The sequence below is a fragment of the Peromyscus californicus genome, unplaced genomic scaffold (assembly GCF_007827085.1).
Source record: "Peromyscus californicus insignis strain IS unplaced genomic scaffold, ASM782708v3 Scaffold_25__1_contigs__length_3188244, whole genome shotgun sequence".
NCBI lineage: Eukaryota > Metazoa > Chordata > Mammalia > Rodentia > Cricetidae > Peromyscus > Peromyscus californicus.
This window is the reverse complement of record NW_026294536.1, coordinates 1672657-1961014: the sequence shown is the minus strand read 5'-3', so window position 1 is coordinate 1961014 and position 288358 is coordinate 1672657. Positions and strand designations below refer to the sequence as shown.

The following is a 288358-nucleotide window of genomic DNA, read 5'->3' as shown; positions in this document are numbered from 1 at the left end:
TTTCAGGTGTGTTTTTAAGTTACTAGTATGAGATACCGCCATTTTTTTGTGTTGTTGTTGTTGTTTTTGTTTGTTTGTTTGTTTTAACGCAAGCGGTTAGTATTATGAACTTACCTCTTAGGACCGCCTTCATTGTGTCCCATAAGTTTTGGTATGCTGTGTACTCATTTTCACTCAAGTTTAGAAAGTCTTTAACTTCTTTCTTGATCCATTTTTCATTTAATAGAGTTGTTCAGTTTCCATGAGTTTGTAAGTTTTCTGTTGTTGATGATAGCTAGCTTTAATTCATGGTGGTCTGATATGATACAGGGTGATATTTCAATTTTCTTGTATCTATTGGGACTTTCTTTATGTCTGAGTATGTGGTCAATTTTTGAGAAAGTTCCTTGAGGTTCTGAGAAGAGGTATATTCTTTTGTGTTTGGGTGAAATGTTCTGCAAATACCTGTTAGGTCCATTTGATTTATAAATACACCATTCAGCTCCAGTATTTCTCTGTTTAGTTTTTGATTGGATGACGTGTCTATTGGTAAGAGTGGGTTATTAAAGTCTCCCACTATTAGCATGTGATAGCCAATATGTGATTTAAACTGTAGTAGTCTTTCTTTTACAAACTTATGTTCCCTTGTTTGTAACATACATGTTAAGAATTTCAACGTCTTATTGGTGAGTTTTTCTATAACGAGTAGGCATTGTCTTTCCATATCTGTTCTGACTAGTTTTGGTTTGAAGGGTATTTCAAGTCAAATGTTAAAATGGCTACAGTAATTTACTTCTTAGGTCCATTTACTTGGAATATCTTTTTCCACTCTTTTACCCTGGGGTGATGGCTATCCTTGATGTTAAGGTGTGTTTCTTAGAAGCAGCAGAAAGATGGATCCTCTTTTCATATCCATTTTATCACATTGTGTCCTTTTTATTGGGGAATTAGAACCATGGATGCTGAGAAATATCAATGAGCAATGTTTGTTGATTCATTGATTCATTCAGTTGTTTTGGTGGTGGTGGTGGTGGTGTGTGTGCGTGTGCGTGTGCGTGTGTCTGTTTCCTCTCTTTTGATTTGCTGGTCTGATTTGTTTATTCCTTATTTGTTCTTGGGTGTGGTTAACCTCATAGGTTGCAGATTTCTTCCTAGTGCCTTTATGTAGGGCTGGATTTGTAGATAAATACTGTTTAAATTTGGTTTTTATCATGGCAAGTCTTATTTTCTTCATCTATTGTGGGTATAGAGATCTGTGATCTCTTAGAGTCTGTTGAACAATCATCCAGGCCTTTCTGGCTTTTAGAGTCTCCACTGAGAAGAGCAGGTGTTATTATAATAGGTCTGTCTTTATATGTTATTTGGTCTTTTTTCCCTTTAAAAATTCTTTCTTTGTTATGTTTGTTTAATGTTTTGATTATTATGTGCCTAGGGACTTTCTTTTCTGCTCCAATCTATTTGGTGATCTGTAAGCTTCTTGAACCTTGATAGGAATTCCTTCTTTAGGTTAGGGAAATTTTCTTTGATGATTTTGTTGAAGATATGACTCTGGCCTACATTTCTTCACCTCCCTTCATTCCTATTATTCTTATATTTGGTATTTTCATAGTATACCAGATTTCCTGTGTGATTTTGGTCAGGATTTTTATAGATTTAACATTTTCTTTGACTAAGGTATCTATTTCTTCTATTGTGTTCTCAATGCCTCAGATTTGTTTCACCTGTCTCCTGTTACTGAGGCTTGCCTCTTAGATCCTTCTTTGAGTTCCTAAAATTTTCATTTCATTTCCAGATTTCCATCAATTTGATTTTCTTTATTGATTCTATTTCCACTTTTGGTATTGAATGGTTATCCATTTCTTTCTACTGTTTGGTTGTGTTTTCATAGACTTCTTTAAGGGATTTATTTCCTCTTTAAGGACCTCGACCATCTTCAAGAAAGCTGTGCTTCAGCTGTGTTGTAGTACTCAGGGCCTGCTGTGGTAGTGTTGGCTCCAGTGCAGACATGTTGTCTTGACTTTTATTGATTGTGTTTTTATACTGGCATCTAGGCCTCTGGATTGAGAAAACTGTAATTCTAAGTCCTGATACCTGGTCTTGTCTTTGTTGGGTAGATGTTTTGTTCCTTGGTTTCTGTTGCCCTCTCTGATTCTTAGGAGAATGTGGTGGTTGTATTTGCATTTTAGGAAATTCTTCTGGGATCCTAATATGTACGGCCACTGATGCTTTTAAGTAAACTGTGTTTCTAGGTATTGGGAGCTGACACTTAGGAATGGAGATGGGCTAGGAGGGGGTGGAATGATAGTGGGGTTCAAAGGAGGGAGAAAAGCAGGGTGTTCCATCAGGGTCTTCTTAATCCCCTGGGAATGGGGGCCAAGAATGAGGAGAGGAGGCAGTAGATGGTCTGCTTCAGACCTATAGGTGAGACTGGGGGATTGGATCTGGAGGAGTAGAGGGAGAGATGAAGATCTACAGTTAGCCTACCTGCTTCCCCGGCTTGAGTTGCCTATGGGTTCCGTGGGAATGCCTGCTGGAATTAGGGGCTGCGATAAAGTCATGAGCAAGTGAGGGACCAGAAGTTTGGAGGAGAAGATGTGTGTGATCCATTGGAGATGGTCCCCAGAGGCAGAAGGGAGGCCTCAGCAGGTGATCTGCTGCAGAGCTGGGGATGAGACTGGGGGATTGGATTTAGAGGAGAGGAGGAAAAAGTAAAGATCTATAGTTAGCCTACCTGTTGCCCTGGCCAGTGTCCCAAGGTTTTTTTGTTTGTTTGTTTGTTTGTTTGAGTTGGAATTTTGGTTTGATTTATTTGTTTGAGGTCGTAGGAGATGTGTGGTTGAACAGAAGTCATTCTCAGGGTAGCTAACCCATATCCCTCTTCTCCAAGATGGATCTGTTTTGAGGGTGGTAATGAAGGGAGTTACTGTTCACTGAGGGCTTAGTATAGACTCATCAAGGTGGGTACTTCTCAAAATAATGCTGTAAGGACAGATCTTCTCAGTGTAGAGACATTATCAATGTTCCCATCTGTGCATCATTTCCCTCCCAGATATACAGTCCTCATCTGAATGCCCATGTCATTGACCTACAACTCTTCTCTCATCTAGTGTTTTCTGTCTTACTTTGATCTGATTTTGATGTCTAATGTCTAATAATCTTTTACAAATTTTATTACACTCTCAATTTCATGGAAAGGTTTTCATAGTGCTCTTTAATGTAATGCTTCTTATTTGATAAATATTTTGAAATTAATGAATAAGTCTGTTTTTGATAGTCTTCCATTGCCTCTCTTCTTCCTTCTCCATTCTCTTTCTCCTCCTAATTCTTTTTTATGTTGAACACACTTTTTACATAGTATTATTTGAGTAAAGACAAATATTTCTCTTAACTTTAGCTAAGCAATGTTGATGAAAAAAAAAAAAAAAAGACCAGTCAAAGACAGAGAGAGCGACAAGAAGAAAATGTCAATCTCTAAAATAGTTGTCAATCACTGTCAGAGAAATAGAGAATAAGTATGTAAAAGCACACAGAAACTTCAGATTTCTTTCATGAGAAATAAAATTCCAAATTCCTCTCTTGTATTATTTAACATTACCACATTACCAAGATACAGGAATGGAAAGAAGAAACTTCACAGTTGATAATCATATCAATAACGATTCTTAATGCCATGAGGGAATCTTTATATTTGTATTCATGACTAATACCCCCAAATGTGGGGGAAGAACATGAGAATGCAGAGGTGGAGTTGTCTGAATTTAAGCAGCAGCCAAGCCCTAATGCTAGAGTACAACACATACATGTGTATACTAGAACTGCCGCCTATTGATAAGGAAGTTCAAGAAATCAATTCATCGAAGAACAGTTGAATCCAAAATAAAAGGAAGGAGGAGATGCTTTCATTAGACGACTACTCAGTCATAAGTATATTAAAATGTTAGTACATTCCTTTCTGTTACTTACTATTCATGCATTCATTACTATGTCCAGTAGGCCCACTTGTTAGTATAGATGTGCACTTTTATATTCATATTTGTAGTTTCATAGCCTATATGATTCCATATCAGGATGAATTGCCAGAACAAATGCTTTTCGGTGGCTGCATCAAGTCAGAATGTTGGTGTATATCAGAAAAGTATGTATTCACTTTGCCGTCATCATTTTCATTCAGCTCCCTAGTGCTCGTTTATTTGTTTGTAAATTTCCCTCATCAATGATCAATCTCTGCTTACCCTATTAACTTGTACATGCGACGTTTCTGCAGCTTCAGGGAGGCTAATGCTACACATTAGCTTGTAGGGTTGTGGTTCTTCACAAGGACTGTGGTTCAGTGAATGCACAATGGAAACAATTGTGACCTAGGACTCAAGGGAACGGACTTCACGCTAGCTCTCTCTATGGCTTCCTCAAATGGGAAGGAAACCCTGCTGTGTGCACAGATGAGGTTCAGGGCTCATGTTTGTGGAAGGATGGGTCTGGTTGGGTGTTTTCCACTTTAATGTGAACACCATCATCAGAGGGCTTGGGAAGCTCACATTGCTCAGACCTCCAAAAGTTGGGAGGTCTCCTTGGAGTAAATAAGTCTCATTTCTAGCAGTTCCAAGATGTGCCAATGCTTAAGGCCTGGGAGCCACTTTTTGTCTTAGAAGAGGGTCTGGGATGCTTGGATGCAGGAAAACAAATTACTGGGTAAAAGGGTCACAACAGAACTTTTATCTGGAAAAGATCAGAAAGAATTTCTTACTGGATTCTGTCCTCTTGAGTAGAAGTCGCTCTTTAGGGACATCTGAGTGATGCTTTTCTTGCTAATGCTAGGGTTCAGAGATAAAAAGGCTTTCCTTTAACATTTGAAGTCAAATGTTACTATTTCTCATCTCTTGATTATTTGGGTGCATCTGAGATAAGAGAATTGTTCAAAATTATGTTACCAACACTGAAGTTGAATTGGAAGCAAACAAATAATAAACAAGAATGTACATTCATAGCATGCCTATCAACAATTCCATTAATTAATCACATCCAGAAACTCACCGGCCTACGCCATTGCATACCCTGTCCAAGCTGCAAATACGTAGTCCTAGACAACTTGTTTGGTTTCTTGTTTGAATTTGTGCTTTCCAGGTTTTTCTGCCTATAGCTGAAAGCAAGCTTCTTTCACCATGAAAAAGTTTTTTTTCTTACCCCACGGCTGAAGCTCCTTAAAGCTAAGACCCCGAGTTTAGTTTGGTCAATAAATTGCTACTACAGACAACAAGCATGACTCAGTGACTGATAAAAAACTAACCCAGCTAAGTCACCCAGCACCCATTCCACTTTTACTCTGTATGTGTAGATAGTAAGAGGAAAATAACACGATTTAGGTCACGTGTATTCTGTACCTAGTAATTAGGCTGTGGGGGAGGAGCCACAGTTGTATTCAGCCACCGAATAGGAAGAAGGAAACAACTTGACTGATGAAAGAAAATTGGAAAAATAGTCTCTGTACTCAGTGGGTTTCACTTAGGGTCTTTGGATCATCTTGTGTGGTCCCACAGAGTGAATACCAGACCTAGATCTAAACACCACAAAGCATAAGGCGTGCAATTACTGTTTACTAAACAGCCATTGTCTACAGAAAAAGATTGGAGCTTGAAGCTTCTGAGAGACAGCTATCTAAAAATAGTGTTGCAGCGTATTACTGGATACAGCCTCACCAATTCGTGTTCATCCTCTGTTTCTTCTCATGGGGCTTCTTGTTACTCCTTCGGCCTCTTGGTTCTGATTTTCTTTTTCTACCTCATCTTTCTGCTTCCATCCTTGCCTCTTCAAGTCCCCTTCAGTCATAGTAACAATATAAAGATGTGTATGTTCTGAGCACATGAAAGACCCTGGTCAACCCCTAACACCACAAAGATAAACAAACAAACAAATAAGTAAACAAATAAATTCGTAATACTACCACTTAACACACTTCAATGACTTTAGAACATGCTTGGGATAGCAGCTGAGCCCCAGACAGCGATGGCAGCGTCTCTCTGCTCTATGTCCACATGCTCCAGACACCTAGTTCTTTCTTCGTCCTTGACAACCAGCAGCGGGTGAACCTCCTCAGCCACTTTGCAGCTTCTTCTATGCTCTCACCTCCAAAAAACTGCTGGACTCCTGTTGTCATCCAGACCTCAGCAAAACATTTCCTCTGTGAAACAATTCGCCTTACCACCTTCCGTGTGATGATAAAACTCTGCCTTACAACCTGCCACGGACCACAATACGCATCACCTAATTGCATGCTGTTCGTGGAGGCCATCGGAATTCATTTGCTGGAATGTTTGTTACTGTCTTCCCACTCGCTAGTATGTATACTCAAAAGAAAAATATCTTAGTTATTTTATTCGCAGTTGTATTCCCAGTAACTGGAAGATACATGGGTGTAAAGACGAAAAAGAGGGACAAAAAAAAGAAGTAATGAAGTTTTAAGTATTTATTTTCAACAGTTCATTAGTTGGTAAATGTGTCTCAAGAACTGCACATGCTGTTAACCCAAGGTTTCATTTAGACAGTTTTAGGATGCTTGTTGTTTGTTTGTGCTTTACAACTAGTGCTGACAGTGGAATCTGGGGCTCCATTCATTCTACTGAAGCCTTCTACCCTGAGTGGAACATAAGGATCAATAAACCTGTGCACGATGTGTTCCACCTCCTCTCTCCTCCTTCTAATTGTCTGAGACTCTGTCTCAGAGATGGAGAGCCGAAGGGCTAGTCAGGTTGGCTTGCTCAAGGTCAAGGGAAGAGCTCACACTCGTTCTTTCCACTGCATCACCAGGGGAATTTCTTAAACACCCCAGGCAGACTGACACCTTTTAGCCAAGGAAAGCAAGAGAGAGCACAGAGTCCTTATTTTTAAATCTGCATTCAGTGGAAACCTTCGGTGGAGCAGGTGGTGGTGATGCTGTGAACCTGGCTCGGCAAGGGAACACTGAGGTCATGGTATTTTTCACATTTAGCAACATCAAAAATATAGAGATGATGTAAACTTCCTAAGACCCGTTGCCAGCCTAGTGATAACTGGTAAATCTGAGCAGGAGGCTGCACCATTGGTCACAGCAGGCACGTGTGGAGCCAATGAGCTCTCTCCTGCGAAGAGGGATGCTCAGATGGCTGCCCTGGATTCACATCCTGCTTACAGTAATACTAGCAAGGCTGCTTGAATTTCCTATTAGATACACGACAAAAATATCCTATGATGTGAAGGAGCTGTTAAAACCACAGAGTAGCTCCTTCACCGAGTTGAAAGATTTAATGCGTGAATGCACTTAACACACTTTGCATACGTGCACGGGGACTCGGCAGCATCTGTTAAATGTCCCGTTTAAAATTCTTTTCATTAATTAAAATGAGAGAGAAGCTGGAATTTTCAATTTCTGAGACTGCTCACCACGCAGACTTTCCTGGACAGTGTGTACAATACACCATACCATCTTTCAATGTAAGAACCACAACATCAGAGGCTGAACCTGATAGGCATGGTGAAAGTTGTCGCCTGGTTTTAAAGGAAGTAACAGAAGCCATAGATAAAAAAGCAACAGACTTTGAGACCTGACCAGAAATGGAGACAGACTGGACTCTGATCTCCTGTCTGTTATGGTCGCACACCCTTGTAATCTCAGCACTCAGGGCTTATTTCTAGCTAGCTTTTCTTCACTTAAATTAACCCATCTACCTTTTGCCTCTGGGCTTTTTCTTTTTCTTACTTTTGTATATCTTTCACTCTTATTCTGTGGGTGGCTGTGTGGCTGTGTGGCTAACCCCTACCATCTTCCTCCCTCCTCCCAGATTTCTCCTTCTATTCATTCTTTCTGCCTGCTAGCCACACCTATCCTTTCTCCTGCCTTGCTATTAGCCATTCAGCTCTTTGTTTGACCAATCAGGTGTTTTAGACAGGCAAAGCACCACAGCTTCACAGAGTTAAACAAATGCAGCATAAAGGAATGTAACACATCTTTGCATCATTAAACAAATATTCTGCAGTATAAACAAATGTAACATATCTTAAAACAATATTCTATAACCTTCAGCTACTTAGCAAATCCTAGGCCTGGGCTGTATGAGACTCTGTCTCAAGGAAAAAAGAAAAGAGCCCAGAAATCTTCTTTTCTTCTTTCCCAGTCTCTTTCTTTCTTCTCTGCCTCAGAAAAAAAAACAAAAACAAAAAGAAAAAAAAAACCCTCCTATTGGGCTTTCCATTAGGCTCATTTAAAGACTGAACCTATCAAAGGTGCACCATGTGCTGGTTTGATATTTGTGTGCATCATTAATATTACAGTAATCAACTTAAATCATCAGCTACATCCAATGTCATGCATGTTCTTAGAACTTTTTTATTGTTTAGCTGTACATCTCCTCTAATGGTCACCTGCCTGTTTCCCCTGCTTCCATCTGCTGGCTTATTTAAAAAACATTTCCCTTGTACATTACAGAATCTTAGGATATAGGGAGGGAGAGAAGAGGGAGATTGAAAAGAGCAAACAAAATCATCCAACACAGGAAATAATCCTCCCCCCAGAAGCCAGAGGTTGTCAAAGAAAAAGCCCAGGGCTTGGTGTAGGACATGAGCTGTTGGTTAGGAAATGTCCCAGTGAACCCCACAATGGAGCAGACTATTGTCATTGCCCTTGGTTGCCCACTAAAACTTGAAAGTAAGAGCCTACTGCTGAAGACACCATGTAGTTTGGCCACAGGTCACAGGACATAGAAAAATAAAGCTGGTGATGGACCAGAAGCATCCTCAATAGTGATTGCTTTCACAATTCCATACAGTGCCGTTTAGGCTTCTGGGAAGGAAAAGTCATCAACAGTCTTATGAAGCTGTGAAACCTGTAAACCGTAATAATGGCCAGCATCACATGTTGTGCCCACTGATGTAATAGTGGCATGAATGTTATGGGGGTAAGCAACAGATTTCCAGTTGGATTTAAATCCTACTGCACATGACAGAATGCATGCCTGGTATTATAACCCTGGCCAAGAAATTGTAGCTGAGGAGGTTATCGGGCTTAGGTGAGAATCTACTGCTATTGTTTTCCTAAATGGGTAGAGTATCAAACTTCCTTCTAAATACTTACTTTTATACCTGTATATAAATACACCTGTTAGCCCTCATTAGAACAGTTTTTTTTTTAATACTTTCAGTGGTCAGTGGTTAATATAGAGATGCACAGCTTATGTTCAGCTCTAAATGGGAGACCTGTTCACACTTCTTCCCTTCAACACTGAGGAATAGGTGTGGACATATTGTAAGAACAAGAGGTCTGCAGGTTTGATGCAAACAGTCTCTTCATGATAGGGTTGTTTTATTCATGAACACACAGCAGCTGTGGTTGTCAGCACAAGATCAAGCCAGTTCACACTCCAACATGGGAGGAAGGATGCTCACAACACCCTACCCCTAGCTCTGTAGCTATTGACAGTGATAGCACATGGAGGTAGAATGGTCAGGTTTTTTTAGGGGTATATTTTTCTGGTAGACTACCAATGCTTCGTGGATGGCCCTAAATCTATGTGCATAAGGCTCAGTGAGTTTAAAAAATAAGTAAAAGAAAGTCTGATGCTGAGAGGTGGCATGGGAAGGGGGTGTCTGTCCAGGAGGAGCTAGGGAGATGCTGGGGTGGATGTGATCTAAATAGACTGTATGCATAAAATTCTCAAACAGTTAATTAAAAATATTTTTAAATGATACTTATTCTACTCTTTAATTAGTAGCTCAAGTAGCTTCGAATAGTTTTTCCTATTTCAGTGGAAGAGGATAGCTCCTGTATATTTTATTACACAGGGAATCAGAGACAAGAGACTATCTCTAGGGACATTGGAGAGTCTCAGGCACTATGATTCTTTCTTCACAAACTAGTCTCCATCTAGATATCCTGGAATAGATCCAAACATATTGTTAAAAATTCTAGCCTCTCCATGGAGGTCGAGCTGTGCAGTTTCAGCGGGTACAAGATCTACCCAGACACCAGCACCACCACACCAGGACCAACAGGAAGGCTTTCCAGTTTGTTAATCCAAAATGCCAGCCCCATTCTTTGCCAAGAGGAATCTTTGACAGTTAAAGTGGACTGTCCACACAAAAATGGACGGCTGGAAGAAATTGAAAAGAAAAGAAGCCGCTGTGCACTGTGCTGTCAAATTCGGGCAGACCATCTCTGGTACATCTTATGATGATGTGATGACCAAGAGGAATCAGAAGCCAGAAGGTAGGTAAACTCAATGGCTGCAGGCTATCGGGGCTGCCAAGGAAGCAAAAAAAGCCTAAGCAGGCCTCAAAGAAGACAGCAATGGCTGCTGTCAAGGCATCCCAAAGCAGCATCTAAGCCAAAAATTATGGAGCCTGTGAAGGTCTCTGCTCCCAGAGTCGGTGGAAAACGCTAACTTTGTAGATCAGTATTTTAAGTGAAGCTCCATCTCTTAACTCTTTTGTTTTTATTTATTTTTTTTCATTTTTCTTTATTAAGAAATTTTCTACTCACTCTACATACTACCCAGAGACCCTACCTCCTCCCTCCTCCCATCCCCAGCCCTCTTTCCCAAGCCACCCCACACCCCCACATGCCCCAAATCAAGATCTCCCATGGGGCGTCAGCAGAGCCCGGCACACTGAGCCCAGGTAGGTCCCAGCCCTTCCCTACTGCACCAAGACTGTGCAAGACATCACACCACAGGCACCAGGCTCCCAAAAGCCTGCCCATGCACCAGGATCGGATCCCGATCCCCCTGCCTGGGTGCCTCCGAAAACAGTTCAAGCCAAACAACCATCTTCCATATCCAGATGGCCTAATCCCATCCCTTAACTCTTAAAAAAAAAAAAAGTTCTAGGGAAATACATATGGTAATTAGGACCCAGAATGTTATTTTAATAGCCAGTAAAGATAAGCACCAATAATTTAGAAGTAACCCAGTGTGTTGGTTTACACTTGAAATCCCAGCACTCAGGAGGCTGAAGCAGGAGAATTTTGTTCCAACACAAAAGGATAAAATCCGAGTCCCTGGAAACGACGGAGGATTATAAGTTTACAGAGCTTGACAAATAATAATTCTGCTGCTGAGTATACGTTTAATTAGGAGGAACTAATATTTTCTCTTCAGTAGAATGATTCCTGGACTATGTCTGGTAAGTGTTGAGTGGCTCCGTGTTTTGTAAATAAATCCTCATCAATGTACGATCAAAATGAACCAAGCTGAACAGCATCTAGTCTGGCCTTGCTTTAGCATTGGGCTCTTCTCTCAATGAGCTGTTTTCCATGGATTTACATACACACTTAAGGATGGTTTACCTAAGTTTAGTTAAACTTTCTTTCACAGGCATTTGAATATTAAAGAAAGTGCCAAACAATGTCCTTTATCTCTGTAGAGGCCGGTAGATAAAATTACTGTTTGTTTCTTAGCAGCTGGTCCTATCTGCTTGCATGATTATACAGAGGGAGGTAGAAGAATCCATTTGCTAAGATTCTGAAAGCCTAGGGGCTCTGTGTGCCCACTGACTGAATAGATCGGTTTTCATATGTTTCTGGGTTCAGTTCACTGATCTGTAAAACAAGATGGAATCTGCTAGACGATGCTAGATGGTTCGCATAACTGGTAAGAAGTCAAGGATCTGTTAACCAACACCAAAGGATTTAGGAAGTGGCACACATACATTTCTCTCCACCCACACACGCTGAGGAATGACTTAGTTGCAGAAAATAGCTGTGCTCCTCCTCTCTGTAGACCCAGCCTTCTCCAACGCCAAGCAGCTGGAACGATAGGCAGATGCGTCTGTGTTACTGCAGAGGGGAGCACAGAGTTGTGTGTAATTTGGGAAGCAGTGTTTCACTGAGAGATAATTTGGGGGTTTTCACTCTCACATTCCTGTGGACGCTGGACACTGCTAATTCCATCGTTCCATGTGGATTGTTATTTCTTATGGGCCATTCCCTCCTTGCCACATCCAATGACCCTCTGATCAACCTTCTTGCTGTGACTGGTTACAGCAGTCTTCCAATCCATGGCTCGCTTTGTTTCCTTTCAATCTGTTCTCCTCCTTTGTCTAGATGGAGTTCTCTAGAACACTCTGAGACAAAGTCAAAACTTACATTAAAAGCTGACAGCTTCTTAGTTACCTTCAGAATAAATTATAAAGGACTCAACTTCACTTTCCCATGGTTTGGTCCAGTCAATCGCCGTATTCTGTTCCTGCCCCACAGCCTGGAGACCACTCGTACTCCATTCCACAAAAATGTGCCAGTCTAGAGTATTAGACTGTGTTCAGTGAGTATTCTATGGTGCCAGGAATTCTCACACACATCATTTATTTAATCAGAGAATTACACTTCAAGGAGGCAATGTTGGTTTTCAAGAGAAGTTGGGTAGCTGCCCTAAGGTTCTTTATGTACTCAAGAGTGGAGCAGAGCTCACCACAGACCCGGGCCTTCATGCTGTTTCTACTCACCGATGATATCTTCAGAGAAACTGCACTTTCAGTTCCTTACACACGCTGGCCCTTCGCTCTAGAATGTTCTTTTCATTCCACCATTTGAAAATCATTCTCTCTGTCTTTTTGATCCTTTTTCTATCAGTGTTAATTTTTTATGAATTTTAAAATGTCATTTTTTTATACTTTGTGCTCATGTGTGAGTGCAAGCAAGAACATGTGGAGGTCAGAAGACAGCTCACATGTCATCCTGGTCCTCACTTTTCCCCCTGTTCAAGCCAGGGTTCTTGTTTGTCACTGTGCTGGACAAGCTAAGCTGCTCTACAAGCGTGTGGGGACTCTCTTGTCTCTGCCTTCCATTTTGACTCAGGAACCCTGATATTAAAGACATGTGGTACTGTACCTTGCTTTATATGAGATGTGGGGATTTGAACTCAGATCCTCATGACTGGATGGCAAGTTTTATCTACTGTTCTTGTTTGCTTCTCTGCTGCTGTCATAAACACCATGACCAGAAGCGACATGATAATAGCAAGGCTGTATTCACCTCACAGCTTACAGTCCATCATGAAGAGAGGTCAGGGCAGGAGCTCACTGCAGGGGTTTGGAGGCAGGAACTGAAACAGAGGCCATGAAATCGTGCTGCTCACTGTCTTGTTCTTCATTACTTCTCAGCCTGCTTCTTTTATACCATCCAGGACCACCTACAAAGGGGTGGTACCGCCCACAGTGGACAGGCCTACCCACATCAATCACAATCTAGAAAATGCCCCATAAACTCGTTCACATGGGGAACTGATGGAGGCATTTCTCAACTGAGGTTACCGCTACCCAGGTGACTCTAGTGTCTGTCAAGTTCACAAAATACTAACCCCCATATCCATCAAGCCAGGTTCTTAGCCCCAACACTTCTGTTAGTGAAATTAATAGCATCTTAGCAATTATAGCGGAAATAGTTATGTATGCGCCAGTGACTCCTCTGGAACTGTAAATACACACCAGGCCCTTAGCACAGTGCTCAGATGTCCTAGATGCTCGCTAACTGTCTCTCAGAATGAACACATATGTAATTCTAATGCTTCTATTTTATCTTTATTATGCTTATTTTGGAATTTAGGTCTTGCAGAAAAATGTCGAATGCAACCACTAAATATTCCACAGTCCTGGAAGCTGGCACAGAGAGAAACTCACAAAAGAGCAGAGCTCGAACTTCAAAACTAACTAATTTGTGCTCAGAAACGTTCTACTACTCATAACAAAATGAATTACTTCTAAAATAAACTGCAAACATTTTCTTGTAAATGACTAAGTGTTCCCCCCAAATGAGATTGTGGTTAAAAATAGACATCTTTCCCTATGCTTTTCTAGCAGTAGTCTGCTACCAATCTTGAAGTAAAATATATCTCCATTTTTCTGTAAGGATAGGACAGCTTTTTTTCCCCCTGAGTGATTCCTGGCTAAGCAGAGGGCTGAGTAGGCTTCAAATAATCATCACATGCTCAGTTTATTAACCAAGGACAACAATCAGAAAGGCACCAGAAAAGGGCCCAGCTTATGGCTTTTTAGGGACGTATTATGGCAGTTTCACAGTAAGGCCCCGAGTCAAGCATGATGATTTCCATTTGGAAGACAGCAAGTACCTCCACATCTACCACACCTGTGGGATCTCATTTCTCCAGAACCTGCAGCTGTTGTCAGGGAAGGTAAATCAAGGCAGAATCTTGGCGGCAAATTGCTTTGCACCTGTGAAACAGCACTAATGCTTTGTGTAGAGCTGTGGAAGACACAGGCCTCTCACCTGGCTCTGCAATCACTCCTCTCGGGGCTCTCATCTCATTTCTACCTCCATGCCATGGACTTCCCACCTCTCATCCCACCTTAGGGCCAGGGTAACATTCCTAGTGTGGATTGTGTTAGCTACACATTTTCACACGAATCTAAAGCATCTGCACTGTCCAGAATAGCAGAAATCAATCTGCAATAGTCTTGGTTTCAAGCAGGAATGCCCTGTCCTGTCCTATGCAACTCCTATAATCCTGTATTCTTCAGAGTATGGCTCCATTATTAACTTCCTCCCAAGAGTACCCCTGTCCAATTCTGATGAATATCTGCTCTGTGCAGACATAGCGGCTGATCAAGCAAGTAGTTATGTTCACTGAAGGAAGATGAGGAACAAGAGGTTTTTGGTTTTGGTTTTTTTAATGGAACATAAGAATTATTTACATATGGCTATTTTTTTCTGAAAATACCTGATATCAAAAGATAATCAGTGTTTCTACTAAAATCAAGAGCAAGACAGAGATGTCCATTCTCTCCATAAATGTTCAATATAGTGCTTGGAATCTTAACTAAAGCAATAAGACAAGTGATGGAGATAAAGGGATACCAATAAGACAAGAAATCAAAGAATCCTTATGTGCAGAAGTCTCAGTTAGGATTTCTATTGCTGTGAAGAGACACCATGACCACAGTAACTCTTATAAAGCAAAACATTTAATTGGGGTGACTCACATTTCAGAGGGTCAGTCCATTATCATTTGTAGTGGGACAGACATGGTGCTGGAGAAGATTCTGAGAGTCCTACATCTCACAGGCAACAGGAAGTGGTCTGATACACTGGGCAGTGTCTTGAGTATATATGAGACCCCAAAGCCTGCCTCCACATTGACAAACTTCCTCCAGCAAGACCACACCTACTCCAACAAGGACACACCTCATTATAATGCCACTCCCTTTGGGGGCCATTTTTTTTCAAACCACCACAGCAGATGATATGATTTTGTATAAAAAATACTCCAAAGAAATATCAGAAAACTCTACAACTGATAAACAAATCCTGCAAAATATCAATATACAAAATGAACACTTAAAAATTAGTCGCCCTCGCTGGGAGGTGGTGGCACATGCCTTTAATCCCAGCACTTGGGAGGCAGAGCCAGGCAGATCTCTGTGAGTTTGAGGCCAGGCTGGTCTACAGAGTGAAATACAGGACAGGCACCAAAGCTATGCAGAGAAACCTTGTCTCAACACAAAACAAAACAAAACAAAACAAAAACAAAAACAAACAAACAAAAGAAATCAGTAGCTCTCCAAAATGCAAATGACAAGCATACCAAGAAAGAAACCAGGGAAACAATCCTATTCAGATGTTTTGGGAGAAAGGAATGTGAACAGAGAGTGTGGATATCTTGACACGTTCCTGATTTTGCTGGAAACACTTAGTCTTAAAAATTACTAAACTAATAAAATATATTGAATAATTCTAACCAAGGATCTGAAACACTTATGCAATAAAACTTCAAGACATCAAAGAAACTGAAGAAGATTACAGATGATGGAAAGACCACCCATGGTCAGGGATTGGTATGATTCATAGTGTGAAATAGTAATTGTGCCAAAAGCAATTTACAGATTTACTACAATCCCTTTCAAAATTCCAATGCATTTCTTCATAGAAACCGAAAAAAAAAATCTCGAATTTCATATTGAAACACAAAAAGACCTAGGGTAGCTAAAGCAATTTTGAACAATTAAAGAACTGCTGGAGGTATCACCATTCCTGGTTTTAAGTTATACTACAGATCTATAATAAACACAGCAGGGTCCTGGCAAAAAACAAAAGGCACACTGGTGAATGAAACAGAATAACAGACCTGGGTGTACATATAAATTCACACACATACTGTCACCTGATTTTTGACAATGAGGCAAAAAATACATGCTAGAGAAAAGACAGTATCTTCATCAAATGGTGCTGGTCAAACTGGATAGCTACCTGTAAACGAATGAAACTAGAAAGGAATCTCTCATACTACACAAAACTCAAGCTCAAGTGAACCAGGGAAGGATCTCAACATAAGACCTGTTACCCTGAATGTGAAAGAGGAGAAAGTAGGTAACTTACTGAACTTACACTCACAACAAAATCTTTATCCTGGTAGCTCAGGCATTAAGACGAAGAATTGAACGTGGAAAGTGGAAAAACTAAAAAGCTTCTGTACAGGAAAGGACACCATCATTCAAATGAAGAAGCAATTTAAAGGATTTAACAGAGTAAGTCTGCCAGATCCATACACCTTTCCCACCCCCCCATGTATACCCTCATACTTTCAGACTAGGAACAAGACATACATCCTGCACACTATTCCTCCCCCAACTGGGTTCCCCTGCCTTCATCCCATCTAATACATTTCCAGTCTTTAGGTTCAAACTTACCCTCACAGTTTGTTTAAACTTGTTCTGTATATATTAGACATAGAGGTAACAAAGTAAATATACACATCTCATTGTAAAAATGCAAAGAATATGAAAAATCAAGGCAGTATCTCCCCTAACTCCAAACCGACCAGTCCTGTAGTAATGTTCACCAATGAGACTTCTCTAGATGTATCACAGGACACATAATTTAAAAGAGCAAGCATAAACTCCATCAAGGAATTCAAGAACACAAACATAATACTGATGAATATGACAAAGACAATTCAGAATTTGAAAATGGAATTCAGTAAAATGAAACATTTAAAGTAATTCAAGCCAAAATGAAGAGGGAGTTGAAAGTCCCAGTCACCCAATTAGAAAACTCAAGGGAAAGCCTTACATGTAGAATGAATCAGTCAGAAGGTAGAATATCTGGACTCAAAGATAAATTAGAAGATCAAGACAAAATAAGCAAAGAATATGGGGGGAAATTAAGCACAGGAAAGGAACATCCAAGAAATAAAAGATGCCATGAAAAGTCCAAACCTTCAAATTGTAAGAATAAATGAGCAAAAAGAATTCTCCCAAGTCCCAAAAGACCACAACTGTCAATCTACACTATTGTACCCAACAAAACTATGTGCCATATCTGAAGCAAAAAGAAAAATCTTTCATGGCATAAACAACCTCAAAAATTATATCCAATAGATGAAGCCAAAGAAAATATAGGAAGCAATAATTCAGGCTGAAGAGAGGAGTGAGCATTCCCAAGAGAAAGGGGGGCTGAAACACACAGTATCACGTAAGAAACAAACAAACAAACAACAACATCAACAACACAATGAGTGACAAGGAGCACAGTAAGCACACATCTTTGAATAATAACTTGAAATGCTGTTGGCCTCAATTATTGAATCAAAAGATATAGACCGGATGAATGGATTATAAAACAGAATCCATCTATCTGTTGTCCACAAGAATTACACCTTAACATTAAAGGTAGGTACCAACCTTCCATGAAAGGATAGACGAAAGTCCTCTAGTCAAACAGATTCAGAAATCAAACAAGCCTTGCCACTTGAATATCTAACAAAATAGACTTCAAACTAAAAATATTAGAAATGATTTTTTAAAGGAAAATATTACTGTCCTAAATATATATGCACAAAACTCTAGTGTACTCAATTAAAAATTTTTAAAGTGTATTTCTTGGGTTACAGACACAGGTTAACATTAACCCACAATAGTAGATGACTTCAATACCCCACTTTCTCCAATACACACATCATCTGGACAAAAATAAGTGAGAAACAGCAGAATTAAATGATTCATACATCAAATGAACTTAACAGATATCTACAGAATGTTCAACCAAACACTGAAGAATAGATATTCTACTCAAACCATGGAAGTTTATCTAAAGTAGACCACATCCTGGGACACAAAACAAATCTTTACAAACTCAAAAAGATTGAAATAATTCTATGTATCCTATCTGATCATAATTCAAAAAAGTACCTTTAAATCTACAGCAAACAAATCTCTAGTAACTATACAAACTCATGGAGAATTAAAAGCTGATTACTGGATGTTGAATTTGTCAACAAAGAAATCAAGAAAGAAATTTCACAAAATCTTGGAACTAAATAAAAATGGAAATATAATATAACAAAACTTTGGGGACACATTAAAAGCAGTCCTATAAGTGAAACTTACAGCTCTAAATGCCTACATTATTAACATTAGAAGGAGCATAAATAAATGACTTAATGATGAAATTCAAAAATTTGGATAAACAAGAACAAACAAAACCCAAATCCACTAGATGCAAGAAAGAATGAATATCAGAGCCAAATTAACAGAGACAAAGAAAATGACACGAAAAAAAAAAAGAAGATACTAAGAGCTTGTTCTTTGAGAAGATAAATTAGATTCACAGGCCCTTGGCTCAACTGACCAAAATAAAGAAGGACTCAAATTAAAAGAGCCAGAAAAAAATAGGAAAACATTACAACAGAAACCAAAGAAATTCAAAATATTGTAAGGGAAGATTTTAAGAACCTGTACTCCATTAAGCTGGAAATTCTAAATGAAATGGATCAATTTGTAGATTCAGTCAAACCACAAAGATTAAATCAAGAAAGCAATAATCTAAATAGATTTATAATAAATGAAGATATTGAAATTTTGAAATGGTACCAAGAAGCCTTTAAAAAAAAATCCATGTTCAGTCAGATTTTCAGCAGAATTCTACCAGACTTTCTAAGAAGATCTACAGTCAATCCTTTTAAAACTATTGAAAAGGCTGGAAACAGAAAGAGTCCACCCAAACTCCTTTTATGAAGCCAATATCATACTAACACCAAAACCACATAAGGACACACCAAAAAAATTACAGGCCAATATCCTCAAAGAACACAGTTTCAAAAGCCTTCAGTAAAATACTTGCAAACCAAGTATTGACATCAGTATATAAGAATATCCGCCATGACCAAGTTGGCTTTATCCCAGAAACACAGAGTTTGTTCAATAAATATAAGCCAATAAATATAATAAATCACATAAAAGAATTTAAAGACAAAAATAGCACGACCTTCTCAACAGTTGAAAGCCTTTGACAAAATGCAACATATCTTCACAATAAAAGTCCTAGAGATAGTAGTACTAGAGGGAACACACTTCAACAAAATAAAAGCTGTATGTGAGAAACCCACAGCCAACACCATTCTAAATGGAGAATAAACTTAAAACAATCCCACCGAAATCAGAACCAAGACAGGGTTGTCCACTGTCTCCACTCCTTCTTAATATTGTGCTTGAGGTGTTACCTGGAACAGTAAGTCAGGAGAAAGAAGTTAAAGGGATACAAATAACAAAAGAAGAAGCCAAACTCTATTTGTAGAGGGCATGATATTATAAATAAGAAATATCAAAAATTCTACTAATATAAGCTTCTAGAAACAAGAAACAATTTCAGCAACGTGGCAGGATACAGAATGAACATTCCAAAATCAGTATATTTTTATATACTTCAAAAAAATACAGAGAAGGAGCTCATGGACATGCCTCCACCTACAATAGCCTAAAACAGAACAAAAACTAGCAATAAACCTAACCAAGGAGGTAAAAGGAACCTCTGAAAACTTTAACTCTCTGAAGAAAGAGATAGAGAAAGACACTAGAAAATGGAAAAACATCTCAAGCTCATGGACTAGTAGAACCAATATTGTGAGAACAACCCTTCTCCCAAAAGCTATTTAAAGATTCAATGAAATCCCAATCAAAATCGCCATCTCATTCTTCATTGAAATAGAAAAAAAAAAACTATCCTAAAATTCATCTGGAACCACAAAAGACCTTGATATCCAAAATAATCCTAAGCGAAAAGAACAACTATGGAGGGATTACTGATCTACTCCTCCAGGTATATTACAAAGCCACGGTAATAAAAACAATATGGTACTAGCACAAAACAGACATGCAGACCAATGGAACAAAACTGAAAAGCCAAAGATGAGTATGCATAACTATAACCATCTAATGTCTGATAAGTATGCCAAAAATGGACAGAAACAAACAAACAAACACAAAACCCACCTGTCAACACTCAGAAGAATGGAATTAGACCTGAACCTACCACCTTGCTTAAAACTTAGCTTCATGGATCAAAGACTTAAACATGAAACCTGAAACAGACAAACTGCTAGGAGAAAACAGGCCATTCCCAACATGATACAGGTGCAGGAAAGGACTTTTTGAACAGGACTCCGTTTACCCAAGAATTAAGATCAACCACTGACAAGGGAGACCTCACAAAAATAAAAAGCATCCAGAAATAATCAAGTGAAGAGGAAGCCCACAGAACAGGAGGGAATCTTTGCCAGCTGTTCATCTAACAGAGGCTTACGCTCCAGAATATAAAGTCCTCAAAACTCAGGACCAAGAAAACACATGACCCAGTTAAAAGCAGGGACACGTGTGGAGGCCGGGGATAGATGTCCATTGTTGTCTTCTATCACTTCTTCGCTTCACTTTTTTTGAGACAGAATCTCTTACTCAACCTGAAACTCATCAATTCAACTAGATTTGCTGGCTGTGGAGCCCCGAGGTCTGCCTGTTCCTGCCACCCGCACTGCATACTATGCCTGGCTTTTACCTGGGCACTGGAAATCTTAACTCAGCAAGCACTTCACCCTGTGAGCCATATCTCCAGTTGCCGATTTTTATAAATGTAATTTAATGCTTACAACATATTGGTAGGATATTCACCTATATTTTAGCTAAATTCAGGGAATGTTGTCCTCTGTTCTTTTATATTTTTCAGCTTTAAAACCATGATCTATTAGTATAGTCCCTTAGGAGAAGCTTGCATTTGGTTTGCATGTATGGAAAAGTGCTTGTGATATGACATTAAGCCTAAAATTCTATTAAGTGTGAATTATAATCTTACTCCACAAAAATACTTAAGCACATTCAGTGATAATAAAAAAAAGGAGGTAAATAGCTAAAAATAAGGGCTGCTGTATTCTAATTCTGGAACTGCAAGTTAGGATTTTATAAGGACTGAAATTTTAAAGCCTTTGTTCATCAGAAAGGTGAACTCTGACGTCGTTCACGGCCACACTGCAGACGGATCAAAGAGCTTTCCAGTTCCCTCTCTTGCCTCTTTGCGGCTCCCTTCTCCACACCACTGGTGAGGTTCAGAGAATCACTGTGTGGTCAGAGAGCACTGGATCATTGCTCTTCAAAGGTCCTTCCCTGCTTCTGAAGTAGAGTTTGAACTCTTTGACGTGAGCCACCCAGCTCTCCCCTTCTGTCCCTGAGTAGACGTCTGAGTTCAACACTCACTTTTTCTCTACGTGAGTCTCACATGTGGGCCAAATTCAACTTGCCACTTAGGAGAACTGGAGTCCTGCCTCTTTTTCCTTTGGAGCTGCCATGATATCATTTGTTTTGTCCAGTGTCAAAATGTATCATTTCCCATAGGCAGTTTGTTGCCTCGGCTAAAGTTAGTAACTTGCTTGCTTCTTCTTATGCCCTTCACGTTACACTGGGTTTCGATTGGAGTTACCAATGTTAATTGGTACATATGAATTAGCACAATAACTGACTTTTCCCAGAATTCCGTAAATGTGTTGTCTGCTGCTTTGTGAAGTACTGTCTTTTCCCAGCTCTGTCTTCTTGCTGTCCCACTTTGTGCTAAAGAGCTGGCACACAGTAGGTGCTTAGCAGGAGCATTAGATGGAAAAACTCAATAAACCTTTAATTTTCTAAGTCTAGATGATTTCATGTCTTGATAGTCTGTATCTCTATGTTGTGCGTGTGTTCCCACAGGTGCTCACGTGCAGCTTGTGTGTGCCTATGTGTGTATGTACATGTGAAGGCCAAAGCTGAGCCTTGGGTACTGTGCTTTAGAAGCTACCTACCTGTCTCGTCTTTGGTTTTGGTCTTTGTTTCAATTTGAGGTTTTTTGTTTGTTTGTTTGTTTGTTCTGTTTTTGTTTGTTTGTTTTTGCCTCTAAGACACCGCCTCTCATTGGTCTAGATTAAGAGCTAAGAATGCCAAGTCATCACTCCTGCTTCTGAAGCTCATTTCCTCAGCCAGTGATTGTGATCAAGGTATTCGACCTCACAGAACTCCAGTTTCTTCCTCTGTAAATAACAAAGAGGGCACGCCCGTGTCTGGGGCTTCTTGTGTTCCTTGATCCATAGCAAGGGACAGTGTTTCCTTCCTTTAATCGCACTGTTCCATCTATCTGGCCGGACCAGATCCTTCCCAGGCAGCAAGAAAAATTAATCTCCTTGGTTGGAACCTCGCTTCTGTGGGCACAGTGGCACAACCTCTAAGTCATGTTTCCATTTGTGTGTCCCCTCATGGCCTCCAATTGGAAAGTTGAGGCCTGGTATGCTCTGGTTAAGCTGAAGGCCAGCCAAGTGAATGCCGAGTCTGCCCTACCTACAAAACATTCTCTCTCCTAAGCTCCCTGAAGCCTCAGGCCTGAAATGGACCCTCCAAGCCTATTTCACGGGAGTTGGAGCTGTGGACTTGCCAGTGGGTTGACACTAGCACTTTCCACTGGACTGATGGTTCCCTGGTGGGTATGTTTTTAGATGAAAACTCTGGAAAGGAAGAGTCAATAGTCACATTTGGGTAACAAATGTGGCACATCCTAAGCCACACCCAAAATGCACCCCGTGCCAGCTCACTAGATCCGGGGACAACACCTGTGAGAGGTATATCATTCAACTCATGGTAGTTGCTACTAGGAATACACAGGGTCACGAATTGACCTTTGGTTCTGTGTATTTGAGTCCAAGTTTTAGGGGGAAATGTTCTATGGCTGAATGTCTGAATGTTTGATTAATGAAAACTGGGACACATTGAGGGTTCTGTGCTTAGGAAAAAAAATCTTCCTGTAGTCCAGTAAGGAAGTAAAAACAACTGAAGAATGCTGATCTCTCCTCTGGGAAGGGCCACTCTGTGGGATGCCTTGATTAGAAACTTAAAATGGCTGACTCTTTGACCTTCAAGTAGCTACTTCCGGTGAAGGGCAGAAAAGAAATCATGAACAGAGTTCACCTCCCTTCAGTCTTTGTTTGATGAGTCACAGGAGGGGGAATGGAAAGTATGTATCTCCTCAGACCTTTTGCTTCCTGTGTTAAGAGTTTGATTTGGATTTCTGGAGCAGGGATGAGGTCAAGATCTGATGCACAGACTTAAGCTGATAGAAACCACGGTGCTCGGAGGGACTTGGGCAGCCACGTGGCTCTGCTGATGTGGTTTGAAAGAAAGGCTCCAGGAGGATTGTCTAACGTGCGGGGTTTCATTTCTCCATGCTGACTCTTCATTGTCTTCCCCATCCTCAAGTCGGGAAGCTCAGGCCTGAAGCTCGGAGCACTGGCAGAGGAGTCCCACCATGACAGGGACACGTACCAAGGGGAAAGAACTGTGTAAACCCAGATGAACCCCAGTGCTGGCTTTGCCAGTCGTCTGGATAAAGGAAATGCTGGGAGGCTCCCTGCAAGAGAAGACACCAGCGGTGATAGAGTTACAGGCCTGTCTCATAAGGCTTCCATGTCACAGAGTAAAGGAATTCGGAAGGACACGGAACTCAAGTAGAGATGTCCTGCATATTATTCCTGGAACTTAAATACATCCCGTTCACTCCAAGTTTGATTATTTCATGTGTAGGCTCCCGTTCCTCAGTTTCACAAAAAATAGTGAGAACAAGAGGGAGCCCATTTGCTGCAAGCCTTCCCGGCACAGATTTGTATCCAACAAGGAGAGATTGCTAATCTCAGTAGCCACAAAGACACATCTTGCAGGTAGAATCCCTGTCTGACCGACAGTACTGGACTAGTTCCTAGGGCACTGCAGGGCTCGTGTATATGTGGGAAATAGGATCGGCAGTGGGTGAAAGACAAGAAGAAAGGACAGTGTCAGCAGAGGTCTCAGTGCTACTTATCAGTCATGATGACAGCTGCCAGGGCTCTGAGGACTGTGGAGCCTCAGGACAGCAGTGACCTGCATTTGAGCACATTCCCATGGCTTTGCATCACATACCCAAGATGGTGGTCCTTGCTCATTTGGCCTCTCTGCCTTCCACAGCTCCAATGAATGTGTCCTTCCCTGGCTACTTTACCTGCTTTCCTTCCAGGACAATTACTCACATGTACCCTCTAGCCATGCCAGTAACCCCACGGACAACCTCGACCTGCCTAACACAGCAAATGATCTCCATCCATGGGTTACACAAGGTACCCACTCCTCAGGCAGATCCCTGGAAAGTGGATAGAGCTCTGTGGCATGGCCTTCACATTGGGGAGTACTTAATGCTCATATATCTCCTGGGTGCAGAATTATAGAGACAGAAGAACATAGTGTGTGTGGGGGTGGGGTAGGGTTAGATTTGATTAGTAATGCTGTCTGCTGCCTTGGGGCACAGTCTTAGATTTTTAAAAATTACCCTCAGAGCACTGTGTGATGTAGGTATTTTTAACATTACATTTCAGATGGAAGATACATAGGCTGTCAAGATAACTTGTCTGGAGTCTCTCAGTGGTTGAATGTTGGTCTGTGCCTTCCATCCCAGCATTGAGAAGGCAGAGGCAGTCAGATCTCTGTGAGTTCAAGTGTACCCATGAAGTTCTAAGATACATATGTAGTGAGACCCCTGTCTCAAAAGATGAAGGAAGGAAGGAAGGGAGGAAGGAAGGAAGGAAGGAAGGAAGGAAGGAAGGAAGGCCAAGCAAACAAACAAAAACATTGCTCTGGTTGTGTAAATTTAATGATGACAGGTTTAGCGTGCTTGTGGATACAGTTTGACATGCTTGTTTATTTTTTCCCATGGTTTGTGTTATGTGAACTTCTTGTGGTTGCAATTAATTTTGAAAGCTCAGGTATTTTTACTTTAATACATCTGCGTGTTTGTGTCTAAGTCAGCTCTCTCCTTCCTTTCTCTCTTCCTCATTTTCCCCTTTGATTTCCTGTTTGGATAGTTTCTATTTGCCTTCCTTGAGGAGGGCTGGCACACAATATCCCTCCATTTGTGCTACAGTGTTTTTCTAGAAATATCTTTTTGATTCTTATATCTCTCAACTACTCTGTGTCCAGGCCATGGAGTATCAGAACATTTTAAGTTTCACGGGTGATAATGTCAATGTCTTTGTCACAGCAGAGGATGGATTTAAAGATTGCTTGTTTCTACAGACTGCGTTGTCTTCTCCCATGCTCTCAGAGGAGGATATATTTTATTGACTAACAGGGACTGAGATAAATAGGCTCTTAATGTGAGGATTTGTGTTAATCCACGAGGAGTTGGGCTGTGTTTAATGCTCATTCCTCTGTAAGCGCCAGGGGATTCTGAAACTTATCTGCTCCTGTTTCTGTCTCCTTTTTAGACTTGGGGCTTCCTTAAGAATTTCTCTTCAAAGAAAGTCTGTGTCTTGCAGGGGTTTCAGCTGTGATCCGTTGCTATTACCCTGGAGCCCCAGAGGTAGGGAAGTTAGAGTCGGGCAGACAGGCAGAGCTCTCCCAACTACTGATTATATCTTTGTTTTCACTTCTGCTGCCTCAGACCTGTGACCTTCACAGGGAAGGAAGAAAGCATTCTTCGGTTTGGTTTATTTCTCACTTGCTTCCATATTCCTTCCCTGACATTATGAATCTAATTAATTCATTTTTGTACCCTACTGTCAATTGAATGCAATTTATTGGGCTTTGTTCTGTTCTGTTTTGACTTTCTATTAGGTAAAATCTAAAGGGTGGAAGAAGCTAGGATGAGAGGAATATCCTTATCTGAGCTGGAATAAGACGATGGGAACACCTTTTCTCCTGAGTACTCGGGTTTCTTAAGTCTCTGAGTGCATTTCTTAGTAATTATTGTTATGAATTGAACGAAGCCTCCTGGAAAGACAGACTAAGGTCTTAACTCTCAGTACTTGTAAGTATAGCCTCATTTGGAAACAGGTTCCTGACAGACTTATTCAAGCTAAGAAAGACCTTAAAGGCTGTACTTACCCCACAGTTACTGGGATTGTTGTAAAAGGAGAGAAAACCAAATGGATGACACCCAGAGAGGTCTAGAGGCATAGGACCCCTTAGCTCCTGTCTGTGCATCTAGACCTCTCTGGGTGTCATACATTTGGTTTTCTCTCCTTTTACAGTGATCCCAGTAACTGTGGGGTAAGCACAGCCTTTACTGAAGAACAAGGACCACTAGAAGATCGGAGGGGACAAGAAAGGATTCTTCCCGCCATGTAGTGCAGAAGTGATGAGAAGTTCTGACATCTTGGGTTCAGGTTTCTACACTCAAACATGAATTTCTAAAGCCAACTTCATTTGAAATAGTCTCTTCATAATACTTTTTGCTAATTTAATGTTGATGTTTCTTAGCTTAATGCTAATTTTGATGCAAAATATTTAGTGGTATTTATCCTGTTTCAGAGATTATTGATGTTCCTGAATTTGTAGCTTTATAGGTTTAACCAAATTTGCAAAAAGTTCACTTATCACTTCTGTGAATTCTTTCGCCATCCCACCCACCACATGCCTGGCTCTCCAGTTCCGTGCACTGGTTTGCCTACTTAGTTTGTATTAACCAATCTTAAATCTCTTACTAACGTTGCAGATTATTTGCTATTTATTTCTCATTCTAATTTAATTCCTACTTTGTCAAGTAGTTGCTCGGCTGTCACTCCTTGACAGTAGCTAACTAGTTAGTTAGCTAGTTGTTTTCAAATATTTCTAATAATCCCATCATCTCCGTGGTGGGGCCTCCTTGTTGATTATTCCTCTGGACATTGATGGCATTTGGCTTAGTTTTATGCCTTGTCATTTCTGCTTAGATGCCAACCTTCTGATAGTCAATTGAGCATTTAGGTTTTTCTTTAAAGAATGCTGAGGTTTTCTTTTGGTATATCAATTAGCTCTACTCTCCCACAGAACATTTTTGGATATTGCTAGGGAAACACCAGCCAGAGCTACTTTTGTCTAGCACTATCTCAGCCTAGTGACCAGGGAGTGACTAGGGCCTGGCACTCTAACTGTCACTCATGAAACACTAAGGGACTCACTAAGGCCTCTGCATTGGACTGGTTGGAAATTGAATAGACACTGCCCTCTGTGAGGTTTTGCAATTCTTCATCTTCAGTCCTCACAGGAATTTTCCTACAATCACAGGGGAATTGACTCAAGACAACTTTCATGAACATCTGGGGTACATATTTTTACTCAGGAGTGCTCTCACATAATCTGTGTCATAAATCTAGCCTGAATCCCCCACAACCCAGGCCTGCCTCCTCAACTGCCACAGCTGTGGCTATTTTCTGACTGGAACTCCTCTCCTTGCACTGTGATTCCCAGGCTATCCCCAGGCTGCAATCTGAGGCATGCCATAGGGTATCCCATGTTTATTTCTTGTTTCTTATGATCGTACATTTCGATGCCCCATAAAATCCAAGGCTAGAGTAGAGCTATTCCATGAATTTTGTCAAGTTCATAATTATTTATGGGAAAAGGGCAATAACATTAATTACGTCTTTAGAACTGCAAGAATTCTGCAAAATAGAGGTTTAAGGTAAGACAATTTTGAGATAAGACTCCTGAGGAAAAACTTGAATTTTCAAACTATTTCAGTTGGGCTAGGAGACTGGCTCAGTGGGTGAAAGCACTTGTTGCACAAGAGTGGGGGCCTGAGTTCAAATCTCCTGAACATGCATAAAAAGTAGGAAGCACAGCATATGTATTGTAATCCCTAGGATCCCATGAGGATGTAAGAGGAGGAGGGGGGGGGCTTCTGGGAAGCTTGTAGGCCAGCTATCCTCGTCTATGTGGCAGGAACCCAAAACAAAAGAAAGTCAATATGGCCACCCCAATGGGAGTTGAACGAGGAGAACCCCAACAAACATGCCAAACTGCACAGGGAAAGCCCATGAAGCCTCAACCCTACACAAAGAAGAACAGTCAGCTGAGGAAAGCTGGAAGCAGGAGAGGTGGCCCTCCCAAGGGAAAGCACAACTTCTGATTGTCCAGTACCAGTCAACCCTGCCAACACACATGCAAGGAACATACGGACACAACAGTTCTATATATATATATATTCATGTATGTATATATAAATATATATGCATGCGATAATGTTGAACAAAGGGGCCATGAATTTGAAGGAGATCAGGGAGGGGTATATGAGAGACTTTGGAGGAAGAAATGTGGTTAAAAATACAATCTCAAAAAGAAATGAACAAATAAGAAAAAAAAAGATGGAAGATTTGAGGAGTAACACTCATGGTTGTCCTCTGACCTCTTTACATGCACCCTGACATATGCATGCCCACATTCTCTCTCTCTCTCTCTCTCTCTCTCTCTCTCTCTCTCTCTCTCTCTCTCTCTCTCTCTCTCTCTCTCTCTCCCCTACCTCTCACAAGCGTCAGAAGAGTTGTCAGTGTAACATGGGAACTACTGTCTTTTCACCTGGGACCTGGGACTTGGTGAATGGATCAGACGAAAAGACAGGGAAAGGAGAAAATCTTTGAAGAAGAGGAATCTTGCAAAAAAAAAAGAAGTGAGATAGCTGAAAATGTGTAAGACTGGGCTATGGGAGCTTCTGGGAGGTGCCATTTACAGACATATAGACGATAAAGACCCAAGAAAAACTCATAAGGCTCAAGAACCTAACTACATTTAGAGGCTCAGGAAGCCCATGAAGCATACAAGACCCAGAAAGCTCAGTAAGTTGCAAGATTCATAGTGCCACCCTCTGCACAAGGCTATGCAAACAATGAAGAAATGTTAGAACAGGAGAGACTCTTCACACTGCCTGCAAGTAGGACAGCTTCTGGGAGTCATGGCCCATGCTATGGTAGAGCAGTCTGTGAGGCAGCCATGTTTGAGTCAAGCCATGATGCTATAACACCTCACTTGTGTTGCTGTAAGTAACCACGCACACTCACTGGCTCACCAAGACTCATTCTTTGGTCTCTTGTTAATGTGCTGTCTGAGGTGAATAGGCATTTGTTCATGGATGTCTAGCATAAGTCACAAAACAGCAGTATTTGGATGTCCAAGTTCAAACTGTAGTTGTCAAATGCCGAAGTACAGTGTGGCTGTGGCACACAATGTAGTATGCCACCGCCCTTCAAGTGTTTTTAGAGGAAATAATCTAATATCTCTTGCATTTGGTGCATTCTCCGTCAGAATGCAAGAAATATATTTTATAGCAGAGACTTGTTGAAAGGCCTTTTTAGTTTGGATATTGGTTATGTGAACTGATAACAACACAAAGGTTAACTACTAGCTGTAGGAGAAAATGAAATCATGAGCAAAGTGCAGCACCCAAGGCAGTGGGAAGGCAATGGAGTTGCAAAGACCCACTGCATAGGAAGTGCCCTGCTCACGTGCTCACCCTGGAAGTGTTCCAGCAGGTAACCTTTGTGTGGCTTCCTCTAGAAGAAATCCACAGAATAATAAAAACCCCATATCACATACAGTGGCTACTCAGGAAATGCTGCAGGTTACAAGTGCCAAGCCATTACTTGGCACATTTCCTCAGGCATTAAGTCTGCAACCCAAAATGGATGTGTGCTGCTTCCCTGGTAACCATGAGAAGCAAATACCGTTTGCTAAATATTGACAATGAGAACACTCATCAAACCCAGAATAATACCTCTTGTCTGTGGTGATACTAAATGAAAACCAATGTAATGTTGCCCCTCAGAAGGACTATGGCAGCCAAGAGAGACAATTCAGGCATGATTTGCTTAGAGTAAAAGATCCTTCATAGTAAGCACAAGCAAGATAATATGTAAGTTTCAGTTCTCTGAATAGCAAACTGGAAGCTTGTGATTTTAGAGGATAAAATATCTAATAAATATTAGTACATATAAACTTAGAACTTCATCCTAACTAGGAGTCCTGGGCTATTATGGCCCTAACCTCCCCAGGTCAACCAATCTTCTGTCCTGAATTTACCTTTTCTTGCTGGGCTGCATTATACTGCACCACAATGGCAACCCAGTTTAACTACAGGGCAGCCAAGGACGTTTCCTGTATGGTTGTGCACATCAACATCCAACCCAAACTGGCTTGGAAAAAAACAAGAAATGGTGAATTCACACCACTGAAAATTCAGAGTGAAATATTAGGAGCAACTGGACTTACTAGGTAGTATAACTTGTCTTTGCTCTTCTTCATTTCTCAGTTTTGTGTTGCTTTATTTTCTGGAAAATTCTATCCCTGTGGAAAAAGCCACAGCAATGGAGTAGGCCTAGACTGTGTACCAGCTCCCAGTAACATCAGCCACAGAGTAACAGCAGGAGAACTCCGGTGGTGAACACCGTGCAGTAGTACGTACAGGTGGGAATCCACAGCATTAAGAGGAGCTCCACTTTATGAGTAAGGCACAGTCTTAAATACGTTATGGATCGAGTGTCAATAATTTGATTGTAGGTGAACAATAGGCTTTGGCTTTTGGTTAGAAGATGAAAATATTTAAAAGCGGCATTATAGACAGCATGAGCTACAGTTTGTAGGATGAAAGTCAGTCATCCCTATTTTTGTGCCTGGAAGAAAAGAAGGGATGGAGGATGCTGCCACAGTGGAGGTAGCTTTTGTTTGTCATTTTAAAGATTAGTTTCAGTGTAAGTGTAAAGCCTGAGTTCACTGGTACTCATCAGCAGTCATTCAAAGACATTTAAATATAAATGATTACATAACAAAATATATTCTTAATATTTCCCCTAAATATGCTTTTGTGATGTTTTCATTTCTTCTAGAAATTTGGACTTCCTTCTGATAAGTTTTCTTTTTTTCCGAATACTTTATTATCATCTCTTAAAATGCCAAGACAGTAATGCACCGTGGGATTTATTTCAGAGGCACCATTCACTTCATAGAAAGTACAAGAGGATTAAGAGGACAAGTGACTGGTGAAGAGAGAGGGATTCATCAACCTAATCAATAATTATATTGAATGTGATGGAATAAACATTGGAATCAACGAGCAGTGAAGACTGGATTGAATCTAAGTGGTAAGGTGTGACAGTTTGGTTTTTATAGGACTGATAAAGCTGTAAACATACTCCAAGTCTAAAGAGATAATTACAGAAAAATTGAAATACGAAACCCACAAGCTCCGCCTACAAGTCACATATAAGAAAGGAGGTGTCTGAAAGGCGAATGTTTTAAAGGAGCTGGGTTAGGAACAAGCTCCATCTTCAGTCTCCTCTGTCTCCGAGGTGAGGCGTGAGTGGGCTCAGGAGAAAGAGAACTTGTGAGTGCTCTGAGCGGCAATCGTTTTGAAAACCATTTGGTAATAAACAAGAGAAAAAAAACCAAACAACATGTCAGGATAATACAACCATTGGGTGGCTGAGTCCAATTTTATGGGTTAATGATTTGTAAAAGTAATCCTAGACTTCATTGTGAGAAAAAACGTTTCCATTACATAACCTTCAGTATCAAGTATTTTTTAGTGGCAGCATACTTATTTCCAGCCATTGTAATTTCTGAAAATAAAGAGCTGCGATTTAACAATGAGAGCTTTCAGCTAGTCTGCCATCACATGAGCAATACTAACAACTTTTAGAGATCTAAAAGAGGGCAAAGAGGGTGAAGAGATTCTCATTCCACGTGAGTTGGCGAGTCAACATCCCACCTTGAAGGACAATTTAACAATACTTAATAATGTTGGATCCATGCCTGTCTTAAAATTCATTTTCAGTTCTCTAGAAAAAATCCCATGCTACTTAAGGAGATGCGAAGGAGAGGAGTATTACAATCTTTCTCTCAAGGATGATTAGCTGTAAACCTGAAAGTCTGTCAGTTAAATACTCATTTCAGTAAATCATGGTATAGTCTTGTAGCATTAGAGTATTAAATAGTAAATCAACTAAGTGCATGTGTGTTAATGTGGGTTAATCTTGAAGATATTTTGAATGAAAATGTGATATGTGAGGAATAGACTGGGAGAGAAACCATTTCACAGAAACACGTGCATGCTCTGTGTAGTATTTGTGGACACACACTTTGTATTGAGATACTGGTTTTCCCCAGAGATTCCCAATCACTTCTTTGAGGTTAAAAGTGTTGTACTTTAAGATGGGTATATTTCATACCTGTACTATTTTTTTTTACTTTAAAAATAAGTTAACATTTATATTAAAAGAGTCTTCTAGTTTAAACTCTAACAACAAAATTTGGGGAAAAAACAATACCGTCTTAAGTTTGGGCAAATTTTTTAATGTCTAATTTAATTGAGGCACGTGGAGTCTCATATCTCTGCATTTAACCTACAGCAGTGTTGATTTATTTGAAAATAAGAAAGTTTGCCCTTGCATGCTTTTAGTGCAAGAAAAGGAAGGATGTTGAAGGTACCAAGAAAATTCCCAAGAGTCTGAGGAGCCCTGACATTGCACTCAGAAAACTGTTACCATGGGGAAATCTGAGACGGCGGAAGCTCACGGGACAATGCCACTGCCTACCTGCCTACCCTGAGCCTCCCGCCCCATAGGAAGCCACTGAGAGAGATGCTGTCCCCAGGCTTCTGCATGTCACTATGCTTGGAGGACTGTGGGTCATAACGTTTATTTTATACACAAGCAAGAGAAACATTCTAGCAAGGCATGACCTGATATATATAGATACAATGTATGTATATATGTGTGTGTGTGTGTGCGCGCGCGCGCGCACGTGCCTATATATGTATACGTGCATGTGTGATATGTATGTACAATCTTTTAAAAGGTAATTCTGTTTTCTTGGGGTTAGACTACTACCAGATGTATGTACACACACACACACACACACACACACACACACACACACACGCACACGCACACGCACATGCGCACACACAAACACACATACACAGGAACCACAAAATGAGGCTTAGCAAGCTCACCTCCATGACCTGGTGTTTCTCCCCCCAAATGCAACTGTCATCCCTATGCTGAGGTATTAGAAGGTGAGACCTTTGGGAGGTAGCAAGATTACAAGGCTGGAACCTTCAGGGATAGAATTGTCATCTTTCCAAGAGGAAACCAGAGGACTGGTCAGCACTTTTCCACCAGAAGGGTTATGAAGAGAAGTTGGTAGTCTACAGTGAGAAAGAGGTCTCACTAGAACTTAGTGAAGATGGAACCGTGATACTGTATGTACTGTAGTGAAAAGCCTCTGTAAAGGTGAGGAGCAAGGTTTGTTGTTTCATTGGATACATAGACTGCGGTAGTTCATTACAGCAGCCCACACTAAGATTGGCACAGGGAACTTCAAGTGTAATTACAATAGTTCATTTATTCTAAAGATATACTTTTAAAAAGTAAGCACAGCTCTGTTTCAACTTTTGATCAATTTGCATAGTATGTTCTTGGTGATTATTAGGTCATTTTCCTATATGTCAGAGCTTTATAACAAATGAACATTTCAGGAGGAATATTGAGCAAACATCTGAGTCTGTCTAGGCTGCATCTCTCCTTGTGCTCTCAAGATTAGTTTCTGTTCTTCTGTTCACATATAGAAGGTTCGGCCTTAGGAAATACTGTAGCTCTAAAATCCTTCAAATAGACTTTCAAATGAATTAATTAGGAAAGTGGAGTATGCACGCATTGTTAAATACATAAGGGGTCTTTTACACACTATTGTTTTTACTTTAGCTCTTTTAAGGGAATAATTGTGTTTCCTTAGGGAAGAATACTACCATGTATTTTTATTGTATTACTAAGTAATGCTTATGAGTAATCATTTACATATTATATACATTTACAATTCAAAATTGGTGTGGCGAGCTTTTATTTTTGCATTGTTATAGATAACAAAACTCCCGTTTGTTATGTAGTGTCTAAATTAACAGTATCCCATAACCTTATATGAAAACACAGATGCAGAGAACTAAAGCGGGATGCTCAAGGCTGCACAGGAAGTTCTGTTATTCATTTAAATGTCAAATAAATTTTGCATTGTAATCTAATCCTCAAGCTTTCTTTGCGATTTTTCAACATGTTTTTCTGTCACTTCCATTGGCCTGAACATCAAGGCTACCAGTCACTCCAAGCCACAAGTGTGTGTGTGTGTGTGTGTGTGTGTGTGTGTGTGTGTGTGTGCTGTAGTGTAAACTTTACAGTGGGGTACCACCTTTCCTGAGCAGGTTACCACACTTCACACCAGAAGAGGTGTATTCTGTTAGCAAAATGCATTACAGTGGCTGCAGGGCAGACAGACCATCCCAGGGCAACTACGGTGTTTCTGTCATTTGTTTGAACGCTTTGTGTGTGTGTGTGTCTGCTAGATGCCATAAAATAAGACAAACATGAGTGAATGATGTAGACATTGTCCTCCAAAAGCAGTAAAAAGTAAAGGCCACCTATAGTTCCTTCAGTCCCTTGAATTGGCACAACTTTCCTTAACCCCTGGGAATACATAGGCTATCTGTCTGTGTGCTTGCACACATGTGCACACATATATACACACATATGTGCACACACATATGTGATATTTATCTCTCATAACTGTGCAGCAGGGTTTGGATCAAATACCCTCCTATCCATTTAACTTAGTTAAGTTCCGTTCTTCTGCCTTCAAATTGAAGATAGCAGTGTTACCAGTTTCCTCGTGATTCTGTTACTGAATCCCAAGGTAATGCAATACAATATGCTTGTAATACGCATTCTAAGTTGCTAATCTTTAGTATTTTATAGCATCCATCTTCATCTATTAGCTCTGCCTGCTTTTCCCCATGAACACAATGCTTTGTTTCTGGGTAAACCATCAAAGAATGCCAGTATGTGTGAAGCAGCGATTATGTGTCAGACACTCATCCAGATGCCTTATTGACACTGTATATATAGCCCCCTAGTTAAATTAATCAGGATAAGCATCCATAAATGCCAAGCCGGAAGTCATATATATATTTGGTTCATCCTCAAACTTGGAGCCAGCAGTTATAAGTTACACAGACAGGAAAACAAAACAAAACTCTCTGCCAGCAAACCCTGCATATGTTACTCTTGTATTAACCAAATAGTACAGAAGAGAGAAAAGTGTTCATGAGCATGGAGCTATACATCCCAGGACCCACACTTCCCCTAGCGGTTTGTGTACAGAACTCTCTGGGCCAGGCCGAGTTATCTCACCATAGACACAGGATACCCACGGCTGTGGAAAGTCCCTTGAAGTCACTGGAACATACACCGGAGTGTGTGTCCATGGATCTAAATATAAAATGTTTCACTCGGTTCAACCCCTGAGCCTGATCTCACTTGTCAGTCCTACCTTGGCTGGATGAAGAGGTTAAAGTAGGAGCATCCTGCCCAGCTGATGCTTTGACAGATGTGGGCGGGGCACCTGTGCCAGAGGAAGGGACCAAACCCTGAAGAAGCTGCACTGGCTTCTGTGGCCTCAGGAGCAAGCTCCAGTCTCTTCTGGGGTTGGTTGGTTGGTTAGTTTTTCTCTAACATAATTACTCCTTGTAACATAGCATGATCTCTATATTTAAACTGTGAAACAGAAAAGAAAAAGAAATTCATGATTTCTGTCAAGTAGCGTATTCAGTTTAGAACTTTGGTACAGCCATCTTTGTAGCCATTTCTATCACACTTAAAAATGTTCTCCTTTTATTCCTGGCATGTGTCATATACACTGCATAGCAGTAAGTGGCTGTGTTATTGAGTGACCATATGAGCTCAGTCAGGACAATTTTGAGAAATTAATGATAACTATAAACTTGGATTTTTATGTACTAATGAAATATGTCAATGTACCAAATATAAGATACTCAAAATCTACTTTTCTTTCTTTCCTTTGTAAGATTTATTTATTTTGTGTATATGGTGCTCTATCTGGATGGACACCTGCATGCCAGAAGAGAGCATCAGATTTTGTTATAGATGGCTGTGAGCTACCATGTGGTTTCTGGGAATAGAACCCAGGACCTCTGGAAGAGCTGTCAGTGTTCTTACCCATTGAGCCACCTCTCCAGCCCCCTTAAAAATCTACTTTTCAAACCTAAAAGTTCATTTTATAAATGAAAGTAATTTGTGTATATCCAAGTAGGAGAAATTATTTCTCTATAGTTGCATTCTATAATCAGTTTGAAGTGCTTGATAGTTTGCACGTATTCCTTTTGTAAATATTATATTTTAAATGAAACACAGTCATTGAAACAGTTTAAATAGTTGATAGCCTCAATGCAATACATACTGAATGAAAGATCTTCTCTGTACTAACTTATTTTATATAATAGAGATAGTTTAGCCCAGAAATCCTCACAAGAGTCATCTTTTCATTTTGGCTAAATTGCTTCTTTAATAAATAATTTTATAAGTCAAAGCTAAGGAAATAAATTTTTCATCCTCTTTATTTGAAAGCTTCACCTATCCTAATATTAATTGAAAGGATTCTTTTATTGTTTTTAATATAAAATACAATATATATTGATCTAATGCAAATAGGAAGTTCATTAAAAGCCTCAGCAATTTTGCATAATCTAAAACATCACTCAACAATTTCAAATGTGGTGTTTTACAGTTTATTCTTTCATCTTTTGATTTGCTCCACTTCTGTATTTATAGGAATATAATTCAACACCTCTTGTAGGTTTTATTTTTCAGTTACCACTCATTCATTCATTGAGTACTTAGATTAAACTCTCCAGTTGACAGTACATGAAAGGTAAACAAAATGCCCAGGACTTCATTGAAAAACGCCTTCCATTAGAGGGCATTTAATTCTCCTTGTAAGTGAATTCTTTAATTCTGTGTTGTGCATCGTAGCATGGGCTGCTGTACAAGCCCTTGGGAGGACAGGCAGGGTGGAAAACGCCAGGCCAACCTGGTCTAGAAACTAAGATTGCCTTAAAAAAAAAAAGCAACAAAATATTGAAATACTTAAGAAATCAATGACTAAGATTTTGGCAATCTTATTCATTTTTTCAAAGAGCCAACTCTAGTATAGGTTATGGAAGGAGATGAGAGGAGAGAAAAAGGAAGGGGGCTAGCAATAGGACATGTAAGGCAAGGGAGCCGAAAGACTGTCGGGGAGCAGAAGGGTACAGAAAGGGGCAGAGAAGTCGGGAAGGGAGAATCAACCAAAGCAAACTCTGAAAACACCGTAATGAAACCTTGTGGTGATATTTTATTTGTGCTTTAATAAATAAAGTTTGCCTGGAGACCAGAGGAAATAGCAAGCCATTTTAAGTAAACAAAGAAGTCAGGCAGCGGTAGCACACGCCTTTAATCCTATCACTTAGCAGGCAGGGTCTCTGTGTGTTCAAGGCCACACTAGGGGACTGAGCCAAGTGTGGTGACACAAGGCCTTTAATCCTAGTACCAACCATAGAGTTCTGGAGGCCTGCCCAGACATGAAGTGACAGTGCTGGCCAGGAAGAGGAAGTGATGTAGCTAGACAGAGAGCAAATCAGATGGCAGAAGAGCAAGGCATATAAGCCTGGGTAGACAGGAAGTAATACACATTTGGAAGCTGTAGAGTTGATGAGGTAAGGTTGGCTGGTGGCTTTCCCTATTTCCCTGATCTTTCTAAGGCTTTCACCCCTATATTTGGCTCCATGTTTTTTATTTAATAAGACCATTTAGAAATTTGTCTACAAAACCTAATACTATGCATACTAACCTCAAAACTAGATAAACTATTTGAAGGGAGTTAACAGAGACAAAGAGAGCAAAAAGAACTAGTTGGCACATCCACACTGCACCATTTGTGTTCTCAGGCTTGGCCCCTCGTTACATCGGGAGCCAGAGGCTGATGACTGTGGGTATCACCTCCGGCACAGTCTCCTCCCTGGGCCATCGCATCGCACATCACTGTACCCACATCACTTGCGTGTAGTCTTAGAGCACTAGGCACGAGGGTTCCAGGAAAATAGGCTCCAGCATGCTGAGTTGGAGAGTAAGCCTTTATCTTTGTTGTCTTTGGGTTTCTCCATGCTTAGCTAGATCCTTCTAGACTAGTCACCCTGTCTCTTCACACGGAACAGTACAGTGAGTCCCTAGGATGAGGAAGCAGAGATTGATATCTGATCTCACCTGTTCCCTATCTCCCAACTAATGAGCTGGGCAAAACCAGGCTCTGGCCGCCTTCTCTTCCTGTGAGGCCAAGATCCTCCTCAAACAAAATGTGGCCACCAAGTCACTCAGACTTTGTGAAAGCAGGAGAAGGAGAATTGAGGAAACTTTTCTTTGTTAACAAGCCTTATTTAGATGTAATTGTCTTCTTGTGAACGGAAAGTATTGGCTTTGCCTCTCAGAAGCAGGGTTAACTTCCTTCTCCCTGTATTCCTACCAGAATGGTCACAGTTGTGATTTCCTGCTCTGGTGCTTCAGGCAGAGTGGGGTGAAACTCCAGTTTAGATAAATGCAGGAAGATAAGTATATTCACATATTTCCAAAATTACTACAATTAGCTATAATACATCAGTACAAAAGTAATGACTGCCCAAAAGTGTTTTTATATTATTGTTATCTGATAATAGTCACAGGTTAAATCATAACAGATTTTCCAATCTCTTCAGACTGACACATGAGAACACACAGTTTTCATGACATCTTTGTGAAGACCACCACTTTCAAAGTTTTGTTGAGTTAATAATCAAAGAATAACCAAGGAATGGTATATAGATTTTTTATATCCTCTTGTCACTAACTCTTCAAGCAACTAAACCTGAACTGACAAGATGGACAGCTTAATAACTTGATCTAGGTCAGTGGTTCTCCACCTGTTGGTCCAAACCTCTTTGGGGGTTAAACAACTCTTTCACAGGGGTCACCTAAGACGATCGGAAAACACAAATATTTACGTTATGATTCATAACAGTAACAAAATAAGTTATGAAGTAGCAATGAAAATAATTTTAAGGTTGGGGTCACCCCAACACGGGGTTTGCAGCATTAGGAGGGTTGAGAACCACTGGTCTAGGGGTACAACATGACAAAGCATTGCACACAAATAGTACTGAAATTTGAGTCAGTGAGTTCGAGCAAGATGTGTTCAGTTCGTCTTCTATTTTGGAATAAGATTTAGCTATCAGGCTTCTACCTTAAATATTTCATATCATGACAGTCTTTTAGATTTGTTTAGCAGTGTACGTTTCAATCTTCTGTTTTACATTTTAATTTTATGTAAATACTATAAAGCGTTACTAGTCACATTTTGTAGTGCGGGTACATAGACAATACTAGTCTAAATCGGTATTCTGACTCTGCATTGCATGTTTCTGAGATGTCCTAAGAACTTCCTAATAACCCTGAAGTTGATTCTTTCTCTGCCCATCAATATTTGGAATAGGAGTTTTTGCCAGTCCTCTTGGTGGCCCACCAGAACTTGAAGATGGTATCTTGTTTCCGACGACGACATTAGAAATCTCAGTTGCAATATGTAAAGAAAAGGAGCTGAGTCTGAGCTGGAAGCTTCCTCCCTGCGGTCTAGTTTTCAAAGAGCCATAAGGTGCTCTGCAGGATGCTGGGGGAGAAAAGATATCAACAGTCATGCCCCACTGTGAACCTGTGAATTTAAAACCCCCAATGCCAGGTGAGATATGTTCGCCTGAGCCCTACCAAACTCCAACAGACATCTGCAAGCCGAGGGTATTACAGACAGTCAGGACTAAACTCGGTGGGTCCCAGAAGAAAATGGATAGGCATGAATGTGAGAAATAGATTTGTAGAGAAGACCGGAAGTAGGTAGAGGAAGAAAGGAGTTGAGAGAATGTGGAGGATGAGAGTGGCCAGTATGCATCATGTACGTGTGTGAAATTGTCCAAGAACAAATTAGTTAAAAAACTCAAAACCTTAAAAAATTTCAAAGGATTGGAAAAGGGGAAAATGCCCTGCTATTTTTAAAAGGTTTTTTTACTCAGTGATTAGAAGGTGGCAACCAGCTAATGCATGATGATTCTCATCTAACAACGGTGCCAGGCTAGCTCTTTTATATCTCACTGTGGTATCTTTTTAATAAATCTGTTTACATTTAGAACATAATAGAATAGCATTATATCAAGGATCAGCATAAAGCAAGTGAAATTGAGTAAAAATTTTTAATATTTGAACTTACAATGCGGAGATAATAGAAAGAGAAAAGTCAAGAACTGTGAGGATATTACACCTCTCACCACCCAAAGAAAAATGAGTGCGGCAGGCTGATGGACTGGCCCAGGGTTCTAGAGACAGCAAACCACAGTTCTAGCTTTCTTTCTCCAAAATCAGTTTTGGGGTTTCCAATATGAAGTGTTTGCAAATCAGGCAAGAAGATTCATGGAGTTTACCAATGAGAAGCAGGGAGCCCTGCCAAAATTCCAACCAGCTCCGCACAATTTCTGGGCATCTGCCGAGGGCCAGGGCCTATGCCAAGTGTTCCGGGGCATAGAGTTGAGTAAGTCATGGTCATTGCTCTCACATTCAGTGCCGAAAGCAGGAACACCTACGAGCCACCGGATTCCAGGGCCGGCTGCGATAAGTGTTATCTTAGATCCGCGGAGGAGACAGGTCACACGACTGGAATAGCATGAAGTCAGGCCTGAGGCTGAGGGCATGCTGTTATTTAGAAACCCTATCAGGTTCATCTCACCACTTGGCAATGACCCCCAAACCCTGCAGTTTCTTGTCCCGGGAGTGCTGGCTCAGGGTGCTTCCACCCGCCTCCCCTGGAGTCTACTGTTAAGGCTACTGGTGTTTGAGGATGTCTAATGACAGCTGAGGAAAAAGCCTTGTTCCACTTTCTTTTTAAAGTACTATTTTCTAAGCTCCCTGATACTATGGAGGAATGGCCCATTTAGAGGCATGTATCTCTCTTCCCTCCTAGCATGTCGTGAGAGGTGCCACATCCTGGAAATCCAGCTTTTTATCCATCCAAAAAATGAACGAAGCCCCAAATATATACCCAATCTCATTCAGTTTTGCCCTAGCTGCTTGCTGGTCTTTTTCTTATCAGGACTGGACAGTGCCAGCAGACAGGGACCCTGTGGCCTACCACTTGACCTCCTAGAACACCTCCCCAAAGCTTGGACAAATGAAACAGCCCAGTTCACTCGAACTGAATTCAGTCTTGCGCCACTCCTTCAGCTCTTGTCCGTTTCCCAAGGGGCTGTCAAGTTTTCCAAAGTGGCTTTAAGCCTGAATTTAAAACTGAAAGGCAAGAAATCAGATCTTTCTGTACCACATATTGTATCATTATCAAGTTGGTTTAAAATAAGGAGCTTTTTTTCTTTTATTTCATTAAGAAATTTTCTATTAATTTTACAGATCAACCTCAGATCCTCCTCTCTTCCCTCCTCCCTCTCCCCAGCCTTCTCCCCAACCCACCCCCCATTCCCACCTCCTCCAAGGCAAGGTCTCCCATGGGGAGTCAGCAGAACCTGGTACATTCAGTTGAGGCAGGTCACAGCCCCTCCCCCTGCATCAAGGCTGTGTAAGGTGTCCCACCATAGGCACTGGGCTCCAAAAAGCCAGCTCATGCACCAGGGATCGATCCGATCCCACTGCTGGACTAGACCCTCTGCATAGGTGAGACAGTTGTGTAGCTTGACCTGCTTAAGGGGCCCCCTGACAGTGAAAATACAGAGCTTTTAAGGAGGAGTGAATTTGGATGAGAAAAGGAAAGAAGACAGCAGAAGTCAGAGGTCTGACCTGGACACTGTCTGTGATCTTTGGAAGCCTCGGCCCACTCTGAGACCTATGCTCCTTTTGAGGGGCCCATCTCTTTATGCATGACTCTTTGAACTCCCTCCAACAATAAGAACAGTCATGACCTCTGGACTCATAGCTTACAAAGGATTGATCCTATAGAACATAAAGATAAGTTCATACTTTCAATGTCGCAGTTCCATGATCAAGACACATCTGAACAGAAAGCAAACTGAAGCTGAAGAGCGCTCCACCCCAGACGTGTTCTGAGGGCAGCACTGACCTCTACGGCTGACTATGATATGAGTCATATGCCTGCGGTGAAACTGAGACTCGAATAGACTACTGTGGCTTTGGAATGGGCTGCTCTCTGATGTGAAGAGATCCAAGGAAGCCACAGGTTTAGGCTTCTGTTCGTGGTTTTTGAACCAAGCAGAGTTCAAGGGAATTTTTCTGGGAAAAGCTTCCCACCCTTTGCTATTCACCCTTCGTTGCAGACTGGTCTTGTTCACCCAGACACCTTCTAACAGTGGCTCATCAACTCAGGAAGAAAAATCAAGTTGGAGATTCAGCTCATCTCTCACCTCATCGACTATCAGCAGCTCTGTTGTGTCCATGAAGTTCAATGTAATCCACAGCCTCTTTGGCTTTCTAACCCTGGTAACACATGCCTTTATAATTTGACCAAACAACTGGTTCCTTTTCATGACTTTTAGAGATAATCAATAGTCAAATGCAAGAGACTTTCTGCTTGCATGGTAGATATAACACTATAAAATTTAGATCTCACCACCATTTACTTGGACAATTATTTTAATATTCTTCATGGGGTACGGAAGAGACGGAGGCTCATGGAGCTCAGGCTGACTGACCTTGAACTCACTGTACAGCTAAGGTTAACCTTAACTTCCAGATGCTCCTGCCATTACCTCCTAAATTCTGGGATTGAACGTGTGTTCAGCCAAACCTGGCATCATTTATCATGTGCTCCCTGAGCTACTTCATAGGCTCGGGCCCCTTTCTACTCATGTCAGACCTCTGTCCACACACCCTGAAGGGGCTCCTGCTAACCCTCACCCATCCCTCTTTCTGAACACTGGCGCCCAATCCCACATCTTCAGCCATTCTAGCTGTATTGTTTTCCCGACTGTGTGAACTGTGTATCATTATCCAAGCCTGTCCCCACATATACACATGTCTTTGGAAGATTGCTAACACAGTACAGCTCTCTAGTTTTCAATGTTTCATTAAAACTTAACTCCATTCTCCAAAACACAACTTAAATGAGAATTCCCCTGTTACCCATTGATTAGACGAGATATTCATCATTTTTCTGATCACCACAGGCTGTTTTATTTTCTTCCTCGGTAACGGCACTAATTGCATGTCACCTAATTTCATCAGGTGTATATTTCTGGTAGACTCTCAAACATGAGGACTCTGTTTTGCTCACAAGCTTGGTCATTGGTGGATGGGAGGGAAGTGAGCTAGACCAGAAGCAAACCGGGACTGGTGCTCACCAGGTTGAGAGAAAATGCTTAGACCAGTGGCCGAGCAGCCCTGGCAGGCCCATTCTGGGCCTTCATGTGTCAAAGCACACTCCTGGGATTACATTTCTCATCCTGGCTCACCTGTCAATGTGCATCACAGGGGAGCTCAACACCGAAGAATACCTCAATAGCAGCGTGGGTGCAGCGGCATGACATTGGGCCATCTTGAAGAAACGTTCATCACAAAGGAGAAGGCAGAGCTCCAGGGCCACCTTAGTTGTTGTGTGTATGCTTCTTTCTTTGATTTCGTCTGAGAGGCAGCCAGCTATAACATGGCTACCCTTCACTGACTTTCATAGAAAAAAAATGTTTCATGGTAATCTGAAAATTCCAGAGCTAGGTGGAGCTTTAGAAAAAAAAAAATGCCATTCAGAGTAAGGAATCAGCTTCCTCCAAAGTACAAATTTCAGTAAGCCACTGAACCATAATAAAATCTATTGATTCTGCTATCTAGCATGCCCCTTGTCTAGTGTTATTCTAAGCATAACTATTGACTTAGTTAAGGATTGGGCAGGCCGAGATACCTATATTTAAGTAGTATTAATCTTAGAATAATAAATGATGATTGGCTCGCCAAATTTAAACCCAGGCCTTGCTTGCCCATGGTAAAAATAATATCAGGATAGAATTTGTGTATCTGTCACCCATGCAGATACTCTGTCCCTCAGATTTGCTTGTTCATCACACAGCACACAGGCAGGAGTCCACCTAAAGAGTTAATCTGTCGGTTAAACTGAATTGAAGGAACACAGCCTTGTGATGTTTCAGAGCTCTTCCCCAGGTAGGAGTTTTCATTATAGTCACCATGGGGTTTCTGAGTTGACCTTGCCAGGTAAAATTCCACTTGCAAAAGAATTAATTTGTTCCATGCATTCCTAATAATCATTCAACCCCACAGCACAAGAAACTGGCTTCTCAGTCCAAATACCCAAGCTTTTGGACACAAAGTGAGCACACTGTGCCCAGCCAGCCCTCAGAGCAGGGACAGTGTGTGCCTTGGGCCAAGGCCTGGCCCTCTGTCCTAGCAGCTGCACCCTGAGGATGAGGACCAGGGACATGGCCACCTGGTGCTTACCCTTACCTTCCACCTGACAGGAAGATGGTTTAAACTTTCTCTTGCACAATGTGCTGGAGGTGGAGGAGGGAGGGAGACAAAAAGAAACGGGCAGGTTGATTTCATCCGCCTTAGAGCAGCACCCCAGTATTTCTTTGAGAATAGGTGTTTGGCAGCTTAAGCGTAGCATGCTCAGACAGATTCTACTTACCAGGACATCTGAGCAGACTTCAGGCTTCTCCTCCCTCCCTCCCTCCCTCCCTCCCTCCCTCCCTCTCCTCTTTCTTTTACCCTCAGGAAAGAACTTTGTTAATCGGATGTTGACAGAGGTTTATGGGTTTCATTTCAGTAAACATGCACTTTTCTTCAATATTAAGTTCTCAACAGATAATAGGAAATGAGCATGCAGCACATCTCTCTACATGTTTAAAAAATATCTGTGGTCTGGTTTTTTTTGTTTGTTTGTTTTTGTTGTTGTTGTTGTTGTGTTTTTTTCCTGTTTATAAGAGTAAAATGCTCACTTTAGGAATTTGGGTAATTTTATTATATATGCATACATATGAACCATACATTCACTTAAACATACTATTTGATGTAATCATATATGTGTTTATCCACATGTGTGAAGACATATATTCATGTATGTGTTGAGGGTATGCATGTGTGTATGTGCACATCCAGTAGAGGTCAAAGTCTGATGCCAAGTGTTGTCTCACAGGAGCCGTGGTGATTTTTGAAGCAGGGTCTCTCACTGTGACCTGGGGCTGCCCAGTTTGGCTGGCTGATCCAGAGGCCTGCCTGTCTTTGGCTCCTCAGTACTGGGACTATAAACATATAATAACAGCATATTCCTGATTTCATGTGCATTCTGGGGACTGACCTCAAATCCTCCTGTCTTCACCGCAAGGATTATACCAACTGAGCTAACCCCTAACACCTTGAGTATATATTAAAGACTTTTAGAACATTAGTACACAGAAGTACTCTAGTTGTATATGCTTACATTATAAAATCATGATACCAAAATTGGTTTAGCTCTTTATTTGTGGACATTCAGAATTCAGTTCTTGGTTACTACATGAATGGTATTACATTTCTTGCTCATGATCTTTCACTGAAGGTATTCATATGGGAGAAAATGAGGACCAAAGAAAGGAAAGAATTTTCTTTTTGTTGTGTGAGCAATGACTGAACTTGGATTCACAGACATAAGTCAGTGGATCCAAGATTGAACTCTATGGGAGATTTGAGGCTTGTAGAAAGTGAGGAAGGAAAGATAGATTCTGAGGCTACAATTGGCGGTTCTCTTGGCTCATTACAGCCCACAGTTTACTGTTGCCAAAATTCCTCCTTATTAAACAACCTTCCCTGAGACACTCAGACTTTAATTGAGCCATAGCTTTTTAATTTTCTCATCCCTTTAATTACAACCCTAAAGCACCCAGAGACCCATATGGCTCAGTCCATGAACCACAGTTCAGCTGGTGTAGTTCAACAGGTAAAAGTAATTACAGAAAGTTTATTCTTTACCTTTATCCATGTAAGGACTTCGAGGTGGATCCAAAGAACTAATCCATAGCAAGTGTTACAAAATTTTAGAAGATACTGAATCATATAACAACTATAATACCATTGTCTTAGGCCTTTTATCATGTCTACCAATTCATTAGCCTCAGCAATCAGACTCTTTCCTCATTAGAAGGGAAGAACGGGAACGAGAATAGGGGCTTCTGCTTTCTTGGATGACTAAAGGAAGCTGGTACTTTTGTAGCACAGAGTAGTTCATTATTTCTGGTCTCCACATGAATGCTCCTTCAATGCCTCCTGGACCTGGAAAGCTAGGAGCTGTGCCAGCTCTTATAGGGAAAACAATTTTAAGGAGAAAACAGCCCCCATGGAGCAAGTTGGAAGTTTGTTGAGGGGACAACCAAATGGTGAACTGTTTGAGAACGACTTGGTTTCCCATCACAAAACCTCAGGTTCTGTTTCATCGGTTCCTAGTTCCTTGTTTCTGTTGCGTCATGGGAGTGAGGATATAGTCCAGGCCATGTATGTCACCAGCAGCAATTCAGCTGAAAGATACAGGCAAAGAATCCCCATAGAGGGTACAAATACTTTTAAGGCCTAGCTTAACCACTAGGACTTTGTATTTATAGTTAGACTAATAACAGCCTTTCGTATAGAGTGGTAGCTAAACAATTATTAAAGGAATTATATGAAAGATAAGTACCAGCGCATTTTAAAATAGAAATAACAGGTCTAGATCATTTGGTCGGAAAGGGCTGAGGAAAGGAACAGAAGTTAGAGGACTAGGAAGGGGCTCCCCTTTCTTGTTGAATAGAGTAAGTATCTCCAATTAGCATCACTTACTGTCATGGGCCTGGGCTCCTCTAGAGCTTCACCGCTACTTAGTGAGCGTTTACCATGAACTACATGACATGCTTATGAATATTAATCAAACATGGAACACCACTAAAGTTACCATGAGGAAAAGACGATCATATTTGCAGTGTAGTTTCTAGACTTTATTCAAAACTGTTAGAAACACGGTGATAAATTACATGGTGATAGATTGCTACAGTAGGCATTTTTACCTCCCCCAGCTACAGAAGCAAACCCAGTGAGGCAAACAGCAGGCAGAAGGATGCCTTGGGCTCTGCATTTGCCTCACAGGTTTCCCCTGCACTCTACCCACAGGCCAAGAGTTTGAACAAATGAAATGGTCTCGAGGTCTCTTGTCCAGAATTACTCAATTTAGCAACTGCACTGATCATTTGTAGTTCATTTCTTAGATATCTGTCTGTTTCATATTTTAGAACTTTAATATTCTAACAATTGGGTGAAATGGTTTCTGGCATCTGGGAATAAATTGTCTGCTTTCTATGACATTTACTAAGAGCCAAGGAGTTGGTTGAGTTCATTAGTCAGCTATGCATAATTTCCATGTGTTTTCCTTCAATTTTATACTGAAACATTTAATTTTCCAATCTCTTATAACTTTATGTAAGTTTTAATCTCCTATGTCATATTGTCTGTTCTAACATACAGTATGAGTCATTTTCTGCATTTCAATTTTATAGTATCGATAGAAATTAAGTTACTATAAATATATATCTAATATTTTAGAGTTTGGAGGTAGTTTCATCCTCCTAAACTGTTGAAATTTGGTCCCCAGTGTCACCTCATGGTGAGGTGTTGACTGCTGGCAACCATAAGAGATGTTGTGTTGTAAGGGCAAAGCCCTCAATGGACTCCTCAATGACTCAAGGGGAGTCAATGCTGCTCTCAGAGGACCAGGGTAATTCTCAAGGCAGTCAGTAACTCTTGTTCTTACAGGATCAAGTCATTGCCAAGAGATGGTGTTGTTACAAAGCAAAGTACCACTTGTGAGTCTCTTCCCCACTAGCCTGCCTTCCTACATCTTTTCTGTGATGTAATGATGCCACATGAGGCCTTGTTATGACATGGTCACTGAATTTCAGACTTCTATCTTCCAGATCTATAACAAAGCCAAGTCTTCTTCTCCAAATTACCCAGTATCAGGTGTTTTACTATAACTGAGAATGGACTAATATAAGAATGATTAGAAAGCAATCATTATCTAAGAGTTCTAGCGATCTGGCAATTGCAGTAAAATGTAAGAATGCCTTCCATGTAAACTTTAGGAAACACTGAGAAATCATTGTATGCCATCCAGTTTTGTTCTGAATACTTTACAACTACATGTGTCATTCTCAAAACCAACCTGTAAATTGAAGAACTCTGGCCTGTTTTCCAAAGGAATCAAGGTAGATTCTCAGAAGTATCTACATGCTCCCCTAATATCACATGCCTAGCTAGTGGAAGAGCCAGACCATGTCCAGTTGAATGACTTTCCCTCCAGGATTAAAACATGGAAACGGCCGGGCGATGGTGGCGCACGCCTTTAATCCCAGCACTCGGGAGGCAGAGCCAGGCGGATCTCTGTGAGTTCGAGGCCAGCCTGGGCTACCAAGTGAGTCCCAGGAAAGGCGCAAAGCTACACAGAGAAACCCTGTCTCGAAAAACTAAAAAAAAAAAAAAAAAAAAAAAAAAATTAGTTAAAAAAAAAAAAAACATGGAAACGAAGATGCCATTGACATTCATTAAATTCTTCTGCTGCTGATGTTGGTCACTGTGGCCAGTCTATGCACCTAGAATGAAATGCTAGTTAATTTCACTTATCATTGTCAGATTTATCCATGTGTGGCAGAGTCAAATTTTGAAGCTTCATTAAATAAAAATAGAAACAATAAGTCCATTACTACTACAGCAGACATCATTTTTCTTTCCTTATGGATTGACTTTATCTTGACAACTTCTCTCAGTGTTCCTATGCAAATGTGGAATCTGAAGTCCCCTCCTCCCCGATCTCCTCCCCCACAATGTACTTGCTTACAATGGAAACAGTCTCCCTAACAGAAGGCCCTGCCTGGAGAGAATTCTATCTCAATACTGCCAGATGACAAAATGACACCTTTCTTTTGGTGACTGTGAAGGGGCTCTTCCAAATAATCTTATTAACAATATGCTCTCACATAATACTTGGATAATGGAGTACTTACCACACTTGGTTTCTCTCAGTTTTTGGTTTCTCACCTTTGAGTGAAGGTTAGCCAAACCAAGGACAACACAGTTCATGGAGAGATGTTAGATACTTGTCTTTTACTTATTTTAGAAATTTTACATTCTTTCCTTAAGGTTTGAAAATTGAGGCCTGTTGTGACAAAACATCACACCAAAAGCACCTTGGGGAAGAAAGGGCAAATTTTATCATACGATGTTCAGGTCACAGTCCATCACCGAGGAAAGTCAGGGCAGGAACCTGGAGGCAGAAGCCATGGTGACTCCCTGGCTCCTCGTGGTTTGCTCAGCCTGCTTTCTTACACAATTCAAGACAACCTGCCCAGAGGTAGCATCACCCACAGTGAGCTGGGTCCTCCCACATAAATAATTAATCAAGAAAATGCCCCCACAGCCTTGTCCATAGTCTTGTGGGGACATTTTTCTCAGTTGAGATTCCCTCTTCCTAGCTTATGTCAGTTTAACAAAAACTAACCAGGACAAGGTTTTTGTCACATTGAGAAATCGGCCTTATAATTTGGTTCTAGTTGAGTGGGGCTTGGTTTTGCTTTGAATACTGCCACTCACCTTCCAAAGCAGCATCAAGTCTGACGTGTGGTTTCAAAATTGCTAGTACTGAAATTAATGCATAGACAAGCTCAGTGTGCCCCAAAGACCTGCCCAGGGCCACCCAGAGTAGCTAACCATGTATGAGGTAAGTATGGTTCCATACTAGGAGACCCAATGTCTTCTCAGATGTCAGCTCCACTGTACACAGTTAACCTCATCTTCATATAAGGTAGTCTTCTAGAGAAACACCTCTTGCATAACTTGGAAATGGCAAGGTGGCAAGAGAGTGTAGCTGCTTGTTTTTGCTCTTTTGGGGGGCCTGACACCCAGCTCCCAAATAAATCACACATAGAGGCTTATTTGTTTCCTACCAGCTTTTCTTAACTTTAACTTATCCCATCTACCTTTTGTTTCTGGGATTTTTACTTTTCTTACTTCTGTATATTTACTTTCACTCTTACCCCATGGCTGACTGTGTGACTGGGTGGCTGGCCCCTTCTTTTCTTGCTCCTGGATCTTTTCTTCCCAGATTTCTCCTTCTATTCATTCTCTCTGCCTTCCAGCCCCGCCTATCCTTTCTCCTGCCTTGCTATTGGCTGTTCATCTCTTTATTAGACCAATCAGGTGTTTTAGGCAGGCAAAGTAACACAGCTTCACAGCGTTAAACAAATGCAACACAAAAGAATGCAACACACCTTTGCATCATTAACAAACATTCCACAGGATAAACAAATGAAACACATCTTCAAATAATATTCCACAACAAGAGAGTGCATTACTAAGTGCCCAAACACAACTCTACATGTGGATGTGCTGCAAAGCAGTTGTACACACAGCTGATATCTTTTTGGGCCTCTGTTTTTTCCTCCCCCCACCCACCTATAAAATGAAAATATTGACTTTTTTTCATTTTTTTTGGGGGGGGGTTTCTGTTTTGGTTTTTTGGGTTTTTTTTTCTTTCTTTCTTTCTTTTTTTTCTTTTTAGAAGGATTAGTCAGAACCTCCCATATGTCACGTTCTATTCTTCTAACTGGTGTTACAGACATGTGTGAGGGTGTGTCCCCTGCTCCCTGGTACAGAACAACTGGTGGGGAAGATAGGCTTTATAGCCAATGATAATCATTGAATGGACGATCTCTTATGACCCTGCTAGCTGTGTATTAAAATGGGTTTCTCCATTTTCTTTTTTTTTTTTTTTTTTTTTTTTTTTTTTTTTTTTTTTGGTTTTTCGAGACAGGGTTTCTCTGTGTAGCTTTGCGCCTTTTCCTGGAACTCACTTGGTAGCCCAGGCTGGCCTCGAACTCACAGAGATCCGCCTGGCTCTGCCTCCCGAGTGCTGGGATTAAAGGCGTGCGCCACCACCGCCCGGCTTCCATTTTCTTTATGAACCTCTAATATGCACACTTTCATGAGCAAAGCGGCTTTAGAAAAGTTCGTCAGAGACACATTCCAAAAGAAAATTGTCAATGAAAAATTGCCTATCCTGCCTATGAATCATAACCACAGCCACCAAAGCACAATACAGGTAACAGCAGTGGCCCACATACCTTGGTGGTAACCAACTGGTCTCTAATGGAGCTTCAGACCCATCCAACAAGAGGGGTACCATGCCTGGTTGGTCCTGGAGACCTAGTTAACTACTCAGTACAAGTGAAATCATAGTGAGTGGTGGAGAAGTTACAACCGCTAATTTACTAAACCAGCATAATCTGTAATAACAATCTGTACAATTTTGTTCTCATACCCACAGATACCTGTAGTAGTTACCCTTCATGCAGCAAACTTCTCTTTGTAACAGACGGATCACACTACAGAAAACTACAACCCACCAATATGCAGAGCTGTGGAGTCCAGGCTCAATGAATATATCTGCACACACTCCTCGGACACCTAAGGGAACATTCGGGAAGAGGGGCCGGGGCAGAAGGATGGTAAGAGCCAGAGGATCAGGGATGCTGCGGTGAGATTAAGTCTCCTGCTGACATCAGAATCTATACCCATAAAATCTCACCAACATGTCCACCCCAATGTGAGCTGAACAGGAGGGCACCAGATGAACTTGCCAAACCGGACAAAGAAAACCCTAGGAGGCCTCAACCTTCTCACCACAGGCAAACGAGAATGCTGGGAGAGGGAGAGGCAGTCTTCCACAGGGAAGAGCATGCCAACTGGTTGTCCAGTGCCAAACCATCAGTCCTAAAAATATATAGACATATAACATTATATGTACTCAACGGGTAATATTCAGGCATATATATATATATGTATATATACAAATACATATATGCATGCAATAACAATTGATGTAAAAAGAGGCCATGAATTTGAAGGAGAACATGGAAGGATGTATGGAAAGGTATGGAGGGAGGAAAGGAAAGGAAGAAATGCAATTAAAATAAATCTCAAAAGTAAACAACAAAAAGAAAACCTTTAATACATGTAATTCTATGTAGAAATATACATATATAGTTTTAATCAACTTTCTCATCTAGACAACCAACGATCCCTCCAAGAGCCAGAGACAATCTAATAAAAAGCCCAATACCTCAGTTCACTGGATTGTTTCTTTCTAGATGAAAGTTTTCTGTTCACAAAGAACATTTTCTCAGGAGAAACTTTCTCTAAGGACACTGAGTTACAACATTCAGCAGCCACTATGCAAGTGTTTTCAGCCAGGCTTCTCAATTCCTGTGTCGGTAGATGCTCCCATGATTCCTTGCAGGGTTTGTTCTGGAACAATATCTCATTATGTTTATTGTCTGGAGAGCTCGTGTTCAGACTTAGGACTTTATGTGTGCTAGGCAAGCACTCAACCACTGAGCTCCATGCTGTCCATGAACCTTGCCATTTTGGCCTTCCTCAGGCGAGAACTTCATCCAAACCCTCTTGTATTACCAGCTCGTCTTCATGCACTCCACTGGCTCATGGACAGCCTGAAGTTATAAAAGTCACAGTGACTGTCAGGAAAAGAATTATGCATGGCCTCGCCACAAGTTTCTCTTTGGTTTTAATTTTTTACATTAGTTTTTAAAATAATATATAGAATAATGAGTCTTACTACAGCTTTTTCTATTATATAAATGTACATATATATATAAAGATATAGATTGTGTGTTGCCAGCATACATAAAACTGTGGCCTTTCCATTTCCGAACTCTTCCAAGCTTTGCTAGCAGGTATGCTAATTATTTATTCACAGCCCTCCTCCCCCTCAGAGAGCTAATCTCATTCCTGCTTCAGAAGGCACATTAGCAATGATGCCAATGTGTAGTGGTTAAGGGGTCAGTAGGAGGGGAGCTGTGGAGAAGGCTTCCAGGTCTTTTAAAACTAAAGGAGGAGGGAAAACCTTTTCTCTCTCGTAGAATGAGGCCATGGTACCACAGTATGATATCTAGTGACAGTTCAGCCATCTTGCTACAACCCTGGAGATGACAAAAACCAGATACAGGAAGCCAAGGGATCAAAGAATTGGTGCTGATGGAGTAGCTGAAGTTGCCTGTCACATCTGGCTCCTGTGCTGGAACTAGAGGTGATTCATGGAGGGTTCTGTTTGCTTGCACCCAAGAGTTCTCTGATAATGCAGTACAGCCTGGGAGCAAGTCTATATTTATCATATATTATGTTCCCTACTGTCTCATTCCCATGAGACTTCTGTCACTACCCCCATGACAGTGACATTGATCATTAACTACTCATTTTGTTTTTGCTATCATATATACATATATATATATGATATATATATGGAAGATATCATAAATATTTTAAGTAAATTTTAATTTTTTTCAGTTCATTTTTAAGTGGTTTTTTTTTTTTTTTTTTAGTTAGCAAACACAGTATTACGTTTCATGATGTCTACTTTCTTCACAAATAAATACAGTTCCATTGGGTATATGTGTCATATCTTTATTATCCACTCATCTGCTGATGGGCACTCCGTTTGGCTCCACTTCCCTGATATTGTGCATAGTGCAGTAATAAACACCGGAGGAGCAAACATCTCTGTGATAGGATGTAGAGTCCTTGGTGATGGTCCCAGGAGAGATGGAACTGGATTATGTGGAAGTTCTCCTTGTAAGTGTTTAAGCTTTGAGAATGGCTGAACTAGATTACATTTCTCCCAGCAGTGAATGAGGGCTCCTCTTCCCCCACACCCTCACCAGCAATTCTCGTCATTTGAGTTTTTTCATCTTAGCCATTCTGACTAGAGCGAGATGGGATGTAAAAGCTGTTTTATTTGCGTGTCCCCGATGGATAAGGATGTTGAGTACTTTTTAAATATTCAATGGCCATTTGTGTTTCTTTTGAGAACTATCCATTCATTGGCACATCTGTGAACTGCCATTTGGATATCTAGTATATAACTTTTCCAGTTCTTTATGTACTCTGGAAATCAACCCCCTGTCTGGAATAGAGTTGGCAAAGATTTTCTCCCATTCCATGGCCTGTCTGATTGCTCTGCTGGTAGGTTCCTTTATAATGCAGAAAGATTTCAATTTCGAGTAGTCCTCTTTGTTGATTCTTGGGACTATTTCCTGTGCTGTTCGAGTCCTGCTCAGAAAGTTTTGTCTGTACCTATATATTGAAGCACACATTGCTTATATTTCTTCTACAAGTTTCAGCATTTCAGGTTTTAAATTAAGGTCTTTGGTCCACTATGAATTGAAGTTTTATATTCTGAAATAAGGCTAGACCTCAATCACCAGTATGTTAAGTAGTGAAATATTGGAGGCACGGCAGAAGGACCCTTGTGTGGCTCTCACATCCCCATCCCTCACTGTCCTCCTAGGCACACCAGCTGTCTAGAGTTTTGCCATAGACATTATTGTGTTTTCTCCAGAGCTTCCCCCTCAGGCATTCATTCCCAGACAACATAGGTCAATGTTATCTGCTCTTGAATGACCTATAAACAGAATACTACTCTATATACTGTTTTCATATCTATCAATTTCTTTATTTTTTCTTTTCTTTTCTTTATTTGTTTTTGTTTTTGTTCTAAATTTGAGACAAGGTCTTACTTTGTAGCCCTGGATGACTGGCTATTTACAGTGTAACTCAAGTTGGCCTTGACCTGGCCACAGTCATCCTGACGCAGGCTTCAAGGTGCCAGTATGACAGGCCTATGTCACCATACCCAGCTTCCTTCTCAACTTCTACAGTGTAGCCATGATTGTGTAAAGAATTCTCATTGGCATCATGACATATTTTCCTAGTGTATGAGCATACTACCATCGGCCCATGCCACAGTTGGTGGACATTTGGGTGATTTTCCATTTGAGACAAAGAATAAAACCCTGACACCCACAGTCTTGTAAATAAATCTTAGTTGCTATCTGCAAGATGTTTTCTAGATTATATACCTAGAGGAGGAATTTCTGGGTAATAAGTTATGCATGTTTTCAATTTTACCGGAAAATGCCAAACATGTTTTTTAAAATGCCAACAAATTTATACTCCCACTAAAAATATGTCAGATTATTCCTCATACCACACTTTGAGGAAAGGATTGCTAGACTTGACAGGTTTTTTTTCCCCAGAGCAGTTGAGAAGGTAATCTCATTGTTCTTTTCATTTGCATTTTCCTGATTACTAATTAAGTGGATAATCTTTTCTATGTTAATGAACATTTGGTTATATGCTGTTGAAATTTGCATATATAAACAGTTAACTCATTTCTTTGTCATGTTATCTACCTTTTTAAAGTTTATTGAAGGAGCTTTTTTCATATCCAGGTGTTGTGTCCAGATGTTGTGCTGCAAGTAGATTTTCCTATTGGATTCTTTCATTTATGGTGAGTTAGAAAATAAAGTTCAAATATGTATTGCTGCACAGCACCAATTCATGTCTGTTTACTATGTTTTCAGACCAGCTACATAAGTCCTTCCCGAAACCAAGGCAATGAGGATACTCTATATTATTTTTTCAAGCATTTTGGTTTTAATCCACATGAAATTTATTGCGCATGTGTTGCATGACAAATGTCTCAGTGCTGCTGATTCCTCCCACAGTGCCTCCTCTGTCAAAAACAAAGTGTCCAATGTCTGTTCCTAAATTCCTTTCGCTGTTCAGGAGAGGAGTGATATGAGCACCACACAATGAAATAAGAAGGCAAGGTTGAGCTCATTGTTTAAAAGGCAAGTTGGGGGAGGTGCACTCCTTCCATTAAGTCCCTGAGGACAGACAGCTGATCTGTCAGTTAGTTGAGAGAATTGAGTGCCTTTCCGAATGTGAGTGAGTCTCTGAGATCCGGAATTGTGTGTTTACTTTGAACCCATCCATTAATGATGCCTCATCACTCAGAGGTGGGTATATATATGCCCGTAACTGATGCCTCAGTACTCGGAGGTGGATATATATACGCTCATAACTGATGCCTCGGCACTCAGAGGTAGGTACATATATGCCCTTAACTGATTCATTACCTCTCAGAAAAGAGCTGTGACACCAATTTGAAAAGTAGTTCTCCTAAGGAAAGTTTTTGTTATCCAAACAGATTTAAATATGTTCAAATGTGACCACTTATTATCTTAACTATAGAAAATCATTTTTTCTTATACTTGGGTGCTGTGGGATGGTCTGTATGGCAAATGTGTTGCTGATTAGTCAATAAATAAAACACTGATTGGCCATTGGCTAGGCAGGAAATGTAGGCGGGACAAGGAGGAGAATAAAGCTGGGAAGTGGAAGGCTGAGTCAGAGAGACACTGCCAGCCGCCATGATGAGAAATAGCATGTGAAGATGCTGGTAAGCCACGAGCCATGTGGCAAAGTATAGATTAATGGAAATGGATTAATTTAAGCTGTAAGAACAGTTAGCAAGAAGCCTGCCACGGCCATACAGTTTATAACCAATATAAGTCTCTGTTTTTACTTGTTTGGGTCTGAGGGCTGTGGGACTGGCAGGTGAGAGAGATTTGTCCTGACCAGGCAGGAAAACTCAAGCTACACTTGGGGACTTTTTATGACAGGGTCTGAATTTCTAAATAAACATCAAAATTATCTTTAAATATTATATATACATATACACACAGACTTTTTATTTTGTTTGTATTTTATTATTCAAAGTTCTCAAAAAGAACAGAAATGATTGAATTAATACATCTGTGTGCGTAGGATACGTGCATGTGTGCATGTTCATGTTGTATGCTTATAAAGTGGTATTCAGACTGGCTATAGCTATGATCTGTGTGCTGCAACAATGGCTGTCTCTCACTGAAGAGACCCTTTTCTCCAAAACAGAACTGACGTGAATAAAAACAAGCAGAACAGAGCTAAATGAAAGTAAACAAACTGAACGGACCTGAGTAGATCTGAAAGGAACCAAACAGAACTGTGTAGAACCATGCGGGTTTCAACAGAAGAGAAGCACACAGTACTAAACCAAACTGTACTGAATAAAACAGAACAGAACCTCGCACTGCATCGTCACAGCTGTGACAATAGCCCCAGCCAGAGAGAATCATTCTTCTTTGTTAAACAGTCACTGGTACGTGATCCGTGCCTAAGCGGATGATTCCACATCTATGTACATAGGGGCGGCATTGGTTGAACTCAATGAATTATTAAAACAAGAAGACATGAAGTTGTGAGGGAGATTATGTTAGGGGAGTCCACGGGGAGTTGAAATGAGTGGGAAGTAAATATAATCAATTTTCGTTGTATAGGAGTATGAAATTCATTATGCCAGCTCTCACCAGTTAACACCTACCATAGCAAAGTCAGGAAATCAAATGGATGAAATCTCTTGACCAGTTGTTGTCCCCAACATCTCTCAGCTCTATCCAGTGTTAGAAGAGTTGAATGCTATTGGTGAAGAAGAGGCATGGATGTAGACTTGAATCAATGATGAAAAATTAGCACAGGCTTCCACTCCCAGCCACTGCTTGATGTCAATCACAGGAGGCTGAAGAGGAGCTTCAATATCACTTCATGCTTTGAAAAGATGAAGTCATCCTTTGCTGGAAGTTGACTCCATTGTATCCTGTCTTGTAGAAGTCAAAATTCAGATACACTGAAGTTGATCTATGTTCTAGGTTTACGATTTTTCCTTCTTGCCTTTGTTGATCTTATCAACCCCACTAGGCACGGATATGTTGGTGTACTCAGACACTTAGCATCCAGCCACAAAGCCATCTTTGTGTCAAACTAGATCTACCAGTAAGTACATGAGCAGTGGTCTCATGTCTACTACATGACTCAAGTACTTCTGGTGCAGAGTGATGGGATGGTCTTCTGAAGCCATCTGAGATGCAGCAGGGAGCAGATGATACTGAGGCTGGGATGTCATCCTCCAGAAAGTGGTATACAATTGAAGTGAGTGAACATTGCATGGGGCTTTCCCCAGTAGGCAGAATAGAGAAATATAATAATCAAAGGCAGTCAGTGGCTAACTTACCATCACAGCCAGCACCACACTTGGGGGATTTGCATTCCATGTCTCAGCATCATCAGTTTTTGTGTGTTTCAGTATCTCCTTTTCATGCAAAATAGTACTTGAAATGAACAGGGGATGACTAAGATGTGGTCACAGAGTTTAAAGGAAGAAAATGGAAAAATAGAATAAATTATAAAAATGAAAGGAAGAATTCAAAATTATTTTGAGAACACAGGGAGAAATCTTCTTAAAAGAATGTGGTTTTTATCGTTTGGGGTTTTGCTTGTGCTGTATTTCATACATAGACAGGAATGGAGGTAGAAATAGAGAGAATTAGCCGGGCGGTGGTGGCGCACGCCTTTAATCCCAGCACTCAGGAGGCAGAGCCAGGCGGATCTCTGTGAGTTCGAGGCCAGCCTGGTCTCCAAAGCGAGTTCCAGGAAAGGCGCAAAGCTACACAGAGAAACCCTGTCTCGAAAAACCAAAAAAAAAAAAAAAAAAAAAAAAAGAAGTAGAGAGAATTATTAATAGCATGAAAGTGATAGTGAAATGGCTCAGTGGATAAGACTGCTGACTGTGCAACCTGAAGACCAGAGTTCAGATCCCAGCATCCTCAAATGCATTCCAGTAACCTCAGCACACTGCAGGGAGGGGCAAGATGGGTCAGTGAGGTTTGATAGCACCAAGACTCACTCAGGGTTCAGTGAGACATGCTCTCTCAGGGGAGTTTCAGAACTGTACCCTCGATAATCATCTTTCTCTATCTTATAGCAGTGCACAGATGTGCACACAAACATGCTCATAGAGCACATCCTCACACACATACACTCACATACAAAATGAATTTTTAAAGAAATGGCAGAATAGACTCCCAGAACAAAGTGAAATGGATCCAGGTTGAAGAAAGTCGTTAACCATGTTGCTATGGAAATGAAAGCCATTTAGGCACAGGTAGCGATACTGTGTGAGGATGAGGATGTGTACAGATTTCAATAACTGGAATGGGAAGGGGCGAGAAGGGAAGGACCAGGCCAGGTTCACTCCGGAACAGAGAGAAGACAAGGCCACCTGGGTCTTTAGGAAGTCACCACAAAGCTTTCATGCAGGATCCAGTGCACTGAGTGGAGGAAGCACATCCCACATCGCCTTGTCCTTACCCCATTCCAAAGAAAAAACCTTGCTTTGCACAATAAACCTGTATCCTCAATACATATATATAATACATATATATAATACATATATATTATATGTGTACACACACACATATATATATAGATATAGATATAGATATAGATATATATCATTCTGTAGTATTTCCCATTATAATACTCCAAGTTCAGAACCAAATATTTGTTTGACTGAGCAAGATGATATTTAAAAACAAACCCCTTTTCACTCTTAAGTGTAAGTGTCTCTTGCTTTTGATGGTGGAAGCAGGAAGAGATAACATTTGATTTCTGAAAAATCAGGCAGATCAGAGAATTAGATTAGAACATAATTACTTCAGTAAGATGCTGGCTGAGAGACCGGAGTTTCACTTAGAGAACCTCTTGGAGGATCCTCCAGAACTGGACCATTCCCAGTTCTGTGAAGAACTGCAACTAGTTAAATGCAGGACTGCTTTCCCTGAGAGGAGAATGCAAGAGAAACAATAAATATGAATTAAGATGCTAGGTGCATCCTCCCTTAATGAAGTGACTGTATCCCCTGGAGTCTCGAAGAGTGGCACTCTGTCTTCAGTATGGAGTTTCAGGTAGACAGCCCAGGATGCATTAGAAACCTGTTTCACTGACTGTGTGAATCTTTTTCTACATGCCTCAGTTTCTCTCTTACCATTTTTTAATTACCATCAATAATTCCTCTATTTTCAGTGTTTACTTATTTGCATCTGGCTTTTGTGCCAGTTTCACAGGATTACCATTGCCCCAGTTCGTAGAGGTTCTGAATTACACATAACCATGGCATTTTAGTCAGCGGGATCTTGAATTCTAACCCCACCTTTTGCCGGAGGCCTGGGCTGGCCAACGTCACTAGCTGTTCAGTAGCGCATGGCCGTCAATTGGAGCCACAAGGTCTCTGATGGAATCCTTGTATTGGGTCTTTTACCATGTGGTCCTCGGTCAATCTATTCATAAGAATCACCTGAGAACCTTTTTTTAAAGCATACACCAGTGTCCATTCTTAGAGGATGTGAAGTATATGTGATTTATAATTTAAAAAAAAAAACTTCTGGTACGATTGTTAATGTATAGACAAAGTTGTAAACCATAGTGTTTAAAAAAAGTACCCCAGCTACAAACCATGGAAAGAGCGCAGCACAAATACACATCAGCACAGGGTTGCTCTTCTCTCACCTAGCCAGAAGAGCCCAGAGGCAGGTTAGAAGCTCTTCCTGCAGACAGAACAGGCTCTTGGGCATCTCTACTGCTGAACCGACAAGGGCTCAGCAGGGATGCCAGAGACTCTCACTTCCCTGGAATCCTGACAGGAGATGGGTCCCTCCTTAATCCTGTGTATGGCGGAAGCATCCTGTGAGAAGCTTTCAGAAGCCACGCAAAGACTGCTCCAAACCTTCCTCCAGCAGCAATTCAGACCATGACCTTTTTCAGGAAGCTTTGCCCTCCACCCATAGGCCTGGAAGAACCTCTTAAGTTAAGAATATGAACTGATGTTTGGGGGGAATTTGCTAGCCGTTCACACCGCTGTTCAGCTGGTATAGGGCACCAAGCCTTCCGGTGTTAGTCTCTGGAGGGGACTCTGCCAGCTTTCAGTGGGATTCACAGGCTGTGAAGATAAGAAGGACTGTAGAAGTGCTGGTCTGCCACACACAACTCTCTCTGCCACTAGACTTCTGGCAACCAATGGTTCTCAGACTTTAGCATGGATCAAAAGTACTGGAAGTATAAAGGGAGTACATGCAAAGAAGCAAAGATGAGTTCAATAACTTACTAATATATAAGCCAAATAAATAATATTAACAAATATAAAATATAAGAATGCAGATATGTAAAAATGCTCATTTAGTTAAAGCCACTCCTCGGGCCTCACACTAGAGTCCTCAGAATGTCCACTGAGGTTCATTATAGTCAGAGGTACAAGTTCCTGGGCGAGGCTGATGGGGCTGAGGCAGGGACTAACCCAGCCCTCACTTCTTGAGTAGAGCTCCTGAGACAGGTGTTTGTACTTGTCATAAAGAACTTATTTATTATGCTCTTTTTAGTGGAGTTGGATTATATATTGGAAATTTAACTAAATAAGTGTGTAAGCAAAGGATTCTTTTTTTAATTCTGAAAAGCAAATAGAATATTTTAAAATACACTATAAAGAATGTTGTTACCAGGCACTGGTGGTGCACGCCTTTAATCCCAGCACTCGGGAGGCAGAGGCAGGTGGATCTTTGTGAGTCTGAGGCCAGCCTGGTCTACAGACTGAGTTCCAGGACAGCCAAGGCTACACAGAGAAACCCTGTCTTGAAAAACAAGACAAAAAGAAACAAACAAACAAAAGAGTGCTGTTTTTGTCTTTTGTTTGCTTGTTTTCTCTACTCAAGAGGATGTAAGCTTAGTTGCCAATTCAGATAGAAAACCAGAAGATGAGGATCTTGGAGGGAGGAGAGAACTCTAACTTCTGCATTAAAGGTGCTTTGCTGGGAGATCTACAATTTCTTTGCTCTTCTTTAGCTCTTGAACATGGAAAAGTCCTGTGTGCTATGTCAAAGTATCACCAATTACCTGTGTGTACACGTACTTTAAAATGCTTGACATTGTTTCCAAAAGCCCTTATGTAGAGATATATCATTTTTATTCTTTAGATTTCATATGCTATTCATCTTTTGTCATCACTCTCCCTTTTTATTTAATTTATGAACCACTGGACTAACCATACACAGCTGTGAATACACTTAGAAAGCACTAATTATTTTCTCCTTAGGAACAATAAAAATGTACCTTCATTTTGAATTATAGTATATAGAAACCAAATTGATTTGTGAGATACGAAAGTATTGTGTAACAAAAGAGGAAAGACAGCTTTGTTCTGAATTCTTGGGTAGAACATATATATCATATATAAAGCATGTATATATATACATATATATCACAAATACTGTTCTACATATATGTGGTAAATTCCTCTGCCTCCTTTGTGCAACATTTAATTAGAGAATTTCCTCTTCAAAAATGTCTTGTTCTTATAACTATCACCAATCACACATGGAAATATATTTCTTATAAGCAATGTTGAATGTATATATAACATAATAACTGATTAATATTGGATTACCGCCCTTCTGAGATAGTATTTCAATGTAGGCCAGACAGACCTTGAATTCTGATCTTCCTGCCTAAACCTCCTAAGTGGAGTCATTTTTTGAAAGATAGTTCTATTATAAATTTATATTTATAATTTATATAATAATTTTATATTAATGTCTCCCCCAAAACACCTGTTGTTGGTTCTGCCTGGAAGTTTCCTGGTAATTCCCAGAAAACAAGCCAGAAAATTCCTTCTTTCATTCTCCTCTTCCAGAACTACCTTCTAGGGCGATACCAGTTTATTCTATATCATAAACCATTACATTTCATACATGTCTATCTATCTGTAGCTTAGAGAAACAAACCACTATGTCTGATTTTGGAGAACATTTTCCTAACATTTGTTTAGAAGAAATATTCTGAATATATTATAAGAAACCATAGCTGTCAGTTTCATGGTTATTATTATATAACTATAGGAGATTCTGGTATTTATGGGAGCACATTGAAGGCCACGGTGTAATCTTAACACAAGAGTAAATATCTTCAGTCCAACACTCTCCCACCTGAACTATTTTGGCTATACCCAAGAATAAATATCTTAAATGGAAATATTTTATTTTAAAATTAGCATTAAAAATCAAAATAGAGGTAGGCATGGTGGCCCAAACCACTCACCCCAGCACTTGAAGTGCAGAAGCTAGAAGTTCTCTGTGAGTTCTAGGCCAGCCAGAACTATATAGGGAGACCCTGTTTCCCTTGCATCAAAAAGTAAAACCAAAATTGAGCATAGTGTTGCTATTCATGTAAAATAAGTTTGATTTGTACCACAATAATTTATAAATCTTTCTAACTATTAAAACGTCTATAACCACATTGAGATCATTCAAATCATATATGTGGACATCAGAGCGTACTCAAAACTAGCTGTGATAGTAAACGAATTTTCAAAAACTAATGTAGGGAGATATATAACTGAAGATGCAGCATTAAAATTTCATAAATTATCTTTAATAATAATAATAATCAAAATCCAACAGTGACAAAAAATAAAGTAATAGGGCAAGAGGTTTTGAAAAGTGGCCACAGTTTGTCCCCAAACACTTCTGGAAATCACTGTGGGAAAATTTCTTCTGAAATCAGGAAAAAAAAATAAAACATAGAACAAAGAGGAAAGAAAGAAAGCTCATAAATGTTAAAATATGTTCACCTTACTAAAAAGAAAAAGCAAATAAAATGACAATACATATTGCTGGGATTAAAGGCATGTGTCACCACTGGCCGGCTAGATTTCTTTATTTTATTATTAATTATTATTATTATCATTATTATTTTAGAATTTCATGTCTGAATACTATACATAAGCCATTATACCCCTCCTTGTCCTCTCTCTAACACCTCCTGCATTCCCTCATTCCCTCTCAGTTCACGGTCTCTTCTTCCATTCCTACTGCTACACATGTGTGTACAGCCTGCATGTGTGTATATGTGTGTGCATACGTATGTATATGTGTGTGTGTGTGTGTGTGTGTGTGTGTGTGTGTGTGTGTGTGTCCTACCGCATCTGTCTGGTGTGGCTCATATGTGCATGCATTCAGGGCTGACCATGCAGGATTGGATAACCCATCAAGAAGCTCATCCCTGGAAGGAACTGATTCCCACTCTCAGCAACCATGGCCTGCCTGTGCTCTTCATCCAGAAGGGCGGCCTTATGAGATTTTTCCACCCATGTTGGTGTATCAGCTGGTGTTGTCGTTGTAAAGGTCTTATTTAGGCAGCCGCCTTTGGAGGCTTCATGAGTCCAGCTTTCCTGCCATGTCTAGAAGACAGTGTCTCATAGCCAGCATCCTAGTCCTCTGCCTCTGATACTCCATCTAGCCCTCCCCTACTGTGCTTTAGGAGCCTTAGGTTTAGGAACTGCATACGTCACCCAGGGCTGGGCACCCTACAATCACTTCGTTTCTGCATTTGGACCCATTCTAGATCTCTGTAATAGCGTCTGCTGCTGCAAAAAGAAACTTCTTTGCTGAAGGATGAAAGCTAAACTTCTTTGTGGGTATGAAGATAAATTTTTAGAAATGACATTTGTTTAGGAGAACGGCAGCAGTGGATTCTCATTCTATAGTCGAGGACCACGGTAGTTGGGTAGGTTTACAAGGCTTGTATTCCCTCTTTCTGTACAGGTCTTGCGTCTACTTTGGCAGCTGTGGGTTATTCCCCAAGATAAAAGCACCACTGTTGGGCCATTAGGGATGTCTTTCTGGGCTGGTCGTTTTTGTTGGTAAACTGTATAGTTTGGTAGGACTATGACTTTTCTCCATTGGCAGCCTACATAGCACCTCCCCATACTGTGAGAAAGAACCCTCAGGGAGGAGGCTTTGAGGTAAGTCCCATCTCTATACCTCTAAATCTTGTGTCCAAATTCCCTCTCTGCGCCAACAATTCACACGCCCACCCAAAGGGTGGAGCTCTCACCGGAAAGTGCTTTTCCATTTAGATGAAGCCATGTGGCTAAGCTGCCGTCATGAAACAGAGGGAGAATTATGGGAGCCAATGGAGAAAAGCCATAGTCCTACCAAATTCTCAACGACTGACCAGATTCTCTAGGTTCGAACTCAGTTATCGACTGCTGGTTGATAACCTGGAGCAAGCTACATAATATGTGTCCCTCTGCTAAGCTGTGTACGGAATGCCTACTTCAGAAAGCTGAGGGTTTTAGATGAGCTAACGCATTGGCAGAAGGTCAGTAATTCAGAGAACTGGCATCACCAATTCCACCCAGGATAGCACCGACGGTTCCTTCATGAGCAGATGTTTGTCCTGGTCCTAAACTGAAGGAAGCTGGGGTCCCCAGGAGGGAACTGAGGATCCTAGGACATGCCATGCTGTTGAGAGTTGAGAGAGTAATGTTCAGATCATAGGTGTTCTCAGTGCCATAGACCCCAAGCTAGGATCCAGCAGACCCTTTCAAGGTCATTTGGTCCTCATGGACGTGGGAAGATTAATCACTGAGTTCTTCAGAACCACCCCTTCCACCTAAGAAAAACCCAACTAAAAACAAACAAACAAGAAGACAGGGCATGCTTGTCTATAGGTCCCAGGGAGTTTGCCTGTGAAATACCTGGAGGGGAGCTGGTACTTGTGCAAGCAAATATTTGTGGCAAGAGATTGAAATAGGAAGACAGCTCAGATGCACCCTTAAATAAACACCTATCGTGTCCTGGACATGTATTTTTGCCTTGAAGTAATTAGTTTCTTAGAGTAGTTATTTATTTGACAAATATTTACACAGTACTTATTATTCAGAGGGTATAATGTTAAATCACTACAGCAGTGCCCAGAGCACCTAAGATCTGCTGTTGCTCCTACTATGCCAAGAGACAGGTGCCCAGAAATGTCATTTTAAAGGCTGCTTTATATTTTTATAACGTGAGATTTAGATTTATAGAGCAGGCACAATCGTTTCCTGCAGGTTCCTGCTAAAGGCCCAGCAAGTAGGCTGTGAGTCTCCTTTACACTAGAAAACAAATCAAGGATTACAGAACTCAAAGTAGTAATGTGGTGGACATTCAGGTCTTGGCTGTTAAACCACCACATCACTGTTCTTTTCTTCACTCTGCATTGCTTCCGTCAACTCCTCATTTCTCCCTAAGAGTAATCTAAAATATGATTTTTTTTCCTTCAATGCTGGTAGCGTGATAATATCAAAGAGATGAACTTGGAAAAACAAAAAGGTAGAAAGTTAAGCAATTCTTACAATTACCAAGAACGTTTGATTCCAATCTTTCAGGTAAGCCATTTACTTATTAAAAGCCAGCCTTTTGAAGCTTGATACAATTGTACAGGATGACTGGGTAGAACATGGAAGTCCCACTTCCCCTTCATCTCCAGCCAGAACATTGGCTTGCTGCTTCGCCAGCTAGTGAGTCGGGCATGTTGGAACACTGTGTTGGGCAGGAACCTAGAGGTTTGGTAGGAGAGACCTTGAGGGTGCACTAAGATGCCCTGGAGTCAAGTCCTACATGAATTCTAACTTCCTAGGGGCTGCCCCAAGCCTTTGTCCCTTTAGGCATTACCTTTTCGTCTGTTGAGTAGAGAGATGTGAATGGGTGGTTGAGAAAGTCCCACCTGACTTTCAACTCCTTCAGTGTTCTCAGTTCTTCCTCTGTGGACAAGCTGAACCTCAGCTCCCTCACAACAACTAATAAGTTTTTGTCCTCATCATCATCTCTCTCTCAGGATGGATGACTGCATCAAATAGAATATGAAACACAAATTTAAGTATAAAATGTGGTTTATCTTGTACTTACTGCCGGTAAGTAATTTTAAAAAATATTTTATTTAAAATGTTAGCATATGAAAAACAAATTGCCAGTGATCTTCACAGGGCCCTCAACGGGTTAAATGCTTGGGCATCTGGTGAAACACTGGCCTCAGCTGTTTAAGTGACATCTCAGTGGGTCAAGTTTCTCTTCTCTTTCCAGTCCATCTGCTCACAGCTTGTCATGATAAACACTTCTGAGTTACGAAGCCGGGAGTACACAGCAACGAGAGAGGGGCAGTGTCTTGGATCTTGACTAGACAATAATATTAGAACAAAACAACACTCAGGCATCCACCCTCCACCACCAACCCCACTCCACCCCTGTCAACCCCACCCCGCCCGCCCTGCCTGTCTACCCTGGCTCTGCCTTTACTGCCTGTGTTTCCAAGCTGCGTGTCGGACTGCAAGCTTCAGGGAAGAAATCAAGCTACCCTAAGTGGCTGGAGCAAGGGCAGAGACAGCCCCGTTTTGTCAACCTAATACCAGGGGGAAAATCTAGGTGCCACTTACCCTTGGTTCAATGAAAATAGAATACGCCATGTGCTTAATACTCTCTAGAATAGAATTCTCTCAACACAGTGTCCTGGGGACCGAGGCACTTGGCATAACTGGGCATTGCAACTTGTTCTCAGACTTGAGCAGAACTACTGAATGCCCCCACCCTTCAGTATCCTCATTTCCCACATCACTGCTGTCATAAAGCTTAAAAAGTCTGTGATTGCATTAATGGCAAATGATCTGAATAGAACAGGTCTCAAAAGAACCACAAATAGGCAATAAATATGTGAGATGTGCCTGATATCTTCCACCATAAAAGACATGTGAATAAATATGAGATTTAAATGCCAGCTGACAATAGCCAGAACACCTATCATTTTTTAAAGTAACAATGCTTGAAAGGTTTTATAAAAATAAGATATAATTTTTTAAAGTATTTTCAAAGGAACCTTTATACACTGTTGGTAGAAATATCACAGTCCAGGCAGTATGGGAATTAATACAGAGGTTCCACATAAAACTAAATATATGAGTATTATATCATCCAGCTATACCTATCCTGAGCATAAAATCCAAGAAAATGAAGTCCAGATGCAAAGGACATACCTGCACGCACAGATTTATTATAACACTAGTCACAGTAGCCAAGATATTGAATCAGCACTATTGATAACTGCCAAAATATTAAACTAGTGCCATGAAAAGATAAAATAATAAGGAAAATACACACAGTAAAAAGAAATCTTGTCATTTGCAGAAAATAGACAAAATAGATGAAACTTGAAGGCATCCTGTTAAGTAAAATTTAAAACAAGACTCAATGATATGTATAAAACATTGTCTAGCATGTGTGGAAACAAAACAGAATGGGAAGAAGAAGGAGGTGAGCCAGGCTGAGAAGGAGGGATTGGGAATTGGGGAGGGGTTGGGAAAGGTAGGCGGGAAGGGAGCAAGTGAGCATGGGCATGATCAATGCTCGACTTGTGCATGTATTGGAATATTACAAGAAAACTAACATTAATAATTATAATGACAAGTGTATGTCAGACTTTGGCAATAGAGGATATGTGTGTGTGTATACACACACACACACACACACACACACACACACACACACACACACACACATTTAAATCTGAGTCTAGTATGTAAGAAAGAGCATCATGGTAAGAAGCTCTTGGTTGGACAACTGAGGACTGTGTCCTTTGAATTTTCTGACAGTGGTCTGTGTTACAGAACAAGGGAGCACAATAATCAAAGTTGAGACCCAGATTCCTGGCTCTGCTACAGGTGCTCTCCACATTTCTTCCTTCATCCTGGGCTGCTCTGTTCCTTCAACATTTGGCTAAAGACAGCGTCAAGACCTGTCGCCATCCTACACGCCTCTGAATCAACACACTCTCCAAAGCCACTTTGCAAAACTTGAAGTTGCTAACACTAAAATATAGAACTGTATCCACAGTCACAGTAGTGGTAATTTCCTAATTTTGCAATTTCAGAGGACAATTTTTAAAAATTATCCTTGAATATAGTTTCTTATTCATCTCTCATAAATACAAATTCTTTATGCAATAAAAATAATAGAGGAGGAAGCTTTACTAAGGAAGGAATGATATCCACAGGCATCAGAGTATAAGCAGAGAGTCACAGCATTTTCCATTTTAGGACCAAAAAATAGTAATCTTGCCTAACAGTGTTCTCTTTATCAGTAAAGTCATCCATACATCTCCTCCCCCTGGAAGGAAAAAAAAAGTTTATTTTCCTAAAACACTCTGAATCTTCTCTCCCTGACTTTGCTTAGTTATCACATTTCAATCATTTGCCCAAAGAGCAGAAATAACAGGCAACCATCATGTGCCAATCACTGTGTGTTATGGGATTCAGATCATAAATACGTGACATGTACTGTTTTTACAGGTATGACATAGCCAAATTTTTACACATGGAGAGATGGTAGATTGCAGACCCACTATTATAAAAACAAGTTCAACTCATTGTTAGTTATCAGTGTGATAACGTGTTAGGGCCAATCATTTCCACAATTGTGTGGAATTAGTGAACATAAGCAATTGTTGAGTGTACGTGACTATAGGTGACATTCAGGTGAGTAGAATTTGCAGCAGAAATTGGTAATACAGCAATGATTGAAATATGCAGGTGAATGAACAGCTGCATAGATCAATACAAATAGATTGCAAATACAGCCATGATTTGAAAGCATGCCACAAAAGACTACAGCTAATAAGGCCTCATTTACATAGAGATTGAAACAGTCCAAGTTAAGCAATATATTGATTGGTAACATAAACTGCAAGGCAAGCAAAAATAATAATAAGTGACATTCAGAATACTGTGACCTTTGGGAAAGGAGGAAAAGATGGTTTAAAACAGTGGTTCTCAACCTCCCTAATGCTGGGACCCTTCAATATAATTCCTCAGTTGTAGTGACCCCAAATCATAAAATTACTTTTGTTGCTACTTCTATGATTTTGCTCATGTTATAAATCATAATGTAAACATCTGTGTTTTCTGATGGTCTTAGGTGACACCTGTGAAAAGGTCATTTGACCCCTCAAAGGGGCCATGATTCACAGGTTGAGAACCACTGACTTAAAAGATTCAGGCCACTTGATGACTTCAAAGATATTGTCAATACACTAGGGAGACAAGAAATAGCTGTATTACTACCACTCTTTGGGTCCTGTGACTATTTGTATATATAAAACGACATTTCAAGTCAAAGAAATAAAATAATGTACATAAAATGGCACAATATTCTCACCAACACTAAATCCATCTTGTCTTCCAAGCCTGCTCAATGTGTCCTGCTGCATGCAGTCTCCATTGGCTTCCTGGATAGCTTCTTTTCCCCTTTGATAACTTGCAACTTCTATTTGATAGCCTTCATTTTGTTGCAAATGGCCATGACCATGCACAGATCTTGCCTGTTAAGGACTGGAAGCATCTGGGAAGTCACACCTGTGTTTTATCATCTTTGTCTCCTACGGTGGGACTTTCTTGGTAACCAGTTGTGCCATAGCTAATGACTGTGACTGTTGGGTTCTACTCTCAAGAGCTTTCACTGCAGATCTCGATTTTATGACTTTGACCTGAGGAGATCTCCAACACACACTCTCTAGTTCTGGGAATGTTAGTAACCTTTGTCTTCCAGAATCAAAACTTCTAGATTTCCCCGAAACTCCACTGACAAGTTTGCTAGCACGCATGATAAGCATTATGTGTATATCTATTTGGGCCTTTGAATGCAGCAGGATTCCCAACAAATATGTGTTGGGTGGTTTTGACACTGTCTCACTGCATCATGTTTCCTGGCCATAACTGATGTATAGTCACAGCCAATGACGTTAAAAGGGAGTAGTAACTTGTTCCAGCAAAGAAAAAGATTGAGATGTTCTGGAAGGAGCCACTCAAGAACATAAGATCCACTGAAAATCTGGGCGGAAATTCTTCAGCACCATACTTCCTCAATTATAAGATGTTATTGAGAAGGGAGCTGTGAAAAGTTATTATATACTTTGGGAGCACATGGCAAGATACAGGGAACAGCTATAGAGTCAAGAACAAGCATACCACATATGACAGAAATTGAAATGAATAAAACCTGTTTTACTTATAAATGAAGTTGTTGTTTATCAACATATTTCTATAAAAGTAGATTTAGAACTCTGAGGAATTCTCATAGTTTTAGATTTTTTTTTTTTTTTTTTTTTTTTTTGGTTTTTCGAGACAGGGTTTCTCTGTGTAGCTTTGCGCCTTTCCTGGAACTCGCTTTGGCGACCAGGCTGGCCTCGAACTCACAGAGATCCGCCTGGCTCTGCCTCCCGAGTGCTGGGATTAAAGGCGTGCGCCACCACCGCCCGGCAGTTTTAGAATTTTTTAAAATTTGCTTTATATTTTGTTAAAATATTTTAAAATATTATAAAGGTATTTATTAACATTTTATGGAAAAATTTTTAAGGAAATGCATACAGGAAAACTAAATTTCCTTTTTTTTGCATTTAGTACATGAATGTGCCTACTTTGATTGGCATTTTCTTACTTCCAGTGTCTTAACACAGACCAGTTTCGCTTGAATATTGCTGATCAATATTACAGATTCTTCCGTACACAGAACAGGTTAGAGGTGCAGATTGGAAGGGGTGGGGACAGTTACAATCCAAAATTACTGACAAGATTTGCACTTCCATATTTGACACAATGTTTTTCTCCCACACTTATCTTGCACACAGCATTGTTTGGATGCCTAGGTGTTTTCACCAAGTGTAAAGGTGTATTTGCTACACTGTAGGAATGTACTGCATAATTAGTAGATTAAAAAGAATGGGCTGGAGAGGTGGCTCACGGATTAAGAGCACTGGCTGTTCTTCCAGAGGACTCGGGTTCAATTCCCAGCGCCTACATGGCATCTCACAATTGTCTGTAACTCCAGTTTAAAGGGACCTGAGACCCTCACACAGACATACATACAGGCCAAGCACCAGTGCACATAAAAATGAAAAAAATAAAAAAACCCTAATTTTCTTACTCAACAACTCATAGAGCATGTTTCTACTAGGCGCCAAGATTCACAGACCATCAAGCCCCGTCAGACAGAGCAGCACATGTTTTGTCCCTTTTGGTTACTTTCTACAAGAAATTTCTCAGTCACTTAAAACGTGGAAGGCAGATGAGCTGCTTCCTGTCCAAGAAGGCTGCCTCTGTGAATTTGTCCGTCCACCAAAGAAGCTTCCAGTTTGGCAGAGAGAAGTCTGAAATATTAAGTGAAATTCTTGTCTTTAAAGAGACTTTCTGCAAATATCTTATTAATATTATATCCTCAGGACTTTTTACCACCTTGTCTGATGATTTATCAATATTTGCTACGTAAGCTAGAGCCTGGCTATTCTCAGGTAAAAATGGGTAAGAAATAAAACAGAGCAACAGAACTGTGTGTGTTTGCGATACTGTGTTGCGAAGTCACTTGAACATGAAAGTGTAATGATCCTTGGTACAGCAGGCCTGCTCAAAGGCCTGTGGCTGGGGAGGTCACAGGTTTGGGGAGAAGGTAACCACTGATGTTTTGCTGAATGGGAATACAGCCAAACAGTCTTCTAAATGTTCACACTTTTAGCTAAAAACTAATGCTGTTCACAGCCGTAGGCAGAGACACTTTCTTTTGCGTTAGTCAGTGACTAACACAGAGACTCATAATTGTTCACAATGCTGAAAATCAATGACTGGTGAGTACTCAGCCCTAAACAGGATATCTTTATCACCTCCTCTCAGGCTCAAGGAATATCACAGAAGAGGAAGCCAAAGAATGCTAAGAGCCAGAAATGGGGGATGTGAAATGTCTTCTGGATATGGCACAACTTTGGCAATCATAAACACCTAGTCCCATGGACATCTGCACAAGACTGGGTTCTTCAACATTCCAACATGGGTGGGGAGAGGGGACAGGAAATTCATGATAACTACCAGGAGCTATTGCCAGTTACTTGTCATCAAGAGGTCTGGGGAAGGGGAGGGGTGGGGTGTGGAAAGGGTGCCACTTTCTTTAATACCAATCTTCAATTGTTCATACTACAGTAGATAACCCCACCCTAATTCACACAAACAACCTTAATTAAACCAAGTAAGTCAAAAAACAATAAAAGTAAGAAAAGGAGCAGTTGGGAAGTGGGGGATTGAAGTAGTTAGAGGAGATAAGAGATGGCAATAGGTGGGAATATGATCACAATACATTATACATATTCATCATTCTTTAAAAAAAGAAATTAGCAAAAATAGTAACTAAACAAGGTAAAATGGTCTAGAGAGCTCCCATATACCAACCATCCAGTTTACCCCAACCTCACTACCTTATCTGTTCGTTATAATTAAAAAGCTAATTAATTAATTATTAGCAGCTAAACTCCAGACGTTATTCTGGACTTAGTAATTCTTTACTCTATAGTCCTTGTTTTGTCAAGAATCCAGTCTAGGATGCCACATTAATTTATTAATTTCTTGCATATAGAAATCATCTGTATGATATGACACAGAAGGAACATTTGCACTATACTGGGTTGCCATGCTCGGGAAAATGTTCATCAACCAAAAATAACAGAGTGCAACATGAATTGCTAAATGGTCTTATTAATAGAAAACCAGGAGCCAGACATTGGAATGAAAGCTGAAAGATCAGAGAGGCAGAGCAAGCCACCCACAAGTTCTTACTTCTATGAAAACCTCAGTCTCGAGAGAGCGAGCGACTCCTCTCTCTACCCACCTTATCACTTCCTCTCTCCGTCCAGGTCTACCACTTTTTGTATGTCTGTGCAGACCTCCAGACCTCTATGGCTAACTAGCGGCTAGCTCCTCCTTCTGATGTTCAGGCAAGCTTCATTTGTTAGAGCACAAATAAAACATCAGCGCAACAGAGCAATACAGAAAGAAACAAGTTTGTGCAAGACAAGGACTTGTGGACAGGCCTCCGCTACATCCGGGGAGGCTTAGGAAAAACCCTCCGAGTGCCCTGAGCCTCATTTGTGCACTTTGGTGCTCTACATGAGGCCAGTATATAAACAAGTAGATTTTAACAAAATAATCCTTTGATCAACTGTGACAAAAACACCAACAGAACACAATGGGGAAAGCAATCTCTCCAATAAATAATATCAGCAAAACTTTCTGTCCATGCACAAAAGAATGAAATCACAACCTTATCCTATTCCATGCACAAAAACCCCAAACAGATTGAAGAATTTTATGTAACACCTGAAGCTATTAAAGTAACAGAGAAATAAAGCACAAGGGAAAAATTCAGTGACATCGTACTGAGAAACGATTTTATAGGATGTGGCTCCAAAAGGACAGGCAACAAAAGCAAACATCATACACTTGTAATGGCATTAGTGAAAAGCCTCCACACAGGGAGACAATTAAGAAAGTAGAGGAGGAAGCCAGAAGCAAAGCACAGGCCTGGGACAGAATTAATACTCACATGTAAAAGGAGTTTGACAACTCAGAGAAAACAAGTGACTTGATTAGACAGTGGACATGAGCTCTGCACTGATATCCTCTTAAAAGAAAACACAGAAATGGCCGACAAGGGGGCTGGGGAGACGGCTCTGTTGACAAAGTGCTTACCGCAGAAGCATGAGGACCTGAGTTCAGATCCCCAGGACCGAAGTACAAAACAGGCCTGGCAGCACGCACCCGTAATCCTAGTACTCAGAAGGCAGAGACAGGAGGACCACCAGCATTTCCTAGCCCATCAGGAAAACTAATCAACTAGCTTCCAGTTTGGTGAGAGACCCTATCTCCAAAAGCCAGGCAGAGGGGCCAGTGGGATGGCTCAGTGAGTAAAGGTGCTTTCCACAAGGCCTGATGACCTGAGTCCAACTTCTAGAACCCAAATTGTTGAACCGATCTGGACCAGACTGAACTGGATTGAACCGCTCTCAACCAGTCTGAACTGGACTGAACTGTTCTGAACCGGACTGAATCGGTCTGTACCAGTCTGAACCAGATTGAATCTGTCTGAAATAGACTGAACTGGTCTGAACCGGATTGAACAGTCTGAACTGGTCTGAACCAGACTGAACCAGATTGAAACACTATGAAGTAGACTGAACCGGATTGAACTGGTCTGAACCAAATTGAACCGGATTAAACCAGTCTGAACTGGTCTGAACCGGATTGAACCACTATGAAATAGACTGAACCAGATTGAACTGGTCTGAAATAGACTGAATCAGACTGAACCGGTCTGAACCAATCTGAACTGGACTGAACCAGTCTGAACTTACTGAACTGGATGAAGCGGTCTGAACCAGATTGAACTGAACCACTCTGAAAAAGAAAATTTACTCCCAGAATTTGCCCCCTGACCTCCATACACTTAATATGCCCCACCCTACAAAATCGATAAAGGGATAATGTAAATTTTAAAATAAAAATATGGAAAGTAATTGTGAAAGGTAAGTGATGCTGACCTCTGGCCTCTACATGCATGCATACACTGCACATGCATATGCATACCATGAACATGTTCACACACAAGTGGCTAGTAAGTACATAAAGTGGGTTCAGAGTCACTGGCCATTAGGGCAATGCACATTTAATCTCCATTAGACATCTATTAGGATGGCTTTCATCTCAAAAGGTAAAAAAGGTTGACAAAGAGCTGGGCCAACAGGAACCTTCATATACACAAGGTGTGAAGTGGTATGTCCATGTGGGAGAGAGAGTATGGAGGCCACTGGAAACTGGAAACAGAACTATCTTGTTTTCCCTCAGTCCGACTGCTGAACTGAAGTCACTGTGAGTGACGTGCTGATCTTTATTATGGCAGCAAAGCAATGGAATCAACCTAGGTATCCATCAACAGATGACTGTTTAAAGAAAATGTGTCACACATGCACAATGGAATACTAATCAGACTTGTAGGTGAAATCTTGTCATTTGTGACAATGTGGATGAAACTGGGAGATAAGCTGTTTAATGACAAAAATCACCTAAGAAAGGAAGACGTTTCTCTTAATGTCATCTGCGTGCGGAACTTAACAAAGTTGAATTCAAACAAGTACAGGGTAGAGTAATGAGTACCAGGGGCTGAGGGGACATCAAGGAAGGGAATGGAAAGTTGTTGATCAAACAGCACAAAGCGACATATAGACAAAAGGTACAGATGGTGACATTGTACAACAGAGTGGCGACAGTCGATGAAAATGATTGAAGATGTCATCATAATTGAACGTAAGTCTCAAGTATTTTATCATAAAGAAATGAGAGCTAATCTACCCATTCTATGGTGAATGCTTTGCCTCTATCATTCCATATTTGTGGAGTTACCAAAGAATCACACCTATAAATACACACAATTATAAAAGGTCAATCAAAAATAATACAACATACATTCCAAAAACTCCCTTCAGATAATCTTTTTTTTTTTCAAAACACCAAATAGTACAGACACAGCAGAGCACTCTCTGCCCATCCCCCATACTGCAGAAAGCCCCATCACGATGAAGCCTGGAAGTCTCTCATAGTTTAAACTGCCTCTTCCACAGTAAGCCTGTGTGTGTTTTTCATTCTTTCTTTGGAGATTCTGTAGAAGTAACCACATACAAATTAAATAACAAACCAAAAGTAACAAAAAGAACAGAGAAGATTTTATTAACTATCTGAAATATTTTATCTTACAAATGAAACACAGCACACAAAACCTGCTCATGATACTCACAAAAGATAATATTTCTGGAAGAAACTAGAAGCTTCAAGATCACAAGATTCAGAAGTTAGAACTCTCTGGAAAGTATTTCCAATCTGAAGTCTGACTATCAGAAAGTAATTCTCTTGTAAACAGTCCTGGGATAACTACAGTTTCCAATACAAGTGCTAATGAGTTCATTAGAATAACTTTTTTCTTTCCATCTTGTACTTGAAAATGTTTTAGTGTAAAGGCTATTTCTAGCCCACGAGCCAGCACACAGACATGAATTGTGCAAGCATTGCTAAGCACAATGTACTTTTATTGTCACACCTCCATTTCCATAAAGTCCAGCAGGAAGAGAGCTCAGGTTTATGAAAACAGAAGAAATCTACAAGTAGCAAACGGCTGTCTCATTTATCTGAATCAGACTAGCATCAGATGTGGGGAAGCATGGAAGCCAAGGGTCGCATTTTCATATTGTAGGTATATCATCATAGTATTTAAAAGACATTTCATCTATGAAAAATAAATAAAAATAAATCAGCAATTAAGTAATTCAAAAGATTGTATTCCAGTAGAATCACTTGAAAAAACTTTTAGGAAAGTTTCAGACTGTGAAGTGATGAAACAAAAAGAAATAAAAAATATTAGATTATAAATAAAATATGATCAAAACAAACAGGAAGTACAACACTCACCAAATAGTAACAGAAAGATTATGATAACAAAACAAACAATACAATACTCATAGAAATAAAAGAGAATACCTGTCCATGTACTTAAAGGGCTCATAAATTACAGCCAGAGCAAAGATAAATAAATGCATATATCACCTACATTTGACTTCATAACTTAAAATATCAATGAGAAGGACAAAATATCATACTCTCCACAGTGGGAGTGGACTAAAGAAGAAAAAACAATCCACAGGAGGATGCAATGGGAGGTGGGGAGTGGGGAGGGTGGTGAAAGCCAACTTCACAGTCATTCTTTCAAGAAGTAAAGGATGCCTTTAAACAAATCACAATACTGAGAAATGAAGGGTAGCAGATACCACAAAATCCTACTACCCTCTGAAGCTGTATGACCCTCCTCTAAAGTTGTGTCTGTTCTGCTATTCCTATGAATCCCTCTGTGTGTCATAATGAGAAATACATATTTGTATGCATAGATAGTACTTTGTGCTAATTTTTACAAATTTAAATATTGTACCAACCACGGTGGTTGGGAAACTTTACAGTGTCAGGCATGATTTCCCTCTTGTTGAGCAGGTCTTAAATCCAATTAGACAGCTGTAGGTTAGTGCCAGGCTGTAACTGACACTATTGCACCTACAGGGATCCCTTGCCATGTTAGCCATTGTTGTTATTCGTAGGTGTCATAGCTGGGTAGGACTATTGATTGTTTTTCTCCCTTTTTAGCTTGCTACTACCTGTCAGTAATGTGAACCATAGTCCTCAAGGAGAAGGCATTCATGCCAGATCCAGCTCAGTTTCTCAGAGTCCTGTATTCAAAGTAGATGGGGGTCTTTAGCAATAAGGACTTATCTTCAACTTCTGGGAGGCACCCAAGGGCAACAGCAATAATATGTACTGTTTTGGGAGTCTCTTGGACTCTGCTGACAAATAATTCAAAAGGAGATTTCTTATGGCTGGTACTGGGAAATTTTGTTAGACAGTCTATGGCTCTTGGGGGGATTATTATCGTCCTAAGTGTCATAACTTCATTTATACACCACACACACACACACACACACACACACACACACACACACACACACACATACACACACACACCATGGGGAACTTTAGGCAAATACAAAACAATATGATTTGCTATGGCTTAAAAAGCATTATTAGTGTTGTTTATCCCCTCCTTCTGTATTGTCCATCCTCCTGCCTCCCTATTATTATCCACAGTCTTGTTTCTTCAACTAAACCATCAGCTAGTCTAGGTCAGAGGCACATTTGTGAAGTTTTGCACAACATTTTCACCCTAGCACACAGTAAAATCTCAAGAAATACAGAAAGGGAGGTAGAAAACGTAAGCATTATAGAGGCATTTCCCAAAGCTACATTCTAGCTCTTCAAAATGCTACTTACATTTCTATGGGAAAATTTCCTGTACTACTCAGTCTTTTATTTCTGAAAACTAAGAAGAGGGAATTAGAAGATCAGTGTATTTCCTTTCTCTCCTGCCATTCCAGACCCCAATTCTCTAAAGAAACATGTTTTATTAGAGCTCGGAAATATTCTCTAAAATATTTCTATTTCATGATTCTGGTAAGTAGGATTTTTGTTTTCTTTCAACCATCTATGATGCTTAACACTAACCGGTGTTGACTTAAATACAAATGGGAATTATTAGCCAAGACTTCCAAATTCTTGGTGGGTATGCTTTTGCAGATTTGGACAAATGAGGCATTCTCTGGTAAGTCATCATTGGGGAGTAAGTTTAATGCTCTCGCCACCGTCCTCTGGCAGAATATGGGACCATGTCACTGTGACCTCATTTGCCTTTCGAAATGCCCCATGAATACCAGTCTGCACAGAGTTTGTGATTACACCCCTCTCTCCCCACTAAGTCTTTCCCATTGTTCCAGCTCTGGTATCACATGAGCAAGAATACTTGGATAGAAAGGTAACTTTAAAGATAAATTATTTTCTCCTTGATGGTTCAAGGAAAATCTGTCCCCATTGCTCAGTAAGTGAAGGAAAGTGCATCACGTTGCACTTCCACATGTACTTTACATTCCAGTACTCTTCCTGAGAGAGTACTAACTTCAGAGAGTGCTTGGTGAAGTTAGCCCCATCCACGGAGTACACTACAACTACCATTTCCAAAAGTTTTGAATGACATACACAACAGGGCGATCTTCAGCACAAATAGGCACCAAATTAACCATATGATTTAGACATAATTTCCATACATTAGACTTGGTTGCATGAATTATGAAATATGCTTACATTAAGGAAAACTTACCAAGGGCAATACTCTTAAAGAAACCTTACTCTCCATCTCCCAACAACTGTCAAGTGCCGATAGATTCTTAGCTAAGGGTGGGACTTCATGTTCATTTCCACTCTCCATGCTGGGATTTGGTCTAGTCTGAGCTTGCCTAGTACTTGTGCACAACAACACCTCTCAAACAAACACATTTCCATGCTCTGTACAACTTCAGGACAGGTGCTTGGGTGTCCTGGACCTTAGCAGAGATATTTGCAATCACAGATCAGTTCATTTAAACAGACTTCTTTGCATTACAACTGTTATTCCTAGAATGGAAGCTAGTTGCTGGAGTTTGGAGAAGACAGGGTTTTGCCAACTCCCTGGGAAGCCCCAGTGGTTTCTAAACTTCATTTCTCAGCTCATTTCATGAAGCTTGTGATGCAGCTGGTCCCATCATTTCAGAGCAATAGAGACAGACTGTTCCATCAAGGACCTTGTGATTGAAGGAGTTCTACAAGGTGAGTTCTCCAGTACTTAGTGTTGGCTGTGCTGCATGTTTGGAAGTAGTGTTTATGCTTGCCCACATGTCAGCCTATTAACTCAGGCCACTTGGGAACAGTGCATTATAGGGCATAAGTCTATTCTAGAGAAAACGAAAACATACTTAAGTCACCAAGAGCTAGTTAATGAATGTTCTTTGGCAAAAGCAGTGAGTCCTGGCTACCCAAGATTTTGTGTGTGTGTGTGTGTGTGTGTGTGTGTGTGTGTGTGTGTGTGTGCATTATAGTTTTGTTCTGTTTGTTAAGTTTCTGTCTTTGGATTCAAATACTTCATTAAAATTAGTTAAGCTCAAAATACTTTCAAATATCTTTTTCTCCGTATTAATTACACCAAGTAAGACATAGGTTCCCATGTCTATCTGATCCCTTATTCTCTGAGGAATAAGAATTTTTGGTCAATTATCTTGAGCAAGATTGGAAGTACCAGGCTGGCAAAAATGCTTCAGTGGGTAAAGGCTCCTGCCAAGCATGGGAGCCAGAGTCCAATCCCTGAGTCCCGTATGGTGGAGGAGAGAAGTCTCTACCGCATGCTGTCTTCTGACTTCTCATGCACATGTCACATGTGCAAACACCTCCACCCACCCCTGACACACAGGCACCAACGAAAGGGGTTAAAATATTATGTTTTTTTAAGAATTGCAAGTTCGTCCTGGAGGTAAACATTAGGCCTTTACAGTCTTATGACACTTAATAAAAGGCTACAACCAGGCCTTAAACATTGAGGGTAATGAACATGGAGAGTCAACAGTACTCTGAGAGTTGTCTGACTATCCAACATTATTTTTCTTTAGGAAATCTACTTGGAACTTTATCCTTATTTGAGGCTCTTACGGTATACTCCACTAAAGCACCACGGGTTTATTTTTAACAAGGGATCAAGAGCTGGTTGCATTAAGTCTTTCATAATAAGTAAGAGCGGAAGTGGGGGGAAGAGCTTGTCTTTCACACTGGTTCTACCCTCCTGCTTGTTCTGAAAAGTCCTCCATCTAGGCTGCTTATCAATATACCAGGATATAAAAATGAATGTGCTTATGTGAGTCAAACAGAGACCAAGCAGAGGGTCAGGACAGGATGAACTACCGCATAGTTTATTGGTGTAAGAAACTTCTTATTCTGGTCCCTAGCCCCAGCCAGCAAGAGCCTGAACTTGAAAGGTGGTACAAGTGGACTTGGGGTCTTTGGCGGCTGATGCCGTTCTCTGCATCACTGAGTAGTAGTTCCCACTCTCTTAGGTACCCAGCCCCTGCTCCCCACTCCCATGTCAACGCTGTTCTTTTTCTCCACAATCCAAGGCTCCCTGCAAATCTCCAGTATGGGAATGTTAGTCTTCCCACCCCACACTCTATGCTCTATTATGCACATCTGTGACTTTTGAGTCCATGAATCCCATCCAGCCCCTGAAGGGCTTTCAAACCTCAAAAGCCGAGGATTGATACTCTTCTCCACTTTATTCTTGCTGTGACACCACTTCTTCTTTGGAACCACATGAAGGATGCTTACCAGGCTGGATGGAATAGGATTTGAGCAGGAAACATCAGTAGTAAAAATTACAGCATTAATGCTTCAAAAATGTTATTCCAGGATAACTTCTAAATGCCCCTGAGAGACAGAAAAGGATACAAACTCAAAGGAGTGCATTAGTACTCCATTACTGGAAGACTTTGAGAACAAATAGAGATCAAGTGATTTAATCCATTCACCTGTAGAGAGAATAGCTTCCAACCAGATGAGGGAAATGTCTCACTCAATGTGAGAGCATGGATTATTGGAAGATAATGAGATTCTAGACCAATAACTGTTATCATTTTAATTTGATTTAGAGTAAATAAAATTATTTTTAATATTATTATTTGTGATATGTGTGTGTGTGTCCACACACATGTGCCACACTGCACGCATGGCAGTTGGAGGACAATGTTTAGGAGTTTGTTCTTTTCTTCTGTCATGTGGGTTGAGGGATCAAACTCAGGTCATAAGGTTTAGCAGTAAGTGTCTTTTACCCTCTAAGCAATTTTTCTGGCAATACTAGAAAAATCCCTTATTTGAATTTACACCTGAAATTTTCAAAAAGCCAAAAATTAAAGCAAACCATTCCCTCCATTTATTAGTTCATTTGATTGTGAGCAACCCCCAAACATCCCACATGCTAACTGCAAGAGAACACTACATTGAAAGCTTGTTATAATTAAGATGTTCCATAACCCACAGCGATGACTTGTGATATGATGGCCTTCTGTAACCAAAGTTCATACACACAGTTGTAAATTAAAAGAGATTTTTAATTTTTTATAAGGAAATGTTTAGAAGCATGAAAATGCTAGAACCCATATGAGATACTTTGTCTTTCCTATTCCTCCTTGCGATGCTGAGATGTCAAAGGCTACACATGCTCTGTTTTCAGCCCATGTGAACCTTTTGATGAAGGATACCACTTAGATGTTCAACTATAAAAATATTTAGCACCGCCGGGCGGTGGTGGCGCACGCCTTTAATCCCAGCACTTGGGAGGCAGAGCCAGACTGATCTCTGTGAGTTCGAGGCCAGCCTGGGCTACCAAGTGAGTCCCAGGAAAGGCGCAAAGCTACACAGAGAAACCCTGTCTCGAAAAACCAAAAAAAAAAAAAAAAATATTTAGCACCAAGCTATGTTAAAGGCCAGAGTATCCCTTAGAAGTCATGGCGAAATTAAAGTGTCCTTCAACTTTCATTATGTGTGTCCAGAGAAAATCACGTGAGTAGTAATGAACCATCAAAAAATACAGTTTCATTAGGACAGTTGAGGCTATCACACATCAGTAGAAAAGAAACAGAATATAAGAAAGATCGGTAGATTTATAATATACTTTTAACCAAACAACAACAACAACAACAAAATAAGCCCTCTGTGAGGGCAAGAGCACACTTTCAACGGTGGCAAAAACCGTCCCTTATAGAGCAAGGTTTAGGATTCCAACCTTAGGAGTTTAGACTGGGCCATATAACCATCTCCATCCCACTGGTAACTTGAGGGTCAGGAGATATGCACCTTAGCCTTGCCCAGACTCTTCCTCCACTTCTCACCTTGCAGCAACCGTTGCGTGTACTGTGCATTGCCTTACATAACTCTAGACCATGGTGACACCAACAGGAAAAGATCACGAGGCACCGGTGGGGCTGCGTGCCCAGTATTTTTGTTTCTGTTTCTCTTGTTTCTCTAAGCTCCCTTTTCTTTCTTCTGGTGCTTTCTAAAATTGTATGGCTGCTAGATATTGTTTTCAATCTTTTAAAGTCATTTGTTGATATAATGAATTCTCACAAATCCATTTCTTTGGGTATTTGTTCATTTTCAATTGTCCAGATCTTCAAATAAGAGTAAAAGCCTGCTGGTTGGCTTATTGGGGTGTAAAACTTTTTATAAAATAAAGGTGAAAGGGTTTTGTTCCAGTTTTGTTTTGTTTTCTTGTTCTCTTCATTTAAATGCATGAAAAATATAAATAAACAGATGCAAGAACGTCTCCGGCTTAACAAAAGGGCGTTCTCCAACCTGTCTCTATCACAAAGACACAGAAATCCAGCTCAAGACAAAGAACAACAGGGAAACAGTGAGTTGCCTATGACACAGACAACTGAAATCGTTCCCTGTCATGCTCAACCCGTCAATAGCCAAGAAGCCGATGCTAAGGAGCAGTTTACAAAGACTCTTTCATGAAACCTCGCCCACTTATCATCCATTAAAACAAACTTTAGGACAAAGTACAGACTGCTCGGGATCACAATCCCACAAACACAGGAAAATAACAAGTATGAACGCCAAGAGGCAAGATTCAGACATGACTGGCTTAGGGGCTGGACATCAAGAGATGTGCACTGTGGTTGGGAAAGGAAGATTTTTGCACGTTTTATAAATAAGGAAATGTTTATTGGCCTGATGCTATAACCACTATGAGATACTTTAAATCTTTCCCTTTCCTCTTTGTGGTTCTGAGACGTCAAAGGCCACACATGCTCTGTCCTTAACCCACAAGAGTTTTTTGGTATAGTGTTAATGAAAAACTTTATATGTGCAACCAAGTATTTCCCTGCTTGTATCTAATTTTCCTGACTATACTGCACTGGTGTGAATTTGGTCTCATCACTTAACCTCCTAAACATTACAAAATTGGGAAAGTATCTGCTTGACCTGTCATATTCCATAAATAATGAAGAGAAAAACAGAATTTCTTTTTTGTTATACTTAACTTATTTTTCTAACAATCCTTTGAGATATTGTTATAACTATGTATAACCTCTTTTTCAGGTGAGGTAATTAGGCACAGAATAGTCTTCCCACATTTACACAGCTTGTTGTTGACAAGAACTGAGATTTGAAACAAAATTTGCCCTACAATTTCTGGGCGAGAGTTTGCGGTCTTAATTATTTACAGCATGCCCACTTCTTAAGGTTCTCAAATATGTCTTGACTAACACTTGAATTCTTTAGCCTGTCCCAGGCCCAGGGAGACCCACCTGGCCTCCCAGCACCTCTGCTCACTGCCCCGGATGCTTGCCATACAGTTCCCAGCCCTCCCTCCTCTTCATCCATGCTTTTTTCCTGTGAATGAAGAGATGGGGTTCGACTGTCCAGGTCCAGCTCAAGTGTCCTGTCCCTGAGGAGACTGGGCAGGCCTCACTCCTCAGAGCGATATCACTCTTCTAGGCACCAGCAAGGGAGACCCATCCATCCTTCACTGCCCATTCTTGCAGATGTTCCATGGAAGTCAGAAGGCCTGTGTCTTTCCCACCCGGCTAGCAAAACTTGGAAATGAGAGATTTTTCTTCTTCAAGCAAGCTTAGAGTTTCAGAGGGATAGAATCTACCGAGTGAGGGAGGCATGGCAGCTGGAGTGTAAACAGGCCTGGTAGTCAGGAAGCAGCGAGACCACATTTCATCTGCAGGAAAGATGGAGAGGGGGGTGGAAAGATCGAGAAAGAGAAAGAGGGAGAGATTGAAAGCACAAATAGAATTTCTTAAAGGACAAAGATGTCATGAATAGGAGATTCAGGCTCCTCCAGGGACAAGCTCTGAGATAAGTTATCTAATCCTAAATGGTTAGCCCTAAATACATACACACGGAAGCAACACTAAATGAACTCACCGGCTTGTATTTGTGTGTGTGTGTGTGTGTGTGTGTGTGTGTGTGTGTGTGTGTGTGTTTAACAATAATAATGTAAAAAGAACCGGCTTGTATTTGTGTGTGTGTGTGTGTGTGTGTGTGTGTGTGTGTGTGTGTGTGTGTGTGTTTAACAATAATAATGTAAAAAGAAGAGGCCATGAATCTGAGAGGGAATGAGGGGCAGGCAAGAGGAATTGCAAAGGACAGAGGAGAACAGACGTGGTGTGTAGTGCAGTGGCCATGTACGCAATTCTCACAATAAGCAAAATTTTAAGTAGGAAAAGAGTAACTTGAAGGAATTTAATGTGAAGATGGTGTTGGAGAGGCCCATAATGGAGCAGAACAGGAGCACATAGCTTTCTAACATGTGTTCCAGCAAAAATCCAAGAAGAATTCAAAGAAGTCACAGTTCTGTATAGTCAATTTTCATCTTGGGTCTGATGCACATGAACTGTGATTTGGTGGGTGCCCTAGCAATATATTTTATATGTGGCTATTCTAGATATTTCTATGTGAAAAAAAAATCTTTTCTAATTTCTTGCCTCAAATAAGTTTCCTCAGATCATTGTGGCTACAGTCATCTGAAGGATAACTCTCCAAAGCGATCCAGCTTTATAGCACTAGCATTCCACAGACCTTTTATCTACTAACACATTTGGTGTTTGTACGAGAAGAAAAAGCTTGTGATGTGTACTAGAAATTATGCCCAAAATAATATTTTAATGCTATAGATACTTATATGTAATCAAGATAAAACTTCAGCTAGAATGAAAAGTATATTGATGGAAAACCAAGGTCAAAAACAGTTTCAGTGTGATGATTTTCTATTAATAATTGCCAGCATGCCTCTCTTTGTCTGATTGACAAACGCTTTCTCTTAGAAACCGTAGGGGTGCTAAATTATTCATCTTCCCTATTGGGAAGTCAAGGCATATCAAAAGTGTATAAATGAATAAATAGAAATTGAAGTGGGTATTTACAATTGCCAAGCTATCAGGGCAGCAAGAAAAGTCACCGTCTGCATCTCCCTGGTTCAATGTTGAGAGGAAGTGTCATTTTCATAGAAAGGAGTCATTAGGTACCATGTCAGTCGGAGCTGAAGCAGAAACCAGATGGCACACTGTTGCTGAAGAGCGCTCAGTGGAAAACAAGCTGCAAATTTGAGGACAAGATTGAGGTTAAACAAAGAGCGACGATGAAGTCTCAAGATCCCGCTAATCGAAAGAGACAATCACCACACATGGAGACCCATCACTACAAGAGAGGGTACTTCCTGGAGCTGTGGCTCAGTCGCTGCAGCCTAAGCGAGAGCCATTGCTAACTAGGGCAAAAGAGAAGGTTACCCAAGAAAATATTCTTCGCCTCTGTTCACCCGGTGGCCGAACCATTCAGCAGTCAGTCCTGTAGGTCACAGTAGAGGGTGCATAATGGTGGTAAATGGATTTGGAGAAGCAGAAGGAATGTCTAGTGTGGATATTGACTTAGATGGGAAGGCTGAGCACATTAATGTTGACCAGGTAAACTTACAGATGTCTACAAATATTTTTTAAATGTTATTTTGTGAATACGCATATTAGTAAAGCTTGGGAGACAGAAATACATATCAGCAAGTCCTTAGATTTCATTTGAGGCATCTGCTAAATATCTTCAGCTCCATTCATTTCAAGTACATTACATTTAGTACTCTATAAAACTGTGAATATAACATTTAAAATTACTTCAATTATTCTGTCCACCTACATATAAATTTGTTTTGATTTTTAGATCTGTCTAGGGAGATCTAAAATGACATGTAAATAATGCAATAATGGTTGTTTTTGAGTGGTAGGACTTTTTAAAATTTCTTCTTTGAACTTGCTAGAATTGATTGAATAATAATGATTATATGTAATTTCAACGACATAATAAAAATTAAAAACTAAAATATGTATTCCTCAGAGGAGGGAAAAGGCACCTAGTGATTTGGGAATAATTTTTTTCAAAGATTCTTTTCTGTGAGGCCTTTACAAATAATCATAGTTATAATAACCTTTCCTCTTCATATTCCGATTAAAAACTGAAATAGACATAGTCAAAAGAAGAAAGGTCAATTATGACTGCTCATTTGACATGGTCACTCTCATGACTTGAATCTGAACTGTTCCCCATGAGCTAATGTATTGAATGCTTGGTCCTAATCTGGTGGCATTATTTTGGGAGGTCACCTAGTTGGAGGAAGTGGGTCACTTAGGGGCTGTATGGTGCCCTGCACCCTCCTTCTCTCTGTCTCTGTTTCCCAAGTGTCACAGGGTGCGTCACTCTGCTCCACAATGCTCCTCTGTGGTGAGAGTCCGTCTTACCACAGGCCTACAGGCACGGAGTTGACACCGTGGAGTCAAACCTCTCAATCCAGTGGCCCAAAGCAACCTTTCTTCCTTTAAACTACTTCTCCTTTTCTCGAATACGTGGTCTCATAGCCACAAAAAATCTAACTAACACAATCAGTACAATCAGAGACATTGTGACTTCAGAGAACACACCGGGGTTAGGAGATTCCAAGTAATTGAGCATGGCCAAGGAACACATGACAGACTAGTAAGCAGCAAGGGTCTGGAAGGAGAAAGTAAAGTGTTTGGAGATTTGTCTAGCATCACAGAAGCACAGAAGGTTTTACATGCTGTGGTGTTTTCTTATTTGAAATGCTTCAGTAGCCCAGGTTACGTTGGAACGGACTGATAAATAAAAAAACTACTACAGTAGTTAGTAGAAAGAGGATGTAGGGCATAGAAGTAGGGTCAAAATGAAAACTGAATTCAAGGAGATTTAGGAGGCTCGGTCAGTAGAAACTAACAGATGTTCGAAGACTGATAGAGAGTGCCCTAACTGACGCTGGCAGAGGCAGCTGGCTGAACACAGGCCTTGCTAGAGGATGGCGAACTTGATCATCTATCAAATTACTGGCATCTGGAACTAAACTGCGAGATCAAAGCGTGGGCTGAGTTCTACTTCCTTCATGGAGTGTTTATCCACACGTCTTTGTGAGTTGGTCTCTGACAACATAACAGCAAGCTTGGGCTTTCTAGGCCTTGACTTTTAGCTAATGACAAAATGACTATTGTCACTTTCAACAACCCCGGCTTTACCCAGAGTCTCCAGCGTCGGTTTTCTTTCTCCTAAAGACTCGCATGTATAACTCCTCTGTAAACTTTGTGAATGATTTATTCTGTGTAACGACCTGTCGTTAGTGTTAAGGGCAGAGCAGAGCTTGCTGTGGAACCCAAGGAGGTGAGGCCCTGCAAACAGGCTGAATGCAACCCCCTGCTGCTCCTTAGGGAGTGAGTTACCCTCCCGGTTTCAGACTGACAGAGCACAAAAATCCTCTGGGATCCCCACCCCAGCGTGACCTCTTCTCCCGCTTCTGAAACAAGCTAAGCACAGACAGGACTCTGCACCATTAGCACACTTAGCCTGTAATCCTTCACATCTTGATCATCGTGACGGCTGCTCGCTTGTCCACCTTGGTGTTCACGTTGTTAAAAACCCTGCACTATGCCCTGCTTCACCTCCAGCCACCACCAGGTTCATATTCACACCCTATGATTCACCACCAGAGACTGGTTTTCTGGAACATTCATGTACTAAGCCCCACTTGAACCATGACGAATCCAGTGCACATTGTCAGCTTGCTCGGAAGGCCCAGCACGGAAGATCAAGTGAGCTGACGTAGCAGCCGTTCACTTCGCCTCACCTCCAGTGTTCATTCCTGGAAGTGGGAGCTTCAAGAAAGTCATTCCTCAGCTGCTACAGCATAATGAAAACCACATAGGATGCTGCTGCAAAATTCCCGTGTTTAAAATCCTGCACAGAGGTGATGAATTGTGACTGTTCCTCTAGTTTTACTCAGCCTAAATGGCAATATAACTTCACTACATTTTTTGCCTTAGTATAAGGATGAAGACACTGCTTTTACAGAGTGGCTATGAGAATAAAATGAACAAAGAAACCCATCACACAAATCTTTGAAGCAGAGCACATTGAGTGATGGGTGATCGTACTATGGCCGTGTTATTAGTTTTATTTTTATAGGTCCATTCCACAGGAACTGCTGTCTGTTTCCACCTTACCTGCAGCATAGAGATGCATGGTCATCGAGTACTCTTCAGGCAGACTGCAGAGGAAATGGTGCAACTGTATACTCTACCTAGGACAGAGCATTTGCTGCTCATCTAAGGAATAGGCGTGGCCCACATCATGCCCCTTCCTTGGAACTACAAAAGCATTACCCCCAGTGAATTAGCTTTGCTGAGATGATACAAGCTAAGCCTCAGTGAGCTGACTACCAAGGCAATGGTTCACGTGCACTGCAAACCTTTCGCCCCTAGGGACGGGATTATTACAGGCAAGTAAATACCATGACTCCTTCAGGTGCATGAAATGCTCTGTGTGCCCTTAACTTCACATCCTGGGTCTTGAGAGTTAGAGAGGACTCCAAGGTCATTTGGCTAAACCCACTCACTTCCAGGATGATGAGAGGAGAGGCAGAAGGGATGAGTGATTTGCCAAGTGTTACATAGCCCATTTACACAGACCCAAGACTGCCGATCCTGGTTCCCGGCGGGGTCTTGCTGCCTTCATTCTATGCTAGGTTAATTTGGTCTCCGCTGGCCAAGACCACCGCGTTGCTGGCTTTCCAAGGCATAGCACCTGGGTGGTTTCTTATCTTAGTCTTGGACAGCAGCCAAGCCTGTAAATGGGCAGGGAGGGCTGACTCAGGTTTTGGAACACTTTGTGCCTAAGGGGCCAAGAACAGTCTAAAGAAGGGTGTGGGCTCTGGGCGCTTGACTAAAGCTCCTACATTTTGTCAGCATGACTAGGTGAGGAAGGAGGAAGGGCATGGTTTCACCCTGCAGGGATTCTGCTAATGAGTCCTGGGACTTGAAGTAGCTTTGATTAGTCACTCTACTCGGGGTATATTTGGCAGAGGTAGACAGAAGTAAACTAAGGGGCACTCAAAAGACTGGAAATAGTGAAAAGGTCTTTGCTGTACCAGGAAAATGCCTTACTATTCATGTATCTGTTCATTATGCAAGAGTTCTTTATTATACAAACGTATATGTCTCTATATGTCGGCAGAGGCAAATAGGATGGCACCTATTCTCAGAAAGACTGTAGTAAAATGTGAGAGGATTGCATGAAAAAGGCCATTTTATACAGTGTTGCCACAGTGGTAAACTGAATTGTGAAAAGTCCTGGACGGAATGCATGGTGTGTGTTCATGTTACGTACGTGTGGCATGCTTGTCCTGTCACTGTCAACTGACAGAAAAGTCCCACTTCAGTTTGTTACCAAGCAAACAGAGTATCAAGTAGACTGTCATTCTCCCAAGACTATAGAGATATTAAGCAATAAACCACAGTCTGCCTTTTATGTATCTCTTACTTTCCAGCCACATCCTACCTCAGAGACAGAGCAGTAGGCCCAGAACTAAAGTCCCAACCTGCAGAAGAAGGAGATTGGAAATCATGATGTATATGCTGGGTACAACTCAGGTTTATACCACACAAAGCTGGTTAATGCTAATGCGCTGACCATACTGTAACTAAATAAAGGCAGAACTGACTGAAATGGAAAACAATTTGTCTAGGGAACTGAGCTTCGATCTGGAATGCTTGGGAAATCTCAGCCCAGCCTCTCCGAAGTTGGATATGGAAACTTGAAGGTCCCAGCTGAAGGGCTTGAGAGGTCAGGAGGAAAACAGGAAGGAGGCACATGATTGTGGATCTTTGGAGATCTCAGAGGCGTGGGTCAAAGCATGTCTTCTAGAACATCTTCCGTGGGCACAGCTCTCAACCTGCACGCATCAACCAGCATCCTCACCTTCGTTTGGAAGAAACTCTCGGCTGAAGGCTCTGAGGTAGGCCACCATATTGTTCTCTCTATGGCTCAGATACCCTTCCCTTCTCCCTGAAACACCGAGCTCCAGACACTACAAAAGGACAGGAATGAACAGACCTCCAACATGCCCCCCCCCCCTTTTTTAGTCAAAAGAGTGATGTTAGATCCACCTCTATTGTGAGGGGGCCAAGGAAGGCATTCTTTGTCTGAGGCTCTTGGGCAGGGCTAACAAACCTCTGAGGACAAAAGCATTCAGTAGGTTTAGTTTCATCTTTATGTCCAACTTCCTAAAAGTAGCAAAGAAGCCTCAACAAAAGATTGTTGAATGCTCTGTGTGAGGGTATTTCTCAGCATTTTATGCCCAAAGTGTTCTCAGACCACGGTTGTGGAGAACTTAGGAACAAAATTAAAAGACAGTAGAGACAATAAGAAAAATCAAAACACATCCAGATATAACCCTCCCTTTTACCAAGTTTATCTTCCCACTCTAACAACCACGAAAAATCTTTATCTTGTCCTGTGACATTTCCAAAAACAATTTAAACTAAAAATTCAAGATATAGTTGTTTAAATCTGAATAATGGGTTTATATAAATGCTGGGGGGATCTCTAAAATTATCTAATCAAATTTCATTTCACACATGAGGTAACTGAGGTTCCCACTGCTTGCTTGACCCCAAATACAGCCCCTCTGCAATTCCAAAATTTTTTTTAAATGCTCTGATTTTCTCCCAAATCAGAGTGGTCCAAGTTTAACATTTGTAAGCAGAGCCCAGGCCTCATAGATTCGAATCTATGACTTAGAAGATTCTCTGAAGGTGGCTATGTGGGATTTCCCCCCGAGAAATAGATGACTCATGGAATAAGCTGAGAACATAAAACATCAGTGACCCCTGCAGATAATGTCTCCTTTGGTAATCGTACATAGTAAGAACAAAAGTCCCTCAGTCAAATCTATAAACAGAACAATCCTCAGAACAAGTGTGAAGTGAATCATCTGCTTCCCCCCTTAAACAGGTAATGTTCTACAAAAGCCTGGCACACAGCAGTCCTCCACTGGCTGTGTTTTAGACCCCCTTTATTGGCAGGCACCCCCTGTGAGTAGGAGACCGCGGCACGTGTCCTCCATGGCATATGTGGACCGGCACCTCCATAGCGTTCAGTTTTGATGTGCAGTCATTTGGGATAATGCCACTGGAAGTTCTTTTGGAAAAAAAATAATCACACGAGTTTCTGTATTGTTTTTATTAAAAAGAAACACTCGTGCTGAGATTATTTGGTTTGATCTTTTACCTGTTACCATTGCTCTTATTATTATTCCAGCCTCTTTAGAGATATGAAAATGAAGCTCACAAATCCCCAAGCTAATAATGAGAGATGGAGTAAGCCTGAGCTGTCTGGTTTTAATGCAGTAAATTAAACACCGCTTCTGAAACACTTGTGATCACTTTCTCCCTCTTCCCGTCCTCTTGGGAGAGACACGTTATGTCAGCCATCACTCCAAATAGCACTTGCGTATTTGATGTCTGTTTGTGCCTAGAAAACAATGCCCCATGGATTTCAGAACGTCTTGGAAATGAAAGGGTTTGCTTTAAATAATACCACTTAACAAGGGCTGCTCAAAAAACGTGCTCGTAAGGACAGTGTTCCTAAACACGTTTCTGGTTAAATTTTGAGTTTCAGCCTACTCCCTAGCAAAATTATAACAACAACAACAACAACAACAAAAATCTTAAATGTGGAAACGTATGCACACCGCCCCCTGACAAGGAACATAAAAAGGAGAGCTAAAGAGGATAAAAAATGTTTTCTAGCACACGCCTTTAATCCCAGCACTCGGGAGGCAGAGGCAGGAAGATCTCTGTGAGTTCGAGGCCAGCCTGGGCTCTGTGAGTTCGAGGCCAGCCTGGGCTACAGAGTGAGTTCCAGAAAAGGCTCCAAAGCTACATCTGTCTCAAAAAACAAAACCAAAACCAAAATATGTTTTCTATAAAGTAATCAGAATGTGGCCACACAGCTTATTGGGCAAAGTGTTTTGCCACACAAGCCTGGAGACTGGAGTCTGCCCCCAGGACCTGTGTAAATGTGGAAGGAGAGTACTTCCTCCAAACGTTGTCCTTTGACCTCCATATTCATGCACACACACACACACACACACACACACACACACACACACACACACACAAATAAAAATAAATAGGATCAATACAAATATTTTTTAAAATACCAGAATAATTTAGTGTCCTTTTTTGTCTCTCTCTCGCTGTGTGTGTGTGTGTGTGTGTGTGTGTGTGCGCGCGCGCGCGCGCGCGCGCCTTTATGTAATGTTTCATTTGACTTGATTTGAGTAAGTTACTTAGTCTAGTTCTGTAGAATACTACTTTCAGCCTGGTGCCTAGCAAGGAGACTTAGTCTCAACTGCTTTAGTCCATATTTCTACAGGTAAGGATGTGTGATGGACAAGGGCTCACAGCCAGATCATTTTTATCCTCCCCAGTACAGAGCTCATTGCTCCATCACCAGAAAGGTCGTTGTCAAAGCCACCTTCTCAAAGCCAGTTGCTTTAGTCATTGTGGGGGACATTGATGGAAGTCCTCCTGAGGAAGCCAGGTCCTAACTCCATTTCAGGGCTTCTCCCCGAGTCTGCTCACAGTCAATTTTCAACTATTATCAGACATCAATAAAATAGAAAAAAAACAATGTTTATAAGTAGTATTTAATTTTTCACATAAAACAAAATCAACATATCTAATGAATGAGTTTAAAATACATTTTGTAAGCATTCAAGATTCCTTTCTTTGCAGCTAACAGAAAGTCCAGCAGAAATAATTAGAATAATACAGAATTTTTAAAATTTCTCCCAATGAGAAGTTCTAAAGTCAGTTTTAAAGAAGGTATCTTGATCTATGGATTTGAACCAAGGTTAACCCCATGGCACTCAACACCAAAAGCATGAAATGAAGCTTGTAGGGCATAGTCAATAGTATAGTTCATCATAGGGAAATCAATATTTTGCTGGTGAAATATACATGTGGAAAAATATTAGGTAGTTTATTTAATATCATAAAATATTCTTTAAATATCATTATCTTATTTGACTTTTACAATTAAACATTGAACATTTAATAAATTAAATATAAATAGGTTTAGCATCCATTATTGAGTACCATTAATAAACATATGTAAAAGGACTTCAAATGGAGCTACCCTACAACACAGAAAGATGGATTTCCCAGATACCACAAGATAACAAATACAAAGTCCAGTGCCAAGTATGGTTTGTCTCTTTTCAAGACTTTGGTTAGTGGGGTCCCATGAACATCCTTCCATATATTAAAGACTGTTGCCAACACTATTGATTACCCTCCAGAACTTGGTGATAAGCTCCTATGGCTGAAAATATTGCTTATTTGAGCCACTGAACATAAAGAAATCAAGGTGGTACTTTCATGAAGCTTCATCCCTACTGATAGATTCCACAGTACTGGAAGGTTCTATGCATACCACGTGGGAAAAAAAATTTTTATCAACAGTCTCACCCACATCAACCCTGCAAGCTACAATAATGTCAGACTTGGAAAGCCATGCCCACTGCACAATGGTGGCATCCATGTTATGGGAGGAACCAACCACCTTCTGATTGGATTTGATGCCTGCTTTAAAGATGAAACTCATGTCTAGAGAGGTTAACTGAGGCAAGAACCCAAGGCTACATAGGTCATAGGTCTTGGAGGGAACTTATGACTTCTTCTGAAAAATAGACGTAGTAATAATCTGCCCCCTAAGTACTTATCTTCATGCATCTCTCAACTGTCATGAAAGAAACTTCTTTTTTGCAGTAGATAGTGAGTGACTAATAAAGAGACCCATAATCAGTCAGCATGCAGAGGAATAAGAGACTATAGAGACTATGAAGTGCTCTAAATGGGACATCTATATCACACCCTCCTCCCTAAGGCTCAAAAAAAAAATCCCAGAAGAGGAAGCACACATATTAAAGTAGGCAGAGGTCATTCTTATTTAAACTACCACAGTGAGCATAGGGCCTTCTTCTCGAGCATTGCTAACTCTCAGGGGCTCCTCTATAGGTCCCAAATTAGTGGAACTATTTGAAAAAGGTTAAGAAGTGTGGCCTTGTTGGGGAAAATATGTCACTGTGGGTGAAAAGCTCACACCATTCCCAGTTAGCTCTCTCTGCCTTGTGCTTCTGGATCAAGACGTAAGCTGTAAGTTAGTGCTCCATAGATATGGCTGCATGCCTGCTGCCATGCTTCCCACCATGATAATCATGGTCTCTATTCCTCTTCAACTGTGAGCTCTAAATTAAGCTCTTCTTTTTATAAGTTGCTTTGGTCATGGTGTTTTAACACAGCAATAGAAAATTAACTAAGACACCCCCACACATATTGACTGTGTTAAATGGACTCAGTGAACAGAAACAAAGTTGGTTGAGAAAAGAGACAGCAAAGATAGGAAGGAGTTGATGGGAAAGAAATGGGGCTGGATTTGAATAAAACTCACTATATGAATAGGTGAAATTCTAAAATCGGAGAGGTCCAGTTTCTAATTTATTATTTCAAAAGGTTAGAAGTCTTCAACTTATGTGTGTGTGTGTGTGTGTGTGTGTGTGTGTGTGTGTGTGTGTGTAAAAAGTCTAACCAAACTAAAAACCAGCAGTTCTTCTTAAATAAAACAGAGAAATAGAATTGTAGAGTGAACAATACACCTCTAGATTACAGAGAAAAACAGATACAGAGAATCCCAATTTTAACCAAACAGAAATGTAAGACTCTGAGCCGAAACCTCTGTGGGTATGAATACCAGAGTAGGAAAAGCAGACTCTAACCTACTTGAGAAATGGAGCAAATTCCAGGCTTCTGTAGAGCTTCTTGTAAGACAAGAGAAACGTACAACTGTAGCCTCCAACTCTGTTCCACCCAATAAGAAAAAGAAAGAAAGGAAGGAAGGAGGGAGGAAGAAAGGGAGGGAGGCAGAGAGGGAGGGAGAGCGAAAGTCCCAAGAACTGCTTTTGAAGTCAGTCTTGTGATTCAGGGTCACCACGGAGTGACTACGGGGCTATAGGTCTATAAAACAGTCACATGGTACTATTGCATTACTGAAGTTCTGTTTACCCAGTTTATCGTGTCTGCTTTTAAAAAAAAAGTTTACAAGACACTCTAGAATCGAAACTCATAGGTAAGAGATTGAACAAGCTTCAGACCATAGTCAAATATGTCAGGGCCTATAGAAATAGAAGGTAAGCATTTTTTTAAATGGGATTTAATGTGCCAAGGGCTTTAATGGACAAAAGATTAATGTAAGCAGAGATGGAATTTCTAAGAAAATATTGAAATGCTAGAGATCAAAAGCACTGTAAAACAAATATCACAATGTTCTATTACTATAAAAGAAATATTATAACGTTGAGATTTAAAACCCATCACTCTATTATTCTCTAACCTAAGAAATTATTCAAAAGTAAAGGATAAATACTTCCTAAGACCAACAAAACCTGATAGAATTTGATGTCAATATATCAGTATTACGAGAAGTACTAATGATACTTCTTAACATCAAAAAGAAAGAAAACAATAACAACTGAAAACGTGCATTTACATAAAGTGAAAAGAGATTATGAACTTGAGAGGGTGGTGAGCAACGTGAAAAGTGTTGAAAGAAGGTCAGGGAGGGATGGAAATGATGTAAACAGTACTCGTGTCTGAAACTGTTTTTAAAATCAGAACAGAAATCAATAGATTGAACGGAAGAAATCACTAGGCAATACTAGGAAAACCCAAAGTTAGCTCTTTTAAAACATTAATAAAATTAACAGTTCGGATGCCTGTAGTATACATGACCTCTCTCGTCTCTCTCCTAAGCCAGCTCAACTCCATACCTCATATTTTCTTGAGACTCATAGTCCTGGCATCTCCAACACCCTGGAGTCTCAATTGCAACATAGGCTTCCCTTTCGGAGTTGAGCACAGTGGCCTCTCAGCGTCTCCTTTCAGGGGATATGATCCCGCCACGTATTGCCTAACTTCTCAGTCACTTTCTGGAACCTTGATGCGGGCTTCCTTGGTTCTTTTGAATTGTGCAGTTTGACAAAACAGCACCATGATGATGGGCTGCCAAGTGCTGCTACCAGTCCGAGATAGGCTGGCCCCATTCTACCAAAGCTGCACTTACCTTAATGCAGCCTGAAGTCTGAGCTTTAGGAAACTTCCCTGGGTTCTTGTTTTGGAGCAGGGAACCTATTTAGAGGCATGCTTAGGTTATGCGTGCTCTTTTCAAATGAATTTGTATGTTGTTAAGCTGGAGCCCTCAAGGTCTAGACTTTTGATCTCAGGTGCCCCTTCGATTGGACCGGTGCAGCGCTCTGGGTTTCTCACTAATGGTGCTCATCTATTTAACAATGACAAAGAAGTTCACCTTTGCCTTGATGGCAACTTTAAACTTTCCTAATTTCCTCTACTCAACAAACCTGCTTCCTCTGTCTCTGTCTCTTTGTCTGCCTCTGTCTCTCTGTCTGTCTCTGTCTCTCTGTCTCTCTGTCTCTCTGTCTCTCTGTCTCTCTGTCTCTCTGTCTCTCTCTCTCTCTCTCTCTCTGCAGTGAGAAACCATGCCACAGCCTGAATGCTAGGCTGGTTTGAAATTTTACCTACAAAAGACACCAGGTTTGTTACATTTTATTTCCTCCTCACTCATGTTTTAAGGACACAGGCAGAATCATTTGCAATAACGCAACATCAACAGCCTCTACTTAAAATTCCCATAGAGGTTTCTAGCCCCAGCCTGTGAGAGGACCCTAGCAACACTCCACTCAACCAGGAGCCTGCCTGATGCCAGAGGCCCAGACAGTTGGGCACTATTTTGATCTCTTTGTGATGAGGAGGCATGGTCCTGCCGAGCGCCATGATGGACTGGGTAGGACAAGGAGACCCACAGGCAGGCCTGGGGCGGTCTGCCCGGGGCTCCAAGGAGAAAACAATGGGCCCATAGGACACCTTGCACTGCTGGGCAGACAGGTACAATTATGATGAGCAAATGGTTGGTGTGGTACGGGAGCGAAAGACAGAATGGTTCATGTCCTGTGGACAAAAAAGGTGAGGAGCAGGCTGAGGTGGGTGTTTTGATAGCCACCAAGGACTATGGTGATGTCTGACCCTGGGTTGCTGCTGGAGCCCATGTCTGGGTTCATGGCTCTGACGCAGCCATGGTCTTTGTTGATGTCCATGCCTCCTGATACCACCAAAAGTCGAGAGGACAGGGCTGTGCAGAGTTGGCCCCACCCTTCACTGTCGGCAACACTAGGGAGAACTGGTCCTGCCCCTCACTGACTGAGGCACTTAGGGGAGAGGGTTCTCCACCTCATCTGGGCAGCACCATAGAGCTGACCCTGTTCACAGAGGCATGGGTGAGCTGGCCCTGAGGGTGTGAGAACCGGAGAGCAGCTCATGCCCCTCTTATATATCATATGGTAGCATGGGTGAGGGAAAGAAGCTCTCCTCCCCTCAACCCTGACCACCTGTAGCAAGTGGGGGACCTAACCCAATCCCTCACCAGCTGCAGCACATGGTAGAACAGGCCCTACACGTCACCTGGGCAGCACAGTAGAGTTGACCCAGTAGACAGGGGCATGGGTGAGCCAGCCCTGAGGGCATGAGAGGGGCATAGCTGGTACCATCTCCCTTGTTTGGGGTGTGGTGGTGGGTGGGAAGGAAAGGTGCCCTCCCCCCTTTCCCCTATCACTATCCCCTGACGAGGGAGCTGACCCTCCTCTTTACCAGCTGCAGCCCTTGGGAAAGTGGGCCCTTCACCTCATCTGGCCAGTATAGCAGAGCTGTACTGTAATAGGGGCAATGGTGAGCCCCCCGAGAACATGAGCTTGAATGGTCTGGCCCAGTTCCTCAATTGCCATATGGTGGTGTGGGTGGGAAGAGACACACCCACCCCCATCCCCTCTCCTCTATGCCTGAGGTGGGTGAGAGAGCTGGCCCTGAGGTCACAAGAGCAGGAGAGCTGACCCTGTCCCTCACCAGCTGCAGTACTTGGGAGAGCAGTCCCTGCACCTCCCCTGGGCAACACAGTAGAGCTGGCCCTATGGTTAGGTGTGATTAAACTGGCATGAAAGCAGGAGAACCACCCCCACCCCTTGCTCATTGCTGCATATGGTGAACTAGCCAACGCTGTGCTGGAGAGCTCACCTTGACGAGGAGGATGGCAGACAGTTGGTGGGCTAACCAACCCTGCAACCACCCAGGCCCGGAGGAACTAGGGCTATAAGTTGGCCCATCCCAACATCTACCCCTTCTATGATCTGCTAGAGCACGTGAAAGGCCATATCCTACAGATCCAAAGCTGCAGGATCTCCACGACACAGGACAATAACAGGATATCCAAGAGGCACTCCAGTGAGGGCCCAGTATTGATAGTGTAGCAGAAACCAAAGCTCTCGAACCAATGACTCTTTGCAATGAACACTTGCAAGTAAAAATATATGGACTAAAGAATTTTACGATGTGACTCACTGTGTCACACTACAGCTTCCACAACTAGATTTTGCTTTTTCTTTCTTTTAAATATTATTTGCTGTTTTGGGAGATGGGGAGGTTGCAAGGGCAGAGGGCAGATACAAAGGGACAGAGAGATGAATGGGATCGAGACACATGATGTGAAAGCCACAAAAAAATAAATAAAAAGTAAAAAAAGAAAAGAAAATTGTAAATCTTACTAAGTTTGATCCAGAAGGAAAGCTGCTGTGAGATGGTCTTTCTGTACGCTGTGAATATGTGTTGCTGCCATTGGTTAATAAGCAAGCTGCTTTGGCCTATGGCAAGACAGGTTACAGCCAGGCAGGAAACCCAAGCAAAGATACAGGGAGAAGAAGGGTGGAGTCAGAGACTCCAGCCTGCCACCCAAGGAGCAACATATCAACAGACCAGTAATGCCACGGCCACATGGAAAAACATACATTAATAGAAACGGGTTAATTTAAGATGAAAGAGCTAGCTAGCAAGAAGCCTGAGCTATTGACCGAACAGTTTGTAGTTAATATAAGCCTCTGTGTGTTTATTTGAGACTGAATGGCTGCGGGACCAGGCAGGATAAAAATTTCTATCTACAGGAAGCTTCTTGACTGTGTTCTTTGGATATAGATGCAATTGTGTGTTTCTTAGCTAGAAATATGAGTATGTGAGAACTCAAACAGTTTGTCAAGCAACTCTTCTTCCAGCATTTTGTTTCTTTTAGTTTCTCATTGATTTCCCCAATAAAATCCTCCCCTGCTCCATTACCATAATTAACAGTGTCATCTGATGTTGGATATTCTGTAGTTATGTTGTCATTGGTTATCAGCAGTCTGTTTGGTTTTCTTTGAAGTGTGATATCTTTGTTTCTGAGGCTTTTGACTATTCTTTGACTGACTAGGTTTCAGTGATGTCTTGACTCAAAGAGGGTGCATGAGAGCATGCTATGCTCCCTACATTCTTTCCTATGTGAGAATGCATGCCTGCTACTCTCCTTCTGTATGGATGGCACTTTGGCTGTACAGTTCTTTGACCAAAAAAAAAAAAAACATTTTCCTAGAGACATTGAAGACACTGGTCTATTGTGATTCAGAATTGAGTGTCACCAGAGCAGAGCATGGTCTGGACCCTGATCTTCATCCCTGTAGATGTCCTTTGTCCACTGGAGGGGGAACAGTTCTTTACTAATTCTTTAAGTATTTTATGTCTATTTTTTAAAGAGATGAATATTACATATATTATTAAAATGATTAGTTTTCTTCCTAATTTAAATATCATTTTCCATTCTTACTAATCTCTCTTTGACTTTGTGTTCATCAATTTTCTGCAGGCTGTTCTTTACTGTATTAAATGCCTGTTGTAGTTTCGTGATGTATCTACATTACTACGTAAATAGTTTATAAGTATTAGCTGCACATTCTTTTTAAATTTTTAATTTATTATTACTGTGTGTGCGTGATTCGTGTGTGTGGTCCTCATAGCATTATCCTCATGTGGAGGTCAGAGGACAATTCTGCAGCCCCAGTTGACTCTTTCTACCTTTATGTGGGTTCCAGGATTGAAATCAGATCACAGGAATCTTCACCTGTGGAGCCTCCTCTTCCAGCCCTTAGCTGTATATTCTTTTATACTCTTTTAATAGATATTAACTTGTTTACAACTCTTCATTGATGTTACAGTCTAATTCATTCAATTTTTTTCCTTCCTTCCTTCCTTCCTTCCTTCCTTCCTCCCTTCCTTCCTCCCTCCCTCCCTCCCTTCCTTCCTGTACCAGAGATCTAAATTTGGGCCTTGAGCATGCTAGACAACTATACCTAGCCCTTAGATTTATTCAGACTGGCCTGGTGCTCTCTACACAACCCAGGGTAACCTCAAAACCCATGATTTTCTGCCTCTGCCTCCTTCATTCTAGTATGACAGATGTATATGATCATGTCCATATATAGGCCACATCTCTAAGAGAACAAATGTAACAGCCTTGGAGAAAATTGGATGGATTAATGAGTAAGTTTGTCTCCATATATTATCAGCTATGCCTAACATAGTCGTATAATGTATTTTTTACCAGTAGTACAGAATGTCCATTTTCATATTTACTCTTAAGATGACATCTGATGCGCAGCAAAATGACACACCAACTTTATTATTGTTACAATAGTAGTGAAATTTACTTCATAAAATGAGCTGAGTGCGTGGTTGACTGCTTATGATAGAATTCTTGAAGGTTCAGTAACAGTAAACCTAGGACACCAGCCCTACAAACTGTAGAGAGACTGATTATCAGTTGAATATTCATGATCACTATTCTTTTAATTACTATTTACTTTTTGCGACAATTTATAATTACTTCCTAGAAAGTAATAGTCAACCATTTTTTATTTCTACTAGCTATTTAGAGTTTGTTATTGTTTACTAAACATTTAACACTTAATAATTCCTACATTTGTTCATTGTCTTCCTTTTTCTTGAGTAAATTTGAAAACATATCTTCTCTAATTGTGTAGGAATGATCTTGATTTTCTTATTTAGTTTTCTGATTCCATGTTTGGCTTTTATAATTTATATTCTTTTCCTTCAGAGCTTTTTTTTGCTCTCTCTCTCTCTCTCTCTCTCTCTCTCTCTCTCTCTCTCTCTCTCTCTCTCTCTCTCTCTTCTCTCTCTCTCTCTCTCTCTCTCTCTCTCTCTCTCTCTCTCTCTCTCTCTCTCTCTCCTTTCTTTGTTTCTTTATAAAGCTTGCCTAGTATGTGATTTGCTCATCAGCTTACAAATTTAATGTTTCTTCAGTTTTAAACAAGTATTATTGTTGATTATGAGGAGTAAATTTTCTTCTGTACATGGTTTTTAATTTAATCCTTCTCTGGTTTATTTATAATTTGTTTGTTTATCTCTAATTTATTTTTAATTTCTAAAATTCAGAATCACCAAGAATGGTATCTAGACGACACTAACTTTTTACAGCTTCCTTTTTGATGAGTTGTTTGTTTAATTTCAAAACCACACTAGTTAATCTTATCTTCAAGTCATCTGTATTTAGTGATAAAGTGCTAATAGATCAACTTATGCTATGTGAATATTAAAAACTCTCACAATGCTGGGCAGTGGTGGCGCACACCTTTAATCTCAGCACTAGGAAAGCAGAGACAGGCGGGTCTCTATGAGTTCAAGGCCAGCCAGGTCTACAGAGCAAGTTCCAGGACAAGCTCCAAAGCTACAGAGAAACTCTGTCTCTGAAAGAAATAAAAAAACCCACAGTGATTATGGATTTTTCCAATCCACATGTGAAGTAAACATTTTGAAACAATATGGATTGGGAACTGTAAGTCTAAAATTATAATTACATTATAATTTTCATTAAAATTATTTTCTGGTTTTTAAATTTTATTGAACTAAATAACTCATGGTTTGCATTTTACTATATAGCAAATATCCACAAAATTATATGACATTCAGTTTACAACTTATCCATTTAACAGTACTCATTTTTTCTGTGCTCCCAAAGTTGCTAAGAACGGGAGTTCTGTTCCTCATGAATCCAGAACTCATGAGAACAATTAACCGGCACAATTTCTGCAATACCACAGTGGATTAGTTGCACAATGGCTGTGGTGTTGATGGTGTGCACATATGAAAGTAAAACACAATTTGGTTGAGACTAAACAGGTGAAATACTTTGGATGCAAAGATTTGAAGTCTGCTAATAATGTCATGCTATAAACCTTCTCAGTTTCTAAAATTAAAATTGATAGTGCTAGCCCACAGAGTTGTCTCCCCAGGGCTCTCCCTGATTCTAATTCTTAAGGGAATTAAGATGGAACTTAAATTTCTTAAGACTCAAAATGTATCAGTGAGATAGTTGTTATTATTATATCTCCATTATGGATAAGAGAACTAAGATGCAGATAATTTTAAGGATTGTCAAGGTCTCAGACAGAGACAGTAGCAGACACAGAATTTAAATCTAGGTATTAGATTCCAGTGCCAATGATCTTAAAGATTTATAATATGTACCAATTAACTAAGCACAAGAGAAAATTTTTAGGAGATCAGCTGCTCTTGTAGGAAGGCATACAGATTAAATATGTAGTCCTATGTCCTCAGTATGAATGATGAACTTACTAAACAGTTCCTAGCAAATGCCTTTGAGACCCAAAGGCAAAGGCAGCAGAGATGGGTTCTGACAAAACCCCTAAGCTGAAGTGAACCTATTATGAGTTTCCATTTTATTATTTGTTTTCATGATGAGAACTTGAATGTCACATACTGTGAAAGTAAGACAGTGTTAAAATAAGCCCTCAGGAGAAAAGTTAGAGTTGACAATGTCAGCTGCTCCTGTCACTGTGGAAATGCAAACACGTGAATATTTCAGGTCCTCACCCAGCCCTTAAGTGCTGATGGGCAAATGGCTTATTCCAAACTATTTCAATCACTTTGACTCGCACTACCATGGTATGTCTGAGCTATGGCCCAAAGCCAGCAGCTCCTCACTCCTACTTTGGTCCCTAGTTGAATTCAAACGTTAAACTTAGGCTTCAGAGGAATCCCGTTTCGATTTCATCTATCTCCTGAAGACCTACAGAAAGTCCCTGCCAACAGTATTGTCACTTAGAGGCGTGCCATATGGAAACACATCAACCTTTGCAAACAGGGACTTAGTTTTGGTGACGTAGTCCTCCTTTAAAACACTGACATTGGTTTTAAGAGAACATCCCTCGCGTTTTTCTCATTCCCCGGATCCTCGTACCCTGTACTAACTGCTCGGTAGCCCTGTCCACCTGAGAAATTCTAACCTTTGTTTTAAATGTCAAGTCTTTCCACGATCATGGAAACGTTTATATATTGGAAATTAGCCAACGTATAGTTCTTTCTTTTTTTTTTTTTTTTTTGGTTTTTTCGAGACAGGGTTTCTCTGTGTAGCTTTGCGCCTTTCCTGGAACTCACTTGGTAGTCCAGGCTGGCCTCGAACTCACAGAGATCCGCCTGGCTCTGCCTCCCGAGTGCTGGGATTAAAGGCGTGCGCCACCACCGCCCGGCTAGTTCTTTCTTTTGAATTTATATTAACTGTATTTTTTTTTCCTGCAGGAAAAGCTTTCCCCACCTTCCCAAGAGAAATTTGACAAAACTTTACCTGAATTGTAAGGCCCAACTCAAGCACCATTCTGGAAAGGAGCGTTTTCTCAATTTGCATTCAAAACTTTCTTTTAAAACTTCTAAGGGAAACATCATCCAAACCTTGTCAGTATTGCATAATCTACTACAATTAGTCACCTTGAGTGTATCCACCAATGACAGATGTCAGCCCCCACACCACACCTCATGGAGCTAGTACAGGCGATCTTATGTTCTTCACGATATTTGGTACCAAATCACAAATAGACAGGTTAAAGTCTATAGTCATGTATTGGAGGCTGGAAAGAAAAGGAAGGTAGGAGAGGTACAAGCAAAACGCTCAAATGTCAAATCTAGGCTCTACCACTAGTATGTCTTATATTAAATAATAAATATGTCTTTCTAGGTCACAGCAGAACACACTAAATCATTTCCATTGTACTTTTTGATGTTTAAAATGTGTTAGTTTGTGATTTCCCAGGTAATCCCATACATATAAAGCACAACCCCATCCCTAATACAGCCTGGGAAATTCTATTTTAGTTTTATGTATGTGTGACATATGTGAATATGTGATGTGTATGTGCATACTCTTGTGTGTGTGTGTGTATGTGAGAGGGCGTGTTTTTACTATGGCATATGTATGTAATCAGAGGACAACTTCAAGTGTCCATTTTTGTCTTCCACCTTCTTTGAAGCAGGGTCTCTTTATAGCTGGAGTTTTCTCCAGTCCTGCCTGGCCCACAGTCAGGACAAATCTCTCTCACCTGCCAGTCCCACAGCCGCTTAGACCCAACTGACTAAACGCACAGAGACTTATATTGCTTACAAACTATATGGCTGCAGCAGGCTTCTTGTTATCTAGTTCTTATATCTTAAATTAACCCATATCTATTAGTTTATAAGGTGCCACGTGGCTCGTGGCTTACCAGTACCTTATATCTCACTTTTCATGGCGGTGGCTGACTCAGCCTTCCACTCCCCAGAATTTTCCTCTCTCCTTGTGCCCCCTGTACTTCCTGCCTGGCTACTGGCCAATCAGTGTTTTATTTATGAACCAATCAGAGCAACACATTTAACATACAGAACATCCCACCACATCTCTTGTTTGCCCGGTGTGGTGTGGGGGCTAACATCTATCATGGTGTTTGCCGGGTTATCTGCCCATTAGATGCTGGGGATTCCTGTTTCCACCTCCCATTTTGCCATAGGTACTTGGATTATAGATGTATGCTATCACATCTGGCTTTACATGAGTTTTGGGTACCCAAACTCAGGACCTTACACTTGTATGATGCATCCTTTAGCCACTGAGCCCTGCCCACAACCCAGAGAAATTCTAATTTTTGTGAGTCGTGAAGTCTCTTCATTTATTGTCAGCTAATGAGGTTCCTCAGCATAGTCCAACATGCTCTGACATTCTTTTTCTTGGTTTTTTGAGATGGGTTTCTCCGTGTAGTTTTGGTGCCTGTCCTGGATCTTACTCTGTAGACCTGACTGGCAGAGATCGACCTGGCTCTGCCTCCCGAGTGCTGAGATTAAAAGTGTGTGCCACCGCCGCCCAGCTTGCTCTGACATTCTTAAAGCCAGATGGACCATAAAGATGCACTCTAAGAAAGACTTTGACTGCAGATTTAGAGTGAAAGCTTCCTGTAAATAATTACTAACAGAACCCAAGGTCTAACTCAGAGTTTTATCTACAAGAAATGCCTCTTAGCAAATTAACTAAGATTCTAAATATTTAGCTGAGTTGAAGAGACAGGGATGGAGGTAATAAAAAGAGAAAGTAAAGGAAACAAGGATGTGTTTAAAACTTTATCTGGTGTCTTAAATTTGGGGGAGCTAGTCATATGGTTTCTGAGAGATTCTATAATTATAGCATCTATGACTGTAGTTTGAATGTGCAGGTGGACAAAGTGTGATTTTCTTTATTTTTATGATTCAGTCTAATATATATATGTTGGATTTTCAGTCTACCAGGTAGTAGACACTAAAGGTTGGTCAATGTTTGAATCTATTCTTTTTCCTAAATTAGTATGTACATATGAAAGATGTGTCTCTTTCCAGATCTCCAGGAAGCATCTGCTGCCCTATCCTCATCCCCTGAAAACCACACCTTTGGTTTGCTTTCTGTTCTTTGTCCTTACAGGCCATCACTCCCTCAGTCAGCCCTCACTCCATGGCCTGTAAGATCCCGTGTATCCCCTGCACCCCTGCAGCCTGGATGGTGCCCACCAACACAAACCTGGGAGGCAGTCTCAGTGAGGGTTTCAGGTGCTGCAACCAAACACCATGACCAAAAAGCAAGTTGCGGAGGAAAGGGTTTATTTGACTTACACTTCCAGATCATAGTCCATCATTGGAGGAAGCCAGGGCAGGAACTCAAGCAGGGCTGGAACCTCGAGGCAGGAGCTGATGCAGAGGCCATGGGGGGAGCTGCTTACTGGTTTGCTTCTCCATGGTTTGCTCAGCCTGCTTTCTTATAGAACCCAGGACCACCAGCCAGGATGGCACCACCCACCATGGTCTGGGCCCTCCCGCATTGATCACTAATTGAGAAAATGCCTTACAGCTGGATCTCAGGAGGCATTTCCTCAACTGAGGCCCCTTCCTCTCTGATGACTCTAGCTTGTGTCAAGTTGACACACAAAACCAGCCAGTACAAAGGCTAAACTCTGATTTCATGGTCGATGCAGATGTTTCCACACTGGTGTTTGCTTCCTGTAGAGACTTTTGGGGGAAGCAATACACAGGTCTGTCAGTTATCTAATCCCATTACTTTATGTGAGGAATCACACACTCACCCTTAAGGTTTGGGGTTATCACAGTCAAAATGATAGAGTAATATCTTCAGGGTCCAGTGACACTGCATATTCCCTGAGTTGGGGCTCAATTCTATCCTCACTGAATCTGGTTCCATTTCCTTGTTGTTGTGAAAGGAGTGGTGATAAGCAAAGGTGTTCAGGAGTCTCTGTAATCAGATACTTAGGAGTGCTGTAGAATTCTTTGAAGAAACTGTGATAATAATATGTTATCGTAGAAAGCCGACCATTCCTAGATATCATCAAGTACTTACTCTGCATTCACACATTTTATAAAACTGTGATTGTAGTAAGTACTTTCCAAACAATTAGCTCGTATCTGACCAGTTATTATTCATTGCTACTGATTAAAATGTCCTCTAAGGACATCGGTAGGCAGTATCTTCATAAATCTCACTTCGTCCTCCAAAACCTTTCCCTGGAACGACCAAATCCTTTCAACTTTGGAAAAACCTCCTGTGAGATGTTTTTTATGACATTCTTTAACTGAGGACTCCTTCATAAGCACCTGCCACCTGCATTAGCCCTGGACACATAATCTTCAAATTGGACTGGCCACATTCCTTCTCGACACAGTTTACCATCAATGGTATTATTCCTTCGAACATGTTCTTTCCCATAAACAGTGATTTGGGGACCTAGAAGTGCTTCCACACTTAAGATACACCTCTTCAGTGGGGTGGTCAGGTCCTCTCATTCCAGGCAGCTGGTGGGAAGAGCAAAGGAGTGTGGATTATTCCATGGGTGGTGTCTATTTTTGACATGCCTGACTCGGATATGAAGCATACCTCTTCTACTCAGCACCCCCCCCCCCACACACACACACACACACACTTAATGTAGAGGGAGGGAAGGCCATATTAAGCTGTATGCTATCAGGGAGGCAGAAGACACCAGTGCCAAGTCATTTCATCTCTGACTCACTCTAAGGGTTGCATTTTTAAAAGTCAAAAGAGTAGTCTTTCAAAATTATCCTGTTCAGGTATCCTTTTTTTGAGTATGTATGTTTGCATGTGTGCATATACACTTATGTTTATGTATGTGCAGGCCAGAGAACAATCATGGGTGTCATCTCCCAGGATCCCACACACCTTGGCATTTGAGGCAGGGTCTCTACCATTGGCTTGGGGCTCACCCAGTAGGATGGACTATGTGGCCAGTGAGCTCCAGGGGACCTTCCAGCTCTATCTACCTCCTCGGTGCTGAGATTCCAAGGCCAAGCCACCTCTCCTGGTTCTGTTATGTGGCTTCTAGGATCAAGTGCCAGTCTGCTAATTGCAAGGCCATCCCTTCACTAACTGAGCTGACTGCGAGCCTCACTCCACTTTCCTTATGAATATAATTAATTCATCTCCTTTGGCTGAAGAATGTGATCATGAGTAAGACAGTACCAGCACTGTGAAAGACAAATATCAGCTCATCTTTAAATTTTGTTTTGCTACGAAATATGTTTTGTTTTTGGTTTAGTTTTTGTGTGTATGAATGTTTTACTTTCATATATGTATGTGCTGCATGTATATACCTGAAGTCCATGGAGGCCAGCAGACAGTACCAAATCCTCTGGAACTTGAGTTCCAGGTAGTTATGAGCTTCCTGGTGTTGGTACCAGAAGCTGAACCTGGGTCTTCTGCAAGAACAGCGGTCACTCTTACTTCTGAGTCATCTCTCCAGCTCCAATGAAATAGATTTTAAATAATAAACTCTTGGTGAAACTGAATATTGCCTCCGATTGAGTACTACCAAGTTGCGTAAACCTAGCTAATATAATTTCTCTCTGAGCATTGCTTCTAATATTTATACAGAGACATTACTAATGCCTTACCTTGTGGAGGTGGAGTAAGGCTTGAATGGAAGAAGACAAGCATATTTGAGAACAGTTATCAATAGAGGATGAAATCTTAATAAATGGTCAGGTATAAAGTAAGAAAATGATGAAGTCTTTTATTTTTAATTGTTTTTGTTGTTGCTGTTGCTTTTAACTGCTACGTCATCCATTATTTAAGCCTAATACTGAAAACCAAGAGTCTATGCTCACATCTATCTTATTTTCTGAATGCTGTCACCAAAACCTACATGAATCATTTTTAATAACTGCCCTATTCCAAATGTTGAAAAACTAATAAACTAAGAAGTAGCTGGCTTAAATAAGTCATGAAACTGACTTAAACATGTTTACAGAAAGATAGAAAATGCACACAATTACAAATAGCACCCATCACACCCTGGGCACTGCTACATTTCAAATGACTCATTTCCTTTTAAAGGGGGGATGGCTAAGAAAGAGCTTTGTTATTTTCATACCTTGCTTCTGTTTTGTTTTATGTTGTCAGATTTTCGCCTTAAACAATATGTACATCTGATCTCCAAATACTCAGAAAAGAGGATTTGTCAAGGTGACCCTGGTCTGCCGTTGTCCCTGAGGCCTGAGGGATCCAGCTGGAAGTGAGAGCAGCTGTTCTGAGGCCCTTGTTTAGGCCACTTAAAGCACGCTGTTGCTTTATCCTCTTCTAAGTACAGAAATTTCAAGATCCCGTGGAATGGGAGGCGACCCATCTACTTTATATTTGGATACCACTTTTACTGAAGATAGATACAGGGGTGGGGTGGGATGAAGGGAAGGATGGGGTGAGAGCTGTTGATGCCAGGTCAAGGGTATCCATATTTTTAGAGCACCTTTCACATCTGAGAATATGCCCAGAGTACCTCAGTATTTTTGGTCATATCAACCCCTCAGAAATAAAGCAACTAAAAAGAGAGCGAAGAGGCATTCCCCTTGAGGAAGAAGAGGAGAACCTTCTTGAGAATTGGGCTGTACCCAGCCCTGTGGACTATTCACCTAGAAGAGAACGTTTCTCCTCCCTGGTGGCAGGCAGCCACCATTCCACTGTCCTGCTGGCCACCTATTTTTATGTTCAGGAAGTAGTTATTGCAGAATCATGAGAATTGGAGATGGAAAGAATTCACTAGGCAGTCTACTCCAGCTTGAAGCCACTTAGGAGGAAATTTTAGTCTGCTCTCCAAGGGTGTTTTTGGGCCACCAAATTCCTCTCCCTGTGTGCCGAGCCCAATGCACCCAAAGCCAAAATTGTGTCAATTTCATAAACAAAAGCAGAAAAGTACTTAAAGTCTTTGCACACATTTAAGTGGCTTGACTTACCATCAATAAGAGATTTTTTTTTCCTATATTTTATTAGATGGCAGCTTTTTGTAAACAAAAGTCCCAAACCACTGAATAGTGATGAGAATATATACACTTTTAAAGATTAAAAAGCACAAAAATTACATGTAAAGTACATCAATCATGAGCAATGAGGCACAAATCAAAATTTATATGACAGATAATTACCTTGGTGATAATGAGATCCATCTTATCAATATTACTCTGAATATTTGCATAATATTCAAGTTAGAATTATGGGATTTGAAAGTCAGGAAAAAATTGTTTCTAAATAGGCTTCCTAATTTAACTAATGATAACAGGAAGATTCAGAGAAATTGCAGTCTCCCAGAAAGGTATTAATAGGATTTCTCTTGGACTCCAGCTAAGACTCCATGCAGTGTAGGCAAATACTGTTGATTGATTGATAGATATTCTTCAAATATCTGATGGACAGGACATGTTTAACTGTTGTTATTAAGCTGTGACAGCAGGTCTTGGCATAACATCTGGTGAACTAAAAATCTAATGTTAACCTATCTTTGAGTTAAATTCTGTATGAAGTGGTTGAGCTTGTGAAATTCATGGGCTTGGAGATTGGTTTAGTCCTAACCTAGCTAAAGAAAGGTGGTCTCTGAGGAAGGAGAACATCAGTGAGTTATTTTAGTATTAGTATAATCTCTGCTTTGAACTGTTGGGTGAATTATATTAATTACTTCTATAGAATGAAGCACTTTAATTAAATCGTTCTTAATCCCTTTAAGAGCTCCAGGAGTTTACCCAGCCTAGCAATTCCTGGTCAATAAATACTTGCTGAAGGAATGTTGCGTACATTTTCAGTGCAATATTTTTTATCATAGAAAGTTTAGGGCATGTTTTTCATTGGGTGTTACCTAGACATACTGATTTATTTTACGAATGACTGTATTCCAAATAATGTTTTTGAGGTATGTCTCAATGCTCTAGAAAAATAAATATATACATTTTATATTCAAAATGTAAATGAAAAATAGTATGCAAAGTTAATAAAAAACAATGCAATAACCAAGATTCTTGAGAGAAACAGAGTAAACAGAATTTTCGTGTATGAATGCGCCTTCAGCAGGGCTACCTAGCAAACTGAGGACTCCCTGTGATTTAACTGAAGGTTTTGACTAGACTCACTGGTCTCACACACGGCATCATTTTTGTAACTGCGTGCATTCTGCATGGTTCTGATCTAACTTCCCTTCAAGTTGGTTTTTCTCAGGAGGCAGACCTGAAGGGAAGAATACTGCAAAGACAAAGACGCCAAGACACCAAGGGTCTAATCCTTTTCATTCTGTTTCACACTAATTCTTCTTGCTGAGTTCCTTTCATGTATCCAGCTAAGTGTTTTCCCACCCCTATGGGGATTGCTGCTTACCAGTCTGCTTCTCTCAGATCTTCCTCAAAAGTACTACCTGCTGTGAAGCCTCATGGGCTGACTTACTTAGTGTCCTGATCTCTGTCTTACACTTTCTAGTTTTACAGTTGCAGCAAGAAGCCCAGAACCTCCCTATAGCCAACCTCAGATCATTATATAGGACAACCCCAGGATTCACACACTCAGAAGAGCCTTCAAAATTCTATAACTTTAAATACAATGGAGACCAGTGATGGGAAGTCATCAAAACTACTGTTCAACCAAGGATGCGTGAGAAAAGAAAGGGGGTTGAGAGGGGGTGTTGTTTAAGGTCACTCATTTTGTTAGCGGCAGAACCGAAATTAGAACTTAAGTTCTGGGACTCCCAATATAGGGCTCTTTCCACTGAACAATCGTCTCTCTTCTGGGGATAAAGTTTGAAATACTCAGGATTGTTCAATACCTTTAAATGGCCTGGTGTAAATTCTAAGAACCATTAAAGCTTCATTCCTCCCCGGGTCACCCTGACACAGAGTACTAAGCCATCCCTCCTCAGGCCGCTCCAGGCGAAGAGGAAGGTGAGTGTTATTGACTGTGTGTACGCTGGTTACAAGTATCTGCAGTTTGAAGGGCTCCTCCTGGATCGCATTTCCCTGCAAGCTGCCCTACAGTGACCCAGACACAACACTGACAGCTGTGGTGTAAATAAATAAAAACAGAGTATTTTGATCTTAATGGCAGCGGGGTGAGAGGTTGGGTATGAGAAGAGAGAGGCAGACAGAATGAAACAACCACAGCTGTGAAAAGAACAGTTGCAGGCCAGGAGAGAGGGAGAGAGGAGGGAGGAGGGAGATTAGGCGTCCGCCAATGTCAGAAATGCCGAAGCTCTTGGAAAAGGGCACACATACTTGGGACAGGTGGGAAGTGTTTACATTAAAACCAGAATATCAAATGCCTTCCTAAGTACTAGTCAGATTATTACAGACCCAAGTTGACCCAAAGAGGAAAGCCAAAGTCCTCACCCCGAAAACAATCACAGACAAAGCTTCCAGAATTCTTTATATTCCATTCAAATAACTGGATGTCACTCTGTATATCAATGTAATATGCTGATGCCAGTGACTAACTGTGACCTCTGAGCAGTAGCACGGACATCACCAAGGAAGGAATACAGATTTCCTAGCCCGATCAGATCTGTTGAATCAGAAATGTGGACAGTATGAATTCTGTATAACAAGTCTTTCGGGAGACTGGTGCACGTTCAACTGAGCGCCTCTGCTATGTGTATGATGCAGCTCAGCTTCCACAGTTATGCACAAATCTCTCACACCTGGGCCCATCGGGATCCTGCAGGACCCATGCTCTGTTATTAGCAAGCCCAAGCCTCCAAACAGCAGCTATGACAGGAGAATGTGTGATTCGCATCACTGATAGTTTAGGCACCAGAGAAGCTAAGTCTACAGGGAAAAAAAAAACCTCAAAACCCATACATTCAGATTCACGATGTCCAACACACACCCCTAGCCAGGGATGGGTGGGACACGATGGCAGTGTCCTCAGCCCCATGTCCCTTTTAAATAGTCTCTGGAAATATATTTCATCTAAGGAATGGAGGAGCTATTGAACTGGAGAACACATGTGTCTGGAGAAGCTTTGGAAATTGGAGCCTGAAGGTAGCTCACTTTACCATGGATAAAAAACGAATTCTCTATCTCTTGACACTGCTTTTAAGGCACTAATGATATAACAACTAATGATATAATGACCAGAGAGCTAGTCACCAATTCTAGTTTTCCTGTAGATCTCTGACCCATGACATATAACTCTGCTCTCTCACACCAAGGAGGCTATTTAACATGTCATTTTTTTTCCATCTCTAGCACAGATGTCTTTGTCATGAAGTTGGCTGGTTAGCCATCTCAACTAGATCAATGAATTATATAAGCCTTCTAAGTGCAAATCTCCATGTGGCATGCATGGCTTGCCCCAGGATTTCATAAATTTGTTCATTAGCTTCCAGACAACTCTGGTGATTCACTCTGCATGAACTGCCACAGACAGATCAATCTTCCCTTTGAGGAAGACAGCTAGGTACACCGTGCTCTATACCCAAAAGGATTATGGCTCCAACTGGAAGAATGTGACAAAATTATTAACAAAGAACCTATTTCAAAGGAAGACTATTATAGGTCAAGAAACCGGATTTTTATTTCCTAAAACTTTTTATATTAGGCTCTGTCCTCATGTTATCTGAATACATCCAAGTAGAGTCGCAGTTGCCAAAAGACACAATACTAAAATTACATAATACAGTTGCTTCCCTTCGGGGGAACTTTGGTGTTAAGGGAGAAAGAAATAATATCAGTGCAGTACTGACTCTATGGAGATCTGTGCTAGATACTTTATGCATGAAGGACTATCTCACTGCGCTACGAAGTTTTATCATGTACTTTTCACATTATGTCATTGGGAAACCTGAATTCTCAAAGGACTTTGACTAGTAGCCTGTCCTTCCTCCTTTAGGTACCTAGAGGCAAAGAATCTGAAAGGGCAATGCCCTTACAGTGTTTTTCATTCCTGCTAACTACTTCAAAAATAACTGCCCTTAGTCTGGGCTGTAGCTTAGGGTGGTATCTGGGTCCATGGCCCTGCAGCAGTCATGGTCTGTGTTGTTGTCTGTGGCTCCTGTTACCTCTGAGGGCTATACTGATGTCCAGGGGTCTAGACCACCACCTAAGACCATGTTGGTATCTGAGGTCCTTGCTATAGCCAGGGCCATACTAATCTGGATGGCCATTGCTGCCACCAGAGTCATGGTGATGTTCTGGTCTAAGCTGCTGCCAAGGGCTATGTCTGGGTCAGTGGTCCTGCTGCAGCTGTGGTCTGTGGTGATGTCCATGGCCCGTGTTGCCACAGAGGGGTCATAGGAACCATGCATGTTGAAAGTTGAAGACTGTGCTGAGCCAGCTCTTTCCCTCACTGGACCTGGGATAGCTGGCCCTGTCCCTCGCTAGACACTACAGCAGGAGAGTTGTCCCTGTCCCCCATGAGAAAGCTGTCCCCCACACTCAGGAAAGATGGCCCCACCTCTCACCATGGGTGTGGAGGAGCTGGCCCCGGAGGAATGGACATAGGAGAGCTGGCTCTGCCCCTTGCCTGAGGGGGGCGGTCCCAGTGGCCTGGACCAACCAGCTCAGCTATCACCCAGACCCACATCCTGGGCCTTGGGTTGGCCTACACCAACATCTATCCCATCTATGACCTGCTAGAGTGTGTGAAGGGACTGGTCCTGTGGAAAACTTATCCACAGGATCCCCATGACTCGGGACAACAGTAGATATCGGAGAGGCGTTTCGGTGAGGGTCCAGTGATGATGGTGTGCCAAAGGCCTTGCACCAATGACACATTGCAAAGAACATGGCGGGACTGACTGGACAATAGAGTAAACTGTGTGACACACCGCAGCATCCAACGCCACTAGGAGGAATGAAGAGGTATTGGAAAGAGGGAGAAGCGAGGTGGGGTTTATTTTGTTGTTAATTGATTTGGGCAGTTGGGCGGATGCTGCAGGGTGAGGGGAGGATATGAAGGGACTGGGAGATGAGTAGGATTGGGGTAAATGATGTGAAATTCCCAAAGAAACACTAAAGAATTACATTATAAAAATATGAATACATAACTGCCCTTTAACCTCACAGATAATGACAATTCAAGGCGTAGCTCAAAAGAGCCCTGAGGTCATCATTCTAACAAGGGATTCCACCAAAAAGAACCTACATTTCAGACCCTGGGATAATGGTGATCTGTAGGTATGGAATAAAAGTGCTGGTAAAATCTAATAGTGGGAAAGTTGCTGTGGTACCAAACATAGAAGAGTATGAGGGGTGTGTGTGTGTGTGTGTGTGTGTGTGTGTGTGTGTGTGTGTGTGTGTATGTGTAAGGAAACAGGTATTACTAACTAACTAGGAGTCATCTTAAACATCTGCCTGTCTGTGATGTCCCTTGTACACTCATTCAAGTAATTGTGTGTGTATATACATGTATACATACATACACATACACACATACACATATGTATTTGAAAGGTAACAAAATACCTAATGCCATCAAAAATTAAAACGGTTTACTTACGTGATAGTAACAGCTCTTAGATTGTAGTAAAATTATTTAATATCTCCCAAGCCTTAGTTTTCTGTCACTAAAATGAGATTAATACAATGCCTTTATATGCCTTATACATTAATCTGGAGAAAATGGATCTGAGTGGAATTCACAAACTACAGAAAGTGATATAGAATGAGAGACTGTGTTTTGATGAAATTGTTGTCCCTGGTGGTATTGTAGGTAGGCCTAAGCCGGGGACCAGAGTCGGCGTTCTTAGCTTATGATTCATCACACAAACCACCCTCAGTCATAAGGCAAAAGGCAAGTCTGAGCTTTTCTTTGATTTGTTGTGGTTTTATGCTCTTTAAAACTGCACCTACCTATAGAAGAAGCAAAAATTTATGGGAAATGTATATGAAATGCTTTTTCTATTGGCTATACCAACCTTAAATCCAACCCTTTCATGAGAAGGCCCGGTTGAATTTGCTAACAGCTTGCATCCGGTTTCCAAACCTGCCCTTATATAACCCTAATTCAGCCTAGCTCATTAATGAAGACGCAAACCTTGTACATCAGGCCCAAGAACCCTTGTTCTTAACAAACCCAATCAGCAGAGTCTGGGCTTCCAAAACTACACAAAGGATGTCAGTGTTTCCTACGTTTAATGACCAAGCAGAGATACCAAGGACTCGCTCTGGAGTCATTACCATAATCCATTTTAAGAGCACAGAGACCACAAAGCTTGTTGCTGTGTGCGCTGCTACAGGTACCCACACCGAGGCTGGCTTCCTGGATGTTTGCAGGGCCAGGGAACTGTTGAAAAGCACTGGCCTCCAGGAGCCCGTGGGGGAACTGCTGGAATGTTGTTTATCTTCAGACCGCAGCAACTGCTCCAGTGTTTCACAACAGGAAGGTCTGAAGCACAGACATTGAAGGCTTAGAGAAGCGAGACCTGAAATAACCCCCACTTCTCTGTCTCCCCAGCCTGCTGAATCCTTCTACCTCTTCACAGTGCCGGTGGGGGACAGATGAGGCTGCCAGAGCTCAGACCATGGAATACAAAGCTTTTGGACAAGCATGTAGTTACCTTAATACTCCAGCTGGGATGAAATTGTCAGGATCCTATGGCTCTGTGGGTGATAGAGAAAACAGGAAGTAGGCCTTCTCACTGTCTTACCATTGTGAATCTTAAGAATTCGTCTTTCCTATATAGCATCTATGTTTTTAATTCGGATTTTTGTTTCCTCTCTGATCTCTTATATGAAAGAAGAAACTGTTATGAACTCAATTCTAAAGTCACAGGCAAAGCCTGGTAGATTTAGTACAATGCGACTCGGAGAAGAGCGTTTTTAAAAGTGCTAATTAGAACTCCATGGTCTTGGACTCTTCGTTTACCCTCTCTGTGCAAATGTGCAAAGAAATGAGAAGAACCTGTGTGTGAGCGGTGGCACGGGCAGGTATCCCAAGCTCTGGGAGCATCCAAGTCTTTGGCAAAGAGCGCAGGATCCTGAAGGTACTGAAAACAGGATATTGTTGAAGAAAACAGCTGTGCACCGTAGACAATGCAGATGTGCTTGAGCTCCACAGGAGCTCTACTAAAAACTGCTGTGCTGTCCTGTTTATGAACAAATCCTGCCTCCTCAACTGTTTTTGGGGTTTTTGTTTGTTTGCTTGCTTGTTTGTTTGCAGTCTACTTGAAGTTGATTGACTCTTCTGTGCAGAAAGGAGTAACACTGGAAAGAAGGGAAAATAGCTTTTTCGGCACATGCCAGAATGGAGAAGCAGTGTCCCTGCGGAAAGACCACGACAATTTAAGAAAAGATAAACGATTTCATCTCCAAACTCTTCCTCAGAAATGCTTAACTCCTACTCCCATGGCAGGTTGCAATAAGCTTGCTTCTCGATGCAGTAAGAAGTGAAGCCGTTCTTTCAGCCAGCAAACAGCATCCACGGCCTGTGTGACATAAACCCAGGAGCACTATCCAGCGTGTTCACACTAGAGAAGTCCAGAGAAGCAGCGACAACATAGAACTAAATGGTCGACTCTGACATGAGGCTAAACAAAATGAAGGCTCCAGGAATGGGGGAAAGGCATGGATTCTGGCAACAGGTTTTCAGGAAGACTGCTGGAAAGTCAATCATGTGACCTGTGCCTGCAGGTCTGACAGGAGCACAGAGAGGGACACTTTGCAAAGACAGGGAAAGCAGGGTAAAAGCAGGGTCACATGAGCAAAGCTGGAGTACAGTTCGGGAAGGACAGCACTTGGTTGTTGCCATGGTCACTGACTACATCTTTCCAGAAGCTTCAGACTCCATCTTCACATGCCTGTGCTGCCTACAGAGTCTCTATAAGCAGTTCAGTGACCAGGTTCAAGGCTGTGTGTCCAGTTGAGCCTTAATTCTGCCATTGGTCACTCTACTTGGAGCAAGTTTTCTGACTTTTCAAGCCTCCAGGCTCCTCTTCTAGCACACGAGGATCCCTAAAACACCCACTGTGGGATTTAAACACTGCCGAGTACCTGCTGCAGACAAGTGGCTGCTGTCATCGTTACTAACTTTTCCTGCTCTTAGTAGGTCAGGAAAAGTCAAAGAACAGCATGCCCCTATTTTATTCACATAGTCCAGAATCTAGAAGTGTGCTGTGGGATGTTCTGTAGGGCAAATGTGTTGCTCTGATTGGTCAATAAATAAAACACTGATTGGCCATTGGCTAGGCAGGAAGTATAGGCGGGACAAGGAGGAGAATAAAGCTGGGAAGTGGAAGGCTGAGTCAGAGAGACACTGCCAGCCGTCACGATGACAAACAGTATGTAAAGATGCCGGTAAGCCACAAACCATGTGGCAAGGTATAGATTAATGGAAATGGATTAATTTAAGCTGTAAGAACAGTTAGCAAGAAGCCTGCCACGACCATACAGTTTGTAAGCAATACAAGTCTCTGTGTTTACTTGGTTGGGTCTGAGCGGCTGTGGGACTGGCAGGTGAGAGAGATTTGTCCTGACTGTGGGCCAGGCAGGAAAACTCTAGCTACAGAAGTGCTTTTCCTGAAAACTTCCACCAACGCTTGAATGGATAAATGACTGAATTAGTAATAATGAGACCAGCAAATATCATATCGAAAGTTTTCTCTTAGCACATATGATTTTGACTCATATCATAGAGCAGTGCATCCATCATAAAGCATTTATAGTTACTGCTGCAGCCAGCATTCTGGGGATGATGTGCGAAGGTGTGGAGAGAACTGGATAGCGCAGATGCCAAGATGCAGGCAAAGCATCTTGGAACACTGCTGCTGCTTCCTCTAATGGAAGACATTAGCTTGGCCTGTGGCTAAATTCTGTCAACTGTAAAAACAAAACAAAAAAATAATTACAGTGACCACTTAATAGGGTACGTAGATGACTCCAAAAAACTCCTTGAAAGGGTGATGGATTAAAATGTAACTAGATAATGAGGTGGTACTGGATCCAAAGAGAACTGTAGGAAACTGACATTATGCAAGCCACTGTTTGATTTTTTTTAATGCTCTCTCCAAAATTATTAATGAGAAAGGCCAATCTTGTCAGCTATGTGTTATTCAAAGCTTTCAGACAATTACATAACAAACGCAAATATCATCTATAACTCACTCTTTTGGGGTAAGACTGTGGGTACGTGAAAACATGCACCCCTTCCTATGGTTTCATACTGGCCAGCTAAAAATGTTTGGCAGCAGAGGAGTGTAAGAGACAAGGACACAAAGGTAAACCTTTACAGAATGGTGGACATATTTGAAGGGACAAATGTGGAGGACTTTTTTGATGTTGTTACTGCAGGAGCTGGAGAGATGGTGCAGTGGTTTAGAGCACTCTTTGCTCTTATAGAGGACCTGGGTTCAATTCTCATCACCCAGTGTGGGTCACAACCTGTGTTAACTCCAGTTCTAGGGGAGCCAACATCGTCTTCTCATCTCAGAAGGCAGCAGACATGCATCACGTTCATATAGGCAAAATTCTTACAAGCATAAAATAAAATGAATAAATCTAAAAACTATTTTAAAATCACATTATTACTGCTGTGGGATGTTCTCTGTGCTGTGAATGTGTTGCTCTGATTGATTAATAAATAAAATGCTGATTGGCCAGTAGCCAGGTAGGAAGTATAGGCAGGACAAAGAGAGGAGAATTCTGGGAACAGGAAGGCTGTGTCAAGAGACGCTACCAGCTACCACCATGAGAAGCAAGATGTAAGATACCAGTAAGTCACGAGCCATGTGGCAAGGTATAGATTTATAGAAATGAGTTAATTTAAGATATAAGAACTAGATAGCAAGAAGCCTGCCACGGCCATACAGTTTATAAGTAATGTAAGTCTCTGTTTGTTTGCTTGGGTCTGAGTGGCTGTGGGACTGGTGGGTGAGAGAGATTTGTCCTGACCATGGGCCAGGCAGGACCAGAAAACTTCAGCTACATATTACTGAAAATACCTTTATACCTTACAAAATACTTGCCATTTCTATATGACAGATCCTAAGAAGATATTTATTTCTGTATAAAAACTCATAATTGGTATTAGAACAATTATAGCACATTATACTTTCCACTCTATATACAAGGGGCCCAGGTCAAAGGGTCTATTATATTTTTTAGTTATAATTAAAACATTGGGAAGATTCCACCTTCCATTACCAAGTGTCTTAGTGTTTCTACTGCTGACCATGGCAGCTCTTATAAAGGAAAACATTTAATTGAGGTGGCAGCTGACAGTTCAGAGGTCCAGTCTATCCTCATCATGCCAGGGAGCATGATGGTGAGCCCGCAAAGATGGTGCTGGCTACATCTTGATCTGAAGGTAACAGGAAATGGACTGTGACCCTGAGCAGTATTCTAAGCATAGCAAACTTCAATGTCTGCCCTCACAGTGACACACTTCCTCCAACAAAGCCACACCTCCTAATAGTGCCACTCCCCATGAGATTATGGGGACCAATTACATTCAAACTACCACAGCAAGTTCAAGAAATTGTGGCATAGCCCATACAGTAGACAATAAAAATGTAATTTGCACAGCAACACTGATAAATCTAAAAAATAGATGCTGAATGAAAGAAGACAGTCCCCAAAATGCATACTCTGTGAATCCACTTATATGAAGTCCTAGAAGAGACTAAAGTATTTATAGCAACAGGAATCTGGGATTTGGACAGGAAGAGGTCCCCTACAACATGCATAAGAACATCATGAGGAAGACAGAGTCTTTTGGGTCTTGTGTAGCATGGTGGTGCTGTGGAATAATCCTCTTGTACACTGTAAAAATTTGTCACTTAAATTGGCTTAATCAAATGCTGATTGGCCGGTGATAGCTGGGAAGGAAGTTAGGCGGGAAAGCCAAACTGAGAATGATGGGAAGAAGGAGAGCAGAATAAGAGTTGCCATCCAGATGCAGAGAAAGCAAGATGAGAATGCTGTACTGAGAAAAGGTACCAAGCCATGTGGCTAAACATAGATAGGAATTATGGGTTAATTAAAGTGTAAGAGCTAGTTAGTAATAAGCCTGAGCTACCAGCTGAGGATTTATAAGTAATATAAGCCTCTGAGTGGTTATTCAGGAATTGGCGGGTGGGAGAGAACCGTCCATTTACATGGTGGTTATATGGTGCATGAAGTTCCAACTGTATCTCCAGGAAGCCTACAGAAAGAGGAGTAAGACCAGAAAGAGAGGTGATGAGCACCAAGGTTCAGCATGGTTCAGATTATCTCTGACCTTGCATTCTTGCGGGATTTTTTTCTCATTACAAGACTTTCTGTATCACTTGATTTTCCATTTACATTTCCATGAAAGCTGTGCTCTGACTTGACACTGTGTGTTTAAAAGTCCACAGATATCTTACATGACTCTCAGAATAAAATTCTAAATCTTTGTCTTAGTACATAAGGTCCTTTTAGATTTCTGATCCCTTCTGAAATCCTTTTAAAGACTACCAAACCTGCCAAAACTTTCATCCCTGACTCCCTACATCATTTACCTCTTCCTCCACTTGGGCAGAAGCAACGCTTTTGATTCCAACTTCACACTCAGGCTTTAAAATGCACTTCCACCTGCCAGACCCAATCTCTCTTCCCCCCGCTTTGTATGTCACCTCAGTTTCTCTAAAGCTTGGTCTTTATCAGCCATCTGAAATCTCCAAATGTCATTGCACCATCATACTTCTGTTGTAGCACATCATCTACAGTGTACTTATCGTTGGCTTTTGAATTTTCCCTTCCTTAAGAGTTCCTTGAAGACACAACATTACCCAATTAGCTTATTCTCCCACAGTGACTAACACTGGATAATAAGTATTACAAAAGCTTTTGCTAAGTGAATGAGTACAAAAATTCTGAGGTAGAGGACTGCCCAACACTTAACCTCTAAAACTCACAGAAGTGTAACACATAGTCAGGCAAGATCCCCGTCTAATTTCACATTTGCCTTAGTAGAACCAAGTTTTCTTTGTGTTGTAGAAGCGTTCGAGGCCAGCCCAAGAACAGGAGCTATAATTTTGCTGTGTTGATGTCAGCTGAAACCAAGAGACATTTGCATGAGGCAATAATCACATACCCTTGATGCTAAGCACACTAATATTTTGGCCCTTTCCAAACAGGCTCTGCAATGTAATTAGGAGACTTTTGAAAAATGACACCCCACAGTAAAATTCAGCTTTGCAGCCTTTTCTTCAATCCCAGTTCCTGATCCTTTAAGACCTCCCTTAGAAACACTTCTCTGTCCTTTTCTTGTGTGTTTATAGAATCAGACTGAGAACTCTTTTCTGAGCTTTCTAAACGGCAAACCATCCCTTGTTTATCTAGGCAATATTTAAGTCTCTGTATTTAAAGTAAACTGAAATCTTCTGGTCCAGTCAGCCAGTGGACAGCTATGCTAGATTATGTAGTCATTATTCTTTGAAGATGTAGATCAGAATATCACTTTTTGAGTTTTGTTTTTATTTTTCTTCCTTTCCATTTCCTGCTTATCTTCATAGAGGTCACTATCTCCAGCTTCCTGCCCTTACTGGCTAGTCCCAGGTCAGGAGTGGAAAGAACGTGATGTTGAATCCTTCCTGTACGGACCTGCCAAATGGCCATGGGTTGCTATGGGGCCTCCTCCTCAGAGCTTTCTGCCACTTAGAGGAAGCCTACACCCGTTGTTGACAACATTGGCTGTTTTACCTTGCCAAAAAGCTTTCCCTACAGCTTCCATACTAGTCACAGCCCATCCTTTAGAGCCACAGAATACAAGTGTAATTTCTTCTTTACATTTTCTCTTCAGATAGATGAAGCCAAAAATGACAGTTCCATTGAGTTTTCAGCAAATTGTTCCTCTTGGGTTTGAGTCATGTTTCTCTAAACATGCTTCTGATGGTCAATGCCACTCAAAAGCTGTACTCTTAGACCCATAAGTGGTCATTCAGAACCCAAAAGGTAGAAGGCCATTCTATGCTTCCCCCTCAGCTGGCATGGGTTCGCCTCTCCCGCTCACCAGCTCCCCTCTCAGGTACATGCTCTATCTGGCTTACATTTTTAATTATGTTCTCAAATGTGCCTTTCAGCTACCCTTTTATATCACCACGCTTGTGCTCTCATCATATTTTCTTTCCGTCTAGGTAGTCTATTAAGAATTGGCTTGGAGAAAGAAGATGTGGTACGTATACACTGTGGACTGCTAGCCAGCTGTAGAGAAAAAGGAGATCACAAAAATTTCAGGTAAATAGACAAAGCTAAAAAAGATCATGCTGGATGAGGTAAGCTAGATCCCAAAAGACAAACTGCATATTCCTTCTCACCATGTAGTGTCTAGCTCCAGATCTTTAGATGAGTGTATAATCTGGAGTAACTGCAGAGACTAGAAAAGAAATGTGGAAGCATGCTTCAGGAGGCAGTGCAGAAAGGACGAGAAGGATACAAGTGATTTAAAGGGGCAAATAGAAAAAATGGGGAGGGGCTTTAATTAGGAAGGGAGGGAGATAAACACCGAATGGGAGAGGAGGGAAAAATAACAATATGAATATCTGAAAAAGTCATAAGGAATCATTATTGTCCACTTACCTAAAATTACATGAAATACACACAAGTTTGCGTGTATATATATAGTTTAAATAAAAATTTCCCTTCTAGGCTGACAATGCTCCCCAAAGAACCCTAAACTATTTAACAAAAAGCCCCAATACCAGAAACACCGTGTAGAAGGCTCAGAAGAGAGTTCTCAGCCTCATTCTATAAACACACAGGAAAAAGACAGAGAAGTGTTTCTAAGGGAGGTTTGTGTTGTTCATTAGAGTTGTCTGCAAATGTCCCCAAACACTGTAGACTATTGCTGTTACCATTTACCACCTCCCAGGGGAAGACACCATGTGCCATAGACACCAGATCTGGAAGATCCAAGCTGGATCTGACCCGACAGCTTCCTCCCTGGGGACTAGCTTTCATGGTACCAGAAGTCTCCATGTAAGCATCCAAAGGAGGGAAGCAGCCAATGGTCCTACTCAGCTGTGATGCCTAGAGACTGCAACAAAGACTAGCCGGGCACCAGTGTCCCTAAGGGTGGGTGGCATATATACCTTAGCAGTGACCCACAGCTGTGCCTACACAACAAGAAGGAAATTATGCCTGGTACTGGAAACCTAGCCAACTATCTGGGACTAGTAAAGTCACGGATCTTGGAGGAGAACCTAGCAATGGTCACTTTACTAAACCAGAATAATTCCTAACTGCATTCTAAATATTTGTCCTTATACCCACAGGAAAGTGTAACCCTCACCCCTCATCAAGGAAGCTTCTCTTTGGAGCAGATGGAGATCTTTACAGGAAACAATGACTGATCAAAATGCAGAAGACAAGTGAATTTGTGGCACCCAGTCCCAACTGATATATCCACAGCACAACTCCTGCACCTAAGGCCCAGGGATCATTGCAGAAAGATTTTAAAAGTCAGAAGAACAGGGAGTTTTTCACAAGAGCTACTCAGGTTTGTATCAACTTACCACAAACTAGAGTCATTTTAGAAAAGGGAATACCACCAAATTAGCCTGTGGGCATTTTCTTGATTGATGATTGATGTGGAAGGGCCCTGCTCAGTGAGAGCAGTGCCATCCTAGGGCTGGTTGTCCTGGATACTGTGTGAAAGCAGACTGAGCAATCTATGTAAGCAGTAAGCAGCATCCTTCCATGGAATCTGCTTCGTTCCTGTCTCTGGGTTCCTGTCTTGAATTCCTGCCCTGACTGATGATGGACTGCAGTTGAACTATAAGATGAAGTAAGCCCTTTCCCACTCAAGTTAATTATAGTTATGGTATTTATTAAAGCAATGAAATCCTGAGACTCTGTGAGATTGACTATCCTATGTCAGAGAAGCTATGTCCACGAGGTCTCACCAACCCGAACAAGACCTGAACAGAGACAATACCAGATAAGCATGCTTATGTGGAAGGGAGAAATTTCATGGAGCCTAACACTAGACGAAGAACTACAGGAAACTAAGGAATTCTCAGAGCAGGAAAAATAGTCTTCCCCAGGGAAGAACCCAACAATTAGTTATTTATTACCAAGTTGTCATCTCCAAAATCATACACATATAAGTGACATTATACAGATTGAGCAAGTTGTATTTATATACTTAAGAATGACGTGTGTGTGTTTGTGTGTGTGTGTGTGTGTGTGTGTGTGTGTGTGTGTGTGTGTGTGTGTGTAACAAAGAAATAGAGGACATGAATTTGACAGTCTTCAAGAGGAGTGCATGGGAAGGGTTGGAGGGGGGAAGAAAAGGAGGAAATGATATAATTACAATTTAATTTCAAAAAATAAAAAATTATAATAAGAATATAGCACACATGATGCTGCTAATTTACAAAACAAAGATACATGAAGAAATTCATACTTTACTACTATGTAATACTAATTTAAGCTCCAGTTCTGGTGGCAAAAAATAGTCAATATTTGGAGTTTTTGTTACCTTTAAGTTTTATCTATGACTTCCTGATTGTCTCTTTTCAAGGATGCATCTGATGGGGAAAACATCTGAAACTAAGCTAGTATTAGCTGAGGGATGTGCCTTTCTACTTACTAGCAGGAATGCTCCTATGCCTGGCTGCTTTCTCTCTTCATTGATGCTTCCATGTGTTCTACCAGATTGCATCTCCTTCCATCCGTAACTTGTTCCAGAACAAGGTTTGGTATTTCATAACCCAACTTTCTTCTCAGTTGTCCATACTGTAAATGGCCACTCTCCTAGTCACTTTTGCCAAAAATTCAAAGTTACCTTTGACTTTTCTTTTTCTCAGAGCCTATCATTGCCTAGGGGACCAACCCTTAAGCAGACCAGGGCTTAAAGGGAAATCCATAGCACTGGCATTACTAAGACTATTCTATCTGAGGGGGTTAGAGGAAAAGACACTCACACACTCTCTTGATGGTTTCCTTCAGACCTTTTCATCATACTTGTTTTGCATTCTCTATTCTTTATTTTCCTGATGATTTCCTTATCTCATTCTTGATGTTTTCCTTCTAGCCCATTTTAACTCTCCTTTTATTCTTTTTCTTATAGCTTATATACCCCAGCAAAATCTTTCAGGCAATATAAAAATTACAATGTAGTTACAATCTGTTTTTCAAGTGAATGATTATAATGAATACAAAAGAAATAGTAAAAAAAAAAAGTATGTTTTCCATATCCCTTACATGATTGAACATTTTGTGTATTACATGTGAAAATCAAATTATCCCAAGAACCCACATACATTCATATCCAAGCAACTTGTTATAGATTAACCGTGTGTGCAAGCAAGGTATTCTTCTCAGTCAGGTCTTTTACTGGCAGACTGCAGTTTTGAAGTTAAAAAGAAAGGACCAATTACTTTATTACTTATCTTGAAAGGTAATCTTATAAGTAATCTTAAAGGAATTGCAAACCTAAACTTCTATATATGAAAAAGAATCAGTGAGCTCTATTTTAAATCTTTGGGGTGCATACCCATTGATCAGTAGTTTCTTATATCAAGAGATTAGGGGAAAATGGGTATAAGGAATTAATCATCACCTTTGGTCATCAACCAATCCTAACAAGAAAGATGCATCAGCTAGCAATAATTGGGCTGCTTTATTCTTGTTCTCTGACCTTAAAGAGTTCCGCATTCAACTATGTGCCTTTCTAAAGCTTTAAATTATCTTCTTAGGTTTTTCACCTCAAAGCTATTTGACAAAAACATCTTAGTCTAACTTTAAGTTATTTTCAAAGTTTTGTTTCAGCTGTGGTGCACTCTGAAACCCATGAACACATTTACCAACATTAGGGTTTAAAGACTTTAAGCTAGCTGGGCTAGCTGGGACTCAATTGTTTTTCTTAATCACTAACCTAAGTCACAGTCTATACAACCTGTCAATAGAAACTCATGTGTTCAAGCTGTATGACACTTCATTATATTTATTTTTATTCATCAAAACTCTGTATAGACTAACATTATTATTATTATCAATTAGACAGTACAGCTTAGAAAGAAATTTATTTTCATTAACAATTCACAGGTAAAAATGCCAACTGGAACTGGATGTTTCCATGAGATAAACATACTACATTACAGGCAGTGGGAATCTCCCCACCTCCAATTGTGCTATGCCAGATACCAGAGAAAGATAGCAGCAGTAAACATGTAAAGGCACAGCAGAAGCAAAAGACATTCTGGGGTCTGGGGTCTTGGGGCCTTACCTGTCTGAGATTGACCCATCAGAGAGTTTCCTCCTTGTGGACTGACACCCTGAACTTCAATTGCCACCTGCTATTCCTCTGTCATGGCCACTGGCAAGAGCCCACATTTATTCTCATAAAACAACATCATGCCTGGCTTCCAAACATCTAGAGGCTAATCATTCATTTATATGAATCTACACTATACCGATCTGATCCAAATGATCATAACTAGATTACTGACACACCCTCTTCAGTACTGTTTCTTCTTATGTCTTAGCCCCTGCAAGCTGTTTAACTCAAAACATCTAAAGTGATCTTGTTAAACACTAAGTAACCTCATGCTGTCCCTTTGCTTATATAGCAGAAGTCTTACCATCTCACCAATAAGAGGCAAAAGTGAGTGCTTACAGTGTTCTGCATCTGAACACACAGGGCACAACTCACCTTGGCATCCTCTTCTGGCTACTTGACCAAGACATGACTTCACTGCCCTCCTCCTGCACACAAAGCAGCGCAGCTACTTCCCAGCCTTATGTTCATGGTTCCCATCCATGGTATGGTTCTGGTTTTGCAAGATACCGCCTCTGAATTTAAAATTATCTACTCCCCTCCACAAATCTCAACTTTTTTTTCTGTAGACCTTTCTACTTCCTAATGTATCCCTTGCTGGGCTTATTCTCCATTCCTCTGCACTCCCCATGAGCAAAATGTCACTTAAGTAGAATTTTTCTTTTCCTTATCACCAAATTTTAGTTTATGAGAACAGAATTGTGTGTGTGTGTGTGTGTGTGTGTGTGTGTATGTTACCCCTCAAGATTTTTGGCTAATCCAGATGTTACAAGGATCTTGCCATATGTTCCCCATCACTTTCTGATTCAATGGTGCCTTTTATTGACAATAGGATTTTCCCAGAACTACAAATTGATGTCCCATGCTCTCAGAAGTGAGGCACAGCTGCTTGCTGGATATCTGTTATGCTGACTTGGGGTCTCTAGTTGCTAAGGCAAGTGTTTATTTTTTGTGCAGATAAGATGTTGTACCAGTCTTTGTTCAGTGTTTTCCCCCATATTGTCATGTCACTCTATGACCTTGCCTGAATCTACTCATGCAATAAGTTCCAGTTCATCCTCCATTTCAGTTCATCTTATTTCAGAGAAGTTTATTGAACAGTCATATAAGCCCCTGGATATTAACTAATGAGCAGAGAGGACTGTCTTCTTATCATGTAGGAAACTGACCAATGAGCAGAGAGGATTATCTTCTCACCATGTAGGAAGTTGATCAATGAGCAGAGAGGATTGTTTGTCTTCTCATGTAAGCCCCTGGAAGTTAAGCAATGAGCAGAGAGGGTTGTCTTCTCACCATGTAAGCCATGAGTAGAAAGGATCATCTTCTCAGAGCCCTTTATAAGCTTCCACAGCTTACTCACCTTTCCCCCAGATGTATATTTTCAACCAAGCAGAGTTAATATGAAATCTTTTTTATGGGGACTATATACCAAAACACATCTATACCACAAACTTCATTATTGCCATTCAAATTACCCAAATTCTAATAAGCCCACAGCTTTCCTTTTAAGAAAGGGTTTCACTCCTGCCCTGGGCTTTTGAAACTCAAAAATTTGTTTCTTCCTTTCATACATTAGAACTTATCTACTAACAAGTCACTCTGAGGCCATGAGGCTTGAGAGGAAAGTGCTGAACTACAAATGAGGTAAACACTTCCACTACCTTGAAAACATCTTATCCAGCTTTTCAAAACAGAAAAAGTCAAATAAAAATAGAATGCTATGGAATAGATGGCAGGGAAGCTGCATTGTCTAGGATGCTGTACACCCAACCTTTAAATCAACCTGTGCTCATCATGCAGGATCTCAAGGGATAGGATGAGAACATTCTGCATTTAAGTGCATGACACATTTTTTTTAGATTATTAATCTCCTGTGGAGCAAAGAAAAAAAATCACATGACTCAGTACTTCTAGGTTGCTTATCTCCTGTCCAGGTGAGTTGAAATGCATTTCAAGAAAGAAAAACTGCTTTGTTCCTCTAGGATTCCAGTGTTTAGTTGTCATTTGGGAAGCCCGAGAATAGGGTCAGGTCAGAAACACACAGCCAGAATGGGGGAGAAAATATGGCATCATAAGAGTGAACAGAATGATGGAGAGAAAAACTCCTTTAGAGGCCCAAGGAGTCAAGAGGCAGGATGTATGCCAGGGTGCCATTTTAGTACATCCCCAGCACATCTCTCCTCCACACCCCAATTTTACTGTCATTTACTGTGAGCTCAGGTAATGCAAACTCATTTTCATATCAGCAAAGCAGATTAGGAAGGTAAATCTTCCCAGGAAAAAAAATATTCACGACAGATTTAGAAGCTGAATGCCACATAAGTGATTTTATCCCTCCTTTGTATTATTCATGCCCCAGGTCCCTGTCATGGTCGGGAATCAGTGAAACTTAATGAACAAAACTCAGCCCTTTCTGGCCCAGAGGAGACCCAGGAGCCGAACGTCAGCTGCAATACTTTGTAGGGCTCAAAAATGGACAAGCCAAAAATCTTTGTGGTAATTAAAATTGAACATCTTCCTCAATCTTTTTTTTTAATTGAAAATAGATTTTTTTTCATCCAACATATTCTGATTACAGTTTCAACTCCCCCAACTTCTCCCAAATCCTTCCCACTTCCCCACCCACCCAAATCCACACCTTCTCTCCCTCTCTCTCATTTGAATTCAGATAAGCACCAATAATAATAATAAAATAAGATAAAATAAAAACAAACTAGTGTATGACAAGACAAACAGAAAAAAGAGTGGAACAGGACAAGAAACACAGACATGGAGACACCACAGATTTGAACCCACAGAGAACCCGTAAAAACAAAAGCAGATTAATATAAACAAAAAGAAAAACCTAAAGAAAGCTTCTTTTGACAAGCAACCTCCCTCTCCCCAATGTGTACACACACACACACACACACACACACACACACACACACACACACACACACACAGATTTAATTGCATGTAGAATTTAAAGTAAATATTGTTACAAAAGGAAATGCAGACCAATGGGAAAGTGCTACTGTGTATTTACTCCACTTCCCCATTGTCTTTTAGAGGCCCCTCCTTTGAGAACCATACAGTAGACCGTTGACAGAATGTGTTCACCACCAAACTCTGTAGAGTCCTTGCCTGAGAATGGGGCTTAGTGAGAAAAGTGCTTGTCACACAAACATGAGTAAGTCAGTGAGTCCCCGTCCCCAGGACCCCCACAAAAGAGCCAGGCATGCTGGCCTCTACCCAGAGTCGCAACACTGGAGAGGCAGAAATAGGAAAGATCCCTGGTATTACTGACCAGCCAATGGAGTCAGTCAGCAAGCTCCGAAGTCAGTGAGAATAAAAGGCAGGAGGTAATGAGAAAGGTTTCTGGTGACCTCTGCCCTTTACATGCACACATACCCACACACATAGTGCATACATACACACACACATTTTTCATGCACAGATGTATATGATAAATAAAGAAGCAAACAAGTATATGGAAGAAATTTTTAAATAAAATACTTTATGATTTGTAAAACATGTATGAAGTTCCAAATGTCAATGTCCCGATTACAGTTTCACCGAGACACAGGTACACGAACCCATATTGTCTGTGGCTATTGTCCAGCAGCTGAAATGGATGAGTACAACAGAAACCATACAGCTTGGAGAGCCCAAAGGACTCACTTTCTGCCTGCCTGGAGAGGAAAATGTTGATGACCTATAGTGGAAATCTACACCTCCTTTTAAAGATAAGCAAATTTGAACCCAGGGAAATGTTCCATCTCAACATCTCACGGCTGCTATATAACAGAAACAAATCTAGAATCCAGTCATCTTAATCCCACTTAGGGCTTCTCTCATTACTATAGAACCTGAGAGCCCCAGGAATTACAGGGTGTCAGCCCAGGACTATGTTATGAGAGCCGCAGCCTCTATTCAAAGGGTTCCAGGAAAATAGGTAACCAATACACTGCCCAAGGACAGAGAACAGTAACCTCTGACAGATACTGTGAAGGTGTGTGTGCCCAAGTCAGTTCCTCCAAGTATGCATCCTACTGTGTGACAGGGAGATGTGATGTGCCCTCTGAGTACACCTGAACCGAACACTGTGAACTTTCGCTTAGAGCATCATGCTGTTTGCGTGTGTTTTCCTCTTGCCACCCTAGTGTGTTGTGGGGATATTTCACACAGTGTGGACACTGGGAAGACCTTAAAAAGGGAATGTGGACAAGGGCAAGAATTGGGGTTTATTTTTTTTGCTGCAGGCTACATTTTTATTTTTATTTTTTCCCCCGGCTGGCACGCGTCTCCTTCTGTTTTGAATAATGGAGATAATTATACATTCAAGGGATCACACTCTAAGCCCCCTGAACGATTAAGAAATCCTGGTGGAGGCAATCATGAGAAAATGGAAGGGAGGATTACCCAGAGAGACAGGACTCAGACAGTTTTCCATGCCTTGCTCAGTGCGGAGGCCTAATCTCCAGTCTCTCCCTCAGACTGCTGATGTTCCAGGCCTCCCCTAGGACAAGGGGCTTTTCTAAGCCCCAATCTTGTGAAGTCAGATGTTTGGAAGGTTCTCTTAAGAAACCACTGCCTCCTCGATTTATTTTTATTTATTTATTTATTTATTTTGGGGGGGGACACTGACTCATAGGCATGCCTCTGGGTATCGAGGCTCCTGCTTTCTAGAAACTAGTTGCAGAACAGAAGCTTTTATTTTCTTCAAGTAGGGAGAAATCATCCATCCACTGCAACAGCTGTCTACTGAAAGCCACAAATGGCACAGCCATTCTTTTGGAAACTGAAAAAAAAAAAAAAAAAAAAAAAACCCTGTTAGAGAATCGATAGTCCCTGCCTAATTTTAAAGCCTGTGTCCAATAAAGCTGAGAAGACTGTAAGGAGAGAGGAAATTCAAACTTAGGACTGAATAAACATGAAAAGTCTAAGTGCAGGCTGTCCTGGGGCTACTGAATTTTTCTAGGATTAATTGAATAAACATGCAAGGAGAATGAACTGAAACGGACTCGGAGGAGCAGACAGCGTGACTAGGTGTGACGTTCTAAGTTGAAGAAGAACATGAGTTGCTCAGAAAACCAGGGTAGGGCAAATACAGGCATAGGAAAGCAGGTGGATCCAGAGGGAGAGGAGGTGAGGACGGGGCTCGAAAGGACGGGGGTGCCTGCCAGGAAGGTCTTCTCAGCCACGTCCCAACCAGAGGGGTGCAGCTGTAACCTGGGAGCAGCAAAGTCTCTGAAGTTCCCTAATTACGGCTCTGTGTGATAGGAGCAACTTGGCTCTTTTCTCTTTGTCATAGACTAGCTCTTTCTTACTTGGGAATCACAGCATTTCGACTGGCTGTGCCATCAGCTGCCACGTAACCATGGCCACTACAGCCATAGCTAACAGCAGCCTTGTGCTAGAACACACTTAGCCCTGCAGCAACTTCTCTACCTTACTATCTCAGTCACTCCCTCGCGTCATCCTATAGAGCAAGTTTTCTTTTCTCTTGGAGATACGGAGAATGGAAGTTAGTAGAATGTATGAGGCTACACAAATGCTGTTTCCTTTGTTGCTTTGGAACAGGGACTGACTATATCGAGAAGGCTGGCCTCTTGTTCACAGAGCTCCTCCTACCTCTGCCTCCTGAAGGCTGAGACTAAAGGCATGCACCACCAAGCCCAGCAAATGTTCAGTGCGAAAGCCAGGAGTCAGAACGTAAACCCAAAGCACTCGGAACCCAGAGCTGAAACTGAGCGTGATCCTGAAAGTGAAAAAGAAAAAGAAAAAAAAAAAAAAAAAACCAAATTCAACTTTCAACCATGATCCTCATGACCGGGTCACCTTGGCCTTCCCTGACCTAGAAGTGTCCATTGCCTTTAGATGAGGAGGGTTGCACGATCCCCTTTAGCAGATTTAAAAATCAAGAGAGTTCAGTTTCCTCACTTAGCTCTGACAGCCTGAAAAGCGGGAAAGCAGAGTTACACAATGAACTGGAGTAGAATGTGGTTGTGGGAGGGGTGTTTGTAAATCTCCCTCCATCCCTTTCCCTCTTCAGACCTGTTTCCCACGCTCTGGAGTTTTCCAGAAACAACCACTGTCACCGCAGCAGCAGACACAGCACTGGGGAACCTCTTCCCAAGCCACTGTCACCAGGCAGTGTCTTCTTTATGGCCCATCCACAGCGACACTAATCCAGGCTGTTTCTCTCCGTCAATTACACTGTAAGCTGATCAGGGTGAGGCATTGCATTAAAGAAAAGTCAGCAGCTATGGAAAGGTAGGTGTTAAGAGTTGGCGACAGGACTCAGTGTGAAATTGTTGCTAAAATGTGTTTGCTGGGTTGGGAGCCGCCCGTGGGTCCCTTTGCTGACTTTCACACCAGCCGGTCATGATAGGGAAGTCAGAATTGCCCAAACTCAGTCACAGGTGGAGAAAGAAGCGGCCTGCTTTGCTGTCCTCAGCTTGCTGGGGCAGTATCAACATTTGGGCTGGCAATTCCCTCTGGGAACATAACCCAGTGGTCTCAGCTTCAAAATTCTTAGACTTCTTGGAACCGCAGGTTTAAAGTCTTGGCAAGCCTGAATCATGGCTTCAGTCTGTCTCCTTAAAAGAAAAATATGGAGAATAAATGATTGCTGGTATGTTCTTTGTGAAGAGTTCCAGCCAGGGCCACTCAGTGGACTTTGAAAGATGCCCCCAGGTATCTTTATCCAAAGACAATCTCTGAGTGCTTATTATTCACTTTACTAGGGTGGAAACTCTTTAATCATTGTCTCTGCATTTGCTTTAATCTAGAAACTGTCAATTTATTAGCTCATAATGTGCCCCAAGCTTCTCTCCATCTTAGTGTGGGACAGCTAGAACACATTCAAAGGATGATTCTGGAAAAGCCAAATTGATGTGAGGAGAGGGTCATGCAGAGACACAACGTAATTAGAACTCGAATGAAAGTTTCTTTACCAAAAGACACGTTCCGTGTTTGACTTTAAGTGGAGTAGGGCTTTCTAAGTGCAGGCTACAATAACAATGGGAGCATGAGTAATGCTAACCGGAACCCTAACCCTAAAGCGATTAGTCTAAGGATTATTTATTAAATAGCCAAAGTTACATGTTGCCCAAGATTTTTCAACACAATACCTTTGGAAGTTTCTTTCAGAGATGCTCGTGAAATCAAAATTAGCCACTAGACCAAATAAAAGCAGGAGTTGGAGCTTAGTGTAGAACGCTGCCTTAAAAAAAAAAAAAAAAAAAAGTTAGTGGGAAAAAACCAGAGTATCCAAAGAACAGTGTTCAGAATCCTGGCTAGATTAGAAGGGCTGCATAGTGCAGAGCAGTACGCAGGGGTGTGCGAAAGAGAGGTGAGAAGGATTCAAAGGAAGGATGTGAAATCATGCCGTGGCCTTTGGCTCCTGGGCCAGCTGAGGACGGGCCACCTCTTCTCTAGTCCCTGTTATCATGTGAGCCCCAGGGAGTTCATTCCTGGCCTTTCATTCTCTCAGCCCATCCCCCCCAGATCAACTCTTTTACAAAGTAATACATTTGTTTCTTTTGTTGGTTTGTTTTCCAAAGGAGTTTTAAAGGTTCACCTAGCTTCCTCCAGGGACTTGAACGATAAGCAAATTGGAGTGTGGAGAGTTTTAAGGGCATTGATCAAAACTACCCAGGTAGAAATTATGATATATTAGAGCAAACTTCTATCATCCCATTTCCAAATTATACATCACTCCCCAAGTTCATTCTTCCTCCCCCAAAAACAACTCCTTTCTTCTTAATAAAAAAGATAGGTGTTTTACTAAGTAAAAAAAAATGGTGGAGGTGATGCTCAAACATTAGATTTTTAAAGCGCATATCTAAGAACATGCATCCGTGGGGAAGCATCAGATGCTGGAAGAGGACCTAAGCAGCACATTTGTTTTGAAGGTCTGGCTTGCGACTTGCTGGTTTGAAATAAATTCTGCCTGCTCTACCATTTAACCATTCCTGGTATTATCTTAGCAGATATAGACAGGGTCATTTAAAGGAACTTCAATGTCATCTAAAGGCACTTCTTGTGGAAGGAAGGGACAGGCATTCAGAAGAGTTACCTTACAAAGCCACAGAATCCTAGGGTTTTCAGGGACAATAACCATCCGCTTCATTTTTAAGTTCAGAGACACAGAAATGCGATTATTCTAAAGCCTGTCGGCCACCATCCGCAGTTGAAAACTGTACAGATCTTATCATATGTAGTTGAAACGTTGCACAAAAAGTGAAATTATACAGTTCACTGGCAAGAGTTTTCTCGATTTCTAGTCACACTCATCATTATTGAGCCATCAACAGCTAGCATTGCACTCATGTTTATGAATTCTCGAGATTGTTTTTTTTAATCATTCCATAGACACATAAGCATGCTTGTTATTGCTGCCAGTGGGTTGGTGGCTCCAAAGTATTCTGGTTTTGTGAGACAGTATGATATTCTTTGGATATTATATACTTTGGTTATTACATGTATATTTGGACATAGTATGAATTTCTCTGGAAAACCAGAGAAACATTAAATTATAAACAGTTTTAATCTTATACACCCATTAAGAGATGAGTCACAGAGGCTGAGTATGGGGTCCCCTGTAACACAGGCCACTCATCCCTAGTAATATCTCAGGTGTCTTCCCCTAGAATCTTCTTCTCTTGATGGTACTATCCCTCCTACTTTTAAAGTACTGTGGATGTTTTCACCCCATTTCTTCCCCATGCCTCCTTCAGAATGGAATCATTCTGGAGCTGAGAAATTCCATACCAGGAACAATACATCCTTTGACTTCACACTTCGCTGTGAGCAACAGGGCCAGCCAGGCAGACACCAGGCCTCACACACCATTATGAGTCTGTCAGCAATTAGAATTCTAAAACCCTGTTCGGCTTTTGACTTGCCTCAATCAACATGTCACTGCAGCGGGGATTATCTGCTTTCTCAACGTAAACATCAACAGGAGCGAGGGCAGTAGCTTGTGTCCTGGGCGAAGGCTACTGCCAGGGAGAATTTTAAATAGCAGACAGGAGGGATCTGGGGCCCTAATGGGCCATAATTAGAGAAGGCAGAGCCTGAACTACTCTTTGTGTGAAACTTCAGAACTTTGAGCTTTAGTGTAGGAGAGATTAAGATACGTGAAGAGCTGCTTCTGCCACTCTCTTCTGTTTCTTGAGCTGGAGAGAAAGAGAAAGAAAAGAAGAAAATGTGTGTAGTAGGGGGCTACCACTCGTACAAAAGACCTTAGGGACCCATGTTGCCCACCCTCCTCATTTAGAGGATTAGGAATTGAAAGCAAGAGAGGTAAAAGCCCCGTGAGCAACATGCAGGAGTGTGCCTGGAGGCAGAGCCCAGTGTTTCCTTTATACACGGCCATGTGGAGGAGACCTGGAAAGGACCTGAGGAATAGGATTGCCTTCCTTGTTTCTGTGTTGCTTCGATAACACACTGTAACCAAAAACAGTTTGTGAAAGAAAGAGTTTATTTCATCTTAAACTTTCATCTCATAGTCAGTCATTGAGGGGAAGTCAGGGCAGGAACCTAGAAGAAGGAACCAAAGCAGAGATCAAGGAGTGCTGTTTACTGGCTTGCTCAGATCTTTTTTAATACAACCCAGGACTACCTGCTAAGGAGTGGCACCTCCCAGAGCGGGCTGGACCTCCCACATCATTCATTAATCAAGAAAATGCCCCCACAGACTTGCCTACAGCAAAACCTGATGGAGGTGTTTTCTCAGCCAAACATTCCTCTTCCCAGGGACTCTAATTCATCTCAAGTTGATTACTAATAACAATAGTAATAATTAATAATCAGCACAAACTTTATGCTTTCTCAAAAATCACAGATTTGCATGGTACCAATGGCATAACCCATCAACCAATGCAAAATAAAAAAAAAAGTAAGGTCAACACAAGCATATAGTACCAGGGACAAGCTGGAAGAAAGACAGTCCCACTTCATCTCAAATCCTGTGAAGATAGTATGTAAGCACATAAGTAGAAAACAATTGTATCCCTTCCTAACTGTTGTAAAGCATTATAAAAGTCATTAGCTATGGAAGCTGGAGTTAGGTGACTGAAGATAAGGAGAGTTGGCTGTATTCGGATAGCAGCAATGGTTAACACTAGCTACATTAACTTATTTAATATTCATAACAACTTTAGAATACAATTATTACAATTATGGCTGTCTTTTAATATATAAACAAGGAAACCGAGCTTCACAATAACTTGTTCAAGGATATATATATATGGTAATGGTAAAACTAAGATTCAGCCCTAGAATCAATCTGCTGCCTGCAGAATCCCCACGGTAATCACACAAGAAAGATGACAATCTGAAAACTCCGTGTGTGTTTTCTCCTGACAGGGAAATGCACACTAAGAAATGTAGTCACAGGTTGAGAATCCCATCTTCCTGAGCTCTGCATTGCTCTTTTTGACCAGATGATGAGTGTCATATCAGTGAGTGACAAACCCTGCCAGGGCTCCCTTCCCTTCACGCTAGGTACACTCCGCTCCTTCTACTCCGATGAGTAGTGCTTATTCTGTTCATGGAAAATTCTCCCCTGTCCTTTAAAACCATTTGGTGGCTACCGCTGCTTAAACACTTACATGACCAACCCAATCTTAAATGGACCACCTGCTCCTCTTCCTCCCATCTACAACCCCATACTTTAAAAATGAGAACCTTCATCTGCCATATTCTGGGGTCACAGCATAGGGGGAGGAGGGTTGCTGTCTCCTGTTCTAGAACCCCACCTAAGCAAAGTGTCTCTTCTGCTTCTTCTCTTAACGTTCCACCCTACCAAAGATAGCATCGATGTATTTAGTTATGAACTCTGATATTTGTACCTGGAGATCTGGATAATGAAGGACTATATTGGGGCTTATTATTAACATTGGGGAATAATTTCTCTCTCACTTGGACCAGGCTCTACTCTGAAAAACAAGCAAAAGACAGAGGCAACTGGCTCTATGGTTATATTAGCTGTCTATTCCAACAGCATCTAAGTTCCATCACTAAACTATCCAGTGTTAAGAAACGTGACTTCAAAGAAATAAATACAAAGTGTGGAGTCAGTTTCTACTTTCTTGCCCATGACGCAGACCTCTGTGTAACCTTTAGCCCTTTTTTTTTTACCCAAACTGTCAGACCACACTAATAGAACTACATGATCTCCAGCATCCAGGCCAACTCTACATATCAACAACCAGTGGCTCTAATAGAACATGCTTCCCTCCATAGGGAAATCTGTTCCCCATGCCCCGACCTTGGCACTTAGAGAAATCAGCATGAACAGTAACATCAAGATCAAATTGGTAAAGAACTGACTAAGCCACCTGAGGGAAAAGGGGGCCTTCTGTTTGCAGGAAGGAAGCCAAAGACTCTGGAGGGATGTGGTGTGTGAAATTCAGGCCGGGAATTTAATGAGTTTGAGGCGTGAAAAGCCCAAGCTTCAGGGCTGCATTCCCTGGCAGCAGGGAACAGGGCAGCTTTCCATGCCCTCTGTGGCCGAGTTCTATTTTAGAATGTACTCTGTGCCTGAATCCAGTCACACAGCTGTGGACGTCTGTTAACTCTTAGCCATGGCGCTCCATTCAAGCGAAGGGATCGTGGTCAGACACGGACAGACCTGCAAAAGCGGGCCCCGGATGAGGAAAAGTCAGAAACAGACCAAGTTGATGACTTTCTAACGAGGGACAGTTCATGGACTGAAGACGCAGCAAGCTTAGTACGATGGGCCAGGCAAGACATGAGGTGACTACGGAAGCCTGCAGCAAGGAGTCTTGGGAATTAACAGTGGTAGCCCTACCCACAAGGAAGTAGTTCATCTAGTTTTCAAGATCCCCTCATGACTCCTTCACTGTGAATGGTCCTTCTTGGGTAGGTCATATTTCTTGAGACTTCAACCCCTGGCAAAAAAATAAGAGCCAAGATGGGTGTTTTCACCGCGCTTCCACCCCCTCTGTTCTGGAATCCCTTCCAGGACCCAAAGCACATAACTGTCAAGTCTTGTACTCGGATGCTTCGGTTAAGTGGATGCCCAGCCCAAGATAGGAAGCTGTGTCAGGTTCGGGTTAAGCTCTCCAGCTGCTAGGCACCACGGGTGTGATCACCATGGAAATAAGTTCCTCGTCAATCATTTAGAGACACCCAAGGAGGTCACGAGGATGTCAAAAGGGTGAAACTCCACAGGAAGGCAATTCTAGGCTACCTGAAAAATTGCTACTGACTACATTCTTGAAAGACTGCTTCCAAAGTAGAGTGGAGACGGCTGTGTGCCAAGCCAGTGGGAGCAGGAGGTCCTGCTTTGGGGAGATCCGTAATTGTGGTACTGTAATAGAACTCAGCGTCAGACGGAGAAGCCCTTTGGGGTTGCCTTTTCAAAAACATTTTTAGAAGCAATAACTGAGGGTCAGAAGGTAAGCAACTTGCCCAAGGCTCACATAACAAGTTAAAGGAAAAGTCTGGACTAGAATTAGTGTCTTGCCCTCTTAATTTATTAGTCCTTCCTGAACGCAGAGGATTTTACTGGAAAGATAATGGAAGTTCCAGAAGACATCCCCTCAAGGTCTCTTGTGGGACTCTCACAGAGAGAGAGTAGCAGTCTACCCCCATGGATGCCATGCTTTTTCTTAAAATTTAAACACTACAATACTTCAACAGCTGAGAGATGGCTCAGCAGTTAAGAGGACTGACTACTCATTCAGGGGAACCAGGTTCGGTTCCCAGCACCTACATGGCTGCTCACAACTGTCTGTAACTTCCAGATCTGACACCTTCACATACCAACGCAAATAAAATACACATAATTAAAAAATTAAAAAATACGTGGTTCTTTCCCATCCATCTCCCCTCTCTGAGTCTTCCCTCTGGCTGGTGATAACATATGTAAGATGTGGCTCAGGACATTAGGTGGATTTGCTTTTGGTTGAAGTTTGTTATAGCAAAATAACACGGTTACCACTCGCTCTGGTGAAGAGAAAACCTATTGATTCCCCGATGTAGGACTGCCTCCAAGAATATTTCCATCACCAACTAGTGCTGCATTTCAAGGAAGGACAGGACCAAAGCTCGGACCTTATAAAGAAACAAATGTGACCAAGTCATGTAGCACAGAGAACGTCAAGGGAGCAGAGAAAAACAAGATAGAAAATACATAAAATCAGGCGGTATTCTGTGAAAATTCTGTCAAATTTTAAATAATGTGTCAAGGAAATTTCACATTTTCTTGAATTCAAAGGTTTTTTTTGTTGTTGTTGTTCTTTGAGACAGGGTTTTTCTGTGTAGTTTTGGTGTCTGTCCTGGTTAATTTATAAAAATACTGCCAATAATAAATTACAAAGCTGAGTGAAACATGCCTAACCTAACAATAACAATTTTACAAAAATATGTTTAAATTAACTGAGAAAACATTAAAGTATTTTAACTTCATAGAAAATGGTATTTTAAGGCCAGAAAGACGGTTCAGTGAGTAAAGGTTTTTACCTCAAAACTGAAGGCCTGAGCTCAGACTCAGATTCAACACTAAGGTGAAAGGAGAGAACTTCACATAGTTGTCCTGTGGCCTCCACATAAGCACCACAGCATGCATGCTCCCTCCACACAACAAAAATGAACTTATTTTGAACAGATAACGCCATTCTTAAGAATATTGTCGCTGGGCGGTGGTGGCACACGCCTTTAATCCCAGCACTGGGGAGGCAGAGGCAGGTGGATCTCTGTAAGTTCGAGGCCAGCCTGGGCTACAGAGTGAGTTCTAGGAAAGGCACAAAGCTACACAGAGAAACCCTGTCTCGAAAAATCAAAAAAAAAAGAATTTTGTCATACAGGTACGTGATCACCCAATCTGTAGCAGTGAGCATGATTGAAGAAAGCATTATGGGACTATGTTAAATAATCAAGGCATTGTGTTATCTTTTTTTTTTTTCAGGAATTCTGATGTTTTGTAAATTTTTTACCAGGCTTATAATGTCTCCAATTAGGGAGACTGATAATATACAATGTTGTACTTTAGTTTTTATTCAAAATATATTTTTCATATAAAGGTCTCTCTCTACATTATACAAGGTCTAGGCTCCCTGGAATTTAGAATCCCTTTTTCCTGAAATGTCCCTGGGATGAATTCACATTGATCACAGGATGGCTGAGAACAGCAGGAAGCTCCTGGTGAGTTCTGTACATTCAGCCCACCTTTACACTGCTCCAACGGTGTCTTCCTTGGAGTTTGGCAATTCCGAAGAGCACAAGGAATCTTTTCATCCTTATACACGGGGAAAGTCCCCGAACACCAATCCACTTGGGTGGATTTAACTGCTGGTTTCAGGCACTTAACACATGACTATTGCTCATCAAGCAGTTTGTATATTGCCCATCTCCCCCAAACCCAAACCACCTACCGAATCCCATTTTACTTTTTAACCACGTTCATTTTATCTTTGGATGTGTTTGCTGTTCAATTTATTATTCTGCCTCATTTTAGAGAAAGATGTAGCCCAGTCATAGTGATGAATATTGAAACTTGAACTATTTAATTATATTTAGAGAGGTTTTGGAAGGATAAAACAAGATAATGTATAGGAAATATCCTAGCTCAGATGCCAGCACATAAGTGCTTGGTAAATGTTAGCTTAATGTCAGTTAGGTCCTTCCCCACAGACAAGCATTCTTCAGCTTCGGTTCATGGAGCGCTCTAACGCCTGGAGGCATTTTTAGAGTTCCTTGAAAGACACTGTGGTCACAGCACACAAGCTTCAAATTTCTTCCCTGCAACACACAGTGTGGATTGTAAATATGAAACAAGAAACCTAATCCATGGCGTTTTTGCAAAGCTGAATGGTTAAGAAAATCATACTGAAACCATCATCAACAGAACCGACTCAACTTCCCAACTGCTCACTTGTAGGACCTTGGTCAATTCATCATATTCCTCAGCATTCTGCTTCCTTCAACTGAAAATCAGAGATACTGGTAACATGAATCTTTGAGAGACTTAGAGCAAAAGAAAATGTTTTCGAGGTCTTGGAAATACAGCAAATTTCACACAGGCAGGATGATATCATTATGTTGGTATCAAAATAATGATAATGGTGATGATGATGATGATGATGATGGTGATAAAATGAGCAGAGGACCCCACCCTCATCGTCTCCTTCCTCAGCTCCCATCATTATGACCTTAGAGACACTAGGACAGTGGTTCTCAGCCTCCCTAGTGCTGTGACCCTTTATTACAGTTCCTCATGTTGTGCTGACCCTCAATAAAATTATTTCATTGTACTCTGTAATTGTAGTTTTGCTATTGCTATGAATCGTAATGTAAATCTCCAGTATGCAAACCTCTGATATGCAACTCCTCTGAAAGGGCCCTTTGACCCCTTGTCAACGGGGTTGAGAACCACTGTGAAGGCAAGCCCGAAACACCCGGATTTCAAAACGTGAGGGAACTCTTTTACAGTCTGGATAATATAGAAGCAAATATGTTTAAGAAAATATGTGTAAGAAAAGGCAAAAAATAACAACTACAGGAGAAAAGCTAGCTTAATTTCACTGGCATGTATCTCCATAGTGGGAGAAATGATAGCAAATAAAGTTGATGAAGAAGTAGAAATAAACGTGTATTATAAGACGTAATAAACACAAACAAATGTGGGAAAAGAAAGGAAAGGGATGGAAGTGTAAGATGTAGACAAATGAAGTCATTCTCTCAGGAAGGAAATTAATAAATGATGTCTGATGTAAACGAATACATGCATAAAAATAGTATCACGATTCAGAGCAATTAAAGTAATCAAGAGAACAAGAAAAAATAACTTAAAATGACTTAAACTGAGCTGAAGGGGGGGTTGGGTGGAAAAGTTGTAGGCTTTGAATACAAATTCTTCTTAGCATTTGGTTTTCTTAAATATTTGATGAAATATAGCAAAAAAAAACCCTAATGAAATTCAAAAATGTTTATATTTTTTTAAACATCCTTGGAAAAGATGGTAGAAATGTCCTTATTTCTTCAGTATTGCTGCCATTCAGGATTTCGTTACCATCTCTTTTCTATGCTACTCATTAGGACAGCCTCTAGACATAAGTGGTCATATCAATTTAAATTAATTACAACATAATGATTTTAATTACTTAGTCTAAATCTGCCATATTTCATGGCTACTGGTTTCTGTGGTGTGCTGTGGATGACTGATTGATAAATAAAACGCTGATTGGCCAGTAGCCAGGAAGGAAGTATAGGTGGGACAAAGAGAGAGGAGAAGTCAGGGAAGTAGAAGGCTGAGGCAGAGAGACACTGCCAGGCACAGCGATGAGGAGCAGGATGTAAAGTACCAGTAAGCCACGAGCCACATGGCAAGGTACAGATTAATAGAAATGGGTTAATTTAAGATAGAAGAACTAGATATCAAGAAGTCTGCCATGGCCATACAGTTTATAAGTAAAATAAGTGTCTGAGTGATTGTTTTATAAGTAGGCTGTGGGACTGCGGGGTCTTGGCAGGACTCGGAGAAAAACTCTCCAGCTACAGTGGTGGACAACACAGAATGAAGAATTTTATACTTTTCCATTACTTCAAAAGGTTCTATTGCAATTTCAACACATATATCCAAAATTTGAAGCAAACACTCATATATGAGAAAGAACATGTTGTTTGTCTTTCTGGGTCTGGTTTGCCTCCATCAAAATGATCATTTCCAGATCCATCAACTTATCTGCAATTGTCATGATTTCATTTTTCTTAATAGCTGAATAATATTGTATTGCGTAAATGTACCATATTTTCATTATCCATTCATTCATTCATGAACATCTAGGTTGTTTCCATTTCCTACCTATTATAAATAGGGCAGCAATGAACATGGACAGGGAAGTGTTCTTGTAGAGGATATAGAATCCTTTTAGGTAGATGCCAAAGAGTGCTCTCGCTGTATCATATGGTAGATCTATCTCTAACATTTCCAGGAAACTTCACACTGATTTTCCTAGTCCTTGCACCAGTTTGCTCTCTCACCAACAGTGAATGAGTGTTCCTTTTTCACTACATCCATACCAGAATTTGTTACTTATTTATCTGAGACAATCTGACTGGGTCAAGATAAAAATCTCAAAGTAGCTTTAATTCACATTTGCCTAATATCAAAAGATGTTGAGTATTTTTTTTTAAAAAAACATTCTTAACAATTTATGCTTCATCTTTTGAGAACTCTGATTAGTTTGTGCCTTAATTTTTAATTAGGTTGTTTGTTTTCTTGATGTTTAGTTGTTTTTGTTCTTTGTTTATTGTAGATACTAACTCTCTGTCAGATTGATAGCTGGTAAAGTTTTCCCATTCTGAAGGCTACCTTTTAACTCTAACAATTATGTTCCTTGCTATACAGAAATTTTTTATTTTCATGAGGTCGAACTTATCAATTGTTGATCTTAATGCCTGAGCTACCAGGGCTCTGCTTAGGAAGCCCTTTCCTGTACCTATAAGTTGAAGTATATTCCCCACTTTCCCTTCTATCAGGTTCAGGATATCAGGTCTTATTTTGAGGTCCTTCCTTGATCTTTTGAAGTTAAGTTTTATTCAGGGCAAGAGATAAAAGTATAGGTTTAGGCCAGCCTGGTCTCCAAAGCAAGTTCCAGGAAGGGCGCAAAGCTACACAGAGAAACCCTGTCTCGAAAAACCAAAACAACAACAAAAAAATAGTTTTACTCTTTTAGCGGTCATTATGCAGTTTGAACAGAATCATTTGTTGAAATGCTACCTTTTCTCCAATGTGGACTTTTGGCCTCCTTGTCAAAAATCAAGCTGTAGGAGTGTGGGCTAACATGTGAATCTTCAATTCTACTCCATTGATCATTGTGTCTGTTTTGGTGCCAGTACCACACTGTTTGTATTGATGTAGCTCTGTAGTACAACTTGAAATTCAGAATAGTAATACCTTCAGCATTTTTTTTTCTATTTGGCTCTCCAGGGTCTTTTTGTGCTTCCATATAAAATACAAGATTATTTTTCAATTGCTGTGAAAAGTGAATTGGAATTTTGTTGGACACTGCATTGGATTTGTAGATTGTTTTTGGAAAAGGTGGTCATTTCCTCAGTATTATTCCTATGGATTCATGACATGGGAGTTCTCTCCATCTTCTGTTATCTTATTTGATTTCTCTCTTTGGTGTCTTAAAGTTTTCACTGTACAAGTCTTTCATTTGCTTGGTTAATTTCACTTCCTTTATTTCAAGATAATTTTTTGAGGCTAATGCTTCCTGATCTCTTTTATGGCCTGTATTTTGTTGGTATGTAGGAAGGCTACTGTGTCTTTTTGTTAATTTTGCTGACATTTTGCTGAATGTGTTTTATCATCTGTAGGAGTTTTCTGGTAAAGTCTTTAGGATCTTTCATGGACTGAATCAGATAATCTGCCAGTAAGGATACTTTGACTTCTTTACTTCTGTTAGTATAACCTTGATCTCCTTTAATTTTCTCTAGTTAAGACATCAAGCACTGTATTGAAAAAAATGAAGAGATTGGACATCACTGTCTTATTCCTCATTTTAGTGGAAATACTTTGAGTTGTTCCCCCATTAAGCATAATGTTGACTGTGGGCTTTTTGTATATTGTTTGTGAATAATGGAGCAGAATAATGTTTATTATTCACAAACAATATAATAATGTGAATAATATTGTTTGTGAATAATGGAGCAGAAAAAGATTATGTGGGATGGAGATGGGAAGACAGGGAAGAGAAGGGTGTATGTTGACTGATAACACTAAAAGCCATTGAAAAAGTCATATAGAAACCTACTACTGTAGAAGCTTCCTGAAATACCTATGTATAAACATATATAGAAAAGTTCAAGTGAGGCTACCTTGTAACAAGGGTACAATGCCTCCTTAGATACCATTGGCTATAAAACAAAAAGCCCAGTGCCAGGAATGGGTCACCTCTTTAGGAGTTGGGTCATTGAATTAAAAAAGACTTCACTGAATGGGTCAATGCAGTCCCCATAAAATCCCCCAAATATTACAAGCTATTGCCAATGCTCCTGACATTACCGCTTTCATAACTTGAAAGCAAAACCATGTTGCTGAAGAAACCATATACATGAGTGATAGAACATGGAAAAATAAGGCTGGAGCTGATTTGGAAGCATCATACCCACTGTCTAGCTTTCATAGTGTTGGAGGTTGCTATGCACATTACTGGGGGAGAAAGGCAATCATCACTTTCACTCGACTGTGAACCCTGTGAGTCTCAATGACAACTGGCCTCAGAAGACATGCTCACTGGTACCGTAGTGGCCTTGCCTGTAGCAACAGTCTTGGCTTGTAGGCTCCTGGAAGAAAAAAATGTAAGTGGGACATGGTAGTAGAATAAGCAGTCAAGGATTTAATTTGAGTACAGCAAGCAAGGAGACAAGAATACACAAAGACAAAGTATGGGCTGAGCAGCAATGATCCGAAATTTGACAGATGTGAGACTTATATTCCTCCAAATCAGTGGTTCTCAACTTTCCAATGCTTTGACCCTTTAATACAGTTCCTCAGGATGTGGTGACCCTCCCCCCAAGTCATAAAATTATTTTCTTTGCTACTTTTTAACTGTAATTTTGCTACTGTTATGAATCATAATGTAAATATCTGACATTTCTGATGGTCTTAAATGACTCCTGTGAAAGGGTTGTTCAACCCTCAAAGGGGTTCACAACCCAAAGGTGAGAACCACTGCTCTACATTTCTACATGTATCTTCAGTCCTGTGCCTCCCCTCAGTATGCACTTCCAGCAAAAGTGTGATCTTCAAAGTGCATTTTTTTCTGAAATTGAGTCCATTATAACTAGATGTAAGAACATGTACCCTTAAAGTTAAAACATCACTGAGGAACAGTAACAGCACTCTAACCATGCTTTCCTGGTGAGGAAGTCCCAGAAGTTTATCTGATGTAATCCAGATGGAAACCAGTATCACCTATTGCCTTCTACATCCCGTTATGGAGACCCTGAGCAGGTCCATCTGGAGGACCACACCCACTATCTTTGTGTTTTGATTACAAGTGCACCACCACCATTATCTTTGCATCCTGTTTTAAGGCCATGAGCAAGTCCACTAGTATTCCTTATGTCCTGTATAAAAAACTGGCACTCACATGTCATTGGCAACCAAGAGCTGTCTAATTGGACTTAAGGCCTGGTCAACACAGGGAAAATCATGCCTGGTACTGGAAAGCTAGCCAGCTTACCAGGGCTAGTAAGCCAAGGACATTAGAGAAAAATCTATTACCTCTATTTTGTTAGACCAGCCAATTTCCTACTATAGTCTACTGAAATAGAATTGAATCACTCTCCCCCACTCCCTGTCCTCCCTCCATCCTCTCCTAGCTTCTGTCCCTCAAACCCCATGTCCTCTCATCTTAAGTTGATAGCCTCATTTTCTTTAAGTATTATTGTTTTACATACACACACACACACACACACACACACACACACACACACACACACACACACACACACACTTGCACACACATTAAATAAAGCCTTCTGCAACTATTTTTGTTATTTGTGTGTATGTACTTGCAAGGCCGACCACTCTGCATTGGACAACCTACAAAGATGCTCACCCCCAGGAGAGGCTAACTCTCCTTCCAACAGTCATGATTTGCCTGTAGTTCTTGGCCTAGGGTGGGAACCAATAAACCTTCCCCTCTGCCATGTTACCATGTCCATTGTATTTCCATTGTTCCGGGTTTGTTTATGCAGTCATTTCTAAGAGAAACTCTTTAACAGCAGACTTCCTGGTATTCTGGTTCCTACATCCTTTATGTCGCCTCTTGTGCCATGTTCCCTGAGCCATATCTGCAGAAGCTGTGATATAGATAAATCCACTGGGGCTGTCCTCCCCCACAAACTGTTGATCTCTGCATTCTGTCCAGCTGTAGTTTTCTGTGGTGGTCTTTATTTGCTGTAGAGAGAGACTTCTTTGATGAGGGGTGGTAGCAATACTTATGTAAGGGTTCAAGTGTCAGATTTAGACTATAGTAGGAAATTGGCTGGTCTAACAAAATAGAGGTAGTAGATTTTTCTCTAATGTCCTTGGCTTACTAGCCCTGGTAAGCTGGCTAGCTTTCCAGTACCAGGCATGATTTTCCCTGTGTTGACCAGGCCTTAAGTCCAATTAGACAACTCTTGGTTGCCAATGACATGTGAGTGCCAGTTTTTTACATATTTATGCTCATCTTGCCATGCTGGTCATTGTTCTAGTTCATCGGTGATGCTGCTGGATAAAACTGTTTGTTTCCTTCCCTTGGTAGCATCTCAGGAACCATGGAAGCTAGACCACAAAAAAGAGACTTTCAGGTCAGATCTAGCTGGACTTCTCCAAATTTTGTCTCCTAAGTGTGCAGAACCTTCAGCAATAGGGTCCCACTCTAAATTCCTAGGAGGTAATCAAGGGCTACATTAATAGTCTATATTGTTTTGGGAGTCACTTGAACTTTTCTGACCAACCATTCAAAAGGAGGTTTCTTATTCCTGGTACTAGGGTATAGCTGAAGTTTTCTCCAGTCCTGCCTGGCCCACTGTCAGGACAAATCTCTCTCACCCGCCAGTCCCGCAGCCGCTCAGACCCAACCGAGTAAACACACAGAGACTTTTATTGCTTACAAACTGTATGGCTGTGGCAGGCTTCTTGTTATCTAGTTCTTCTATCTTAAATTAACCCGTTTCTATTAATTTATACTTTGCCACATGGCTTGTGGCTTATTGGTACTTTACATCATGCTCGTCATCGTGGTGGCTGGCAGCATCTCCTCCACTCTGCCTTCCTGTTCTCCCAATTCTCCTCTCTGCTAGTCCCGCCCATATTTCCTGCCTGACTACTGGCCAATCAGTGTTTTATTTATCAATAAATCATAGCAACATATATTCACAACATACAGGACATACCACAGCACTGGGGTTGTGGTTCATCTGTGCTTCCTGTGGGAAGCATTGTCAGCCCTAGTATCTTAACTTCTGTGTGTGTGTGTGTGTGTGTGTGTGTGTGTGTGTGTGTATGTGTGTGCACACATGAACTTACATGTATTATGTATTAATTTGGAGAAACATAAATTTTCTTATAAAATATAAAATTTTTAGGGAACTCTAAATGATTTCTTGAGGCTTGATCAAACAACCTTGTCTTTATTTGGCCCTTGTCTTTCCTTTTCTTCTCTACTGACCTCCCTTCTTCCTCTCCAGGTCTAGCCCTTGCCCTGTTACTCCATTCCTCACTTCATGTCCTTCATGTCATCTCTATCCTATGATTCCCTTCTCAAGTGCCCTCACACACACAACCTACGGTCCTGGTTATACCTGCCTTGTTTCTGTGATTATTCCATGCTATATAATCACATCTGAGGATCTGGAGCTAAGAAACTTAGAGAGAACACACAGTATTTATCTGTCTGGGTATAGGTTACCCCAGTCTCTCTACATTCATCCATTTGTCTGAAAATCTCATTTTCTTTTCAGCTCAGTAGTATTCCATGGTGTATATGTACTACAGTTTCATTATCCATTCATCTTCTGATTAAGTTCTTTACATTTTCCAACTGTGGTGAATAGGGCGGCTATGAACATTGCTTTGCAAGTATCTATGGAGTATGATATAGAGTCCTTTGGGCAAATGCCAAGGAGTGTTATAGCTGGGTCATATAGTAGATATATTTTTAGTCTTTCTGAGGTTTCTCCATAGTGATTTCCAAAGTGGCTGCACCAACTTGCAATTTCCACCAACAGTGAGTGACAGTTCCTCTTTCCCTACAACCTCAACTGACAACACGTATATCTTAGTGGAAAAGGAAATAAATTACAAGACAGAAAGTATTCAGAATACCCCCAGTGACCCACATAGTGAGAACCCACAATTGCCTAAATGGTGGTGGTTATGTGTTTAAACGTATGAGCCTGGGAGGCAGTATTTAACATCCAAACTACAACAGAAAGAAACATAATATATTTCGCATCAAGGTTCCCTTTCTTCTTATATGGCCTGCTTCTACTAATCCACTACCTAGAAAATTCATTAAAGTTAGACAGCTGGTGTCTTAGTTTGGATTTCTACTGCTGTGAAGAGACACCATGACCACAGCTACTCTTATAAAGGAAAGCATTTAATTGGAGTGGATTACAGTTCAGAGGTTTAGTCCATTATCATCATGGAGAAACACAGTGGCATGCAGGTAGGCATGGTGCTGGAGAAGGAGCTAAGAGTTCTACAGGCAACAGAATCTTGATCCACAAGCAACAGGAAGTGAACTGTCTACCCCACTGAGCATAGCTTGAGCAAAGGAGACCTCAAAGCCCACCCCCATAGTGACACACTTCCTCCAACAAGGCCACACCTACCCCAGCAAAGCCTCCTAATAGTGTCACTCCCTATGAGCTTATGGGAGCCAATTATATCCAAACTACCACAGCTGGTCTCCATGGCTTGTGGCTCACTCCCACTGGGTAGTTGACCTGAGGAGCCTCTGTTTATCTCCTCCTCCAGACACCTTTTCTGGTCAGAGTCTTTCAAGTCATCATGTTCTGCTTACTGTTGGTGTGACTTAGGTTTCTGCTAACTGGACTCTGTTTTAGAACTATCAAACTCCTACTATACTGGGAGGCCCTGCTGGTCAGAGGTTGCAATCTACCATGTCCTGTCATCTCTCTCTGAGCTCAGCAGAAGGTCCCTTGTTCTCTATCTGACCTTACTTAGAGATTGTCTCTAGACCCAGATGACTGACTTATCTCTAGTATGACCCTGGATGCAGTCCCCTACAGAAGCTTCCCCCCCCGCTGCCCATATGGTAACTAGACATTGTGCTGGGACCATTACTAGAGGACTGTGATTCCACGTATGATAACTCAGACTTGTACTAGGAGCTTTATGATAGGAGCGTGCTGTTTAGTGTAAACTAGGTGATGCCCCAGCTACCATTCCCAATCCTATATATTCCCTATACTCTGGAATAAGATGAACTGATTCACTGAAGTCATCTCCCAGAGAATTATCTCCATCATGCTCACAGGCTGTACGAAGCTCTCTGTCATCATTTCTGCCCCTTGTCCTTGTAGACTGGTGGCCAACAGGGAAAAGGGTACCCCCACACCACTTTCATGAACTCTAGATGTCACTCGAATGACCATTCTGATTGGTTTGTCCTAGAAAAGAAAGCAAAACAAAACAATGTGTCCCTGTCTGAAGCTACAACATGTGCCTTTGTTGCTATGTATTTTTACTGTAGCTCTAACAAAGTCTTTGGAGAATGGAAAGCTTTGATGAGGATAAAATGTTATTCTTTCTCAAGTCAAGGACAAGGCCTGTGTTAAGCTACTATTCTGCAAACCCACACCCCAAAACACAGTGGTTTCACAGAACTCTAGGCATGGGCTACTGAAATATCTTGGTAACAAAATACTCTCAACCTCAGCATCATACTGAATATCTGAAGAGAGCAAACGGCTGTGCTAGTGTAGCTGCTCACAGCCTATGGGGCAAGATTAGTTTACGAGTTATCTTCAGTGTTAAGTCAGGCTGTAGTTTCTCTAAAATGGCCATCTCAACCTACAGGTCTTACTTTGCTTTAGTGCCCCTCTCTTCAAAAATTAAAATGTTTGATTTTATAATTCCCAGATTTCTTGTAGCTGGATGCTGGATCTGATTATATTTTAATTTACCCAATCTTCTCCTCCAAATCCTGCACCATCATTGTCAAGTTTTTATCTGTTTGCTTGCTTGCTTTTATTTTGGTTTTGGTATTTCACTTTCTCATCTCAGGGTCATAGAGTCATCATGCACATTATGTTCTTGAGAAAGTTAATTGAGAATGTATTGACATATTCAATGTAAAGACCCTCACGCATCTCCTCGTGTACATTAAATACTTCATAAAGTATTGCAAGCCTTCTGAGGAGGAAGAAAGGAAATGCCCTTCCCAGGTCTTGCTCCAGGAGAATTTCTGAGGAAGGGAGCAGAATTCACCATGTGGTATCTAACTCGGGCAGGCATGGTGTAGCTCTGGAGAAGCCATTGTAACAGAGGCTTTCTCCATGTACTAGTTTGTACCAGGTGATGTGAACTTGCTGCCCTCTCTTGGCATGGAAGCTTCCTGATTGCCTAACTTCCTGCCTATGGAAGGGACAGCTAATATTTGGTGCTGGGCCAAGTTAGCTTTGTTGTTTGGGCAGTTATATCTATAATCCCAGTCTCAAGCTTCACCCCCTGGGTGTATGATGATGTTCTAAGTGCTTTTCCATCTATTCAATTAGTTTATGTTGATGTAGTGGCACATGCCTGATCCCAGCATTTGGGAGACGGAAGCATGAGCATTGTCACGAATCCCAGTCCAACATGGGCTGCATAATGAGATGAAGACCAGTCTATACTTCAGAGTGTGATGTTGTCTCAATAAAGAGAAAACAGCATCAAATAGTGTTTAAAGTAGCAAAACGATTTGTGTTATGTAACATTCTGATGTAGGGAGAACAGAAGAATAAGAGTCATGTTTGAACATGTGGTTTCAACCACACTGTGGTGGCTTTCTGGGGTGTGCATGTCTGTAATGGGGTTATATCCCTCTTCACTCCAAACCCCATATTTCATCGTTTATAAGACAGAAAGTGGTCCTGAGGCAGACTTGGGAAACGGCATTCCATTTATTTGTCCACTAGGAGAAATTTCCTTGGTCCCACTTTTCTGGGACCACAGAAATGAGTGCCACAAGTGTGCAGTTTGGGGCGAGGCTGCTGAAACATCTGTAAAGCTCTTCTCCTCAGAGCATTGGTCATAAGGCTCTCCCCATGGGGTCTTACATTAGATTGGGAGAGAAAGAAACATGGAGTAGGAATATAAACAGCTCTCCTTCAGACATTTCCTGGTGCTATTTTCAATGCCTTTTGGATCTCCAAGCATGATCTTGTGCACACACATCTCCTCTGTCTGATCATAGATGCTGCTGTATGTGCCCAGTGTTATGGTTGGAAGGGCCAGGCAGTGTCTAGTACAGCACGACACCTTCGGATGCATGAAGCTCAGTGCTCACCACCAGAGTCCAACAGCAAGCCAAAAGATGTTCCTCAAAGGAAAATAGTTATCTAGCTGTATGGAATATGTCTGTTTAAAATCCTCAGGTCTATCTAGGGAGTCACATAGAGTAAGTGTCCAATGCTTCTATGCAGTCCCTCTATTTGCCACAGACACCTTGAGCATCATTGAATCTGCTGAGCTATACATACCAGTGGTAAGGTATCACACATACTAGCACTGATTTACACCAGATCCTTCTCCTTGTCCAAACTCCACTCAAGTGTGGCAATCTTTTGAACTTGGTCAATAGGATTCAAGCAGTAGACCCAAATGAGGCACCTGCTGTCTCCAAAATACCAAAAAACAAAACCAAAAACCCCAATAGTTCCTGTGACTCTTAGTGATGCAATACAGCAACCTGTCACTTGTCTTAGGGGATCTGTATACCCGTGTTCTGGATCACTGATCACCTAGTGTGACTTTTTGATGCTTCTTTATATTTGTGTTGTATAGAAGATTGTAGTATTAGAATAGTTGTTACTTTATGCTCAGCTGCTTCTGTCAACAGGATATCCTCAATAAATGGGCCGTTGTGGTGTCATCTTGGAGAGTAGTGATCAAGTTCTCTGCCGGCTAGAATATAGGAAAGTGGGGTGCGCTGTTGGTCCTGCTAAAACCTAAAAGCAAACTGCTTCTAATGATATTAGTAATATGGAGAAGGAGCACACGTGTGTGTGTGTGTGTGTGTGTGTGTGTGTGTGTGTGTATGCATGTATGTATATGCTTGTATGTGTGTGTGTGTATGCATGTATGTATATGCTTGTATGTGTGTGTGTTTGTGTGTGCATGTGTGAATGTGTGCTTGTGTGGACATGTATGTGTGGACATGTGTGTGTGAGTATGTGGGAGTCTGTATTGTGTGTTCTACTTAGGTTCTCTGCTGCTGTGATAAAACACTCTGACCAAAAGGTTTGTTTAAGCTTACAGGTTGTCTTCCATCATTGTGGGAAGACAAGGCAGGAAAATGGATGCAGGAACCAAAGCAGAGACCATGAGAGAATGCTGCTTACTGGCTTGTTTAGCTTGTCAGTTTGTTTTCCTACACAGCCCCAGGACCACCTGCCCAGGGGTAGCTCTACCCACAATCGGCTGTGTCCTCCCACATCAATCATTAATCAAGAAAATGCCCCCACGGATTTGCCTATAGGTCTATCCGATGGAGGCAATTTCTTAATTGAGGCACCCTCTTCCCAGGTGACTCTAAAGTGTGTCAAGTCAGCAATTACTAACCAAGAGAGCAAGTGAGCTACAGAGTGGGAGAGCATTACATCACTAACTACACCAGGCACTAGGAATTGCATTAACGCAGTCAAACAGCAAACCCATACTTTGGGACTATGCAGTCATATCTGATCTACTGTGCAATTGTCCATTCTTATTCTACATCACCTCTAGACTTACACCACAAATCAACTCCTAAAAATTAAGTTTAAAATATGACTCATAAAGTATGTAAGATACTCAATTAACTACAAAGCTTTGCCAATTCATTTCAATAGAAAAACTAGAAACTATATGTGGGAATTTCTTCAAAATATTTTAGGTCAGAAATATCACGTTGTGCAAGAGAGTATTGATTTTTTTAACTCGTCAATACTCTATCATCAGTGTGTTTGAAGCACTAAGAATTCTGATAGTTTGGTATGTTAATTAACTAAAACACGAACCAAAGGTAGTATTATTAATGAAGGTGAAACGCAGAGGAAGATGTCCAAAAGTCTAAGGAGATTGGGACTCTAAAGTGATTTAGTTCATGAAACCTTCTCATCCAGCCTCTAGGGCAGTGGTTCTCAGCTTTTCTAGTACGGAGACGCTTTAATACAGTTCCTCATGTTGTGTGACCCCCAACCATAAAGTGATTTCATTGCTACTTCAGAACTGTAACTTTGCTGCTGTTATGCATCATAATGCAAATATCTGTCTTCTGATAGTCTTAGGCGCTCCCCATGGAAGGGTTGTTTGACCCTTGAAAGGCTCAAGACCCACAGGTTGAGAACCACTGCTCCAGCTCCTCTAAGGTGGCCCAGAGAGTCCTTCTTCAAGTCCATGTGAAGCACATTTCTGAGTGAGACCATCCACCTTCTTGTACAGCTCCACAGTGGCTATTATCTGTAGAAAAGACCACAGCAGGAGTTGCTGGCATTGAACTGGAATCCTCAGATCCCATGAGGAAGATGATGATGGGGAGGCTAGTTCTGATTTCAGCTACATCTCAGTCAACTGCTCGGAGAGATTACTTAGGACTTGAGGAAGCCCTCTGCCTATGCTAGGAGCACTGTGATGGGATCATCTTTCTCATGTTCTCTTCTAGACTGAAAATAGAAAAGGAAAGTCCTGGATGAAAACATCAGGTCAGGTAAGGCAGCTCAGGACTATAATCTCATCGCTCAGGGCATGGAAGCTGGAGGACTGCTGTGAGTTCGAGGTCAGCCTAGGCTACAGAGGGATGCTGTCTCAATACATTTCCCAAGAGAAATGTGAGTCCAATAGTCAGAGAAATCATCTTGATATGGGTTATTATTAGAATTATTGCTTTAGAAAATAGACTGGGCTAAAGCTACTCGGAGGTGGAGTGCTTGCCTGGCCTGCTTGGAGACCTGGGTCCAGTTCTAAGAGCAAAGCAGAGCTAAGAAAACAGAAGAGAAAATGAAAGGGGCCGAGTCTATGCAAGGGACATTTGTCTATCAACTTACGATGCTTGAGTGTCTCCTTGAACTAAGGAACAGGCCGAACAAGATAACCTGCGAGGCCCCTTGGAACATTCCATGTGTTCCACAAAGAGGGAAGAGAGTGTAAAGGGAAGGGAAAGAATGAATTTCTGAGTTGCACGAGCTAGCGCTGTGGACAGGACACAGGAAACGACTTGATGGTGTGGAGAATTCAGTTCCAATGCATTTCCAAAGACATACTACAACATGAAGACACCTCATAGACTCATTCAAATGAGTTAATCCAAGCTTGCACATTCCATCTGGTGTCACTGAAATGGAGACATCTTAAATATTTGGTACGAAATCTTGGACTGGAGTGTGAAATAGCATAAGAGGCATCGAACAGAGGTGGGGAAGCAGCCTCGTGGCTTAATGCATCAAATTTTGTTTTGGCTGCATCCCTGAAGTGAAATGTGGCTTACCTTTTGTCTTGGATTTGGAGGCTAAAAAGAGTCTAGCAGACAATATCATACTTCCCCCTAATGGTTTCAGAATAATCTTACGGGGCTGTCATAACCAGAATAATTATTGAAAAGGCTGCAATCACTTTCCAATGGAGTTCTTCCTAAGGGGACTGGTATCTGCAAGGAAATCTGGAGGCTTGTCCCCAACGTGTCTTCAGAGCTCATTGTGGGAGGTGCAGACCAAAGGTGAGTTTACACATCAGTGACTAAAGTTTCCTGTCACTGAGCAGAAGAAGTCACTCATGAGCAGCGTCCCTAAACCACAGCTACAGGATGTGGGCACAAGCCCTTGTATAATTGTTGGCCAAAAGCCAGTGAGCATTCATCCCTGTGCAAATACTTGGGCTTTTTGTGTGTGTGTGTTGTTGTTCTTAACCTTTGGAAACCACAGGCATTAGCCTCTCTCTTTCTTCCCTTTGGCATAAGTCATCTTCTTTTCTCCAATGTGGTCTCTTGTGTGCAAAGAATTTCTGAGGAGCTTTTAAGCCTAAATTTAATACTTTTGGCCTCTCTCTGCTGCCCTACAAAATGCCAGGTAGAGGTAAAGCTACCTTACCAAACATCTGCTAGCTCTGCTGGCTTCCGCAGCTTTGTTTGGGCGTTTTGATCAGATAGGAAGTCAGAGTGTTCCAGGAGTGACCTTAGCCTTTACGAAAATAAAGGCAACTTCTGGAAATCCCCCCCAAACAACTGTGGCCTATTGTTTTCTCACTTTAGAATTAACCCAACTGTATGATACAAGGATCGCAATGAAATTGTCTCTGGGAACGGAGGTGCTACATTGGACAGAGCTGTGGGTCAAAAATAGGAACTGGAGAATTTAGTCTAATCCCAGCGTTGCCAAGAATTCACTGTCTTTTTTAAAGCATTATTTTTTTCAGTTTCTAGGCTTGTGCTTCATGTTCTGTGAAATGAAGGCATTGGTTTGGCAGGTTTCTCTCCTTCCTTAGCCCCAGGGCTCTGTAAAGTGGCTCCTTGAGTAATATTTCAACAAAGGGACCATGAAACTGGGACTCAAGGCAAAGGATCTGGAAGCAGCCAACACATAAACTAGTTTTTCCTTTCTATGTTAAAAGATGAGCACAAGTCAGGGCACCAAAGAGCCCAGCTGACCCCTGAGAAGTCAGGCATGTTGACCATGACCAGCCCTTCCTTGTAAACTAAGAAATGTGGCAGCCTCACTTCTGTTCCCAAATGCCCCCACCCTGGATTGGAGAGTTAAACCACCCTACACCAGTCAGCATGTTTTTAAATGAAAGAGCTGGCAGGTAGACACATCTTGTTCTGAGTCAATAGGAGGAGATTTTTTTTTTTTCTGAGACACATCAGAAGATTTTGAGGGCTCTCTTGTTCTGAGTCAATAGGAGGAGATTTTTTTTTTTTTCTGAGACACATCAGAAGATTTTGAGGGCTCTATTGATGGAGATTCAAACAGATTCTGAAGGAAGCCTTATTAGAAATTTTGTATTTGGAAAAACTGAAAGAAACAAAGATCAGATAAAAAGACCGCCAAGCAACACAGGATTGTGGTGATGTTGGAGTTTTAAGGTTCTTGTATCCAGTCCAGTTTCAAATTGGATCGATAATTCCCATTTGGGAAACGTTAGTGGAAGATTTCCAATGACAGAGGGAAAAGCCGGGGTGCACATGTGGCTCCCCTGGTCTGTGGCTATCAGTTGAGCATAAGGACAAAGAACTCAATGAGAACACCACACATCAGATACTAGTAGCTTCATGTGACAAAGAAATAATTCCCATCAGGAACTGAATTGAATTATCCCAGCTGCTGCCCCAGTCTTCAGCAGAAGTCACTTTACATAGGCAGGAACTCGATGTTTTCTGGGTCAGTGAGAGGGTTTGACACCATATCACTGGGGCTCCACATCTGGGAAATAAGCATAAACTGCCTCCAGTTTGGATATTAGAAAATTAAGCATTAGGAAAATTAAAGCAATTTTTAGGAACTCACAGGACTGATTCAGTTCTTTCCAACACAGGTCTCTAATTATCTGAATGTTTAGCAACCATTATTTAGAGAAAAACAGGTCAATGGCCTTAAAGGTCTGTATCGACTTTTCAGATATTGTACTACACCAATGCCATTCCCAGTGTACATCATTTCTAGTCATCTTTATATCAAGTGAGTTGGGGCTCATACTTCAAGAAGTAACCCTTCAGTCTTTGGATATTTGACACTAAAAAGATGTTCTTTCTTACCTTGAAATGCTACTCAAATTCCTGAGTCCTCTCACTTAGTGGACAACCCTGCTTTGTAGAGCCCATGTATTAGTCAACTATCTTGTCCAAGTATCTTTAGAGAAAGTTTTCAGGGAAGCTCTGGGCTTACTCTTCACCATATGCAACACAGAGACCAGATCTCAGAATGAAACAGCCTCCCCTTCTCTTCTCCATTTTGGGTAGCTTCCGCTGAGGATGCTACACTGTGTCCTATAGAAAGTCCCTTAGGAATGTCTGACTGAGCTCTACAAAAGGGACAGACATGCACAGAGCAATCAATCACCAGGAAAATCCTTAAATGGTAACTTGAGAGAGTAAGCTGGGCATTTTGGAGGCTTGTGCCAGTAAATGCCACTACCTGGAGGCATATGGGGATTTTCAGGCAACAATATTAAAATAATTTGCCAATGACGCCTGCTTCAGAAGTGCTGCCAAAACAATTGAAGGACTTTTCATTCCACTACTGTTGACAGGACAGCTAAGGATTTCAACATTTCCTCTCCCAGTCTCAATAGAAGTTCCTTGCCTTAGGGTCTTGAACAATATTTGCCATCCTGGGGGAAGAGGTAGGTGTGACAGAGCAGGATGAAGGAAGGAACAAAATAGTAATGGAAGTAAACAAAACGGAATAAGGGCTATTTATTCAAGTTTTGTTTCTAAACGTGTGTACCAAATTGATAACTGCCTGGACCTGAGTCTTTGAATCTGAGGAAGAAAGCTTTCTAAGGGAGAGAGAGAGAGAGAGAGAGAGAGAGAGAGAGAGAGAGAGAGAGAGAGAGAGAGAGAGAGAGAGAGAGAGAGAGAGAAGGAAACGTCAGAGGAGCCAAAGAATAAAACAGCTAGAACTTTCAACCTTAGCATCAAGGTAAGTATCTCAACTTTGGGTCTCAGTAGTGGCAAAAGGCTGCCTGTAGTAATGTTTACAGTGATGGGCATTCAGAGTGGCTAAGCTAAAAAATGTAAGATTTAAAATTCTAAAAAGGAAGAAACTAAAAGAAATGAAATGCTGTCCTGGGTTGCTCAAAATTAGAGCCAAGTCAGGAGGACACCAGAAGAACTAAAAGGAAAAAGAAATGGATACGAAATGAATGAAAACAATGTTTTGTAGTGGTGCCCTCCAAACCCTCCAAAATCAGGAGTCTAATAAAGGAGAAAGCTGGTCCCAACCCCACTGTAACCACAGGGCTCGCTCTTCTTCTGTGTCCTATACTGACATTCCACAAAAGATTTCATTGGAAGAGGATATGTTGTTAAAAGATACTTGAAAAAACACTGCAAAATAGAATGAACTATTGGACAGTAGTGACCGACTGTGAAGTGTTATGATCACATTGTGCTTTAGGAACGGACAGCGAGGTGGATGACTAATTGAAAATGCCTTGAGTAGAGATCCTAATTAAGAGACCATGTTAAGAACTGAAGACTTGATCAGTGAAAGATGGAATTCAGAGGGAGACTGTGGGTGGTTTTTGATTTTTAGTTTATTTTTTTTTCTTTTCAATGCTAAGAATCAAATTCAAGACTTTGTACAAATTGAGCAAACTCTATGGGAATGAGCTTTGCCTCTAGTCTTAGGAGAATGTATTTTAAGCTTGGATACAATGTTATGCCACATACCCATGTATTACTATAATGGGATGTCTTTGGCTTAGAATTCAAACCATGAAACTGGTAGGTTTCAGAGATGGATTATAAAAAATACCACAGAGAAATCTGGATTTGGAAAATGCTTAAAGCAAGGGAGCATCAGAATGACTGATATAGGCATGACTGGAAGACATGAGGCAGAGCCTGAATCTTGGGGTAAATATCAGAGATAGGACTACAGACTAGAATGTGCTCATAAATGGCGGCTACAATAGCGGAGCCAGTGAGAGCTTAACAAGAATAAAACAGGGTTCATGGGATGAGAACTAAAATATTGAAAGTACCTGTGGATGTGCGGAATAGAAAAACAAAAGCTTAAATTTTAGCAAATTTAAATTTAAGTTGCATGATGGACTCTGTCCAGAGGTTTTAAATTAGGAGCTCATGAATTTCATGAGCTCAGAAGTATTTAGTCTGGTTTCACAGAAATTTTATTTCCCTCATATGAGACTTTAAATGTCTACCAGTCTAATCAAGCTTTTAGACTTCCTAAAACACTAATAAGTCAGTCCTTTCAATATTATTTTAAAGTAATGATTGTAATCCCAAAAAAGTAGCGAATTTAAACACATCAGTTATCTATGGATGATGTGCTTTGTAACAAAGAGGCTCAAAAGCCAATACTCCCCCGAGCAAGCGAATAGCCAAGTTTGTTCCGGTTTCCAATGAATGACATGAGCCCTGTGTAGGTCTCAATCAGGATAGGTTGGGTTAACACCATGAGTTCCTTTCCTCCTCCAGACCCAGCAGAATCCTTGCGAGCATTCTCGATAGCTGGAACAAGCTTCGAGGTGAACCCAGACAACTGAGGAACAAGGGGAGAATCATAAAGTTAGTGACTCCAGGGAGCTCCTGAACATCCCCTCCCAGGCAGTCCCCAGTGGGGTATACCACCCTCCTGGGGACAACAGCTCTTACTTCTTAAACATGAATGATGCCTCAGAAATGTTGGAATTGCTTTTGTTTAACTTTTAATATAGTACTCAGCCAAGAAAGAACACACATAGTAAAATTATCTGCCTTATTTGTTTTGCATTATTCATAACTTGTACAACATTAAGGAATCACCTTAATCAATATTTGCCCATAGTCTATTACGAATTACATTCTTCTTGGACACTGCTGAATGCTAACGGCCAAATAAGAACAATTGCTGCCCTCAAAAGACAATTGACTACGATGTAGGCTACAAAATCCACCTGCTGGAGTAATGCGAAGTTCATTATAACAGGCAGGAAGAGAGGCAGAAATACCTATGAAGAATGATGTCAAAAGGAGACCCGTGGGCAATCTCTAAAGATTAACAAGATTTCCACGGATAGAAATGACATTGAGCAAGTTACAAAGGGCCTAGGGTGGGTGTTATGTCTTCCAGCTCGGCCTCCTTCCTGCCACATGGAATTCCTCAGAGAATATCCATGCCTCTCACTACTACAAAGGCAGACAGAGAAAATATTCAATCCCATAATTTCAAACCATGTTCCTTAAGCACAACACTTGAGTGGCAACGTGGACCTTTTGTTCCTGGCGTCCTTGTTTATTTATTTTTTGAGAACTACATATATGAATATTGTATCTTCATCACTCTTGTCCTCCATAGCCCCCCAAACTCTTCTCATGCTTCCTCATCCCTCCCTAATTCATGACCTCTTCTTTGATTATTTTTGTTATATACACACATGCGCATGTACGTGTATATGTATATATATATATATATATATATATATATATATATATATATATAAAACACCTGTCTATCAAGTCCACTTAGCAGTGTGTGTGTGTGTGTGTGTGTGTGTGTGTGTGTGTGTGTGTGTGCGCGTGTATGTGTGTGTATACAAGGCTGACCATTTGGCATTAGACAACCCATGTGGGAGTTTGACCCTGGAAGAAACTGATCCTCCCTCTCTCTCTGCAGCCATTGATCACTTGTAGCTCTGCAAGTAGGGGCAGGACCTTTGAAATTCCCTCCCCCTCATCCATGTCAGCATGTCAACTGATATCATCATGCAGGTCTCATTAAGGAAGCCATATTTTGAAAATTCATGAATGCATATTTTCTATCATGTGACCCTAGCTAGAACCGGGCATCCTAGTCCACTGGCTCTTACAGACTTTCTACTCCTCTTCCTCAATGGTCCCTAACCCTAGGTGTGTGGGTTGTGTTGCACATGTGTGAACTAGAGTTGGGCATCCCAGGGACACTTATTGTCTCCATTTTAACCAGTTGTGAGTCTCTGTAAAAGTCTCCATCTGTTTCCCAAAGAAGCTTCTTCGATGAGAGATGAGAACTACATTATATGTGTAACTTATAATACAGGTACAAACCACTCTTTTGAAAAATAGGTGCTATTATTAATAATGTCGGTTTAATGGGTACCTTTGGGCTGGAGACAAGAGTTGTAAAAGAAAACGCAAGACAAGCAGGCAATCTGTTTCAATTCCTTCACTCAACCCAATGGGATATTTTTATTCCTTTCATTATACTTAGTTTAGAGTCAGATTTTACTTTAAAAAAAGATTTATTAATGAAAATCATTGAACTGCTCCCTAACTTGCACAGTCCATAATTTAATCCACAAAGTTTTGTAGTTTCCATATTTCTTTTCATTTTTCAAAACCAAGGCTCCATAATGCCTCCCTGCATAGCCAATTAAAAATATTCTTTTCTTCTGGGACTGGAGAGATATCTCAGCAGTTAGGAGCACGTGCTGCTCTTGCAGAGTACCTTGGTTGAGTTCCTAACACCCACAGGATGGCTCACAACCATCTGTAACTCCAGCTGCAGAGAATTTGACACTCTCTCCTGGCCTCCAACAGCACCATGGTATGCAGAGACATGTGGGCAAAACACTTACACACATAAAATAAAAATAAATGATTTATAATAATAATAATAATATAATAATAATAATAATAATAATAATAATAATAATCTTTTCTTCCGTTGCATTTCACTGGTATCTCCACTCAAATATATTAACAAGTTTTCAAAGCAGAATTGCAAGTGTGGCCTTTACATAGTAAGCTATCATAAGGCTATTACTATTTGGGAATCAAATAGAGTTTTACTATGAAGGAGAGTATCTTTCACAGTTTAAGTATACGGCATACTCTGTAACACCTATCTCTCAGATGCCTGTAGGATTTCTACTACACAAAAGTCTCTACTCATTCTAATGTTTGTTCCCATTCTATCAACCTCCAACCTTCCCCTCTAAACACACACACACACACACACACACACACACACACACACACACACACACACACACACCACTTTAAATCCACATATTCTTAGTCATTATCTAAGAACATTTCATATAGCTTTGTAATTTGTAGCTTTTGGTCATGTTTCCTTTGCTTAAAAGGTCTTATCTTGCCTCAGCTCTAGAATTTTGGAACAATCCAAAGTCCCTTCCTTTTAAGATGTAGGGTGGTACATGTCTGCATTCCAATACTCAGGAGACAAAGGACAGAAGGATGAAATGCTCAAGACCAACCTGGGCTATGTACCAACACCCTATCTCATTTAAAAAGACTCATTGAACTACGGAACACGCAGATTCACGATATATGTAGCATTAAGTACTGGGATTAGATAAATGTTAAGTTGTAAACAAGGTACTCACTAATGGTGTGCCCCCTGGGTAAATTATTAAGCCTTCCTGAGTTTCATATTGTCTTTCCTTAAAAACGAGTATACTGATAATATCAAATTCATAGGTAAAGCAAGTGAGAGAGAGAGAATGACTGTGTGTTCATATACAGCAGGAGTGGCCAGGGCATGCAATGAGATAAGGCTGGTATTCAGAATCATTGCAGAAACCATTAACAAGTTTGTTTCTTACAAACAATAAATATTAGCTCCTTTATCATTATTTTCATCATCATCATCATCATCACCATCATCATCAAGAAACCACCATCTCCAAAATGGTAAAACACAGTCTCAACATTTCCATTTGCCAAGACCACCTGGATTAACATAATGCCTTCTCAGAAGTTAGTGTCTGTCAAATGGGATTACTGAACACTTCTTCAGAACTCATTGTAAGTGTCATTTCTTGAGAATCCCCTGTGGTCTCAGAATGTAAGGGCTAGAAAGAAAATATTGACACTCTTTCATACTCAGCACACTTCATTTCATTGGTTACACTTCATTCCCAGTCATGTCTGGAACACTCTCAAAGGGGGTAAGCCATGCTTACAGGGACAAGCTGCTCCCTAAAGGAGTGGCAGACAAAAGGCCACGCACCCAAGCTGGCTCTTGAGCATTTCAAGCACCTGAACTCAATCTATGTGACAGGAACGCTGTGTCATCTGATATGAATGCCACCAGCCACATACTTTTGTCTAAAAGCTTTTATACACCCACCTCTGTCTCCCGCTTTTATTTCTGGCTCAAAAACACAGGGTCAAGTTTTAACAACTCCAGTTACATGGGGGCCGTGTGCTGGTGTGGGTGAAGCATGGTAGTGTTCACGGAGGAGGAGGTGCAGTATTCTTGACTTTAGAGCAATTATTTACCAGCTGAGTGCCTGGGCCCCCAGTTGCTTCAGGTGCTGTCTGCCAGCAGCTCCCGCCTAGAATCTCAGTTTTCTTTATTACAACCATCACTTGCTTCCTGTTTATACTGGGCAAAGAGACCAGGTTTCACGCTTGCAGGCCCACATTCCATAGCTGGGCAGATTTTCCTAGCCTTGGGGCCACAGGTTTCAACCCTTCTCTGTAGAGAGGAAGGCACCCTGGGATGAAGAACAAATCATCCAGTACTGAAGATGTGAAACCTCTTGGCAAGTTACAGTGCTGGTCAAAATGCATGTCATCCGTGCACATTTTCTCTGGAATTAACAATTGCTTTGTGCGGACCCTGTAACTGTGGGTAATTTAAAGTGTACAGAGAAAACAAAGAGAATGGGGCAGAAGTTTCTTTTCTACAGAAGAAGCTTCCACTCATTCTGACTTTCATCCTCATCCTAGTCACTTCAACTCTCCCTTCTGAAACACACACACACACACACACACACACACACAGCATCACACACACACACACACACACACACACACACACACACACAGCATCACACACACACACACACACACACACACACACACACACACAGCATCACACACACACACACACACACAGCATCACACACACAGCATCACACACACACACACACACACACACACACACACACACAGCATCACACACACACACACACACACAGCATCACACACACACACACACACACACACACACAGCATCACACACACACACACACACACACACACACACACACACACAGCATCACACACACATACACACACACACACAGCATCACACACACACACACACACACACACACACACACACAGCATCACATGTACACACACAAAAAGTCCCTTAGGTCTATACTTAGTTCCATGAATATTAGTGACTATTAAGGTGTGGAGGTATATTTATTATTGCATGGCCTTAGTTTCTCTACTTAATTCCTGTGTTTAAGTGTCTTGACTTTTAAAATGAAGATATTTATTCCTATCTTAGATGTTTTGTTAGTTAATTTACATGACAATATCACCCATCCTACGAGCAATAAAAGTAAAGTAAAATGATATGGTATGTGAGATTATTTTTGGGTTCTACCTTAAATGTGATATAATCTAGTATCTTACATTTTGCCAGTTGTGTGTTTCGAGTAGTACAGAGCATGGCACGTGTGCAGATTTGAAAAGATTTCAAGGTGGGCAGGTAAGGCGGACTTCCAGAAAGAAGCCATTTTCAGCCCTGTGTTTGCAAGATGTGGAAGTGACTTCCACTTCTGATGTCTACCAGGAGGCATCACGTTTTTTACATCACATGATAGTATGAACTTGAATTTGAACACCCGTGGGTATAACAATTCTCTCTCAAGTACCTTCCTAACTCAGCCTTGATTGTGAAAGTCCCTAGCCCCACCTTTTATCCAGGGTACTCTTGAGGAGAGAGGGATAAGAAATATTAGGTAGAAAGAGAGACCTAGCCAACAAGAGGAAAGACAGAAACACAGGATAGCTTCGGGAGGACCAGGGTCAATATCCAACAGCCCAGAACTTCATTCAAAAGGGTTTTTTATAACAATGCCAAGGGGAGGGGCAAAAGACTTCCCCCTTACTAGATACAGCCAAGTGTGGACCCTCCCAAACACCTGGTACCCAAGCCCGTGGTCCAATCATCCTCTTATGCAGTCCTGCTGGGTAAAGCAAGCTCAGATCTCACTAGGAAACCTCTGTGGGCTCCCACACCTGATACAATGTCACCTGATTTGAAATGTCTGTCTCCAGTTCAACTTTCTCTAAGGTAATTCAGATGCAAAGTTCTAACTACCTAACTATTCTATGGATGTTTCAAACATGTTATCTCATAAGCTAAACTAACCCCTCACATTCATGGTTATCGACATTCAAATTAGTGTATTTCACCATCTAAATACCTAGTAGCTACCTCAGCCTAACTTCTCTATCGTTTTCTGTATCATATTGGTCATGTGTTTTTATTAACTCCCTGCTGAGTAATTCAAAATTTCCTTACTCCCTACTACTATGACTCCAACTTGCTTTGGCTCTTGTACTTATTGTCTAGGTCATCATATATTCATACTGGGGATCAATGTAAGATTACACACCAGCTAAACTACTCTCTCCGTGGACATTATATACACCTTTACTGACCTCCATTCCTTTTCACTGGAATCAAACTTCCATTTTTAAATCTTCACATGTCTATTTGTTGTTTCTGTCAAACTCCTCTACCTTGCCCATGGCTCAAATATCATCTCACTTATGCTTGTATCCTTAGCAACAATTATACTTGTATTCTGTGAATGCCAGAAAATATGCAGTGAAAAAAGAGGTTCTAAGAGAAATACTCTGGCAAAGAATGAGTTTGAATATTTTTTTTAATAATAGGTTGTTTCATTAGCTTGTAAGCAATTTGGACATTTTGACTATGTGTAACTCAACTTCATAGTTTCTCTCCCCTGTGCTACAACATTTGCAAAATTGAGTTGAATTGCTTCCTGGCTTTGACTTAGTTATGCATTTCTCCCATTTTCCTCTGTCTCATTAGTAAGAGAAATTGAAAGAAAAATCTCAACCCTTTAAAAATCTCATTGCATGAAAATATTCACATAAGCTATACATATTCAAGATTCAGCAAAGAATCCCTGTTCAAATCTCCATTTCCATATTAGTATAGCAAAACCTTAATCAGACTCCATCCTGGAAAAAGCCCTAATGACATATAATGTTATAACATATAAACCAACAAGAAAAGAAGCCACAATTTGGAGACCTAGACCAAAGACTTACTCACATCCCAGATGGCGACCATTGCCTTTCGAAGAGAGTTTCATTTGGGATGATCTTTGAATAAGAATTGGCTTTAGCAAATGAAAGTTCCAGACTGGTGCCAAGAAGGAATAAGGAAGGAAGGAAGGAAGGAAGGAGACTAATAATTTAAGAAGAAACGATCGATCTTGCAGGGGTCTCGCAAACCATGATCTAAACTCATCCCTCCGGATTGTGCCCTATGCAATGTCCCCGTTAGTCATTCTTCACTCTTGTCCCTTGAAGAAACCTCCCACTCTGCTCTGTAAGAGATTCTGTCCATCTTCTATATACTCACACAGAGAAACAAGGTGGGGGGGGGGGGCTTAAAATCAGCACATTTAACAGAGCCATACAGTGATCTGATTGACTAAAAACCAACCAACTAATGTTCATAATACTTGCATAGGCATGTATATGCTTCACACACATACATACACACACACACACACACACACACACACACACACACACACACACTCACACACACACACTGAGAGCTCTAGTGCTAAATGCAGTGATCTAGTCTCCCAACTCCATTCATAAATACTTCGGCAAGGATTCAAACTCCCTCTAATATTTCACCTTTCACATTCCTTGAAAAAAATTGTTTTATTGCATCTGTGTGTAGCAGACTACAACAAAGTACTATCAAACTATCACATTTTTCTGTAGTGCACAGAACTAAGTCCTTAATCATTCATTGTGAACTTCTTCCAGCAAACGCCATTCAGAAATAAGTACCTCCTGCCTCAGGTACAAGGAACAAGAGATGGCTTGTCCCAGGGAGTGACATGTGCAATGACTAAGTTGGTTAAGTATTTGTATTGGCTAATAGTGAAGTTCAACTATTAATACAAAAATATATATCATTTTAATGATTAAAAACAGTTTTCCTTTAGAGAAAAAAATTCCCGTGAGAAAATTCATTATTACACATTTTAGTCTGGATTAACAGGTATCTTAATAAATGTCTTCCATTGCAACTAATAATAGCAATGAAAAATGGGAGTTTGGGGAGGGCATGGACTGAAGAGGACAGAGGATATGATGGAGGCATATGTGTTTTTACTCCTAAGGACTTTTGAACAGAAGGGGAGCTGGTACTACATCTGAAATTGGGCACCTGAGTTCCATACACACTCTCCCTCTGCCTCTCAATTCCCTCTGCAAATCTGCTCTTATAGCAGGGCTTGGTGGAAGTGTTTTGGTGCTGGTCTTGGTTTTCACTCTGGTTTTTTTGTTGTTGGCTTTAGGTGGTAAAGTGTCAGCCTAGGAGCTGCTGTTGATGGCTTGGTTGGGGGATTGTGAAATGGGTATCAGATAAAGTGTAGCAACATGATCCCTGAACTAATTCAGTGCCTGCAATACTTGGAGCCAGAGTCAAGCATGGAACCACGAATCTCTGGGGACACCTGCATGAATCCCAATAGGATCACCAACTTGTCCTAGGAGTAGAATGTATCCAAGCCAATTTATGTTCATTAGGGGGAATTAAGACCCCATCTAGCATCTAATCACAGACACATTGCCTCAAGGGCACTTACCAATTTACAATTATTTATTTACACCACACAAATTTACTTGCATAAATAGGTATGTGTATATTAATTCAAGAATTTTAATGTGCCATCAACAGGACTCCAGACATGTTTTAAATTTATACTAAATGAGTTATAATAGTTTAAAATAAAAGACAAATGTCAAGGTAAACACTAAAAAAGGACAGAAATGCAACAAATTCTCAATCTATGTGCACACACTCATGTATGTATTTGGTTTTGTGAAAATAGTTAGATTTTTCATCAAATCTTAATTCCAACTGGTTTACTTTCTAACTATGTAGAGTGTCCCTGAACTTGAGTATTTTATCTATATATAAATAGATTAACCCAATTTAAATTACAGGAAGTCATGTTTGTTGTTTGAGTTATAGCATTTGAAGTATTGAGCTTGAGTGCTTTCTTGGTTGGTGGCTGCTTTTAGGTCAACAGTGGTGTAATATTTTAAGATTTATTAACTATTAAAAGTCTACAAAGCGAGTTCCAGGAAAGGCGCAAAGCTACACAGAGAAACCCTGTCTTGAAAAACCAAAAAAAAAAAAAAAAAAAAAAAAAAAAGTTGTTTCCATTCATAAAGAGGTGTCCTCTTTAGGCTACCAGAAGCAATGAGAGAAGAGTGCAAGGGACTGACCCTGTCACCAAAGAGTTAAACGTCTGCTTGAGAAGATGAGAAATGGAGGCATAAAAAGAACCACTGTGGCTTTGTGATTTATGGAGTAGTTAAACATGCTTTCTCTCTGAGTGGCTAACAGTCCAGTGAGATTGGAGGGAAGGGCAGAATCCACCACACTCACTCTAGAGATGAGACCACCAAGACCATCCCATGGAAAGAGATGACTTCATTCAGTATGACCACAGAGCCAGTATGACAAACCATACTTCACACTATTCCATATTTCTTCCTAGAATAAGACAACTAAGATGAGCCTATACAGAGACCATCATATGCACTCTCTTGCAATAAATACAACTAGGCAAACCTAAGTACTGTAATTTGTTATAACATTCTATTAAAAGAACATAACAAGAGGGAAGGGCCACATTATGGTTACATGAATATATGACATCTATGAAATAGCTACACATGAGTGTCTAAAGAGGCATTACATTTTTATCAACTCACCTTCAGGTTGAGTCTTAACAGTTTTTAAGACAGAACTTGTTCTAGGAAGCACACAGCTTCGCCAAAACAGCTATAATGTGACAAGGTACCACCTACCTTGCAAATCTCGAGGAACTTCTCATTGGTGTATTTCATTGGGTGCTCAGTGAAGGTAGCATAGGGAACCTCAGTGGACCATGGGTTCCAGCGTGACAGTAGAGACTGCCCCTCAGTGCTCCCCCAGCAAATCCTAAGGCCTTCTCCTGGTCTCCTAAAGGGAGGGGGAGATTTTTATTAGATTGGGCATTTCTGTTAGATGTGTTGCAGGATATTTGATCACACTGTATGAAAGGTACCTTCTGATTCATTTAATGAAGAGCTAAATGGCCAATAGCTAAGGAGGAGAGACTAGGCAGGACTTCCAGGAAAGAGAAGAACTCAGGATGAATCTAGACACCAGCAAGATGCAGAGCAAGTCGGACATACAGAGTGGGAAAGAGGTAAAAGCCACGTGGCAGAATGTAGATGAATAGAAACAGGTTAATTTAAGTTATAAGAGCTAATTGGGAACAAGCCTAAGCTAAGGGCCAAACTACCATAATTAATAATAAGTTTCTGTGTTACTATTCGGGGGCTGGTGGCCTACAAGAAAGTTTGGCTACATAGATAAATCAACAAGAAAAATGTGACAAAGGACTGCAATGCTCCACTTAGCCTGTCTATTTCCACTGAGGTGAGTGCCTTACCTCAGATCAAACTGTGAAGGAATGTGGGAGGTGAAACAATGGGCCTGCTTTCAATCAGGGTAGGTGCAAGAAGTTGTTGAGAATCCACATGGAAATGTGACCCTGGTGTTCAGTCAACAGCCAGAGCTGGAAATAGAGGCGCTGGCCTCATGACAGAAGGCAGGAAGAATGGGAGACAGTCTCAAAGAGAGGGAAGAGGACATGAGGAGAAGCCATCATTTAGACAGCGGTAAACAGAAGAACTGACTGAGAGAGAACTTAAGATCTGCCAAATGAAGGACATCTATGATCCTTGAGACAGAGGAGGACCATTCAAAATGCTCAGCTTCCTAAGTCAGTGACCCCTCCGGTGTCCCCTTGTTCTCTGTTCCCTGCACAAAGGTCATCAGATGAAGCTGCAGCAGGGGACACACCAATGTTTATAGAGACTCTGCCCGCTTCCATCCCTACTCAGTCCTGGCTCCTAATGTGCAGAAGGAAGTCATTGTCTGACAGAACCCGGGCCTGGTCATCCATTAAATACAAATAGAAAGCAAGAGAAAGTTGAAAGGGAAGAGGAGGCAGGCAGTCATGGCAAAAGAGTGTAGCTACACTGAATAGAACCGGCGTGCATTTGGCGTCTTCTTCTCAATGTGTCTAGCTGAATTTAGGGTTTTTGGTTTCAACAGGGTCTGGATGCAGGAAGGTGCTGGGAGGTTAAGCCGAACTCAGGTTCCCCGCATTCAACAAGCTTTAGAACCAAATTGCCTGTAACTGTCAGCGGCTCTAAGAAGCATCCCACTCAGTTCATTTCTTCTAGAAATTCAATACCGGGATTTTGAGAATGAAAAACCAGAGCTTAATGGTGGTGACTTCACAAAGCTGTCACTTCCTGAATTAAGGAAGGGTTCCTTTGGGACTATTGTATGGTTTCTGAGTGTTTATCTATACAGGAATGAGTGTAAACAGTTTCACACATGCTCACACAGCCCTGCCTCTTGATGCCAAGCTCTGCGTCTTACAAAAGGAAAGAAAGGAAGGAACATGACCCAGTTCTCAGGTATTTGGTGATTGTATTTGAAAGCTGAAACTCAAGGTGTGTGTGTGTGTGTGTGTGTGTGTGTGTGTGTGTGTGTGTGTGTGTCTGTGTGTTTTGTTTGTTTTTTTGTTTTGTTTTGTTTTTTGAAACAGGGTTCCTCTATGTAGCCCTAGCTGTCCGGGAACTCACTCTGTAGACCAGGCTAGCCTGGAACTCACAGAGATCCACCCACCTCAGCCTCCTGAGTGCTGGGATTAAAGGCATGCACCACCACTGCCTGGCTTTGTTTTTATTTTTATTTTGTCCTTTGCCCAAAAAGTATACGAAAAAGAAAGACAAAGGAAGGAAGGAAGGAAGGAAGGAAGGAAGGAAGGAAGGAAGGAAGGAAGGAAGGAAGGGAAAAAATCTTATGCAAGCCTCTGAAATTCCCTTTCCAAACCCTACTTTCTCAGATGCTGTATTGATTCTGATCATACCCTTGTATTTTTTGGGTTTTTTTTTCCCTGCCCTGGCAATAAATCCCAACCTTTAGGGATACATGCTTGCTCATTTATGGAGCATTCTGGCTTGAGCCAATTAAAATAACTCGCACAATGGAATTCTTTACTACTTTGTATGTCAGCTTCTGCAGCAAATACAATTTTATTTATCAAAAAGGGATGAAAAATCTGTCAAGAAAGCTTGCCTTATAAGCACACTTGTTTTTTTTTTTTTTTCTTTAAGGGGCCCTCAAATGAAAGTCAAGCATAAAATTCAAGAAGGATATTATTGTTAAATATCTGATTATTTTGACCATGACGATGGCCTTTTCCAGAACATTAGGAGATGTTAGGAAGGTGGGAAGAAAATATAAAGCTAAGTATCCACTCCATAGGTGGCGTTTGAGGTGCGGCTTGCCGGGCCCTGTCGCATAGGACTGGGATGAAAGCTTGTGGCCCGCCTCTCGCTAAATGTTTGGGGGATAATTGTGGTGACTAAACATACCTTTATGACCAGAAATATTTCATGTTACAGTTACTCATAGAGAGAATAAAAAAGTTAATAAAGTAGAGAACAAAATGCAAAGAACAAGTTGTCAATAGTCCTAGGTCAGTCAGGATTTTGACTCAATACAGTAGGGTTAGGGACAGATCACATTTCCCTTTCTGAATCTCATTGTGAATTGGAATCTGATTGATTTCTCCTACTGAAACTTCAGAATATGTTTGTACACACAATAAAAATTGTATGGCCTCCACATCCATTCCTTAGTCATTGAGGGTTTAGATATTGTGACATTTAGTTATGTCAGTACTGGGAGTGATATAAAAACTGTCATCATGTCACACATATCAGGTAGCTCACAACCAGCTATAACTACAGCTTCACATGATCTGATACCCTCTTCCAGCACCCCATCGCCATGACACGCATACATGTACATACATGCACACAGATATACCCCTATATAAATAAAAGAAATCTTGCTTAAAAAGAATAGATGAAAAAACGTTTTGTATGCTATATATATGGCATTATGCATATGCAAGGCTTGATACGTTTTATATTTTTTTATTTTATTTGATCTAGACAATAGTGTGTTTTGAGCTAAGTTGGTAGATGTAATTGTAGGAAACAGAACAGACTTAATCAGGTCATCAAGTCAAGAACTGCTAGTGAACTAGAGCAAACAGAAAGGGAGCACTCTTCAACCCACAGGAAGTCTCAGGAGGTTCTGTGCTTGTCGAAGCCACTGACCCCTTTCTTCCACCCGACTGTGCCCAAGAGTACTCCCTATGTGCTCTGCCTGCTTTTCAAGCTGGAGTTAGTGTCTATGATTCAGGAACCTAAGTTCTCCGGACAGACCTTCCCATGGATAGCTTAAACTGGCTTTCAATTCTGCTTTCTTTAGGTGAAATGAACACAGCCCCTTAACTGTTCTAACGGGTTAAGAGAACCTCTGCAATCAGCCCAGAAGCTGTCACCTAATCGGTGCTACATTCTGTCTCCAGAGCCACCACTTAATTAGAACAGTCTCTGTTGGTGCAACTGTAGGTAAAGAGGGAGACCCAGACCCCATGTTCCAGGAGCAAATCAGATGGTCTCTGAGCCAGCGTGGCCATCATTTGATCTTTCTAGACCACACATAGACGTAGAAACCCAACAGAGGTGAAAGACTCTCACCGCGACTTCTTTTATTTCTGTTTTCTACCCTCTGGATCTGGCCTTTTCATGGCATTTTCATTGTTCTAGAAGTAAGAAAGGTGATGTGGTCTTTGCTCCCTGAAAACCTCAAAGTACTACAGAAACAGGCCAAAATAGAGCAACAGCCCATGAAAGAGCAACTCTCTCCAGGAGAGAACTTGGTGAAATGTTTGTGATGATCAATTTTAGAATCCTAGACTTCTAAAGTTAGAAGGAACTTTCTGGGATAGTTTGCACATCAGTCTCTCTGTGTCTCTCTCTCTCTGTGTCTCTCTGTCTCTGTCTCTGTCTCTCTCTCTCACACACACACATTCACATACACCCACTCACATAATACATTCCCATACACACACACACACACACACACACACACACACACACACACACACACGTACCCTAAGAACTAGAATTTTCAAAGGCCTCAGTTCTTTTTAGACCCATGTTAATTATCTGCTCTACTCAGTGACTCAGAGTTCTAAAATACAGTTATTGGCAGGGAAGGAAGCCTCGGCAATTACAATTTTCAGTCACCACAACCAGCCAGGTTACCTTCTACAGTAACAAAGCAAAGGCGTGCTGAAGAAGTAAGCTTAAAATGAAGGATTTACTCATACAGGGGCCAGAGCACCATGTGCCTGAAGAAGTATGTTTTAAGGACAAAAAGTAACTCCAAGTTGAACGGAGAGAAGCATCTCTTCAATCAGGACGGAGTCTTTTCAGGAAGACCTCCTCTGCCTCTTCCTGAACTGGGCTAGGCCCTGCCAGTGCCTTCTCTGGCTGAAACTTTGTTCATTCCATGACTTTTTTTCCTTCCTTGGGGGAGAAGCCATGCATCGTTTTGCACAGGACAGCACAGCCAGCTTCCCTGCCTCCTGCTCCTCCAGCTTGGCCTCCCAAGATTCTCTCTGATGAGGCAGGAGCCAAAGACTGCTCCCAAGAATGAGAAATAGCAGCTTCCATTATTACCTCGTCAGCTGCCCCTCCTTTCCACCCATCTCAAATCTCAAAGCTGCACCACAGAATTAAAAACATAGCTGGAGGCACTGAGTGGAGATTTATGAGGAAGCACAGATATTAACTCTTACTCTAAACGCAGGGCGTGTGCTTGTAAGGAACTGGTGAGCAAACACAGGGTGGGGGTGGGGGGTGGGGGGAAGCAGAGCTGTTCAGAACAGCACAGCCTTAGTTTCTTCCTGTCTCCTTTCGCCTTCATTGTTGAAAGGCAGATCTTCTAGACCCATGAAACGTTAGTCCCTTTCTTATTTAATCTGGACAAAAGCAGGGGCCGAGTTGGCATCGTGGTGGGTATTCAAGTCTCCCTTGTTCATTGAATGACCTCAGATGAAATATTTTCCATGACAGGAACCCAAAAGACGCTGGCACCAAGTCAGACAATGAGATTTGCAGAATGTGTTTACATTCTCTCAGTGTCCCTAGGCTGTTCCAAGCCCATGGGCAGGTGCTGTCTTTATCTACTCTCTTTACTCACCTGGCTCCCTCCCAGAAGTCTCCAGGGCCTTGGGCTCTGTGAGATTAACCATTTATTGGCATGGGTAACCAAGAAATCCTGTAGGTGATGTTTACTGGAGGGAAAGGCTAAGTGATGATGTCCGAAGGACTGCAGTGTCAAAAGCAACCTCAGAGGTGTTACGGTTCCACAGTACAAGAACTCCGGCAGCCTGACCAACACCATCTTTTTTTTTTTTTTTTTTTTTGGTTTTTCAAGACAGGGTTTCTCTGTGTTGTTTTGGTGCCTGTCCTGGATCTCACTCTGTAGACCAGGCTGGCCTTGAACTCACAAAGATCCGCCTGACTCTGCCTCATGAGTGCTGGGATTAAAGGCTTGCGCCACCACTGCCCGGCCCGACAGCCATCTTACTTGATGTCTCGAACCCTTAACTTCTCTCCAGGTGTCCATCCATAAAACCAGGCAGGTGATGTTAGACTGTCTCTCAGGATTTTGTTTTTGTTTTCTTTTTCCCTTCTAAAACAGGACCAGTGCTCAAAGTCCAAATTTTGTATTACACTCACTAAACAAAAGCCAAGCAAATGAACAAAAGGAAAAGGCTGTTTAATGACTGTAAAAAGTCCTCAGGCAATTGCTCAGGACCATCTGAAGACGGTTTTTAACTGCAGGCGTAAAGACCTCAAGGTATTCAATGAAAAGCAGAAATCAAAGAAAGTGAGAGTGAATAGTTACACAAGGATGACCAAGGTGGCTGTAGCTCTCACAGACTGACGTCCTTATAAAGGTTGTCCATCTGCTTTGGAAGAGTTGTGTCTTACCAGTCAAGTCCAGCGGGACAAAGAGTAAGACCCAGACCAAGACTTTATTCTAAGTTATTATGATGCACAATGTTAAAATGTGCACATGAACGAGGCTACCAAATTACTCCATTATGGGAATGCTACATTTTCGGATAATAAGCTCTCTAGACTAGCAATCTGTAAAACGTGGGTTCCATCTCACAGTAACTTTCTTTGTGGCTTGGACCTGGGTGCATTTCTCAGTCACTAGTTCTCTTCTTAGACAATAATGGTAGCTCTAGATTAGATCATCTCCAGAGGAATTCTAATAGACAACACTTTTGACTCACCAAGGTAAAGGGTTGCCTACTTTACCATTTTGTTTAAACGACACAGAAGTACTGCTTCATTTTCTTCCTTCAGAGCTTATGTGGGTAGAATATTTAGAAGGAAGTTGTTCTAAAAATTGTCCACTTATTTTCTTAGATGATCCTAAAAATAATTAATTCTTCAATCACTTCATAAAAGTTGTTCCAATCCCCATGTTTTGGCCAAGAAAGGATTTTCTGTTCATCATTTATGTCCTATTACTGAAGGGGTTAAGCGGCGGCGGAAGAGAGCGCTGGATGCTGCGGTGGCGGAAGAATCACGAGCCATAGCTACATTTTTAGAGCTTTATTAGGAGGAAGGAGAGAGAGGGGAGAGAGAGAGAGAGAGACAGAGAGACAGAGACAGAGACAGAGAGACAGAGACAGAGACAGAGAGAGAGAGAGAAACCACGCAGAGGAGAAGTACAGAGGACATACGAAAAAAGGGCCCGTGGGAGGGCACGCACGCTTTTCAGGCTGGGACGTGATGGCTGATGACGTAATAAGCACATAATCCTTACAATTACCCTGGGTTTTTTAATGCTGCTCAAACAGAGGGGACTCTGTAAGGCTCCCTGATTATACCGAGAGCCATCACAGGACCAGCATGTGCTCTAGCACTTCCCTCTACGAAAGCAGCTGCCAATCACTGAGAGTGAGATGATTGGTCCAGAGTCTAAACAATGCCTAACTGCTAAGTTCATTGGTTATGTGTCAGCCATCTCTCCTTAAAGCTATTTCTTCCTGTTATCAACATGTTACCGACTGGAGTTTCTCTTCTTCTAGTTTGAATTTTTTTTTTTTAAACTGGTAACAGGGAACCTAGCTACGATTACTATTGGAGCTACAGGTAACTGATTAAATAACGATATTCCTCTTTGGGGACCGTTTTCTCTAATGGACATACATGTTTCAAGGGGAGAAGTTGACTTTCTCTGGCGCCTTTGAAGTTGAGAGCTAGTCCAGTGACGGTGATGCTAAAAAACAAGACCTGTAATTCTTTTTGACCCGAGCACGTCAATGGCCATTTGGAGTCTGTTCCTGTCATGCCGACATTAGAGTGATGAATGGGATTAGACGTAGCTCAGAGGGCAAAGTACTTCACACTGAAGGAATGGAGACCCGAGTTTGGATTCCTCAGTGCTCACCCAAAAAGTTGAGTGTGGCCACATGAATTTGTAATCCTAGAACCATAGAGACAGAGACAGGAGGACCCCTGGAGCTTGTTGGCCATCTAGTCTTCCCAAGTCAGTGAATTCTAGGTTCACTGAAGACTCTATCTCAAAAACTAAGGTAAAAAACGATAAAGGAAGATAGTTGACACCAATCTCTGGCTTTCACATGCTTGAGCACACACATGCACCTATCCATGAACACATCCACATGCATATACCACAGACAGAAAGACAAAGACACACACATGCACACACACACACACACACACACACACACACACATACACACACACGTTCACACACACACATGCCCATGTACACATTCACATGCATACATCACGGACAGACAAAGAGACACACATGCATATACACATACATGTTCACACACACACACATGTCCATGTACACACACACATGGTCATGAACACATAAATGCACACATACACAACTTTCTACTGTTGAAACTGACATGAAATTCTGTCATTCTTAGAGTCATTCCCTGGCAAACACTAGCATTGTCATTTTCTGGACAACAACCTGATATTCTGTAATGCCCTTCAAGTGCTTTAGAGTGCTACTCCCATAATATTTAACTATTACTTCAAGTAGAAATATTTATACTCATCTCTGCTAACCTATCTTCATAAGAACAAGGGAGATATCTCTGGATAATATAGTAATGTAAATTCGGAGAAAGGAGCAAGCTCTTAAAATGCAATGCTCAAAGAAGGTTTACTGCCTCAACTTTATACTCAATCCTAGGAAAGAATTTGGAAAGCTGTGTAGCTTCCAGGAAATTCATAGTAGGCTTTATCCAACAGGTGACCTCTTAGCTGGTAGTTGATGACTTAGAATATGTGAGAAAGCGGTTTTAAAAGTATAACATGAAGTTAATTGAAGATAAAGGAACCTGTGAAAGCTATATAAGAAAAAAATACATCATGAGCTACAATTTGCACCTTTATGTGATAATATTTATTTCTAGTTGGGACACTTTTGAGCAAACAGTTGGAGGGAGACAGGCCAGAACACTAGAAATCTATAGAAGTTGTATTGGAAATTTATGGGGCTTGAGCAAGACAGCGAATCATCTAACGTAGCCTAATTCTAACATGGAAGCCTCCATGGGGAGTGGTTTAATTAACTGAGGAGACTTGTCTCTGGCTGCCAAACTCAAAACTGTAGAATGAAGAGGCATTGTGTTCACAGAGGTGAGTGAGGAACACTGCCAAGCCAGATGTCCCCCTTGGTTCTTAGCCATGAGTGGAGGTGAGTGGTGCCCTCCGTCAGCCTCCTGCTGCATGTCATTGAGATGCAATGACATGCAATGACATGCAATGACATGAGATAAAGGTGAGGGAGACAGAGCACAACATCAAAGTTTGCATGGTAGTGGTGGCGATGGAGAAAACAAGGAACAAAAGATTGACCATTAAATGATACACAACAAGCAGGCTTTCCATCGTTTAAATAAAGACAGTGATAACTTCACTCTAAGACAGACTGTGAAGGCAGAAGTTGTCCCACCAGCGACTCCCAAACACCCAGCAGTGCTTCCCAAATTACCACACAGAGGGTTATATTAATTATAAATGCTCGGCCAGTAGTTCAGGCTTATTACTAATTAGCTCTTACACTTAAATTAACCCATAATTCGTATCTATGTTTAGCCACATAGTTGGTACCTTTTCTTAGCATAGCATTCTCTTCTTGCTTCCTCTATGTTTGGCTGGCAACCCTCAACTCTGCTCTCCTTCCATCATTCTCAGTTTGGCTTTGCCGCCTAACTTTCTGCCCAGCCATCAGCCAATCACCATTTTATTGAACCAATTTGAGTGACAAATCTTTACAGTGTACAAGAGGATTATTCCACAGAAATATCATATGAGTTGAAACACGAAGTTTTGAGCTACATTTTCTGAAGAACAGGCATTCAATATTTCCTAGTTATACTGTGCTGTAGAAAACACATCACACTTTTTACATGCATGATCCCACCATTCCTTGTGAAATTGCTATTACTTTAAAGACAGATCATATGAAACATTTGAGACACACAGCTATTGGAATTAATGCCCAGATATTTCTATGACTAAAGTGGCATTCACTTCATCTTTTAGTCCACAGATTTGAGTGGAGTCTGCACATTGCAAATACTAGCTAACAAGAAGACACAGGAGAGGTTACCCATTCCCAGCAATGTTCATAGTGCAGGGCTGGAGGTGGACTATATCTCAAGTGGTGGAAAAGCAAGCTCACATGCAGGGATCCATAGCCAGTGTGGTTAATTCTAGTTCTTCTACTTACAAACTGGAAAGCAAGCTTGCCTGGCCATAGGAGCTTCTTGCCAGTCTACTGGCATTGAACATGAGTGAGAAGCATAGAAAATGGTTTTAAAAAATACTAGAAAGTGCTGGGTGGTGGTGGCACATGGTTTTAATCCCAGCACTTGGGAGACAGAGGCAGGTGGATCTTTGTGAGTTTGAGGCCAGCCTGGTCTACAGAGTGAGTTCCAGGATAACCAAGGCTACACAGAGAAACCTTATTTCAAAACAACAACAATAAAAAAAAAAAAAAAACCCAAAAAAAGAATTAAAGGTCAAGGTTAAATACAAGAAAGTTAGCATCTTGCTACAACTAGGGCATTATTTTTCTTCATTTACAAAGTCTTGCTGCAAAGGGTCTACAGTGCTTTAGAGTGGATATAATAACCTGCATGTTTAAAAACTAAATGTCATCATACGGCAAAGACACACTGCCAGGCAAGGGGTCACACGTCTACATTCATCATCTCTACATCTCATTGGAAGCTCACAATGTAGGTCTCCAGCCTCTAGTCTACACAGGATGAAGCAAAGGTCCAAAGCCTTTGCAGCAGCAAGTGCCGGAACTGACACCTGAATCACATTCCACAGCTCCGAACAATCCCATGGTCTCCCACTGACAAACAAGACAATGAGGAATGTAAGGTGTCCATCCACCATAAGCAGATGAAGTCGGTAGGTTGAGAGTGCACAATCTTATTGGTAGCTACTCTTCCCCTGAACCCACATTAACCTCTGCCTTTTATAAAAAAAAAAATACTAGCTTTTAAAATTTTTATTTATTTATTTAATGTACATTGGGCTTTGCCTGAATGTATGCCTGTATGATGGTGTCAGATTCCCTGGAACTGGAGTTAAAGGCAGTTGTGAACTGCCGCGTGGGTGCTGGGAATTGAACCTGGGTCCCTTGGAAGAACAGCCAGTGCTCTTAATGTCTGAGCCATCTCTTTTGCCCCCTTGCTTTCTTTTTTAAGTACTAAAAGTTAACATTCTTGATTCAATGAGGGAATTATTTTTTTTCATTCAATACTTCTTATTCCATAGGGTCTGTATTGTTTTAGTGTGGAAATAACAACCTACATGTTTAAGAGGTAAGTATCATCATGACGCAAAGACTAACTGCCAACTCAGCTTAATCCAGACAACTCAAAAACAGGCTCAGGGCCATCCAGTTGCCCGGGAGATTCAGAAATACCTTCTTAGCCTAAAGTTCAAGGCATTTTGAGTGCAGTTCTGCCATACATCCCCAATATTCAAAACCACAGCTCCTGGGAGCTGCAGCCAAAGGCTTCAGCTTGCTGAGGCTGTCTTACAAACTGGAAATTGAAATGATAATTTCAATAACATTTCACTAACATACTGCCCAACTGTCTTATGTGACCAAATGAACTCTGATGCTCATTCTTCCGACTAGAGGGGTCCACTTACTGTCCTTTATAGTTTTCATTTCCCTGTCATCCTGAATTGCATAGATGTTTTCTGATTGTCTAAGGAGAATGAGAGAATGTTAGTTTTGAGGTTTACAAAAAGTGGGAGTTCTAGAGAAATACCCAAGTAGGGGGTGCTGGATCCCCTGTGTGCACATTGATAGCATTCAGAGAGGATTTGAAAGTAGTTTGCTATGGTCTGTCACATGCCACATCTACACTGGATGTTTCTACGCCCAGAGGTTGCCAGATAGAGAGCAGAGGGATAGCTCTATGCCAGGCTACAAGGAAAATGCCATACAGTGAGGGAAACATCTTGTGACAATTCCATTTATTATGAATTAGGACATTAGGTAAATCACATGAGCCCCAGACTTGGGTTAGTTTTCATCTTCCATCTGAAAATGAACTTACATTGGAGCAACCTTTATATGTCAGCCTCAACATGTATATAATATCTAGGTTAAATGGGGGAAGCTTCTGAGGAAAAAAAAAGTTTTTTCAAATCTAATATTTCCATTTCCCTTCCAGAGGGACTGAAAGTAGAGGGTGTGGAACCCACACAGGGGCAGTCAGAGGAACAGAGCCCACAGCCTTCTGGCCTCAGGCTCTATGCCCTTTCGAGGGCCTGGAAGAGTGCAGGCTTCAGTGCTCAGCCCACAAATCAGAAGCCCAGTTTGTCTGTGTACTTCCCTTTTGATGATAACAGCCCAAAACCAAGTTTACGCTTCCTACTTGGAGGAAAGAGAATGGAATATGTTTTAAGAGATTACATATGATATACATATTTTCTTCTTTAAATTTGTTTGTGGTATTCTGTATAAATTGTGTAAAAAAAAAGCACATCTCTAACTTCTTTTTTAAAAAAGATTTGTTTTATTGTTATGAGTATGAGCACTTCACCTGCATGTGAATATGTATATCATGTCTATGCCTGGTGCCCAAGGAGGTCAGAAGAGGGTATCAGATCCCCTGGGACTGGAATTCTGGGTGGTTGTGAGTACTACCATGTGAGTACTGAGAACCAAATTCAACCCTCTGCAAGAACAGCAAGAGTACTCTTAAGCACTGAACCATGTCTCCACCCTATTATCTCTAAGTTCTAACACAGTTAGAGTGTATAGTCTACACCGAACATTTTCCTTTTGGTTATGGTCAACAAGAATCATTCTAGTCATCCTGCAAAAATGTGGTTAATAGTCTGTTTCCTCCCTATCAAACTGGTTGCATTCTACCAAATGCAGATGAAATTCAGTCAGCAAACATCCCATGCTTCTCATGAGGTACTCTGATGTCATGAAAGAAAGTCTATAGTTCAGAGAATACAGATTACAATCCTACATTAAACATTTCTACAATATATATTACTATATTGGAGAAGCCATTATGAACTCGCAGTCCATTTTCACATCTCTCTGTTTAGCTGACCTGCCCACAGACCTGTATGTAGAGTGCCGGCCACCTCTTATTTTAAGTTCCCCTTTAGCCGAACTAAAAAGTAACCATGAAGGAAATGAGAACTCCATGTATTTCTGCTAGGATTTTTGCTCCAAGCCTACCAATTGAGAAATTGATAGGGTAGAGAGAAAGAAGAAAGTGAGTTTTAAAATACTAAGCTATGTACAAAAAACAAACAAACAAACAAAAACAAGACATTCTAGACATTTCCTGAACTAGAAACAATTCACCTACATTCCATAGTGTACATTTGTTTGGGGGAAACTGAGCTAAAGATTGCTGGGGTTTTGATTTATCATTGTGCTACAGTAGTAGTGCCTTGTGCACTTGAATTTGAGGCTTTATTATTTCTCTTGACCACAGAGCTTTGCATTTCTCCTCAGGTAAAAGCAACAGAGTAGAGGCAGAGATGGATCCTCCTGAGTATTTTTTCAGATCCAAGTGTCTGTTCCTCACTGTAGCAGTTTTCTGCCTTCATGGAGTAGGTGGAATTATCAGCTAATGTTTCTATGCACCATCACAGGGTCTTTCCCCAAAGGAACACCTCTTAGTGGCCCCTCAGGCCTAAGTATACATCCTGAGACAGCACAATATTCTCTTGGATGGAAAGAATATCAAAGAGCTCACACAGGCCTGGAGAACAGTTGCAGGACCATTGGGGCAGGGGATGTGGGATTCTGAGGCAGGCAAAGCATAGTTTAGAGCAGTAGCTCTCAACCTTTCCTAATGCTGCGACCCTTCAATACAATTCCTAATGTTGTGGTGACCCAAAACCATAAACTTATTTCATTGCTACTTCCTAACTGTAATTTTGCAACTGTTATGAATTGTAATGTAAATATCTGATATGCAAGATATCTGATATTTGACCCTCACTGGTCTGGAGCAATGCTTGACTAATTTTAACATGCATTGAAATCATCCAAGACCTGTTGAACTGTAGATTCTGATTCAGTGGATTTATTGTGGGGCCTGAAGTTCCTAGATCTAGACATCTAAGTTTCAGGCATTCTGTTGCCCCTGGACCTAAGAACAAATAGCTGGATGGAGCAACCTAGGACTGGGGCTGGCCAATCCCCTTTTCCCCAAGAGCTCCTTGTGTGGATGGGCACAGTAAGGGCAAAGCAGGGCAGCACAAAATGTGGCCCAGGGCATGGATCTTCATTGAGCAGCAAAAGTCACCACGGGTTTTACCTGATTACAAGTCAAGAATCTGTGCAGAAGAAGGTTCTAGCAATGATTGTCAGTCTACAATCTCAATAACACCCCACCATAGAGAAATTATTGGACTTAATCTCTCCTCACGTTCATTTTTTCATTAAGAAAACAAGATAGTTCTGTGTTTGAAAATCACTTCAAGGATAAAGTGAAATAATTATTCATGATAGATTCTCTCTGCATTACTCTGTGTGTGTGTGTGTGTGTGTGTGTGTGTGTGTGTGTGTGTGTAACTTATTTATCTTGGAAAACTCCAGTCACAACAAACACCTCATTATTTCAACCCCTCGTCAGTCAAGAAGGAAAAACTCCCTGGCCAGCCAGGTTCTTCTTGTCTGTATGTGTTTTACTTCTCCAATGTCCTTATTAAGATATATGATCAAGAAAGGAAAACAATACCCTGACAGTGAGCCCATCACTGGGGACCATGCCATGGCAACCTCCCCCTTCTTTCTGTAGGCAGAATGCCTACCACTTAGCCAACAACAGCAGTCATTGTGTTGGTGACTTACCACACTGAGGCTCACCTGGAGTTCACCCTCAAATAACAGTCTCTTACTTCTGTGTTTCCTACTCCCAGATGGGATTTCTTACAGCAAAGGTAAGCGTGGCAGCACCAGGGGGGGGGGGGGTTCTGAGTGTCTGTCACACCTGCTGCTGCTGCTGCTAAGTACATTGCGAAAAGTTGATTTTTCTAATTGACTTTGGGAGGCATTAGGCATGGAAAATGTACCTCATAGTTTAATTCCACATTTGGCAGCGGATCTTTCATAAGGAAGCTTTTGATCAGAAACTGTAAGGCAAAACAAACAACCCATCCTGATGACTTATTCAGGCTAAGTGCTCAAGGCAAAAGCAAAAGCACAGAATGTGCACTGTCTTGGGAAGGCAGGCCCTCGGTTACCATCACGAAGTGTACCAGCAGCATCTTAGAAATGTGCCTGAAATGAGAGGTGGGAGCTCAAGCCTGGTTCACAAGCACATACCTTGGCCAAAGCTTAAAAAACAGCTTACACGTTCTGAGACCAGCTAATGCTATCATTGAAAATGAAAACAAATAAGCCATCTTTTCACAACATCGTTAAGAAGTGGCAGAACAATTCAACATCAAGCAAATTAATCTATCTGCGTTGTAAGTGTCATCCAAGTGTGGGTAAGAGCCAAGAAGTTGGCGCTTGAGCATGGCTGTTCATTAATTCTGCATCATGCCTAAGGCAGACGCGTACCCTTGAGAGGGCTTGATCATTTACATTTCAAGTCCTCAAAACATACTTTGGGTACAAATGAAGTCTTCTCACCACATCTCACATATTTTTACTGAAAGCAGAGACTAGCAATGAGTTTAGGGTAGCAAAGCAGGTTCTTCATAAAAATGTATTGGTTAAAGACACCACGAGTTTTTGTTTTTTTTTTTTTTTTAAACTGAAGAGCACCAAGGAGTTTAGGTCAAGTAAGTGCTGAATAAAATAATAAACAAAACACGTTTTCATTTACAGCCACAATGACAAAACCATGTAAAAGATGAGTAATGGACAACCAACATTCTCATTGGTTAATATATGTGATAATTTAGTTTATCACAATAATCTAGCCAATAATGTATTATTGGCTAATATACTGTGGCTCACCAACACTATTATTCAACAAAGTATACTGAATGGAACTATGTACAAAATACTAGTCTAGGCAGCATTCACCATGGGTAACCAAGGAAATTCTCTTCTGTTCAGGTTGCTCAGCACCTCTTAGGAAAGACCATTCTAAGAAAGACAAGGGAAAAGCCACGGGAGGAGAAACTAACACTGTAGACGATGAGATTATACCGTAGACTTGACGAACAGTCCATCCTGGAAGAATTTGCAATTAATTTGAATGTTAACGGATAGGAAAGGGCCATTCAAAGGTTATGAGACTGCTTCTATGGGTAGGAGGACAAAGTAACACATACATATATATGGCCTAGTATTGAGACTTCCTAAAGAAAATGAACTTTCTCTTTAAACTTGAAATATTTAATAACCAGCAGCTTCTAACACAACCCCACCCCACCCCCAAGAAGTTGGAGTATATAAAATGAAGCGATAGAGAAAAGTAAGCATTCATGTTCTGCATGGATGCATTGTATTTACTTACACACAGCAAAAGATTTGTGGTGAGTAATGGCCTGGAATGATAAGAGACATAGTGGCTATTTATTAACCAGGTGCTTTACAATCACGCTCTACATATCTCATAGCAATTTATGAATCAAAGATTATTTTCTATATTTAACAAAGAAATTAAAGTTCACAGAATCTACTTTCAATTGCTGAAGTATTTATTGTCTTTGGTCTGCTGGACCTCAAGGCTTATATTTCCCCCTCAGGAAAGTCAGTTCATTCATCATCTGTCTAGAGGAACAAGGAGTTGGGTACTAGTAGTAGGGTATGGTACTTGCAGCTGTATTTCCAAGACCAATTGCCTACAAGAGTCTTGTAGAATACCGGGTGCTTCAATGATGTCAATTTATCATTCCAGATCAATCCTTTGAACATTTTCTTCCACATGAGGAACAAAGTAAGCCCTGTGGATGAATATAGCTATTTCCTGTGGCACATGGAGATATTATGCCACTAGTCTGGTTATTACATGGTTTAGAATTACTTTCAAGAGAGCTTTCTTCTCCTTCCTAGCTCTATGGGTTTATTACGTCAGAGACAATACCAGATACCTAGTTGTCTTCATTGTCATTCTCAGAACATAAACTTCACCCTAAAATTCATGCCAGTGCTCCATGGACATCCATCTAGTGAGAAAGGTAAACTGATAAACTCCAGCTTCATGCATCCCATATCTTTCTTCTTCACATCCCATATAGTATAACCAGAAGAAATCGTAAAGCTTTGTACAAAAGCTACTGAATGCTTTGGCATGGCTTAAACTTATAGAATAAATCAACCAAAAGGTTGGAGCTAGGACACTGAAGGTGTTGAAAGCCAGTTATTCTACAAGCAACAGGGACAAGGGAAGGCTTCTACTGAGTGTCTTAGTTAGGGTTTCCATTGCTGTGGAGAGACACCATGACCATGGCAACTCTTAAAAAGGAAAACATTTAATTGTGGTAACTGGCTTACAGTTCAGAGGTTTGGTCTATTGTCGTCATGGCAGGAAGTAAGGCAGCACATGCAGGCACACATGGAGCTAGATAAGAAGCTGAGAGTTTTACATCTTGATATGCAGACCAACAAAAGTTGTCTGAATCACTGGGCAGTATCTTGAGCATATATGAGGCCTCAAAGCCCACCTCCACAGTGACACCCTTCCTCCAGCAAGACCACACCTACTTCAACAGGGACACACCCCCTAATAGTGCCACTGCCTTTGGGGGCCATTTTCTTTCAAACCACCACACGGAGGAAAGAGATATGATCATGACTATAATTTTGAATTATGAAGATTAAGTGGCAGAATTTGACAGCAGGGGTAGATTTAGAAGAGTATAAACAAAGGACGACCAGACAGCAACCCCTGGAGAGAGTGTGAGAAACCTGAGCTGGGATTGTGATAGTAACAACAGGATCTTAATTTTCAGCTGGGACTATCCTTGAAAAATCGTGTCATGGACTCGTCTCTCTGCTGCTGAGACTTTCACTCTCAGAAAGTAAGAAAAGAAGACAGCAGGGCCCTAAGCAGAGCATCCCCTGCTGAGCACTTGGGTGTGGAGAGGGATTTGCTCCTGGGCCTGCTAAACTAGAGGATTCTGGGGGTTGCAAGCCCATCCCTGACACATGAGCTTCCTTTCTTGACACTCCTTCTCAGGTGCCTCTGCCAAACCCCTCCAGCGTGAGAGAGCGGTTTAGTTACCCAAGGTCCAGGTCAGGAAGCCCTCAGTTTGAAGTTCAACAGAAAGGAAGACAATGGCTTGCTCCTCAGGGCATGTTGCCACCAGTTTGGAGGGGTAGAGATGGCAGCCGAGGGCCTCCCTTCCCAACAGACCCAGCCTGCAACTTGCTTGAATTTGGCAGCGGAGCTAATCACACTGCCAGAGCAGCCTGCACGTCACCTCATTTATAACCTGGGGGACAGCAAAGCAGATAAGGGTGGTACACAGTATCTCCCCCCACAATCTGGCATCTCGCCACCAACGTAAAGAAAAGGAATTCCTGATGGATGACATAGGCCAATTAGAGAGGACCGAAGCTGAGCCCAAGTCGGATACAGAGGCTTCAGCTCCTGCTAGGTGGAGTGATCTACACAAGGCCAAAGGAGTAAGCACGGGACCCTGAAATGCTCGCGTCCCAGCCTGTCCTGGAAGGCAGCCTAGTATGCGATGCACAGTCTCTTCGTTGTCCCCGGGTTTCTGGGATCACCCTTAGATACTCCGCAGCATTGCTCCTAGGACAACGTGAGCGAATGTCTCTGCTGGCTGCCATGCAGCGCGTCATTACGTAGCCTGCGTGCGCCAGTCATCAAAGGGTGCCTGGGAAAGAACTGAGAACTGGGGATGATATGTCACCTTGCAGGCTTTGCTTAGACGGCGTTTTGCAAATTCGTGCTTTATTTCATGGAGAATCTTAAACTTCCCTAGCTCTGACTGTTGAAGGCAGAGCCACTACTTCACGACCTGTTACAGGCCACACAGTCCTTACACTGAATGACTTCTTTATAATGTCCTCACAAACCAAAGAGCCGTGGACTCACATTGTTAATTCTTTCTTAAAGATTTACTTATTTTTAGTGTGTGTGTGTGAGTGCTTTGCCCACATGTATGTATGTGACTGTCCATGTGCCCAGTATCCATGGAGGTCACATTCAGGTGACAGAGCTCCTGAAACTGGAGTTGGGAGCCACCATGTGGGTGCCGGAAACTGAACCTAGGTGCTCTGCAAGAGCAACAAGCGCTCTAACCACTGAGCAATCTCTCTATCTCTTCTCATTATTCTTTCTACCCCAGTAGATAACAAACGAGGGAGGCAAAAGGATGTATCTAGAATTGCCAAAGCAGTAAGTGGAGACACAGATATAAGCTCAAATGTGTAGTATTGTATGCTTATCAGCCCAATATAGTGTTACTTTGATATAGTGAAACTTAATGGGTAGTGAGATGGGGGAGAATAATGGATAGTAGGGTGGGGGAGAGTAGGTATTAAGCTCAAGAAAGTATAAAAAGAAAACTAAAAGGAAAATTACGTCTGATTCCACCAGCCAGAGATAATCAGTATTACCATTTGTGTAAATGCTGCAATTGCATAAGTTTTAACTGCCTGAGTTCCTTCACTGATGGGAAAAAAAAACCCAAGTGTTAAACAGTTGGCTTCTTTTCTTTCATACCCAGAATCATCAAGGCAGAACATGGAAGATGCTCTTGAGATGCTCTCAAGAAGTAGTCATCAAGTTCCACCCCTGCTTGAATGCTGCTTGTCGTGGAGGGAACTAGAAAGAGAAAGCGTGTGTGACCCTTGGTAAAGTTCAACTGAAGTGGGGGAGTGAAGAGCAGGCCAGAGCTCTTCAGGATCTCTTCAGCAATTCCAAGGGGAGTCTTTTGCAATCATCAGGTGCGTTCTATGATCATGACCAAAAAGCGGTGCTCCGGCTTCTGTGTGTCCTTTCCAATTGTCGGTCATGGCTCTTGCCTGCTTAGTGTTCAAGGTTGTTTTCAGGAGTTAATGAAGTAAATACTTGTAAAAAGCCTTCTGAAGTAAACAAAGCATTGCAGGAACAAAAGACAGTTGTAAGAGGCTGTTTTAATAATGGCAGGGCCAGCCCCCGAGAAGAAGAATCTTCTAAGAAATTGCAAAGAGGTTGTCCCTGAATCACAAATTATTCTCAACCAAAACCAAAATGCTACTCTTGCTACTTAATTATGTTCTGTTCATTTATTGATGCAGAGCATGGTCAGTGGTGATGAAGATGATGGAATAATGATGTCAGCGCCTGTTGAACATCATGTTCCTGACACCTTGAACATGCTCTGCATGGATGTCCCATTGAATTCTCATGTAACGACCCCATGAGGAGACACATTACCATCCCCATCTTGCAGATAAGGAAACTGTTACAACTTATGAGGCACTTACAGAAGTAATTAGATCACCTCATTTGGTTCTCATATTGCCATTACCATTTCTGTTCTGTTGGAAGATGACAAAGTGATGCAGATTTGTAAAAACTAAAGGGTTAGTAAGTGTCCTCCTAGACTTTTCCAACTCAGTTCCCCTGGTTTTCATTCATAAGATCTCAGAAAGCATACTGGTGTGGGGAACACCTACATACCCCAATATCAGCACTCACCCTCACCATTTTAAAAGAGGATTTTCTGACTTAGTCCCAGCCCATCTTCCAAGTCTCACCATAAACATGACTGTATCTGCCGTGGAATCATGGTGGAGGGGGGATATTTTTCATTTACAAGATGTTATTTCTTCTGTAAGAAACAAATGATCTATTAATAAATATTTACTTAATTGCTGGTTTCATTAATAGAAAATAAACCTATTTGTCCTTTTTTTTTTCCTAACAAGGCTTAAGAAAACCTTTTCTACATTAAGGTCCTCAATGGAAGACATCTTTAGGTTACCTTCCCTACTTCTCTTCATCGCCATCTGTGAATTCATCACCAGCACTTGGCCTTCTCAACATGGATGAATACGTAGTGGGGACATGATTAAGTGCTTTAGGAGAGGTAAAAAGGGGGGGGGCTATAATTCCACTCTGACAGAGGAAAGATGAGCCACATATGGGAACACCAGCATGTCTGATTTAATAAGGCTATAAATTATATAACTGGAATCCAGGAATGGAAAAACTTGAAAAGTAGGTTGGGTCCATATTGCAAAAGTCTTGTACATCAAGCTATTAGGTTGTACATGAATGTTTCTCACACTTCGACACTAGAATATCCCTACCACTATAGGACCTAGGTTACTTGACAGAAACACAAAATTCACTTGCAATCTCTAATTTTGTCATTGAAATTATTCTTCTTATTGAATTGGACTTAAATGGAGGATTTAAACATAAAAAGAACCTTCCAAAACTATTTGCCAATCAAAATGTAGGCTCTGGGTAACATACACTTAGTCTACAGTCTCTCAGAGCGGCTGTGGCAATTCTGTTACCTGAGATTGTGAACTCTAAGTAGATAATGAGGCATTACTGAAAATGTCTGAGCGAAGAGATGAGCTGACCGGGGCGGTATTTAAGGAGATAATCTGATTGTGTTAAATTGAATGAATTTGAAGCTAGTAGACACTTAGAGTTAGGATGATCTACAAATTTCATGGTGCTTATTATTTACTTAGTGCTTAGATACAGGCGTCAATTGAAAGCCTCAATCCTCACAAACTTACAGAGCACAAACTATCACCATTTCCATCCCAGAGGTGAAAAGAGGCAAAAAGGAAAGAGAATGCCAACAGGGTTCTCAATGCCAGTTGGTAAATGGCTGAACGTGACCTTGAACCACTGCTGTACAGCTCCAGAATCAATCTCTTCAGCACTGTTAGAAGCTCAAAGCAGAAACCATGACAACCACTGAAGGCAGCAGACATAAAGATATCCAACGGGAGCCCGGCAGTAGGAATGGAAAGGGTTAGATTTGAGAAAGGGGGCAAAGAGAAACTTGACACAATCTGACAACCCGATTAGATTAAAAGCAAGAAGAGGAACACTTCAGAGATGACGGATTGTTCAGGCCTGGATAATTGGGAAGATAATGAGGCCATCCTCATAAATAAAGGTCTCCAGAAGAGGTACAGGTTGCTGGGGGAGCAGAAGCTGGGGAAAGGTGACACATGGAGTTTGAGATGCCTGTGGGGCAAACAGGTGGAGAGAGCCAAAGGGAAGAAACGCAGGTGTAGTGTGTTTCCCATCACTTGGGCCCCAGACCTTGCTAGAGGTCCAATCAGCCTTTGTCAGCACCCGTACTCCGCTGGTGAGATGCAGCGGATTACCACGTCATGCAGGAAGAATTTTCCATAAATGCTTATGAAAATGTCTCAGTGTGCTCAGATTCACATACAGCCACCTTCAAACCCTGATACCCTACAACAAGTTGAAATAAATCTTTTCCAAAGCTACCTAAAGTCATTTTATTTTCAAAATTCAGAGTATTAGGCATGAATCAGTGGCTTGTGGATAGATCCGACAACAGCTGAATAATTCCTCGGGCAATTTGCTTCTGCCGGATATGGAAGTCCACTGTGCTTTATGAAACTGCAAAGTGACTCAAAATGTTCTGTTTTACACAGAACTGAGCCTAAGAAGACCCCCTCTCCTGCCTGCCCACTTGAGGTGGGAACAGAGAAGAAAGACAGGAGACATTGGAACAGAGAGGAGAGACGGCATCCAGAGACCCCTGGTCACTTGCAAATCTGTTTCCATTAATGGGGATCCTTGAGCATGAGACTGATCGGGTTTGTGCCTCAAGCTAGGCAAAGCATCCTTAAATACAGGATGGGTACTGCACAACTTGGCAGCTCGTCCCACGTTCTTCAGGAGGCTCTCTTTCCTGGAGATGTATGCTGACCTTTAGAATCACCCTTTGCTCCTCACAGAAGTTTCACTACACATTCCAGAAATAACTTGTCAGAATGTATAGGCATTGCTCTTAGTTTATCACAAACAGCATCTGCTTCTTAAATGCAATATGTTACTCACTTGAAAATGCAAAGCAACCGCACTATTGATTCAAATCCAAACACTGTGAAAACTGCTTTTGTTATTTAGCTGAAGTTGGGATGTATACACACTCAAACACACATCTTCCCTCTCTCACTCACATACACAAACACATTATTTCTTATGTTCACACACACACACACACACACACACACACACACACATTCTGACATACACATTCTCACGTATACTCACACATCCTCACATAAGCTCACACATATACACACACACTTCCACAGGCACTCACACACATTCTTACACACACACTCTCTCACATACACTCACACAAACATGCTGATATATGCATTCTCACATATACTCACAATCTCACGCACATCCTCATATAAGCTCACACACTTTCACAGACACTCACACACATTCTTACACACACACACACACTCTCTCACACACAACACACATGCACTGATTTCTCTGAATCTCTTTCCCTGTGTCTGTTTCTCTCCCTCCTCTCTCTCCCTTTCCCTTACTCTTTCTATCACTTGCTTTCTCACTCTCTTGCTCTCTCAGCTCATCCTACTGTTTCTGATACTATTTAAAATACTATTTAAGAACTAAAATGCTAACTTCCCTCATGCCAAACGCATAATTACTGTTATGGATTCCATTTTCAGTATTGGTAACCCCCTCCACACACACAAATTCCCTCTTAAAATTATTTTCTTGACAAATCACATCTTGTATTTGGGACAAGACATTAGAAGAGAAAGGTATTTGAGTCCTGCCTGTGATTTACACTGAGGGATATAGTTCAGGAGTAGACCACTCTGTACAATCCACACACCTGTCCAGTGTGTTCAAGATCCTAGGTATAATTCCTTACTGAATTTTCAACCATTCATTATGAATGTGCTGTGATTCATACTAACTCAGGGTCTTCAACCAAAACAACATATACCATGTTCACATCCTACTTGTCTTTGCCACCCTCATATGGAAACCAAAAAGAGCCAAATATGATTGATCTGCCTGAGGATGCCCAAAGACACTGAACAATAAGAGGCATGAGGAATTCCCAAAGACGGCATTCCTTGATGAAAGAGCAAAACATCCATGGAAGAAATCCTTCTGATTTTCTTGCTCCTTTGCCTTTCCTTTGTGGGAGGCACAAAAGTGAGGCCATGAGGTACAATCTGCCTCACAACTGTGCGACACAAGCATGTAGGCCCTGAGTTTTGCAGAAAAGCCAGCAGAATGGAAAGACGAAGGAACGCAGAGTCCCTGTTGACCCCAGTGAGCTGTCAGCCCTGAGTTTCTGGAAAAGAAGTGTTTAAGCCACTGTTAGTTTTCTTGCAGGGGCCTTTGCAATGCCCATTAGAGAGAGAAGGCCCACTTTAACAGGTAACAACACGGAATAGAAAACGCCAGGAACCAGCAGCCATTGCCCTTTTTTTTCCATCTCAGCTACGTAGGCTCCAATGACCGAGCTTCTCTCTCTGCAGCTAAAGCATTATTCTCCCTCTGACCAGAGATCACCTCGTGCCTCTGCTTCCACCCTTCAAATCAGAGATAAGACCATTTTCCACCCTATCCCCTACATCTCAGTTCTCATGGAGTGTCTCTAGGTCGTAATTTTCCCAAGCCCTAGCTGGGAGAAATATGCATTTGCATGACCTGGGTCAAATATGCATTCACCCACATGCTTTCAGGATCTATTTCCTGAGTCCCTATTCTAGGCTGGCTCTGTGCAAGACACTGGCATTGGGAATCAAACCAAGACTAGCTCTTATCTCTCGATTCATTGGGAGAGTAAGAAAACACATATATTGAATGCAATAGAGGTCAAGTAAAATGGCTCAGTATCTAAGGACCTGAGTTTGATCCCCAGGACCAATGTGGTAGAAGTAAAGGACTGACTCCCACAAGTTCTCCTATGATACACGCAGGTGCACTGTAGCACCCCCACACTCACACATCCACACAAACACACACACACACACACACACACACACACACACACACACACACACACACACACACACATACACACACACAATGGAATCAGTCAAAACATGAGAAGATTTTAAATAAGACAGAAAGATTTTATATAAAGAAATAAAGCATCATAAAGTAAAAGGATCCCTAGAAAGGAAGAAACGAAATGACTATTTGTAAAAGATTATCAGGGTTCTGCTAAGATGCTATTTGAACAGAAATCTAAAGAGAGAGAGAGAGAATGTGTGTGTGTGTGCACATAATCCTGTGGCACAATAATGTAAGTAGAGGAGAAAGTAAAAGCCAAGACCCAAGTATGAACTATGTTGCTTGATGTAAAACACCAACAGCCTATAGGCCTGCAGCAGAGTGAGCAGGGAGGCTACGGGAGCATGGAGTCCAGGGAAGTGTTCGAAGCCAACCTCAGGGAAAACTAACACAACCAGACAGTATCAGCTAAGCTCCTCCAACACGAGGCAGAAACAGTGAAACTTTAAAAAGAGAAACAATTGTGTGTAGAATGTCAGAGAAGTATTTATGGAGAATGTCCATGGCCGTATTGCCTAAGAAAACCATGTCATCATGGTCAGAAAGGTGTGAACTGTAATTCCAAACAGACTCTAAATACACAATTAGAAATTTAGGACCTTGGGCAAATCAGTTGACCTCTGACTTATGGAGTTAATGCCTGTCTTAAAGAATTGTTACAAGGATAGCAGGTATTTGCTGTTGTACAATGCATGGAAGAGTTATTCAAGAAAGACTCCAAAGAAAGAATTCCATGCTCTAAAATTTTCAGGAAGCATTTCTCTCTTTTGGATAGTCATAGTGCACATCTGTGTAACCCTCTCAAAATAGTACATCAGCAAGAGGCCTGTTGAGTCCTGTGCAGTCTGATCATGCTTCACTGACTTCTGAGCATGAGAATGTAGAATACATCAGGACAGATTTCCTCAAAGAGTCTTTCCACCTCTGACAGCCAGAGAGGCTGTACAGTGTTTCTAGAACGGGACTCTATACAACACGGGCCCATTGGTCATAGGTCCACGCCTTCCGGACCCTGTGAGATAATTCATAAGCCAGAGTCCACCAGCACTTCCTCAATGAGTGTGAAACTAGTTTTGTAGAAAAACAATAAAGTTTAAGAAAAAGTGAGACATATGAAAGGGAAAGAAAGGATTCGGGGAATGGAGGAATAGGCAGGCAATTTTCTTCCTAAAGTTAGTGGAGAAACATTAGCCCAATGTTCGGGGACCTGGGCAGAACTGTTTCTCACCCACATCCTTGTAACACCTGGCTTTGTTCAGTCCCGCTGGTCTGCCTCTGGCTGGCTACAATGCAGTCACAGGTGGGGTTGGAAGCAAACACCTTGTTTTCTCTACATTGTGAAAATGGCTGTGGAGAAATGGGAAGGGCTGGCCACTCCGCCGGGATCTCTACAGATTTTACCCGAGATTCAGGTTTGAATTCTGGCTCTCCTTACCCACTCTGTGACCTAAACAAGTAATGTAGTCACTACATGCCTGACTTTTTCTCCTTTTTAAAAATGAGAGAGTCATTTTCCTTCTTAGGGTTACAGTGGAGATAAAGCACAACCCTGAGGTGATGATGTTTGGCCACCCTTGGTGTTCATAATTTCATGGCAGGCTTGGGCACTGTGACCATTCCTTACCTCCAGCCTTCTCTCTTGGTTTTCAGGAGTCCACCCATCCCATCCACTGTTATTTATATGGGAACTGTTGGAAACATTTGCTTTGTAGTAAGAAAACTCTAAATGTATTCAGCTACTCCCCATTAAAACATTCATTCAAAAGCAAAACACTCTAATTTCACAGCATCAAACATTCCCAACAAATCATGCTGTAGGAAAGTCTTGTTTTATTCGTTAATTTCTATTACCAATAAGAAATGGTACATTGGCTTTTTTGAAAGAAAGTAACTGAATAGAACCTGAGAGCCACGTGGGAGGATTTTCCAACCATAACTCTGGTAAAGCTGAAAGCCATTCAAATGGGTCTGGAAATTGTTACCCATCACTCAGTTTAGGGACACCTCATTGCATTAAAAAAAAAAACTGGCACAAATAACGAGGGTTTCATAAAAATGAAAATGTGTGTCCAAAGAATCGCCAATTCTTCAATAATTAATCTATCAACCTTCTGGTAATTTAAATGATGGGCTAGGTCACGAAGACCCAGTACACAAATTTACCTTGCGAGTGGGTTGATTTGAAGTTTCCTTTTTAGATATGCACGGTTTACTCTGTAATAACAATAAAAGAGAACCACAAATTCCACACATACAGCATCACCCCTTCTGAACCAGCCCCAGCATGCCGGGCTCCAGAGCACTTAAACCCACACACCAAGAGTTTAACTTGAGTTTGGCTGGGGGACTTGGACAAGACTTTCACTATTCAGAGACAGAAAATATTAATTATCAGCAAGTCTGTCATTATCGTCCCATCCCCTCCCCCAGCCTGCACACCTCGTCTTGCCTAGCTGCTCCTTCCCCCTCCAGCCAACAAAACGTAGAGCAGTGATTTGCTGAGTAGATTGTGGTTTTACTCAAAAAAGAAAAGAGGCCAACTGTGTGTGCCTGCTTGGAGGAATCAAAAGAGAGAGGTGGGAAACGAGCGTCTTGAAATGCTTCAGGCAAGTCTGTGGAGAAGCCAGAAAATATCATTGCATTAAAGTAGCTACCAAAGATAGGAGGAGAATGGAGAGAAGAAGGAGAAAAACAGAGGAGGAGAGGAAGAAGGAGGGAGGGAAGAAAAGAGAGAGAAAATCTGAGGAGAGAGAGGATCAGAGAGAAAAGAGAGATGGAAGAGAATGGGAAAAACAAAAGGTGGACAACCTTGCCCACAGCACCCTCTCCCCCATTCTCTCTGACTCCTCAGCTGCATGTCTGGGCAGATACAATATTTGCAGAGAGTGTTGAAGCAGCAGCCAAGGATGGCCTAGCTCGCTGAAAGAATTGACAAACGCCCACGAGAGATGACTTCACAAGCGCCTGAATGACCCACCACCCAAAATAACAGACTGCACCCACTGGCCAAGACCTCAAATTCCACGGTTCCTGCTTCATGTTTTTGGACAGGGCTGTGATACCTGTTGACATCCCCTGGGTGAGAGGACTTACCTAGCCCATGTTTGAACCCATTTAAAAAAGTGTAGGTGTCTTTCCTGGGTAATAGTTTGGCCCTGGGAAGAAAGGAAAACAATGAAGCCAGCAGATGTCTAATCTGGAAAATGGGTCAATCTAGGGAGGAACAGTTATTGAGAACGAAACAAGCAAACAGCCCTGAAAACCATGCTTGGGGAGGGCTTGGCTTGCATTCAGAAACTTAGAAAGGTGAGGAATACTAATTACGTTTTGATTTTATATTTGTAAAATTACACCATATAATTAAGATATCAAAAATCCCAAATCTGTCTGCCTCTGTCTATCAGTCTACCTCCCTCCTGCTCTCTCTCTCTCTCTCTCTCTCTCTCTCTCTCTCTCTCTCTCTCTCTCTCTCTCTCTCTCTCTCTCTCACACACACACACACACACACACACACACACACACACACACACAGTCATGGGCTTGTTGGCCCCTGCGCTAAGTGCTCTTTTATGTTCGGCTTTCTCTTCCTGCTTTCCCATCTCTACGTTCTACCCATGTTTATTGTCACGATAACACGACAGATGAAGCTATACCAGGTTTCCCATGCAGAGCCAATAATGTGGAAGAACTTCCCACTGGGGCGAAAGCAGTGAAGAAAATGTCTCTTGACTAGCAGTCTTTCACTTATGTGTGAGAAGTAATATTGCATACTGATTAGCAGTACAGATTTGGGGCCTAGACTCTTGAGTTTGAGCCCAGCTCTACCAATTAGTAGCTGTGTTTCCTCAGACTAGCTACTTAACCTCTCTGTTCACCGGTTTCCTCATTCATAAGATGAATGTAAAATTAACAACTACCCCATAATATGCTGGCTGTGTTATATAATATGTATATAATATGCTGGTTCCTACCAAGTCCTATTACATGGCAGCTATAGGGCTGAATTGAATACCTTAAGCTTATAGCTGAACAGGGAGAGAGCTGAGCATCACGGATTCCTTGAGCTACAAATCTCTCTTGAAACACAACTTTTGAGGAGAGAGAAGACCTATGATGAAGCTGGTTAAATAGAAGGGAGGGCAGAAGTTGGGGTAGGGTAGGGTAAGCAGTGAACACTCTCTGCAGCTCATACTGTCTCCATTCCTCAGCATTGCCTCCCTAGGAGACAGAGAGCATCATCCTCCTGCTACAGAATCCAACCCTCAGAGACGCTGATCTGCTGCCACCTTAATTAATAAAAACAGTCACAGCAGGGCTCCTGCTCTACACCAGTCCTGAATCCCCTGCCATCCTCAGCTTCCTCTGAGGGTGACCCCAAGAGCCTCATGGTTCCCTAGTTAGCTCGAGTTACCTGCACGCACTTTCCCTGGACCTGTGCAGGACCGTGCAAACACTCAGGCTCTCTGCACTTGATTTAAATTTAAGCTTAGAAGGGAAGGGATGCAAAACACAGCACACAAAAGAAAGAGAGGTTCTTCATCTGTTTCTATCAAGGTGTGTAAGGTGAATTGAGTCTTCTCTCATTTGCGATACTCATACCTTTAAAAGCATTTCGCCTTGTACATAAAGGATTGAAATCCACATAGTACCCAGTCTATCCCAAGTGTCTTCTCTCCTAATCTGGACTGGAAGCATCTGGTACTTGTGTGAGACCTATGCTATACCAAGAATCCCTGGGTAGTGAAAGAAAGTCTGGGACTATGTAATAGACAGACTACAGACCCACTTATGGATCTTCTGGGTACAGAGCTTCAGCCAATCAGACAGTTCTAATGCCTTACTTAGCAACGTCTTCCATTCTTCCCCCTGCTCATCTGAAGGACCAGATCCCCGTTGCCCTTGGTCCATTCGTTCCCATCCTTCCATAATTGGCCACAGGTGCCTGTCAGGTGGTCATCTCTGTTCTGTATCCAAAGTTGAAGCATACAGGCTGCTGTAAACCTCCAGAAAGAGCAAACTGAATGGGAATCAGCACTGTGCCTCTCTAATGAGCCCGTCTGTGCCACGACCCCCACTCCTCCCACCCCACCCCCAGGCCAATTCAAGCTCCAGAGCAGAGCTTATTTGCTTTTGCTTTTTAATCGGCAATGTTTTCTATGACCTGTGAAGACTGTGCAAAAGATATTGTGTTAAATATTTCACATATGTCATCAAATCCAGTCCTTGGCATGACCTAGCAACACACAAAATGATGGCCATTTGACAGATGTAGAAAATCTATTCAAGCCAGGCAGGACAGCATATACCTGTAATCTCAAGACTTGGGAGGCTGAGGCAGGAGGATCAGAAGTTCAAGGCTGGCTCGACTGCATAGTGAGACTGTTTTAAAAGATGGAGAAGAGGTGGAAAGGGGAGATGGAAAAAGAAAAAAGAAGGAAAGGGAGGGGAAGGGAAGGGAGGGGAGGGGAAGGGAGAGGAAGAAGAAGGAGGGGAAAGTCAAAGAAGTCAAATCATTCACACAGGTTTGTAAAAATTCTCCTAAATAGAAAGTTGTAGGCGTGTAATTCGAGAGCAAATTCATCTAACTCCAAAGGCAAGGCTCGGCCACTAGGCCATGCTGCCTCTTCCTGCATCCTAAGTGTGTCACAGGGTTTATTATCGATCACTCTTGATTCCAGAAATGTGAAGATGCACTGGCTGCTATCTCTGCCATGAACTGTTTCATGGCCATAAAAGGTTTCGAACAGAATCATGTAAGGCCTCTCTATGCCTCCACTACGCTAACTGTCTACTCCCTCAAGGGGAAATTGTCAGTCTAGGGCCCACAGGTTTAGCTTACTGTCTGTTGTAAATAAAACATTACTGGGACATAGACATGCCAATTGATCAACACATTGTTTATAACTGCTTTTATAAATCAGGGTTTAATAGTCATGCAACGGATGCATGCATGATCCATAAAATCTAACATATTTAGTATCATCTCTCTTAGGGGTAAATTTTACTGACCTCCTGTTTAGAAGAACATCCTTGACCTCAAACTTGTGATTTGGTTTGTTGAATCTTCTTCCATCCTATGGACAGTTTCCCTAAGAACACTGATCGTAGGATGACTGAAGCTGGAGGGAATTCTAGCTCTGGTTTCTGGTCCACCTTCTCATTTTAGGTAGAGGATGATGGAGGGACAAAAGAACAGAAAATGTGAGGGACCAACCCATCATTTGCAAAGTGCGGCTCTAGAGTGGACCTGCCACCCTCAGGTTACAACCTTGTAGCCTGCACACTTGTAAGAATTACCGTTCATAAGGAATGGACCAGGTTGCCTGAGGAGTAGCAAGGGTCCCGTGGTGAGCATGTCAGCTAGAACAATGGCAGCCTGGACTTAGAGAATGAAGCTGCGAAGGGCATTCATTCTACGGGTTGCTATTCCCAGTCTTGCTCCTCATTGTTTCTGCTGAGGCTGTGTTTTGAAGCTCACTATCCATGTTTTCCAATAGACCTGGTTAATTTATTGGTTGACTCCCCAAACTTAAAGACCACAAACCTCCATATATTCTCCTGTGTTCTGCACTACACAAATGTGTACCCGCTGCAAAATTCTAATGAGGGACACATTTTGTGGAAGTGAGTCCTTAATGGTAAACATTTTTTTTCTAAATCCCCAACCCTGGTAAACATGTTTTAAAAGCTGGGAGGTGACTTTCAATGAAGTAGAGCTTCATGTGTTCCCTCATTCTTATCTTGTGTGTGTGTGTGTGTGTGTGTGTGTGTGTTTTCTGCTACCCAACTACAAGACCATGCAAATCTCTCCCCTGCCCACCCCTTCCCCTCTCTCTAGCATACTGTTGTTGTTTTCAAATATGCATGTGTTCTTTAAATTTCCCTGGAATCTTAAAGCATAAGGTGCTGCGTGTTTATATGTGTACATTTAAGATTCTTCCTTCAAAGCCCGATAATTATGTCTGGGTAAGTACTGCATATGAACTCGCTTCCATCTCACTCAATGCTTTAAAAGCCTCGGGAAAGCTGGAAATGGTCGGGGAAGTGGCCTTGGTTGGGCAGAAAGCCACACACTACACATTGATTTCACACAGGCTTTCTGTTCCTTGTTGCTTCCTCTCTCTCCTGCTGCTGCCAAACCACCACAGTTCAGCTAATTCCTCCTCAAGCAGCGTCTCCCCCGGTGCTGCAATTACAGTGGAGACAGAAATGGAGTTAGAAATGAAGTAACGAGGAGGCAAGGAGAGGAAGCCTCCATGATTCATCTGTGGAGCATGTGGGGTCATTAACAACAGAGATGCGGTCCAGTCATCACCAGTTTGACTCAAGAGCTAAAAGAAAGGAGAAAGAAATGAAAATTAGGTGTATTGGTAGAATCCTGCCCCCCTTGGTCTCTTCCCAAGGAAGCAGCTTGCTTCAGGGGCCATGTACACATTCCAGGCAGGTGTCAGGTCTATCATCAAAAATAATCCCAAGGTATTACTTAGGAAAGTCATGAGCCAAGCCGAGGAAGAGGCTGAGAACTGTTTAGAGTGTCTGGTCTTACCCTTTGCCGTAAGTACACATGGCCAACTAAGCTTGTCCCAAAGAGAACCATTTAGACACCAATACTTCAAAGAAATCTTGAGAGAGTAGCTGCGGTCGTTTTACAACTCCAGTTTTCAAGTAAAAAGAGAGAGGAATCATAACACCATAGCTAAGACATTCTGCTGGTGGCGTGATTTTGCATGGATCCACTTATTTTTGTTTCCCTGTAGGTCCTTATCATGAAATCCAGTACATTCCCCTCAGGCCAGTTTCTCCTGACAGATACACACCACCCACCCTAACGCCTTTTTGCTTCCATCCCAGAATTCCAGTCTTAATTATTCTAACTTTTCTTGTGCTTTTTCTTTTCTGAAATTCCCATTCTTACTTCTATGTCCATTGTGAAACCAAGACCTGGGGTGTACCTCTCCCATGGGGCCACCACGCTGCCACTACACTGCTTCTATTAATAGGCCAGACTCTCAGTCCTGTGTACCTATCTACCATGGTGGCTCCCCACTGGCCCGCTCTCCCTGGCTTCCCCCTTATTCTGTTGTCCACACAATCATTCCTTCTAGTATTCTTGTGTTATCTGTCTACAAACTGGTTCATCAGTCTTATTAGAAGAGCATGTCTTATTTCCTCCATTTGGGAAGGCCACCTCTCCAATGCCTAAAACTTACTTCCTCTAGGAAGATTTCCCAGACCCCTCTCCCATTATCTAAGTAAAATATCCTCCAGCTCTCATAACTGTATCAAAGTAATTATATTTATCAAAAGAGGGAGATAGGGGAAGGAAGGGAGGGATGGAGGGATAGACAGAGGGAGGGAGGGAGAGGACAGGTGGGAGGAAGGGAGGGAGGAAGTAAAGAAGGAAATAAGGAAGGAATAAAATGCTGCCAGTTATCAACATTCTATCCTGGTATTCAGTCTCTCCTTTCCCACCTTTCTAACACTTATCACCCAGTGTGCATCCACCAAAGAAAGCCAGTCGGCCCAGAATTCCCTGACATTCTCTACTCTTTCGCACCATATGGCTGTTCCAAGTGGAAAACCCCTTTCCACTACCCAGTTCATCAAATTCCAATCTCCAATGCCATGCCACACTCTATTTCCTTCATGTTGCTCAGCTCTCCCACGACTGAATTATTGCCTCAGTACCAACTCCTCTCAACTGCCACAATCACGTTGTACCACACAGCACACTTTTCCACGTCCCTGAAATATCACTGCCAGTACACCACTCAAAGCAAAGGTCGTGTCACATAGGTCCACACTACTTCAACAGCTGAGGTAGTGGGATAGATTTGTTCATGTTCAGTGCATGCTTGTTGTGAATGAAGAACTCATTTGAACCCGGACTCAAATAGAATTTCTATGCGTGATGCCTCGTGTCTTAGCCAAGTTGTCAAGGACAGAGCTGATCTGGAGGAGGACTGCAGTCGATAAGGAAAAGGCCCAGGACCTCCCCACAGGTGACAGGTCTTCTGTTCTCTCCTTCTTGGGGTAATAAAAAGACATAAAGGCACATAATACCTTCACCTTAGCACATATTTGAGAAATTAGCTGTTTTGCGTTTTATTATGTTAATAATGGTTTCACTTTTCAACATATAACATTATTCACTAAATTTCCCAGGTATATTCCTGAGAAAATGTGGTGTTCTTTCTTTAAAGAAGAAATTAAAGTGGTGATCAATATTAACTGAAAACACACTAGACAATCTGTGCCCTGTATTGTGGTCTGGATGCTCAATATCCTGTGGAGCATTGTGTGGTAAAGGCTCGGATGTAGTCCGGAGCACTGCCAGGGTGCACTGGAACTTTCTGGAGATGGATCCAGTAAGACGGAGTTAGGTCACGACAGGGGCAGGCTCTTGAACTGTGCCTCTCTCCTTTTTGATTTCTGGTGACCATGACCTGAGCATGTTTCCTCCCCAATCACTTCAGCCATGGCTGTCTCACCACAGGCCCAAAGGCACAGGACCATGAGACCACAGAAACTTTGGAAACTGAGCCAAAACAGACCCTTTTTTCAGAGGGATGAGAAGGCTGCTTTTTCTCAAGTATTTTCTTGAGTAGACAGCTGGCTCAGACACACTCAGCACCTTGGGCCTAGAGAATTCTCAGTGATACCATCAGGCTCCATGAATACGCTCCATACCGCACATATTAGAGCCTTTGCAAATCAACTAGGTTATATAAGGCCATGGTTTTAACCTCCATAAATATAGAAATCCCCCCACTCAGCGATGACTTTGACCTTGAAATTCATCCCATTTGAAGACATGCATTAGGACATTTTAAAGAAAAGAATCTCTTCTGTGACCAGACTTAGAAGCTGGATCCCATATCCCAGTGTGAAGAGGCTTCACTCCAGTGGTTGTGAGTAGTCCTCAGTTTCCCATTAGCTACAAGAAAACTGCCCAGTCTAGCTAAACTAGGTAGGAAGAATGCCCATCACCTTTCTAGCAGGCTCTTCAGATCAATGAAAAACTTTCAACTATAAGGATTTTTGCAATAAAGGATTTGAAGTGGCAAGGCATCTGTGTCTCAAATTAGGCTGTCATCAGGCCATTTTCAACATATATTCTTTTTTTCCTTCTGGCTTCTAGACAAATATAACATTATTTCCACATAGGAGTGGGCAGACACCACCTTCATCATCCTTGTGCCGGCCAATGGAACGAGCCTGGGGGCAACTTCTAATGTGCCTGGGCACGTTAACCATTTTTGTGGCTTTTCTCAAGAGTGCTTTCCATGTAAGAACTGTAAACATTTCAGTCACAAGCTAAGGGCCCCCCAATAGAGGCCCACGTCATAGAAGATGGGGTACATGGAACATAGTAACTTAAGGTCCAGAAAGGATACAGTATTAACTTATTTGAGGCTAACAGTAGAGAAAAGAAAGATCGAAGGGGAATAATTAGACAGCTAGGATTAAACAACCTACATCACTTGCCTCCTCCATCTATCTTTGCACAGGAACAATGGTAATAAGCTTGGGTTGACAATTCAAGTGTCCTCAGTCTTCCTTTGACTCCCCAAAATCTGCTTCCTGTCACTTCCTACAAGTGCAGTCCGCCCAAGAAGGACAGACATGAAGGAGAGAGCACACATCTTTCCAATGATGGATCTTTGGAGTATCCTCTCTGTTGCCTCATCTGGGTGAGTGCAGCCATCTACTCCTGCCAGGCCACCTGTGTCTCAAGTCCCAGCATTTGCCATGTGCTACATATAAACAACACATTCACTGCTTCGTCAGTCTCACTGCTTGCCCCAGAAAAGGAAGAGTTCAGATGTTACTCTCCAGATCTCAGCTCTGGCACGCTTGAAACACTATGAGAATTAAACTGGTATTGAATGAATGACCTGATTCCTGATTCCATGTAGATACAGAAGACAAAGGGGGAGTGACTTCTAGAAAAGCTTATTTCCACTCAACACAGGGAAAATGAAGGCAACCAAAGTCTCCTCCAAGTGAATTCTATTTTACCAGAAGTCTTCTGAAGCTGGGTGACCACAGCTGGAGAGTGGAAGCCTGCTTTGAGCAGTCTCCAGTTTACCGATTCTGGGATTATTCCATTCTAGGATGTTAACCTTGTCGTTGATCTAAGAGAAGAGTCTCTAGCGCCACCTTCCTGTAGGAGGTGGTACTCTCCATCCACATCTGAGCTGGCTACTGGACTCAACTGAGCTTCTGCAGTGAATTGAAAAGTCAAACAATTGAGTAGGAGAGATCTGTGGTTGGGAAATCATCTTAATCATCCACTACTGAGCTGATTTGATTAGAAGAGTGATCTCAGTGCTCAACAAGAAAACTTAAAGAGATAGAACAGGAGTCTCAGACGCATTCACAGAAGAAAGTCAACACAAATGTAATCTGGAAACCGGTCATATCCACTTAGTTTTTTTGAACTATCACTTTATGGATTCAAAAGGAAATTCACCCACAATCACAGAGCTAGGGCCTGGAAGAGTTGGCACAAAATCCAGCTGATTACAAGGCCAGAATTTAGTTCATTGCCCAATGCTGTAGAGCCCACTATAATATAACACTTAATTATACAGGTTTGGCAATGCAAGTCAAAGCATATCCCAAACATAATAATAGATGCTCAAACTACATATGGGAAAAGCATGCTATAACTTGGTTAGCCTATGACGTGAATAAATTCTGAAGGGACTGATTGCACTGTTTGCCCATCAAGGACTGAAGTGTACTTTGTGTAAGGTGGGGTGGGTTAACTGTGCTGTAAACTATAAAACACTCGAACTAGCTAGAGTCCAAACTGAATAACAGAGACTAGGCATAACAGTGTATTTAAAAGTAAAGACACAAGCAAACCATTAGGTTTTTCCAATAAAATTGCTTGCTTAGACTGATCAACATCCCTGAAAAGTTGTTATTTATTTTCTGTTTTCACTGGCTGACAGGCAATGAGAGTCATCATGCAACACCACCTTGCTTTGTGATCCAAGGCCATGCACTCTCATAAGTAGTCAAGACGGCATAGTTGTTCACGTCTCTGGAAGTTTAACTTTACCCAGATTGCTTTGCCTGTTTGGGTCTTACATAATCTCCAAAGTCTTCTCTACCTCTGGGAGTTTTTCTGACCCAAATATTAGAATTGGAAAAGAGCACTTCTATGTAAATAACGTAGACAAATAATGAGACAGTTTTCTTTGAGGAGACAACCCCTCGTGGGCCAATCACACTCCAGTGGAAGGCCACATATCCAGGAGTATATGGACAACACAGATTAGACTTAATGGTTTTTAAAATAAAGAAGAGAAAACCAAGTTAGGTGAGTGGGAGGGTCTGGGAGGAGTGGAGGGAGGGAACCGAATATGTTGCGTAAAATTCTCAAATAACTAATAAAAATAACAAAAGCAAAAACTAAATGTAAAGCATGAGCAAATGCAATGCTCAGGAGAGTCAGCTCCTTTCTGCTAGGTTTGTGTAAATGTTGATAACAACAGAGGGCCCTCAGCAAAGGAGCGGGAAGGCCACATTTCTTTATGTGCATGTGGCTGGGCTTCAGTGAGATACCTACTATGTGAGGGACCCTTAAACAACTATAGCTGCCCTAGCCATCACCTTAAACAAAGCCAGGAGCTGGCTAGTGCTGAGAGACACACAACATCAACTTGACAGGACCATGTTGACTCTGTACACTAGAACCAGAGACTGCCCCTCTCCCTTGAAGCAGCTCAGAGAACTTTCGTGTAAAGAAAACAACCCATCTCTTACTGTAGTCAGAAACAGCCCATGCAGCCTAGCAACAGAGACTCAAACATTTCACTATTTACTGTTCAGACAGTGATTTCATAGCAAGTGGCCTCGATTTCTTTATAAAATTCAAAAGTAACTACCATTTCGTCTCTGCCCTGTGGGATATGTGTGTGAGAGAGAGTGTATGTGAGTGTATGTATGCATACATGTGTGCTTGTGTCTGTTTATGTCTCCCTGTTTGTGTGTGTGTGTGTGTGTGTGCGCGCGCGCACGCGCGCGTGCGTGCCTGTGTGTGTGTGTGTGTGTGTGTGTGTGTGTGTGTGTGTGTGTGTGCGTGTGTCCAGTAAAGCAGGAAGTGAGCAGAGAATCCTGCAGCCCTGCCCTCCTGCACTTTTTGCAGGCCACTGCTGGAATATTTCTGCTGCCACCCAGCAGCGGCCGGGGTAACTACATGGATTTCAGACATACTATATTTAAAAGGGAAGCTATTTGAAAATTCTAAGAAGCAACATGGAAAGATCTCCTTAGAAAGACTCCTCCCAGCAATGGTTTAGGAAGGTCTGAAGGGTTAATTGCTAAGATAGAGTCAAGTTCAAAGCTCCTCACTGCACAGGCTGGGTCCTTACTCCAGGCACAACTGTAAAGCCACATTGACCTTTACTTCATATCATCACATTATTATTTTTCCCAGAACACACCGGCAATGATTTCAAACTGTAGAACTACAGTTCTGAAAGATACTTCGGAGACCACAGATAGACTCTCTTTGCTCTGAAAGAAAAAAAAAAATCTATGGAGAAAAGAGAAGACAGCATAGGCCAACACATCTAGGAAAAGCCAACTCTCAAACTCCTCATTTCCCATCTATCCAAGTGATGGGCCATTCCTTAGACATGTCCAGAGAGCAGATCCTTGCTTGTTGACGTCATGATAAGAACAATACAAATTTCTAGTATTCAGAACAACCTCCTGAGCTGGGTCAAGTTCTCATGTCAGCTTTCACACCCAATGCACATGAGTATATGTGTGCATACATGTGTTCACGTGTCTGTGTATGTATCCCTGTTTGTGTGTGTGTGTGTGTGTGTGTGTGTGTGTGTGTGTGTGTTCTTAATCTCTTACCTGTGAAGTAAGGGAATTCCTCCCAGTTCTAAATTTTCATAATTTTTATCATTCAGTTTCCTTTGTTTATAATACTGGTACCTTGGAAGAATCGAAGCATGTTGTAATTACCCTTTTTCCTCCAATGAGTCTGAAGAAATCAATCCTGAACTCTGATGCTCTGCCAAGCGTTTCTAAGTCCCTTGCCATTTCTAGGGAGGATTCTCTTATAGACAAACCCTACCCAGACTCTGGGCTCCTCCCAGTCCGGGAAGGCCTTCCACTTCTGGGGTAATCTGTACCAGTGGATATTATTATAGTGCCAATGGACAAGGGTCAACAATTAAAACAAAAGTAATTGATGTCTCATTGTTGAAAGAAATCTAAGGAAATCATGGGGAGTCACTGCCTTGTTCTTTGTTATTGTGTTCGAGACAGGGTCCCACTATGTAACCCAGGCTGGCCTGGAATGAGCTATGTGTAGCCTTAAAGGTGTTGCAATCCTGTGTCTGCCTCCCAAATGCTGGAATTACAGGCACATACCAGCAGATTCACTTTATAACATGTGACCTTCAGCATAGGCATTATCATAAAGAACATATAATTAAGATGGTTATTGATACGACTAAAACATTGATATTTCCCCCAGAAAGTTAAAGTAAATCTTTTTACTTTGGATTTTGCATTCTGCCCAGCCTCCCGCTCATCTTTTCTATGTATTTTTATTCTCACTTTGTTCTGTGTGCTTTTGCCAAGAAATAGTGAGCATAACTGAGGTATTTTTAAGGACAGATGATCCAGAAATCAACATAAGATTTAATTGCTAAGTTTCAACCCAGTGAAGGAAAACATATAAAACAAGAGATTCTCCCCAGAAAGAGGGTGGCAATTCGATCGTGACTGATAAAAACACTTGAGCACTGATATCCAGCAAGAGCAACTCAAGAGAACATGAACCGAAGATTCTGGACTCTGGGGCTGCTGACAAAGAGCCAGCTCTGAAGAAAATCACTTTCCCCTTTGAAGTCAAGTTCTCAGTGGTTTCCATTTGTGTTTCGGAGTCCTGTCCTGACACCATTACCCTGCTGCTGGAGACCAGGAGCACTTTCCAGAAGGAACGCTTTATCTCTAATATGCCCTTGTTATTCAGAACACAAGGCAGGTGCCCTCACATTACACAGTAAATGTGGGGTAAATTTAGGGTACTCTCAGGCATTCCTCCAGAGGGGTGTGATCCCAATATCTGCAGGAATCCCGAGGCAGCAACTTCCTACGGAGGTATTTCTCATTTAAATAGAACTTCTTGGCAACCAAATATTTATCTGGAAGAAGTTGGGAGTGGTCTTGTCCAATTGGGCACCTGGGTCTAGTCCATTACTCAAAAATAACAGGATTGTGGCATTTGGGGAACGCCTCCCCACAAAAGCTTGCCAAGACATAGCTGAGAGATCCTCCACCATCGACCCATCCTTGTCAACACGCCTCCTTGGTCATTATGAGTGAGTGGCCAGGGCCACACCCAGGATCAAGATCAAGTTCAGGGCATTCTTGGCACAGATCCCCAGAGGCAAAGTCAGGGTGTGCGTGACAAAATCCCCTGCTGCCTGTCATCACAGCTTGTGATACAACTTGACCTTTGCTGAGGCAATTCTGTTTCAGATTTTATACCCATTCAAGCAAATTTCAAGTGACTTTGTACCATTGAATTCAGCCAGTATTGCCTCTAAGAGGGTGGTAGCTCCGAATGTTATGTATAACCTCTCCTGCCAATATTTCTCACCTGGACTTGTTCAAAGGCCTGGTGGTATTTTTCTCAGTGGCCTAATCCATCCCACGGACACCCCCTGTTCCAACGATGCATTTGACATGCACTGAGCATGTGGCTACGTGCTTGTCACACAAGATGGTGTGCTACACACTGTAGTAACACAAACATGTGCAAAGCCTCCAGGCTTTAAAATATATGACTCAAATTAGCCAATCAAGATAAACAAAACACTCTGTCCTGACATTCTACACAGTCCATGAGCATGCCCTCTTCTTTCTGTCCACTCTGCCTGTATTCCAGTTACCCAGGAGACCCCATGACGGTTTCCTAAGCAACTTGTTACACTTTTGTGTCTTCCCATCTCTTTGGCAAATGTTCCCCTCAGTCTAAGTGCCAATTCACTCTTCTCCATCAAAATATCTTCATCTGTCGATTTTCAGCCCCCAAACAAGATTGCCTGGTCTTTCTGCAGCCTCTCTCTCTTCCAGTTTTCATTTACAGGTCGTCAAGTCATGTCTCATGAGAAAATTCTCTGTCTTCATATTTATCTCTTAGTATGCAGTGAGAGCTCAAACTGATTGAGGACAGGGCCAACATACTTCATCTCTTCTTTCCGACAAAGTCTATTAGGATATTATCTTCCAATTCTTTCATAACCACATTGAATTTGCCATAACTAAGCCTTGTTTCTGGGACCAAGGTGCTTAAAAGTCTAATTTACTGTGAAAGAAAAGAGGAAAACACATATGGCGGTAGTCACACAAAACACACAAAACAACTTTTATTTATTTAACAGGGGTTCACAATAGGCTGCCCTGGAACTCACTGTGTAGACCAGGCTTGTCTCAAACCACAGTGGTTCACCTGCCTCAGCCTCCCAGTTGGTTAAATGGTCCTATTGTTTGGGATTTCACACACCATGGTGATCCATCACACCTGGCTGATAAACCATACAACTCAAGAGATATTTACCACCTAATGTCTTTGCTTCTAAGTTAACATTTTGTGAGAACCAGCTTCTCCTCATCATTAAATGTTCCAAAATAGAACCACCAGTGCTTTATGTGGCCACGTAGGTTTAAAATTGTGTCTTAGACCTTTTACATGTGTTTGCTGTTTGGTCTGAATTGGGGCATACCATCTGGGCAATTTTATATGTGACTTCCTGATCAAGAAATAACTAGTCTATCTCTCACCAACAGAACTCCAATATCTTAGATCAACCCAGCACGTTGCTGTTGCCATCAGAACCCTGACTCTGGCTCTCTGTTAGTCACAGAGCCTCAGATCTTCAAGGAAGTGGACGACTCACATCCCTCTCCCACTCAACTCACAGCACAGACCTGTAGGTGCCTTTCCTGCTCTGGGACTCAGTGGCTTTTCAAGATTAGCTACTTGTTAATATTTTGTTATAGCTACAGGGTATTTGAGGAGTCATTGCCATCTTCCAAGAAAAAAAAAAAAAGCAAAGTAAACTGAATGGGCAGCAAAAGAAAGCTAATGCACGTGAAATGAGAGACAACTGCTTGGCACCACTGACATGGCCTTATGCAGTCCCAACACATCAGTGAAGTGGACAGAGTGAATTCCACTGGTGTGTAAGGACAAGAGCTTCAGGAAAGGTGTATATAGCAAAACCAACAAGAAACAGATCTGAAGCAGAGGCCTTATTTTGTAAAATCCTGAACCATGTGGACATTTGATCATTTGAAGTTGTGACCTTATCACCCCAACACTCAGGAGTTGGCAGAACTCATAGTCTCTAAATCTGTGAGTGAGGGCTAGCTCGGACTTCAAATGGCATAGAGTTCCCATGCGATAAGCAATGGCACGTATTTTTTTCTCTTGATAAAGAAGACCAAAAGTGGGCAAAGCAGGAGTATAGAGAGGATGCCTCTCTACCCATCCTGATGTCCTTAGTCCCACATTAGTTAGAGGGGAGCAGAAATAGGGTATCCTTAAGCACCCTAATGGACACAACTTAGACAAATGAGAAGGCTTGGCTGCTAGATACCCTGTGCCCATTATATATATAGTACAGTGATTCTCAATCTGTGGGTCACAGCCCATTTGAGAGTAACATATCAGATATCCTGTGCATCAGATATTTATAATTCATAACAGCAGAAAAATTACAGTTATGAAGTAGCAATGAAATACTTTTAAGGCTGGGGGTCACCATAACATGAGGAACTGTATTAAAGGGTCGTAGTATCAGGAAAGATGGGAACCCCACTGATGTAGTATTTCAATTAGGTATATGGCTGCCTCAGTGACTCAGGGATCCTCTCAGAAAGGAAGGCAGGAGGATTCCTAGGCACCAACAAGACACTTTCAGTATTTAACACACTTTTCTCCTACTCTCATGACTGATTTAAAAGGGTGTGCGAACAGAATTTTTAGGATTCTAGCAGAGCAGAGAGGTGGAAAAGATTTTTATTCATTACTAAAAACAGTCTGCAGAAAAGGCAGAGGCTGTTGCTTCTTACCTGAGTGAAAGGAGAAGAGGGACCCATTGTGCTATGGCCTTTTTCATTTGGTGCCATTCCTCACAAGAGGGGACTTGGGAGCCTACTCCCAAAAAGACTGTGGTCATCCTCGATCCTCAAGCCCAGATCAAAATACAAACCAAACTAAATCACAAGGCAGAGCACATTCCTGGATGCTGATATTAAATTAACTTCTTTCTATTGCTCTTAGTTTGAAAACACTGGAAAGGTACTTTTTAGCACACTTTGGTGACATGTTTCATTTCTGCTTACACCCATGCCTGTCTGCCTCCTGGGTAATTCAAAATTGTCATTACTGTTCAGAGTTTAGAGGCTCCAGACTTCTTATCCTGACTCCTATGGACTCGAGACCTATTTTCATAGTCACTAATTTACACGAGAAAAAAAATGAATACTGAAGGGTATTTGCAAAAGGAGAGAATGAGAAAGTGGGGAGCTGTCCATAGGAAAGACAACCACCCCAAACCCTGTTCATTAACTTCTCACCCTGTTTTCTCAATGGAATTGCTTTAATTTCTCTAGTGGATAGATAAAATTCTAGCTATCAGCTATGTATGAATGGAGAAAATCTGAGCTTGCTTCATAGCTAACTCTATCTGTTATTGCTGTAGTTGCTCTGGTTTGAGACAGTGTCCCACTTTGTAACCCAGGATGGCCTTGAACTCTACCTTGACCATCTTAGTACTGTAGCTACCCTAGCTCAGCTAATTCCTATGCGTTTTCAATAGAAAAAGTCAGAATTATAAAAGGAAAAGAAAAGATATGAATTACATGCCTGGGACTGAGAGTTTGAGCTCAGAAGACCAGGGAGAAGAAAAAAAGAGAAGGAATACGTGAGTGGAATGGGGAAAATACCACCTCTGGCCTGTCTCCCCTCGCCCACCTCACCCTTCATTTTAGGTTGTACAATAAATGTGCCTATGCTCAAGTGTATGATTTCTTTGCAGCATTAAACATTCCTAAAGCAAAACAAGAACACTTTTTGGTCACTGTTCTTTTTGCCCACGACAGAGTTAAAAAGTCAGAAACTTCTAACATTTAGATCGATCATTTGCACAAGGCTTGGAGAGCATTATCATTACCTCATTTAACCCTTCGCATATTAGATGGGAGCAAGCCAAGACTCTGCAAGAAGAAGGCACGAGGCAAATAGGAGAAAGAATTGGAACAAGAATTCAGATTCCATTCTCCAGAGGTGGAGGATCTATACTGTATTTGTAAGCAGTCATCCTCCTTTAACCAGGATTAAAAGGTGCGGCTGTCCATCAGCTAGAAGAGCAACACTTCCCCACCCGCACCTGCCTCCCCTTGCCAACACACATCCCAACCGCCACAATCCTCTGCTGCTGCCGCTTATTACTTGAAGTGACCATTTGAAGTCAAATGCCATGACGTCCATCTGGATGCACGTCTCACTGTGGCCTTTCACATCGCTCCTTCATTGATGATAAAGGCATTTGTTTATATAATGTCTTTGCCACCACAGAACCTTGGTGATTTATGGCCATTCCCTCATTATGCAAGAAGTAGTTACCCTAAGAGGTAAGTGGGCTATTTTCCTCATTTTGTACTCTGAATAAGACCTATTTCTCTGCAGCCTCATAGTCTGTGACAAGGCTTCCCACTCTGTTCTAACTGGGAACCTCATCACTCTTTTGTGAGTGTCAATACAAACAGCACATAAATTAGGGTTGTCCTGGGTGCTCCCATGAGGTCATAGCTTCTCAATGCCTAAGTAGAAAACTCATCAGCGCCACTGTCCTTCAGGCCATATGTAGCAGACTGGAGTCACACCAACATTTCCAGTTCCTCAAGGGTATATGCCACCTCTCTATTTTGCATATATTCTTCTTGCTTTCTGGAACATTCTCTTCATGATGTCCTTCACCCTAACTTATGGCCGTTCCAGAACCCCTTCTTCAGTGAAGTCTTTCCTCATCTCCTTACCTCCAACCTCAATCACTGTAGTCTAGTCAACATCTATGATAAAAGCTTATTGTTGGAGATTTTTTACTCTTTTGGGGGGCCCACAACTCAGCTCCCAAATAAATCACACATAGAGGCTTATTCTTACTTATGAATGCCTGGCCTTGGCTTGGCTTAGTTCCCTGCCGACTTTCCTTAACTTATTCTGACTACCTTTTCCCGTTCTCTAACTTCTGTAAATCTTACTCTTACTCCATGGCTCACTGTGTAGCTGGGTGGCTGGCCCCTGGAGTCCTTCTCCTTCTCTGGCTCCTTGAGCTTAGATCTCTCCTCCCAGATTTCTCCTTCTATTTATTCTCTCTGCCTGTCAGCCCTACCTATCCTTCCTGCTGACTTGCTATTGGCCAGTTCATCATTAGATCATCAGGTGTTTTAGATAGGCACAGTAATACAGCTTCACAGAGTTAAACAAATGCAACATAAACAAAAGTAACACCTTAAAATAATATTCCACTACAAAGATTCTAGTGCCCTGAGAGTAGGCAGCTGTCTGTAAGATGGCCTCCAGCAATGGCTACTTTCTGATCTGTATGTCTTGGGTGGCACCCTCCTTTTCTACGTGGGCTGGTTTTGTGACTTGCCTCTAGAACAATGCAGGGTGTTGTAGAAATGACAAGATGGTCCTTCTAGGATCAAGCTACTGAACACTAGCTCCCATCTTACTCGACTCCTCTCCTCCCCAACCCACCTCTTACTCTCTCCAAGAGAATCCAGCAGCCATGTTGTCAGTGGCTCTATGGAAAGGCACATGCGGTGGGGGGAACTGATAGCTCTGTCAGCTGCCAGGGAAAGCTTGGTCTTCCAGCGGCAACCTGAGTGTGTGAGAGCGGTGTTCTTTAACAGAGGTCTCATAGACCCCTGGCAGCTTGGTAGAGGCTTTAGAAGAGACTCTGAAGCACAGGAATATGGTTGTCGGTTTACACAACCGAGTTCCGGTTCAGTTGTAATAGTTATCTCAGCTTCCATCTTTTCCCATCGTCTCTTATGCACTCCAAACACTCCGTAATAATAGACATGAAGTACATCCTTCACTTGTAAGCTGACTCTGAACCTCCTTCCACTCTAACCCACACCACAAAAATTCAATCCCATGATCTCATGCCAGAGATTCCTCTTCTACCACGTCTTCCCACTCAAGCCCTCCCTTTTTTTTTCCATCCAGCACACCAGATCAAATCCTTGTAATTTGCCAACCCAACTACCAGGGAGTTTATCTCCTAGCGAGCCGCTTTCTCTGTTTTATTTTTTTTAACCAAACATTTCTCAGATTGTTACTAATCTTACCTTCTAGAAGGAAAATATAAATTGTTTCAGGATCCTCCCCCAGAACTCTTAACACTGGGCCAGGATATGACTAACCTGCAAACTCCTCATACTATCATTTGAGGTCATTCGGTAATTTCTAAAAGACCTTTAAAACAGCTGGGCCCTAAGACATGGGAAACTTGACACACCACACTAGCCAGGCATTACCTATCCACCCCTTCTAGACTGATTTTCTGGCCCTAACTCCTACTCACTCTACATGGCCCTGTCCATTTTGCCCACTCTCAAGGACCTCTTCCTTCTGCCCACTAGAAATTCTATTCCCTTCCCTTTTGACCATAACAAGTTGACTCGTTACTAGATCCCAAACCAAAGCTTGTTTTGGAAGCATGTATATGGTGTGTACTGATCTGCCTCCCTGGGAAGTTAAAGATCTTGGAGGCAGAGATTATGTCTTCTTGTTTTGAGGTACACAATACACCAATATACACACTATAGCCAGATCTCAGGAAGGACTCACCAAACAGAATTTAAACACTAGTTAGATAGAACTACACTTATGAAGCTGCTTTTAATTTTCAAAATGCTACTGGAAGGGGAGATTATTAATAAGAGACTTAAAAAAATAAAAGCAACGACCACAAACCACCTCTGAAGCCAAGGGGGAGAATTCGATTAGAAAGAAGTACCTTAGTGCCTTTAATCCCCCAAGTTTGAGAAAACAACAAAACAGCAACTTCCACCGGGTCATTTCTTCTTAATTCAAAACTATTCAGATTCCTTTGGTCCACTCAATTCTCTGGTCAGGTCAACACAAAGTACCTACCAGCATTCACACTTCTCTCTGTCTTCCCAGCCTTACTCTTGGAGTTATGCAACCCCTGGGGGCGGCATACATACACTTCAGCTATTTGCTCTGTGCTCATAATTACATTGTCTAGACAGGAGATGTTGCTGGAGCAATAGGAAAATATTTTACAAGGTGTTCCGCAGAACCACACTTATAACAGTGATTAGAACACACTGACAGACGCCAAGCCAGCAGAATCAGCCTGGGCCGGGATCAGCCTGGGCCGGGATCAGCCTGGGCCAGGATCAGCCTGGGCCGGGAGCCGATTGTAGGCAGAGCAGAATCCCTTTGAAGCTCTCAGCTGAGGAAGAGATGCCAAATTAGAATGCTGGGGGCATGGAGCATCACCCCAGCCTTCAGATTCTTGGGTTCACAAACACAAGGCTGCGACGACAGAAGAGTGTCTAGGAATGTACCCCTCTCTATGCTCACCCCAAGTCTCCAGGGGCAGAGGATGCTCCCATTGTCATGAGTAACTCCAGTGACTGGGCAGGTATTGGTCACAGAAACCAACTCCCCAGGCCTGCTTGGCTTCTATAGAGAACAAATCCCTATGTTTACAGAATTCAAATGGGAACAGCACAGAGAGATATAATACCTCCTCTTGCAGAAAGACATGTCTTAGCCTGGGCCACTCTGTTCAGCTTTGGTTGATGTATCCACGTGACAGCAACAATATTTTCCAGCAGAAAAGCTCTTCAGAGCTATTTTCACAGGAGGAATTGATTAGGTAAAATTGTTTAGTTCACAAAAATGATCGGCTTCTGTAAGATTGCTATGCCAATAGAGGCCCATGTGAGCATGAGCGTGCCAACATAACAAAGACATACTAGGGCCATTGTCGCTTCAGCAAAATGAGATTCAGCAAGGACAAGAGGCATATCAGGAGAGCTGGTCAGGACAAGGGCCCGCCAAGCCTTTACTTGTGCATCTGTCACACAAATGCTTATTCCTCATTGGATACCTTTCTCAGCACTGTGCATGGTTAGCTCATCAAACCTCGGCACAGGCCCAGGAGACTGGCATTACGACATCCCACCTCCAGTGGGACTTCCAAATGAGCAAAGGGAGGCAATGGATTCAAGGAACTTGGTCCAGGTCATTCAGAGGCCGATCTGCCTGTTAGAGTTCAAAGGAGAACGGAGTGAAAGAAATGGACCCTTTAGAAATTAAAATGCTGGGCGGTGGTGGCGCACGCCTTTAATCCCAGCACTTGGGAGGCAGAGCCAGGCAGATCTTTGTGAGTTCGAAGCCAGCCTGGTCTACAGAGTGAGTTCCAAGAAAGATGCAAAGCTATACAGAGAAACCCTGTCTCCAAAAACCAAAATGCACTGGAGAATAAGAATTAGGCGTGGCCTGGCGGTGGTGGCGCACATCTTTAATCCCAGCACTGGGGGAGGCAGAGGCAGGTGGATCTCTGAGTTTCAGGTCAGCCTGGTCTAGAGAGTGGGTTCCAGGGCTACACAGAGAAACCCTGCCTAGAGAGAGAGAGAGAAGGAATTATGTGCTAGCAAAGGTGGGGAGCTCCAAAGGTGGTGAACCTCTGTCTCAGATGACCCCCCCCCCCACCCTCTGTTTCCAGGAGCAGGAAAGTCATTTGACTACTCAGGATCTGACTTTCCTGATTATCCTCTGTGAACACACTTTTAAAGCAGGAGAGGTGAAAAGTCAGTGTGGGTTTTCTCATCTTTAAACATATTTGCAAAACACTTTCACGGTGATCATTTAGTGCTGCTATTGCATTACCCTAAGAGGTGACCTGTAAGGATTTAGTTACTGATATTTCATCAATTGGAGAGTGAGGCGCATCAGAATTAAAGTCATATCAAGTATGGTAGCACATGACTGTAGCCCCATTGCTCAGGAGATTAAGTCAGGGCAATTGTTAGTTTGAGGCCTGTCTGGACCAAACACGGAAACTGTCTCTCAAAGGAAAAAGAGTTCTAGTGATTTGTTCAGATTCAAATGGCACAGAAATGGGTGGGAGGATTTCCTCAGATGGTGAAAGCCTGGTCTTCCCTGCACCTATTTTTCTGGCAGGTTATAAACACAACACAATTATGGAAATTAGTTTTCAATTAAAATCTGGGACTGGATCTAATTATGATAGGAATAACATTTGGGGTTGCCATTGTAGAGCTCAGGCTACTTCCTGGTGTTTCTGTGGTGAATGCTATGATCTGAGAGAATCTCTCTCCCTTCATCTCACAAATAAGTGATCTCTAGTCTTCAATTTTCTCTTGACAGTACCCCTTCCTTTCTGTTACACACACACACACACACACACACACACACACACACACACACACACACACTACACTGAATTAAACAAAACAACTCTTTCGTAAATAGCAGCATAGGGCATACACTGGCGCATGCTCCGCTCAACTCTGATGGTCTCCATGGCTGAGCAGAAGGCATAGTTCCCGTGACAAGAAATGAGATCTTCCCCCTGATGTGTGGAGAGGAGGAAGAGAAAGACCGAGTGCAGAGACAAAGAGGAAAAGAAAACAAAACAAACGAAAACCAAAGGGAAGGCCTATGGATAAGGGGAGACTGGAGGGGAGGGGAGGGGAGGGGAGGGGAGGGGAGGGGAGGGGAGGGGAGGGGGAGGGGAGGGGAGGGGAAGGGAGGGGAGGGGAGGGGAAGGGAGGGGAAGGGGAAGGGAGGGGAGAGGGGAGGGGAGGGGAGGGGAGGGGAGGGAAGGAAGGGGAGGGGAGAGGGGAGGGAGAGGGGAGGGGAGGGGAATTAAAGAGAAAGGGGAATTAGAGAAAGAAAGAGAGAGAGAGAGAGAGAGAGAGAGAGAGAGAGAAGAGAGAGAGAAGAGAGAGAAGAAAGAAAGAAAGAAAGAAAGAAAGAAAGAAAGAAAGAAAGAAGAAAGAAAGAAAGAAGAAAGAAAGAAAGAAGAAAGAAAGAAAGAAAGAAAGATTTTGAGACTTAGTGTAATAGGCAATAGCTGATGGTGTCTGGACCCCAGAACCTCTCACTTTTCTTCTCTATAAAATGCACCCACCAACCTTGCTTCTTCCTGATCGTTGACAACGAACTGTCACAGAGGAGACAGGGCACCTGACCAACAGCTTTAGAGCCAGCAGCCAGGGGGGGTACTGGTGTTCGTTGGCGGTCTTAGCTGTAGTTTCTTTGAAGGCGGGGACCTCACTGGACTCTGGCCAGGATTTTCTCAGGCGTCCGTTTGTCTTGCTCTAAAGCAGCTGGTTCTCCCTTGCCTCCTACTCTGCCTGCTGCAGCCTCACTTCTGACCTAATAATGGTGACTTAATACCTGAGAAGGGCCAACTGGGTTGGGAGCAAAGATAACAATCAAATTAATCTACTTAGTTCCGTGTCAACAAAAGCTTTAATCTTGAAGGAAAACCAGTGCTTGTGAACACTTGAAAACCATGGGGCTTATTACAAAGTGCTTTCTGTCCGGTCATTAGAATTGAACTAACACTGAGACTGTTAGTGAGAAAGGACTATTAACTGCCCCTTTTAAAAGACAGGGAAACAAAGTTAACAGCCAGGAAACTGGGCATGGAACCCAGAGCTGGGCTCCTAATCCAGAACTCTGATCCATGTGAAGGTCCTGCTAAAACTCCCTAAACAGTACCCACTCAAGAACCCCAATCAAGCCAGATGTCTGCCTCTGTGCACAGCTGCAGGCCGCTGGCCCGGCCTTTCTCACTCTCACCGCAGGACACAATGCTGACTAAAAGCACACAGGTTAATTAGGAGGCCTGGAGTTACATCAGTTCCCGATGGTCATGATTGGATGCCTCATGGGAGAGTGAATAAAACATTCCATAAAAGTAAGAATTGTTTGGTGAAACTCACGAAAGAAGAGGGCAAAGACTGGGAGACTTGAGGAAATGTGCGGAGGTCTCAGAGCTTTCCAAGTCGGGGTACAGTGTAGATTAAGAGAGAATGTCAAGTGGAAGCATTACTCAAGAAAATAATCACTGAATTGGTAATGCTTATTGTAAGCAAAATGTATTAAAACATGATGGTGTAGAAGTAGTGAATAAAAACCATAGACTATTGTATTCAGTTATGCTTGGAGCTGGGAGCCAGTCAACAGTAGAAAGGGACACCGACCACAACTGTAAATTTGAAAAAAGAAAAGAAAAAAAAAAAAACTCCACTGAGTTTCAGACCACGTAAACATAAACATCATGGCAAAGTGTTTCTAAACTCTAGTAATAAAGCCGAGTGAGAGAAGTAAGGCATGGCTTCTATCTGACTGTACTTAAACAGTCCATCGGAAACAACCTCCACACTGGATTGTAAGGTAAAATTACCAGCACTACATGGTAATACATATCAAAATCAAAGTGATTCAGAAAGTAGAAATTTAAAAAGAGGTAACGAGATGCCCCCAAAAGTTTTAAAAAGAACATAAGGATTGAATACTTGATAGAATGGGCAGTTTATAGTAAGAAATATATTAAATGCCTACAAAAATGCATACATTAAACAGCACAGTATTCATATCTATTATGTAAATTAATTAAAGTAAAACAATTACCACGCTAACAGGAAAATGTAATTCTTCTGTATCAGCCCATAATGGACCAAGTAGCCAAAAATATTGCTAAACAAATAGGCAAAGAGAGAAAATATAAATACAATGCTGTGTGTCTAAGTATCATTTATCACATTTGGAACTCAGAAAGCAAAAGCATCATTTTCAAATATCTGTGAATGAAAAAAAAACCTAGCTGCATGAATGTAAAATATTCAGTAAATTATAGAAAGTAGAAAAAGTAAGAGAGTACATGATCATCCTCAAAGATCCATCAAGCCACAACACAGAGTTATTTACATTTAATTTTTATTTAATTATTTATTAATAATTTTATATATAATTATTATTTATTAAATAATTGTTTAAAAAATGTAGTGACATTTAATAATAAATTAATATTTAATATTTAAATTATTATTAAAGGCACCAATCTGGAAAGTCTATGTTGTAGTTCCAAACTGTGTGGCATTTTGGAAAAGGCAAAGCTATAGAGATAGAAATACCCTGAGTGATCACTAGTGGCTGGCGGTAGGTAGAGATGTAGAGTCCAGGCATACTGCTGAACACTCTACACAACACCAAACAGCTACCCAGAAATAATAATTCTCCTTTCCAAACCACCAATAATGTTAAGATTGATGAACTCTGCCACAAAGCAGCCACAACACATACTATAGATGAAAGCCAATGGATGGACCAAAATCTGATTATGATAAATGTTTAATCAAAATATGAGCAAAAAGAGAACAAAGGAACCAAAAATTAAAGGAAAAAATAGGGAGCAAGTAGCAGGTAGCTGATCATATCAAAATCACAAAAATGTGAAAAGAGTAAATGTTCCATTAAAAGGCAAGTATGATTCAAATGGATTAACTGTGTGACCTATGGGATTGTGGCAAGGAACACACAGTAAACATGGAGGATTACTAAGTAGAGACGAAAGGATGGAGAGTGATATTCTATGGGGGGGAAATTAGGTATAAAAATGATGGAGGTGCTAAAATAATATCAGATTTAACATTTTTGTTTGTTTGTTTTGTTTTTCTAGACAGGGTTTCTCTGTGTAGCTTTGCGCCTTTCCTGGAACTCACTTGGTAGCCCAGGCTGGCCTTAAACTCACAGAGATCTGCCTAGCTCTGCCTCCCGAGTGCTGGGATTAAAGGCGTGCTCCACCACCACCTGGCTAGTATCAGATTTAAAACAGATCGTTAAAACACTGTGCATTGCCAAGGATAAAGAGGAACACTGAGAAGCTGGAGAGGGGCTCAGCATTTAAGAGCACTTACCCTTCTCGTAGGGGATCCAGGTTCAGTTCCCAGCACCCACATCAGGTGGCTCACTACCTTTTGTAACTCTAGTTCCAAGGGGTTTGATGCCCTCTTCTGACCCTCTGAGGTACCTACAGGCATGTGATGCATATAAACTCATACTTTAAGAAAAAAACCCTCATATTTAAAAAACAATTATTTTTTTAAAAAATAATGAAAGTAAAAAGCTTATACAGACACACAAATTTGATTACTTTCTAGGAAAATATTTTTAATGAGGAAAAACTGAATATGTATATATGTATAAAACTTATCATTGTATATATGTATCTAGTAGAACACATCCAAAAAAAACACATGAAGCAAAAATCAACAAAACTAAAGAAAGAACTCAGTTACACAATGACAAACGTTAACACTTCTCTTCAAGGCTGTCATGGTTTGTGTCTGAAACGGCCTAAAAGCCCATATATTAAACACTTGGTCCCTAAAAAGTGGCACTAGTTTAGGGGGCGGGGCTAGCTGGAGGAAAAGAACTATGAGGGTCTGCCCTTAGTCACTGGCTCTCTCTCTCTCTCTCTGTCTGGCTCCTGTCCCTCATGAAATGAACTACATCCTCCACATGCTCCCAGAGCTGACAGATGCTCCAGCATATCAGTCCAAGAGAACTTGGACTGAAATCTCTGGAACTGTGAACCAAAGTGAATGCTTCTGTTCTGTAACTGGTTTTCTAAGGTATTTCGTCACAGATACGCTAAAAAATTGACTAATAGAACTAACCGTTGTAAAACTGGAAAAAATTCAGTCACGTTGTAGATAGCTAAATTAACATTATCAAATACAGTATCCTAATTCATGTGCCAGCCAACTTCAGCATAAAATTGGTGCCGTCAAGAAGATATATAGCAGTTTAGTCCATAAAATAAATCTCAATACATTCATAAGGTCTTAAATGAAAGACATGAGTTCTTGAGGCTGGAGAGATGGCTCAGTGGTTACGAGCAGTTGATGCTCTTAAAGACGACACAGGTTTGATTTCCAGCACCCACAGGGTAACTCAGAAGAATCTGGGGCTCCAGATCCAGGGGGATCTGCTGTCTTTTTCTGGACTCCACAAGCACCTGGCAGGCACATGGTGCACAATGTACAAGCAGATAAAATATCCATCATATAAAATAAATAATGGTTCTTAATGTAAAGATATAGGTTCTCTAAATGAAAATTCAGTAATATAAAGATATTTAGAAAAAATCAGATATTAGCTGGTACAACTTGTATTTATGGATTCAGAAAGAAATCACAAGAAAAATAATTAGACGATATCTCAAAATGAAAAAAGAAATACAGCACATTTCAATTTATGTGAGGCACCAAAAACAATAGTTAAAAGGATAACTCTGAATACTTATAGGAGAAAACATGAGAAATCTTACATAATAACCTTGTTTTTTTTCTGTAATCAGTTATAAAAGAGGAAAAGTTAGCCCCAAATTGACAAGTGAAAGACATTGTAGAAAAAAGAGCAGAATTCAGTAAATAGTAACCAAGCAATAGGGAAATGCAGCAAAAGGGACAAAAGACGTGTCTTTCTAAAGCTAAGTTCATAGATGAGTAGGAAACACAGAGGACACAAACCACCTTAGCAAGAAGTGAAAACATTAGTAACATGTCTTACTGATGTCAAAGGGGAAATGAGGAATATTGTTAGTAACTTTATACCTTCAAATACAACAAGCCCAATATGCTTAAGACATTTCTTGAAAAACAAAGCTCATTAAAGTTAAAGTAAATCAAAGAAAGTGTAATTATATAATATTCATGAAATAATTTTATTTAAGAAACTAGTCCACCTAGTCATGTCAAGATTCCCCATGTTAATGTGATCAAACTTTCAAGACAGAGATTAAATCACTCATCACCAAAATTTTCTACAAAGTAAAGGATAAAATATTTCTCAACTTGTTGTATGAGGACAGCACAATGCACATATTAAACTGTGACAACAGCAAAGTAACAAATGACAGACTAATGTACCTTGTGCATGTCAGCACAGAGTGCAATAGAATAATTAAAACTGTACTGTGCTTTGATGAGCAGAATGGACTAAAAAATGTGGAAATACCCAGAGATGTGTGAGGAAGGTATACACCATGCAGGTACATTTCAAATCAGTAGGGGAAGGTGGAATGTTGAATAAATGATGTAGAGAATGTTAGCTGATTGATTATCTATTGCCCTACCTCAAGCAAATTTCAGATGAAATAGCAACTTAACCATGTTTAAAAATTAAATTATGAGCTCAAAACATGGAAACGGATATTATAATTCCATTACAGATAATATCTCCCTTGAAAATTTCAAAACCCTGAAAGAATGATAGCTCTGACATTAGGAAGCAAAGGCCATAAAATAGCATTATAAATCTGTAAGTGCGGTGGCACACTAGGATGAAATGATCCAACGTGCACAACAGAACACAGATGATATTCTTGGCCGGGCGGTGGTGGCGCACGCCTTTAATCCCAGCACTCGGGAGGCAGAGCCAGGCGGATCTCTGTGAGTTCGAGGCCAGCCTGGTCTACAGAGCGAGATCCAGGACAGGCACCAAAACTACACAGAGAAACCCTGTCTCAAATAAATAAATAAATGAACTCCCTGCCCCCCCCCAAAAAAAGAAAAGAGATGATATTCTCTGACACATAAGCATCTCTAACAACGCCAAAAGGACAAATACTTGGTCTTGTCAAAAAGGGGGTATTTTATAGAAAAATTTACTCCCTTCACATTCTCCTAAGGTAAATTGAACAAAACAAAATAATTTCTTTAATCTAACTGACTGGCAAAGTAAGAAAGTTTCATTACACAATGTTAGTGAGATTAGGTACCAAAGGATACCCTCTTGCATCAACATTTTCATCTTATATGGTGGGCATTTGACTATCTCTGTGAGTCAAGATTCACACGACTTTAACCTAACAAATTCCACTCCTGGATCTCTAGGTTGCAGATGTATTTGCACACTTATGCGAAGTCCCACAAGCAAGAACATTTATGGGAGCACAGTTGGCAATAGCTAGGGCAAAGGTGGCTGTCCATCAGCCATCGGTGAGAAGCCAGCTAAGCAGGTTTAAATAGGAACACTCTGCAGTAATAGAGACTGGAACTGCTCTGCAGATGTGTCGAGTTTTAAAGGTGTACACACAGAGACTGTTTGTTATTTTGTATCTGCAGGCAATGTCTTCAAAAGTAAGCAATAAATTGCTGGTTTCTGTGTAAAGAATGTAGGATAGAGGGTCTCGAGTGGAAAACAAAGGTCTTAAAAATAAATATTTTGTGACATCTAAATACATTTTGCATGTGTACACATTGTTGAAAAACCTACTTGTTCTGAAAGTTAATAAACTAAATGAGTCGGTTACTTCTTGTTTCCATGCAAAGAGCAAATGAAACACAGCTCTTTGATATGATATGGTAAAGCTTTGGTGAGGAAACCGATATGTTCATTCAAGGTGCTTGAGTTCTCAGCTCTGAGAACGTGCCAAGCCCAGTGCCAGGTGCTTAGTGGACAAGAACAACAACAAATGATGTTGACCTTCTGTAAGTCTTTGATGAAGATGGCTACCCAACAACACTCCCAGGTCAACACTCCTCCTCCTCTGCAGACCTCACCCAGTCCCTTGTTCATGGTGTGCAACCGTTGAGCTCCAGGGAGGAGTTTGAAAAACCACAGCTCCTGACTCTGGGGAGGTCTGTCCATCTGGTTTTACAGAACAACTTGAATACCAAACCATATCGAATGCCCCTGACCCTGCCTTACTCTTTGGGGCTATGCTGTTCCTCTGCTTGGAGTGCTGTTCTGCCTGCCTGGATAGCTCCTGCGCAACAACAAATACGAACTTAAGTGCTTCTCCAGGGAAACCTTCTCTAATTGTTTGCCATATGAACTGAGTAGGAACTTTTCCTCTATATTCTCATAGCTCTCCCTACCTACATACATTTAGCTATTTACTTAGGTTCTCGTTCTAAATTACCAATTTGCTTAAAATCACATCTCTGGCGCTTAACATAGATTAGAAGCTAACTTGATACTTTGATGAGCTTAATGGTAGAACTTCCCTTCTCCTCTGCATCTTCCAGCTTATGTTACTCAATTGACCATGTTATTGATGTCCCTGCTTATGTCTGCCTTGCTTCACAGCTGCTCCAAGTCCAAGGCATCTTACTCACTTGTCCAGAGACATCCCCGGGAAGACAAACTTGCCCAGGCAGAGGCGACAGATGGCACTCAGGGGGATCTGCTGCATCTGCACACAGCTAAGCATGATGAAGTCGTATTTGCAGATCAAGAGGGTCTTATCCGTGAGCAGCAGGACCTTCTCCTTCTCATTGTTCCAGTGGTCGATCCTGAAGGAGCAACCACAGGGTGAACAGAAGCAATGATTGCAAGGTGTCTTAAACAGAAATAACAGCATTCACTAAGACCATCAGGCCCTGCACAGAAAAGGGGGCTGAGAAATACCTCCGGCCACCCTTTGTCTGCCAATCTGCCCCGGGTGTGAGAGATGAGGGAAGGCTAAAGAAGCCAGGGAAATAAACGGCTGAGGACCACAGAGCTCAAGATGTTTCCCCCTTAGATAAACCCATTTGAGGAAACCCAAGTCTGCATCATCTTGACCTCGGACCAATTTGTACTTTCTACCCTCCTGGCTCTCCAGGAAGCCTTCATGGAGCAGTCCTCCTCCAGGATACCAGGAATGTCATTGTCCTAACTCAGGCTGCACTACAAAGTCCTCTCACTGTCAACTAGCTTACACTGATCTCCAGGAACCGTTTGCTAGGTGGAGATGAAGCAGAGTTAAATGAGGATCACCACGACCTAAGCAATCGCATCCCTCTGGGGAAGTGATAGCCAAGCAACTGAGCAAGAGACGCTTGGTAAGTGCTCACCGATTTGATTCGCTCCCAAAGTGAGAGACTTTTGGGGTACAAGAGGAGTGTTTTGGCTGTGAATTAAGATTTCTGAAAGAAAACAGGAAGGAAATATAACAGTGCTTTCTAATTAGGAGGGAGCAGTTCTTGTCAATATAGCAGATCCTTCAGGATGTAAGACTTCATGACTTATGGGGCTGGCAAAATGGCTCAGCAGTTAAGAGCACTGGCTATTCTTTCAGAGGACCAGGGTTTGATTCCTAGCATCCACATGATGGTTCACAACCATCTGTGATTCCAGTTCTAGGAGATCTGCCTCCTTCTTCTGGCCCCCGTGAGCACCATGCATACATGGTGCATATATAAGCAGGCTGCCAAAATATGCACATATATAAAATAAATACATTTTTAAAAGACTTTATGACTTGTTAGAATTTAGTGTGTGCTTTTTACTAAAAGATTGACCTGTTTGTTTTGTGACCAGTTCATGTCAGAATTCTGGCCACATGTAATCAGTCTAGTGGTTGAGGGTTATGGACACCTTGCCCCCACCCATTTCCTGAGCAGTAGCCATGGTGCAGTTCTTAAGATGTAAACCGAATGGCATTACTCCCTCCACTTTGCTGTACAACTTCCCTTTAACTTAGGGTCAAATCTAAGGCTCCCAAGACAAATTACTCATTTCTATACAGCCTAGAGTCACTCATCTTACAGCAGAGAGAACACTCAGTGTCCTAGTCATGGTTCAAATCCATGGGTTTCTTAAGCTACTTTATAAACCCATCACCTCATTAGGCTGTCTAGAAGTGGCTTCACCCTTTCTCTTCCTGCATAGATCTACATAATTCATTTTTAATTTTACATTCATCATAAACATATTGCAAATGTATTGTATTTTATTACATAATTATAATTACATGTAATTTTATTATAATTGCATAAATATCTTTGATAGTGAAAGTATAAAGGCCAATGTGAAGTTCCATGGCTTCCATTCTGAACGGCAGCTTCAACTGTATGGAAGTTCATCAAGTGGTATAGTCTTTCAGTCTTGCTGTGGGATGTTCTGTATGGCAAATGTGTTCAATAAATAAAACACTGATTGGCCATTGGCTAGGCAGGAAGTGTAGGCGGGACAAGGAGGAGAATAAAGCTGGGAAGTGGAAGGCTGAGTCAGAGAGACACTGCCAGCCGCCACGATGAGAAACAGCATGTGAAGATGCCGGTAAGCCACGAGCCATGTGGCAAGGTATAGATTAATGGAAATGGATTAATTTAAGCTATAAGAACAGTTAGCAAGAAGCCTGCCACAGCCATACAATTTGTAAGCAATATAAGTCTCCGTGTTTACTTGGTCAGGTCTGAGCTGCTGTGGAACTGGCGGGTGACAGAGATTTGTCCTGACTGTGGACCAGGCAGGAAAACTCCAGCTACACAGTCTGACTATTTTCATTGTATGATTTCTTTAATCTACATAATTTAATTTCTAAGAAGGAATAACATCCGAAGTGTTTAGCAGTGGGTACCATAAGGACACTACCATGCAGAATAAATACTGCTTACAGAAAGCGCCATAATTAAAGTATGGGTTATCAACCCTATTTGTATGAAAATGTACGAGGAAATGTGTATGTGTTTATGAAATAAAAACATATGTGTCTGAGCAAATAAATGGATGTCAATGGTGATTTTGAGTCCTTTGGAGAAAATGACTATGTGAATGGAAAGATGAATTTCTATCATATAATAATCCTGTATGATTATAGAGTTTAAACTTCTTTGGGCTTAAGTAACTTGTCTGTGAAATGGACACAATACTTACCTCACTATTCTGATGGCAGAGTATGGGAAGTGACTCCATTGGGGTTCTAAACTTCTCAGTGATGAGCACTGATTGTGGACACAGGTCACTAAGGGGCTTTGGGGAACTGAATATATATGCCACCTTCTTTGTGGTATAAAGGTGGGTAAGTGGAAATAAAGTTATATCCATGGGAGGGGGAACTGGAGAAGCATGAAAGAAGAAACTAGGGATGAAGTAAAAAAGAAAAAGAAACCCAGGAGGGGTTGGCATTGACTGGGACTGCAGCCACTGTGCATTTACATGTATTGGTGTTCCATCTGCCCACAACCCCTCGAAGGAGGTAATATCTACAGTCATTCTGCTAGAAAGTTAAGTCACAGTTACAGTATGGTAGAGAGAAACAGCCTCAAATACTAGTGGTCTTACTGAAGTCGGGGTTCTGTGGTTCCCACTCATTCTAAACAGCAACGGTCAGCTTCTCCTCTCCTGAGAGATGAATCCTGATAGTCCACTTAACATGTCCTATCTGAGGAAAGACTGAGACAGCCTATCAGCTATCTATATAAACCTCTCTAAATAGACTGTATCTACTTAGCAGTGTGTTATACATGGCTGCCTAATAAACCACACTTGTTTTAAGTCTGAGAGAAAAAAAAAAACCTACAGCTTTTGGTTGAATGGTTTTACTGAAAATGTCAGCACTCCATAATGAGATTTATTTTAAAGGTAAAAGATTCCGGGAAAAAGGAGGATTCTTTTTAGGAACACAGAGTGCTCCGCTGTGACACAGATTCTGCATAATTTACATGTGGGGATGTCTGAATTCAAGTAAACACTTAGGCCTATAAATAGCTCAGGCCCCCATCCCCAGCTCCTAGGTGGTGGTGTTTATTTGGACTTCGGTCATATCTTCATTTCTTCAAGAACTCATGCAAACATTGAACCACATAGTCCTGAGACGAATGCCCTTGAAGTCTGGAGGGTAATAATAACAAACATAGGAAAAGGAATAACAGCCACACAGAGCTGCTGTTGCTCGGGGAGATCACTGAGGCCTGGGACATTAATGATCTCTTTTACTACCCACAAAACCTACCCCTTTGGACTGAATGCAATCACTTCTGCTTTAAAGTTGCATAAACTAAAAAGACCCGCTCAGCATGTCACACATAGCAGGCTCATATATACACGGGCCTGAGACGAATATTGAGACGTCCAATCTAGGCATAGTTTTGGCTCTCTCCCTAGTGACACCCCCCAAGCAAAGAACCCTTAGCGTGTATGCAAATGTGGTCAAACACCTCTTTGAGGGACACTTGTGACATGCCACTGCAGCAGTTCCTTTCTATAGCAAACTTCCCCAAACACATATATATGGAGAATATGCATGTGTGTGTGGCATAGGCAGATATAGTATACATACAGAGAACTATATACATATAGTGAGTGCATATATGTATTTATGTGTGCATATAAACATGTCTGCATATGCACACATATATGGAGCATGCATATGTGTGCTGCATGGGCAGATACAGTATATATGGAGAGTAAAATAGATATATAGAGAGTGCACATGTATATATGTGCACATACGCATGTATATACAAATATATGTGTTCATATAAATATAAAAATACATGTATGTTTGTGTGGCATGGGCACACACACACATATATGCATGTGGAGGTCAGAGGTCAAAGTCAAGGTTCCCCCATTGATTCTCCAACTTATTTTTGAGACAGAGCCTCTCACTGAAACTGGAACTCGCAGACTGGCTAAACTGACTGGCCGAGACCTCAGGGTTCTCTCTCGCCCTACTCCCCCACCCCCAGTGATGAGATTATGGGGATCCACCACAATGCCAGCTTAACATGGGTTCTGAGGATACAGGCCTGGGTCTTCATTCATGGACTTAGGCCCTCATGTATGGACTCGGGTCCCCATGCACACACGACGATGACAGTTGTCTCCCTAGCCACCAAAATAACTACTTTTAAAATTAGAAAACATTTGCATCTCTCTGATTGATCAGGCTGCTAAACAGTTTTTAAAGATATTTCTTAGCCATTTTGTATTTCCTTTGAGAGCTTTCTGTCAGATCTATAGCCCCTTTTTATATTGGGTTTATTTTCTTGCGTTTTGAAGAACCTTACGTGCTCTGGCTATGAACCCTCTGTAGAAGAACAGCTGATGAAGGTTCTCCCCACTCTGCGGACCTTTGCTTGCCTTGGTCGATTGTTTCCTTTGCAGTGCAGAGCTTTCTGCTTTAGGATTTCTCACCGGTGGATTTGGGGACTAATGCCCGAGCACACAAGGTTTGGAGATTTCCTCTCATCCCAGTCAGAGCTGCTAAGATCAGGAAAAGCAAGCTGATAGCAAATTGCGAAGAGGTGCAGCTACTATGGAAATCAGCGTGAAGAATTCTCAAAAAGCTAAAAGTAGAGCCATCATATGATCCAGCGATACCGCTCCTTGGCATACACCCAAAGGACTCAATATCCTGGTCCACAGATTCTTGCTTGGCCGTGTTCACTGCAGCTGTAGTCACAATAGCTAGGGAATGGAAACAGCCTAGATGTCTGTCACCTGATGAACGGATAATGAAAACGTGGTATATATACACTAGGGGATTCTACTCAGCTATTAAAAAAAATAGAATTTCAGGTAAACAGATGGAATTAGAAAATATTATACTGAGATAACCCAGACTCAGAAAGATGAACACTACATATTCTGTGTTATTTGTGAACCCTGGCTCTGAATCTTTGGGTTTGAGCCTATAACCTAGAGCAACCACAGAAACCAGGAGAGAGAAAAAGGGCCACTAGGGGAGGGAGCTATACAGAGGGGGATAGCAGGACACAGGTGTTACAGGAGGGAGGGATGGACAGACTGCTGGAGGTGCTAACTGGGGAAGAGGAAGGGGGGAGTGATGAGGACTGGAGCCACTGTTCCATAACAGTGTTTTTTGGACAGGACAGAAGGCCATTCCCATGGACTCTCAACAATACACCTGCTTCCACAAGAGCTGCCAGGACCACACCAGTTGAGAGGCCAACATGAAGGAGGAAAATTTCACAAGACTCCACCCCTAGATGGGGAGTCACAGAATGGTTGCTGAAGGGAGGAGGAACCGGTCCTTTTCCCCAGGGAGGAGATCCTAATCCTAAATGGTCAGCCCTAAACACATGCAAATAAGGAGAGCATTCATAGGCTTCCACTCTCTTCCCCCTCTCCCCCCAACTGTCCCGTCCATACACACACATCTGAAGAGGTCATTAATTTGACAGGGAGGGATTGAGGGAACACGGAAGGAATTGGTGGGGTGGGGTTGCTGGAAATGACATAAACACAGTGTGCTCATTTACGAAACCCTCAAATAATTTTCAAATAAACTAAAAATTTTAAAATTGAATTAAAAGGTGAAAAGAACAAACTTCAAGTTCCCAGTTTATATGCTATCTGTTACATGGACCTTAATCCTCCAAGTGGGTGTCATTTCTTCAAAGGACAACAAAGCCATTTTCAGTACGTTTCCTGTGGCCGTAATCACAGTCTCCATGGTACAGTTTATTTCTGTGTTGGACTCACCTCACATATTGAATGGAGGAGGCTCCTCTGGTGCAGAATCTGTACATTTATACCTGGGTCTCTGTGCTGTACCCAGCAAGGTCTCAACAAACAAGGATGGTACGGTGAAAGAACAGAAACCCACCATCTATCTCCCGATGTGAGACACAGCCCTCACTGGCATCCTTTACTTCTGCCACAGTTCCTCAGCACCAGCATCCCTGTCTTTCCTGGCAAGTTGGAGGTGCCTTATGTGCCCAGGGAGGAGAGGACCTGAGAACTCCAGCTCCAGTTTTGTGGAGATGACAAACTTCACCAGCAGAGGGCAACAGCGAACTAACAATGGCAAACTATACTGATCCTGCAAGCTACCAGGTCCCATTTCCCAGTTATCCAGTATCTGGTCATCCCAGGTACCCTTCCTACAGCCCAGACCTGTGTCCAGTGATAGATACTTCAGTTGCTCTTTTGAGACAAGGAGATCAATTTGTTATTTGTAAAAGAGCTTCTAAAAACGATTTTCTAGTAATCTCTCTCTCTCTCTCTCTCTCTCTCTCTCTCTCTCTCTCTCTCTCTCTCTCTCTCTCTCTCTCTCCCTGTGTGTGTGTGTGTGTGTGTGTGTGTGAGAGAGAGAGAGAGAGAGAGAGAGAGAGAGAGAGAGAGAGAGAGAGAGAGAGAGAGAGAGATGCATACATATTACTCAGTACAGGCATTTTCCCTGATTCTGAAAAAAGTTATTATGTATAACAAGGGCTCAAGCCCTTGAAGAGGACACAGCATCTTGGCTAGCCCAGAGTCAGCGGACAAAGAGAAAAACACTGAATCACTCATTCCACACACATTCCTTGAGTAGCCACTGGGTTCTAGAAACTGAAGAGAATCCAATTTGGGTTTGCTGTTCAAACACAAACTGTTGAAAATTACATGGCGCCAGAGCAAAGCATGCCCCACCTACCCTGGGTTAAGTGGAGTCTTGTAAATGTTGAACAAAATCACCCACATAGTTTTCTTTCAGTCCTTTGGTTAGCGTTTCTCTAAGCCACTCCGGTTTGTTTAAAGTGGGAGCCCCTCAAAAGATACACAGTTTCTAATAAAAATCCAACACTGCAAACCTTTCTTAGCCCCAGGTCTCTAAACCTGGTTGCTTGTGAATCAATTGTGTGTCCCCACTGCCCTGCACTACCAGTCATGTACCAGGCTCTACGCTCCTTCTTAGGAATACTGAGAAGGTCTATCCTGGCACCCACACAGCTCTGTGTTGTGAGGAGAAGCACATACAAGAAAGAATTGCTCAGTGCCCGGAGGTATGATGTGGCTGGATGGAGGTTTAACTCAGATTCACAGGGGCAAACTCTGGTCTCATCGTTCCCTGCCTGCTGCCCACAGGGCTGAGGATAAAGAGTCTCTGGCATCTACTCCATGCCCTGGCAGAAGGTTCTCCTGAAGCATGCCATTTTCTACAGTCTGGCGAAGATCTTAGTACTGGGAAAGCACAAGCTGAGAAGTCTGGATGACATTTCGTAAGGTGAAAAAGGGAAAAAAAAAACTCAGGAGAATTTATTTCTTGAGTGTTTTTTAACATGCGCCTAACATTGGGCAGATGGAGGATGCCCGTAAGAAACGGATAGGAAGGGAATGGGAGATATCTCAGTTGGTAAATTGCTCTCCTTACAAGCACAAAGACCCAAGTTCAAGTCCCCAAACCCACATAAAAAAATGCTGTGTGTGGTGATATGTGCTTGTAGAGACATGCTGGGATAGAGACAGGCAGATTCTGGGGCTCTGACAGTCTACCAGCCAGCCAGCCCGGCCTACATGCAGAGTTCCAGCCCCGGGAGAGTCTCCGTCTCAAACATCGGTGAATGGATATCACTTGAAGAACAAGTCTAGATTCAACCGTCATGCATACACACGTACCCCAGCACACATTCTCATTCTCTCTCTCTTTTACACACACACACACACACACACACACACACACACACACACACACACACATACACACACACACACACACGGAGGAAAGACCTAGAAACACAAACACTGTGTCAGTTGCTACGATAATCTTCACCAGACAACCCTCACAAGTAGAGATAAGTAAACTGAGGCCCAATAGAGAGTCAATCCATGTGTTGGCGCCCTAGTCCCCAACACTGACATTAGCAGACGGCCCCTTGAGGTGGTTAGATTTAGATGAGGTCATGAGAAGAATGAGCACCTCATAGGAAGAAAAGACAATGGTTCCGTTCCTCAGCACAAACACACAATAAGAAGCAGCTTCTGCTGGCCAGAAACACGGCCTTCGATGACAAGCATGTAAACCCAATCAGCTGGCATGCTGATCTTAGGTTTTGTGCCTCTAGAGCTAAGAAAACAATGTCTGCTGTGTCACCCATCTGATGCGCAGTGTTCTGTTATGCTAAACTAGCCAAGATGGGACATTAACTTGCAAGTGACATATAACCAGCATTCGCCCAACATGTGTGCAATGAGTTCTTGAGGTTGCCGCATTGCCAAACCACCATCCACTGGGGAAAGACTTTCAATTCCGCCATTAGTCAGTGATGGTTACTGAACGCCTGTGTAGGTCTATACAGTGTTCCTCTGTACTGGACTAAGAAGGCTTCTACCATGTTTCCTGTCCCCTAGAAGCTTATAACCGAACGAAGGAAATACAAGCAAATTCTTAGGTAGAGCTATAAATGAGATGGAGATTTACACAAGAGGCAACTGACATGTGGTTAACATTTACTTGATGTTCCTTTTTCATAAGTTTTTCTCTATGAGCTTCACATGGATTGTATCCTTTAGACTTTCATCAACTCTGTGATGAAGGTCACAGTACCATCACAGATGACGAACCCCAGCATAAAGAGGTAAAGTAACCTGCCCAGTGCTGAAAAAATTACTAAACATATTTATCTGTTGTATGTGTGAGTGAGTGCACACATGGTGTGTCACATGTATGGATGTGAGAGGACAACTTGTGGGGTCATTTTTTAATCCCCCCTCAGGTAAAACTCTGATTTAAACCTTAGTGATGGTCAACTTTACCTGCTGAGACATCTCACCAACCCAGCCAATGCTTTTAATTAACAGCTCTGTTGAAGAAAAGTACTTGATGCCACTGAGAAAGTAAAAGCTTAACGTGAATTGTGTTTGAAGGATATCTTGAAGGATGATCCAGAGATTTAGCTAGACATAGAATTATTAAGCAGCATGTCCCCCAATACAGGGCATGTTACAGGATGGCTGACAAGATGAAATTGTTACATATGAGATTATTAGAACCATGGAGATTGAATCATTCAGAGAATCTAGCTATAACTCACAAAAGGTCTGATACAGGAGAATGGACATGGAGTCTAGGCATCTAATGCCCTTTAAAAAGAAGCTCCATGCAGTAGGAGAATTTGTGGCGTGGTGGTGAACCAAATATTTTCAGGGCCTGCTCAAGGAACTGGAGTCATATCTAAAAACGTTCAGTCCACCTGGTTGCTGCTCTTTGAACTGAGTCCTAGGGAATTTTTAGGTAGCATTGAAGGATGTGTGCATTTACATAACCTTTTATGTTGGAATGCATCAGAGAATTTCCAAGTATTTCTTGTCCAACGCCGAGAAAGAGTCCCTCGTTGTTGTAAACCAGGAAAACTAAGATGAAAGAGACCTACTGCTTCATGTCACAGTCCCAGCCTAGCCCCGTGCAGAGATACCGGTTTATAAATGCCTATTTCTTTCCTCATGCCCCTTCACTGGAGGCAATTTGCATGTGTGCAGAAATTTTGTCAAGATTCTTAGGAGCTCAGGTTGTAGCCACATTTCAATCTTTTTTCTTTGGCTCCACCTCAAGTGCTAGGTTCCTGAGGAGGGACCATCTTGTTTTCACACAGGCCCAGGGTTGAAGAAGCAGTTCTGCAATGTGCCAGCTGTTAAGATCATGAAAAAGTTACTTTTTCTTTCTGAGACTCAATTTCCACATCTCCAAATGAAGATAACACTATCCTATTACCCAAGAGCCTCTAGGGTTGTTGTGAGGAAGAGAATTACTCCATACACAGAACACAATGAAACACAAAGCACACGTGAATTCGTTAATTATAATTGGCTAGTAATACAATCACAATGAAGGAGACAATTTCCAAATCCCTTGAAAATTGTTGAAACGTGTGTTGAATTAACAAGCCAATTAGTGAATGATTAAGTCAAATTCCCTTAAAGAGAATATCTCAAGACTGTCAATCTTCTCAGATATACAAAATACCTATTTTTCAACTTCCTAAAAATCGTAAAAGAATATTTAATTCCATACACATAAAGCAAACTGCTGTATGTTTGCCTGTTTGTCTAGCATGGCTGCTTTAATTCTATTCTATTAGATGCCACATTCTAGCTGTTCTGAATTCAAATATGAGCCAGACATGAAATTGCCGCCAAAGGTGGCTGGTGTGGGCTTCTTTGAAACGTTAGGAGTTGAGCAGCTGGGACATAATAAGTAAGAGGGCCTGTGGAAGCAGGTACGCTCTATCCACTTAGATAGCCTGACTGGACCAGCCATCAGCAGACTCGTGCATGAGCACAACCCAGAAGTCACGAGGCAGCAAGCAGCTCAGGATTATGGCTCAAAAGAAAACTTGATTTCTATCGATTTGCAATCGAGATTCCTACTACATGGAATGAAGAATTTCTTTTAAGAAGCAATACCAGTAAACTAGGTCAGAAGTAATGCTTACCCTTACCGATCCTCAAGTGCAAAATTATTCAGTTATGGGCTTTAGAACTAGAGTGATGAACCAAATGAACCCTTATGCTTCCTGCGCTTATATTCCAGGAAGAGTCGCAGATGGATGACGGTACAGAGTTCTGGAAAAAGGGATTGAGGAGGGGCTGAAGAGACGGCTCAGCAGTACAGTGTGCTGGCTGCCCTTGTAGAGAACCTGAGTTCACTTCCCAGCACTCACATGGTGCTTCACAACTCCAGGGACCCCGACATTCAGGTCTCCATGGGCACCTGGCATGCATGCAGTACACATACGCACGTGGAGGCAAAACACTGATACACCTAAAATAAAAACACATTTTAAAGCAGTTTGGAGGATATCCATGGGCATAGCATACAGTGGAGAGACTCTGCAAAATCCCTAAGATGTATTTCAGCAAGAGCCATAAAGGACACAAAGAAGTGGAGAGGGGGAATTGAAGCAAAGACCAGATCACGGATAGAAATCACACTTTCTCTGAAACCTATTAGGACTTCTCACATTACATGCCTATAACATCCTACTTTATAGATTCAGGAACCATACCTCAGTCAAGTGGCATAGACCTAGCATAAAGTGACCAAGGCAACAGTGTATCCAACGCTTCTGATGGCAATCCCAGCCAGTATGTATCCCATCCAGTTGTTTTTCCTCTTGTGTTTCCTACACCATGAGACAATTTTGCTCTCCCCACAATGCAACCACCACCAAGAGAGCATTTTAATAGCTACACAAAAGAAAAGGGTCTGGGAACGTGCTACTCTTTGCTTCCCCCCAACCGAATTAATGAATGGATGTTAAATCACCCAAGTCATCTACAGCACACAAGGAGTTCACAAGGAGGGGAGGGCCCTCTTCTCCCCTGAATCCTCTTTAAGGAATTCATTTGATCAGAAGCCAAGAACTAGACCTCATGGTGAGGAGCCAGAAGGGGCAAAAACAGAACAAACGTGCACATCTCTTCTCCTCAACTGTTTCCTTCTTATTGAAAAGGGAAAGATATCTGCTTGCTGTAGTCTATTAATTATGGTTCTCTGGGTCCAGAGATCACAGTCCAAACCAGTCAAACCCAGAAGGAGGGGAGGTGCTATAAAAATACATGGGGAATCCCACTGAAATCCAAGATCAGGAACCACGGCGCAGCTGGGCTCCACGGGACCTGGAGAGCCATAAGGAGCCAGGGGTGGACAGATCTACCCTTCCAATGGTAGTCTGTCTACATTTCTGTGCCTCTCTTATACTTGTCTGTTTCCTCTTGACTGGAATGGTACTGCTGCATTGGTCACTTTTTATTCCTCTTTAGTTCCACCTTGCCTATAACCCTCAGTTGCTTCCTATGCAGACCAGAATCTCTCCTTCTCAAATCCTCAAGAGAGGGAATTCTGTTCTGTATAGATTAGCTCACTGATGTGAATTGTTCTTTTGGTTCACAGGCAAAGATTAGTCCCTGTGTCCAACCAGATGCAGCCAAGGCCTGAAAGTTCTACAGTAAAAAACAAGGGGACTTGAAGGACCAAGTTAGGGACACCAAGAACTTTTCTGCGTCTTTGTGAATCTGAGACAAAACATGACCTTTAATAATTTTCAAAATCCTAGTTCATTCTAATAGTGCCCTGGCTTCTAACCTTTTATAGCCTCATAAGAGATATAGTAGATGTTTTTAGTTTCCTTTTTAGTACATTTTGGTATCTGGTTTATTGTCAAATTGGGTTTTTGTTGTTGTTGTTGTTGTTGTTATTGCTACCTCCTTTCTCCTTCTGTATGAAGTGTGCATGGGGCGGGGGATCTCTCTCTCTGCATGCAGTGGGGAGGTGGGGGGATCACAAACCCAAGAGAAAGCTTGGTTTCTCAATAAAAAAATAAGACTTGGAAAATGGAAAAAAACCCTAAAAGACATATGTACTCCAACAGATGTACACATCACAATATGAAAAAGCAAGGAATATGAGAAAGCAAGGCAGTGACTTCTGAAAAAGCATAGACTATACCTTCTCAATAACCAAACCCAAAGGTACTGACATGGCTAATGTGCCTGAAAAGGAATTCAGAAGTATAGCTTTTAAAATCATCAGTAGCATTAAGAACATTAAAATAAGGAGATAGATACAGAAAGGAAGTCAATTTAGAACCTGGAAAAGAGGATGTGCAGCATGGATAAGAAACTCCACAAAGAGTAGCAAGACTCCGCAGTTTGGGGATTATAAGCATGTACCACCTCACCCTGATGTTATCTACTTAATTTATGTATTTGTTTATTTTTATTCTTTGAGAAGTTTATACATGGGTACAGTAAAATATGATCATATCTACTCTCCTTTTCTCCTTCTGGGTCTCCTCATACACACCAATATCCCAACTTTATATCTGCGGTGGTTTGAAAGAATATGGCCCTCATAGGGAGTGACACTGTAAGGAGGTGTGGCTCAGTTGGAGTAGGTGTGGCCTTGGAGGAAGTGTGTCACTCTGGGGGTGGTCTTTGAGTCTTCTATGTTCAAGCTACTCTCAGTGGCATAGTTAACTTCCTGTTGCCTGTGGATCAAGATGTAGAACTCTCAGCTCCTTCTCCATCACCATGACTGTCTGCATACTGCTGTGTCCTGCCATGATGAAAATGGACTAAAACCTCTAAAACTTTAAGCCATCCCAATTAATTTTTTTCCTTTTTAAAAGTTGCTGTGGCCATGGTATCTCTTCACAGCAATAAGAATCCTAAGACAATATACTTGCATTTTTTTAAATACCACAAAATCCATTTAGTGCCACCCATATGTGTATGTGTTGCTCTCGATTTTAGTGGAATTGCTTTGAGTTTCTCTCCAGAAATGAGTACTTTTAATTCTCTAGTCAATAAATACATCATGTGATAGTTAATCTTGATTGTCAATTTATGGAACTTAGAGTGACCATAGAAACAAGTTTCTGGGCATGTCACTGAAGAATTACAGCTATTAGATTCATTGGGGTAGAAAGATCTACCTAAAATGTGGGCAGTAGCCCACATGAGAGTATGCCACTGAGAGTAGCTTGAACATAGAAGACTCAAAGACCACCCCCAGAGTGACACACTTCCTCCAACAAGGCCACACCTACTCCAACTGAGCCACACCTCCTCACAGTGTCACTCCCTATGGGGGCCATATTCTTTCAAACCACCACAGATATAAAGTAGCCCACATTTTATGGACTATTCACCCGAGAGCAAGCATGCATCGCTCTCTGCTTCCTGCCTGCAGATGCAAGCTCCTGCCACCGTGACCTCCCCACCATGACCTCCCCATCATGACCTCCCCATCATGACCTCCCCACCATGACCTCCCCACCATGACCTCCCCACCATGACCTCCCCACCATGACCCTGGAACTGAGTCAAAATAAACTGTTCCTTCTCAAGTTCTTTGTTTCAGGATATTTCATCCTGGTGAAAAGGCAACAAATGATACAGATCACCAGAAAAAAAAAATCAACAGAGTTAAATTACATCATCAGTCAAATTTTTCTAATGGACAGTTGCAGAATATGCTTAGCAACCCATGGCCTATTCTCCAAAATAGGCCTCCTTTTAGGCCATAAACACGTTATAACAAATACAAACAAAATTAAACATTTTCTTATATCTTGTCAAAAACAATGAAATAACAAGCAAAAAAACTGTAGAAACTACTTTAACAAATAGGGCTAAAAGTAGTATACTGTTTCCAGGTGTGCTGGCACCTGCCTGTAATCCCAGTACCCAGGAAGCAGAGGCAAGAGAATCAACACAAGCTCAAGGCAGCCAGGCCACTTAGTGAGAGTCTGTTTCAAACAAAGAAACCACTAAAAGTATACTCCTGAATGATAAATGGATTGAATAAAACGGTAAATAAATTTTAAAATTCCTAGACTTAAATGAAAATGAAAACAAAGTTTGCCAGGACCTTTTGATATGGCCAAGGTAGTCTTAAGAGGGAAGTTTATGCATATGTGTTTACATTTAAAAAAATCTGAAATGTTTTAAAGATATACTTCCAGGTCTTAGATAACAAGAACAAGACAAATTCCAAATTGCTGGACAAGAGTACATAATAAAGATCAGAGTGGAAATTAATGAAATGGAGATTGAAAGAACAATCCAAAGAGTCAATGAAACAGAGTTGCCTCGTTGAAAAGAAAAAAGACATTGACATCTGGGAGTGGTAGCCCACACATTCAATCCCCCTAGAGACAGAGGCAGGCAGATCACTATAAGTTTAATCTAGTCTAATCTACAGAGCAGGCTCTGGCCAGCCACACCTACATAGTGAGACCATCTCAAAAAACAAACAAAAAGATATCCACAAATAGTTAGCCAAACTAACCAAATGCAAGAAAGAAGACCCAGATCAATGAAATGAAGATGAAGATGGGTTCATTACAACAAATTCCAACAAAATTTTGAGGATTATGGTTGTGTTAGTCAGGGTTCTCTATAGGAAAACACACACGCGCACACACACACACACACACACACACACACACACACACACACACACACACACACATGCAAGCACACATACAGGGAATTTATTAGAGTAGCTTACAGGATGTGATTCAACTAGTTCATCAATGGCTGTTTACCAAAAAAAAAAGGGGAGGGGGACCAAGAATCTAATAGTTGTTCAGTCAATGAGCCTGGATGTCTCAGTTCATCTTTGGTATATACTGGAATCCTGAAGAATCAGTTTCTAATGCAGTGGTTCTCAACTTTCCTTCATGCTGTGATGACCCCCAACCATAAAATTATTTTTGTTGCCACTTCATAGCTGTAATTTTGCTGTTATGAATCATAATGTAAATATCTAATATTGTATCCCTATGAAAGGGTCGATTGGCCCCCTCAAGGGGCCGTTACCCACAGGTTGAGAACCAGTGCTCTAATGTCAGTGACGGAATGGACTTGCTAGCAAGAGTGAGAACAAGCAGGCAAAGAACAAAGGTTTCCTTCTTCCATGTCCTTTATACAGGCTGCCACCAAAAGTTGTGACCCAGATGAAGGGCGAGTCTTCTCACTTCAAAGGATTTAAATAGGAAAAAAAATCCCTCACAGGTACACACGGCCTCTTGTGGTTTAGTTAATTCCATATATAGCCAAGTTGATAATCAAGAATAGCCATCTATATTTTGAAAATTCATATCCCAATAAACTGGAAAATCTAGGAGAAACTAATCAATTGCTGGACACATATGATGTAGTTACCTTAAAGCTAGTAGATCTGAACAATTAAAGAGTCCTATACCCAGCAATGAAATTAAAGTAGTAATAAAGAGACCCCCCCACCCTGAAGTAAAATCCTAGACCAGATGAATTCACTACTGAGTCCTATCAGTAAATAACCTTTAAATAACCAACATCAATGTTCCTCAAACTATTCTATAAAACAGAAATGGATGGAAAACTAGCAGACTCGTTCTATGAAGCCAAAGATTCTTAAACCAAAACTAGATAAAAACAAAAATAATGCTATAGATCAACTTCCCTGAGGTACAAATAAAATTTCTCAATAAAATAATTACAGGCCAAATTAAACAACATGTTGAGAATATTACATGTTATGACCAAGTTAGTTTTGTTTTGGGAATCTAAGAATGATTTAACATGCATAAGCCAATGAATGTAATACACCCTAAGCAGACTCAGAGGCAGAAATCACATGATCATCTCAATAAATGCACCGAAGGCCTTTGACAAAGCTCTACAATCCTCTGTGACTAAAGTCATGAAGAAACTGGGAATTGAAGGAATCCACTTCAACACAAGGAGAGTCTATGTGACAGATATGTGCATTACTTCACAGTAAATGAGGAATAACTCCAAACATTTTCCCTAGAATAAGGGACGAGACAACAGTGCTCTATTCACCCTTCCTTAGTGTTGAATTCTTTGCCCGAACAAGAAAGCTGGAGGCAAAAATAGGGAGGGGCACAAGCCAGGAAGAAATAACTTAAATTATCCCTCTGCAGACCATATGATTCTACTGCTAAAAGACCCTGACGACCAACAGATAATTCTCAGAGTCTGTGAACACTTGAAGCAAAGTAGTGGGACACAAGATCAACATACAGAACCCATTGACTTTGTCCATCAATAATTCACACTCTGGGAAGGAAATCAGGCAAAAACTTCCATTAATAACAGCCTCATGGCTACTTACCTGGAAAATTTCCAGGTGATGGTCCTGATCAAAATTCCATCTTCGTCACTATTTAATATTTTTAATAAAAGCTTGCTTAAATTTGAAGGGGGGGAAAAAGCCTTGCAAGATCTTCCCTTTCCTGAAGAGAAACAGAGGACAAATGGATGGGGGGAGGGGCTGGATCAGAGGAGAGAGGGGAAACTGCAAACTATGGTCAGGAATGTAAAAACAAACAAATAAATAAATACGAAAAATAGACTCACAATACGCCTAGGAAAACAGTGTTTCTTAGATAGCAGGACTTTGGTTTATTTCAGAATTCTTCAAGCTTTTCGCCTTCTTTTGCCTTCCATACAAACATTAGAGTAAACTTATTTGCCCACAGAACCTTCTTGCTGAGATTCTGATAGGAATCGTGCTAAACAAGTGTATCAAATTGGAAGAGAATTGACATCTTGACTACGACAAATCTTCCACACTCCACAAATGCAATGTGTCAGTCCATTCCTTGACATCTCCCAGTGTTTAATTTTCATTGGTATTTTGTGGCTGTCAGCACACAAGTCCTGTGTGTGTGTGTGTATGTGTGTGTGTGTGTGTGAGTGTGTGTGTGTGAGTGTGTGTGTGTGTGTGTGTGTGTGTGTGTGTGTGTGTGTGTGTGTGTTTCCTCCCGTTTGCATGGTCATCTTACTATACTGTCGGTTAAATTTTCACATCTCTCCTGCTAGATGTGGACATACTTGCCATGGATTTACACATGTTGATCTTGTGTCTTGAAACTTGGCTTAATCTATTAGTTCTCAGAGTTTTCTGTATGTTTCTTGCCCTTGTCTATATATACAGTGATATCATATTTAAATAAGGATTTTTAGATGAGATCGAGAGTGTTTAAGGTGGTAAGACTACAGACAAGTAAGAATGTTTAGTATGTACTCTACCTGGACCCTTTGGTTCCTCTACTTGCATTGTTGTGATAGCTCAAACTTCCAGTACTAGCTGACGTCAGTAGAGAAAATAAGGGCCTCCCTTGGTCCTGCTCCCCAGTCTGAGGCAGAAAGCACCAGTCTTATTTCCATAGCGTGATAGTACTTGTAGGACTGAAGTGCTACTCTTCAGTTCTACAGAGAGAAACACCCCAAATTATCTTCCTAAGAGTTCTTTTGTTCATCAGGAATGGCTGTTTACTTTTGTTCAAGTGCTTGTTCTGAATTAGTTAAATGGCCACGTGGTTGTTGTTGTTGTTTTTTAAGATGGTTTATATGTTCCAGTACAGAGTCCAAGATTTTTTTCAGTGCTGACCCTTCCTTGCATCCCTGGAGAAAACCCATTTAGTCATGATATATAATTCTTTTTATACATTGCTGGGTTCTGTTCATTATTATTTAGGAAATTTTTGCATCAGTATTTGACGAGGAATATTAACTTTTTTGACTATCTTTAGCATCTTTGTCTGATCTGCACATGCTACATTTGCTTCATAGAATGCCTAGAAGATGTTTCTTTCTCATATTTTCTGGGAAGGTAACTTGGTTTTCAGTTTTTTGTGTAAACAATACAATCCTCTGGTGAAGATATCTGGGCCTTGAAATTTCTTTTGATGTAGGTTTCTAATTAAAATTAAATTTCTTAATTATGATAGGACTATCCAAAGTTTCTATTTTGTGTTCCTTGAGCTTTTGGGGTTTATATGGCTTAAGACAGAGATCTAAGTTTTTAAACTTACATGATAGAGTTGTGAGCTGTGATTCCTTACTGTTTCTTTGATGGTTGGAAGCCCTATAATGGCACACCACCCTGACCCTTCCAGCTGTCCGTCACCCAGCCCCACCCACCCTTACCCACCCCCACCCAGTTTCATTGTTGGTGTTGGTAATTCTGCACTATCTCTTTTATTTGTCATCCTACTAAAAGTTATCAGTTTGATTAATCCTTCCAGAACCTGCTTTTTGTTTTACTGATTTTCTCTATCATTTTTAAAATTGATTTCAGGTGTTGTCTCCATTATTTCCTTTGGTCTTCTAGCTTTAGTTTTGCTCTTCTTCAACCCAGATTTCTTTGAAGTGGAAGTTTAGATCACAGACTTGAGACCTCTTCATTGATGTGGACACTTTTCTTTAAGTATTCTTGTGAGCAGTTTTACATCCTACACATAAGGCATGCTGTGGTTCCCTTCAATGCAATGCATGGATGCCTCCCAAGTACATTAGTTTCCAAGCATTCAAATATTGCCCTGTATAACCTTTCTGATCTTAATTTTTCCTCCAACTATCACAGGAAGACTTCTTTTGAATTAAGAGACATTTCTTTTGTGGCTCAAGATTTGGCGTATCACAGTACAGTCCCTGTGTATTCTTTAAAAGAATGTGTGTTCTTCTATCAGGTTGAGTGATCTCTAAAATGCTGATTAGGTTCTCATCACTGTTGGTTGGCCAGTTGTTCTAAGTCTTTCTAAGTTTCTGTACAATTATATCAACTATCAAGAGAATGATGTTGAGATCTCCAGCTGTGTCCGGGGATTTGTCTCTCTGCTCTCAGTTCTACCAAGTTTTCTTCCATGCATTCTCAGTTCTGCTCTTTGCTCCACTCACATTCAGATAGCTACGTCTTCTTAGTGGCTTGAGATTTATCACTGCCCACTACAACCATACAATCCATTAGAACTACCCTCTTTGCCTGATTATTTTCTTCACTTAGAACTCCAAGTTTTACCATACCTATTAAATCTTGGAGGTTGGGGCTACATTTACTGAATAGACCATTGGAGCAGAGGTTACTTTTTCTTTTCGTTTTTTGCCTTGTTTACTCTCCCCTCACTGACTCTACCTTTCCTATGATGGGATGTTTGTAACAGCTGATGGACCCAGTGAAATGCAGACAGTTCCTCCAGAACACTGCTTATGAATCAGGCAGTGTTTTTACACATAAGAAACAATGATACTTTTTAAAGTAACAATTGTGATGTCTCATAAGTGTTAACAGCCTCAATACTAAGATTGGGGACTTACTATTTTTTTAAAGAAACTTGTATGGGTAGGCTTCTAAATAATTAAAATTGAGTTTAAATAACTTAACTATTGGGCAATTTTTTTCAGAGCCAAATGTCTTGCTAGTAATGCCCACACACCATTTGATAACACTTGGGAAAAAATACATGGAGTGGTCCATAATAAACATACTAGCAATGGTGTACTATGCACACCAAACAAGCTCAAAATAATGATGTTAGGATTTTATTGTAAGTGATTACCACGACTGGTGTCAAGATGCCAAGGAGAGGTCACAGAACTTGTGTGTGAAGAGATGCGTAATTGGCTCTCATAAGTAAGTAAGAGATGACTTTAACTCGCCTTTGCATCAAAGGGATGGAGAAGGGACAGTTAAAGAGTGGGGACAGGTACAGCACTTGTAATCCTGAGAGCACACACCCTGTCTAACATACCGGCAGAGTAGGAATGGCCTGTGGCTAGCCAGTGTGTGCCTCCTTAAGAGAAGATGATTCACCTGCTTAGGCAAGTACTCAGAACTCCTTTGTTCTCTGGTTGCTTCCTATTTTTCCAGCTTTTCACAGGCTCTCTCAGCATGGTGCAGTCTAACCCAGACATGGAACTGATCACGATTTCCAGAGCTGGCCTCCGTACTTGGCACATGTTCTTTCCATCTTTTGGAATATTGCTTCTTTATCTCAGGTCATGTTCTTCGTTTTTGTTTTTGCTTTTTTTTTTTTTTTAATTTTTGCTCTTTCTTTAATCTAGCCCATCCCCTTTACTCAAAGCAGTGACCCCCCAGTGAATTATCATAAAGTTACATGGGGGACTGATACCAGTGTGTGTCCTGTTTGTTGTGATTTCGTTCTCTCTCCTTCTCTCTCAAAACTGAGAGCTGTGAAAAGCTGGAAAACTTTTCCTACTTGCCACTTAGGGAAGAGTCTGACTTATGAAAGGGTTCCAGAAAAATATAAAAATTGATGTATGAATGAGAGACTATTCGTGCAAATAATAATAATAGATAAATAGAACTTTTACATGGTACATAACATGCAACAAAAGTTATTGTAAGCCCTGAACAGATTTGGGTAATTTAATCTTTGAAATGATCTCTTTAATATCTCTGTTTTGTAGATGCTAAAACTGGAACCCACTGGACATAAGAGACCTGCACAACCAAGTAGACTCAGTAGGAGGTAATTGAGCAGGCGTTTAGAAGCACCAGACTTCTTCTGCCTCTTGGCTCCTTTTTTTTGAGTTCTCCCCAATTGGTTGTAATCATGGGAAAACAAACACTCCCAAGTACATTGGCGACTGCAGTAACTAAATGCTCTCACTGTCCTGTAATGCAGGTCGCTCGGGGAACATTAGCTCTCTGGATGAGGTGGCCACCATGGAGAATTTATAGAGAAAAGCAATGTGTTTAATTAAGTGGCTGTTGAAAACCCCCACCAGGACAAATGGATTCTGGCAAGAGAGGTGCTTTTGTTGCTGCCAGAGTCCTGCCTCAGGTCATTAAGATCTTGATAGATTAGAGACACTTCTCTGCTTGGATGCCTTCACCAGAGGACAAGGCATCTCTTCCTGGGCTTCCGATGCTTGGAGGCCTAGAGACTTGGAGACGGGTCCTCCATGGGCCCTGGTAGTGTCAGTGGAGAACTGTACCAGAAAAAAATTAGAGCCAAGCCGATGGTGGGTTCTGAGCCATGCCGTGTGACATTCACTGTACTAAGCTTAACAACAGCGCATCACAATGCTGTCACCACAGCGTGCACAGTGAGTGGAACCAGAATAGAAAGTGAGTGCCAGGAAAGGAGATGAGATTGTTTTGGTTGAGTTAATATGGGACAGCTCTATGAACTCAGAAGGGGTCTCAGAAGGACAGAAAAAGGGTAGGCTACTACAAGGAAGGAACATCATGCAATAGAGGGGAAACCAGGTGAGGACAGCCATGAGTCCAAAGCATAGCATCGGGAATTTGGGGAGATGTGAGAATTGATGGTATTTAAAAAGGAGATAATGGTAAATAGGGCTGGAGTGAGCACATGACTCACAGGACATCAAGAATACAAAAGAAGCAGTATTGGCCCATGGACATTCATGGAGGATGAGCATAAAATGGATAGAGATGGATGCCTCTCAGATTCAGTGTGCAAAGGAATCCTGTAAAACTGCAAGTTCAGGTCTAGTAGGTCTGCGGTAAGGTGAGGGTCAGCATTGCTATCAGGCTTTCAGGTGTTACGAGTGCTGCTGACCTCTGGACCACAGGTTTGGCAGTAGGAGTCGAAAATCCACACAAGTGTACAGAAAGTGAATAGAACAAAAGAAGCAGCTAGAATGTTGGCTTGCCTTGCTTTTACATCCTTTAGTACCTTGTGGTTATAAAGGATTAGAAATTGACAATTTCCAGTTTTCTGGTCTTCGTCCTTTTTAATTATTGTTAGCTGTAGTTTCCATTACCGAGCTGTTTTGTAATCCTTATAACATAATTAGACTGTGACAAGATGGAAGTGTGGCTGGCTTCCGTCCATCAGCATCACTCACCATCTCCTACAGGCATTTGACTATTTTAGTTGTTTGTGGGCAAGGACTAAATAAAGGCAAATGAATAGCACACGCCGGGGAGAATGGGCAGGGGAGCGAAAGTCGAAGAGGTCTCCGATCCTGCCCAGTGAACCCCTGACCCTCTTCCCTGCAAACAAAAGGCAATCAACAAAGAAACCAGACACAGGCGCAGAGATCATGCAACCAATTTAAACTGCAGTGATCTCTGTGTCAGAAGTGTGCAAAATCACAAAAGGCACCAAGAGCAGTGTAATGGAAAGACAACAGGCAGGAGAGAGATGTCACTAAGTCACGCTCTCCTCTGGCCTTTAATAAGTGGTTGCCCTTGAACAGGTCATTTAATCTCTGGACTTCTTCATCCATAAAATAAAGCCAGCGGCTTGCAGGGTCCTGCCTTTGCAGGCTGCTTGAGGAAAGCAGGTATGAAAGAGGCCACGTGCACTGAATCTCCATGCAAGAACGTGGCCCAGAGTCAGTTGCTGGTAAAATGGGACACCTGCTCAGGAGTTCTAAGAGTACCCTTGTGTTTTAGTTAGGGTTTCTACTGCTGCCCTGAAACACCGTAACCAATAAGCAAGTTGGGAAGGAAAGGGCTTATTCAGCTTACACTTCCAGATCATAGTTCATCATTGGAGGAAGTCAGGACAGGAACTTGAACAAGGCAGGACCCTAAAGGCAGGAGCTGATGCAGAGGCCATGGAGGGGTACTGCTTTACTGGCTTGTTTCCCATGGCTTGCTCAGTCTGCTTTCTTATAGAGTCCAGGACCACTAGCCAGGGATTACACCATCCACAATGGGTAGATCCTCCCGTACTGATCACTAATTGAGAAAGTGCCTTACAGCTGGATTTCATGGAGGCATTTCCTCAACTGAGGCTCCTTTCTCTCTGATGACTCCAGATTGTGTCAAGTAGACACAAAACCAGCCAGTCAGTACACCTTGTCTCCCTGAATGCCTTTGTATTGTTTATTTTTATTTAAAGTTCTTGTTTTTATTATTTTGTCTGTATGTGTATATGTACATCTGTGTGTGTGTGTGTGTGTGTGTGTGTGTGTGTGTGTGTGTGTGTGTGTGGCCTGTATTTGGAGGTCAAAGGTCAATTTGAAGGAGCTGGTTTTCTACTCACCATGTGGGTTCTTGGATTGAACTCATGCTGCTAGACTTTACCTGTACTGAGCCTTCTCAGGGGCTCTGGCTTTGTTTTATCTAAAGATCTGGGGGATCCAGCCTGAGAAAACTCTCTAAGCCAGCAGGGGTGACCTGCACACTTCCACTTACCCTGCCAAAGCCAAGAAACAGAAATCTCAGTTTTTTGACCGTATTTGTGCTGGAGAAGCCACAATGGGCTCTCGAAGGGATGCCACATATGAAAGAAGTGGTCTATGCCCATCAGCAGGCTTCAGAACAGCACAAAGGTACACATGGAGAGTGTTTTAGCCATGGCATGTCAGAACCTTTATCTTTGGTGCTGTGACTCTAGGGTCCTCTTCTGAGTCCGGGCTCCTCATCTTACACAGTTGATGCTTCCTTTTTTGGACAGATACTGTGGAGACTCCATGAGGGAAAACACTTTAAAATGCTACAGAAATGTTCGTGGGTGTTGTTTTGTTTGTTTGTTTAATCGAATAGTGTGATGGATGCTTCAATGCCTTTCCAGTCAAAGTCTTTCTCCACCAGCATCCTTGGCTCAGTGCTTTGATTTTAAAGAATAATAATAAGCACTTAATTCTGTGTTGCACTCGCTGGTAGTTTGAAAAGAAGTGGTTAAATAAAAGCTAAGCCACCTAGTGACTTTCAAAAACTATGTGACATCTAGGAACAATACAAGGAGAGTCCTGGGAGCAGTGCCATTTAGAGGCCATCGAGATTACATGGATGACATTCTTTCAGTGGCAAATACAAGGACTGCACTTACCGCAATGTGTGCTACATTTTGAGTGTTCAATTAAATGTAATTATTAAAACGTAACCATCTTTAGCGAAATACATAGAGACCAGCTAGACTTACATATTCCAAAAATTAGCAGTGGGTGTGTTTCTTTCATGAGATTAAATTTCTAACAGACTAAGCAACACACTGAACCAAATCCATTAGCCCAGAATAAAGATTAAGTCAGGTGTGATAGTGCAGACCTGTCAAGAGGATTAAAATAAACTGTTTCTCTATCTTTATTTTGGTACAATAATAATAGTACTTTATTGTTTCAAGTTCATCCTCGGCTACATATAAGACCCTGTCTCCAAAAAAAAACAGGTAAAAAGTAAACTCCACTCGTGTTTGTGCAGCTGTTGCGACAGGAACTAGCAAGCAGGATCCACACCCACGTCTTCTGCAGCCACTCATTCATTTCTGAGAATGGAGATGTGGTTTAACTCCAGGCGTGTTCTAGTCTCCGTGTGCCTATCACCGGAAGTTCATTAGATTTCATGTATTTGCCATGCCCAAGTCCTGAGACAGAAACTGGGATGGTTGGGGGAAAGCAGGTAATGAAACATAATCTCCATGTCTTTCACAGATGTGAAGAGAACAAGAATCGCTTGGCCTTGTCACTATGAGCGGGTCTCCTCGTGGAGGCGTGAGAAGAGTCCCTTCCGCCGCTCACCCTTGTGTGTGGAGGGAAGAGCCCATCTCCTCTGCCTCTCACCGCACTATAGACATGGGCACCTGGAGTGCGCTATACTGAGGAGACTCCATGGCCATCCTGCCACACTGTCTGGGACGAGTGTGTCAAGATGTTCTTGGGGCTGGCTTAATGGATCTCTTCTAAAAGTATGTGTACAATTTTTTTTAAATGTCTTTTTTTAGAAGGGCCAAGAAGGAGAAGAGAAAGAGAGGTTGAAATGAGGATCACTATGTCTTTATAACTGTGTAGGCATAAAATTCCCCTTAAAAGGATGCCTGAAAGCCTGGACTCTAACACTCTCCCTCAAGTACTTGTGATATTTTAGCAAAACTGGGATCTAAATGGAGTTATGACTCCCTGTCCGACTCCACCTCCCAGCTTCTCTGGCCACTGTCTACATCCCCTCCCCACATGCCTTCAAATTCATTTTTCTACTATTGCTAAATATCAGTTTAGATTATCATAAGGGACTCACCTGGATTAAAATGGATGACAGCTTTACTAACACATTTTTATCCCCTTTGCTTTATATCGAGGCCCTTCTCCAAGAAACAGTCCATTCTGATGAGAGTGTCCGGACTCACATGTAGAATGAGATACACACTCTTCCTGTATGGACACCCAGACACATTTTTCCCTCAAAATTGTCTTTAGTTCTATAAGTGATGAATGGCAATACTTAGGGAAGGATCTAATGGAGTTGTAAGCATGTTTCCTACAGTGTTTCTTACAGAATGTTTCTTCAATAAAGTAGGACTCTGTCACCTTCTAAGCACACAGTGACCCAGTCAACTATCAGTCTTCCAGGCCCAAACCAAAAGCTAACTGATGACTTCTCCTACAGGCAATGAAGTGCAAAGATCCTCAAAGCCCAGCTGTGTCGACTGCCAGTTTTTCCTCTCAGCTCCCAAAGCATCCTTCAATAACAGCCCTGTGATAAATGATGCGGTTCTTAGCATTTCTCCTGTGCAGTGGTAACATGTTAATCTTCTGTGACAGAGAGCACAGCAGGCTATTACAGGGGAGAGGAGGAAGGTTTCTTACCTTCCAGCACAGGGAAAACAGGAGAGAACCAGGGACGATTCTGTCAGCCACAAGCCCGGAAGAGGCCCCGCAAACATGCAGCTTCCACCGTCGAAACCTTTCTAAAATTTTATAGCAAGCTTTTCCATTCACCACTGGAAAAGGTGCTCTCGGTGAGCTTAATAGCAGACTGATACTACATTAGCTTCTCACAGTGTAAAAGCTACAGGCACGGCCCACCTGGGCTTTGTCTGCACTGTTGATGTCTTTTCCATCATTGCCTTATGCTTAGACAGTCTATCAATCGACTAACGAGGAAATTAAGTTATGGTCTGCGGCGTTTGCCAATTTTGTCAGTATCAGTGTAGATAACTGTTGTGATGCTGAATTCAAGTTCTCTGGAATCTGGGTGCTTATGTTTCCTAACCAGAGCAGACTTTTCATTTCATGGGTCCAACATGGCTCTCTGCTTGAATGAAGAATGGAGAAGGGAACGGATGTAGATTTGTCCAAAAGAATTAATGAAAAGCTTAAATTATAGGCTTTCTTTTTCATTAGTGTTAAGTCAGGGATTATAGAGATGGGTAAGATATAAATGAGTGAAGGAGAAAGGGAAAGAAAGGGGCAAAAACAGGAGGAGCAGGAGGAGGAGTAAGTAGGAGAAGGAGGAGCAGGAGGAGGAAGAGGGGGAGGAAGAGGGGGAGGAGAAAACTTTTCACCAATTATTAGTGCTTGTGACTGGGAGAGGGCACTAGTGAAGCATTTTGCAGTAACATCTCATTTTGTCCTCTCAAAACCACATCAGATATGAATTTAGTCTCATTTCATAAATAAAGACACAAAGAGTACAAAGAAAAAAGAGACAAGAAAGTTAGTTTTGGTTTGGTTCTGGGAAGGTGTTTGAAAGAGTAGTGTAAAATGTAACCCGGCTCGACTGGCAGGGGATCTGATTCTCCTTCCTGCTTGTTGGGATCCCATTTTTCCAGCCTGGATGGTTAAACTTTCAGCCGTTTCTTTCTGGAAACGCAGCCAGAGAAGCTTCCCTGCTCAAGGAGCAAAGACTACACACTTCTTCCTTCAGCCCTAAGGACTATTGGGTTACTGGAGCTCTGAATCCCCAATAACAATATTCACTGAACCCAACAAAGTCGAAGTGGGTGTGTTAAACATATTTCCACATAATATTATGGGTTCGATAGTGGACAGACACCCCCCAAATGTATCACTGAGTATGTGAAAGATCACAGGCAGTGTAATTTCTAGGAGAGACAGAAAGGTAATTATCTCCATGTAGCATTCCCAGAGGAAGCTCTTCTTTTAAGGGAATTCGTAAAGGGAAAGGATGGCGTTATGTGAGCAATAAAGACTTGTGTGTTCACTTGGTTCTTGTCCTACCTTTCCCCGTGGCCTGCCTTTCCTATACTGCATGCTTTCCATACCCACATAGAACTCAGACTGTATATGAGACCTCTTCTGTCCCTTTTCTTATTTTCTTCCCATGGCACCTAGAGTGAAACGATCAGTGGCCCCGTGTAGTTACAGAAAGCACCCTTATAATGGAGAGGGGTCAGAGCTGGGTACCTAGAAAGCTATTCAAATAATTCTTGAAAGCAATGATACGGACCTGAGCCCGTGACCGCAGTGGTGCCCGCCCAGAAAGATCACAGTTGGAGTCAAATGTGTCCATTCAACCGACTAAGGGAACCCTCTCTAGTAGGAAAAATCAATACAGCACCATAACAAAGCCCAGAAGAGTTCCTGAAACATACGCATCTCCTTTTCTGTTCCAGTGATATCAAGCAACAAGTTTCCACTACCTTTCACACAGCCATATATACTCACTCTGTCAGGAGCCAGAAGCCTTGAACAGTCTCTCCAGAAGTCTGTTTTATGTGGCCTCTCAAGTCTTCCATAGCAGTCTCAATGGCCCCTGGCTGAGTGGGAGAAGAAATCATTTCACATAAGGAAAACTGAACACACTCTGTACTTCTGATTAGTTAGAATGGCCAGCATCTCCTCCTGTTCCTCCTCCTCCTGCTCCTCCTCCTCCTCCTCCTCCTCCTCCTCCTCCTCCTCCTCCTCCTCCTCCAGGAGACTAAGCCTGGTTTTGCAATTGCATATTCTGTTTCACTGCAAGGCAGAGAACTTGGTCTTGAACTCTGTGTTTTAATGCTAGCTCTATCGTGTGGGCCAAAAGTATTCCAGGTCTTATCTTCTCAAATCCTATGTTTTATCACTGGAATGAAAATAGCCATTTTCAGAAAGTTCAAAGCAACTAACTAACTAATTAACTATATATAGCATATATACACACACACACACACACACACACACACACACACACACACACACACACACATACACACACACACACATATATATATCATTTTTTTAAAACCTTCCCAGATTCCAAGAGCACATTTTGATAAAACACAAAAAGTAGCTTCCTTCCAATGCTCCGACCATCAGTGTAGCTCAACTCTGTCTCCTCCTAACTTTCACAAAACAAGTGTTCCCATGTCTGGGCCTAGTTCTATGTGGTTAACAGATTGGCACCTGTCCTAGTAAATTCGTACCCTCCCTAGTCCACTTATTCTTAAACTCTGGTGTACATCAGAGCCATGTTGAAACATTTCTAGGACCCTTCCCAGTTTCATGTTCAGCGAGCATTTCTAACACGTGTCCAGGTGACATTGTCAGCGGGAAGACTGTACTTGTAACAACCAGTGCTGTCTACACAGTTATTCTCAATGCTTGACTGTACACCAGAATCATCAGGGAGACAAAAAATCCTAAGCCAGGATAAGTACTAAGCCAATTATTTCAGAAGCTCTGTGGATAGGTACATAAGTACATCAGGGATTTTTTTTTTTTTTTTTTTTTTTTTTTTTGGTTTTTCGAGACAGGGTTTCTCTGTGTAGCTTTGCGCCTTTCCTGGATCTCGCTCTGTAGAACAGGCTGGCCTCGAACTCACAGAGATCCGCCTGGCTCTGCCTCCCGAGTGCTGGGATTAAAGGCGTGCGCCACCACCGCCCGGCACATCAGGGATTTTTAAGAATGCATACTATCTTATAGGGAATAGGGACAAGGAAAGAGTAACGGTTCTTCAGATGAGGTGTGTGTGTGTGAACCAGCTAAGTACTTTATCTGCACACCAGCTCCTTGGTTCCTTCTGTACAGCCCAATCCACCCACAAAAAGAAGATGCAATACCTAAAGGGAGGTGAATAACAAGATTTGTCAATAATTAGTTCTGCAGTGTGCGCTCACTACTTGGCTCTCTGGCTAATGGACTGAACTAAACGAAACCTTCTGAGCCACACCGATGACCATAGGCTTCTATACCTTTTCAAGAAAATGTGGTCATAGCTTTTAGAGCCAAAGACTCTGATTCCATCATTTTAGTGAGTTTCTTCTTGAGCTAGACGGTCAGCTACTGGACTGGACGATTTTTCCCTCTGTGTCATTGTCTGCGGCTGGCTTCAGGCTGGTCAGAAAGCTAACATTGGCACCCCACGCTTGCCGAAGGCTGTGTGGCATAAAACCAGCAACTTCTGGGGTTTCCGTCAAATATGATTAGCACTGCTGCCACAAAAGTTTATGCTGATGTCATTCACTTCCAGCGACACTGTAGGCGTCAGACTACCCTGGGAGGGACATACCCTCAACTTCCTGGTGATTCTCCCTTTGCTCAACCTTGTGTCCCCCTGAAGCATTCTGATTCTTCCAGGACCCACTTTTCAAAGTCTTCTAAAATACAATGCTCTCTTTCGTGACTCAACACTGGTATTTTTCTCATAATTTCTTTACATAATTTTAGCCTCACAAATATAACTCAGCAGTGAAACTAATACTTTTCAGAAAAAAAAAATGTAAGTAGACTTGGAGAGTAATTAAATAACCCTAAAATAAGCATTTTGCTGAATATTTTCATGCCACGCAGTTCACCAAAAATATGTGAGATGACTATAATACTGTATAAAATTTTAAAACCTTACTATCTTCCATACCCAAAGCAATTGCCAAATCTATCAAAATGAAGAATGATCTATATTTGATCCAGATATATCTCTGTGAAGTTATACTTCAGAAATTCTTGCACACATTCAAAATGGCACAGCTGAAGAACTCTTTGTAGCCTTGTACGTAGGCAGCAATAAATGAGGAGCATTATACAAATGCTGATCAAGAGGGTGCTGTATTATAAAATGTATTCAGATAATATAATACAATGAAGGTATAGGAGTAATAACATATATTGAGAAATGAAAAGAAAAAATAAAACAGGAGAGGGTAAGGTAGGCCACCCTGCTTACGCAGGAATATGTGGAGTAAGTATATTCCTGTTTGCTGACACACAGCTAAAGTAAGCATAAAAAGGTCTATGAAATATATTAATGTTGGTTTCCTTACAGTGGGAAAACATGAGATGGAAATAGACCACGAAAGTGATGCTTTCCTGTATACCTTTTCAAAAGCTAAGCACTGAAAGTAAGTGTGTTATTTGGGGAATGCTTTGATGCTCTCTACAGCTCTGTCAATGTTCGCATTGTCTGTACCATTCTTTTCTTTTCAGTATGAACATTGCTCACGCCCTTTTTAGAATATAGAACAAAATGTGGCCCAACAGAGAAATGTGTTTCCTTCACTTGTATTATTGTAACTAACCTTTTGTACTTCATAAATTCACTCTAATAATTTAGAATAAAAATTTTAAAGTACAAAGGCTCGTGTCTTAGGTATCAAGGTTTAATCTCAGTCATGCTTATGGCTCTCTGGAATCCATGGTAAGTCATCGTGGTGTTCTTCATTAGTCTGTTAATTTGTTATATTGTTGTGATAATTATTACTGTAACTGAACTACTGGGAGATACCATGAGACCCTATACATTAAACAGTAACAAACACTGAATAATGAGAGGCTTTACCATCATCCTTATTATTGCTTATGTTAAATAAAAGGGAACTAGCCATTCTAGAATTCAAGGATCAAAGGCTCGGTGCAATTAAGCACTTAGCTCTGAGACTGCAGTCTAAGAGAAATAGGAAACCGTGATCAAATACATCATCCTACACAACATAGTGACTCTACTCTCTTACATTCTAGCCCTGAGTAGTTCCAGGCAAAGCAAACCTTCTTGGGGAATTCCAAAGACTTTCATGTCTGTTCCATTGCATTTCCATGATCTAGACTAGCCCAGGGCCAGTGCTGACCCAAACAATACCCTTGACTTGGTCACTGTTTTCCATGTAATAAGCTCCTTGTGTGCAGAAAGAACCAGCGGTTCAGAAAAGACTTATCTCAGAGACTCTGGCTCCCACATTTCCTTTGTGGCTACTATGATGGCTAGCAGAGGCCATTTTGCAATGAACACATAAGTAAGGAAATTAGCTCCATTGGCCATGATCTGTAAAGGAAAAGAAAATTTGTATTTCCTTTTAAAAACAAAGTTATAAAATTCACCTTATCACATCCTTGCTGTGGTTCTGCTCTCACAAAAGAACAAATCATCTTTATGGCATTCCTCAAGAAGTTTCACACAATGGAAGCCGAACAACCTCTTGCCCAGTGAGATGTTTATTTTCTAAACTAAATGGAAGCTCACACAGGCAATAACAATAAAACTAATAAATGTATTTGTTCCCGATGTGAGGGCAAGTCACCGGGAACCCTCGAGCAAGAGAAGAGGAAAAGAGAGAGACTATGGGAGCCAAATTAGTGTCATGGAAGCAATGACATCTCACTACACAAAGGGGAGTCCTGAACCTGCTTATTAAAGTCTCGCTGCTCACAATAGAACACAGGCTATAAAAAGGCCATGGGGAACCATTAATTAAATATTAAAAGATCAAATAGTTTTAGTCCCATTAGTTTGTATGTAATTTACATTCTCTAGTATAAATTTAGAGATAATTCTCCATCTCGAATTGCTTTCAACTTTCTGATAAGGTATCTGCAAATACAGAGCCCTACAGGGAGTTTAAAAATATCCTTCTCCATGTGGGCTAAGCATTGTTCTTTTCATAAAAAGTTGCTTTTGAACATCAGTCTCCACAACCAAGATGATTATCATAATATACCTCAAGTTATTAGCCTTGAGGGATACTTTTGTTTGGAGAAGGCATGGGGCCTTTTTTAGATATATCCAAGCAATAATAGCAGACCCACCACAACCAGAGAAAAGGGTGGCAAATGGACTGAGAGCAAGGGCTTTAGACTTTCACTTCTGCGATCTTGTATTCATGCCCCAAGGTCGCAGGTAGTACAGGGACAGTGTCAGGAGTTGTGCATTGCAGGTATGCTTCCCAGATCCGGCATGAGCCTAGGGATGCTGGTGACCTTGGACAAGAAATAATTCCTTCAGGTACTTTAGGATGTTCACTGGTTATTCCCCCAGACCCACTGTCTCTGAGAAGAGGTCTGTTAAATTAAGTCAGAGAGACATAATTTTCACATATATTGATAATGACCAGCAAACCACAGCAGGAGTTTAAAAGGAGACGAATAATTTATTTTTATGATCTGGTACTTAGATGTGTGATATACTGCCTGATACTATGATGCTAAAATTACCACTTATGTGTCAAGAATTCCTATTTCTATGCCAGTCACTTCTTTGCAAATCCCTCTTGAAACTCATAGAATCGATCATTCTACTCCTTGTATCTTTGGATATCAATTCCTGGCATCCGAGAAACTTCATGCCATGCTATTACAGAAAGCCAATGAATACCTTTCCTTCCCAGATCAATGATGTGAACAGAAAACAGTCTAAATATTCACCTAGTGGGCTTTGGGGTTTCAAGTGCTCAACCTAGGCCCAGTGTTCCTCTCTCCCTGCTGCCTGCTGATCCAGATGTGGAATGCTCAGCTCCCCCTCTAGCACTGTGTCTGCCTGCATGCCACCAGGCTTTCTGCCATTACAATAATGGACTAAACCTCTGAACTGTAAGCTAGTCCCAATTAAATGTTTTCTTTTATAACATAAATAAATAAATAAATATCCACCTAAAGTGAAACACATTGTAGTATATATCCCCAATGTGGGATGCTATGGAGGTAATTAAAAAATGATGTCACAAAACTATTGTGGCCATATGAAATATTTACCATATAATTCTAACTACATACAGAAATTACATATGAAAAACAAAGATCCACCCACAAATGTATAAGAGCACATGTAATACATTTTAGTTACTATTGAACAGTGAGATTACAGTGACTTTTATTTTCATATCTGTATTTTCTAATTTTTTATCAACAACTTTTTTCTTGGATGATGATCCTAAAGTCTTTTAATAAAATACTTCAGCAACAAATTCTTCAACTTACTCACTCAGTGTTCTTTCCAATTTGTAATGCACATACTTTAAATTCTTAGCCTAGCATGAGTTGATTTGTCTGTGATTGTGGCAGGGAACCATGGTACTGCAAATAGGTAGCCAGGAGAGTGGTTCCAGCCCTCCATTTGCTGTTTAGTAGACTCTTGGGAAAGTCAAATCTCACTCACTATTGTGTTACTGAAAATGAGTAACTTGAAAAGCAAGAGCACACCAGTATTGGCAGAAAGTTTGTAGAAACACAGACTCGAATTTGTTCACCAGCTGGACCATGACATCTGAGATCTCACTTCAGATCTAAGAAGTCATCACTTTACGATAACTCTCACACATCTGAAACTTCAAGTATTGTGGTCTTACTTAATTATTCCTTGAGAAAGTCAACCAGCCTCCTCTTTCCTGCTACAGACCCTTGTGTCAACATTTATATCTCACCCTAGAGATTGTGGTGAGGTCATAGGCACCTTGTTGCCATTTTTATAACCATTTTTTGAATTGTGGCTGCATGCAAAAATGAGAGGAGGTACCGAAAATAACAATGTTTGAAATGTTTACAGATGTGTCATATACTCTATGAATATTGACAAAGTTAGTTCATTTGGGGCTCTTCACAAACTTGCACTTTATTTATACTTTTCAGGTGAAGAAATTGAGACTCACGAACATATGTACGCATACACACACACACACACACACACACACACACACACACACACACACACACTTCTGTCTTCTTAATAAGCAAAACATCTTGGATTTGATTTGCAAGCTAGTAAAACTAGATCATTCTCTCATTTATTTATTTTAAAAAATGTTTATTGGGATAATGTTCATCCGAGAATATAAAGGTGATCAGACAAAAATCCCTGTGCTAAGTGTGGAATACTTTCTACTGAAATGTTGGTTAGCAGTTTCCCAGAGACCCACAAAATCACTCTTGGTCACCCACAGGAACTTAATGGTAAGACCCAGTTTAGTGCTAAAAGCATCACTTTGGTCCTATGACCTGGAGAAACCAAGCTGATACTGACCTTGAAACTTCTTCCTTGTTGGGTAGCTTTAAAAGAACTAGAAAGTGCTTTGTAGATTGACAGGGGAGCCAATCCATCGATAGTCTTACGCAGCTGTGAACCCTGTGAGCTATGATGACTAGACGATGCAGTGGAGACAGCTGTGGCATAAATGTTACAGGGAGAGCCAACAGCTTCTTAGTTGAATTTAAGACCTGCTCAACAGGAGGAAACTCATGCCCGTAAACATGGCGAAGAACTCATGGGTGGAGAGGCTAAAGGCCCTACAAACCTTACTTTGTGAAAGGGGCATAGTACCAAACTATCTTCTAAGTATTAATCTTTGTACTAATAAAGTAGTACAACTCTCACCCCTCATCAGGCAGATGTTTCAATGCAGTAGATGGCAGTTAATACAGAAAATCATAAATGGAACACATATATCACACCCTCCTTACATACAAGGTTCAATAAACATTGCAGAAGGGGGTGTGTCGAGATAAAGAATCAGAAAATCAGGATGAGTGTTTCAATATAATGTCTTAAGCACACGTCAGGGCCATTGTACTCATGAATCACAACAATCGTGGTTGCCGGAACAAGACCTGCACAGGTTCAAGTCAATCAACATTCCAGCATGGAAAGGGGAGGGGCTCTCAAAGCCCCATCCCTAGCTGAGGAGCTATTAGTAGTCAGTTGAGGGCTGCTAGAAGAGGAAGAGTCCGTTTCTTCAGGAGTGTGGTCCATGGTAGGTTACCCATGCTCCATTGAATGTTATTCTACACCGAATGAATACAGGCAGCATTAACTGAACTTGGCGGGCGATAAAAGTAGAAGAAAATGGAGAAGGAGGAGAGGAGGAAGAGAACATGAAACTATGTGGGGAATGCATAGGAGTCTTGGAGGATTTTGAGAGAGAAATCAGAGGTTTGATATAATCTAAATTAATTGTAAGCATCTATGAGATTACAGAAGAATAAATTAAGAAACTTCAAAGCTGGTCAGCATTAAATGTCCATGGGTTTTTTTGTCACAACTGTGTTCTCACTGCTTTCCCACTTGCTAGTGCACATTGGTTACACTTACACAACCTTCCATACTATGCCTGCTGGTCTGAAGGGGAGGAGGGCATCCCTGAAATCTCACCCTCACAGCCCACAAAGCATCCTCAGCCTCACATTGGATTTACTGCTATATAAGACAGTTGTCCTCAGAAGCTCTTGAGGACTTGGGTCTGCCTTCTACAGGTCTGATGAAGAGGGTACTATCATGTAAAGATTTGTATAAACTGTAACTTTCCTCTAGGAAGAGCAGTGGACTCACAGCGCCTCATTGAAGCTCTTGAAGTTAGCTGATTCCATTCACCTGAAACTTGTTCACTCTTTAAAAAAAGATTGCTTGTTTTTTTTTATCTTACACATATGAGTACTTTGCCTGCATGTGTGTGAATGCAGCATGTGAATACCTGCTGCCTTAAAGCCAGAAGAGGGCATCAGCTCTCCCTGGAACTGGGGTTACAGATGGTTGGGAGCCACCACGTGGGTGCTGGGAACCAAACCTGATCTTCTGCAAGAGCAATAAGTGATTTTAGCCACCAAGTCATCTCTCCAGCCTCCTACATGTTTATTCTGAAGACAAAGATAGTCTGTTTTCTCCTGCCTACCTCTCAGGGTTGTGTAAAAGCCACAATTTTTAAAAGAAGCTGTGAATATCTAATGACACATGTAGTAGCTTCGGGACCGTGTCAACCCATCTAAACAGGAACTCCATGGTGTAGCTCTGCTTTCCCCGTTTGTTTCCAATTGGGAGTTGGCCACAGAGACATTCATATTCATTTCCAAAGGCAGACATGAAACCAGTTGTTTTATTTGCTGAAGATCAATTCAGGTCACTCTGCACTAAAGCGTGGTCAAGGAGATGACTGGCTCCTTTGTTGGCCTGAGGCAGCATAAATAGCCACATTTCCCTCCAGGCCAGCTGACTTCCTTCCTCAGCTTCTCCTGTCCTTGAAGCATTGGCAAAGGCACAACTTCTAAGTGGGATTTGCCACTAAGATTTGAGTTGGTGGGAGAGGTCAGTTTTTCCTCATGAGCTCAACTTTGCCAAGAGGAATTTCAGTTTTGCCATGAAGATATTGCCTGTTCCTATTCGAGAGAGCCAACTGCTCTACCCATGCCAACTTCAGGACTACCATCACAAGCAAAGAAAAGAGCTTGGTGTAGGCATTTCAGCCCGCTTCCATAGCTGCACCAGCTCCCGTCACTGGGCCCCTATTCTGTACCACGGCTCTGTATTTTCTCATTAAACCCTGTCATCATCCATATCAAGCTCCCCAAACTCCAAAGGATGCTTACATTTCCTTTGCAGTTCCATCTCAACTTAACTTTGCATATTCAATAAAGTTCACATAGTTTGGAAAACAGACCATATGCTTGACATATGCAAAAACACTCACACAAACACAGATACTATAGCACCTACCAAAGTGCCTTGCACATGGGAGTCTACATAATGTTTAAATACACACATATGCATACACACTCACACATTCAGTTGCTTTAGTTAGAACTTTTATCTTAAACAAAGGTATATATCTTTAAAGCCACCAAATCTGGATTCATTAAGCTTTGTAAATAGTCTCAAATTCTAGACCTCCAGTTACTTATGATATTGAGTTGAAAAATATGTTTTGAAGGGCCAGAGAGAAGGCTAATCAGATAAAAGCACCGGCTACACAAATCAGTGAACCTGAGTGTGATCTCCAGAAACCACACAAAAACCTCAGTACTGGGGGATACATATGTAACTCCAGCACTTCCATTGCGAGGTGGGAGGTGGAGACAAGAGAACTGGCCAGAAGCCTTCAAGCTAGCCAGCCTGGGGTGTGCACTAGAGCAGAGGCACCCCACAAAAATATCCTGTCTCAAAGTGGAAGGCCAGAATCTACTTCCACAAGTTGTTCTCTGCCCTGGTATCTAACACTCCTGAGAGAGAGAGAGAGAGAGAGAGAGAGAGAGAGAGAGAGAGAGAGAGAAGAAGAAGAAGAAGAAGAAGAAGAAGAAGAAGAAGAAGAAGAAGAAGAAGAAGAAGAAAAGAAAGAAAGAAAGAAAGAAAGAAAAGAAAGAGAGGAGGAAGAAAGAAAGAGGAGGAAGAAAGAGAGAAAGAAAGGGAGAGAGGTTATTTTTCAACAAAAGATGTCCCATGTATTCATGAGAACTGTCTTTGTTGTTATAGTTCACATTCCCCTATCCCCCCCAATAGATTATGGCTACTGTATGCATAAGAACTTTGGAGGACTACAAAAGATCAGGAAGCACAAAAAATCAAATCAACAAAGAGATAAGAAATCCAGGAAGTACTTTCTACTTATCAAAATACTAGAAACTTAATGCAGCAGACTTTATATACCCGGTACATAAGTCTTGTCCTCATCCATTTATTTGTCTTGTCCATTGCTGCAGTTACAAATTGAAAGTTTCAAGTTCTTGTTCCCATGATGCAATACCAGCATCCTGGCATCCATCCTGAGATTCAGCTCAGACTCAGCACCACTTTCCACTTCACTGTCTATGTCTTTTACCAAACAATGAGTTCACAGCTTTACATTCCAGCTACTGTGTTACAGATTCTTTAGCCATTAAACATTAATTCTTTGTGGCCAGATTTGGCATCATTGGAGGACTATACATACAAATGTATAGAGGCTACAGGAACTGTATCTCCTTGAGCCTGCCTGAGAGATAAAACCAGAGACTTGCCTTCTCTGAAGTTACACCCTTCATCAGTACAATGAGGTTCAGGGCAACTACATGACATCATAGCCACTATTACAGAAGGTTCATAAATATGTAACACTTGGCAAATTCAATATAGAAAAGATAGTCAGATTTCAAAAGAAAATTGTAAACAGCATTTAAAATCGTGATTTTACCCGTGTAGCAAAGTACTTTCGTGAAGCATAGGGCTGGTGATAAGGATTGGGGTAAAGGGTCGATTTAGTCACACTTGGTTGTCTTGAAATCTGCCTTGGTCCTGGTTCCTCGCCTGAGTCCCCCCCATTTGTGGACAGGTGGTCAGTCTCGGAGGGTTGGTCATCTCCCTCTTGCTTCAGAGACACTGGCTGGAACCCTTCAAAGCTCCCAATTGTTGACATGTCTTTAGCCTAAAACAAACAAACAAACAATCTTTTCATTAGAGGATAAAAACATGCCATCTGTATCCTGGCTATGGAAAAGGAGATTATGACAAAAGATCTATAGCAAAAGATCTTCCCTAAAAGGAAACAGTCAAACTTTGATCAAACAGAGGCACCAGTGGATCACACAGGAGCATAAACATCTAGATGCTATCTGTGTGCAGGGCCTTCACCAGAAGAGAGAAGTGGGGACTCTCAGGACAGAGAAAAGGAGCCTGTGAGTCGCTCCATTCCCTCAACTCTAATACCAGATCATAAGCTGAACAAGGGAAATATAGTGTGAAATTACTGCCAGGTAATTCCTCTTCTCGATTTTCTGGCATTTTTGTCTAAAACTCTACCTGGCCTTGTTTATATTTAAAGAGTGAAAAGCAGTGATAATGTAGCTCCTGGTCAGCTCCAGGGATTGGTATGAGGACATGTGGTGGTTTGAATAAGAATGTCCCCTGTAGACTCATATATTTGAATGTTTAGTCATATGGAAGTGGTGCTACCTGAAAAGGATTAGATGTGGCCTCGTTGGAGGAAGTGTGTCACTGGGGGGTGGATTTTGAGATTTCAAAAAGCCCAAGCCAGGCCCACTGTCTCTCTCTCTTCCTGCTGCCTGTGGATCCAGATGTAGACCTCTCAGCTACTTCTCCAGCACCATGTCTGTCTGTGGGCCCCCATGTTGCCCAACATGAAAATGAACTAAGCTTTTGAAACTGTCAACAAGCCTCAATTAAACGATTCCTTTTATAAGAGTTACTGTGGTCATCATGTCTCTTCACAGCAACAGAACACTGACTAAGACAGGACACCTAGAACTGGCATATTTTCAAATCAAATGTTCCAATTGTAAAGTTGTATTGTAAGGAAATAGTTTAAAAGGTCCCAGTTTCCAGTTTGAAAACTCACCAATCCCCAGGTTTGCCTCAAGCTCACAACTTGAAATCCCAACAATCCCTACCCTGGAAATCTCCACCCTGGAAAGCTTTGCCCCCAAGAAACCCTATGTAATAGTCTGCCTCCTGCTCAGCTCCCTGCTGCTTTTCACCCAAGCAGAGGCAGCCATCCCCTTATGTCTTTTCCAATAAATCTCTTGTGTGAGGTTTATTGGGTGGTGTGGTTTTGTGATATTCCTTGGCACCTGGCTGCCAGGATACCTTTCCTTTCAGAGCTGTAACACGTACAATTATGGCTAGGAGAGAAATACTTAGTGCTGTCTAGTGGGCCAGTCTCTATGCAGCTCAGGGATCAAAGGGAATCCACAGTGCTGGCAAAGACTGTTCTATCTGAGGGGGTTAGGAAAAAGACACACATACATTCTCTTGATCATTTTCTTCTTTGTCAGCCTCTTCTGATGAACTGACTGGGCTGGATTGGGCTGGGGTCCCTCACAGCTGTACAAAAATGTATTTATCAATTGTTACATAAGGTATTTCCTCATACTAAGGTTCCTAACCTTAATTAGGATGTCTTACTGAAGGGAAGTATTACATGCCTCTACAACTCTAGTCTTTCATTAAGCATGGTTTACAATACACAATAATACAAGAGGCTCAGGTGTACCTGAGGGTAGCATGTGACCAAGGCCATAAGATGGCTGTAATGCCCCCTCAGCAAAACAATCATTGTTTCCCACAAGGATTCTTTAAGGTCAAGGTACTTCTAAAAACCATCTGTTCATTCTAATCTCTATCCCATACAGTGATTTTAGTAAATTCCTACAGAGTACAGGAAGCATGCTTTGCATTTCCCTTACACGATTAAGAACAAAATCATCCCAATATTCCATATACATTTACGTCTAAGTAACTTATTGCAGATCAGCAGAACATGAGCAGACAGAAAGCAGCTTTTCACAGCCCACTCCCTTGCTGGCAGGCTGTGTACTGTGGCTACAAAGAAAGAATCAAACGTTCTACTGTCTGTCTAGAAAGTTAATCTTACAAGGAATCCTAAAGGAATCACAAATCTAAACTTTTGCACATAAATGACAATTAGTCAGCTGTACTTCTGCTCTTTAGGGTGTATATCAATCTATCACTAGTTTCTTATATCAGGGGACTGAGGGCAGGATGGGTACAAGGGGTTAATCATCACTTTTGATCAACATAACAGTTGGGCTGCTTTGTATTTCTTAACCTCAGCTATGAGTATAGCCATTACGTTGTTCTCTGTGGGTTTTTTTTTTCATCTTAAAGTTATTATCAAAACATCTGATCTAACCTGAAGTTATTAGAAGACTTTGTTTTAGCAAAATGATGCACACTGAAAACTCGTGACTGCATCTGTTCAGCATTAAGAGAATTAGAGCCAGTTTGGCTCCTGAGAAATTTCAATTATTCTCCTTAATCATTAAAATGAGCTGTGACTTAAAGCAGCTCCTTAAGTGGAACTCATAGGGCTTAGCTGTGAAACATAGCCTTGTATATACTTTTATTCATCAGAGCTCTGTATAAGCTAACATCATTATCAATTAGACAGTACATCTTAGGGAGGAAGTCATCTCCATAATAATTCACAGGTAAAAATGCCCAGTAAGACAGGATATTTCCATGAGATAAACACATTACCTTACAGGCAGTGGGGAATTTCCCCACACCCAATTCAGCCATTCCAGATGACAGAGAGAGACAGCAACAGCAAGCATGCAAAGATGCAGCAGAAGAAAAAGATGTTCCAGGGTCTGTGGTCTCAGGTGCTTTGTCTACCAGAGAATTATCCACCGGGGGGTTGCCTCCTGGTGGGCCTACTCCCTGAATCTCAATAGTCACCCACGGCCTCCCTGACATATAGTAACATCAAGCATTCACACAACCTTGGATTTAATACCAAATAATTAAAATGAAACTAAGTATTTACTAGTAGAGAATAGGCCTTAGAGTCAAACACAATGCAGCCATTAAAATATGAAATACACTTTATCACAGAAGGATCTCCAAAATATATTTTATGGAAAAAGGAAGTTATCGTACATGAATCAGAATGTTCGATTGTCTTAAAATCGATCAGAGAGAAAGGAAGAAACTATTACACATGTATTTGCAAATGTGTATATGGATGTCCAATATTTGAAACTGAAAAAGACAATAAAATGTTAAAGGTAGTTCTCTCGTTGTGATGATGCCGTCGCTACCTCTCTCATTTTCAGTCTCTGTGTCTCTGGGTGCTAACAAAATAATCACTTAGCATTTAAATAAAAATGATAAATTGATTTCTGTCTGTAAAGCTTTTTTAAAAATTAGGAGAAAATAGAAGATACATGCAGGCTCAATTTAAAGTCTGCCTGATCTAGTGCTCCATATTCTAGGAGTGCAAGAAAGCCACATAAAGGCATTGCCTACACCTAGGTACTTTGTCCAGCTGTCCAACTGTCCTTACAGGAGGCCAGCTACTAATGTGTTCTGGAAGCAGGCTTCATGTCTAGTTCACCATTGGGAATGACATCCTATTCTCAGAGCTGCCTCTATGTTCTTAATCAAATAAAAGGTGGCTCTAATTCCATTTCCTCAGTTCTTGTGAAATGCCAGAAAGTATGCAGGGGGGTGGGGAGCCTCGTTTGCCAGCATATTTTCACCCTGAAAATTGAGACAAACTAGAACATTCAAGAGAGGTAAAAATAGCACGATCACACAGCGTTGTAGAGCCCTTGCCTCCTAATTGAAACATTGTCTGTGGGAGGGAGGAGAGAAGCTCATACAGCTTCCAAGGCTAGGGAAGCTCAGAAAGTTATAAAGTCACAAGGCTCCTAGCCAAGGTTTTATAAGCAGTAACAACAGCTGGGGGAGGGGACTTTCCAGCCAGCCAAGCAATCAGCAAGTTGTGCAGTGAGCTCCCGGGATGTAGCTTTCATGCCAGGCTGGGCTTTTCTGATGCCACTGACTCGGAGCCAACCATACTCCTCGGAAGTGAAACCTCGCCTGTGCCACCCTAAGTAACTCCATCCAATAAACTCCACCAAGGTAGACTCGGATGGCATCAGTTCTCTGGTCAGCTGTTGGAGCCCTGTTGGAGGTAAATAGACTTTGTTCACATCTCTCCACTTAAAGTAACCCGAGTGCATTGCCTAACTCTTTAAGTACTTTGGCGTAAGATGATGCCGTTAGCAATTATGTCAGGATGGTAGGAGTAAACAGAACCGTCTCTGGTGACTGTGGATGTCACTCTGAGGGGGTTGAAGTCAGTAGAAAATACAGTTGGTGAAACTCGTGGATTGCCGTCGGCAGTTCACATTCCAGTTTATCTTAGCTGACCCTCACAACCCAGGCAGTCTTGATTCCTCCACACACATCCTTCTAAGGATGCAGAGTAGGGAGGCACCACCTAAGGCGTACTTGGCAGTTCTTCTGCTGACATGCTTTTGAGTCCAGCTTGCTCACCATAATGCCAAGGTTCCTGCTCACAGGAAGGCCTTCCTCGAATATCCAGGTAATGTTTGAAAAGCAGCTTCCCAAAGGCTGAAATTGGCCCTTATTGTGAGAACAAAAGGTATGGAGAAGCAGGAGAGAGGCAGGGAGCAGAGAGACAGAGAGACAGACAGAGGCACTTTGGCCTTGCTAGCAGTTCTGTACTCTATTTATGCAGGTTGGCCACCTCCTTTACAGTGGGTGTTGGAAGGAAACGCATTTCCAAAGTTCCCATGAAGGAAGGTTTGTGTCACTGGGAAGGGAAGCCTGCTTCTGTATTTGTGCACTCTGTGAACACACGCCTAACAACAGACATCTGCCAGAAGCTCCTGTGCCTGGAAAACAGAGGGAGAATTTAATTAGCACCACTTCCTCTCCCTCAGGCTGTCTTCTCTGGAAACACTTGGGGAAGGCAGCACTTCGGAGATGGAACTGTCTGAGATCCAGGAACTGAGGAAACTCTCAGCTCCATTTGCATTCTTAAAGCCATAAACCTTGGAACGTTGAGCTAGGCTTCCTGATTGGAATTGGAATGCTCAGCAACCACCCTGAGGACATCTCCAGGGACAGGGAATAAAATTCTTTTGCAACCTCCCAACTCTAGGTAGAGGAAGGCAGGTACCTACAGAAGCATCTCATATGGTTCTTGAGCCCTTAGTCCCGAGAACTGCCAAGTCAATAGAAAGTGCCCTCTCATCTCTGCTTAGAAACACTGCATATCCTGAAACACTAAAAGGACCTACATCAATACCAGTAACAAATCCAGCCTCAGACAAATGACTCACTGCTTCTGCAGTGCAAATATTCCCCGGCGATAGACCTGTTGAGAGCCTCTCAGAACTGGAAAGGATCCATTGTTCCCTGAGACGCCCTAATAAGTTTATCTCAGCCTTTAGTGCCTGAGCAGAAGCAGCACAATACTGTAGGGAGCTAAACACTTAGGGCTTAGCAAAAATGTGATGTGGCCACTGTTGGCCAAATCTTCTCATTCTAGGGAATTTGTATAATGAAAATCACCTAAGAAAGGAAGGTTTACAATATCGCTTGCTTGTTCTGGGTGGAACTACCTAAACATCTAATAGTCAAAGACACCTATGGACACCCAACTGATACTAGACAGACACTAAAAATATCCAAAAGGCTAGAGCAGCAACGTGAGACTAGAGAACATCGGCTCTTGAATAAAACAAAACAAAACAAACAAAAAACTCAACAACAGCAAAAAAAAAAAATAAATAAATAAAGAAAACCAAAAAAAAATATAAAGCAGCAATTGTCATTTGAATATAGATGGTTCAGATTCATTGAAGTATGGGGATTAGGAGAGAATTTTTGCTTTTCTAAAGATTAAGTTAAGTAACCTTACTGCTGCTTCTGTAACTAAATAAATACATATAGAAATAAATGCTAAGCACTTTCCAAAGAAATGCTCCTTTCTTTTGGTTGGATAATAAAAGTCTGAATCTCTCAGTTGTTAGAAAAATTGGAGCTAATTTCACATATATATGTGTGTGCATGTATATATAGATATATATAATATGTAGATAAGTTACTTCCAAATCTTCATCTAAGTATAACTATATCTATACAAGACTTCAATTATCTCTCTAAAGCTTTATCTAGTATTGCAGGATCATGTAGAGCATAAATTATGACTAGAGGATTACCATCTGATTCAACTCTTTCATTTTGTAAACATTGGCAGAGAACTGCTGCTCAAGGTCATGCAGCTTCTAGAATTAGAACAGAAAGTCAAGGTTCTCATCTTCCATGGCCCTCACCTTCCATGGCCCTCATCTTCTTTGGTCCTCATCTTCCTTGGTCCTCATCTTCCATGGCCCTCACCTTCTATGGCCCTCATCTTCCATGGCCCTCATCTTCCATGGTCCTCATCTTCCTTGGTCCTCATCTACCCTGGCCCTCATCTTAAATGGCTCTCATCTTCAATGGCCCTCATTTTCCATGGCCCTCATCTTCCATGATCCTCATCTTCCATGGTCCTCATCTTCCATGGCCCTCATCTTCCATGGCCCTCATCTTCCTTGGCCCTCATCATCTTCAAGACTCTAGTTCATCCCTATTCTTTAAGCAGTGAAATTTAGCTGAAGTTCAAAACTTGCCTGTCGTGTGCAGGACCTGGACTCCATTCACAAAGAAAAAGAGGGAGGAGACAGAGGAGGAGTCTCTAAAAGAAGCTTTGGAGGCCCTCTGGCAGTCATGGGATTGGAGACATTGGTCCACAAAGCGGGATCCATCTGTTTCTTCACCGCAACTCACAAACAGTCCTGAAGCTTTTCTAGTACTTCAAAATCGGGGCCCAGAGAGGAAACATTTCAAGACATAGACTTATAATTTTTTTTAAGTTTAACTAATTTTTTTTTAAAAAATTTTATGTGCATGTGTGTATGCGTGTATGAGTTCATACGAACCACCTGCATGCAGGATCCCACCAAGGCCAAACGAGGGCTTTGGATCTCTGGGAACTGGAATTACAGATGGTTGTGGCGGTTGGGAATCAAACCAGGGTCCTCTGGTTTGATCAAGTGGTCTTAACCACTGAGCCATCTCTTCAGCCTCAAGTCATAGCAATAGTATTACAATGGTGAAACCCTCCAAAGCACCAGGCTCTTGGGCCCACTGACATTATATGCTTCCCTGGCTCACATCTACAGCCCACTGTTCACATTTCTATTGGATGTTCCACTCAGGTTCTCCACTCTTGACCATCAGAGAGAGAAACACCCTCCCAGCAGGGATTTCCTCTTGTTTTACCCCATAGGCTGTTCTACATCCCGGAAGTTCTCTCCTATACAGAAGCTACATGATCTGACACAATCCTTGCTTTCTCTTTTTACATCAAAGGCAGAGGCAATGTGTTGTTGATCCCAGAACACATTTGTTTCTCAGGGAAATGGATGAGTAACTATTCTGAAAGTGGATTAGCTGGAAAGGAGTAACTAGCCACATTTGGTTGGCTAGGACTTGAGGCAAAATCGTATCAAGGGGGCTTGGGAACTTTTCCTCTCACAAGAGTTCAATGAAATGAACAAATGAACAAATCACTTTGGATATAAGAAAAATGTATCATAATTCACATGAAGCACACAATACTGACATTAACCTGAGACCCTGGTGTAACTCAGAGCTGTTCCCTTACGAGCCCCTTCTCAAAGTCAGCATGATTCTGTCTTCAGAGTTCTTACTTAGCTTTCGGTACTGCCTGCCTGGTGAGTCTGCACAATCACATGTGCTCTCATTCACTGTGTTTCTCCTTTACTGATACCTTATAAAGTCACGTAAGGTTTTTAAAAAGCCCTGAGGTGGACATCTTTACCATGTAAGTTTGAATTTATTTTGAAACATAGAGGCTCTTCCTCATGACCAGCACTCATCTATTTACCTACCACTGTATCAGTCTATTCAGTCTGCTACAACAAAGTCCCCGAGGCTGTGTAACTTAAGAACAACAGAAAATTATTCTCGTAGTTCCAGATGGGAAGTCCAAGATGAAGAAACTGGGTATTACATTCTGAGAAGGGGCCAAGCAGTGCCTTACCATGGCATCAGGGCAAGAAAGGGGGAAGGGGCCTGGCTAGTTAGCTCCAGCCCCTTTTTAAGGCAGTAGTACCATCTGCAAGGGACAAAGATGCCACTCCTTAAAACTGGCACCCATGGGATTAACACTGAGCATGAATTCTGGAGAGTGCACAAATGTCCACATTTTTGAAAATGAGAAAAACGAGGTCCAAGGGGATTATGTGTCTCTTGAGAACTTGCAACTGATTCCATTTTAAAACGTTAAGTACAGACAATAAAATTCAAATTACAGGCATCATAGGACAACAATATCACAACCCAAAGAACACTCACGGGTAGACTTAGACCTCAGAGAAGTCTTCAGCTTGTTTGCTAGAACTATTCCTTTTCCTCAGGTTGGTGTGTGTATGGTAGGGGAGAGAACATGGGTGCTTGCTCCTGGGCTGTGTGCTGCACTCAAAGGTGTCGACTGTTCTCCCCAGTGATGGCACAGCTATCTACACGAAGGGGTTAACATTCTCCAGGCACATCCCCAAAATAAAAATCCACTTTTAATTTTGACATTTTGTAAAGGTAATTTATGTGAATTTATGTGTGCAGCCTTTCTGAGTCCTTGTGCAAGCAGCCTAGGGATGTCTGCTGGATAAACAATAACACTCCAACACCTCGCAGCTCTCCAGCAAGCTCGTTTCTGTGCCAGTGGAGATAAGAATATTGGCAATGGATTCTTCACAATTTCACATTTTGTGAATTAGTGATAGCATGCTAGCAAGGATGCTGTGTCCTGGGGCAGGATGCGTTGAAGGAGAGTCTCATCTCTCCCGGTCCTTCCTGAGTCAGACTGAGGCTCTGCACCTGTCCTTCCATTTCAGAACAGATGTCAAGGGAGAGAAACACAGAGCCACTGAGGAACGTGGGCTGCATTCACAGTGACCCTGACCAAGTACGTCACTTCCTCACTTCCGCTGTCTGGACAAAAAGAGGGGCCAGACCCAGTGTATGTGAACTGTGCTTCTGGAAACTACTGAAGATGTCTGCAAGGTGAGTGAAAGGGACATCCAGTCTGCAAAACCATTTTACTGAAAGTGGATCCATGTATATTTTGTAGAACTTCCACCTCACCCTTTCAAGTGCGTAAACAAAGGCACTCAATAATATTTAAATTTCCTTCCAGCTCAATGACTTTACAAGATCGTCCTGAATTGCATAGTTATAAGCCCTCAGAGATATCCAGGAGATTATCCTGACATGTAAATGCTATGAGGTCAGAGGCAGGGAGAAGACTATGGTGACGGTCATCAATTTGGATGTTCACCATGGAGATCCTGGGGCACTGTCCTCTGTTCCCTCTGCATAGGTGGAAACCCACATGGACCAAAGCTGCTAGAGACGCCAACAGTGGAGAGCAGGTCATCTCTTCATGCCACAGGTGTTGGGGTAGGTCCTCCATATCTATTCCTGCATCCAAAGTAGCAAAGAATTGAGAGGTCTGTTGAGGATCTCGTAAGACATTAATGCTTGGGAGTTTTCTCAAAACTGTGTGACAGAGATTTTGTAGAGTTGAGAATATTGATCTTAGAGATTCCTTTTCCTATACATCTTCAAGAGCATTTCCATCTCTTTTTTAATCTGGGTTATGACAGCACTTTGGTATTGATTGAAATGTTCTAGGGCCATTGTTCTCTTTCTTGTCTTCAGTTGTGAGCCATGAGCACCTCCAGAGCAGGGCGTGTGCTGCACTCATCTTCATGGTCCAATAATTGGTATGGGCAGGAGACAGCTTTGCTGGTGGATGAGTAGCCTGCTTGTTTCTGTGCATTGTATGTGCTGTACAGAACATAATGTGTGCTCAGTGACTACCTGTGGACTAAGCAGTAGGAAGGCATGCACAGGAAGCTCTCCTACACAGTCTCATGCCACAGGCTCCCGTCTACAGGGGATCACTGACCATTGGAGGTGCAAGAGCATCAGCAGACAATGACAGCCTTTGATGACTGAGCCACGGTGGCATGTATGAAACATGGTGGGAAGGGAAGAAGAGAGTATCAGTGATGGGTGGAGAGAGTGAGAGATGTGGAGAAAGGTGCCTCAGAACTAACCACCCATTAGAGGATGGGCTGAGGACATTCCCGACAGAGGTGGGAGGTGTGAGGAGGTGTGCCAAGGATAGCAGATAATATGGTATGTGTAAGCAGCTGTCAGCAGGCCAACTCTGAGCACTACTCTTGAAGAGCTGGTTATGCTTGGTGGAAAATGCCTCTGATAGGACTCAAACGAGAATTCCTCTGTGTTCCCTATGTCTGTCTTCATCCCTCCATATCTGCCTCAAAAGTTCCCTCCCAGAAGACACAAACATAAAATCAAGTTCAGCACTGTAAAGAGTCTAGTTTTCTCAAGGGTTTCATTAAATTAAAGACTTAGAGGTCATAGAGAAGTAAGTCCTATTTGTGTTCAATCCAACATGACACCATCTATCCATTTCTCACTTCTTTCTTTCCAAACTAACAAGCTCTTCATTGGCTGTGTGTTTATTTAATATGTCTATTTCACTTACATACTGAGGTCTCTCCAATTCTTCCCTTCACAGCCTGATAAATATAAATTCTAGACGGAGATACTGATACAGACCTACACAGGAACTTTTTAGACAGAGGACACTTGGCAGAAAGTATTTGTAACCCAAAGTAGAAAGAAGTCCTTCAATAACCCAGGAATAGAGTTGAGCGACTTCACTCAGGCAGTAACAGTGTCCTACTTTGTAACTGGCTGAAGCATTTGCAAAGCATTGTGGGGATGAAGATAATGCAGCCTAAGTCAATCACCAGACTTCTTTCCATCCTGTACCCACAACAGGGAGGCAGGAAAAAATACAGTATCAAAGCTATAAGCAAGCAACTAGCCAAGGAGATGTTGGTTCTGGTGTGCTTCAGACCATGAATAGGACTCAGGTCTCCACATACTAGTGAAAAGGGAGCAGAGAGGTCCAAACAGGCAGCCAAGGATGATAATTCAGACCCAGGGCAGATCTTTTCTTCTCTTCAAACACAGCAGGATTTGATTTATTTTTCTAATGTAGAAGCATTAGATGTTTAATGTTTGTTTGTTTTGTTTGCTTATTTTGTTTTTACATCCTGACTACAGTTTCCCCTCCCTCTGCTCCTCCAAGCACCCCCATCCACTCCTCCTCCTCTGTTTCTCTTCAGAAAAGGGCAGGCCTCCCATAGATATCAGCCGTGGATTATCAAGTTGCAATAAGACTAGGTACCTCCTCTTCTGTTAAGGCTAGATGAGGTAATCTGGTAGGAGGAAAGGGTTCCAAAAGCAGGCAACAGAGTCAAAGACAATCCCTGGTCCCACTGTTAGGAGCCCCACAAGAAGACCAAGTAGTAATATATGCAGAGGACTTAGGTCAGTCCCATGCAAGCTCCCTGGTTGTCAGTTCAGTCTCTGTAAGCCTCTATGAGCCCCGGTTAGTTGATTCTGTGGGTTTTCTTATGGATGTCCTTGACCCCACTGAGGACCCCTGATTTTAAATTTGTTGATTTTGAACTAAGAGGAAGACAATAGTTAAAAGTTAGAATAAATCTCAGTCCTAATTATTAGAACATCACAGAGGAGTGTGTGTGGGTTACTGCCTGCCGAAGACTACCACCTTCCTATCCTAACTCAGTCCAGGCAGACAGCAGAGCAGAGATACTCCACAACCAGATGCTCCTAGAGGCCAGCCTCCTTGTTAAACCAATGATGACTTCTCACATACAAATTCAATGAAATTCAGAGTAAAGCCTTTATTCAAGTGCTGACAGTGCAGCATTTCTCTGAAGTAAAGTTTTAAAAAGAAGAAGGGGGCCAGGTGGTGGTGGCACACGCCTTTAATCCCAGCACTTGGGAGGCAGAGACAGGAGGATCTCTGTGAGTTTGAGGCCAGCCTGGTCTACAGAGGGAGCTCCAAAGCTACAGAGAAACCCTGTCTCAAAACCAAAAAAAAAAAATGAGGGGTAGTTATAGGTAAAAATGATCAATTAATATACATTAAGAAAAACAAGCACATAAGACCTTGAGAAATAAATAAATTGAAGTCTTTATAATTTTAATGAAGATTTTTTTTTTAAAAAAAAGTTTCACTAAAGTCTAGTATGCATTCAATCAGAAATGCGTGTGGACTGAGAAATCATCATAAAATAAATCCACCCATGTCACATCACCGAGGTCAAGCAATACCATATAAACGGCATGCTGGAAGCCGTATTTCTCTTTTCAGAAGCACATACTCAATTAACCTTGCATGACAGACACCAAGGGCCGTGACATACATTTTCACCAGTCACTTTACAAGTAAGAAGCCAGAGCCTGAGCTGAGAGCAGGCGAGGGACCTAAGTCAGGTCACAAAGCAAATTAGAGGTTACATCATCAGGGCTTCAGGCCCCTCTTTCCTGTTCTCAGCCTCAGATTCCTAGGAAGGTTTAGCCATCCTCTGGTACAAGAAAAACCCGTCATCCATGGTGACTCCTTTCTGCCTGACTCAGCACTTACTTCTGCTCTTAGTGCAGGCTGGGAGGCCCTGTCCTGAAGACACCACTGAAAATCCGATTTAAACCATTGCTTCCTGTCAGGGGCACCCAACCCATCCCAGGCACGGGGATTAGATACTTCAGTGAGTTAGCAAAGAGATGTTTCACGCTCCTCTGCAGATATTTTCCAAACACTTTGGGTTCCATGATTGGCCTAGGCATTTTGATACACGGCTTGGTGAGGTGACCTTTCTCTTTTATAAAGGTGGTATCACATGGATGGTGAGGGACTGCCGAGTTGTGTGTTCAGGTGTTTTATCATAGTGATGAAAAGAGCAAGTAATACTGAAGTCTGTCTCTCATGTGGCCCATGGGATTGCTCAACTGCAGCCTCTCAACTACCTGGTTCCCATTCCTCTATCTGCTGTCAGATCTTGTGCTGGGGCTACAGATCATCTAGACGACTGTTAATCAATCACCTTGATTCATACGATCTTCCACCTCAACGCAGCCAAAACTAAACTTAGCATGCTTTTACCTCATCCATATATGTATTGGTCCTACTTCAAAATCCAGGGGAATATATCGCAGTGGTAAAAGCCCCTTTGTCATAAAACTTCCTGAGTTGCTCTTCTTGCCCAGTCCTTACCCCTCACTCCCAATACTTAGTGTCACTGCCTTCTAACCCCTTAACACTCACTAAACTCTACTTGGCTCCGTTTCCATTGCTGTGGCTTCTAGTTCATCTCATCAATGGCATTACTTGTCATTGACTGACTATTTAATTGTCACCTGTGGTGGTTAATGTTAATTGTCAACTTACCAGACTGGCCTATGGGCATGCCTATGGAGACTGTCTGGATTATCTTAATTGATGTGAGAAGATGCATTTTGATTGAGGGCAGGACTCTTCTCTTGATAGGATAGCCTGGACTACATGAGATGAAGAAAGTGAGCTAGCATGAGCAATCATTCTTTGCTCTATTTCTTGCCTGTGGATGCAATTTGGCTAGCTGTGGATTAAGCTCCAGCTGCCATGACATCCCTGTCTTGTAGGACTGACTGTATGTGGAACTATGAGCCAGGAGAAACACTTTCTTCCATGGGTTGCTTCTGTCAGGGTCTTTTATCACAGCACTGGGAAAAGAAACTCGGAAAGGGTCCCTCCCTTTTATCCTCTCCTATACATAATATGTAACAGGATGACAACTCTCCACATGTACAAATCAGATGGCCGTATCCCTCTTGACCTCTTAGCTGAACTCTGCAGATATCCAAACTCCAAACATTGGTGAGCCCACGATCTGCGCAGCTACCTGCCTGTGGAGATTCATGTCTCACCATATCTGCTGTACCTCTTCTCCCATCTCCTCTGTCCTCCATAGCATCCATACCTTGTTTCAGCCATACCACCCTACCCCGTTGTTAGTCCTACCTACTCAACGTGTTCCTTCTCATTTCCTTCATGCCATGACTCCCTTTGCCCTTCTACTCATTGATCAGGAAGCAGATACAAACTTTTTCCAATTAATCTCATCTCATGGATTATTTGCCCTTCCACTATATCTTCCCATAGACTGAATTTAGCCCTTCAGAGCTCCTGATTCAGTGTACTGTAGCTCCTCATGCATTGGCCTTAGCTTTTTTATTCTCTCCACCCCCTACAGTCCTTGATGACCTTGACAAGGTTTTATTAGTATTCTGGTATCTTTAGTATCAAGTAGAGTATGTTGGATGTGTATAAATGGATGTTTCCTATCCTGACTGCCTGGTCCCAAATAACCAACTCAGAAGCTGAATATAAATTACAAATGCTTGGCCGATAGCTCAGGCTTGTTACTAACTAACTCTTACATTTAAATTTACCCATTTCTATTAATCTATAAATTGCCATGTGGCTTGTGGCTTTACCTGTCCTCTAGCACATCTTGCTGACTCTACCCTCTTTCTTCCCATCATTTTCAGTTTAGCCTAACTTCCTGGCCAACTACCGGCCTGTCAGCTTTTTCTTAACCAATCGGAGTAACACATATTCATAATATAGAAAAGGATTGTTCTACAGTAAATGTGTTCCTTGTGTACAGATATGTCTTCACTTGGTGAATGCATGACAGAAAATGCAAAGGGTTGCCCATGCCTTTGGCAGTTTGAACCAGTAGTTTCAGCACACAGGAGGTGGAGTTGGTAGGATGACTGGAGTCCAGGAATATAGGTAAATCTGGGCAAGAGAGCAAAATCCTTCTAACTAAAACAAAGAAACAAAGAAAGACATAAGATGCAAAGACGACTTGAGAATATCTCTTCTCAAGTGATTCAAGCAGACATGAAAAGAGATTTGAGGTCTTTTCTTCTAGATCCAACATCCAGCATACATACTTGTTTCCAGAAGCTTGTTGTAAATAGCAATGGAGAAAAGCAATTTAGAATGCTTGCCAGGTACCATTATGTTGCATCAACAGGTTCCTTGTCATTGCTCAAGACTGGGCTCTGTGAACAGTGTGGCTGAGCGAGGGAAAGATCTATGCCTTCTTTGACCCCCAGGGATACCTATAGAACACAGAAGCCTGTGTAGTGTGGCACAGTCCACTCAGTCACAGAGGATGCAGCGTATAGGTAGCTTGCACCACCAGAGATAAACTGAACAAGAAAACACTTGCTTCATCCTGTAACCACTTTGGGAGGCAAATGACAGTCTCAGTGCCTTTCCTGAGAGTAGATCTAGGGACAGAAGGGGCAGAGGAGAAGCTTATCCTGAAACCAGTTGACACTGGTCAAGCAGGCACTGGAGGAGCATGGGATAATGTCAAGGAGTGAACCCTGGAGTTTTAACACTAGATGGATGCTGTTAACTTCTCAGTGTTGGGCACCCTCACTGAGAAAATGTTAGAGAAATAATGAAACACATATGAAATTCCTGATATAGTCAGTGCTAAACAAGACAGTACTTTAGACTAATAAGCTCCAAGATCACCTGAGAATAGTATGATTTTAAGGTCTCTTGATCCACTTCCGCTCCACCTGCCGGAGGAGGTTAACACCTGGGAGTCAGCCTGTTCTACAAGATGCCAGGACATTTAAATGAGTCTAGAAAGTTCCAAGGGAAAGAAAAGACAAGGGATCTGGAGCAACACAGATAGCTCTCATTGAAGTAATGAGGTTCAGAACACAAGTCTGATAGTAATTCTGTGTTAAAAGTGCCCTTTGGACCCTCTCTAAGATGACTGAAGGAAAGTGGATGGTTCAGAACGCCAAAGAGCAAAAGCCCAAAATAGTTTTACATTTGATTGTCACTGGCAGACGGGTGAGGGGAAGAGTGACATCTGCTCCCCAGGAAGAAAATAAAACAATAAAAAACCTCTGTGGCCTGGCGCAATAGAGCATTCAGGAGGATTATGACACCAAGGCAAGCCTGGACAAAGTAGTAAGTTCAAGGTTAGCCTGACTATACAGTGAGACCTTATCTCAATAACACCAAAGAAACATACATGAGAAAACATAGCTATGGAAGCATGTGTACATAAATATGACCAGAATATTAGAAAGAAAAGAAGGCTACGTTTTTTTATGGGTGACTTACTGGGATCACAAAGAAATGAGCAACGAAAGCCAGAGGACGTAATAAACGAGCTGTGAAAGTTAGAATACCTGCCAAAGATATCCACACGTCTCTGCCTCTGTGATGGTGTATCTCTGGGTTGGATTACTGGGGAGGAATGATGTTTAGTTTGGGTCAGCCTTTCTGTAAATGTATGGTCATCAGTCACACGCTGACCGAGAGGGAATTGAGGTAAGGAGAATGAAAGGGCCAGTCAAAGCACTCGGTACATAGTGTGGCCAGGAACGCCCCTTTTGTTTAATAAGACTACAGGCAAGTTGTAATAATGACCAGACATGTCTCCAAAATGTATGAGCTATGAGGGCAGACTGCCTTCTTCTAAAACTTGGGACTGCTCTTGCTTCATGCTGTTAATGATTTCTCTCTGTCCTACCTGACTAGGCAATGTGATTCTCTAAATGCCCCTGCATTTGACTGTCAGTCTCTGATCTTTCCCCCAAAACCTCATCAGTAGAAAGACTTATAAGGAACTGCTAGATAGTAGTCCAGGCCAGCTCTCCTCCGGGTAGCAGGGCTGTGGGTATAGAACCTTGGAATCAGGAAGACCTTGCCTACTCCAGCTCAGCATCCCAGCATACAGGCACCTCCAAAATTGCTACCTTGTTTTACTACAAATCTGTCCTGACTGTAGGTTTAAGACTCATGATAGAGGAAAAAAATGGGTTGATCGGTTACCACATCTTCATAAACTATTTGGAGATAACTGAGTACATGAAAAGAGAGAATCACTTGAAATGAGGTTTATCTACAGGTGTGTTTTTAACTTATCATATTCCTGTGGTAAAAGTCCAAGTGTATGCTTTATTCCATTTCCTTTGCTATTAGCAATAATGTCTCCTTCATAGTTAATTTATACAAGCAGAAACTGAAAGTGATCCAAATGTAGTGTAGGCAGAATATTATATAGCCATTAAAATAAACAGTATAGAAATTGTAGAAAAGAGCCCCAATATACTTTTATTTTTTACTCAATCAGCAAAATAGGACATACCAACTAGTGTAACATTAGGTTTATAAAGATAAAATACACAAATATATAGGGGAAAAGTTAATTATTGCATTCATCAAAATGTTGATGCTAGTCTTCTCTGGGTTGTGGGAGGACAGACTTTTTTCTCTTTTATTGTATTTTCTAATTCCTACAAAGAGAATTCCATGAAGAATGCCTAATGAGAAAAAGTATTATGCTCATAAAAATATCGAGGATATAAAATGCTGTTCTTTGAGCACCCACATTCTCAGCACAGACTTTCCTTCCCTCAGAACATTCCATTATGGAAAAATCTGTTCCACATAGAAAATGTATCAAAACCTGATCTTCAGAAAAATCTCAAAAGCATCAAAAGTCAGAATCAGCGCAAAGTGAATACCAGAGAGAGTGTACATGAAACTTGGAAAGTCAGATTGGTAACTTATTTTGCTGCTCTTTAATATATAAACTCTTCTTTCAGGAAGTTAAATCCAGGAGCTTTGGAGAGATGAGTGAAGACAATGTGTGCTGGGAAAGGCTTTTTGCACAAGGAGTTATGAAATTCATTTGCAGGCCAAGAAGCTCCAAACCTGTTATGTAAAGGATATGAGCATATTGTGAAATGATATGTCTTAGACAAGTTCAATACTTCACGAAACCAGTCCCCTGAGAAAGAACTTGGGTTACAGATAGATTGGACACCTTGGCTTGGCAGGAATGTGAGTGTTCAAAGCATACGTGAAGGATATGGAAGAGAATGAAGAGGCAGAAGTGACTGTGTTTTAAGCTTGGGATAAAGAGCACTTCAAGAGTGCTGACCAAGTCAGTATTCACCCTGACCTAGACCTTGGCCTTAAACAATCAGGCTCAAACTGAGCAGACTGAAATCCCCCCATTCTTTCCTTCCATCTATGATACGACCTCTAAGGCTCAGAGAACAGGGGACAGAAGAATCGTAAGAGCCAGGAGGTCAAGATATTTCCTTCAAGATAGTGTCTTCTATACATGACAGGGAGCCTGCACCACAAAATCTCAACAGTATGGTTCCCTAAATAAGATCTGAACAATTGCAACAACAATTGACATGTCAATGTGAATGGGGGACATTTCACAAAGCTCCGCCCCTAGATGAAAAGCTATGAGCAACCCAATGGCTGCTGAGAGAGGAAGGGTAAGTCTTCTACGGAAATAAACCCCATTATAAATTGTCTAATCCCAAGTGGCCAGCCCCAAACACATACACATGTAAGCAAAGGGACTCTGCAGGCTATATATGTGTGTGTGTGTGTGTGTGTGTGTGTGTGTGTGTGTGTGTGTGTGTGTGTGTGTGTAATACATGTGTATATATATAAAACAATAATCTAAGGATAAGAGTTCATGAACTTGATAGGGAACAAGAGAGACATGGGAAGAGTTAGAGGGGAAAAGATGTAAATGTAGTACTCAGATGTGAAATTCTTGAAAAACAAAAAGAGGTCAGATTGTCTCTCCTAAAGCACATCCTCACTGTAGTACAGTGGCATTGTTTGTATTTGTAAGGAGTCGAGTTTTCCTTCGTCAACGGTTTGTCAGTTTTTTAATCTGTTATGGCACTTCCGTTAGCAGTGGGGTGGAGTGGTAAAGCCGTCGAGCTGAGCTCTCTCTCCACTGGGGCCTGAAAGATGTCTGTGCTTTTGATTTAAGCGCAACTCTGTGGGTTATGTGTCAAGATCACTCACCTACAATTTGAAGACACAGATGGTAGGAGAATTAATTAAGCCAACCCTTTCACAAGATAATGGACAAAAAGCAGTGAAGACATAAATTGATTCATTTGGGTCAATCAATACTTTTTCAGGAGATGGTATGGCAGAGGAGAGAGAGTTCCAGAGTCAGATAGAGCTGGGCTTGAATCCAGGCTCCACAACTTAGCCGCTGCCTGAGGTCGTGTAACAATTAAAACCCCTCAACTTCAGTTTTCTCAAATGTGAAGTGGATCCAAAATATGCCTTAGGGAGCAGTGTAATGATTGTGCGAGCTAATGGGTCTAAAGAAAACGAGCAGATATTAAAATATAGTAGGAATTCAGAACATAGCTTTTTGGGTAGTGGGGCTAGGAGGGGTGTGATAATCAATTGTATAGATCCGAGGAATACGTCAACAATCAGGAGCCAAGAAATGAAGTTTAGTGATGGTGGAGAAGTCCCTGGGTTAGCACCAGCCTGGAATTCTGAGTTCAGAAAAGGCTGTTTCTCTCCTCTGAGCATCCTTTTTTATTGTTTTCCTGAGGAAGCTATTCATCAACTACTTGCCCACAAGATTCTCTCCAACAGTTAGCCTAGGGCTCTTCCCAGGCCAAGATGGATTTCCCAAATTAACAGAGAAAGCTTAAAGTCACTCGCAAAATAGACCAAATAAAAAGAACAGGACTGTGAGTGTTGGAATATATTTATTTTTAACACTTTTATCCCACTACAAATCAAAACTCTCTGGTCTGCTTCTTTTTTGTTCAGATAAACTTATACCAATGTGTAGCAGGAACAAGAAATATAGCAACACAGCAATTACCTGTGTTGTGTTTTTCCAAAGCAGGAAGCACTGTATGATGGGAACTTCCTGTCTGGTTCATTATGAAACCAGTGCACTTCAGAGACAATCTAAGATAGGTCCTTTTCCAGAGGAAATTCTTCTCCTATTCCACCGGCTCCAACATGGTAAGCCATGGCTGACTCTGTAATAAACCAGCCATGGCTTCTGGGATTCCCTTACAAAGTTTCCTTTTAAGGTCTATCTCCCACAGCACAAGAATGAGATCATTGTTTCTTGCTTATCCCACTAAGTTGAATAATAAATCAGAGCCAGATTTGATTGCATGCAGTGTAGAACCTAGTAGGAGGGCGAGGTAAGCATCAATCCTAAATTGAAGGGGTTTAGAAATAAAAGCTATGTCAGCTGGTGGTGGCACACACCTTTAATCCCAGCACTCAGGAGGCAGAGGCAAGCGGATCTCTGAGAGTCTAGAGTGAGTTCTAGGACAGCCAAGGTTACACAGAGAAATCCTGTCTCAAAAAACCAGAAAAAAATAAAAATGAAATAAAGGCACTATTATACCAGCTTGTGTATATACAGTCATAGTAAAAACCATATCTCTGAAGACAGTTAAACGTGGACAGAGTCACATAATAATATTGCATGAAAAACTATGGTCAAAAGCTTCTTATACGCTGTGGTTTTATTTTAAAACTCTGAAGTATAGAAAATAATCAAAGAAAAAGTGTTAGAGATGAATACAATAAAGTATCAAGGTGGAGACTTTGTCTCTGGTACAAGTGTAGTAACAGAAGGCTCCCAAACAGGAGTGTCAGATAAGCACCCTGAGCCGCCTAAGGAAGCGCTCTCTACCCATCACCTGAGCTCTAAGGTATGTCTCTCTGGAGGAAACAAAAGCTCCTCTGGGTCAGAAACCATCCTCTAAGCTGCCTTGTATTTCACACTCACCACCAACACCAAGGGTTCTAAGAGGAATAGCTGCTACTGTGTGCTCATGGTGGGTCCCGTCTTTGGGAGAGCAGAAGTCGGATGAAGGCTAAGAGGAGTCGGAAGTGAGCATCTACCACGGCCAGCCACTGCAGTGGTGGCCGAATTCAGAAGATGCTGAGATTTAAGTAATGAGAACAAGTGAATGGAGTCCTTGCCACTGCACCATGGATTCTCATTCACAGAGACTGAGCTGAACATCACGTGGACCCACATTTCTTACCATGCTGCAGATGACGTGAAAGCAGAAGAAACCTGTCCTTGAACTCACCATGCAGGAAAACGAAAGTAAGTGATTTTTATGTAAATCTCAGATTTGTCTACAGTTACCTTTTGACAGTGTCATTTTTTTTTCTACTTCAAAAGTAGAGACCCGCTGTAAATACTGCTTCATACACCACCTTTTACACTTGTAAGAGGAAATCAACACTAACGGTGGCAGCACCGTGACTCAGCTCATCACAGCTCTGTGGCTCAGGCCCTATAATGATCTGCACTCACCGATTAGAGAACGCAGTCTTAGATTAAGCAGTTTTCTGGGGTCACTCAGAGAGCAAGTGGCAGAGTTTGAAGTTGACCACAGGTCCCTCTGCCCCATTCTTTCATTTCTCTATACTACTAGAAGCTACTGCATCACTTAATGAATAGTCTGTTCTTTATGCTTGAAAATTGGCGAGAGGGTACATATCACATGTTCTCATGACACATACCTGCACCCACAAAGTGATGTAATAGATGACTTTTTAGCTTAGTTGTTGTAATTATATCAGAATGTTTACATATGTCATAACATCCCGTTGTGTGCCGTGACCATCACTATATGCTATTTTTATTGTCAGTTGTACTTCAATAAAGATGGAGGCAAATAAATAAATTCTTACAATACTGTTAGTGGCTATATAGGATCCCATTATACAACCATATATTGCTATTTAACTTATCCTCTATTATTAATTACTAACACCCTTCCCTTGTTGTTTGATTTTATGACTATGTGCTAAATAGCCTTATAGTTAAAACTTCTCATACACCTTAATTTATTATCAAATATTAATCCATAGACACAGAAATATTGGGGTTCAAGATACATTGATTTTAGGATTTGTTTATGACCAAATTGCATTCTTTGAAATGACTTACCAATTAAATTTTAAAAATTTCTTTTCAGACTATAATTTAGTTTTATTTCTCTCCTATCTTTTTTTTCCTCCAAACCCTACCATATATTTTAAAAATGTTGATTTTCAGTTATGTGTGTATGTTTGTGTCTGGGTACCCATTAAGGCCAGCCAAGGGCA

At 41.6% G+C, this 288358-nt stretch overlaps 1 protein-coding gene and 1 pseudogene across 1 annotated transcript; one reads left to right on the top strand and one right to left on the bottom strand.

Annotated features, from left to right (window-relative positions):
• The first annotated feature begins 9920 nt into the window (after positions 1-9920).
• LOC128120181 (60S ribosomal protein L24-like) lies at positions 9921-10385 on the top strand (annotated as a pseudogene).
• Positions 10386-161274: 150889 nt separating this feature from the next.
• Tprg1 (tumor protein p63 regulated 1) lies at positions 161275-266476 on the bottom strand. The gene is made up of 5 exons (XM_052753862.1): positions 266255-266476; positions 255813-255904; positions 227789-227965; positions 170820-170973; positions 161275-161469 (listed from the first exon to the last, which is right to left on the bottom strand). The coding sequence occupies exons 1-5, from the start codon at positions 266474-266476 to the stop codon at positions 161275-161277; spliced, it is 840 nt and encodes a 279-aa protein (XP_052609822.1).
• Positions 266477-288358: the final 21882 nt, after the last annotated feature.

Coding starts and splice junctions, on each gene's coding strand:
- Tprg1 (XM_052753862.1), bottom strand. CDS start 266,476: ATGTCAACAATTGGGAGCTTTGAAGGGTTCCAGCCAGTGTCTCTGAAG. Junction 255,905..266,254: donor GAAAGTACTTTGCTACACGG/GTAAAATCACGA, acceptor TCTCCCACTCAG/CCAGGGGCCATTGAGACTGC. Junction 161,470..170,819: donor AGTTCCTCGAGATTTGCAAG/GTAGGTGGTACC, acceptor CTTGTTCCTCAG/TTGTCTGGGTTCACCTCGAA.